Source organism: Macaca mulatta, chromosome 2, assembly GCF_049350105.2.
Source record: "Macaca mulatta isolate MMU2019108-1 chromosome 2, T2T-MMU8v2.0, whole genome shotgun sequence".
Classification (NCBI taxonomy): Eukaryota; Metazoa; Chordata; class Mammalia; order Primates; family Cercopithecidae; genus Macaca; species Macaca mulatta.
This window is the reverse complement of record NC_133407.1, coordinates 61,700,665-61,989,022: the sequence shown is the minus strand read 5'-3', so window position 1 is coordinate 61,989,022 and position 288,358 is coordinate 61,700,665. Positions and strand designations below refer to the sequence as shown.

The 288,358-nt window shown below is 40.3% G+C and overlaps 6 protein-coding genes, 1 long non-coding RNA gene and 1 pseudogene across 22 annotated transcripts; 3 read left to right on the top strand and 5 right to left on the bottom strand.

The window, feature by feature from the left end:
* Window positions 1-14,625: 14,625 nt before the first annotated feature.
* On the top strand, window positions 14,626-15,745 carry LOC706233 (P2Y purinoceptor 3-like; annotated as a pseudogene).
* A 10,431-nt stretch (window positions 15,746-26,176) lies between these two features.
* MFSD1 (major facilitator superfamily domain containing 1) lies at window positions 26,177-52,710 on the bottom strand. 5 transcript variants are annotated; one of them, XM_015131884.3, is made up of 16 exons: window positions 52,152-52,710; window positions 50,396-50,448; window positions 49,254-49,366; window positions 47,664-47,706; window positions 47,283-47,350; window positions 45,488-45,596; window positions 40,412-40,514; window positions 37,426-37,524; window positions 36,851-36,962; window positions 35,547-35,603; window positions 35,060-35,216; window positions 33,677-33,774; window positions 32,979-33,091; window positions 31,141-31,188; window positions 29,881-29,938; window positions 26,177-28,338 (listed from the first exon to the last, which is right to left on the bottom strand). In XM_015131884.3, the coding sequence occupies exons 3-16, from the start codon at window positions 49,361-49,363 to the stop codon at window positions 28,335-28,337; spliced, it is 1,179 nt and encodes a 392-aa protein (XP_014987370.1). In that variant the 5' UTR covers window positions 49,364-49,366; window positions 50,396-50,448; window positions 52,152-52,710; the 3' UTR covers window positions 26,177-28,334. The 5 variants fall into 5 exon arrangements, with proteins under 5 accessions (XP_014987370.1, XP_001101046.3, XP_028699644.1 ...); XM_001101046.5 differs by having other exon boundaries at window positions 52,448-52,710; XM_028843811.2 differs by lacking the exon at window positions 49,254-49,366.
* A 32,103-nt stretch (window positions 52,711-84,813) lies between these two features.
* LOC106997068 (uncharacterized) lies at window positions 84,814-120,267 on the bottom strand. Of its 6 annotated transcripts, none has more exons than XR_013413620.1 (7): window positions 120,133-120,267; window positions 113,672-113,744; window positions 112,063-112,178; window positions 102,650-102,767; window positions 88,994-89,075; window positions 86,614-86,737; window positions 84,824-84,950 (listed from the first exon to the last, which is right to left on the bottom strand). It is a non-coding gene; the product is annotated as an uncharacterized LOC106997068 (long non-coding RNA). The 6 variants fall into 6 exon arrangements; XR_013413619.1 differs by lacking the exon at window positions 120,133-120,267 and adding an exon at window positions 114,689-114,814 and having other exon boundaries at window positions 113,672-113,748; XR_013413621.1 differs by lacking the exon at window positions 120,133-120,267 and adding an exon at window positions 114,679-114,809 and having other exon boundaries at window positions 113,672-113,748.
* Window positions 111,182-111,983, bottom strand: LOC144339044 (putative uncharacterized protein encoded by LINC00596). The gene is made up of 2 exons (XM_077991614.1): window positions 111,723-111,983; window positions 111,182-111,416 (listed from the first exon to the last, which is right to left on the bottom strand). Exons 1-2 carry the CDS (start codon window positions 111,839-111,841, stop codon window positions 111,314-111,316), a joined length of 222 nt encoding a protein of 73 aa, XP_077847740.1. The 5' UTR covers window positions 111,842-111,983; the 3' UTR covers window positions 111,182-111,313.
* A 216-nt stretch (window positions 120,268-120,483) lies between the features above and the next one.
* Window positions 120,484-157,899, top strand: RARRES1 (retinoic acid receptor responder 1). Of its 4 annotated transcripts, none has more exons than XR_013413618.1 (7): window positions 120,484-122,156; window positions 140,756-140,818; window positions 143,688-143,871; window positions 149,691-149,827; window positions 152,510-152,532; window positions 157,469-157,531; window positions 157,613-157,899. XR_013413618.1 is itself a non-coding variant. In XM_015131883.3 (7 exons), exons 1-7 carry the CDS (start codon window positions 121,769-121,771, stop codon window positions 157,617-157,619), a joined length of 753 nt encoding a protein of 250 aa, XP_014987369.2. In that variant the 5' UTR covers window positions 120,484-121,768; the 3' UTR covers window positions 157,620-157,899. The 4 variants fall into 4 exon arrangements, 2 of the variants coding, with proteins under 2 accessions (XP_014987369.2, XP_014987368.2); XM_015131883.3 differs by having other exon boundaries at window positions 120,484-122,044; XR_013413617.1 differs by lacking the exon at window positions 152,510-152,532.
* Window positions 157,900-163,489: 5,590 nt separating this feature from the next.
* Window positions 163,490-208,462, bottom strand: GFM1 (G elongation factor mitochondrial 1). 2 transcript variants are annotated; one of them, XM_077990667.1, is made up of 18 exons: window positions 208,275-208,462; window positions 207,220-207,372; window positions 206,713-206,845; window positions 206,062-206,266; window positions 203,885-204,001; window positions 201,132-201,286; window positions 199,920-200,073; window positions 198,764-198,848; window positions 194,666-194,803; window positions 192,769-192,870; window positions 191,054-191,110; window positions 188,287-188,424; window positions 187,357-187,439; window positions 174,197-174,359; window positions 171,375-171,519; window positions 165,714-165,874; window positions 164,861-164,914; window positions 163,490-164,725 (listed from the first exon to the last, which is right to left on the bottom strand). In XM_077990667.1, exons 1-18 carry the CDS (start codon window positions 208,353-208,355, stop codon window positions 164,594-164,596), a joined length of 2,256 nt encoding a protein of 751 aa, XP_077846793.1. In that variant the 5' UTR covers window positions 208,356-208,462; the 3' UTR covers window positions 163,490-164,593.
* LXN (latexin) lies at window positions 181,093-187,240 on the top strand. The gene is given in 6 exon segments (NM_001266988.1): window positions 181,093-181,405; window positions 182,734-182,796; window positions 184,119-184,296; window positions 184,600-184,736; window positions 186,667-186,729; window positions 186,997-187,240. Coding segments are annotated over 6 exon segments (669 nt in total). The 5' UTR covers window positions 181,093-181,276; the 3' UTR covers window positions 187,096-187,240.
* A 27,374-nt stretch (window positions 208,463-235,836) lies between the features above and the next one.
* Window positions 235,837-273,026, bottom strand: MLF1 (myeloid leukemia factor 1). Of its 3 annotated transcripts, XM_077990524.1 has the most exons (8): window positions 272,857-273,013; window positions 248,936-249,080; window positions 248,089-248,133; window positions 244,520-244,603; window positions 243,224-243,352; window positions 241,261-241,420; window positions 238,625-238,757; window positions 236,171-236,474 (listed from the first exon to the last, which is right to left on the bottom strand). In XM_077990524.1, the coding sequence occupies exons 1-8, from the start codon at window positions 272,901-272,903 to the stop codon at window positions 236,369-236,371; spliced, it is 849 nt and encodes a 282-aa protein (XP_077846650.1). In that variant the 5' UTR covers window positions 272,904-273,013; the 3' UTR covers window positions 236,171-236,368.
* Between the last annotated feature and the right edge of the window lie 15,332 nt (window positions 273,027-288,358).

Sequence of the window (288,358 nt, the reverse complement as noted above, 5' to 3'; positions counted from 1 at the left end):
CATAAATAGGTTTATGCACACAAACTAGAAAATCTAGAGGAAATGGATAAATCCTGAAAACATGCAACCCTCCTAGAATAAATCAGGAAGAAATAGAAACCCTGAACAGATGAATAACAACTTGTAGGATTGAATTGGTAATAATAATATATAAAAAACTGCCAACAACAAAAAAAAATGCAGGACCAGAAAGATTCATAGCTGAATTCCACCAAACATTCAAAGAAGAACTGGTACCAATCCTACTAAAACTATTCCGAAAGATTAAGAAAGAGGGAATTCTCCCTAATTCATTCTATGAAGCTAGTATCATCCTGATACCAAAACCAGGAAAGGACATAACAAAAAAGAAAACTACAGACCAATATCCCTGATGAATATAGATGCAAAAACCCTCAACAAAATACTAGCTAACCAAATCCAACAGCATATCAAAATTATAATACACCATGATCAATTGAGTTTCTTCCCAGGGATGCACGGATAATTTAACATACACAAGTCAATGTGTATACATTATGTGATGTGATACATCACATAAACAGAATTAAAAACCAAAACCATGTGATCATCTCAACCGATGCAGAGAAAGCATTCATTAAATTCCAGCATTCCTTTATGATAAAAACCCCCAACAAACTAGGCATAGAAGCGACTTACCTCAAAATAATAAAAGCCATATATGACAAACCCACAGCCAACACCATATGGAATGGGGAAAAGTTGAAAGAATTCCCCTTGAGAACTGGAACAAGACAAGGATGCCCACTTTCACCATTTATATTCAACATAGTACTGGAAGACCTAGTCAGGGCAATTAGACAAGAGAAGGAAATAAAGGGCATCTAAATTGAAAAAGAGGAAGTCAAACTAACACTGTTCATTGATAGTATGATTGTATACCCAGAAAACCCTAAAGTCTCCTCCAAAAGACTCCTAGATTTGATAAACAAATTCAGTAAAGTCTCAGGTTAGAAAATCCATGTACACAAATCAGTATCACTGCTATACACCAACAATGACCAAGCTAAGAATCAAATCAAGAACTCAATCCCTTTTACAACATATGCAAACAATAAAATAAAATACCTAGGAATATACTTAACCTAGGAGATGAAAGATCTCTACAAGGAGAACCTACAAAACACTGCTGAAATAAATCATAGATGACACAAATGGAAATACATTCCATGCTCATGGATTGGAAGAATCAATATTGTAAAAAATGACCACACTGCCCAAACCAATCTACAGATTTAATGCAATTCCTATTAAACTACCAATATCATTTTTCACAGAAAAAAAAAATCCTTAAATTCATATGAAACCAAAAAGGAGCCCAAGTAGCCAAGGCAATGCTAAGAAAAAAAATAAATCTGGATGTATCACATTATCCGACTTCAAATTATACTACAAGGCTATAATCACCAAAACAGCACGGTACTGGCATAAAAGTAGACACATAGACCAATAGAACATAATTGAGAACCTGGAAGTAAACTAAATATTTCTTCAACAGAGCATACTGAAATATAAATTGGGGAAAGGATAGCCTATTTAATAAATGGTGCTTGGAAAACTGGCTAGCCACACATAGAAGAATAAAGCTGGATCCCTATTTCTCACCTATACAAAAATCAAGTCAAGATGGATCAAAGACTTAAATCTAAGAACAGAAATCATAAAAATTCTAGAAAATAACATAGGAGAAACTCTTCTGGACATTGCCCTAGGCAAAGAAGTCATAACTAAGACCCCAAAAGCAAATGCAACAAAAACAAAAATATGTAAATGGGACCTGATTAAACTAAAAAGCTTTTGTACAGCAAAAGAAATAATCATGAGAGTAAACAGACAACCCACAGAATGGGAGAAAATATTTGCAAACTGTATCCGACAAAGGACTAATATCCAGAAGCTACAAGAAACACAAACAAATCTGCAAGAAATAAATAAATAATCCCACCAAAAAAGTGGACAAAGGACATGAATGGATATTTCTCAAAAGAAGATAGATATATATACAAATGATCAACAAATGTATGAAAAAATGTTAAACATCACTATTCATCAGGGAAATGTAAATTAAAACCACATTACTCCTGGAAGAGTAAAAAGTCAAAAAAATATTAAAAAGCCAAAAAATAGTAGATGTGGGCATGGTTGTGGTGAAAAGGAACACTTATATGCTGCTAGTGGGAGTGTAAATTAGTACAATCTCCATGAAAAACAGTATGGAGATTTCCTAAACAACTAAAAGTAAGTTTACCTTTCGATCCAGCAATCCCACTACTGGGTACCTACCCAAAGGAAAAGAAGCAAATATTTCAAAAGGATACCTGCACATGTACATTTATTGCAGCACAATTCGTAACTGCAAAGATATGGAACCAACCTAAGTGCCCATTGACCAATGAGTGGTTAAAGAAAATGTGATATATATACACCATGGAATACTATTAAGCCATAAAAAGGAAAGAAATAGTATCTTTTGCAGCAACTTGGAAGGAGCTGGAGGCATTATTTCAACTTAAGTAACTCAGGAATGGAAAACTAAGTACTGTATGCTCTCACTTATAAATGAGTTTACCCATAAACTATGAGTACACAAAGGCATACAGAGTGACAAGGGACTTTGGAAACTCAGAAGGGAAATGGGAGGGGAGGGATAACAAAACTGCATATTGGGTACAATGTACACTACTAAGGTGATGGAGTCACTAAAATGTCAGACTTCACCACTATACAATTCATCCATGTAACCAACAACCACTTGTACCCCCAAAAGCTACTAAAAATTTTTAAAATTAATAAAAATAAAATAAAATAAATTCTGGAAAGCTAGAGGCAGAAATATTTTTCCTACATAATTGAATATTGACTCTCTTCCAACAAGGATGTCATTTGGCTGATGCTGAATTTGGTTCAAATCAGGTAAGTGTAAGAGGACAGTACACAGAATGTTAAGCTAAGTCTTGATGTGTGTCTTACATATAAAAGACTTGAGGTACAGCAAAAATCTGGCTGTTTCTTAGAACCAGCAAGACCCATTTTGCTCAGCACAGACATCTCAATGAGGAATTAGCAATGAGAAAAAAGCTCTATTAAAATATGCTGCATCTGCTCCCATCCTCTGTGGCCATCCTTTTTCTCAGAAGTTTCTGGGCCTTGACTATACCAATAAGGGTGGGGTTTGTGTGTGTCTGTGTGTGTGTCTGTGTGTCTATGTGTTCTATTTCCAACTCATACCTCACCTCATATACTGCAGGCAGCCGGTGTGGGTGTGTCCCCACAACTGAAAAGTAGAGTAGACAAGACAAGATTGGAATGTGGCAAGAAAAAGATGACACAGAACCTTGTAGTCTATGGGAAGACATTTGCATTTTATTCCAAAGAACAATAGGAAGCTTAGAAGGGCATATGATCTGACTTGTGCTTCATTTCTATGAACCTTGCTGCTGTGCACGAAATACGATAGAAGCGGGCATGGTGGCCAGTGAGGAGTAGAATTGAAGTGGGCCATGCAAGAGGTCACAGTGGCAAAGACCAAGGTGATGCAGTGAGTGAACAGAAGTGGATGGTTTAACAGATATTTGAAAGGACTTTGTGATGGACTGATGTGAGAGAAGGAAAAAGAGAAAAATAGAGAATGATTTCTGGGATTTTTGCTTGAATGACTGGATACGTAAGAGTGCCATTTACTAAAATGACGAAGAATGTTGAGTAGAGGGGCAAATTTGGTGGGAGGAAAAATAGAGGAAATTAGGAGTTCACTTGTGACCACATTAAGTCAATGAAATCTGTAAAGTATCCAGGTGGTGCTAAGCAGGCAATTTTATATATGAGTCTGGCGCTCAGAGCACAGAACAGAGCTATAGATATGAATTAGGGGTTTGTCAAGACATAAATGGTGTGAAGAAAGGAAGTTTCCTATACTATTTAGAAACTGTTTTTCTAGGATCACAAGCTTATTTTTTCTCAAATAAACCTATAATGAGAAAAACCAAGACAAAGTGGCTTCATGGTTTCTGACTAGAAATTGGGTTTATGAATTTACATGGAAAAGGAGTTGAGGAATAAAGTCGGTGATGTCATTCGCAGTGCTGGTGGGCACATAGCAGCCTAAGTACATGAATCCAATCTCCTATCCTGGACATACTCTAATAAATACAATGTCTTATAACACACGCAAAGTGAATAAATGCAATTCCCCACAACAAATATGTAAAACAAACTTTGCAGTAACCATAGCCTCATGGTCAAAGATTATATTCCACAGATGATTACAATAAACCTCTGTAAGAAAGAAGGGAAATATTCCAGAAAATCTCTTTACCTTTCCAGCAAATAAATCAGCCAGAAATTCAATTTCACAATGAGAAGAGCAAGTATACAGAGATCTAACCTTAACAGGACTTTTAGCCCATCTAGCTAATATACTTTATTCTTTGTTCCTTTATGGTAACTATTTGTAAATATCCCTCAACTGTGTTCCTTATCTTTAGAGCAAAAGATAAGGAGTAGCTCAGTGCTTCACATTCTCAAATACACTTGTGTCAACAGTCTTTCTTCCTCTCACGATTTCCCACTAAATATTATTTCTCATTAAATTATATGGCCTACAATTTCAACTACAACCTCAACCAAGGTTGACTCAAAGTGCCTTGGGCTACAATAATCTTCTCCTCTCACAATGCACTGGATGAAATCGCCTTGGGGGCAAGTATAGACACAGGAGGGAAGAAGGCTTGCAATCGAACCCGGAGGAATTCCAACGTCAGAGGCCAGTTGAGGAGGGTGATACCATGAGCAAGACTGAGAGAGTGAGAAAGGAGGCATAATAGGAAAGTGTGATGTCAGAGAAGTTATGGCATTTGTTGTTTTTACTTCCCAGTATTCAGTCCCTTTCTTGTGGTAACAGAAACCCAAATATGCTTTAGGGGAACTGCCTTTCTCTCACTCTAAATACATGAGATTTGGGTGAGACTAATTCTCCCATAGGTCCTAGGGATGAAGAATTTTACTAAGGACTTTGCCAATCAATGTATTCCATCACTCTGGCCACAGCGGTTGCTTCAGGGATGAACACAGAGCTTAAGACAAGATAATAGGCCCAATCTGTACTCATCTCAGGACTTCCTGGCTGAGGTATAATTTTTCTTGCTGGGTTGGCACGTAAGTAAATGAGAGCAGAATCCAAGGCAGCCATCTTGTCACGTTGAGGGGAGAGTAGAGCACGTATGAGAATGGAACCAACCTGGAGAAAGTGGAGCCGAGAAATAGACAAAAAGTAGTCCTGGCAGCACCATCAGAGCTCTGGCATCAGACCATACCTACAGCCACCCTCACCAGGACAGTTTGAGTACATAAGCCAGTGGATTATCATTTTGCCTGACTGTCTTTGGCCTGGGTTTTTCTCACCAGCAAGAAAGTCCTAACTAATGGAAAAAGCAAGAGAAGAGACTGCTTCAAGGAGTGCTCAACTGTGGCATACACCGATTAGAGGTTTAGATGAGTCAGGAAAGTTTCCATGGAATTTGACAACATGGAGGCTATGGGGAGCGTTGACAAGATCAGTTGCAGTGCAGGGGTGGATTAGAACCCAGATTCAAGTGGTCCTGTGTGCATCCTCCATGTATGTGTACAGTCATGGCTGTACAACCATGGCTCTAAGTGATAATGTGGAGTAGAAAGAGCCCTAGACAGAGAACCAGAGATCTGGATTCAACACAGCTCAGCCACTCATCAGCTATTTGACCACGGATAAATCATTTACTTAACCTGTTGGGTTTAACAGTCTCTTCATCTGTCAAGTGACTACACCTGCCTGGCACCTGGGGTTCCCTTTTGCTTAAAAATTCTCAGTATTTTGCTATTTTCACCAAACTTATACTGTCCTGAAACCAAGTAGGAGGAGAGGTCATCCAGATCCCCCCAGGTCTCACTAGCATTCTTTCCTATGTCGCTAAATTAAATTCTCCTTGGCTCGATTTTCATTCATTCCATAGTGATTATTTTGTTGAAGCCCACACCACTGTTGCAGTTGGTTTGTGCAGAAGACACGGTGCGCAGCCTTTGCCTTTAGCATCCCAGACTCAGGCTCTTCTCTGTGAGCACCCATGGCTGATGCTTTCCACATCTCCCCTCTGAGCTGGGGCCTCTGTGCCACTTCTCCTCTTGTCACTGTTCACCAACGATACAGGTTATGGGCTCCATGGTATGTGTCCAGAAAAGTTTCACAGGCCTTTTGATCCTCTAAAATGCAAAGAGTTCTGCTGATCAGCTGTCATTCTTGGCAGAGTCTTCTCTGAAGAGTGTTGAATATGTGCTGCCCTTTACTTCACATCATGGGCCAATCCCGTTGCAAACCAGACACTGGCCAGAGAGCAAAACATGCACAAAAGGTCAGCAGCCATCCAAGTGCTTACCTCTTATTTAGTTCAGTCGGGAGCAGGACAAGACGGGTTAATTTTTCAACGGGATAACATACCGTATATATCAGCACTAACAATAAGGTTTTATTTCCCTGAGTCAGCTTTAAAAATAATGTTGACTTTTATGGTCGATACATTATAGATCACCATATTTATGTCAGAACATATTGGCAGGGAAATAAATCAATGAAAATATTAATACATGAGCCTTGTATTTAAATGAAACCCCTTGCAACTCCACACCTTCCCCTCATATTTCACTGTAAGGCTTTCAGAGACCTCCCCATGGACATGTTTTACTGAACAGGAAATCAAGGGTTATATTTGTTTTCTAAAACTACTGTTTTTAATCTGTTTTGTATATAATCAGGTTCAAAAATACATACTTTGCTCTTTTACCATGAACATACATAACTGCATTCCATCATTAATAGTACTGTCAGTTCAAATGTATGGTTTATGCATGAACAAAATATCTCAGAGCCAAGGCTCTGACTGGCATACTATTAATAAATGAAACTCTCTGTGTTGGAGGCCAGCTTCAAATATTACATTTGCTATTGACATTTGTTTTAGAGTCATGAGAAATTTCTAAGTATGTGTTTCAGAAAGCAAGTTCATAATTTAGACATTTTAAAACATGAAGTGAAAAAGAAAATTTGCCCTCTTGAGTATGTCTTCTCCTGCTGCTGCTCTTCCATACTCATAGGACATGCCATGTACCTGTTACTCACAGCCCCCTTCTGAGGGGAACTGTGTTTCTGAAAGACCCTAAAGACAGAGTAACCCTAAATGTTCATCTCCATCAAGTGTGCACTGCTCATTAACTCCATGAGCCCCATGACACCAGCCCCTGGCCATAATGAAGGGGCCACCCAGCAAGCTAACATGTGTGCTGACCTACTGCCTATGAGAGCTCTGGCTGTGCTGTCCTACCCAAACAGAAATAATGCTGACTACCTGGGCCAGTCAGTGTCTTGGGAGAATTTCTTTGGCTCTGCCCGCAGAGTTAGTAATTTGCAACAGGAGCAGAAGCCAAAGGATGCTCAGAAAGAAGGTAGAGTCAGGAGAGGCATGGAAGAAATAGGAAGTGATTAGAAAAAGGCAATGAAATAATAGACAGAAGAAAGGTGAAGGCATTGGTTGGCAGCAGCAGAAGAGTCGCTAGGGGTAGTCCTTAAGCCCTCCCTCACCCACCTATTTAATTCATCACCAAGTCATATTCATTAGCCCCCTACATACCCACCTATTCCTCATCTATCTTCCAGACTAGAGCAATAGCCTCCTAATTCATCTCCCAGTGTTCCTTGCTCTCCAAACAGCAGAGTGATATTTTTTCAATATGCAAATTTGAGCAGGTTTCTCCGTTTTTCTTACACACACACACAGAGCTGGTGAGACACACACACAAACACTAAACCCTTTAGTGGGCCAAATCAATTTGATCTAAAGGGGAAAGGCTTTCCTATGGTAACACAGAATATCTTTATAACCCCAAGGTAGAGAAATATTCTTAAACCAGGTACAAAAAGTAGGACCATAAAAGAAAAATCAATAATTTGGACTATATTAAAATTAAGAACTTCTATTCCTCAAAAAAAAATTATATGTATATACCATTAAGCCAGAGAAAAGGTAAGGCACAGAGTAGGAAATAAATTATTGTAACATGTAACTGAAAAGACTTTTACCCAAAATATATATTTAAAACTCCTAGAAATCAATAACCAAAAGATAGACAACTCAATAGAAAAAAAAATAGTAAAAAGAAACTGGAAAAATCACTTCCCATGAAAGTATCCAGGGCCAGATACAGCACGAACCCTTCTTCTCCCATGAAGAGGTACCCAGGCGTATGTGGGGAGGGAGGGGTTAATACTTGAAAGGGCAAAAGTAAACTAGGGCTCCGTGACAAAGGAAATCATCTCTTTCAGTGCGTCTTGTCTTTCTGATCCTCTTCTGTTCTCACAGGACGTGCCATGCACCCGCTGTTACAGCCCCCTTTGGAGGAGAACTGTCTTTCTCAAAGCCCCTGCAGGAAGAACAGCCCTGAAGCTCATCCAGGGAGCATTGGCCTGGCCAGTAGGAGACAGGAGCTGCCAGATAAACGCTTCCCTCTCCTGTGCCTGAGGGTATGAGGCACAATCGATTCCTGAGACACAGGAGATTCAGGTTTCAGATTCTCAGAGGACAGTCCCTTGGGACTGGGCACTCAGTTGCCTTGGGTGTGGGCCAACTCAATAACACATCTTCAAATCCTCGCATTTGGTTCTCCCTCCTTCAACAGGTCGTTCCCCTGTCCTTCACTCCTGCTCCCTGGGATTGCACTCTCCAATAAAACAGTAGCCCATTCAGCCTTGGCTCTGCTTTCTGGGTGACTCAGGCTAAGCCAGCCTCATTCTCCCTCCTCCCCAACATGTTGAGTGTCCAGAGCTGCTGTAGATTCTTCCCCCACCAGCACCACCCTCCCACCCCAGAAATCCTATAGCAACAAGAAAGCTCTGATGGTGGGCAGCACACCAGGGTGTTAGCACTGTAAGTAGCATTTTCCAGGCAGGCTGTCAGGGGAACTTGCTGCCTGAGGGTAAGACCAGATCAAAGGAGGGGTCCTGGGATACAGCCCCCAGGACTGTATCTGCAGATGCCTTAGGCAACTTTGCCACGACTCCTGGAGCCCCAGGCTCTGTGACTGATATCTTATCTTGCCCCAGATGAAACCAGCTTTCTGCATTTCTTCATATACAGCACACAGGAAAGACTCAGTCATGAGGCATTTAAAGATCTTTGGTGCTAAATGAAAGTAAAAGAAAAAAAGATTTTTTCAAGATCCCCTTTGAGGGTCCTGAGCCTAGAGGCAGTGACGGGCTTTCACAGCTACAGGACAATATAGCTACAGCTATTTTTACCACATCAGTAATTGAGGTTAAAAATTCTGATTTCAGAGTCAATTTGGGGTATCACACAAATGTACATATGGATTAAAAAGAGAAAGGTAGCAATTATTTTTCCAGACAGAGTAACATTGATTTCAGAGCAGCCACCTTCTCTGCTGTGACAAGTTTCCCCCTGTTTACACAAAGTTGAAGATGCCAATTGTGTCAGATCCTTGTAAATAGAAAACAAAAATGTGCAAGCTGTTGTACAGATTAATTATTGAAATTAAGTACTCACTGTCTCTAGAAAGTCTTCTAAATTATTTGAAGAGCCCGATTTGCTTTCATTGTGAAAAAATAAAACCCTTAGATTCCTATATTTCAGGACAATTCAAACATGGAAGAGGGGCCCTGGTACAGAGAAGGTGTAAGCCCACATTGTTAAAATATAATACAAAATCATTAAAAAGCTAACGTCAGGGCCATTTATGATCAGACTCAAGGTATATGTTAAACTGAGTATAGGGTTGCGATGTGTCTACAGCCATACCACTTTAAATGCGTCTGATCTGATCAGAAGTCAAGCAGGGTTGGGCCTGGTTAGTACTTGGATGGGAGAGGGGTCTCACTTTTGACAGTTTTTATTTTAATGCTATATATTGTTATCTTTCTATTATTATCTCCAGATCACGCTTTTTGAGCTAGGGTTCTGTCATCTATGACAGAGGTGCTGTATCTAGTGACTCCAGAGATGACTTGCTATTTTATTTCCACGTCTTTCTTCTTCCAGGTGGTGGTGACAGGCACTGGAGGGACAAGTAGGTAAGAAAACAGTCCCTAGGAATCTGGAAACTTGCTTAATCTCTGCTTTGTAAAAAGTCCAGGCTTTCCCCAAATCACCATAGACATGACTTCTACTTAACCTCTCTGAACCTCAGTTTCCTCAGCTGTAAAGTGGGGGAACAGTGCCTGCCACGCCTATCTCACGGGATGGTCTGAAGAATCATCCCAACAGGCAGCTTTCAGCTGGCTACATTCCATTTCTTTGTGTGAACCTAACATAGTAACAGCAGACAACAGACCAATAGGAGATTCTTCCATCGGTGGGATTTTTTTACATGTCTTCAATGAATTATATCTCTTTCACAGCTGCTATACCTGGACAAAAGCCCAACCCTAATTCTGGCTTCCATTTTTGGGGTTGAAGCGGGGCCGATGGGTAGGGGAAGGGATTGTAGCCTGTTGGTCTTTATTGCCACCTAGTGGTCAAGTGGCCAAATAACATCAAGTTATCTAGTGGATTTGAAACGCATTAGAAAATTAATTCCAAACAAACCACCTGCTACTTTAATCCACCACCTAATTAATTGTACCCAGGGCGCCCCCCTTATATGAATCTGTTAAAAAATCAAATAATTATGCTGTGATGTAAATAAGTCCCTAGTTCATCTTTGCAAATTAAGAATTATACATATGAATCAAGTTACTATTTTTAAAAACTTGTAAAAACAAACTTCTACTGTCTGAAGGCATTTATGAGACTCCATCAAATGGTTTCACTTGTTCAAGACATTCTCCAGATGGAGATAAAACATTAAATGCTAAAGTCAATTCACAGATTTAATTCCATGTGTTCACATGGCAGAGACAGCAAGCTTTTTGGTGTCCTTTTTTTTTTTTTCCTGAGATGGAGTCCCACTCTGTCACCCAGGCTGGAGTCCAGTGGCACAATCCGGGCTCACTGCAACCTCCGCCTCCCAGGTTCAAGCAATTCTCCTGCCTCAGCCTCTCGAGTAGCTGGGATTACAGGCACACACAGCCATGCCCAGCTAATTTTTGTATTTCTAGTAGCGATGGGGTTTCATCATGTTGGCCAGGCTGGTCTCAAATTCCTGACCTGAAATGATCCTCCCACCTCTGCCTCCCAAAGTGCTGGGATTACAGGCGTGAGCCACCGTGCCCAGCCAGTGTCCCTTTTAATAAGAACACTAATCATATCAGACTAGGCCCCATCCTTATGACCTCATTTAACCGTAATTACTTTCTTACTCCAAATTCAGTCACTCTGGGGTTAGGGCTTCAATATATGAATTGGTGGTAGACAAAATTGGGTTCACAGACAGTAACAGACAGGAATAAAGTGACCCTGTCCATCCTGGGGTAGCAAAGCCACACTTGGCCTCTCACCCAGCCACATAAACCAAAGAGCTCAGGTCTCCAGGGTACCACTGTCTCTAAAAGAGGGAGAGGGAAGAGATGGGAAGATGGTTCTCTCCCTTGTGGCTGCCCTGTGGGGCACTTGCCTCTCTTCTAGGTAATTCTCACAGCAGTCTCCCCAGAAAGGGATTGTCTCATTTTACAAGAGCTGAGGAAATCGTGGCTCAGAGATACGGTGAGTGCTTGAGAAGGCATACTCGCCCCTGGCAGAGGTGGGATTTGAGCACTTCTCACTACACCAAAACAGTCCTTTGAAGGGCATTAGCCCAGGGGCCAGATCAGAGTACTGCCTACTAGACTAAGGATCTTAATGGGCCCTAGAGGGTTCTCTGACTCTCAATTTCCTCATCATGAAACAGAGGTAATAATGTTTTGCTCACAAGGTTGTTCTGAGGATTAAGTAAGATCACGTGGGTGGACTGCCAGACCCAAGTCAGTGCTAAATAATGGTGGATTCCCTCCTCGGCTTCCCTCCAAGAGCTGACACTGAGATGGGAAGGCAACTTCACTAGAAATGCCTAAGCATTTTCCAGCCCCCCAGCATGAACAAATCATAGGGTACAAAATGAATGACAATGGCCTTTTTACTCGCCCAGTCATAAAAGCTTTGCTCTCCAGATTTTAAAGCCAGGGAGCAGGGTGGTGAGCCCCTCAGCAGGCTGAGGCATGGAGAGCCACCGTCCCCCGCCACCAACTTCAGAACGCCCGTCCTCAGCCTCGTGCTCACCTCAGACACTCACCACCCACACAGTCCTCAACACTGTAGAGCTCAAACACCCTCAACTCATCTGGCTCATGCCTCACATGCAATGAGGCCCATCACTCCTGCCTCAGCAGCATCTCCTTCTCTGCCTCCACCCTGCATTGGCCTTGCTTAGGATACTGATCATCTCTCACCTGCGTGCACTTCAACAGCCCTGCACTGGTGACCAGTAACTCCCTCTGTTTCAGGCCCAGGTCCATGTTGCCATCTATATCTCCTATACAGATACAGGAGAGGGGATTTGCTATAGGAGCTGGCTTGAGCAGTTATGGGGCCAAGAAGTCAGACAATATGCCGTCTGCCAGCAGGGGAAGCAGGGATGCCAGCTGTGTGGCACATTCTGAGTCAAAAGGCCTCAGAATCCGGGAAGCCAATGGTGTAAGTGTCTGAAGCTGAAGGCCTGAGAACCCAGAGGGCAGACGGTGCAAGTCCCAGAGTCCAAATGCCAGCGAACCTGGAGTTCTGATGTCCAAGGGCAAGAAAAGAGTGTCCCAGCTCCAGTACAAACAGTGAATACGCTTTTCCTCTGCCATTTTTTCTTCTGTCCAGGCCCTCAACCTGATTGGATGGGGCCCGCTCACACTGGGTGAGGGTAGATCTTCCTCAGTCCACTGACTCACACGCTAATCTCTGTCAGAAACACCTTCAAAGGCATACCCTTAACCCAGTCAAGTTGGTACCTGAAACTGACCATCACAGTAGCCGTATTCCATCACTGTTAAGACAACCTCCTTCCAGCAGCTGACTCTCCTGCCCTCCCTGGACACACTGTACCCTTTCAGCTTCCATTCCCTTGGTTGTGCAGTTCCCCCTACCCAATGCCTCTCACCCATCTCTGCTAACAAGCTCATGTTTCTTCTCCCAAGCAGTTCAAATGCTGCCTATTCTAAGAAGACTGCCCTCAATTCCCTCAGGGGAGAATTCACTGTATCCTGCTGATTTTCACACACTTTGTTGACCATTTTTCACATCATATTACAATCAGCTGTATCCATTTATGTCTTCCCCCACTAGACTGTGAGTTCCTGGAAAGCAAGAGCTGTATCTTACTCATGTTCGTATCCCCAGTGCCTGACTCAACAAATGCTCAATAAACGTTTGTTGATTGACGGAGTGAATGAAGTGTCTGTTTCTTTGGTTCTCTCTATATGGAAGTTTGCAGGCAACACTCAACTTATCCCCAAATTACCTAACTTACGCTTTTCTCTCTTCCCTTGTTTTAACCTATCTTTCTAAATATTAAGCCTCTAATACGAAGCCCCAGAGTTAAACATCTTTCAGTTCCTGTGGGCTCCATGCTGATTGGCTGGCCCACACACTGGCTCCCCTTCACGCTCCACACATGGCTTCCTTAGCTACTTAGGCCCACCTATTGCATCTACTTTGTCAGCAAGGAAGGAGTAAGGAAGAAGCTGCACCTGGCTTCATGGCTTAGATTTGTTTTCTTGGATGCTCAGATGCTAAGGTGGTTAATAAGCAAATCAGCCCCAGTATTCAAATACTCAGTTAAGAAATCCTGAAAGAGATACAAATCAAAATCCTCCAGCAGAGCCTGTAGGCAAAACCTGCACTTTCCCTAATCCTCTCTAATCCCCAAGGGTCACTTTCTACTCTACTATGGTCTGTGTGGTTAGGATCAAATTGTAGGCAGTTTCAGCCCCTGGGAATATATCTGCTTCTCTGGCTAGAATACCTCCCCTTGGAGATTTCCTGACTCTATGCAAAGGATTCTAGCAGGAGGAGGAGCCACAGAGCTGGAGGTTCTGAGTACCCTGTTTAAATGACAGTGTCATCCCACCACCATTTCCATCACAACCCAGCCTAGAGTAGACAGCGTACAAGTCAATGTAAGGCCAGCCCTTTGGACCTGGTAAGTCTGGAAGCCCAGCTTTGGAAGATTGTTTGGCCCTCGTTTAATACTCTATTTTCCGTGGCTCAAGCCTGTAATCCCAGCACTTTGGGAGGCCGAGACGGGCAGATCACGAGGTCAGGAAATCAAGACCATCCTGGCTAACACGGTGAAAACCCGTCTCTACTAAAAAATACAAAAAACTAGCCGGGAGAGGTGGCGGCCTCCTGTAGTCCCAGCTACTCAGGAGGCTGAGGCAGGAGAATGGCGTAAACCCGGGAGGCAGAGCTTGCAGTGAGCTGAGATCTGGCCACTGCACTCCAGCCTGGGCAACAGAGCGAGACGCCGTCTCAAAAAAAAAAAAAAAAAAAAAAAAAAAAAAAAAAAAAAAAAAATTCCTCTATTTTCCTGGGATTGGTCTCTTTCAAACAAGGTCTCTGACTAGACTTTGGGAGACAAAGTTGAATGCCAGGCTGAGGTCATGATGCTATGCTGTCCATTTTGTTTCCTTCCAGGGGAAGCAGAAGCGGGAGCTGTTGTGGAGCTCTGCCCCTGAAGGAAGCCTCCCAGGACATGGAGAAGCTGGACACTAACACGTCACAGGACCAAGGTCTCTGCCAGTTGTCAGAGAAGTACAAGCAAGTCTACCTCTCCCTGACCTACAGTATCATCTTTATCCTAGGGCTGCCACTAAATGGCACTGTCTTGTGGCTCTCCTGGTGCCAAACCAAGCGCTGGAGCTGTGCCACCATCTATCTGGTGAACCTGATGGTGGCTGACCTGCTTTATGTGCTGACATTGCCCTTCCTCATCATCACCTACTCACTAGATGACAGGTGGCCCTTCGGGGAGCTGCTCTGCAAGCTGGTGCGCTTCCTGTTCTATGCCAACCTTTACGGCAGCATCCTGCTGCTGACCTGCATCTCTGTGCACCGCTTCCTAGGTGTGTGCCACCCGCTGCGTTCGCTGCCCTACCGGACCCGCAGGCATGCCTGGCTGGGCACCGGCGCCACCTGGGCCCTGGTGGTCCTCCAGCTGCTGCCCACACTGGCCTTCTCCCACACGGACTACATCAATGGCCAGATGATCTGCTATGACACGACCAACCCAGAGAATTTTGACCGGTATTTTGCCTATGGTGTAGTTCTGACGTTGTCTGGCTTTGTCTTTCCCACCTTGGTCATTTTGGTGTGCTATTCACTGATGGTCAGGAGCCTGACCAAGCCAGAGGAAAACCACATGAGGACAGGCAACGCAGCCCGAGCCAAGTCCATCCGGACCATCCTACTGGTGTGTGGCCTCTTCACCCTCTGTTTTGTGCCCTTCCATGTCACTCGCTCCTTCTACCTCACCATCCGCTTTCTGCTTTCTCAGGACTGCCAGCTTTTGAGGGCAGCCAGTGTGGCCCACAAGATATGGAGGCCTCTGGTGAGTGTCAGCAGCTGCCTCAACCCAGTCCTGTACTTTCTTTTGGGGGGCAACAATAGAGTCAGGCTCCTCCAGAAACTGAGGCAGAACAAGGTGGGCAAGCATCCAGCTGGGGGGAAGGAAGAAATTCCCAGGGGTGAACAGATCTGGATACTGCCAAGGTGAAGCTTGGGGAAAATGAGCCCTAACACCACTAGCAACAACTTGTTTGAACACAGGTGAGTGCTGGTGGGAGAGGGGGTCAAGACCTCCTAAAAGTGCAAAGGACACTTTTATACTGATGTTAAGTGAGTTTAAAATAAGAGTATGGAGAGAGCCACCAAAACAAAGGAAAGAAAACTTTCTTATTTTAAAGAGAGCTCTCATTGGTCTCTTGTCATTCAGGTCTCAGCTCAAATGTCACCTTCTCAGAGGCCACTCCTGCCCACCATAGCTAATGTTGACCTCTCTCCTCATAACCCAATCACTCTATTTCCTTATATATTGTCTTTGCAACATTTATTACTACCTGGACTTATTGATTCATTTACTTATTTATGATCTCTTTCCACTGAAGTATAGGCTCCAATAGGACAGAGATCTCCTCTGATGGCTGATCCCCCGCCTCCATAGCAGGGCCTGGCACATAGTAAGGGCACAATAGATAGGGGCTGAATGAATGAGTGAGCAAATGGACCTGCAAAATGAAACCTTACTATGAAGGAGCACCTTTGCATGGCGGAACTCATTTAATCCTCACAGTAGCCCCTTGTGGTGGAGGCCATTGTTTCCTCCATTTACAGAGAAAGAAATTGACACACACAGTGTGAAGTAACTTTCCAAGCTTACCCAGTGGGAGAATGCCCAGATGACAGGGTTGAATGGAGCTTTCAAAGTCAGGCAGTGGCCTCTGAGGCACACGCTCCTAAAACTGAAAGGTATGCCCCCATCCAAACACCAGCCTAGAGCCGGCCCAAGTTCTCCTTGACAGCACCGACTCCTCATTTTAGGCCAGCTCGCTTGTTCATACAATTGCTGTTATCTGCAGAACACTGAGGAGAACTTGTGTGTTCTTGCACTACATTGCTTAACCAGTGTTCTTGTTAGGAAAAGCTCTGCGGGATAAAATGGGAGCTCCAGAGTAAAGCGGCTGCAAGAAAACTGATTCACTTCATTTTTATTTAAATTTAAACATGATGTCGGAGTTTACGAAAAAAAAAAAAAACTTCATCAATGTCTTAAGTCATAATGATGTTTATTCCCTAAAAAGATTTTTTTTAGTTAAGACTCAAGGTAATCCAAAAAGATAACCCTTAAAAAAAACTTCTTATTTTTAACAATAATGATTTCCAAGGATTTCTCAGGTCTACACATAACATTATCTAGGCCAAGAGCAGTGGCTCATGCCTGTAATCCCAGTGCTTTAGGAGGCCAAGGCGGGCAGATCACCTGAGGTCAGGAGTTCAAGACCAGCCTGGCCAACATGGGGAAATCCCATCTTTACTAAAAATACAAAAATTAGCTGGGCACGGTGGTGGGTGCCTATAGTCCCAGCTACTTGGGAGGCTGAGGCAGGAGAATTGCTCGAACCCAGGAGGTGCAGGTTGCAGTGAGCCCAAACTACGCCACTGCACTCCAGCCTGGGAGACAAGAGCAAAACACTTAAAAATACATTATCTAATAATTCACTAATCTCCCTATGAAGAGAAGGTGGTTAAATTCTTTTTAAAAGAAACGAGCATAACCCCTCATTACTATCTCACTCCAATTATGGGAAATGTCTGAGTAAACCATGCGTATGCCTACATTATAACATTTTATTCTAAAAGTACAGTTTTTTCCCTTCAAGGACACACAATAATTAGAACTGGACTAAGTGTTGCTTAGCAGAATTCCTCAGGATAATTGGTTTAATGAATAGGCAAGGATGTTTTCTAATTAGCAGGTCAGCTGTTTCCACATAAATAAATGTTTCTATAGGAGCTGAGAGAGCTTAAAATGTTTGCTCTTTTGAACATTCTCTCAGCTCTCTCGCTTATATCATTAATTTCTGGTCCTTTCTTTGCATAACACATAGGCAAGTTTCAGCTGAGTTACAGTCCCAATTATCACCCTTACAAATTAATAAGGTTTCACATTACTGGAGAACTGGTACACCAGGCTCCCCCAAGAAAGGTTTGGAGCCAGCCCACATGCCATAAAGCCACTACCTCTATGCCCACCAGCCTTTCAACCCTGGAGGTGGAAAGAAAACTAATGTAGACTCCTCAGGATGCACTGTCTTTGTCTAAAAGGCAAATACATTACACTCCTAGCCAAAGATTTCCTGTCTTTAAGTTCTTGTTAACCTATGTGCTTGCAATTATTTCTCCGATCCATATAAGGCTAAATTGCTTCTGCAGTTTTTTGACCTACTTAACAGCAAAGTATAAACATCCATTTTTAACTTATTTCTGGACAGTTAGGATCAAAAAAGTTTAACTTAGTTGACATCATATCCTGAGTTTTCAGGGACAATTATCTCAAGAGAATAGGATCAAACTAGGCTATCCCTTCGGGAAAAGGACCCCATTGTAAGTAGAACCAAGAATCCACTGTCAAACCTGAGGCAAGAAGAAATTCGTCACTTCCTTTGTGATAACAGAAAACTCACCTATAGAAGCGGATAAGAAAACCAGAAAAACAAAACAAAACAAAAGTCCTTTCTGAATTTACCCATTCAATGCCCTCCATCCTGGGGAAAGCTGGGATCCTCAAATCTGTTATCCCCCTGGGCCCTTAGAATCTTCTATAATCTTCCTGATTGTTTGGACAGGTTAAAACAAAACCAAAGGTCAGCAAATACTATGATGTTCAAAATACAGTGACTGGGGCTATTTTCATATTGGATGAAAATATGATAGCTATAGCAAGGGACAAAAGTGCCAAACACAATCCCAACCCTTAAGGAAGGTACAGACTGTTGGAGAAGCAAAATATAAAAACATACAAACAACAATATGGCTACTAACTAACAGCTTAAGCAGCTACAGAAGAAATTATGTCAGTTGTTGATTATCAAAATGAATAATACAGGCAGTAAGCATTAGAGGAGTTTAAAAGGGGACTGTGAACACTCAGGCTGAGAGGGCCATGAAGAGCCTAAGAGTACCTGAAGGCTGGGAGAAACTTCAACCAGGAGAATGTCCCAAGCAGTGGAAAAAATGGAAAGAGAGATCACTGTGAGCAAATTTAATTGTGTGAAAGTCACTGGTTGGTTCCTGAAGGCAAGGAGTTGGAGACAATGCTGGAAGAGCAGGCTGACATGTGATGATGAAGCCCCCTCATGCCAGTGAAAGAACCACTTCTCACACCAGGAGGAATCACCAACGGCATTTCAGCAGAAGTGTAGTAGGATCAAAGTCATGATTTAGAAACTTGATCTGGCAGCCCCCATGTTTTGAACGAATTAAAGAAAACATCACAGCTTAGACTCCTGCAAAGTCTCCACACTGGCCTCCCTTCCCTTCACAGCATCTCCTTTCCCTTCACGGCATCTCCAGGTTTTCTTTCAGTTCCATACATCCCACCTTCCCCAACTGTCCACTCTCCCCCATATCTTCACTTCTACAGAATAAAGCCCAGCTCCCTCACACTGACATGCTAGCCCTGTCACAGTCTAGTCCCAGCTGAACTCTTCAATTCACGGCTTTCCCACCACACCCTGTGGCTTCCAACCTCTCCCACATTTTGCCACGGGCCTGCCATCTACATCTCTACAATCCCTGACAAAGCCTTCTCCAAATGCCTACGTTCCCAACTTCCACAGGCCATGGACTCAGCATCCTCCAATTGCCTCAGATCTCTGCACTGCTGACTCTCCCACGGGGCTTATTCCCTTGAAGTTGACATGGACTCCTTTATCATTTCAGGTCTGTTTTATCTCCCTCACAACTCCATTTGTCAACCCATAGAACATGGTATCCCAGCAACATTGCAAGTGTGGCAGGCAGTGAGCACTGGTGATGTCAATCATGAAAGGAAAGATGATTGATATTTAGAAGACCACTGCAGGGATCCAAGAATGCAGATAACAGACAGGACTAAGGTGGCATAAGGAGAACTAAAATTTTTAAACATATTGGAAAAAACAGAAATAAAATGATTATTTAAACACGACTGGTAGGGAGACATAACAAAAACTACTCTGAGACTCTGAGCCACAGGAATCAGAAGAATGATCAACTAGCACCTAGTACTCAGTGGGTGGACAAGGGAGGAAGGGAGGGAGGGGACTGTGTGCTGTTAGGGAGACCTCAGATTCACACAAGCTACTGTGAGCTGCTAGTGAGACCTCAAGTTGGAAATGCAGGGTGGAGGTTGAGAGACAACTGAATCTCAAGCTCTGGGTTTGGGGCCAACTGGGTAGGCAAATATTCAGAGCTGAATCAGAAAAGGGTATCTCTGAGAGAGAAGTGAAGAAAAAGAACAAAAGACCTAGGATACACAGGAATCACAGAAAGTGCTGACAGAGCAGAGGAGAGGAGTTGCTCTCAGATAACAAAGCATCAGAAAATCACATAAGTAAACAGTGTCAAGACACAGAGAAGTCAAGGGTGTTAACATGAAACAAACTAGTCAAAGAGAATGAACAGTTGTAACAGTTGTCTGTCTCTCAGCAAACAGCTCAAATGCCACCTCTTCCAAGAAGCCTCCTGTGATCACCCAACAGAAGGCCTTCCCTTCTCTGACCATCCTCCACACCCCTCTTAGCACATCTCCCTTTCTGCAAAGTATGAGAAGCATTATTTAAATCCTCTTATCTCCCTCACCCCCAGATCTAGCAGAGGCTTGAGCATATGGGTGCTCACTAAATCATCGTGGAATAAATGAATACATAGCAAATGCTTCTCCTGTGTGTGCTTTTCTGGAATTACTGAAAAATCCAATTTATGAATGTGTGCCTATAAAACTAAATCACAAGTTGTTTGGGATTTATTTGTTCCAACACCCACCAACTTCAATTCAAAGCAGTTCCAGGACACACAACCTGCAAGCATTCTCACTTTTTCTTTTTATCCCATATTTCAAAGGCAATAAAAAGCAGATAGTTTTTAATTGCTTGCAATTAAGCATAACCTGAGCTGATAAAGTTATGTATTCTCATTATTTTACTTTCCTATAAACAAGTAAAATCTCTTTAGTATTTGTACTTCCCAACGTTTGTTTTGTTGAGGACTTTTTTTAATGTATCAAACAACTTCAAAGGTAATGGCCTCAAAAAGAATTCCATGATAAAAAGCCAAATGTATGTTCTTGCAGCAAGCTGTAGCTGGGCATTTTTATAGTGGTTAAATCATGAACAAAAAGCAAAGAGTGCCACGTCAAGAAAATTAAAGAATCACAGAGTCTGAGAATGTTCCACTCTGCAAGTAGAAAAACACATTAATAAAGAGGCCTTTATAGGCCGGGCGCGGTGGCTCAAGCCTGTAATCCCAGCACTTTGGGAAGCCGAGACGGGCGGATCACGAGGTCAGGAGATCGAGACCATCCTGGCTAACACGGTGAAACCCCGTCTCTACTTAAAAAATACAAAAAACTAGCCGGGCGAGGTGGCGGGTGCCTGTAGTCCCAGCTACTCGGGAGGCTGAGGCAGGAGAATGGCGTAAACCCGGGAGGCGGAGCTTGCAGTGAGCTGAGATCCGGCCACTGCACTCCAGCCTGGGCGACAGAGCGAGACTCCGTCTCAAAAAAAAAATAAATAAATAAAAAATAAAGAGGCCTTTATAAAGCATTAACCCAACAATCAAAGAAGCTGCCTCTGAAGATCTTACACTCTCTTCTTTTATAGTCTAGTTTCTTGCAAGGGCAGGCTACAATTTTTACTGTAATTTCTACCTGGAATTCACACTCCAAATCATTACACCGTGGCTGCTGCCTACCCCACCACTCCAGTCCACTGAAATTCCTCTCAAAAACAAACTAATGACTTGCCAGTTGCAAGTTAAATGAACACTGTCAGCCCCTATCCTCTCTACCTTTCTTGGCATTTGACACTGTCACTCACTCTTTTTTTTTTTTTTTTTTGAGACGGAGTTTCACTATTGTCACCCAGCGTGGAGTGCAATGGCACAATCTTGGCATCTTGGCTCACTGCGACCTCCGCCTCCTGGGTTCAAGCAATTCTCCTGCCTCAGCCTCCCAAGTAGCTGGGATGACAGGCACTCACCACCACACCCAGCTAATTTTTGTATTTTTAGTAGAGACGGGGTTTCACTATATTGGCCAGGCTGGTCCTGAACTCCTGACCTCAGGTGATCCACTCACCTCGGCCTCCCAAAGTGCTGGGATTACAGGCATGAGCCACCGTGCCCAGCCCACTCACTCCCTCTTAAACCCTCTTTAGCTTCCATAGACTGCATCTCTCCCTGCTCCCACCCAGTGAGTGGATGTGACCCAGGACTGTCCTTGGCCCTCTTATCACCTCATCCCACATTCTTTCTGGGCAATCTCATTGACTCCCCGATGGCTCCCAAATCACTCCTCAGAGCAATCCTCTCACATTTTGAACCCATGTTCCTGTTCATACAAATCTCGGGCACCACAAGCTCCGCAATGCCAAAACTAAACTCATTTTCCTCCCAACCCTGCACCTTCTCGCCTGTGGTCTTGATGGCCGAATGGCACCACTGTCCACCCTAGGCAGGAATCTGGGTGTTGTCCTTAACTCTGGCCTCTCCCTCACCTCACATCCAGCAAATGATCACCTGTCAGTTCAGCCTTCCAAGCATTATGAGCACTGGTCCCTCCTTTCCATCTTCACTGCCACTGCCTTACTTCAAGGCCCATCATGTCTCTAGCTTCAATGCTCCAACCTATTAACCATTTTCCTGCCTCCAAACTTGTTCCCCTCAACCCCCAATCCATTCCCTTCCTACTACTTAAAGGGTCATCTTTCTAAAATTCAAATCCTATCTCGAGAATCACCAGCATAAATATCTTCCAGAAGCTCAAAAGATTATGATCACAATCCTGAACTTGAAGACAGACTTCAGTGATCTGCCTTGCACAGCTGAGCTCCCCACATGCCACTTTCACTTCATTTCCATTAACCAGCAGCCTCTCTCAGGATTAGCTCTGGGACATCTTCTCCTCCTCCCTCCCCTCCTGCTCCTTCTGTCCTTTAGATGAACTAGCCTACTCACCCTTTACAATACAGCTCAAAGACCACTTCCTCTTCAAATCATGCAGGTGTCCTAGGTTCTCTGAACCTTATTAAGTCTTGTCATTGCTCTGACAGCCCTCATCACGCTGTATGAGAGTCACTGAATCAGTGATCCTCTGTCCATTTCCCCACTCATTCATAAGACCCTTGAGCAAGGTGGTCCATGCCTTCCACATCTCTGAGTTGCCAGGTCTAGCAAAGAGCCTTGGAGTCAATGATGCCAGAAACGAAGACCCAGAAGCCCATGCATGTCTTACTCAGCAAGCAACATGACATCGCCACAAGAATCATGCTTGGTCTTCCCCACTACTGTACTCCTTTGAATCATGAGATGCTAACAAAGATAAGACACATCCCAATTTCAGAAATGTCAAAAGGTGAAAAATTGTCTACGAAACATTAAGTAGCATGATCATAAAAATGTATGTACTTAGCCATTAGACTCGAAAAGCATTTTAAAAATCTAAGTGCTGAAAGATAAACTAGAACTTCCTAAGGTAACTCAAATATTTCCACATGAAGAGAACACATACATGTTATCTTAAAAGGCAATTTTAATGTTTTTCCTTTGAAACATTAAGGAACTATTTGTTCTGCATCCTAATTGTGGTGTCATAGCACAAATCTCTATTAAAATTCACAGAATTCTAAAAAAAAAATGGAAGTCATGGAAAACATTTTAAGAGATAATATGACTGCCTTCAGGCCCATTCCCTGCACCCTCCCGTCCACTAAGCCTGGTCTCTACCTCCATGGACCCTGCCAGAGCCAGAAGAGGACTCTTACCTTCCCTCTAACACTCACTCCACATCATGGGCATGACTCTAAAATCCTGGGATGACCTGCTGCCAGGCCCACTTTCCTACTACCTCTAGCCACTTTTCTCTTCCCAGTTCTTGAGCCCTGTTGTTTCCAGCTCCAGCACAGCCTCTCTCATATCCTCCTCCCAACCACTCTATCCACTGTCCATCTCTTGTTCACTTTACCCTGTGAAATCTGGGCTCTACTGGGCTAGAGGTAGGGGGGGTTCCCTTTCGTCCTGAAATTTTTTACTTCTTCCCCAGGGCAGACAGAGTTGGCTTCCAAAGGTTAAAAACTATCTAAACGGCTGGGCGCGGCGGCTCAAGCCTGTAATCCCAACACTTTGGGAGGCCGAGACGTGTGAATCACGAGGTCAGGAAATCGAGACCATCCTGGCTAACACGGTGAAACCCCGTCTCTACTAAAAAATACAAAAAACTAGCCGGGCGAGGTGGCGGGCGCCTGTAGTCCCAGCTACTCCGGAGGCTGAGGCAGGAGAATGGCGTAAACCCGGGAGGCGGAGCTTGCAGTGAGCTGAGATCTGGCCACTGCACCCCAGCCTGGGCGACAGAGCGAGACTCCGTCTCAAAAAAAAAAAAAACAAAAAAAACAAAAAACAAAAAAAAAACTATCTAAACATGGTAAGACATAGAACCCCTACAATAATCAGATTTTCCTTGGAAAACTAAACAAGCCTCAATATTGGGGGAAGGGAGCAAGACCTGCAAGAACTTAGCCCATACGTTCAGCTGTTTGGGATAAGTCATGGACTCTTAGAAATTCCAGAGGGCATTCTGTTGCCCCTCCAGGGTGCTTCATTTACTTACCACAGTAATGTGAATGCAATCCTGGAGGGTCCAGCTTGCCCAACCCATCAACTACACAAGGTATGGAGAGATACATCTATAGACGTTTTAGGTCATCCACCAATACACATCTAACATATATTAGCCATACCCTTATGTTTCATAAATTAAGAATGAGAGTACTACAGAAGGAACTCTAGTGATCTTCTATTTCACTAATAAGAAAATGGAAACACAAAAGCTACTACGTGGTAAAACTTGGGAGACATGCACCAAGTCTCCAAGGGTGATTTTCAGAGACAAAATGGAAGATAATGGCATCAAGGATAAATGAAACAATGCCTTTATTTTTCAGTCCTAGTATTCACTGGTAGCAAACAACAGCTCCAACTTGTGTGCTTGCTGCTCATGATATCTGGAAGGCCTCAACTCCAGCCTCATATCCTTTGCCCTCTTCCATTTGAGTGTTCCTGAGTGCCCCAGGATCACCAAGGGTGATCCTCTTCAAAAAGACAAAATGACAAATGCCTATAAGTACATGATAATGTGAAATGAAATGCCCTGTAGGTCCACTGATTTTCATCACACAATAAACCTGCCAAATCTACGAGGGCATTTTAAAAATCTAAGTGCTGAAAAATAAACTAGAACTTTCTATGTTCTAGTTTAGGGAACACAGTAGATCACTGCAGCAGGCAGCTGCTAAAACCTGGAACTGATACAGATCCACTGAAGAAAAGACATGTGCACAGGAGTACATGATCATGTACACTAATATACTTGAAAGAAATGAATGCTGCTAATAAGTTATGGTAAGTTTGGCTGTCTGGCCTACATGATGTCAGGGCTTTTTAGTATCTCTTACCAAAACTCAAAGCTTTCTTCCATGAACATTTTGGCAGCAAATCACCACTGAAGGCCTACAACCAAATCCCCACTGGGGCACTCAGGAACACTCAGATGGAAGAGGGCAAAGGATATGAGGCTGGAGTTGAGGCCTTCCAGATATCATAAGCAGCATGCACACAAGCTGGCGCTGTTGTTTGCTATCAGTGAATACCAGGACTAAAAAATAAAGGCATTGTTTTATTTATCCTTGATGCCATTATCTTCCGTTTTGTCTCTGAAAATTCCCTTTACATGCAATTTTATTCCTGGCAATGCAAATTTGATTTCTACCTCATGGCACTGTTGAACTCCCACATCTTCACCCCCAGAGTTCTTTGAAAAACACTACCTGTTACTTTCCTCCCTTCTGAACATTATCACTTTTTTAAAAGAGCAGAACTCAAACTTGCATTGAATTATATTCTTGGTGGGGTTTTTAAAACCTTCATTACACAATAAAGAGTTATTGTGAAAAAATCAGAAAATATAAATAAGCCAATAGAAACTCATAATTCAGAGACACTGGTGTACATATTGTGCAGATACATTTGTTTTTATAAAAATGGCACCACTATGAATCTTCTGTGTAAAAATGCCATCAACATTATTCCATGTTAATATGTTCTCTAACAAAACCATTTAATGACTACTTAATATTTCACTTTAGGTATGTAATATGATGTACTTAACAAATCCCCTATTATTGTAAATTAGAGTGGCTTTCTATTATACTTTAGACTATTATAAAGTCCGGCAGTGAAGACACTTTCTTAAAATATATTTACATGTATATTCATCTGATGGTTTCTTTAGGACAAGTTATCAGCAATGGAATTGCTAAGCCAAAATGCAGGCAGTCCACCACCATCCCCCTTTTATGACTTTTTATTCATATTGCCAATTCATCCTCCAAAAGAGTTATTCTAATTTACTCTTTTTATTATCATTCAAAAAAATATTTATTTTGTGCCTACATTTGCTAGGCACTATCGATACAATCATCAATAACAAAACAGATGCAGTCCCTGCCCTCAAAGAGCTTACAATCTAAGGAAGACAGAGAGACCCACATCCACATTATCACAGATAATAAGCTAAAAAGGAAAACTGCAAGATCACAGCAATTTAGAAGAACCCAGTACAGCTTGAAGGATCTAGAAGAGCTTCCATGAGAAAGAATGGTTCTGGGCTGGGGGCTAAGGTTTTCTGGTGTAAATCAGGCAAAAACAGGTTCTAGAGAGCCTTGGAGAAAACATTCTAAGCAAAGGGAGCAGTGTGGACAAACCCGCTGGGAGGGAAAGGAACACAACCCATTTGAAAACATGTAAGCAGCTCACTGTGGCTGGGGCACAGAGGCAGTGGAGAGACAAGGCAAGAGGCCAGGCCACATGGGCCTTCCAGCAGAAGTAGTGTGGACTTCCTGCACTCTCCCACACTTGTGAGGTCAATATTCAACACCCATGTGCTAAAACAGTCATATGGCAGTCAGAGCCTAAAGAACTAACAAATCAATAATGACACATGTGTTAGTCACTTCTCACTGCCATAAAGATACTACCTGAGACTAGGTAATTTGTAAATTAAAGTGGTTCAATTGACTCACACTTCCACATGGCTGGGAGGCCTCAGGAAACTTAAAATCATAGAAGAAGGCAAAGGGGAAGCAAGGCACATCTTACATGGTGGTAGGAGAGACAGAGAGCGTGAAGGGGAAGTGCCACACTTTTAAACCATCAACTCTCATGAGAATTCCCTCACTATCATGAGAACAGCATGGGAGAAACTGCCCCCATGATCCAGTCACCTCCCATCAGGTCCCTCCCTTGAACACACAGGGATTACAATTCGAGATGAGGATTTGGGTGCGGACACAGAGACAAGCCATATCAACACAATAAACTGTAAGTCAGAAAAACAGATGTAAACAGATGTAAATAAAGCTGCCAAGCTACCTTGCATGAGGAACGTACTTTCAATCTGTTCCCAAACATTTACACTTACAATGTCATGCCATGTACTTTAAACAATATAATCAGCTAAATACATTGGTTTAATATTTTGTCTAAAATATCTGCATTCCTTGACTTTAACAAACAATATGTTAAGGCTGAAAAACATTAAAAAGTATTTAAAGTTTGTCAGAGAAGCTTCATACTCACATTTTATTTAATATAGAAAAACCACAAATGTTACTTAAAGTTCTACTCTGGAGAAAAAGCTACCCCCATAATCCTTCAATGACTGTAATTGGGCAAGTTCTCTTTATTCTAACTTGGGTTTTCTTCTAGGCAATCTTCTGCATGAATAAAAGTTAAAATCAGTGTTTTTGTATTTTTTAAAATCAAAAGAAGACATCAAGTACTCCGTGTGCAGTGTTTTAATTTATCCATGTACATAGGCAATTATCACAATTTGAAGGTCACTTTTTAGTTATTAGACTATAAGAAAAACTGTACAGAAAGTTTATGCTATAAAATTACGTCCCTAATTACGTCGTGCTCAGTAACACAGAAATAAGCAATTGAAAAGGGTCATTGCTCAGCAATCCACATAACTACAGAGTACAGCGCAAGCTACTGGTCATGATCGGAAAGAGACTTCATACAAACATCTTCACATATTCCCCAGCATTATGCCCTACCACCAAAAGGAAGGCCTATGACAATGCCATTGTTTATTTTGTGTAACACAGTCCTTCTATTCCCCTCAAAAGATTTTTTCCTGCTATAAGATAAAAACAAGGCTGTATCCCTAAGATATATACCTAATGAAGATTATCTCAACAGAAGCTCCGATGTTTTCCATTTTTCACTGTCCTTCCTGAAGTTCACCTGGATGTTCCACAGCAATTTTCTAACCCTTTCATTGTTGATGAGCCCACTAAAAGTAGAATTCTTCAGCAACACACAATACAAAAGACACAGGCTAAAACAGGCCTCACGAATACACTTTGAAATAGGTATATTTGGATATAAATATAACTTTCTAGTCCACTATTTTTTCTAGTAACTAAACCGTAAATTTTTAAAAATGGAGGTTTTCAAACCAACGACGTGTTAAGCCCATTCTCATGACATATTCATTTAAACTTCTTATCTGCAAAACATAATGCAATAAATTATAAAAAGAAGAAAAAACATGAAACTCATCTGCCTTATAAAATGAAAACCAAGCATTACAAGACACGTAATAGCATATACTAAGCTACACATTTTTTTCTGAATAATTTTTTAACTCTTCTTGATTCTAAAAGTCACAAAAGATCAATGTAGAAAATCTGAAAAATATTCTGCTTTTAATTAATATTGAGGTTTCAATTAATATAGGGTTATTTCTAGCGGTATCTTCTCTGTTATACATAAGTATTTGGGTTTAAAATAAGCATGTGACAGCATACTTTTTCTTGAATAAAATTAGGATATTATATTTGCCTTTTTATCTTTTGTTTACTTAACATACAGCATGTTAAGTATCTAAGACATTAAAAATCCTTCTAAAACATGATTTTAACAACATATTACCTGGATGTGTCATGATATATTTAACCATTTTCCCTACTCTAAGACATTTATGTTGTTTCCAAACTTTTAACATGACTATCATGAAGATATTCAAAACTCATACTTCTGATTATTTTAAGATGTATTTGTTAAAAGTGAATTTAATATGGCCAAAACCACCCCATCTCAAAAAAACAGACTATTCTACCAGATTTTAACCTAGTCAAAAGTCACAAAACTTACAATCACATGGTATACATTCACAAATATTTAAAATAATAAAAACTTCAATGTCTAAAAATATTAGAAATAACAGGAAACAGAATCACTATTATGTTTCAGTATACACTTTTAGAAAAAGAAGTTAACTTAAACACCACACTATATACTTAAATCTCTTCCGAATGAGTCAGAGAACACAGAACCACATATTGGTACCAGAAGAAGATGAAAAATTATCAACTGCTTAAGAAAAAGAAAATATCTGAGAGAATGGAAGGGTAAGCCCAGTCCAGGACCTTAGGATGATGGACTTTCCTCCAATAAATTACAAGTACTATAGATCGATCGATCAATCGATCAATCTCTCTCTCTCTCTCTGTCTCACAGAGAGCAACTTAAACCCAATTATTTTTTTCCTTCATTTTAAGCCTTAATATCCATTTTTAAACTTTCTGAAGAAAACAAGAATATTGTTATAGTAGTTCCACACATAATAGTTAGCTCTCAAAACTCAAGAAAGACTAATCTCTTAGAAGTTCAAACCCCAGGCCAGGCGCGGTGGCTCACATCTGTAATCCCAGCACTTTGGGAGGCCGATGTAGGCAGATTGCTTGAGCCCAGGAGTTCTAGACCAGCCTGGGCAACATGGCAAAACCCCATCTCTACTAAAAATACAAAAAATTAGCCAGACATGGTGGCACACACCTGCAGTCCCAGCTACTTGGGAGGCTGAGATGGGAGGATTGCCTGAGCCTAGGAAGTTGAGGATTCAGTGAACTGTGATAATGCCACTACACTCCAGCCTGGACAACAGGCGTGAGAATCAAAAAAAACTTCAAAACCCAAACCTTGAAATGAAATGCTCAAATTTAAGATTTCAAAAATAAAGACAACTTTTCACCCTTTTAATACTTACTCAGTATGGGAAAATTTTATTTCTTCCCTTTGTCTTGCAGAATAATTGAGGTTCCCACCTAAAATACAAATAAACACAATCTTTTCCATGTACGTATTATAAGTAAATTTCAACCATACACACATACATGCAACCATTTGCATAGATACACTGTATTTTAAGTAACAGAAAAAGTTATCGACAATGAAAAAGAAATGGTTTATCTACTAGAACTTTCCCAAAGGGAAAAAATGAAATTCTTGTGTGATATAAATAATCACCCCTTAATTTAAGCATTTTTTTTGAGTTTGGACTTGTGTATTGCTTCAGGACACTGTATTAATATTCAATAATAGTGAAAATTAAGAGAAATTAAAGGAAATGAACAGGTGTGGTGGCTCACGCCTATAAATCCCAGGCTGAGGCAGGAGGACTGCTTGAGCTCAGGAGTTTGAAACCAGCCTGGGGAACATAGAGGGACCCCATATCTACAAAAAATTTTAAAAGTAACTGGGTGTGGTGGCACACACCTATAGTCCCAGCTATTTGGGAGGCAAAAGTGGGAGGATCACTTGAGCCTGGGAGGTTGAGGCTGCAGTGAGCTGTGATCGTACCACTGCACTCCAGCCTGGGTGACAGAGTGAGGCTCTGTCAAAAAAAAAAGAAAGAAATGAAAAAAAAAACGATTTTTTTAAAAAAAGGAAATGACCTAAAATTATTTACACAGAATGTATATTATATTCTACTAAACACATAACACTCTTTAGGAGCAAGCAGTTAGAAAAATTACTAAGGACAGCATCAAAATCTTATAAAGAACAACAACAAAATGCACTAATACATACAGTATGAATTAGCAAAAGAAAAAAAAATCTGCAATTTCTAATTCTAAACCAAACATCTTGAACCTTAAAATGTAAATTATAGCTATAACTGTGCTTATTCTGATTTTTTTTAATGTAAGACAATAACACAGAGGGGCTTTAGGTTACTTTTTAAATGCTATATTTCTTTATATTAATATAAAAATAACATCTAAGATTTTATATTATAAGAAACTGATCTGGCTAGAAGATTAACAAAATGACAGCAATTTTAATAAATATGAAGGCCCAGAAAACATAATTATATATTATATAATCAAATGTGTTTCCATCATTATAAACAGAAAGTCACTACCGCATGAACTAAAGCACTGGCCCCCAAAGAGGCAGACAACCCAGAGACCCCACAAGATGACCCACTGCAGTTTAAGAAGCAAATATCAGATCTTCTACTTACCCTGGGCACGATTCACCAAATAGAGTAAGACCACAGATAAAAGTGACACTAGGAGTGAAAAAACATACGGCCCTTAAAATAAGTATTTCTTCTCAATGATTCCTATGTAATCATAATCACAAAGTAAAGCTTAGACACAACCAAACCTTTATCAATTGGTATTTAAAATAAAAATATTATTCCCATTATTTTATTTTCCAAAAACACAAAAAATAAGTTACACACCATTTTCTCCAAGGGCTACTCAGCCCAGGAGTGGCAGGGCCAGAAACAAGGAAGTTGAGGCCCCTACAAAAAAGGGAGCGGATCCAGCCACAGCCCAGCCCTGCCCCTCCTTCCTCTCCCTTTCTCAGTGCTGGTTCTTTCATGGACGTACCAAAAACTCCTGCCAGCCCCTGATTGTTTATCATTTTAGAGGAAGCCAAACAGTAGTCTTCTGGGGGCTTTCAGTCCAAAAATGCCAGGTCCATTTTACAAATTTTAAGTAACCAAACATTAAAATGTGATCATTAGACTCCCAGAAGCCCACAGCCAATCAAGACCTCAAAATTCATGTTTTCCCTTGGCTTTTTCCCTTAATAAGTGAAGAACACTGTTTAATTTACTTTACAATAATAGGGCAGGCCTAGTGTTTTATTATTTTGGCTCATGCCTGTAATCCCAAAGGCAGGAGGAGCACTTGAGGCCAGGAGTTCAAGTCCAGTCTGGGCAACACAGTGAGACAGCATCTTCACAGAAAATTTAAAAATAAGCCAAGCATGGTGGTGCACACCTGTAGTCTTAGCTAGTATGGAGGCTGAGGTGGGAGGATCACTTGAACCCCACAGTTCAAAGTTACAGTGAGCTGTGATTGCTCTACTGCATTCCAGCCTGGACCACAGAGACAAATCCTGTCTCTAAAAAAGTAATGATAATAAAATAAAATAACGGAAAAACATAATCAAATGGTACAGTGCTTGCTTTGAGACCCGAATACATGTTGAACTGTGGACTGACATTTAACCACATGCTGCAGCATCAAAAATAGACAAAAAACATTTTATGACCTAATGTTTGAAATTCTTATATGACCCACTTTTTTAAACATTTATTTTTAAAACTTGATGTCCTTGTTTCTAAAACAAGCACATTTATTTATGAGATAACAAAATGCACTCAAGGCAACTCATAAGCAATTATCTGCAAATACCACACTTCAGGTATGGATAGTCTTTACTCCCTGTAAATAAAAACAAAGTTTGATAAAATCATCACTGTGGTTTGTCATTTTAAGCACAATATTGAAGTATAAAAGACATCTTGATGTGTTAAGGAGAATTTTCTTTTCAGATAAACACAATTTATATGTATTCTAAAGATTATGGACAAACGCTAATTTATTTTTATATTTCTTTCAAGTTTCCTAATGCTTCATATTTCAAACCAATGAAATTATAGGTAAAAACTAAATTACGGAGTAAAAATAAAAGTCACTTAAAACTGCCTAATGAATAACCATGAGCACTCACACCTAAATCACACCAATGTTTCCACATAGTTACACTAGGGATATACTCAGGACTCTTCAAATTGTTCCACTTTAAGTGGGAAAATGTTTTGTTTTTTTTTTAAACTGTAAATAGTTAAAAGAGAATATGAAACCAACTCCATCACTGCCTTTCAGGATAGGAATCTCCTGAAAAATGCCTGTGAATCTTCAGAGGGCTAGAAAGTCACCAGCTATGAAATTCTAATACACAGGCGAGAATTAGGCAAATCTGGGAGATATGCCTAAGTAAAAATAAGAACATTCTGTTATGTAGTAAAAGAAACAAAACGTTGTCACATGGAATACTCACAAGAAACACAGGCAATGAAGAACACTTCTAAAAACAAATACCCCCGAGAATCCAGTATCATACCAGCAATGATGGAAATGATGGCCAACCCAAGATTCTGAATGGACTGCATGCTACAATGGAAGAAATATAAAGACACATTGCATTTTCAAAAGGCTTCACACATAGGCTAACACTTCACTATAAATATTAGTATCTGTGAACCATATACTATTTGTGTTCAGAGATGTTTTCCACCAGGGATGACTTGACTAGATTTTGGATTGGTTTTTTTCCACTACTAGACTGCTCATAGGTAAGGGAGCTTGCCTCATTAAGTGCAATGTGGATTCAATACCTCTGTGCTGAATGAAAGAAGGGCCATGCGAATACCAACCACAGGTGCGGTTTCCCCCTTTTGCCTTTCTGTGCCAGGGACTGGACTCAGCTTCTCACTGAGAAGCCTCACATAAACAGGCAGGGAGATTGTAACGTCAGCAAGGACCTCTTCTGGGTTAGCTTACTCCACTCCTCTTGCTGGAGGCTCTTTTGTGGCCACAACAGTATCTTAAATAGATTTATTGACTTTTCCAGTTATCTCCAGGTTCAGAGCTATCCCAGGAGCTGGATGACGACTAGATTCAGATCTGGAGTTTTATATGATAATTAAATTGACACAGCAGAGAGAGACATACACGATGCACAGTGTAAATACTTACAAGCCATATGCAGTTCCCAGCTGATGTTCAGGAACTACAAATGCCACCATTGGCCACAATGCACAGGCAAGCAATGAATAGGAGAGTCCCAGAAGACACTATAGAAAGCAATGCAGAAAAAGGTCACGGTCTTACATTAACCAAAAGGTGATTTTCTTTTAATGCAGATTAGCAAAAGTGACAGAGTAGTTAACATATAAATACTCAAGCAAATTTTGTTATGATTAGGCTAAAATTCATATTCAAAATATACAAAAAAGTCTCTGCCCTAAGAGTATCCCTCTAGTGACAAGATACACGCTGTCTTAACCACTTTCATTTGTCATCATATTATATGCATATATAACTGGCTGGGGCCCAAGATGCAGTCAAGGACTAAGTAAGAAAATAAAGGTAATTTTTAAAAAGTTTTTACCAATGTTTCAGGCAAGCTAATTTTCCAGTATTTATTAGGAGTTACAGATTAGGCAGTCAAGGCAATATTATGCTAACAGTCCATCATCCTGCCTCTGAGTCACCAATACCCAGTAATCACCAACAATGCTTGGTAAACCTCACCTTATGCTGATTGTTCCTTCCATTAAAAAAGAAATATTGTGATTTAAACTTAAATAAGTATCACTTACACCTATCAGATTGGCAAAGATTAAAACAATGACAATGCCCAATACTAGAAAGAGTACTAAAAAAAGTCACATTTGTATATTACTAAAGTTATAAATGGGTAGAAAGTTATTGGAGAAAGTTTCACAATCTTTACCAAGATGTTAAATATGCAAACCCCCTGCTGTAGCATCTCTACTTCTAGGAGTCTGTACTGTATCTGTTGAACACTTCTACAGAATTCCCACCCACTGCACAAATATTTATGTGCCAGATGTTCCTTTATTAACAGGTAGGAAACACAGCACTAGAGCCTCGGGTGTTAAAAATGACATTTTGAGGAACAATAACAAAAACTTGAATTCATTATCATTTTTAACCTACTAAGCAAGTCAAAGAAAAAGAAGAGTTACTGGTCCAACAGATTTTTGGTTTTTTGCCATCTATGATGGAATGTTTTCTTTTAAGTCACTTATTTTAGAAAAACAAATGGGACTAATAAGCATTCTGGCTTTTATAAGGCTACTTTATTTCAAATTCTCTTTCAGCACTGAAGTTAACTGGTTAAATAAACCAAATGAAATTAAAAGATACTTTATATGTTAATAATTCATAATTATATCTTAAAAAATAATTATTTTGTAGGAATTGGCATCAAGTCGTCATTTCCCCACTATTATAGGCCTTGTCATCTGAATTTGCTGAGCATGCCTACTTAGATGATCGTGACAGACTCCTTGCTGAAGCCCTGACCCCACCACGTGCTAACACAGACGTTACCATAGCAATCCAAGGATTCCACATCGTAAAGGCCAGCATCATGTGGGACACAAGAGTGGCTGCTACTGCGCAAAGAACCCAGAGGATGTTCTTCCCTGTTTTATCCACCAGGAGCCCAAATACTGGGGACATGGGAGCTGATATGACATATACAACACTGCCCAGAGAACACATAAGACATTTCATGAAATGCAACACAGCCAAACATCAGTTTCAAGAAAGTCCTGAAAATATCAGGCAAAGCAAATCCTAACTTATTTAACATTCTTATAAAATGCTCATCAAAAATTATAAAAAGCAGTCCAAGACTTCTTTGGTTTTCCACTAATTTAAACATGGCCACTCAGGATTCAAGTCCCAATGTAGTCCTAGTTTCACACTTAAACAATATTAGGTCACATACATCTTTTTTGCTTCTTATAACATTTGGTTATAAAGACCCACACTTCACATGCAATAGGCACTTTAAAAATTAATTTTAAAATACCTGTTAATTGCACTTGCTGCCTGGGAAGAAAATCCAAATTTCTCTGTAAAGAAAACTCTAAAATTAAAAAGACAGAGAAATTAGCACATTAGAGAGAAATACTCTGTTTTCAAAAAATAAAGAGTTGAATAAAAGTAACTCAATTTTAATTAGCTTTTTTCTTGATATTATTTTCCCACCTTATTTATATTCACCTTCAGGCAATCTGCTAAACTTCAATATTTACATTAATGTTTACTGACTAAATAAAATATGATGCTTGTTTTTTTCCTTCTCTGGTATGCAGCAAGCAATACACACACATTTTCAGAAAATCAAATATACTACTGCTTAAAAGCAGTACTGAATGGATTCTTCGCTAAATAATAAATAGGGTTCTTGTCTCAAATTATTTAAAAGTACAGCCTGACCTTAAAGGGTACAAACCATACACCTGCACAAACACACTCACATTGCTCTGCTTAAGCAGATGCCAATGCAAAAGGAGAGAGTAGAAGATAAAGCAAAGAAGAATTTGCTTTGGACCCAGAATTTAAGTCTGGCAGAATTACAGTCCTAATAAATGGAGATGTTCCCAGTCACAGTGCACCAATAAACAGTCTCCATTCTCAGTAAGAGCCTTTTAACCAAGGAATAAAGAGGGAATAAAAAAGAATACTAGTCTAAAATCAACTATTAAAACAAATCAATATTATGAATCAAAAATTATTAGGTATTGAAATGGTTTGGCTGTGTCCCCATCCAAAGCTCATCTTGAATTGTAATCCCCATAATCCCCAGGTTTCATGGAAGGGACCCTGTGGGAGGTAACTGAATCATGGTGGTGGTTCCCCCAAGCTGTTCTCGTGATAGTGAGTTCTCACGAGACTTCATGAATTTATAAGCATCTGGCATTTCTCCTGCTGGCACTCATTTCTCTCTCCTGCCACCACGTCAAGAAGGACGTGTTTGCTTCCCTTTCCGCCATGGTTATAAGTTTCCTGAGGCCTTCCCAGCTCTATGGAACTGTGAGTCAATTAAACCTCTTTCCTTTATAAATTACCCAATCTCAGGCAGTTTTTTATTAGCAGCAGAACAGTGAAGTAATACAGGTATTTCTTCAAAAGAATAATAAAAGTATAAAACCAATACTAAAGCTTAAGCTAAACAAAAACGTATGTATATCCCAGGATATAAAGTAATTCCTGTGAAAATATAAACTATAACCAGAGAAGCAAGATTTACTGCTTTAACAACTACATTTATGTGATTGAACTCTCATGATAATTTAGACAAGAAATAATGGAAACAGAGAGAATACTCACTTCCCAAGTCCAATAAAAGGGAACACAGCAACATAATAGCAGACACAGATGATAAATATGAGCCACAGGGGTAAGGAGAAGTCCTTTACATCAGTTAATTTAATAACTTCACCTTAGAGAAGAAAAGGAAGACACTATCAGCATAATTTTGCATACCTAAGGAGCTTTCATCTATAGTCAAGATTATTTTTTAAAATCCTGTGGTTAATCTTTGCAATTCAGTTAAAAAAAAAAAAAAAAAACACACACTTTTCATTTCTGGGAAAACTTACAAAGACATAAGAAAAAGCAAAACCTAAGACTGGCATCTACCTTCCCTGCTCCCTTCCAAGAACAATAACCATTTTGCAAACACACAAAGTACAATCGAGAACATAAATTCTGCCAAAAGATTTAAGGGGAAAAGAAAATATATCTAAAAATTTAGAAAAGTGGAAATCAATTTGGAAATAAAAAATAAAAATTATGTCTTAAACTCCACCTGGTTTTACAACACTTCATTAGGAACTTATCTCACTGCAAAATCTCACAAAGGCCATAATTCCCTGAAGTCCCATTCTTTCATTTAGACTTACCTGTTTTTCCTTGTTCTTTGTGAAGGATTCTCTCTGCTCTCTGATCCAAGTAGGCAAGAGCCAAGGCACAGATTAGTGAAAGAATACATGTTATACCCCCTAAATTAAAAAAAAAAGAAAAAAAGAAAAACAGACTTTGAAAAGCGAACCAAACAGAAGGTTCCTAAAGAGAAGTATGTTACATAAATAGCAGAAAACAGCAACTGAAAGGGATGTCACATAAAGACATGAGAAAAATCCGCAATTACTAAATCAGGACGAAAGAGGAAGAATACATTTAAATACTCAGCAAACAGCAGTAGCTTTTACTGAATTATTTCACAGTCCAAAGTTAAAGATAAGAAGGAAAAGACTAGAAAAAACTAGTCTAGTCCTGTAATGCAGAATACAGACTGAAGAAAACTGATGAGCAGCTACTGAATTAGTCCTCATTTCTTCATTCAGTCTAAGCACCAATTGTCAATGGACACCAGGGAAAAAATGATGAAGCCAAGTTAGGCTCTTTAACTCTCTCTTCCTTCCGATGTTTTCCCAGAGTACACGGCCTTCGCTCCCGCCCTCTGGCAGCCCAAGTGCCCCATCCTCCCAAAGCGCAGTACTCTCAAGATCTTTCCTGTGAGATCAGCATTTCTCTCTAATACCAATCTCACATCACTATAGAAAATCACGATAAAGAGTGAATAACGATACACTTCTCCGGAAGAATTTCCAAAAGAAGCTTAATAAAATAAATGAATCTTTAATTGCCTGTCCTACTACAGCCTGGTTGAAAATTCGCTGAAATCAGCGTCAATAGACATGAGCTCTAACGAGCTGAATCACCTTGGACATGGAACATAAGCTCTCTTGGATTCAATTTCCCCAGTTTTAAATAAGAGGATTTGACTTGATGATGGCACAGGTCTTTTCTGGCTCTAAACGTCTTACTCTAAAATTCCCCATTGTGGAGGAAATTAGATGGAATACTAAGAAACATTTAAGAGTAAAAAGGAGGTTTTAAGTAAGGCAAAGGATTTGAGAGGAAGACTTTGAAAGAATCTTTAAATATGCTTGCCTGTTTAGGATTACCACTCCACTGCCTTCTTTTTACCAGGCTGTATGGATCAAGGAATTATAAGGAATAAAACACAGAAAGACAAATACTATTCATATGTGGAATGAATATATATATAAAAAATATTATATTATTCAAAAGAGAATAGGAGAGAGGAGGACAGGGAGAGATTAATCAAGGGGTACAAAGTTACAATTAGGAGGAGTAAATTCTGGTGTTCTATTGCACAGTAGGGTGACTATGGTTAACAGTAAGGGATTATACATTACAAAGTAGCTAGAAGAGAGGGTTTTGAGTGTAGTCACTACAAAAAGTGATAGATGCATGAGGTGATGGATATGCTATATACTCCGATTTGATTGTTATACAATGTATCTGTGTATGGAAACATCAAATTATACCCATAAATATGTATAATTATGTGTCCATTTAAAAATCGGGGAAAAAGGGAATAAAAGATGTGCACATCTTGGGCACAGAACTTTCACCCTATCATCACACAGGTCTCTCTAGAGTCCTGCAAACAGCCAAATGCACACCATGGGGTTCAATGAGACAAACTGCCTGCCCAGAGAAAAAGCAAAAGTGGTAAACCTAGAAAGCCTCGTGTCCTTCCCAGTGACCCACACAGCAACTAGCACCACAGAGCCTTGGCCAAGAGAACTTAGGGACAGTAGTGACCTATACAATCTTGTTGAAACAATTGTAATTTTACAGAAAAGAAAACTGAGACACAGAAGGTTAACTTCCTTGTCCAAGATGACAGAACTAGTTAGAGCTCGCATTAGAGCCCAGGGCTCCTGACTCCCAACTTAGTAGTTTTTCAACCATATCGTATCACATCAGACTTCCAAAAAATCTAAGCTCTCCAGGCACACTGACTGAAAAGGTCAGTATTTGATTAAAGAAAACAATTCTCCCTTATGCTATGGACATTTTTTCGGTTTGGTTGGTTTTTTGTTTGTTTGTTTTTGTTCTTTTTGAGACAGAGTTTCGCTCTTGTTGCCCAGGCTGGAGTGCAATGGCGTGATCTCAGCTCACCTCAACCTCTGCCTCCCAGGTTGAAGCGATTCTCCTGACTCAGCCTCCCGAGTAGCTGGGATTACAGGCATGTACCACCATGCCCGGCTAATTTTTGTATTTTTAGTAGAAACAGGATTTCTCCGTGTTCATCAAGCTGGTCTCGAACTCCCAACCTCAGGTGATTTGCCCACCTTAGCCTCCCAAAGTGCTGGGGTTATAGGTGTGAGCCACCGCTGCTATAAACTTTTAATTAACATCTTACTTGAATAAATTCTCAGGTTGTTCTCAAAGAGTTTTTACATACATAATCTCTTCGTATGTATGAGATGCAAATGACAATATTAAAGTAGGCAACAGGCCGGGAGCGGTGGCTCACGCCTGTAATCTCAGCACTTTGAGAGGCTGAGGTGAGCGGATCCCCTGAGGTCAGGAGTTCAAGACCAGCCTGGCCAACATGGTGAAACTCTGTCTCCACTAAAAATACAAAAATTAGCCAGGCATGATGGCGGGAGCCTGTAATCCCAGCTACTCGGGAGGTTGAGGCAGGAGAATTGCTTGACCCTGGGAGGTGGAGGTTGCAGTGAGCTGAGATCGCGCCACTGTACTCCACCCTGAGCAACAGAGCAAGACTGTTTCAAAAATAAAAATAAAAATAAAATAAAGTAGATAACAAGGAATAAGGCCATCTATTTTAAGAAATTTTAAATCCATTTTTAGAAAGTGGAAATTAATATACAAATGGGGTAAATGATAGCCTACTTCTAGTTGTGTCAAAGAGTTCATTAGAACCATGGAGATAACACTACAACCAAAGTAGACACAAATTCCAGTGTTCCTTCCTCCCTGCTACAATACTTCCTATGACAAGCTTTCAGGAGAATGGAGATGTGGGACATGGGATTCACTCACCAATCATAAGTGTGATCCCAAGGGTTGTGTGACCAGCAGAACCTAACAAAGCTTCGATCTTAGAATACAGCCATCCCATGAGGTTCATGTTTACAGTACTTCCCTAAATGAAAAGGGAAAAAAATCAACAGTGTTTTCAATCATATATACCTCTGCTTTATTCAAAAAAAAGGGATTTGAGGTGGCTTAGAAATAGGTATAATAGGATCCAAATTAAACAGGAGGTAATTTCCTTAAAAAATACTACAAGAAAAAATTGACAAACCAAGATAAAGCCACAGATAATTACCACAGGAAAAAAAAAGCCAATTTATTAGAAACTGCTAGTATAAAAAAATAACATAGTACATGTAGAACTTCCTACCAGCCAAAGCAAAAGTGAAACATGAGTTATAAAATCCAGCATATCTAAGACAAAAATATGTCAGTAACAGAAAAAGCCCAACTTTTCCTGGCACTGAAATCTGGGGAAAAACATCTTCCTCTGAATGTCCATAAAGAGGACAGTAAAAGTTATAATAGATGATTCTTCATTCATTTATTCATTCACTGAGCAATTACTGAGCCCCTATTACATGCCAGTCACTGTTTCAGGTATTGGGAATATAATAAAGAATAAAGTGGCCAGCCACAGTGGCTCATGCCTGTAATCCCAGCATTTTGGGAGGCCAAGGCAGGTGGATCACAAGGTCAGGAGTTGAGACTAGCCTGGCCAACATGGTGAAACCCTGTCTCTACTAAAAATACAAAAATTAGCCGGGCATGGTGGCACACGCCTATAATCCCAACTACTCGGGAGGCTGAGGCAGGAGAATTGCTTGAACCCGGGTGGCAGAGGTTGCAGTGAGCCAGTATTACGCCATTGCACTCTAGCCTGGGCAACAGAGCAAGACCCCGTCTGAAAAAAAAAAAAAGAAGAAGAAGAAGAAAGCATAAAAATATTGACAAGTACTTTTAAAAAATAAGAAAAAAAAAAGCTGGAAAGGAGAATATAAAATTGGGAGTGGAGGCCTCCCAACTGAAAGTGACTTTGGAGTGTAAACTTGCAGGAAACGAACTGTGGGGATATCTGAGGGAGGAGCACTCCAGGAAGAAGGAAGAGCCACTGCACAGGCCCCAAGAGGAGCTTGCCTGGGAGTTCAAGGAATGGCAAGGAGAGCAGAGGCTGGAACAGTGCAAATGGAGAAGGGAGAGGATGAGATGAGTTCCCAGTGAGGAAATAGTGGGAAGGGGAGTTACAGGAGGACTTTCAGTTTTTATTCTGTGTGAGATGGGAAGCCACTCGGGTTTGAGTAGAGAAGTGGCATGATACTGTGACAGACTCATACTGGCAGACTCACCCTACATTCAGAACAGACCACAAGGCAAAAGCAAAGGCACCAGTTAGGGAGCTATAGCAATAATCCGGAACAGAGATGATTGGGCCTAGCACTAGGTGGTCAGCAGTGGGCACAGTGGGAAGTGGTCAGAGCATAGATATATTTGTATATAAATTACCCTGAGTTTCTAGAAGGGAATCTCAGGGGCTTCTTAGAGGCACTTTAGGGATTATGAGAGTGGTAGGGAGATCTTGAGGTGAAATGAGCCAGATCTCAGGTAGCCACCTCAGTTTCAGCCAATGCTGCTCAACTTTTATCTGATTTATGTATTTAGGATCCATGTAAGATGATTTTATGATCAAAACGGCCAAGAGCTATTCCATTATAGGGCTGCTGGGGGTGACATAGGTTCCGTCTTTTTTGCGCTTCTCTTGTTCCCTATGTAGCCTCCAGAATGACCACAGAGGTCCTGACTTTACGTCTCCATGATTTTTCTATTGCCTGAGCTTTTGAGTTTGATTGCATTTAGACACCTGAACTATTAGTATATACCATATACCTTCAATGGACTTCTCATTTTTCCTAGTATTCATGTCTTAGCTCGGGATTGGAGATCCAGCACCCTTCTAATTTTCCTTCACTATTGTTACTTGAAAACTCATTATTTCAAGAAACATTTATTGGGCACTTGATAAGCCAGGTCATGTTATTTTATTTAATAGATATTTTAAATAGTTAATAGAGATTTTAAATAGTAATTTAATAGATATTTTGGAATGAAAGGATTGTTAACGCAACATCCTGTCTTTGAGGAATTTACATATACATACATATATATATATGTTTTTTTGTTTGGTTTTTTTTTCGGTGAGACGGAGTCTCGCTCTGTCGCCCAGGCTGGCGTGCAGCAGCGTGATCTCGGCTCACTGCAAGCTCTGCCTCCCGGGTTCATGCCATTCTCCTGCCTCAGCCTCCCGGTAGCTGGGACTACAGGCGCCAGGCACCCGCCACCATGCCGGCTAATTTTTTTTGTATTTTTAGTAGAGACAGGGTTTCAGTGTTAGCCAGGATGGTCTCGATCTCCTGACCTCGTGATCCACCCGCCTCAGCCTCCCAAAGTTTTGGGATTACAGGCGTGAGCCACCACACCCAGCCATGAATTTACATTTTTGATGATATTAAAGAAAGCTTCCAGTAGGTCTCTGTTTACCTTTTTGTTCATTTGAGTAACACCATTAGCTAGTATTTTATAAGAAACAGCCAAGTGAAATTTGCTACTGTATTTGCTATGAGAATATTGTTGAAGGCATGTACATTTCACAGTCTTCAATAGTGTCTGGCCTATCAACAGTATTTCAAGCAGTTGACATCCTCTCCACCTTGATTTCTTTTCTTGGGTTTTGGGATACCACAGCCTGTAGATTCCCCCTTGCCTTTCCGCCCATCCCAGTGGAGCGCTTTTGTTGGCTCCATCTCGATCTTCTCAACCTGCAAATGTGGGAAGTGCCCCAGGGCTTGGTAACTGACATCATCTCTTTTCTTTCAACATCCACACTCTTGGTGATTTTACTTACCAAGTTTTGCAATTTTAAGTAGCATTTTCCTTGCTCCTGAACTTATATCACTTGTCCAGATTTTTCCCCTGAGTTCTACACCCATATATGCAACTGCCTACTCAACATTTCCACTTGGACGAATGGCAGGCACGTCTAACCTAACATGACCAAAACCCAGTTGCCTTTAACTGAAGATATGAAAACTACAGCAGGAGCTGGTTTGGGGGATGGTGCGCAGAGTATCAAGCACTAGGTTACAGTGCTTACAGTTGCTTAGGCAAAACTGTGCAGTCATCCTGACTGCCTCCGCCGTTTTCCCCCACACTCTACATATTTTCCATTAGCAATCCTATCAGCTCTCTCATCAAAAGAATATACATACGTAGAGAAAGAGAGAAACTTAAAGCTCCTCAGAATGCAGCTTAGTGAATTATAGCTAACTTAAAATGACACAGAAAAGAACCTGATGTTCTAGTAACCAGAATGAAGTCAGTTGAGTCTTGCTCAACTGATTTCACTTCCTTCTTTAAAACGTTATTGGACAACTAGATTCACAAACTGCCACAAACATATATTGACTTGCACAAGACTCGTAGTGAAGCTTTAGGAATATCCTTATAGGTAAAATTTAGAAAACTTGGAAAACCACAAGATTTACCAAAGAACTACAAATTCAAATATTTCGCTGTTTCCTATCAAAGTGATAAAGTATTTTTTTAAAAGTAATTAATAGCCTGTACTATCAATGCTACAATAAAAGGGATCCTCTCATATCTCACAGATGGGGATGTAAACGTCTCTGAAATGATAATGTGGAAGTATCTCTCAATAGTCCTCAGATGACCTAACAAATACTCTGACTTAATAATTCCATTCCTAGCCACTTAGCCTAAGGAGACTAAAAGAGATGCATAGAACTTTCACAGCGAGAGTGTTAGACTATAGCACTATTTATAATAGTGAAAAATCAGAAAGAACCTACATGTATAAAAATATAGAAATACTCACATATTATATTCAAGTATTTTTATATTGAATTTCTTATTCCCTGAGACTATGTTGTATTTTCATGACACTTATTAAAAGTCGAAGAGTCTGCTCGCCTTGGCAGCACATATACTAAAAGTCAAAGCTTGAAAACTTGATGTTTAGTGGCAAAAAAAAATTTTTTTTTAACACTCTATTCATGGGAATGAGGGAAAAAAAACCTAATGGGATTTGGGACTGCCAACACACCTTATAGTCTGCATTAATAAAAACATAATGTTGTCTTTACAAAAATTACAAAAATTAGCTGGGCGGGGTGGTGCACATCTGCAGTCCCCACTACTTTGTAGGCTGAGGTGGGAAAATCACTTAAGCCTGGGAGGTCGAGGCTGCAATGAGCCGAGATAGCACCACTGCACTCTAGCTTGGGCAACAAAGTGAGACCCTGTCTCAATCAAACAAACAAACAAACAAAACCCATAATGTTTTTCCCCCTACATAGCCTCTAAGACCAAACCTGAAACACCATGATTATCTCTAGGTTCCAAATACAAACAGGAATACTGGCTAACTGAGGTAAGTTCAGAGAGGCATGAGCACCACAGTAAGGGAGCTGAGATCCACGTCATATGGCTCAGACAACCACAAGAAATGAGCACATATAACCAAGAACTTAAGAGCTGTCTACAAAGGAGCAAAGCGTTGATGCACAGCAGAGGAGGTAAACTTTACCTACAGACAGCAAAAGTCAGAGCCATCAGTAAAAGCTACTCGTAAAGGGAGGTTTCATCGCTATGTGAGGTTATGCTTCATAAAGTTCATTGAAGTAGGCGGGCTGCTTCATCACAGAGCAAGCTTGCAATCCCTCGAAATATTGCAAACAGAACCTGGACAGCCATATGTGGAGAGGTTCTAGCAGGGATGTCAAAAATGGGTAAGAAATTAGACAACAAAACTTACAGGATCCCTCCCTATGCTCAGATTCTTTGAACTAATGAATGTACATAGCCATTTTAGACTGTTTGCTAGATGAAATAAGGTTAGGAATGCTTTACTCAAGGTAAATGCCATGCTGTGTTCTAGAGAAATCCATAAAAGTTAATATCTAATTTACCATACACAAATCCATTTCATCCTGTGATTTTTAAGAGATAACTATAAGATTTAATCTTTTGCTTCCCATTTGGCTTCATCAGGCTTTTCATTATACTTACAATTCTAGCCATGCTAAGTTGAAGTCCAAACACCAGGTTTAATTCTTTGCCTTTAAACCAGCTCACAGCATATGTATTCTGGGCAACTGCTAAGGACTCTCCACCAATCCTAAAAATAGAAAAAAAAAAACAGAAGTCACAACTTTAAAGAAATACTACAGTTAGCATGGCACTTCTCCTATCAAGAGATAGGGTCTCTGTCCCCTCCCCTTGAATCCAAGTGGGCTTGTGACTATTTCAACCAATAGAATATGCTGGAAATGAGGCAGTGTGATCCCAAGGCTCAGTTATAAAAGGTGACATCATCCTTTCACTCCGACCCTCGCACTTGGAGCCCTGAGCCACTACCCCCATGCTGTGAGACAGCAACCCACAAAGAGAGGCCACATGTAAGTGCCCCAGTCAGCAGTCCCAGTGTTTGAGGCATCCCAGTCCAGGTGCCAAACATGTGAGTCAATAAGCTTTCAGATGATCTCAGCTCCCACCCTCCCATGAATCTTTCCAGCTGAGGCCCCAGACACTGGAGGCAAAGACAAGCTGTCCTTGCTACACTTTGTCTGAATTCCTGCCCACAAAGTCCGTGAGCATAATGAAATGGTAGTTTTATACTGCTAAGTGTTGGAGTCACACGATATACTGCAATAACAACCATGACAGGCAATAAAAGGAGTCATCTTGGTTATGACATTACCATCAATATTATATAAAATGCAGATGTGGGAAAAGTGGTCCGTGCTTTGTGAAAACATAAAAACTCACACTTTTCAGAATATGCAAAGCTCTCCATCAATCAATCCCCCCATTCACTTTCCATATTCAACACTCTCCCACTTCCTGGGTTTTAATTTTCCTTCAGTAAGTTTCAATATTTACGATTCTCCTCCAAGCACCTTCAGTTAGGAGCTTCCTTCCTCCATATCCTTACACCGAGGCCACCTCAGTATTAAGGACTAAGAAAGAGTCTTAAGACAACTAAGAAATAGTCTTATTTCTTGTGACTCTGTCCTAGCCCAAAAATATTTTCCCTCTCTTCTGCTAATCCAAATCCTGTACTTCTATCAAGGCCTACTTCATCTGTAAGGCCATTTCTGACCACGTTTCTGTTTCTGAATCCCTGTCATACCTTTACATACATTCTGCTTCCTTCTCTCTCACTTATGGTACTTCTTGTGGTATGTCATCTATGTCTACGTGCTCCTGATACCTGTGCAAAGCTTGAATAAGTTATGCTTTTAAGACTGAGTCAGTTCTGTCATCTGGGTCCCTCAGGGCAGCAAGCCCAAGGCTGGTCTCAGAATAGGCTTACTGAACAGACAATGCAATTCAGATAGAACAACTGGTCTATAAGAATTCACACAAAATAGTCAGCTTACACATATTGTGATCATTCAAGCAAAGCTCTTGGACAGGGTTGAAAGGACCCTCACATCACTCGCTAAGAAAGAGTGAAATGTCCATTAGTCACCAACCTAGAAATCGATGGTCTATACTTTTCTAAATGTGTTTCAAATCATCGTCTTTAATACAACAGAACAGGCAAAATGTCTGGGAAAAATGTCATTTCTAGAGAACTATTTAATACTCAAACCCCACACAGAGTTGATTAGGACCACTCAAAATTGTTGCATATTTTAAAGGAAAACTAAGACAACTAAGAAATATTCTTATGCATATGAAGCTAGGTTTCAAGGATTTGAAGTAATTCCCCAGAAGAGACAATGTTTTTTAAAGATCTTTCATAGATGAACACTAAAACAGTAATACATTAGGATAAATTAAATTATGCATAACTTACCCAAATACAAATCTTCCAAATTCCATCAGCCAAAACACATTAAATATTCCACCCAGAGCAAAAACAACCTATAATGTAGAAGTTCATGTCAAATCAATGAAAAAGTAAATTCAAGGTATTAAAAAGAAGCAAAAGGAATGTGATAAATCTCAACTTCTACAATGGTTTTAATATTCCTCCTTAATAAATCTGTGAAGTTCAAATATTAATGTTCATTTATTTCAAGGCTTAAAATAGACTATGGATTATATCACATGGGCATTTATGGGTTCTGCTTAATTAAGCTAGATATTAATTAAACACATCTTTGCCAACTGAATTAATTAGATAAGAATTTATAAGTCACTGTCAATCATCAATGAATGTTTTGACCTTCCTTACCTGTCCAATGCAAACAAAGCAGCTAAAAATGATCGTGCCCCATCTGTTTGGGAAAGAAAGAATGAGAATGAGAAAGAGAAAGAGAAAAAAAATCTTAATTTCTGTTTACATTAGTATTCGTAATCACAAAGTCCTTTAGTAGTAATTCATTTTGGTTCTCTTTGCCCCCTCTGCATTTCCTCCAAAGAAAGAAAAATAAAGGGCTCATCTCCCTCTGAAGCCAGCAACTCTCAGGCTAAATGCGAATCTACAGAAGTCTGGACTTCTAAGGGGATTTCAGAGGCTTCAGCAATGGCATATATTAGTTTAAATCATTATCATCGCTTAAATAAAGCTAATCAACTAATCTTCAAGAAGTTCCCAGGGTCAAAACTATTTAAAAATGTAAATTCTTTAGAAAATTTCCATTAAGAGTTTAGGATTGATTCCAAGGAATTTTACAGTAAGTAATTTTAAGTGGTTATAATTCTTGATAACTAAAACCGATATTTAAAAGGACAAATATCAACCATGTTATACAAATCTAACATCCCACAATCTGGACATCTGATTAATGTTGCCCTAGAATAATAAAAGGCCAGTATTAGAAGAGTCCTTAAAGGCCATCAGGGTAAACCATACCTCTTAAACTTAACTCTCTCTCAAGATGCTTGTGAAATGGCCATGCCGTGTTCTACTGAATGTTCTCTAGCACTGAAAACTCACTATGGTCCCAAGACAATTTTTGTCATCTCCTGCCAATCTGACCAAGCAAACTCCTCATATTAAAAGGAATCTGTTCCCCAGAAGCTTCAAGCTAATTCTCTTGAGACCAAACAAAATAAATTTAATTCTTCCTTCATATTCTAACTCTTCAAAAATTTGAAAGGTTAGTCCCCAGGTGTAAACTCTTAAAGTTTCTTTAATTTTTATCCACTAGACATGGTTTGAAGACCTTTCATCATCTTGGTCTCTGCCTTCTGAAAATATTCCCAGTCTATATTCCTCTTCAGTTTCACTAACAACATACACACAATAATAAGGACGAACAGTGGCAAAGCTTACAGTGTTATTCCTTCCTCAGCATCTAATAGAAGTGGTCACAGAATGTTTTATACCCCAAGGAAAGCAGAAATAGAAAATCTCACTGGGGCTGGAAGAAGCACACACTATCTATGTGCCAGATACTGTACATCCATCTCTCACTTAATCCTCATAACCACCTTGCAAGGCAGGAATCATCTATATTTTAGCAATGAGAGAGCCGAAGCTCAGGAAGCTGCAAACAGCTCAGAACAGCCAGGAAGATGACCAAGTGGCAATGATGGGATTCAGAACCTGGTTTATCTGATTCCCCAGGGTGAGTATAATTTTCCTATAGATAACTGATGGTTACCTTATACCATCAGCATTTTCTAGTCCTGACCTTAACTGAAATACCAAGTTTCAAAAACCAATTCCAGAGATACAAAAATTGTTTTTTAAAAACTCATGCAAATTATCATAGTTAATACAGAACTTTATTCAGTTCTTTCTAGAAATACCTTAATCTAGCTCTGTATTTTTCTAACTGTCAGGTAAGATTTACCCATAGTTTCTTTACAAGCTTACCGTATTCCAAATACTCGGTCTATCAAAAAGCCACCAAAGAAACACAAAACTACATTGGGCCAAGAATACCAGGCATACAGCAGCATGAATTTCGTGGTATTCACTTGCATATCCTATATGAAAAGAAAATAAAACCATTTTTTCCCAAATAGTTAAGTTTAGCAACTAACAAATCAAAATATGACAATCTAAAGTGGAAAGCAGTTACATTCTCCTTTCTGTAAAGGGCAAGTTTTTTTTTTAACCATTTGTAAGTCTCACTAACTTCCTTGAGAATCTCATGAAAGCTATGGCCCCTGACCCAGAAAAATAGTCACACCTGGGAACCCTGGGAACTTCTTGAGTTCACATGCCATTTCAGGGGCTTCCTGGATTCCAGGATCAGACACACTGCTACAGGGGCCACTTCTGTCTATGTCTTCTATATACTACCTGCATTGGGACTTCACCCACATATACAAGGATAATCTCAGCCTATCCCTACCTACCCTACCCTCTCTATCCCCTCAAGCATGCTCCTCCTACTTCCTTTCTCTTTCATTCTAGAATGAAAAGGGCCAACCTATGCATTTTCCCTGTGCAAAGGTTAAAAAGAACCTACAAAGAAAAGAGACTATCTAAATACCTAAAAAACTGTAAATCAAGTATGTTTTTACAATACAAAACTAGACTAAAAATCCTGACATGGACAATCCTCTGCAATCAGTATCCACATTTAAAAAACAAAATAACAACTAAAACCTATTTAAGAAGGCAAAAAGCTATCTTACCAAATCATTTGTCATTCAGTTGACTAAGTGCTGGGAGAGTAAAATGCAAACAAAAACCTGCTCGTATTTTTGACAACACTGTGGAAATACCACATAATTATTTATCTAAGGTCTGAAACAATTTCAAGTCACATATGTGCTATAAATGAATTATTTGTGGTAACTCATTTCAACTGAGTTTCAACAGATATATATCTGAATAAATGGGCTGAATAAAGTTCAACCCCTTGCAACCTGTGGATCTGGTGACTACAGATGTCAAAATAGATTCAGTGGACACTTCAGATTAGGCCACTTGAGGGTTGATAATGCCTCCACCGCTACACTTGCTCTAAAGAAAACAAAAGAAACAAAGGTGAAAAATCAACTTACTCGTTTAACTTGAGTCTGAAGGGCAGCAGGATTATCATAGCAAAAATAGCTGCCTAGAAAAGAGCAAATACTTTGTAAGTAATAATACTTTCCATATAAAGGTTTCAAGTTGCAGTTACTACTGAAATTACAATTTTAAATGGTGATACTATGGGTTGACACTACAGAAATATTTCTGAACCACTTCCTTATCCACCAGTATTTTCTAAGTTATATCAAATAACTTCCATAAATTAGTAGTGTTCATACACAGCAAATATTGGGAACCTGAATTAATAAGTCAACAATCAACAATTAAATGTTTTTCTATTTTACTTTCATCATGCTTCACACATACTATTTTATTAACATCTTCATGAAGCATCTATATTTTATTTCCTTATTTACAAACACACGTACACTAAAAACTTTACAACCTCATCAGTTTCCTAATAATGTTAGCTTAAGGACAAAGGAATGGAGTGTAACCATTCTTACAAAACCAATATTTGAAACAAGTTCTCTAATTCTACAAACTACCCCAAATCAAATAATTTAGTGAATACAGGGCCAGGAATGCAAAAAAAAAAAAAAAAGAAACTGAAAATTCTAAAGGATTAAATTAAAGAATGTCTTTGGGGGAACTGGAAAGAGAGAAGTAGGAAGAGATCTGATCATGCACTCAGATTTATTTTAAAGATAAAATAATTGAGATTCCTTGGTAGGCTATAAGATAATGTTGTCTCCATAGCTCCACTAACTCTACAAGTACACGAGGCTATTGGTTCTAATGACAATAAAAAATTGTCATTAGAAAGGTATGAATCTGGCTTCTGAAATCTAGACAGATAACCAGAATTTACCAAAAACTGTCTGCTTGAGTAGGGACAATTTTTTTAAATGTTTTATTGTTGTTCTTTCTTTGTTGTTGTTGTTGTTGTTGTTTCTAAACCCTGCTTTAGTCGCTTTTAAGGATTCAATGTCCTGCTTTAAAGCTAATGGATGGGCATCATCTTCTAAAAACAGGTGAGGGGGGTGAAAAAGAGTTGCAAGAAAACCAAAGCCCAAAGCATCCTTCATGTCTACTTATATGTTCAGCAGTAGCATAGTTATCCACCATAATGTTCTCAAACCTGCTGATTACACGGGCTCCAGCTAGCCTCCTGAAAAACACATTCATACCGAATTAATATTAGAATATTTGCTTAATAAATTAAAAACCGTAACATAGGAAGGAAAATCGTTTTCTAATTATCAAGAAACTGTTTTCAGAGACATCATCAGATTTCATAAGTGAAACCAACCACTGTCAAGACTACCACACGTCCAGTCCAATATGATTGCTTCACAGTGGCAGAGTGGAAGATTAAGAGAATAACATCCACTCACTGAAGCTATCAGCAAGACACACTCATACATTTTCTCAAAGAGGGTTAAAAATATATAAAAGACTGCCGACGAAATCATTTATGTTTTTTAAACGCTGTACAACATTGTAAGACTCTGTGTCTAAAAATAATAATAATAAAGCCGGGTGTGGTGGCGCCCGCTCTGCAGTCCCAGCTACTCGGGAGGCTGAGGCGGGAGGATTGCTTGAGCCCAGGAGGTGGAGACTGCAGTAAGCCACGTTCACAGCACTGCACTCCGGGCTGGGTGACAGAGCAAGCCCGTCTCACCTAAAACCAAACAAACAAAAGTCGTTTAGGATCAGTTAAAGCTTTCTGAATTTCCTCTGACCACGTGTGCCAAGAGAGGAACCTTGAAAATCTGGAGTTACCTTCATATCTATGGCCTCAGGGGCGAGTCGCTAGCCCCTGGGGCTTACTGAAGAGCAAAGGAGCGCGACAAAACTTGCCAGGCTCAGCCCCTCGACCTCCACGTTCCGGACGCGGAGTAACTAGCAACATCCACAGGTGTGGCTGGAATCGCAAAGGGCAAAATGAGGAGGCCCAGGCGCTTAAGGCAGAAGCTGCGCTGAGGCCCCGTGGCACCAGTGACCACGATGACGATCTACCTCGAAGAGAAAGTCGGGAACTCCTTAAAGACCAGCCCCAACCCACCCGGCCGGCTCACCGAAGCCAAGGAAGCACATCAGTAACAGCACCAAAAGCCGGTGCGCCAGGCGACTGGGGTCGCAGAGGGCCGGCAGGGCCCCGGGGGCGGCGGGGGCACCCCTGTCAGCCTCGTCAGGGCCGCCTGCCAAGAGCGCCCGCGCTTCCTCATCTTCCTCCTCCATTGCGCTCGCAGGAGACGGAGAGAGGAAAGCAGTGACAACCCCAAGCCCCAGCAGGAAGCAGCGCCCGCAGAGCACAACCAAGACGGCGGTCACATGACTCCGGGCGTTCACGTGACGCCCCGGCAGGTCACGCAGGGCCACGCCCATGTGGGCGGCCGCGAGCGCTGGGAACCTGGACTCAGCGAGCGATGAAAAGGCGTGGTGCGGTTCGCTTTCCCTGGGTGATTGTGTTGGTGTGACTGAGGCCCTGGAGGTGCCCACTTCCAGCTTTCCACTAATTACCGCACTGTCTTTTCGCTTCCTGCCCCGCTGACGCGTACACCTATTTCAGACTCAGCGCAGCTCCGCGGGGAGAAAGTGCGGGCCTCCCTCTCGGCTCCACACCAGACTCCGGAGTGGTTCGACCTGCGCTGGGGTAGCCAAGACGCGCGCTGCCCTTCTCCCGGCACTGCCCTTCCCAGCGTCTTTGACCACTCTTAATACCCACAAACTTGGTTGGACAACTTCTGATGTGTCCAGCCATGTGTCACGTACTGGGAATACAAAATGGAATGAGGCAAGCTCTCTGACCTCAAAGATTTCAGAGTTCAGTTAGAGAAATCGACAGAATCTAGTACTTTTAAAACTCAACATGATGAATGAATGTGGTGAGAACAGCGGCAGAAAATGGCACTGAATTCCACAGAAATATCTGGAAAGGGCATTTGAAAAGGGGAGAAAAGGTGCACAGTTTAACCAGCTTTCGGGGCAAGGGAGTGAGGGGCGCTGAAGCTCCTTGAAGTTGAAACCCAGGATAGAATGAGTAAGAATGAGCCAGTCAGGGTGCTTGTTTGAGTGGGTTGGTGGCAGCGGGGGGGCAGTTACGAGGGATAATAAAGACAAAAGCATGAAACAGAACTGGTTGTGTGCGTGTTTGTATTGAACGAGAGAAGGAACTCAAGAGTAGAAACACTAAACCTGTTTGAGCCATGCAAGGATTTCTACCACAGCAGCACGACTGCAAGCTTTGTGTTTAAAAAACATTCAGTCTGCCAGCACAGCACCATCGTCGCTTTCTGGGGGCACTCGGGCTTTACTAACAGAATTTTGAGGGCGTCAAAGCTAGACGCTGAAAACTGAGGATTATTAGGAAGATGCTGCAGTCGTAACGATTAGAATGGTGAGGGCCTGTCGGCAATAAAAAGCAAGAATGGCACAGAAGAAAAAAGCGGTAATTATTAAGCGGTAATTATTTAGGAGGTAAAATGGGAATAACTGTAAATAATAGCCTATGCGATCTGAAAGAGAGGAAGGACTTGAGAGTGCCTCCCAGGTTTCTAGCTTGGGCCCCCTGTAGAGATCAAAATTTAGGGAGAGAAGGAGGTAGGAGAGAGTGTCAAGGATCAGGTGCTGCCTTTGAGATGTCTATACATATCTCCACTTTCACCATCCATTCTCTCTTCAACTCCAGTGGAGGAGCTCCCAGTCTAATAAAACTGTCTTGCCGAGATGAGTAATAACTCCATCTTTCCAAATACATTAGTCACTTCTTTATCATCTTACTCAGCTTCTATCAATTGATGCAGGGGACAGCCCCTCCTTTCTAGCCTTCTTGGCACCATGTTTGCCTTGTGTTCCTCCCACTTTGCTGGCCTATCTCATTTGCTGTCTCATTTGTCAGCTCCTCCTCTTCTATTCAAAATCTAGATGTTCAATGATGCAAGAGCCATTCCTGCACTTTCCTCCACTCATCCATTCCCATAGCTTTAATACCCTCCCTTTGCTGTCCAGTAGGTAACCACGAGTGGCTGTTGATCATTTGTAATGTGGATAGTTGGAAATGAGATATGCAATATGTATAAAATACACACCAGAGTTCAAAGACTTGTATGAAAAACAGAATAACCTCGTAATTTGAATACTGATTACATGTTTAAATAATATTTTGCAGACATTGGGTTAAAAATGTATATATTAAAACTGGCCGGGCGCAGTGGCTCACGCCTGTAATCCCAGTACTTTGGGAGGCCAAGGTGGGTGGATAACCTGAGGTCAAGAGATCGAGACCATCCTGGCCAACATAGTGAAACCCTGTCTCTAGTAAAAATACAAAATTTAGCTGGGCGTGGTGGCACGTGCCTGTAGTCCCAGCTGCTGGGGAGGTTGAGGCAGGAGAATCGCTTGAACCTGGGAGGCAGAGGTTGCAATGAGCTGAGATCGCACCAGTGCACTCCAGCCTGGCAACAGAGGGAGACTCCATCTCAAAAAAATACATGTATATGTATATATATATGTGTGTGTATATATATATATAAAATTTTGCTTTAGTTTATATATATGTATATATGTGAACTAATTCCACCCATTTTTACTTTTTATGTGACTGCTAGAAAATGTAAAATTGCCTATGTGGCTTACATTGTATTTCTGTTTATCAGTGTGGATTTATTTATATGCTGTTGCCTCTAAAATACCTTCATTCCAGACTCCTTTCTTCAGCATAAGACTGCTATTCCAACTGTTTATTTGACATCACGTGGATGACGTGGATGACTAATAAGCATCTCAAACTTAGCACATCTAAAACAGAATCCTTGAATTCTCTCACCCATGCTATACCTGCTCCTCCCTAAGTGTTCCTTAGCAAAGTAAATGGGACATCTCTCTACCATTTGCTGTCCACAAGTCTAGCCGTTATCCTTGATGTCTTACTTCATCTCCCACATTTACTCCCTCAGCATGTCTTGTCAACTCTCCTCCAAAATATACCCTCATTATGCATGTTCTCCATCACTACTCCTCTTACCAGACTAATATCTCCCAGACAATCACAACAGACTCTTTAAACTTTTTTGTTTTGCTTATATTTGATGAGAGATACATCTGGCGTATATCATTCAAACAGTACCAAAGAGAATAAAGTTCAAAGCAAGTCTTTCCTGCCTCCCTGTACCCAGTACTCTTGGAAAGTAATCATCATTACCAGATTATTTTGCGTCCTTCCAGAGTTACTACACACAGTTGTTTTTCTTCCTTTCAGCCCAGCAGTATAGCCTAGAAATTGTTCTTATTCTTGAGGACAATCTTGGAAACAGCCTGTTTGCCACATCATCCTAATCAATCTTGTTACCAGATTTTTGGTCTTTGCAAATATGATTAGTGAAAAATTGCTATCATAGTGTAGTCTCAATTTATATTTCTATTATACTGAGGAATACTGAACCTCTTTTATGTCATTAACAGCCACTTATACTTGTTCTAGGAATTCTCTTCATATCCTTTGCTTATTTTTCCAGATGAATTATTGAGGTTTTTTCTTGTTGATTAAATAGGCTCTTTGTTGCTGATAGGAGCTGTATATATTTATTTTCACTCAGTTTATGGTAATGTTTCCATATAGTTTCTAATGCCAAACTCTCTCTTTTTTTATTTTATAACTCCAGAGGTTTGCTCCTCACCCAAGATTTTCAACAGCCTCAATTGGTCTCTCTACTTATGTTGTTGCATTTCTATGATATGTTGCCCACACAACAATCCAAATGATCTTTGTAGTTAGTTTGGAGCTTTGGTTTGTCAAGGAATTATGAGTCAGCCATCAATATCTGAACTAAAAGAAACAAAACTGGGCCGGGCACAGTGGTTCACGCCTGGAAACCCAACACTTTGGGAGGCTGAGGTGGGGACATTGCTTATACTCAGGAATTGGAGACCAGCCTGGGCAACATGGTGAAACCTCATCTCTCCAAAAATACAAAAATTAGCCTGGTGTGGTGACATGTGCCTGTAGTCCCAACTGAGGTGGGAGGATCACTTGAGCCCAGGAAATAGAAGCTGCAGTGAGCTGTGATTGCACCACTGCACTCCAGCCTGTGTGACATAGCAAGACCCTGCCTCAAAAAAAAAAAAAAAAGAAAAGAAAAGAAAAGCAACAAAACTGGATTTTACTGTATACTCTAATAAGGAAAAGCTATGCTGAGTAGGCACAATCTCCCCAAGCAGAGCAGGCTGCTGATGCTCTATGGAGCTTTGGAGAATATAGAGTTCAGGAACAGGTGAATTTCAGAGGCAAAAGGGTTTGCCATCATCTGTAGAAGAGTAGATATTCTGGTAAGACTGTTATTAATTCTCCACTGAATTTATTGGAGTGAATCTGTCATTGACTGACTTTGAGAAAGGAGGGGTTTTTCAAAACAAGTTTATTGAGGCAGTTGATTAATTGAATGGGTTTAAAACTCGTTCTAGGAGTGTGGAAACTTGCTTTAATCCTCAGGGCTTTAAAAAATTATTATAGAAATGTGAAACCTACGGGGAAAAAAAAGGTAAAAAGGTAATGTACCCACCAAACTGAGCACCCAGAGGAGGATGCAGGAAAGAGCTTTTTAGACGGTGTCAACTCCCCTGTGCATGCCTGAGAACTTGTTGGTGGCTTGCCCTTCCCAGGAGTTCAGGCTACCTGGTTACCTTGCAACCCAGCTGCATCTGATGGTTTCCGTTAAGGTTGTGACCTTGTAGTTCTGAGTTTTTTTCCTTATTGAGAAAGGAAGGATGCTCATTGCAGCTTTTCATATCCTAAACACAAAAGAAGTCTTTCCTCTCAATTTTAACAGTACATTAATGGGATATTACCTTTTTTCTTCCAGTTTATCAGTTGTCTTTTGTCTTTATGAAGTTTTTCACTTGTTTTGTCATGAAAAGGGTTCTTTTTTTAGAATATAATCAAATTTATCAATTTTTTCTTTTATTGCATCTAGATTTTGAAACATAATTAGAAATCCTTTGCTTATACCCAGGTTAAAGAAGAATTCACCCATTTTTTTTCTAGTACTTGTATGGTTTCATTATTTAGATTTAGATTCCTGACCCATTTGGAGTTTATTCTTTTGCCTAGTATGAGGTATGGGTCAAACTTTTTATCTTTTTCTAAATGGCTAACCAATTGTTAAGTCCATCTTTGTCCAAGTGATTTGAGATGCCACCTTTATTGTATACTAAATTCCCATATGTATTTGGGTTTACTTCTGGACTTTCTTTTTGGTTGTACTGCTCGGTGTTTCTTGTCATGCACTAGGACCACAGTTTTTATTTTAGAGGCTTTAGAGTATGTTTTAGTGACTGGTAGAGGTAGTCCCCTTTCATAGCTTTTATTTTTGTTTTCCTGGATATTCTTCCATATTTTTCCATCTGAAATTAGTATCAGCTTGCCTAGCTCCATAAGAAAATTTAGTATTTTTTAAATAAACTTTAAAAATTAATTTAAGGAGACTTCACTTTCTCAAAGTGAGAAAAGCTAAGTCATCTCATACCAAAAAAAAGGGGGGTGTTGCACTTTTTCAAACTGTTTTGTGTCTTTTGAGAGTGTTTTAAAGTGTTCTTCATAAATATTTTACATATTTCTTGTTAAATTTATTTTTCTTTGTTGCTTTTGTAAATGTAGTTGTCTCTACCTTTATGTCATGTTACTTATTATGTATGGGAAGGCTGTTGATTTATGTATGTTATGTCCTGCCAACTTACTGAATTCTTCTCTTGTTTGACTTAGTTTTGTTGTTAATTTTCTATGATTTTTCAAGTATACTATCATACCATCTGCAAAGACAGAGAGTTTTACTTACTCTTTTCTAGTCCTTCTGTCTTCACTTGATTTCTCTTTTCCAACTGCAGTAGTGAATATCTCCAGTTGAATGTTAAATAGCAGTGAAGATAGTATACATTCTTCCCTTGGACCTGGGATAAATATTAAAGAAACAGAAGAGAAAGGAACGCTCTTCCTTGTAGTAGAAAGCCAATCAATAAATGCAGAAGGAATGATGAAAATAGAAAACCACTATTTGCTAGGCATCATCATAATATTTGATCCAGACAGGAATCATCAGTGGTTGCTAAAATTAGTGGATAAAAGTTTGAAGAGTAAAGGATATATGCATAATCTCAAAGTAGTTCCTCACCAGAGATTTATTAATGACAAAGGAAAAAACAGTGCAGAAACCTGGCCCACACACGTGAACCAAGTGATCATAGTTAATATTACCAGTATTGAGACAAAGTGACATCACATGCCCCCAGATATGCATTGAAAATGAAAACACAAAACTCTGTGGTTTACCTAACAAAAGCTCATACCTAAATCTCAGCATAAGGAAACATCAAACAAACCCAAATTGAAGGATATTATTCAAAATAACTGGCCCATATTTCTCAGTGTCATAACAGACTAAGGAACTGTGCTGATTAAAGAAGATTGCAGAGACATAACAGCTGAATGCAACACATGATCCAGGATTTATTTGGCTATAGGGAACATTATTGGGACAGTTGACAAAAGCTAAGTTCTGTAAGTAGATAATTTGTACTGTATCAGCATTAATTTCCTGATTTTGACTATTGGACTGTGGTTATAAAAAAAGGTACTTGTTTTTAGAAAACACATATTGAAATATTTAGAAGTCAAAGGATATGTACATATAGTAGATATATATGTATATGGACAGAGAAAGAATAAAACAAATGTGGTAAAATGCTAAAACAAATGTGGTAAAATGTTGCCATTTCAGGAGTCTGGGTAAGAGTGCATGTGGGAACTCTTTGTACTAGCCTTACAACTTTTCTGTAAATCTGAAACTATATCCACCACACTTTGACCTCCTGAAAGTCTTGGGCACCTTTGTGTCTCAAACATCTAGAATAGGACCCAGCTTGAAAACTGCTTAAATGAGTGAGTTCCTTATATCAGGAGCACGTTGCACCACCTAGTGGTGTAACAAGGGAAGCTTACCTCTGTGGAAAAACCTATTCCTGTCCAAACAATGAACTTGCTCATTCTAACTGCATTGACCTATTATTGGCCAAACAAATTGCACTTATTTTATAACCACCAACTGATGGAAAAGTGATTGGAGATCAAGTCAGGTGTAAGTATAGGCTTTATCATCTGGGACACAAGGTCACTAGATTGACCAGCCTGGTTTCACAGGTGTGGGGGTAGCTTCAGCCTCTGGAGCAAAGTTAGCTACACAGACAGAAAAGAGAAGAGGGTTACTTCCAAAAATCCAAGTTCTGGATTCAGTCTTCATGTGCATTTACTTCCTACCACTCCTCCTGAGTGCTATGTGAGCCAAAACATTCTCTTTATCTTCATCCTTCATATTGGAAGTCAAGCTGTAAACCTCTTCAGTGCCTTCTTTTGTCTCCCTGGTCTACCCCCACCCCCACCTCTCCCCACCAATAGTGCAGGTTGCTAGTATGGGACAAGAGAGAAGGAGTGTCTGGTTCTGCTTGGGAGCCCAGAAGCCGTGAAAAATAAGCTTGACTAGAGGGATGAAGATTGGGAGTGGGGTTGGAGGGGCAGAGTAAGGGTATTTCAGGCAAATGCAACATCATATACGAAGCCCTTAGAAAGGGATTCAGATTCTCTGAACTTCTACATTAGCTTCATCTAACTCTACATAGAAGATATGCAAAGAAAACCTTTGAAGTCTGGTGAGAATAACCACATTAATTTGAATCATGGGACCAGACGTTAGTTTACTTCCATATATTGACTCATGAAAAATAGTTTATACTCTCTGATTTATCTGATCACAGGAATGAAAAGTTTGTGTATTATTATGTGAATGAAGTACCAATTTTTAAAGAAAAATATGTACTCTAGGAGTTTAAGGCTGTCCTTTATTTTAGAGCTGAATTGGCAAAACTAGTGGCCAAGATAGTGGGAAAGCATCCACTGAGAGGTCTAGGGAGCTCATGTTCTCACTCCTAAGTGACTGCTAAAAAAATGTGAACACATGGCAGTAGAGAGTGGAATGATAGACGATAGAGACTCAGAAGAGTGAAGGGGTGGGAGGGTGGATGTGAGAAATTCTGTACTGAGAAATTACTTAATGGGTACAATGTACATTATTTGGGTGATGAATACCCTTAAAAGCCCTGACTTGACCACTGCATGATCTGTGCATGTAACAGAATTGCACTTGTACCCTATAAATGTTTACAAATTTAAATAAATGAATAATAGGTCTGAAAGAATGTTTATGTGCTTAATAAATACTGCTTTTTATTGTACAAACTAGCCACCACCTTATCCTGGGGGAATACTTTCCAAGACTCCCCAGGTAGATGCCTGAAACCATGGAGAATACCGAACTCCTATGTAAACTATGTTTTTTTCCTATACATACATACCTATAATAAAGTTTAATTTATATATTAAGCATAGTAGGAGATTAACAATAATAACTAATAACAACATAGAACAACTATAATGATACACTATAATAAGAGTTATGTGAATATGGCCTCTTTCCCAAATATTGTATTGTACATACTCATTTTCTTACGTTGATGCAAGATGATACACTGCCTACATGATGAGATGAAGTGAGGTGAATGATGTAGTCATTGTGACAGTTATAAGCTACCATTGACCTTCTGTACTCCTGAATCTATGTAACCATCCCTTACGTGCAGTAAATGGCTTGCTGTCACTAGTTTTAGGGGATCCCTTGCTGAAGTCTTTATGTAGCTGAATGCTTTTTGGCCCAACATATTGCCATCAATCAGAACACAATTTCTCTTCATGTCTTCCACCAACAAATTTAATACCTTTTCCATTTAACTTAGCACTTAGCACACACTGGATGGCCATAATTTTTTTTCAGTTTGAGGTGCAACAGCAAAACTAGCATGAATTTGTTTTTCCTTCTTCACAATTTCACAAATAGAAGATTCATTCTTATCGTAGATCTTAGCAACCCCAGCATACGATTTTTTTTCTTTCCTTATTAAGTTGAAGACTTTCACCTTTTCACTTAAAGGAAACACTTTGTGGCTTCCCTTTCGCATATCTGGGTTGCCAGCATCTCTACTCTTGCACGTTGGAGTCATTTTTAGTAAAATAAGGATTACTTGAACACAAGCACTATGATACTGCAACGGTTGATCTGATAACTGAGACAGCTACCAAGTGTCTCACTGGCAGGGAGTGTGGACAGAGTGGATGCACTGGGCAGAGGGATGATTTCATACTGGGGTGGATTTCATGATAATACTCAGTATAGCATGTAATTTAAAACGTATGAATTCTTTACTTCTGGAATTTTCCATTTCATTCTTCTGAACTGAGGTTGACTGCAGATAACCAAAACCATGGATAAGGCAGGACTACTTTTATACATCAAAATACCTAGGAATCATTTAAATTTATTTTTATTCAGCTCCAAAGAAATAATTTGTTGTTTTCCTCATTTGCTTATAGCAAACTTGAGTTTCGAAGGAGCAGAATAAATAATTCCCTGGAATCACAATACAAATTAATGACTGAACAAAGATTAGACAGTAAAAAAAGTTTCCTTTTATACAGACCTCCAGACAGGCACATTCTTATCATCTGTTTTGAAAACTAATTAAATAGAGATAAATGATCTACCCCCAAAGATACTAAATCGGTATGTTAGGATCAAGAGGAAAGGGACTTGCGTGTTTGGGAACAAAGACAGGTACCATGCCTGGGATGAAAAATGATCCTAAATTGTCCCATATTTCAAATGCCAATAAATACATTTATGTCCTACAGTATTCAATTTTTAACAAATATATGCCTCTCTCTTACTATGTTTTGTTTGTTCATGCATTCTTCTCTTAATCTGTTTATATCTATTTTCTTTCTCTTTGTGTATGTATCCAACTGTGTATTCATCCATATGTCTACCTATCTATACATTTATCTGTCTTCAATTGTAAAAACATACTTGCTGTATTTTTCCTTCCTCATCAGAAGTGAAGGGAGTCAGGAGAGAACAGGTGATAGTATATTCTTCTAATTCAAAAAAAGATGTTAAAGGATCCCTCCAGCTTGGTAAAAGAAAAAATACATATAAATTAAGCAACAAAAAATAATGTGCAGCTGGGGACGGTGCCTCACGCCTGTAATCCCAGCACTTTGGGAGGGTGAGGCAGGTGGATCACCCAAAGTCAGGAGTTTGAGACCAGCCTGGCCAACATGGTGAAAACCCGTTTCTACTAAAAAAATACAAAATTAGCCTGGTGTGGTGGCGCATGCCTGTAATCCCAGCTACTTGGGTGGGTAAGGCAGGAGAATCTCTTGAACCAGGGAGGCAGAGGTTGCCACGAGCCGAGATTGTGCCATTGCACTCCAGCCTGGGCAACAGGAGCGAAAATCCATCTCAAATAAATAAATAAATAAATAATAAATGAGGTGACCATACTTCTGAATTACATATTAAGAAGGAGAAAGATAAAAGATGAGAACGTATTTTATGAAAAAAATTAACTAACTTGATGAAGGAATCACCATGGGAAGTATATATGAGCACTTTCCTTGCAGGTTATGAATTTACTGTCTCGGATTCAAGTTCATTCTTTTCACAGACTGAGGGTTTAAAATATTTTTCCTTTGCCAGCTGGCACGATATGCAGCTTTGTCAGTAGATGGCGTCAGAGAGACGTCTCAGAAAAAATGGTTTTTCCTCCAGTTCTGCAGCACAGGTGGCTGCTTCTGTGCCAGTCTGCTGTGTTTTTTGGGTTTTTTTTTTTTTTTAATAGAAATTATTATGAGCCCCACATCTTAATAGAAGAAATAAATGCAACAAAGATGCCTTTGAAATTCAAAGTGAGAAGAGGAAAAAGAACATGATAAGAAAAAATAAAATAAAAATAAGCCCCTTGGGATAAAAGCAATGGTAAAGGAAATGTGAGCATTACTCTACAGAAGCAGGACAAATTTTACAATTTGGAAAGTAGTAGGGTTTTCCCACATGATACCAACTCAGCCTTTCAGGTCAATGAGGGACTACTGAAAACAAGGCAGAAATGTAAATAAACACACACCCATGTGAACAGATCAGTGTGAAATCTTGGAGTGAACGAAATTACCAGACTCAAGCATGACTTGTCTGTGAATATTGCAAGATGGCAAAGTTAGTGCCTGGTTCAATTCATACACCTAAACCCACACACATGTGTTTATTATCTGCTTTGGATCTCTTATCTATCCACCTATCTATATGCACATTCAGATAAGTGACCTGACCCCCCAAATCCCCAAATAGACTACGATTAGTATATAGGAACAGCTGACATGTGGAAGCCAAAGATAGATGTTGTACTTGGCTCAAAACACCTTCCCCACCCACCTCTACCATTCCTGATTCACCAGAAATTTCTAGTACTAAAAACTTAAATGATAACTGAATTAGGTCAAAAAACGGCACTGATACGGGTGTCAGTTGTTAAAAGTTATCTCTCTGTCTGCCTAACAATATGTCCTAAGAATTGCACCATATCAGTTCATACAGGTTTTCCTTGTTCTTTTTCTTACACCTGCATGGTACTGCATTGTGTGTATGTATTAATACTATAGTTTCTTCAATCACCCTTCTATATTTGCGTATTTAGTAGGTTACCAATATTTTGTGATTGCAAATCATGTAATAAGCAATCTTGCAAATACGTATTTTTATGTTGGTGGAAGTGTGTCTTTAGGCTAAAGTGGAATTGCTGAACCAAAGCATAAATGCATATATGGTTTTGTTAAGTATTGCCAAATTTCCTTTTAAAGGGTTGTAGCATTTCACATTATAAAAATACCTATTTTTGGCCAGGCACAGTGGCTCATGCCTATAATCCCAGCACTTTGGGAGGCCAAGGCTAAAGGATCACTTGAGCCCAGGAGTTCAAGACCAGCCTGAGCAACATAGTGAGACCCCTACACTACATAAAATTTTAAAATTAGCTGGGCATGGTGGTATGAGCCTGAAGTCCCAACTACTTGGGAGGCTGAGGCAGGAGGATCACTTGAGCCTGGGAGGTTGGAGCTACAGTGCACCATGATCACACCACTTCACTGTAGCCTGGATGACAAAATGACACCCTGTCTTAAAAAAAAAAAAAGAATAAAAACTAAATAAATAAAAATTTAAAAACCCGTTTTCCCACAGTCTGACCAAGAAATTGTATTGTTAAGCTTTTGAATTTTTGCCCATTTAAACTGAGACATGTGGCATAGATTTCCAGAAATAGCATGAAGATCTGTCTACAGTAGTGGATATAAATTTTTAAAGGCAGAAATAATTTGCTTTTTGGACAGATATGTACAACTATTAAGAATATCTATCTTCAGACGTTCTCTTATTTGGGACTTAGAGGTAACATCTCTTTCACACTGCCAATAAAGTAGTCTGGCCAGTGGATGTCACTCAAGTGCTACTTTAAGAGAGAAATTTTAGTACATCTCTCTGTTCCTATGTTTTAGGACAATAACTCTTTTAAAATCCACTCCATGTGCTCATTAGATAAATGAGGCAGGAGATTCCTAGGGTTGAGTCCTTTTTTATTATTTTACTAACCTGGCTTTGTAAAACTAAAAGTCCTTTTTAAAAAGCCCATCACTACTATGCTTAACAGGAGAGAGCTTTTTGAAGGGGTAAAGAAAACCAATTCAGCATGTTCTGATTTAAACAAAGTGTATAGTGGTTTTGATCTGATAACTAAAATTATCAAAATTAGGAAAAAAATTCATGGCAATAAGAACTAACCATAATCATGTGGCTCTTTGATATATGTAAATATTAACAGCTTGTCATTTTTATCCTTTGATGAAATGCCCTACACAGGTCCAGAGAACGAGAGAGGCTCTACCTGTGCTTCTACAGACCCCTCTCTAGCTGAGGGCAATGACTTCTTCACTTAGAACAGTTGCCAATCATGAAATGCAAATGTTTCAGCTAAGCTCTTGCAGTCCTTCTCCTAATACTACCTTCAAAAAAATGATCTTTAAAAGAATTCTGATGCACTGATGCAAAAAATATGAGGCCCAGAGAATTCTTTAATTAATTACTTCATGGATTAAAGGACAGAAAATCTAAGGTATTAAACTGTACATCTTTAATTTTCATTAGGTTGTTTCAAAAAGCAGGTAATTTTCAAATCAAAAAGAAAGAAAAGGTTAAGTTCACAGATTACAACTGTGTCATTTGTCATCAATATCACTCATGTTATTAAAATTAATTAAATATCATATAGATAATATTTTTAAATAGATGTTTTAACAGTAGAGTCTCAACAGAAAAACATTAGGATACAACAAAAAAACTTTTAAGAGTCTTGACAAAAACCACAACAGTTTAATTGAGAATAACCAAACTTCCTATTCTGGAATAAGTTCAATATTTATTAAACATGAGTATGACTAATAAAACTGATGACAAAAGATACACATAGAGTCATTATATCAAGAGTTAAATTTATCCTTATGATACCCTTAGCCAGGGGTGACTAAGAAATTATATCCACTCTATATTTTTCTCTCTGTGCTGTGGAAGTTCTGACACATGTTATCACCCATCGGCACAGGCCTGCTTGTGTTGTACAACCCTTATTCCAGTTGCAAGATGGTTCTGAGTTCTTGGTTATGCTCTTCTAAGGTCACCTGAAGGGCAGTCTTCACAAGGGAGTTCCTGGAAGGTTCCTCTTCCTTCCACTGTGCTTACTAAATGTTTGCTTCTAATCACTTATAACCATAGGACTGGCCTTTGGCATTATGTTTGTGAGGCCCTGTGGCCATTGTGTGTTTCTAACTTGAGCATCTTAAATTTTCTAGCCTTGTCCTTTCTGTTATAGAGGGAGGGATTTTGAAGTTTTCTCTGTGAATATTAGACTAGTGTTTTAAAGGGAAGAATAAATTGTATGGATAGTAGAGGCTTGGAAGAGTTACCACATCATTTCCTTCCTTTTCACTTAGTCTTCCTAGCAACCTTGAATGTAGGAGTTGCCCAGATAAATCACTCATAGTTATTTGGGAGGAATAGCATTTTGCCTAGAATTTTGATAATTTTTCAAAAGCTGAAACTGAAAATCAGTTAAGATTTCCTAAAGGACCCACTGCCATTATAGTCTGCTGCCACATTGCAATTATTATATATATTTCATATATTTTTATATATTTCATATGTATAATTGTATACTAATTGCACGTAGGTAGTAGTAGTGAACACTATTATCATCTACTGATCTGGTTTTCTTCATTATGGTTTTACTCCCTCTAGATTTTCATATAAGTGGATTCATAGAGTATGTAGTGTTTTGTGTTTGTCTTCTTTTGCTTAGCATAAATCATTTGAAATTTATCAATGAATTTCATAACGAATCTTGTGTACATCCATAGTTTATTTTTTTTATTGTTGAGTAGGATTCCAGTCAATAGGTATAGAGCAATTTGTCCATTCACCTGTTGATGAACACTTGAGTCTCTTCCAGCTTGGGCTACTATGAATAAAACTGCTCTCTTAGTCCTTTCAGGCTGCTATAATAAAATACCTTAGACTGTAACTTATAAACAGCAACTTATTGCTCAGAGTTCTGGGGACTGTGAAGTTCAAAATCAAAGCACTAGCAGATTCAACATCTAGTGGGGGCTCCTTGTCTGCCTCATAGATGGCACCTTCTTGTGTCCTCACATGACAAAAGGGTGAACAGGCTCCCTCCATCCTCTTTCATAAAGGCACTAATCCCATTCATGAGTGCTCCACCCTCATTACCTAATGACCTCCTAAAAGCTACCCTTCTTAATACTATTGCATTGGGGAATAGGTTTCAGCATATGAATTTGAGGAGGGATACAAACATTCAGACTATAGCAGCTGCTAGGACATTCATGTACAGTCTTCTTGAGAACTTAAGTTTTTATTTTTCTTGAGTGAATACCTGTGAGTAGGATTACTGAGTTGTGTGATTATTTTTCAGGATTGTTTTAGCTATTTGAGGTCCCTTACATTTCCATATGAACTTTAGGATCAACTTGTCAATTTCTGTAAGTATATGTTTAACTTTTTAAGAAACTGCCATGAAAACTGACTTTGGCTTTTTGCATTCCCACCAGTTGCTCTATATCCTCATCAACATTGTATTGTCAGGTTTTTAAAATTTTGATTTTAGCCATTCTAATAGACATATAGTAGTATCTCAGGGTAGTTTTACTTTGTATTTCTCCAATGACTAATAATATTGGTAGTTGTATCCCCTCTTTTATTCTTGAGTTTTAGTCATTTGAGTCTTCTCTTTGTTGTTGTTGGTGGTGGTCAATATGGATAAAACTTTGTCAATTTTGTTGATTCAAGAACCAACTTTTGGTTTTGTAGATTTCCTCTGTGGTTTTTCTGTTCCCTATTCCATCTATTTTCATGCTAACTTTTATTATTTCTCTCCTTCTTCTTGCTTTGTGTCTAGTTTATTTTTCTTTTTTCTAATTTCCTGAGCTATAACATTAAGTTATTGATATAGTATTTTTTCCTTTTTAAACATAGGCTTTTAGAGTTATAAATTTTCCTCCAAACATTGCTTTAGTTGTATCACATAAATGTTAGTATTCTGTATTTTGTGTTTATTCATTTCAAAACATTTCCTAATTTCCCTTGTGATTTATTATTTGACCCATTAGTTATTTAGAAATGTTTTCTTTAATTTCCATATATTTATGAATTTCCTAAATTTTCTTCTGTTATTTCTGATCAGAAGACATACTTTCTATTATTTAAATCCTTTTCAATTCATTGAGGCTTTCCTTGTGGCCTACCATATGGTCTGTCCTAGAAAATGTTCCATGTATTCTTGAGAAGAATGGGTATTCTGCTGTTGTTGGGTAAAGTATTGAATAGATATCTGTTAGGTGTCTTTGATTTATAGTTTTCCGAGGTTTTCATGTCAACCTATGCTTCCTGATTTTATGTCTAGCTCTTCTATCCATTATTGCAAATAGAGTATTAAAGTATCCAATTACATTGTTGAATTATTTATCTCTCCTTTCATTTCTGTCAGTGACTCATACTACCATTCCAGAAATCTCATCTTCTATTCTTGAAGATTTTATGTTTATAATTTCAATGAAGTCCAATTAACCTATTTTTTTGTTTTATTATTTCTGTTTTCTTGTGTCTTATCTAAGACAGTCTTCCCTAACTTAAGGTCACAAAACTTTTCCCTTGTGCTTTGTTTTATGATTTTAGCTTCTATGTTTAATTATGTGATCCAGTTAACTTCTGTAGATGGTGTGACTAAGGGTCAAGGTCCTTTAACTTTTTTTTAGACATCCAGTTGCTCCTATACCATTTGTTAGAGATACAATCTTTTCCTCCTCTGAATTACCTTAGTACATGTGTAAAAAATTAATTGAAAATATATTTATGGGTCTACTTCTAGACTCTCTATTGTATTCCACCAGTCTTTGTGTCTATCCTTATACCAATTCCACATGGTTTGATTAATGTAGCTTTTTTGTTCATCTTAAAGTTAGGTATATAAATTCTCCCACTTGGTTCTCCTTCTTCAAAAACTGTTTTGACTATTCTATATCCTTTGACATGTCATATAATTTTTTTAGAATAAGCTCTTTAAATTCTACAGAGGAGGTTTACAGTATATGAATAGCATTAAATTCAAACTAAAATTACAGATGGGGTAGTTGAAATAATTAACTTGTAATCAAGCCTCCATCATTTATGTAAGGTTCTGTATGTGGACTGAGTAACAATGCAGAATCATAGTATTGCAGTATAGTGGAGGGAAAAAATCTGAAGCCCTTGCTTGGCACTTGGTTCTGACATACCATCACTTAATGTCCCTAAGTCTTGATTTCTGCCACTGTAAAATATAATTCATTATTTTATTCATTGTTTTCTGGTTACAAATGATCCCAAAATTTAGTGTGTTTAAACAATAACCAATTGAAACTATGTAGAGGAAAAGCACTGTACAACTGGGTGAGCCTTGTGAAAACATAAGGGATAATTATAATACTGAGACTCCAAACTAATTTAAGCTCTCTCCAATTTCAGCCTACATACTTGAAAAAGAGTAAAATGTGTAACAATGCACTCATGGCAGTTTTGAGCAATCATATTCCCAGCCAATATTTAACTAGCAATGTCTCAGGCACACTCCAAGGTGAAATTCTCCCACAGAGACAGAATGGGGCATAAATCTCCCTCATCGCTCTCCAGGTGAGGCAAACTGTGGCATCCCAGTCCTCCTAGAGAAGAACAGGAAGAGGAAGAAGATGTCAGAAGCACGATGACACAGGAGGAACAGAGGCAAGGAGAAAGGTGACTCATTCATTTCTTCTCCCAAAAGAACTGTTGCTCCCAAGGCCTCCCAGATTTTGTCAAACGTTCCTGCCTGGCTCAAGGATTATCCAAGTTCTAGCCTGGCCGTATCACTAACTTCTGTGTCATCTTGTACAAATCTGCTTCACCTTCCTAGGTATCAATTTCTTTATTTGTAAAATGAAGGAGTTGAATTAGGTCTCTAGATTCCTTCCAGTTTTGAAATTATATGACATAAAGACAATGACTGCTAAATCCCTATTAGTAAAACAGTTTTTGGCACACAACTCTAAAATATGTATATTTATTTAGTTTCAAAAGGTATACATGTACCACAGTACCAGTACCTTATAGTAATGATCAGACATGCACGCATACACACCCATTCACACACATGTGAAAATTATAAAGGATGACAGTCTTAAATGAAATAAGCAATATTATAAATTTGTTAATTGAGATGTTCCATACATCAATATCAATATCTCAAGCCACAACATAGACTTTGTCAATAAGGATAGTGAATGCAAATCCATTTTTCAGATACTATCCTTAATAATAAAGTTTTAATGTGTTGGTGTTTGTTGTTGGGTTATTGCTGTTTTCTTTTATTCTCATGCTTGGAGAAAGAGGCCTACCTGCCTAACCACTCTCTTGTTCATTTGTCTCTGCCATAATATTTAGCTGAGGGTCAATAAGTAACATTTGGTTGGGTGCAGTGGCTCATATCTGTAATCCCAGCACTTTGGGAGGCCAAGGCAGGCAGATCACTGGAGATCAGGAGTTCAAGACCAGCCTGGCCAACACGGCAAAACCCCATTTCTACTAAAAGTACAAAAATTAGCCAGGCATCATGGTGCACGCCTGGAATCCCAACTTCTTGGGAAGCTGAGGCAGGAAAATCTTTTGAACCCGGGGGAGCAGAGGTTGCAGTGAGCTGAGATCATACCATTGCACTCCAGCCTGGGCAACAAAAATTAATAAATAAGAAAATAATGTTTTTCCCTTATTCATCTGAGTTCAAAGACACAGGAATCAGAGAGATGGAGATCAAATTGATAGGCTAAGGCATTACACTAAATGTGCTTATGTATAGAAAAGACTTATACAGCAGGCCTAAGCTGCTATCCTTGAAAAAACCAGCTTGCAAAGTCGGCTGTTGTCTGGCATCTGGGAACTTAGATTTTGGGAGGATTCCCTCCATTAGTAGATAAGAGTGGCTCATTGTGCCTGAACCATTCATACAAATAATATGGTTTATGCTGACCACCTGCTTTCCTTCTAGGAGCCAGGAATTTGGGTATGTGCTAGATAGAAAGTGCTTTGTCATCACCCCCAATGACAACCCTAGGCACGAGTCTCTAATGAGCTTCACTGGTTGGCAGCATTTCATACATGTTGTCACAGCTTGTTGCTGGGAGAGTTAAGGGTGTCCTGTGTGACTCAACTGGGAAAGGACCCTTAGAAGCTTGTACCTTGTTTCCTCCAGACTTCAGTCCATGTGCCTTTTCCCTTTGCTGATTTGGCTGTGTATCCTCTCAGTAATAAATCATAATCATGAGTATGACTTACGCGGAGTCCTGTGAGCCCTCCTAGAGAACCACTGAACCTGGGAGTGGCCTTGGAGACCTTGTGTCACAGCCTGGTAACATACTCCCTAAAATAAACCATCCCCAAACAGCAGACCTCCTTCTGTTGAGGTATTTAAAAAGAAATCGTCTTTGTCAAACTTTACACTTATTTTTGAAAACAAATATAAACCTACAAACAATATCTTAAGAACAGTAGCAAGAAACACATTAGTTAGTCAAAGAAAGGCAATACAAGTTTATACCTTTGGCCCATGCAGATTTTGTTTTTCCATGACTTCTGGGCTTACCATGCACACACAAGGTGAACACAATAAATGCTCATAAATTAATACACATTTGGCACATCCAAAATAAATATGGGATATTTTCTAACATTCTTCACATTTTTTTCTAAAATGTTTACTAAAACACTCAAATTAGCATTAGGGAAATTTGGTGGTTCTTTTAATCATGCTGCCAACTACGTCATAGTTGAAGTAGGTGTATTTTTGTCCAAATTTGCTCTAACACTGTCTAAAAATAAACATTCCTCACTCATTACCATGGACTCATAATTATAAATAATCTTTCCCTGTTAAAAAATTACTTAGAATTTAGACTCTCTTATTTTGATTTATATTGAAGTAGTTCTTGAATTAGTCAAATTTTGCCACCCTAGTTGTAACTACCCTGGTGAAACAAGCACGAGACAGACAATCCACATAAAAGTAAACAGACTTCAAGAGAATTATGCTCAGTGAAAGAAAAAAAAAAAGAGTCCATCTCAAAAGGTTACAGACTATGTGATTCCATTTACATAGCATTCTTGAAATAACAAAATTATAGAGATGGAAAACAGATTAGTGGTTGCTGGAGTTGGAGATTGGGAGAAGAAGGTGGGTGTAAAAAATAAACAGAATATGATTATTAATTAGGAGTATACAAAAATGAAATACTATATATCATTTATTTTCAAAATATTTATCTTTATACATTTAATCTTTTTCATTTTCAACCACATACAGTTTTCACCTTCAAGGTGACCTTGCTGAGTGGAAAACATAATATCTTTAATACATGAGTTAAACCTAAGATGATGTTCAAATGGACTGCAGGTAACTGTTTATGTCAATAATAAATACAGTAGATTACTTTTAAAACCCATACTTTGGACTTTTTATTACAGATGCAATTGCTGACTTACCATAAATCAATGTGCTTGAAGTGCCATATGATGTCAAATATTTAGCTTAACAGCATAAAATTGAACAGAAACTGTAAAACATGTTTTATAGGTGCTATAAAACCCTGGTGCTTGAGGTCCTGCTTTTCTGCATTACCCTGATACATCAAGTTCCTTGGAAATTCTAGATAGCCAATACGCTTGGGAATCGAAAATTGGCTTTCAGAATTTTACTCAGTTAGGTTATTATGACCTCCCGGACAACATCCTCTGTTTCTTAATATGAAGGGAGCACAAGGAGAGAGACACAGGCTAGTATAGGACCGACAGAGAGTTAAAATACTTTATATCCTTTATAATTCTCTTCTGTCAATAACCCACCCTGCTGCATCTGGCCTTCCACCCACCCAACAAAAAATGGGTGAAAAGAGGCTAATTGATAAGGCAAGATAGTAGTCATTGTTTATCTTAAAATGTTTGTTTCCCATTTGGAAACATCCATCCCACAGATTGACTTACTGCTCTGAGTTAAGCACTGTTCTGGAGTTCAGAAATGGACAACACAGGATAGTGGCAATGAGGACATAAAGATGGAGAGAAGTGGGTGGATGTGAGGGGCCTTTAGGTGATGGAAGCAATCATATAAGGTGATGAAAAAGGATAAGAAAGAGAGGAGGCAAAGATGACACCGAGATTCTTGGCTTGACAGCTGCATAGATGGTGGTGCTGTTCCCTGAGATGGAGTATGGAGAAGAGCCAGGGACAGGGAGAAAGGGCAGATACATTGAATTTGAGATATTAGCGGGTCTTCCAAATAGAAATTTCCAGTAGCAACTGGTTATATGAGTCTGGAGCTCAAGACCAGAAGGTAAATTTAAAGAGTTAATTGTGGTAAACACCACTGGTTTCTTACCACAGACCATAACATTCCAAAATATCACTTGCTATCAAAACCATCTCTTACTATAGAGGATTAAAGTACCATCATCTACTCATTTTCCCAGTCCTTGCTGCCAGATCATGTGACCTGATTCTGAGAAATGGCCCCATAGAAGTCTGATAAGGAGGTTTTGAAATGCCTTCCTTCTGATGAAAATACGTGAGAAGAAAACTATTTTTTTCCATCTTGAATGTAGTTGTGTGAAGTGTGACGCCTGGAGTTACGACAGCCATCTTGCAACCGTGATAAGATAAGACTGTGGATGAAAACCAACATACCAAGAATGGTTGTGTTAAAAGATGAAAAGAGCTTGGGTCTTGAATATCATCACTGAACACTTCACCAGTTCTCAAACAACCCTGTCTCTGAACTCTTGTCATGTGAGATTACTAATGTCCTCATTATTTAAGCTACATTAATAGTTGGATTTCTTGTCACATGTAGCTGAAAATATCCTAATACATCAACAAATAAATGAGTAAATAATAATATAAAATTTTTAATTAAAGAGAAAAAATTGAGCTCTATACATATTGTATGCATGTATCAAAATATCACTTGTACCCTATAAATACGTTCAGCTATTGTGGATCCATTTTTTAAATATACAAATTTGAACTCTTTTTTTTCTTTTTATGTTTCTGCCAGCAGGAAATCAAAATCTGAACTCTTTTTGTGTTTATATGCATCAGTTTTTTAAATGACCTGATGAAATTAAACCTGTTGAGAAAAATTTTTAAAAAAAGAAATGAGTAGGCCGGGCACGGTGGCTCACGCCTGTAATCCCAGCACTTTGGGAGACCGAGGCAGGTGGATCATGAGGTCAGGAGATCAAGACCATCCTGGCTAACACGGTGAAACCCCGTCTCTATTAAAAATACGAAAAAAAAAAAAATTAGCCGGGCATGGTGGCGGGCGCCTGTAGTCCCAGCTACTCGGGAGACTGAGGGAGGAGCACGGCGTGAACCCGGGAGGCGGAGCTTGCAGTGAGCCGATATAGCGCCACTGCACTCCAGCCTGGGCGATAGAGAGAGACTCCACCTCAAAAAAAAAAAAAAAAAAAAAAGAAAGAAAGAAAGAAATGAGTAAATAGAAAATAGAAGTAGAGGGTACAGACCTCTTGGAAAAGAGATCCAAGAGACTGCATGTAACTAGAAATGGCAGGAGAGACAGAAGATATATTCTGAGGAGAAACAGAAAGGGTGATAGTAAACATGCCAAAACACGTGAAGGTGATATTCCACAGGAGGTGGGTAAGGGTAGCTAGGAGCTGGGAATATTAGCTTTAGAAACACAGAAGTAAAAACTCCTTCTTTAAAATCAAAAAGAGGCTGGGCAGGGTGGCTCACACTTGTAATCCCAGCACTTTGGGAGGCCAAGGCGGGTGGATCATTTGAGGTCAGGAGTTTGAGATCAGCCTGGCCAACATGGTGAAACCCCGTCTATACTAAAAATACAAAAATTAGCCAGGCATGGTGGTGCTTGCCTATAACCCCAGCTACTCAGGAGGCAAGCACAAGAACCACTTGAACCTGGGAGACAGAGGTTGCAATGAGCCAAGATGGCACCACTACACTCCAGTCTGGGTGACACAGTGAGACCCTGTCTCAATAAATAAATAAATAAAATCAAAAAGAAATCCAGGAAGAGGAAAGATGATAGAACAGGTATCAGATAATACCAGTTTCTTTTACTAAACTCATCCACGGATTACAGAAAATTAAGCCATTAAATAATAAGTGATACTTAATTTTGACTTCAGAATGTCAATAGCATGACTTCTTCTCAAAGTATAGACGTATCTGTAAGTGTCATAAAATTGGGAAACATGGCTACATTTAGAGCCCAGGAAGTTTTACTATACAATATTTAGAATAACTGACATTATTTCTCTTTTCTGTTGTTGAAAATGCAGCCCCTTCCATTATAAAACCATGTATCTCATGGATCCCTTCAAAGAATGTGATTTTCCATCTCTATTTATCTCTATTTATCCTTCCAGCCCATTCATTTCTAAGCTTAAACCATCTATTGCTCACCCTGAGCACTTGGAGAATCTGTTACTTTTCCTCTTCAATTGATGGAACCCAGAAATGAAGGCAGCCAGAGATTAGCACTGAAGAAATGGAAGCAGACAGTAATGAAGTCTATGGCAAGTTAGTGAAGGAGTAAAATAGAATAATAAAAAATATTTTATCAAAAAAAAGGTAAGAAAAGAAGGAAACATAAAACAGACAGGTCTACATATAGAATACAATAGTAGACAGTAGAACTAAACTCAACTGTATCAGTTTTAGTATAAATTAACTAAATAACCCAAGTAAAAAGCCAAGACTGTAACACTGGACAAAAATATATGTTGCTTACAACAACCACATTTTAAGTATAAGAAACAGATTGAATGTGAGAGGACAGAAAAAGAGTCACCATGTAAATATTCACCACAAGGGAGCTGGGGTAGCTATCCTAATATGAGACAAAGGGGATTGTAATGCAAGAAGTGTTACCAAACATAAAGAGGGGCACTTTATAATGACCAGGACTCAATCCAACAGAAAGATATCACAGTCCTAAATCTTAACACACCCAATAACATAGCTTCAAAATACAAAAAGTAAGAAACTGACAGATCTAAATTTCACTGAGGTTGGGAGGACAAAGCAGGTATATCACTTGAGGTGAGGAGTTTGAGACCAGCCTGGCCAACATGGTGAAACCCCATCTCTACTAAAATTACAAAATATGAACTGGGCTTGGTGGTGCATGCCTATAATCCCAGCTTCTCAGGAGACTGAAGCAGGAGAATCACTTGAATCTGGGAGGCGGAGTTTGCAGTGAGCCAAGGTCATGCCACTGCACTCCAGCCTGGGCAACAAAGAGACACTCTGTCTCAAAAATAAATAAATAAATTCCACTGAGGGAAGTCATTGATAGAATTCAAGATAAGTCTGAAGAGTGAAACACTACTAATTCTGAACTCATTATCACAAAGCTCCAGACTTGTATGAGTCCTGATTGGCGTGAAGTTATCTCAGGGACTCAAACAGGGGCAGCAGTTTGATGGTTAGCTTTGTCTGGCCCGCTAGATCTCTTGCTCAGTAAGACCTCTAGAAAACATCTCCGGCACTTCATTTAAAGCATTATGGGTATATTATATCCTTAAGTAAGAAACAGTGCAGCCCATCTGCATTTTTCTAAATGAATTCCAATCAGGGTCCGCAGGACACCAGGGCCCTGTCCCAGATTTGGGATCCACCAGCTCCTGTTTTTGTCAAAAAATAAACATAATCTGGCAGCTGCATCTTAGAACCTGGCAGCTCAGGAGTCCTCATCAGACACTTAGAACAGCAAAGTGCTCCAGGATTACCGTCCAAAGGGTCATAAATATGTAGAGAATTTTAAAATGCTGGTTTCCTCCCCAGCAAGGAGCACATCACTCAGTTCTGCTGTGTCATCAGTAATATCTACCCCAAGAGCTACTATTTCAGGAGGACCATTTATCTCTCTCCATCCTGTCTGCATAGCAGGCCAGTGCCTGCCCCCACAATACTCACTGCCCACTCTCAAAATCTCAGGCCATAATCTCTGCATTAGAATCACTTTCTCTAGAAACAGATCACTCTGCTACATTTGCCCAGCTCTAACCTTCAATTTCAAGTTTGCTTCAGAACCCACAACCCAGCAATACACAGTGATTGTCTTTTCTTCTTCTATTGCAAGCTTTGTAGTCTAATTTGTACCACAGGAAGAAAATACACAGGACAAGTTTGGTTAGTCTGAGATTTCCCGATTATCTCTATGAGTGCTGTGGGTGGCTGAGGGACCCTGGAATGTCATGGGACTTTAGCTTACTGTAATTTACCCGTTGTGAAATGTATCAGTTCCTTATCAGGCCCCACTTCCAGTCTGTAACACAGCCCCAGCCTGTAATGCTCCAACTTAGTTGGCCAAAAGAACTTTACATATTTTATCAGATTCTTCCCCCTCACACCCACCCCGCCAAATATCTCAAGGGAACCCAGGCTGTTACACGATCCACACTCCCTCCTGACAGGCACAACTCCCTCTCCAGCCTCCAGTCCTGCCCTGCAGCCTTCCCACCCTTCCCCAGGCCCCTCTCCCCAGCCCTGGCCTCCTTCCACTTCCTGTGTTCCTCTTGTGCAACTTTTCTCAGACCCAAACACAAACCCACCAGAGTTGTGTGGGAAGATCCCACGGCCCTTCCTAATGCCACCCTGAAGGGTACTGGGATGCATGGGGGTGGTTGTGGCCTATGGCCCCAGGCATGCCCCTGCCTCTTGTCCCTCATGTCACTTCTTTCCCAGGTGAAAATGGTCCTTTTCTGCCTTCAGTCCCCAAATCTACCTGTACAAATTTGCCAGATACGGCAGGCTCTCCATGAAGGTTTTGGGATAACACAGAGGAGCAGAGCCTAGCCACCAAACAGAACAACCTTGAGATAGAATAGGGTCTGAAGGCAGGGAACCTAAGGCTGTTTCACATTGACTTCATAGAGCTAAATTAAAAGGAAAACCCTAACTTTCCATGCCTAAGTAACAAAAGGACCAGAGGCTACTTGCTTTGCAAACCCCCACCTTTTCTGCAGGGCAGATGGGAAACTGAAAGTGCCTCTGATTGGTGCCAAGCAACCAATCAGATGTTTGCATAGAAGTGTAACTTCATAACTTCACTTCAGCCTCTGACTGGTTGCTCTTCACAGCCAATCAGACTGATTGCGAGCCAAGTCTTCCTTTGCTTGAAAGTGCAACTTTGTAACTCCACTTTAGCCTGTGATGCTAAAGTGAATCTTAGGAGTTTGCATAGGAGTGTGACCTTTGTAACCACTTCAGCCTCTGAGTGGAAATCAACCAGACGGATTGGGGCCACCACTTCATTTAAATGGAGTAAACACCAGGTAGCCAGTGGGAAACCTCTAGGAGGTATTTGGACCCGAGAAGATTCTGTATCAGGGCCCTTGTGTCCCTATGCTCGGGCCCGCCCCCACACTGTGGAGCGTATTTTCATTTTCAATAAATCTCTGCTTTTGTTGCCTCATTCTTCCCTTGCTTTGTTTGTGTGTTTTGCCCAGTTCTTTGTTCAAGATGCCAAGAACCTGGACATCCTTCACCAATAGCAACCTGAAATTGAAAACAGCTAATCATTGTTCTTAAAAGGTCCTTGTCCATCCAAGCCCTGGGGGTTTTCTACTGGCAGTCCTGACCTCAGACACATCCCACCACCAGTCCCTGGGTCCTCCCCTTCCTTCTGCTCTTATCTCCACTGCTTCTCCTTTCCCAGGCTCTTCATCCCTCTCCAGAGCTACCCTGACATTTCAGTTTCATCTTATTTTATAGTACTGTGTGTTTCAGCAATCTGAGTGTTACTGTCTCCCACTCATCCTCACCTTTTGGAGAAAGAACCAAAAACAAAAACAAAAAAGTCAATATAGGCCTTTCAAGATACTCCAAAAACTTCAGAAAAAAATGTTAAGGCTATATTACAAGACCCCAGAAAAACAATACTCAGAAGACAAAAGCAGTAATTTTTAGTTTAAACAGTACTTTTATCTTGCAGTAAGTACATCAGGGGAGAGTAAGACTTCCTCCTGGAAAAGTATACCATTTGGTTCTTGTCACACAGTTGTGCTCCTTAACTCATTTCACACAAAATTTCCAGCACCATGTTTGAGGAACCCTGATTACTCCTCACTCATGCAGTTTCAGAGCCATAGGAGAGATGCACATGGTTGGGCGGAAGTGGAAGTTGTTATGAGCACAGAGTATTTCTGAGAAATGAATGCATTGATGTTGGGATTTGAAATCTGATTTATCTCTTTGATGATTACAGGAGGAAATTTTATTATAAAGAATAATATTTGCTGGCATATGCATGGATGCCTGAACTCAGATGATAGAAACTAGAGGATTTTGAGCATCGTGGGAAAAAAAAACTGTACAATTAATTTAAAGATTTCTTACATGACCTAGAAAATGAAAAGGGGAAGCAAACACACTGGAAAAAGAGAAGGTGGAGGAGGATCACATTACTCCTTAGAAGAACTTTCAACCAAAACACATAACTGGGTAACAAACACCAGTTAATTTTCTTTGACTGAATTTTTTTTCACTTCATTTTCTTTGAAGTGAAAAAAAGTAATTTTTAAATACAGGAAATAACATTTTATGACTCAGTATTCTCTTCAAAGAATCTGGGTCAGCAGCTCATTTCAAATTTTCAGTGCCTAGAGGATGATAATACTTAGTGCTGCTTGCTGGTGATTTACAACACTTTCATGGCTTAAGACCAAGAATATACACATTAAAAATCATGCTCTGCCTGAATCCAACAAGCAGATGCCCCACCTTCTTTTAAGGAAGAACATGACAATAATGAACGGATAATAGAGTACAAACAAATAATGTTAATATTGAGTAACAAAGCATCGTTTCTATTAAAACTGGCCTTCAGCCACTCCCTTGTGAGGTGGAAAGAAATCTTTTTACTTTCCCGTAGTTCTACTACTTACGGGAAAGCAAGTTGACTTTGCCCAGAATTGATGCAAAGAGCATGACACGGAGTTCAAGCCATGGTACTGCTGCTCAGGAGAGTGGAAAAGAGAAAAGTTATTGGCACAATAGCAACCAAGTGTTCAATCGAAATGTTCTGCTTCTCGAGCTCCCAGGTAACTCAGCTTCACCTTCTCTCCTTGTACAGATCAACTCCATTTAGGTAGTATGTGAGTACATAGCATGAGAGGCCAAAAACCCACAGCTATATAAGCAAAATTATCTCCCCCCACTGCCAATTCATAAAAATAACACCTGCCAGATGGGAACAGAATGCCGAAAAGTTACCTTGAAAAGATCGGTGATTTTCAAGCCAAGAAAACTTGAATGTATGAAACCCCCTAGAAAGAATGTGTCACCCAGGGAGTAATTGGCCCATCGCAGAAGCATGGAAAAGAGGAAAAGGAAGACAGCAGGGGACCGTGTTCATAAGAAAGAGACACAGGATGCTTTTTAAGAAACTTGGGTGTGAAAGCAAAACAGGCAATAGTTAGAAAGAAACTTTTGGTCAATGGGTGGAAATGGGTTAAAATAGGAGTTGTTTGCACATAATTATATTCTAAGGGGAAGGAAGCAATAGAAAGAGAGAGCAGTTGAAAATGTAAGGAAGAGAGGGAAGAACCGATGTGGGTGAGGGTGCATGTTTAGAACACAAGCTGGGAAGAGTCGGCTGCGGCAGTCACACTGCTAATAAAAGACAGGGACCCGGTGCAAACTGTGGTCTTGCCACTTTCTATCTGAGGGACCTTGTCACCCTGATGGTGAAAAACAAGCATCTAACAGAAGAGAGGGAAGACAAGAACTGGGAGGCTGTGATAAGGGAGCTGCATATATCAGCAGTGCAGCAAGTATGGCTGTTGACATGGTTCTTGGTGAGCCCAAGGGAGCTGGCTGCTGGAAAAGCATAGAGGAGAACATTTTCAGCCTCAGAAATACCACTAGCCTCTGATGGGAGAGATAGGTGTTCTCAGGGCCTAATGAGTGCTGGATCATTCATTCATTCATTCATTCAGTGAACATGACTGAGGCCTCTCACTTTGTTAGACATTTTGGAAGACAGGGGTCAAAATTATAGTTCCTACTCGCAATGAGCTCACAGCCCTATACTAGAGATGGACAAAGAACCAGTATGTGACAGTTCAGACTAATAAGCACAACAAGAGAGGGACATATAGGACACTGGGGGACCCCTAAAGGGAGCACGTTGTGCAGAGGTAGAAGGATGGGAATGAATGAGGGGTGGCGGGTGACAGGAAGAGAGAGAAGCACTGCGTGATTCTCTGCAGAGTGTTCACAGGAGGTGCGAGGCTTGCTGTGCGGAAACCAATGGGGGCAGGTGAGAAATGCTGACCCCAAGGGATGAGCAGGCTCATGTCAGGGGGCTACAACCATCCCTCCTCTTCACTCTGGCCTGCACCCCAGACTCCAAGTCTTAAACAAAGTTGTCTCCCCAGTGGCCTGGCCTGCCCCCTGAATGCTCCCAAACCAGTATCTTCTTGCCCTAGTCAAAAATGACCCCTTCCCTTCAGCTAGCCATTAGAATTGAAATGAATTCCCTCCACTATGTGAAAGTCTGATTATCCTACTGTTCCCAAGGCACCAGGCTTTTAGTGGGATGCTTTCTGCTGTAGTAGACTGTATCTTCCAAAAATGGCCACAAAATGTTTGTTTCCACATGCTCATCCAGAAACTTTCTACTCCCTCATTAAGAGATAGAATCTATCTCCCTTACCCTTGAAATTGGGCTACCTTTGCGACTTCTTTAACAAAAAGAGTTGCTTGGAACCCCCACCCACAGCCCTTACCTCTCCCCATCCATGAGCACAACCCTCTGGGGCTATGCTGTCTCCCATTGCCTCCCTGACTTGGGACTTTGGCTCTGGAGTACACTCCCTCCCCCAAGGACATAAAAAATCCCCACTGCACTCTTTAGTTCCTGGGCTCCAGCCACTGCCCTCTCCCCAGATTTCTCTGTTTTCTGCCATCTCTGTGGGATCCGCATAATCTGCCTCCAGCGGTTTCTGGGAGTGAACCCAGCTATCTTGCTGAAGGTAGGGTAGGAGTGGATGCAACAATGGGCTGATTGTTATTAATAACATATTAATAACATGGCAAGATATTATCTTGAGATAATAATCTGTGGGTTTTTCTTTGCTCACTTCCTTGTACAGTGACCAAACAGCCTCCCACAAGAGTACAGTTGGTAAAGAGGGATTGAAAAGAGCCAAAAATGTCAACATTCATATTTGTGACTCTAAAACGGCATCTGAGAATCAAAAAAGCGAGGCTTGGGGCACAAAGCACAGAGACATGTGGACCAGGGATAGGGATGGACAGCCCCATCCCAGTGCTTCCAGGGAGACCAGAGGAAGGTGTGCTGGGCTGAGGGAGGGGAGGAGCACATGGTGAGGAGCAAGTCCACACTGGAAGTCTGGGGAGCACCTGGAGCCTTCCCCCATCATCCCCAGGAGCCCCTCAGCTGGCTGCATATTCCCAGAGATGTTTGCCGAGCCCTGACTCTATATCCACACTCCCCTGAATGGACACACCCTCCCCACTCGTGTCAAAGAACTCTCATGAGCCCTGCAGATCTGTTAGGAACACTTTCAGCTCTAAGCAACAAAAGATATGATTAACAGTGCCTTAAACACTACAGGTGTCTTTTCACATAACAAGAAGGCTACAAGTGGGTAGTTTGTTGGTAAAAATGCAGTTTATACAGGACCTAGTTCATGAGCTTAGGATTCAACTAGTTCTGGAATCATCCCAAGGAATCTATAATTCTGAAAACTTCCTAGGTGATTCTAATTTGCAGTCAGATATGGAAGCCACTTCTCCTAAGTTTACTAAGGCTGCTATACTCTCCCCTCTTCTGAGTTTTCGGAGTCCATTAGCTTTCAGAGGAGTCAACAGTGCTACCAGTGAACACCTGACTAATTTATTCACTCAAATGGTCAGCACACCGTAATCGCTCACCTTTTACCCGGCAGCATCAGCTCAGTGAGGGTTGTGAACTGAATCTAGAGACATGAGAATTCAGCAACATTTCCAAACTGGGTAGAATTTCCACAGACTATTTCAAGTGCTTTTTTTCCCCCCTTTCAAGAAAGACGGGGTAACCAGCCAAGTAAACATGGTTGTTTTTGATCTGTTCTGTGTTGCTAAAACAGAATTCCTAAGACTGGGTAATTTATAAACAATGATTTATTTGGCTCTCATTCTGGAGGCTGGTGCTGGAATCTGGTGAGGGCCTTCTGGGTATGTCATTTTCTTGTGGAAGGGAAAGAGAGAGTAAACAGGGTCAAACTCATCCTTTTATCAGGAATCCAACCCCACAATAACTAACCCACTCCCGAAATAATGGCACTAAGACTGTCCTGATGACTTCATCACCTCTTAAAGGTGCCACCTCTCAACACTGCTGCATTGAGGATTAAGTTTCCAACACATGAAACTTGAGGGACACATTTAACCCATAACAATAGTGGGTTGAACATCGTCTTTTGCCTATATTCCCACCCCCAAAATTCACTACAGTATCGAGATTTTGTTAAAGGCAAAAAACAAACAAATAAACAAACCATCTCAAGGACAAAGCTAAAAGAGAAAGGAACAAGTGTGGAGAGAGAGAGGTAAACACGATGTCAGAAACTGGAAAGTAGGTGGTAAATGATGAGTAACTTAGAGACCAGGCACAGGTTGCAGTGAGGAGGCAGGAGGATAACAGACTGGCCCCAGAGCCCCTGGTAGGCATAGAATTGGAGGCCCAGGGACCTTAACCTTGTTGGTTAAAAGGATATACTAAATACAGCTTGATCCTTTGATCACTTCTCCACTCCATCAGACAAGCACCTCTCTCATCCAACAGAAGATATACCAGAGAAGGGGATGAGGGGCCAGTCAGCATGCTGAATGGTGAAAACAGCCAGCAGCCTTTCGCCACTGCATCTGAGAATCTTGGTGACTCAGCTTAGACACATGGGGCGGCACGCTAGAAATTTCTTCTCTAGAGAGAAACTGAGCTCCTCAAAGAAAAGACTTATAAACAATGACTACTGGGGATTATAATCAAATATACATATTCAGAGAAAGCCAAGACAGCACAAAAAGCAGAATAAACTTTCAGGAAAACCATAATTAATATCTTCAGAGAGAGAATGTAACTGCATCTATGAAAAAGAACAAACTATTCATACAACAAAAATGAGCTTTCAGTTCTAAAAAAATATAAAAACAGGAAAAAAAAATCCAATAGAATCCAAACATACTTTACTGGGAAGGTAGTGAATATATTCCACAAAATGAAGGCGCAAATTAGGAAAAAGGCATACAAAGGATTCGAGAGAGAGGGATCCAACTAAGTAGAACTGAACAACGCATCAGAGCAGGATGCCAGTGGGCTCCAGAGGGGATGTGTTAAAAATAAAAAATCAGTTGATTACCTGATGTGTTTGAACTATTAAGAGGAGATTAACACTCCTGGCAATGAGTTGGAGGAGAATTAGGGACAGAAAAATATCAAAACAAGAAAATTTTGAACTCCAGGGAGAAAAAGAAGTTGTATAACCAAGGAAGTATTATCAGTGTACACTGTGTGCCTTACTGGGGAAAACATTTATAATAATCATAACAGTGTTAATTTTGGGTAGTTACTTAATTTTAAAAAATACAATATAATTACATTGGAAGAATAGGGGAACAAAAGTGCTCAATCTTCATCTTTCATAGGAGGAAGTCAAAGTTTCTGCCTAATCTGCAAAATCAATACAAAAGCATATTATTTAGATACCTGGGGAAACATGCAGAACTTTCAACTAGCCGTGCCAGTTGAAAATGGGACTGGTTTCTCTGATGAGAATGGTTGGGTGGGAAATGGTAATCTGTCAGACCACAGGGAATTTTTCTAGTCAACAAACTCCAGACGTTGTGATTCTTTTCCTCCTGGTTCACTGGGTTCAGCCAAAGTCCTCCCTAGAGGATTGCCAAGTGTAAGCTGTGAGGAGACACACAATGAATTTCATTTGAACTTTGTTTCATCTTTTCTTTTTCTAAGCCAAAAATGTCATAACAAATAGAAAGGAGACAGAGTAGATGCAGATATGTGGGGGTGTTAGTGCAGAGGGTCTATCCCTTGAGCCTTTCTAACCAACACGAAGAACTGCAAGTGGCTTCTCTACTGACCCAATGGACTGGGCATTTCCCACATGTTCGAATGAATGAAAGAGTGAACAAACGAACAATAGTAAAGCCCATTATTCTTCATGCGCTGTGAGTGCCTAACACACATTAGGAACTACTCTGCTTGGCTCCAGCACTTCTATCTGATTCACTCAGCATTTTAATGACCTCTGTGTTGTTATATACGAAGCAGGCACCACTGATGTGCAAGGTATACTCCCCATCTTCAAAGGTATTACAATCCATTTGGGGAGGCAAAATGTGAATAAAGGAAAATTTAAACCAGTGACCACAGACAGCCAAATTGTGGGTGCAGAGGAAGGAGCCATTGTGGGCCTGGAACCCACCCCCAGAATGTGGGCCTGGTGTGGAATGGACAAGGTTTCCCAAAAATCGCTGCAAATCCTAGAGTATTTCCCACATATGTGTTCATGCTGAGGATGGGAATATGGGAAGAGAGTGTGACACCAAGTGACACTTGTTAACAAAAGTCAACAAAGAGCAAATGTGGTTGGCTTCCCGCAAGCATTCTCACGTTTCTCTTGGTGCTTTAACTCTAAGGCAGAGAAATAGTCATTCTCTTTCCTTCTCTGCCAGGAGGGCAGTGGGAGGGGCACTGGCCAGCTGCCTGTCCCTCTCACTCAGAGTGACTACAGAAGTCAATTGATTCCCTACTTCCCCTACTCCCACCCCCACCACCAACCTTGGGTACTTCTTCCCATTGGAACAATGATTAAACCATTGTCCATCAGTAACTGAGAAACTGTTCCCTGATCTGGACCCCTTTTTTTGGTGTTTTCTAGCGCTGGAATTCTGTGTCTCCTCTCCTGTATCCTCAGGAAACCACCAGGTTCAATGTGGGCCCCATTAGTTAATATCAGAGCAGCCCCTTCCTAGTTGCAGGAGGAGTATCCTAATGGAGGAGAACTCTTGGTCTCACTCTGCAATTGCTCAGACTTCCAAGTGTAGAGCCTTCACTAAAGGCATTTCTTTAGCTCTGGCTACTTTGCTTTTATTTACTCATAAAAATATCAGGAGGTGCAATACACTTTCAGTTTTATAAATATTCCTTTTTAGCAAAATGTATACTCTTTGCACTTCAACCTCTCTGACTTTGGGAAATAAGATGACTATAAGAGGAGCACAGTCTTTAAAAGGCTCCTGCACTCTGTGGGACGGTTACTTCCAGAGACATGGCTGCTTGTGTGCATTTTGGAGTGCTCAGCTCTAACTACATGCATCTAGAACAGATGCACACAGGAGACCCTCAAAAAATATTTTTAAAAGAATAAGAAATTAGGCCGGGTGCAGTGGCTTATGCCTGTAATCCCAACACTTCGAGAGGCTAAGGTGGGAAGATCACGAGGTCAGGAGTTCAAAACCAGCCTGGTCAACATGGTGAAACACTGTTTGGCTCCAGCACTTCTATCTGATACTACTAAAAATACAAAAATTAGCTGGGCATGGTGGGCACGCACCTGTAGTCCCAGCTACTCGGGAGACTGAGGCAGAAGAATCACTTGAACCCAGGAGGTGGAGGTTGCAGTGAGCAGAGATCACACCACTGTACTCCAGCCTGGGTGACAGGGCAAGACTCCGTCTCTAAATAAATAAATAAATAAATAAATAAATAAATAAATAAAACCTTGCACCTGAGAGCTGTAAGCTTATCCTACCACAATATGAGAGAGTGTTGGCAATTTCTATTTGGTAGTCTGTTCACATGGGCTTGTCCATCCTGTGAACTTACATAGACTCCACCAATTTGTTTGAGGCTGCCCTGGGAACGTATGCTGATTAACCAAGTGGCTCTATGTTCAGGTATAGGGAGAAAGGCCTCTCTTCTTGCTCTTTCCAAATGAACTACTTCTTGAGATCAGCACCAGGAGGACAGGGCTCCAGCTGTCATTTTCCATGAACCACGCAGGCCCTCTAGCATGGATTTGGCATGTAGGAAAATCTCCATGAGTGCAGAAAGTAGCTGAAGAAGTCACAGGAAGAAGATCCCCAGAAGCCCTGGCCCAAATATGCTCCATTTAAGGATTCTGTTATGGAGGCTTAACATCAACTATGTGTCAGTGGTAGACAAGACAGACAAAGCTCTGCTTTCAAGGAACCTACAGGCACGTGGAAGAGCTGGAAATTGCAGGTCCTATGGAGGCACAGAGAGGAACATGTGGCCCAGACGGCCACAGAGAAAGTAACCACTAAATGCTGACACCTAAAAGATGGGTAGCAATCATTAAGCCAAAGCAGGTGGGCAAGGAGAGGGTTCTCAGCTGGGAAGCAGCAGGTGTCAAGGCCCGTAGATGAGAGATGCTGTGATGTATTTGGGGTAAACCTAGAACAGAGAATGCAAGGGGAGGAAGCAGCCAAAGATAAGGGGAGGTAAAAGATGCCAGGGGAAGATCACATAGGGATCATGTTAGAAGGTTTGCCTTTATCCTGGGAGAAATAGGGAGTCACTGAAGTAATTTAAGCAGGGAAGGGACATGATCAGATTTGCATTTTAGAAATATCCAATAGTGATTTGAACCAGGGGAGTGGCAGTGGAGATGATGAGAAGCAGCAGAATTTAAGAATCATTTAGGAGGCAGAATTTATGGATCATGGAAACTGAATGAGATGGATGAGAGAGGGGGGGAAGTCAAGACCAAGCTGCAGGTTTCTAGCACAAGCAAGTGGGAGAATGGAGGTGACATTCCTGAGCTAGAGCTCGTAGAAGAAAAGCAGGTTTGAAGAAAGCGGGAAGACAACGATTTTATTTGAATTGGTTGAATCTGAGTCACCTGTAAGACATCCAAGTGTAGATAGATGTCCATCACATGGTTGTACATTTGGGTCTGAATCTCAGCAGAGAATCTGGGATTTGGGAGGCATCAGCATAGAGATGGCTGTGAAAGCCATGAAAGTCAGTGAGTGGGCAGGGGGGTGTAAACTGGTTAGCTGATGGATTAATTGGTTGGTTTAAAGGCAATACAGATAGTTAATACTAGCTCTCCAGCTGAAGAATCAGAGTACATTTCAAGAAGATCAGTTTAACATTCCAAGGCTAGAGCTTAACCAAGACCACACTAACTCTGTTTAAGGGCCTAGAGCTGCACTACCCAATACGGCAGCCACTAGCTGCATGTGCTTTCTTAAATTTAAATGAATTTAAATTTAATTTAAAACTCACTTCCTCAGTCATACTTGCCACCTTTCCCGTGCTCGATAGCCACATGTGGCTACTGACTGCCATATTTGGCAGCATAGATATTACAGAACATTTCCATCATCACAGATAGGTCCATTGGACAGTGTTGCCCTAGAGTTATTTGTATTGTCAAAATTAAGGGCTGATGCAAACACCACAAGCACGGTGCAGCTTGAATTAGCAGAGGAGGGCAGCAAGATGATGCATGTCCTTCCCAAGCCACTCATCACCCCAAGAAAAATATGCTTAAACCAGGCATCCCTGCATGCAGCCTATCTTGTGCTCCAGGAGAAGAAACCCCTGCAGCTCTACCTTTTGCTATAGACTTTGAGACTGAGAGGAGGCGGCAAAACCTAACCAAGGATGTGACTGGAGGCTTTTGTGGGAAGGAAGCCTCTTAGTGGAGATGAATCTCCGGCCAGCTGATCAAAGGTCCCCCTTCCAGGGTTCTAGAGGAAGCGAGCCATGGAAATTCCTTAGGCAGGGTAGAAGCCCTGTGCCCAGTGACTTGTTGCCAGGAACCCAGAGAGATTCATGTCATCCAGGGGACAGTGCTACCAGGGTCTCCTCAATGATAAAGCACATTCTATGCTTCTTTTCTAAATTAAGCTTTAAAACTTTATTGACAATGTTATATTAATGATATAAAAATTTAGACTCACAGGACATTGGAAGTCATCTGGTTTTCTCCTGACACAGCTGGGAGAGATGACCCTTCCTCTGCTGGTCCTCCAGTGACCTCCCCTGTGGAGGATTTATAATTTAGATAGATAGATGTGTGTGCGTGCATGCGCGTGTGCGTGCGTGTGTGTGAGAGAGAGAATCTCTATTGGTTGTTTCTCTGAATACCACTGAATAACGCACACAGGTAATATCCAGCTCAACCACGTTCTATTTCATAGCAACATGACAATCCAAACCCATGCTGATGGATATTTGCGCTGTTTGTTACAATGCCACAGTGAACGTTCTCAGCCATGTCTCAGTGTGTGCAAATGCACTTCTAAAATGCATTCATAGAAGTGGAGCTGCTGGATCAAAGGGCATGGACATTTAAATTTCATTAGATGTTGCTAATTTGCTTTCCAAAAAGTTGCACCAATTTACATGCTACTAACCAGGAATAAGAATGCCTGTTTTTCCATTTAAGAAGTGGTTGGTTGGTTGCTTAGTTTGCTGGTTGAAGATGGGCAACACTTAAGCATGATGAAACGAAAGAAAGGGGCAGGAGAACTAGAGAAAGAGAAGGTTATAGAAAGGGAGAAGCTAGAGGAGAAAGAGCACAGAGTGCAGGTGTAGGGATTCACCCTGGAGAGGAGGAGGGACACTCCTTCCATCACAACAAAAAGAGGAGAATGGGGTGGAGCTAGTAAGTTTGTAAGTTTGGTGGCAGGAAGAGGCTTTTATTTTTTCTGAAAGGTAAAAGGAATGAGTGGTTGCTTAAAGTGACGGTGAAGGAATTAGATTGGGAGGTTGGCGAAGAATAAATATTAAGGTAACCACCATGAAGAATAGGAGGGAAAGTTGACTGGTAAAACAAAGAATTATTTCCAAGCAGTATTTAAGTTCAATCGTTTATTTTTAGCCAAAACAAAAGTTTTCAACAACACTTCCACTCAGTTTCCATCAATCCATCCCTCCCTCCTAACAGAACACAATGGAGGAGCCACTTGCAGGCAGGCCTCCATCTGAGAATCCCTCAAGACCAGGAAGGTAGGTGGGGACCTTCCCAAGGATGGAAGTTAAGCCCCCACTGCAGAGTTCTTTGTGTACCAGAGGCATCCAGGTTCCCCCAACTCTATAACCAAGGGCCTCTCTCCACTTGGTTACAGAGGCACCTATGGTGTGGGTTCAGGATGTCCTCAAAACATCTCCCCCGTCACTCCTGAAAACTCACCTCAGAGAACTAAGAGTTGGTCCTTGCTTCTTGTTGAGCTGCACAACAGATGTCCACTGTGGCCTATATTCCTTAGTAAGGACTAAGATCTCTTAGTCCAGTCCTATTGTCCAGCCCCCTCCCCAACAGTTCATCCCATACTAACTCTGATCGTGCTGCTGCACTCCAACCTGGGCTACAGAGTGAGACCTTGTCTAAAAAAATAAAATAAAATAAAAAATAAGACACCCATCAATGACCCCCTGGGACAGTGGAGCAGGCAGCAAGTGGAAGGACCTTGTAGACAGGTTGCCTATGTGCTGCCAAGGGCAGGTCAGAAGGAGGGAGCCCAACATGCTGCCTTCGCCTTGAAGATCCTTGTTTCACTATTTGGCCCTGCCAACACATAGACATTAGATACCCACATGTTTTTTTCAAATGAACAAACCTAAAATTGTATTTATTTACTTTTCAATGAATTTGAATCCTCCAGTGGTACTGCATCACATGGATTCTGTGCCCAATGGCCTTAGCGGGAGGGTTACTTTGGAACTTGGCACAAACCACACTGTTCTTTCCTTGGGCACAAGTTACCTTTCCCCAGATGACTCTGGTTTTGTTTGATTTGCGGCCAGGGCCACTGTGTTGTTCTTTGCACATATAAGTACATCTCTTTCCCAAATAAAATTCAGTTTCATCTCGGGCATAAACACCTTCAATTTCAAGAACAGTTGTGTGCTCCCTCTGGTTCAGAGATGCCGCTTCTAGCAAAAGTGGCCTCAGGGCACAGCCTTGCAGACATGTTTGCTGTTTCAGAAGCCCTGTTCTCATGGGCCTCCCCAGGCTCCAAGAGGCAGAAATAATGAATTTGATATCTTTTGATAAAATAAGTATCTCTCTTTCATTAGAGAAGAACAAAGTACTCTCTTACACAATGTATCCCAAAATAAACTGTTTTAATTGCTGAATCTAAGATGTAGTGATACATGTAGTCCTAAGTCTTACTCCATTTCCTTAAAACTAGCTTGAATTTCCAGAAGGTTGGTGCCCTACTATTCGTGATGAAAAATTAACACTACATACACACAAAAAATAGCTCCACTAATAATTCCACCAGAGAAAAATTACTTCACTTCTCACTACTGAGGTTCTGAAAGACAGCATATCTGTTTACCTGGACATCTTCCTAAATTTCATAATTAATCCTCAAATGATGTATGTAAAAGTTCTGCAGGTCAGTAGGAGGAAACAGAATTGAATTTTATAAAGTATTAAGATTGCTCAAGATATGGCCTAAGGCCATACTCCCTTGGGCTCTGGAGGATCATGTTCTCAGGCAAAGTAGAGTTAGGGTTGGAGAGAACTCAAAAAGGATATGAGGGGTGTAGCAGGATGTGGTCATTGTGATTTCAGAGGCCTCATCCCCCTTGAGTCAGTAATAATTACAATACTAACCACTCATGGGGTACTTTTGAAACCTTAGAAGCCCCTCAAAGCCCCACCATGGGTCCAGTGCACTGGGTTGCTAAGAAAGGTCATTTTTATAAATATCATGTAACCTGATGTGCTCTAAAGTGGTAGACGGCATGGGGGAGAAGGAGCTCCATCCTGAGTGAGTGCTAAGTGTTGCAGTCATACCCTCCTCACTGAGGGTACTCTGCATCCACTCTGCCTGTCCACAATTGACAGCAGGGCAGTCAGTGAGCCTCTGAAGACACAGTCTGAACAAGTCACACCTCTACCTGAACATTTTAATGGCCCCACACCACGCTTAGAACAAAGGCCGAATGCCTAATACTGTCTTTGGAACTTGGTATCTGTCTTAGTCCATTTGAGCCACAGTAACAAAGTATATTAGACTGCATAACCATCAAAGAAAAAAAAACTATTGGTCACAGTTCTCGAAGCTGAGAAGTCCAAGATCAAGGCACTGGCAGATTTGGTGTCTGGTGAGGGCCACTTCCCCATATGCAGGAGTCTTTTCACTGTAAGCTCACATGGCAGAAGAGAAAAATGAGCTCCCTGGGTGCCTTTTATAAGGCACGAATTCCATTCATGCAAGCTTCTCTTAATACTCATTGCATTTGGATTCGATTTCAACATATGACTCCGGCAGGGGAACATTCCCATCAGAGGGGTATCTGACTCCTGCCCACTTGCCCACTTCACCTTCCCCGTCCTGTTCCTGCCACTCTGGCCTTCTATGAGCTCCTCAAGCATTGCAGATGGGCACCTTCCCACCTCAGAGCTCTGCACATGCTGTTCCCTCAACCCAGGGCGCTCTCCCTTCCCGACCTCCTTACCTTGCCGAAATTTTAGGAAGCTCTTTTATCTTGACTGGATTGCTTAATGTTAGTCTAATGTTTAAATTGTCCAGTTGAGATAACAGGGTCCCCTTTAGTGCCATGAGTCTATGATTATTCTCTTTTTCTGGAGGCCAGAGATGCAAAAGCTAAAGTAATCAAATTACTGTTAAGTTATAGAGAATAAAATTCAAGAGTAAACCTTTATTGTGTTAGGGGTAGAAAATTTGCATGTTAATTATACCCTGTACTGGTGGGGAATCAAGCCAAATGTTACATTTACAAAGGATGGTACAGCACTATGCCATTTATTCATGTGTCAAGTGTATTTTGAGAACCTGTGATGTACCTGTGCCAGGTATTAGGAAATAGCATAGTGAGCAAAACAGACGTGGGCCTTGCCCTTATGGAGATCACAGCTCAGTGGGAGAGGAAGACGTTAATCAAATAATCATACACATAACTGCACAACTGCCTATTGTGATAAATTCTCAAGGGAAAGGTTCTGAGAGAAGTAAACTAATCTGGGTGGGAAGCTTACTGAGAAACAGGCCGTTAAGCTGAGACCTAAAGCAGGAGTGTGAAACAAGGCAAGGGGACCAGCCAGTGCCACCAATGACTTGCAGGAAGCCCAAAGCCTACCTTCCTACCAACACACAGAGCCCACCCAACACGGCCAGAGCCAAACACAGCTGTGCTCTCCTTCTCTCCTCACATAGACAGAAACAAGTGTGCATCCACACCCGACGTTGGCAAGTAGACATAGCCCAAAAGAAGGAGAAACCCCACATGGATTACACTTCTCTTGTTACCACAATCAACACAAAATTAAACACAGCAGTACATCTACTCTCTTATTATGACTTCCTTTTTTATTGAACTTTATTTTAGTTGTTCTGTTATAAATATTATGAACTTTTTACAAGTTCAAGTCTTTCAATGAACTATAATTATCATTTTCAGGGCCACGTTCACATTTCCAAAGGCAAGCGGAAGCTCTCTAGGTCAATGCCTATGTCCTTTCACCACGGCTCATAAACCACTTGAAATCATTATTTTGCTTCAGATCAATCCTGATATCTTCTCCAACTAAGACAGGAAATCAGCTTCCCTGCAAGAAGCCCTGGCTCCTTATAGAGACCAAATTCTGAGCAGGGGGCGGGGGCGCACAAGAGAGTGAGCAATGGCCAAGCACCCCCACTACTCTCCTGCATCAGTAGCGGTGCTAGAGTGAAGGTGTGTCTTTGAGGATTTGCATTCTCAATAACGCTCTGATTTAACAGACCAAGTTGTTGTAACCTACTTTTCTGATAGGACGAGATTTCATTGACCATAACGTTTTTACTTTTTTGCTCTTTCTTTCCTCAGGGAAACTGAGTCTGAGAGAGCCTGTATGACATGTCCAGGATGCCATCAGCAAGCAGTGGGATGCCATTTCAAACCTGGTCTAATCACAAAGCTCATGTTCTCTCTATTACAAAGCATTTTGTGAAACAGAAGCTACAGTTCTGGTCATTCATTCACTTATCCCATAAATCAATCTTCCTTTACAGCTTAGGACTCACCTTCTTCCCTTCTCCATCCTGTCTCATGGTCATAAGATGATCTAAGTGGGTCTTGCCCTTCCTGAACATGCTGCCAAATTTCTTTTAATTTTTAAATATTTGAATAGAGATAGGGTCTCACTATGTTGGCCAGGCTGGTCTCAAACTCCTGGACTCAAGCAATCCTCCTGTCTCTGCCTCCCAAAGCATTGGGATTATAAGCATGAGCCACCATGCCCAGCCCACACTGCCAATGATGAGAAGAAAATGTTCCTAGAATGGCATTCAAGGAAGGTTTTCAACAAAGAGCACTTTTATAAATTATTTTTATGGCCGGGCGCGGTGGCTCAAGCCTGTAATCCCAGAACTTTGGGAGGCCGAGGCGGGTGGATCACGAGGTCAGGAGATCGAGACTATCCTGGCTAACACGGTGAAACCCCGTCTCTACTAAAAATACAAAAAACTATACAAAAAACTAGCCGGGCGTGGTGGCGGGCGCCTGTAGTCTCAGCTACTCTGGAGGCTGAGGCGGGAGAATGGCATGAACCCGGGAGGCGGAGCTTGCAGTGAGCCAAGATCACGCCACTGCACTCCAGCCTGGGAGACACAGCGAGACTCTGTCTCAAAAAAAAATAAAATAAAATAAATAAATAAATAAATAAATTATTTTTATGCATTAAAGAATTATTCTCTCAGGCAATCACACTGGCTCATACTTCAAGGTCAAGATCAGGATGAGGAGTAGAGGATAATAATAACGGATATCACCTGGGCAGTGTACACCAGCAGAGCAACAGTAAATGAGGATCCAAACCCTGGCAAGCTCTGAATATCAGAATAAATGATCTGCTCCTTCCTCGCAGAACTGGCCTGTGGATCAAACAAGAGCCCTATAGCTCTTAGCCCAGCACCTGGCACAGATCAAATACTTGGAAAATGCCCACCATCATTGGAAGCATTACTTCTTTCTGAACCACCCAGCTTCTTGAGCACCATGTGTACAGTATTATGATTGGAGCTGGAGTTAGTACAAACAAACATTCCTGCCTGTCAAATAGCAAAAATAATGGTTTCAAAAACCACTTTTCTTGAGAGAAACTATTTGTTGTTTTGAGTTAGAGGAAGATGAGCTGGCCTAGTGAGGAGACAGCCAGCGTGGAGGAATGGACCACCTTGGGCCTCCTTTGTGGAAAGCTCCTACCCCTCCTCTCTCAATGCCTAAGAAAAATAAACGAGTCAAAAAGCAACCGCCCTCAGAACTACAGTGGATGAAAGTACATTTAATGGATATCTTTACCAAGAATTAAGTGAAATGGTTTAAGCATTTAGGATAACTTGACTTTATCAAAAGTCAAAGGAGATCTTGTTTTTAGTACATTTTTAAAAAAGACTTTACCTCACCCCAATCCTAATTCCCCCCAATACCGCACAGTTTACTTACTTTGGTTTCTTCATTCAGAGTGATTATACTCCCAAATTGGGGCCTACAAAAGCCTTTGGAGGCCTTCCATCTTTAAGATGGAAGATTAAATAAAATTCCAATCAGCTCAGTAGAGTGTGGTAATGTTGTAGTGGAGAAAATTAAAAGTCCCTGTCCCACATACTATAAAAATCTTCTTCTTTGAAAAAAAGCAGAAGGAAAACACTAGCCAAAGCTGATCTCAGTTTCTGTAGACAATGGCACAAATTGATGATAAACAAGTCAATTCAGTTCCCATTTTCTCAAATACAGAATAAGTTTGCTGAGACAGCTCTGAATAACCTAATTAATGATTGCAGATAATTTGATAGAATTTTTTAAATATAATTTAAAAATATATATAACCAATGTCTATCAAGTTCAAAAGCAGTGTTTGAAATAGGCACTAGTTCACACATTACAGTGAAAATCTAAGTTATAGTGTGCAAATATATCTGTTTGCATATATAAGAAACATACACATATAGTTGTATGTATATGTAATTATAATTGGTACCTCTGTATCATCAATCCAAGTGTTCATATAGGGATTAGCCTCTCAAATTTCTAATAAATGCAACACAAGTTTTGGAACTCCCTGTGAAGCCCCCTCTATGAAAAGGAGGCTAGAAAAATTATACACATAAATATACATTTTCCCTCAACACCATGGATGTCAAGGGAGTTTGTAATCTGCCTGCTGCTAAGGATAAAAAAGAGTAAGTTTTTCACATAAAATCAAACCCCCAAACCTATTCCACTTAAGGAAATGGTATTCACATTTACATTTTCTGCAGATTACAGGAATCCTTACTCAGAAAATTAAACTGAGAGCTAGGCAGGGACCCAGAAAGCCCTGTGATCTAACGAAAGGCAACCACCTTGTAAGAACACTGTAAACAAAGTGAGACCTCAAAAATGTAAAATAATGGAATCATGCACCTCACATTAGAGACATATTTTTGTCACATTTGAAGCATTTTTGAAAAAACTGAACATTCATAAAGCTTGAACACTGAATGAACATCAAAAGGAATCTCAGTAAATAAAAACTCAGTATCATTCAGATCAAGTTCCCAAGCCATAATAAAACACAATTAAAAATCTAAAACAAATAAAAAATGAACCAACAGATTTGGAAAATAAGAAATACTTTTCTAAATATTTCATGAGTTAAAGAATAAATCATTTTAAAAATAACAAAATACTATATTTAGAAATGGATACCAAAGAAAACTCTACATATCATATGGAATGCGGATAATGCAGAACCTAGAGGAAATAATTCAGATATATTTGAAAAAAAGAAAAATTTAAAAACTAATGATCTAACAGTTCAAGAAGTCATATAACTAATAAATAAAATGGAAAGAACAAATATAAGAACTGAAATGAATGAAATAAAAAACAAAGGTAACTAAATAGATTTAACAGACAGACACAGTAGCTCATGCCTGTAATCCCAGCACTTTGGGAGGCAAAGGTAGGAGGATCATTTGAGACCAGCCTGGGCAACACGGCAAAACCCCATCTTTACCAAAAATACAAAAGTTAGCTGGGCATGGTGGCAATGTGCCTGTAGTCCCAGCTACTCAGGAGGCTGAGAGGCTGGAGGATTGCTTGAGCCTGGGAGGTCAAGGCTGCAGTGAGCCATGATCATGCCACTGTACTCCAGCCTGAGTGAGAGTGACATCCAGTCTCAAAAAAAAAAAAAGGAAGCTATATAACTAATACACAAAACAAAGTAGAAGTAAGGAGCTAATAAATGCAGGAACAGAAATGAATGAAATAAGAAAACAAAGATAATTAAATAGATTTAATAAAACCAAATGCTGACTCTTGAAAAGACTTATAAAATAAATAAAATCTTCACAAACCTGGCAAATAATAAATAAGAAAAGGCACATATCAACAATACTAAAAAATAAAAATTCAATATAAATACTGGCATAGAGAATTTTAGAACCTCATGAAAGAATACTATGAATAACAATATTATAATAAAAATGTATATGAAGTACATAATTTTCTAGAGAAATATTTTAAAAACTCAAGATGAATAAAATACCTGAAAAGATCTGTAAGCATTTAGAGACAATAATTTAAAAATTTAATCAATTTTTTAAAAAATCAACAACTGGGGGCAAAGGGGTGAGAGGAGTTTATAGAATAACACTTCAGCATCACAAATTTTGAAAAAGAAAATAATGCATACATTGGGATGAACGATGGGCTTGCACTACCAAATGTTAACCCACATTATAAGTATATTAAATCCACATAATTATTATAAATGACTAAAATGCATGGTTCCATAATGAAAATAGACTATTCTATTCAGCTGAATAAAAGGTACAAGAAAAATCAACAACAAAAACAACAATCTTTCAAAATGATATACCCATGTTAGAAACAGTTTGGCAGCTTCTTACAAAACTAAAAATATTCTTATCATATGATTCAGCAATTGTGCTTCTTGGTGTTCACCCAAATGAGTTGAAAACTTACAGCCACACGAAAACCCATACATGAATGTTCATAGCAGCTTTATTTATCATAATTGCCAAAACTTGGAAGCAACCAAGATGACCTTCAGTAGGTCAACGAATAAAGAAATTGTGGCATATCCAGACGATGAAATGTTACTCAGTGCTAAAAAGACATGAGCTACCAAGCCATGAAAAGACATGGAGAAAACAAAATTCATATTACTCAATGAAAAGAAGTCAATCTTAAAAGACTACATACTATATGATTCCAACTATGCAACATTCTGGAAAAGGCATAACTATGGAGGCAGTAAAAGGATCAGTGGCTGCCAGGGATTGGTAGGAAGGGATGAAAGATGTTAAAGAATACATCATTTTCAACAGCACAAAGACTTTTTGGGACAGGGTAACTATTATGTATGATACTACAATGGTGAATATATGTCATTACACATTTGTCCAAACCCATAGAATATACAACACCAAGGGGGAACTCTAATGTAAACTATGTACTTTTGTTGATAATGATGTGCCAATGTGGGCTCATCAGTTGTAATAAGTGTACCACTCTGGTGCAGGATGTTGATAGTGGGAGAGGCTGAGGAAATATGAGAACTTTCTGTACCTTCTGCTTAGTTTTGCTATGAACCTAAAACTGATCTAAAAAATAAAGTCTATTTAAGAGGGAAAAAAAGAGCTACAATCTTTGAAGACGTTACAACTGTTTTACTAATCCTTTGAAGAAAGATAGCAAAGATCTTAAATAAAACATCAGCAATCTAAAACTGGCAGTGTACTACATTTTTAAATTTATGATTTATTCCCAGAATGAAACAATGGCTTAACTTCAGAATATCTGTCAATGTAGAAGCTAGCCTAACATGTTTTTTTTTTTTTTTTGAGACGGAGTCTCACGCTGTTGCCCAGGCTGGAGTGCAGTGGCGCGATCTCGGCTCACTGCAAGCTCCACCTCCTGGGTTCACGCCATTCTCCTGCCTCAGCCTCGTGAGTAGCTGGGACTACAGGCGCCCGCCACCGCGCCCGGCTAATTTTTTGTATTTTTAGTAGAGACGGGGTTTCACTGTGGTCTCGATCTCCTGACCTTGTGATCCGCCCGCCTCGGCCTCCCAAAGTGCTGGGATTACAGGCTTGAGCCACCGCGCCCGGCCTTGCCTAACATGTTAAAAAAGAAAAAATATATAATTATTTCAACAGATCTAGAAAACGCACTTAACAACTTTAAAGCCCATTCATAATTGGAAAATAAACTCGTAGCAAAGTAGGAAGAGAAGCTAAAGCTCATGAGTTCATCAACGATGTTCTCTAAAAGATTACAAAAACATTTAATGATGACACATTAGAAGAATTACCTTACAATTGGCCAGGCACAGTGGCTCACGCCTGTAATCCTAGCACTTTGCGAGGCCAAGGCAGGTGGATCACCTGAGGTCAGGAGTTCGAGACCAGGCTGACCAACATGGAGAAACCCTGTCTCTACTAAAAATAGAAAATTAGCCGGGCATGGTGGCTCATGCCTATAATCCCAGCTACTCGGGAGGCTGAGGCAGGAAAATCACTTGAACCTGGAAGGTGAAGGTTGTGGTGAGCCGAGATCGAGTCATTGCACTCCAGTCTGGGCAACAAGAGCGAAACTCTATCTCAAAAAAAAAAAAATAAAAATAAAAGAAGTACCTTATAATCAAGAAAAATTTAAGGATTTTCAATATCATTCCTTCTATTTAACTCAAGGTTTTAGCCAGGAAAATAAGGCCAGGAATAAATATAGAATGTAAAAGGTTTGGAAAGGAAGAAACAATCTTGCCATTAATTGCAAATGCCATTAATTTTTACAATGCTTTCTGTTGTTGGGTAACAACCACAAATTTAGCAGTTAAAAAAACCCACATTTATTATGGCACAGTTCTGTAGGTCAGAAGTCAGTACCACTACACAGGGTATCAGCAGGCTGAAATCAAGGTTGGGCTGAAATCAAGGCAGGGGTCCTACTTCTGCTCTCAGCTGGAGCTCATGATCCTCTTCTAAACTCATGTGGTTGGCAGAATTCAGTTCCCTGGGATGATAGCACTGAAGCTTCCATTTTCTGATGGTTGTTGCTTGGGGCCTGCTCTCAGCCCCCAGAAGCCGCCTGCAGTCCCTTCCCACTTGGCCTACACTGTGACAACTTACTTATTCAAAGCCATCAGAGAATCTCTCCCTTCAGTCACCTAGAACTATCTTAAATGGTACAGCATAATAATGGGAGTGACTATCCCATCATATTCACAGGTTCTACTGACACTCAAGGGAAAGGAATTATATGGGGTATGTACCTCAAGAGGTGAAAATCTTGGGGGCCTTAGAATTTTGACTACCTTAGTACAGAAAATCCAGGAGAGTGTTAAAAACTATTGTAAGATGATAGTTTGGCCAGGTGCAATGGCTCATGCCTGTAATCCCAGCACTTTGGAAAGCCGAGGTGGGAGGACTGCCTTACCTCAAGAGTTTGAGATCAGCCTGAGCAATATAGTGAGACCCTCATCTCTACAAAAAAATAAAAAATTAGCGGGGTGTGGTGGCTCGTGCCCATAGTCCCAGCTACTTGGGAGGCTGAGGTGGGAGGATTGCTTGAGCCTGGGAGGTCAAGGCTACAGTGAGCTGTGATCAGGCCACTGCACTCCAGCCTGTGTGACAGAATGAAGCCTTGTAGACTCCAAAGCTGGAGTACAGTGGTGCAATCACAGCTGCCTGCAGACTCAACCCCCGGGCTTAAGTGATCCTCCCACCTCAGCCTCCCGAGTAGCTGGGACTACAGGCATAAGCCACCATGCCCAGCTAATTTTCTTTTCCTTTTTTGTAGAAATAAGGTGGCACTTATGTTGCCTAAGCTGTTCTCAAAGTCCTGGCCTCAAATGCTCTGCCAGCCTCAGTCTTCCAAAGTGCTGGGATTACAGATGTAAGCCAATGCACCCCACCCAGATATTTTTTTCATGAAACTTTTCAAGTACATCCTCAAATTAATGCAAGGAATAAACAGAAAAGAAGAGCTAAGAAAAAAAAAATTGAAGAAGAAAGAGGACGAGGAGCAGCAGGGAGAGCCAGAGACTCACTCTTCCAGATAATATGACTTACTATGAAAGCTAGAGATATTAAAAGGACATCATAGCATGGAATGGTCCAGACAGACAGACCAAAGAACACATCTAGGTACAGTTCCTCACACACATGAAAACTCCATTATTTATTTATCATACTTGCCTCTGATCGCTCAATTTAAATATACCAGCCATGTTCTCCTGGGACACTGACAGGTACACCTGGTACAAATTCTACTTTTAATGTTGTTTACCCCTTTAGAAAAGTTACTTCACCTGTTTTACTTCAATTAGTTGATCTATAAATGGTACAGCTGTGGGAATTAATTTTGATGATCTATACAAGCTCCTCAGCACAGCTGCCAGCATGGTGAGCAATAGTAAATGGTTGCTATTATTGTCATGGTGGTTTTTGTTATTGCTGTTACTACTACTATTTCTTCATTGCTATGCAGGGGTCTGAGTAGCACCTTACCATAGTTAGGCAAAATGCCGTATTAGTTAGGGTTCTCCAGAGAAACAGGCCAAGAGGATATATAGAGAAATTATTTGCAAGCCTGGGCTGCACTAATTACATTCCACAGACACTTGCAGATGTGTCCACAGAAGTCAGGGATGCTCTTACAAATGCAGGTCTCCACAAACAGCAGCCAACACAAACCACCAGGTAGAGGCCAGCCAGTATCCACTCCTCCATCTATGAGCACCCCTGCTGGCTGCAGGCCTCATGAGACAATTCTACCAGTCAGGAATGATGACATTGGTTGTTATACACCTAATGACTCTCATGTTCCAGCAGAATGTCCCCCCTTTTAAGTTCAATTTTACATATTTTTTAAGATACTACAAGTTGCAACATAGAATAAACATTTTAATTGGTATGACACTGAACTATTCAAAGAAAATTATGCAATAGAAAATGTAAGAAAACAATGTAGTAAACACTTAGTTACCTGTAACATAGACGGAGATGGAAAATGATAAACTGTATTTATTTTCAAACCATGTATATCAGTCTTATTTTATTTTCATAGGGTATTTGTTTCTAATCACCTTTGGTTATATTTGCCTGGTGTGTAAGACGTGTTAAGAATGGTACAGTCTTAGGCCATATGAAGGGCGAGGGGGAAACTGACTGGAAGGAGGCACTGAAGCATTTCTGGGGTGATGGGTGGGATGTGTATCTTGACTGGGGTGCTGTTGGCATGGATTATACAATTGCTTAAACTCATGGAACTGCATGTTTAAGATCTGGGCATTTCTCTGTAGGTATTAATTCAATTTTTTAAAAAGGTCACAGGTACAGGGACAAAAGTTAAAACACAAATTCTAAGAGGTTATAGTTGAAGGTACATCCTACGACTCTATTTCTTTATGTGATGGAATAAAATCTTGAAATATTTAGCAAATTGATCCGAACTCCCCAGGAGTTTACTAAAAATGGTGAAAGGAAGTGACTTAGAGACCTCTGAGTGGCAAAGAGAAGCCAATTGAGAATTAGTCCTTTGCTGGGAGTAAACCACCCACATAATTATAGGGTCAATGCCTCAATTACCTGTGCTTATTCAGAGTGGTATTGACCTGGTGGCATCATAGTCTTTCTGGAATATGCTTCAGCCACCAAGAGATTTTGATTTTTCATCAGCATGTGTCCAAAGCCTCTGGGGTTACCCCTAAGGATCAAAAGTCAAAATCCAATTAGATCTATTCCCTGGTAGCTGAACAAGAAAATAGAGATTATCAACTGACAGCTTGATGTGAATCTCAATGGATGTCTCAGGTGATGTGCCCCAGGGATCTGTGCCAAACATTTGTACTGACAATTTGGAGGAGGGCACAGAAGGTGTGTTTATCAAATAAGCAGAGGCCACAACACCTGGGTGAGATGACCAATAAGATGGGCCACAGGCTCACATTTCACATCACCTGAAAAGGGACATTGGCTTGGCCCAAGCCAATGAATTAAACTAAATTTAAAATAAATTGCCATTAGCTCAAAAGACCAACTGCCATGTACAGGGTGGAGGTGGGAAACCTGACCTGACAGAAGCTTATGGAGAACGCCCTGTGGTTTTAATTGGTCACACATGCATTATAAGCCAGTGTTGTGGACCAGTTGGTTAAAAGTTGAATGCTTTGATGGACAGATCCACAGTCTCAACACGGAGGATCTCCTTCAGCTCAAGATGCAGCATGTTCAGAGTGGCGGTGATGAACTGGAGCATGAGCCCAGAGGGGTACCAGGATGGTGGGATATAGATACCTTGTCTACCATAAACAATTTAGGAAATGGCATTATTCAGCCTGAAAGAGAGTAGACAGTGGTGACCAACCATTCCAGTTTTCCTGGGACTGAGGGAGTTTCCAGACCCAGAACTTTTAGTTTTAAATCCAGGATACTGTCTGGCAGACCAGGAGAAGCTGGCCACCGTAGGTCAAGATGAGAATGAGTAAGAGGTGCCAGGACACATTTGGACCAGGACACAGACTCTGATTTCCAAAGGTTGGAGGGGCTTATTTTCAGTCACACTACACAGGACCAGGGCAACTGTAGAAGTGACCCAGAGGCAGAGCTGGATGCAAGATAAGGCTGGCTTTGAGGCTCCCAAGGAGCTGTCGTGGATGAGTGAGCAGCACGCGCCAGGTCTGCCTGCGAAGGAGTTCATGACTCCCTGAGTACGAAGACCCCTTAAACACACACATATACCAGAAAATGCATCATGGTCAAAACCTCTACGTTCAGGGATGCTTTTAAAGGAATCCATATTCTATCAATCACAACAGTGTCTTCGTACATTTGAAAGTGCTTGAACACATTGTGTGGGAGACATGGGATTTATTCTTTCTGTACGGAATGCTCAGGCCTCAGTTCCCTTGCAAGCACTCTGAGCCCGCTACCCACCCAGTTCACCTTTTGAGTTTTCAGCCTCAGGGGAAATGGTGAGGCTGAACGGTGCCCCAAGATTCCTTTCAACTCTGTGATTCTATCATTTATCAATACTACACATATTTTTCTTTATAACGTATGTTGTTTTCCTCTGGTACTTGTTTCCAGTGCTGAAGTGTTCTAGAAACTGACATCAATCAAAATGATAAAGATACAATGTGAAGAGCACACGTATTTGCTACTCTGAAAAATCAAAACTCTAAGAAGAGGCGCCATGCCTGTTCTCATTCTGATAAGGAAAGCAAAGGAGGAGAACACAGGGAATAGTAGGCGGAGGAGCCCCATCCTGCAGGAGTCACCAGATAGAAGAGGGTGGGCACAGCAGGGGAAGAGGGGCTTCAACCCCAGCCCAGCCCTGGAGGAGCAGCTGTGTTTGCAGGGAAGGGATCAGGGAGGTTGGTGGAGATACAAGCCATGAGAGCCAGGGCCTTGAAAGTGGACAGGTGCCTAAGGCCTGACTCTAGACACCAAAGACAGGCCTGGGAATCAGAGCTAGAGAGGTTAAGAGTCCTGATGAGGGCCAGGGAGGTTGGACAGGCCTGGGTGTGAATCCAAGCTCTACCCTTCCTGGCTGCATGACTTGGGCATGTTACTAAAACCCTCTGAACCTTAGATTCCTCATCTGTAAAATGTCACGCCGAAGGCTTGGCATTGTGCCTGATCTGGAGTCAGTACTCAGGAAATGTTTGTTCGCGTGGCTGCTAGTCTGCTGATTCTCATCACCGTCATCAGTGGTGGGACACTCACATGTCACTTCCCAGTCACTTCTCTTCTTTCTCAGACTCCATGCTGATGGAGGCAGAGCCCTTGCAAGTAACAGAAAAATCTAACAAACAGGCAGAGTCTAGTAGGGGTTTGTTTTTCTCACATCAGAGGAAGTCTGGAGTTCAGCAGCTGCTGGGGTTGCCACTGGAGAGGCAGGCTCCTGCTCTCCTCCTGCTCCAACTTGCTCAGCATGGAGCCTGCCTTGTAGCACCATGGCTGCTGCACCTCCAAGCCTAGCATCTGCATTCCAGGAAGGAAGAAGGGGAAGGGTGAAGGGCAGAGGACAATAAGAGCACCCCAGCTGAGCCACACCTCCTTTTAAAGGTTTTCTCAGAAGCCCCACACAGAACTCTTGCATGCATGAACCAGTAGCAGGTCACACAGCTGCCCCTGGATACTGTGTCACTGGCACAGTATTTAGCTGGGCACATCACCACCCTACATGACCCTTGGATCTGGTCAGTAAGTATCTTAGTCCATCTGGGCTGCTATAACAGAATACCATAGACTTGAGTGGCTTATACAACAGAAATTTATCACTCATGGTTCTGGTGGCTGGAAGTCCAAGATCAAGGTGCCGGCAGATTCAGGTTCTGGTGAGGACCCACTTCATGGTTCACAATGCCTTTTTGCTGTGTCCTCACATGATGCAAAAGATGACGTGTCACTCTCGGGCCTCTTTCATACAGCCACTGGTCACCTCTCAAAGGCCCTACCTTGAGTGTCAGGAGTTTGAGACCAGCCTGACCAACATGGTGAAACCCCGTCTCTACTAAAAATACAAAAGTTAGCCAGGCGCGGTGGCATACGCCTGTAATCCCAGCTACTTGGGAGGTTGAAGCAAGAGAATCACTTGAACCCAGGAGCGGAGTTTGCAGTGAGCTGAGATCGCACCGGTGCACTCCAGCCTGGGTGACAGAGTGAGACTCCCTCTCAAAGAAAAAAAAAAAATGATCTAGGCTGGTGGTTCTGAGACTTGAGCATGAATCAGCATCCCCAGGAGGGTTTGTTGAGACAGACGACTGAGCCTCTCCCCCAGAGATTCTCATTCCGTAGTTCTGGGATAGATCTAAGATTCTGCATTTCTGACATGTACCCAGGTTGTGCTGATGCTGCCAGTCAGACCAGACTGCAAGAAGCGCTGGTTTAGGAAGTTGCAGGTGAGGTGATGGAAAAACTGTCTTTCTGTGTTTCCTCATCTCTGGGGCTTGAGGTCCTGGAAGGCAACCAGGCTAATGTGGGTACATCACCTTGAGTGTTAGGACTGAAACATGTTAATTCGGGAGGAACACAAAACTCAGACCATCACAGTAAGGAAGAAATGGAGAACAGATACTGCAGAAGCAGAGAGCAGAGTCTGCCTCGGCCTCCTTCTCTGGACACATCCACTTGTCACTTCTCCAGTTTTCACTGTTACTTGGGGGACTAAAAATCCATCAGTCCTAACAGCATGGTCTGAGTGTGCAGTCTCAAATAGGAGGCTAAGGCCATCAGGAAGAAAGGTGAGTGTGGGCCACGAGGCTGAGCCTTGGCAAGGAGCTCTGGGACTCCCAAAGCAAAAGTGGTTACAGTTAGCACTGGGCCCCAGAAATTTGTGTGTATGAAAAGCAGCACAGTTGGAAACAGAAAATGACTGGGTGTTTTTTCTCAAGATTTTGGTGCAATTGGCATAACTGTTAAAAAGAATGTTGTACCAGCCCTTCTGTTCTAAAAACAGAAACAAAATGACTGAAGAATGGTTCAAGAGGAAGCAGGCCTTACACAGAGTGGGTAATACTACATGGTTTGTGTAAGGATTAAGAAATACAAAAGAGCTGGTCCTGGTTACACAGTGCCTCATTCACCATTCTGACAATTCCGACTCCCTGTCTCCCAGTGACTGGAAGGTATCAGTGATGTACCCACATTAGCCTGGTTGCCTTCCAGGACCTCAAGCCCCAGAGATGAGGAAACACAGAAAGACGGTTTTTCCATCACCTCACCTGCAACTTCCTAAACCAGCGCTTCTTGCAGTCTGGTCTGACTGGCAGCATCAGCACAACCTGGGTACATGTCAGAAATGCAGAATCTTAGATCTATCCCAGAACTACGGAATGAGAATCTCTGGGGGAGAGGCTCAGTCGTCTGTCTCAACAAACCCTCTTGGGGATGCTGATTCATGCTCAAGTCTCAGAACCACCAGGCTAGATCATATCTTTTTTTTTTTTTTTTTCTTTGAGAGGGAGTCTCACTCTGTCACCCAGGCTGGAGTGCACCAGCGCGATCTCAGCTCACTGCAACCTCCGCTCCTGGTTCAAGTGATTCTCTTGCCTCAACCTCCCAAGTAGCTGGGATTACAGGCGTACGCCACCACGCCTGGCTAACTTTTGTATTTTTAGTAGAGACGGGGTTTCACCATGTTGGTCAGGCTGGTCTCAAACTCCTGACCTTAGGTGATCTGCCTACCTCAGCCTCCCAAAGCACTGGGATTATAGGCGTGAACCACCGTGCCCAGCCAATCATGTCTAATAGCAGGAAAATACTCAGTAAAAGTAACAGGTCAATGGTTTTCTAACACATATCACAGGAGAAATATTAAAACCACTAAAAAGTTCAGTCAGTCTTCTGGATTCTGTAGTATCTTAATGTGTTTAAAGAGAGTTTAGGGTATGAGGTATATTAGGAAAACCTTCTATAGGTCTGCAATTAAATCTACAATTTTTAAACTCTAATCACAGCATCTTAGAGCTGTCATGAATGTTATAGCAAGAAATAATTTATTTGCACAAATAAATTTTGTGGCCTGGCGTGCTGGCTCATGCGTGGAATCCCAGCACTTTGGGAGGCTAAGGCAGGTGGACTGCTTGAGCCAGGAGTTCAAGATCAGCCTGGGCAACATGGCAAAACCCCATCTTTACTAAAAACACAAAAATTAGCCAGGCATGGTGGCACATGCCTGTAGTCCCAGCTACTCAGAAGGCTGATGGGGGGATCACCCGAGCCCAGGAGGTGGAGGTTGCAGTGAGCCAAGATCACGCCACTGCACTCCAGTCTGGGTGACACAGCAAGACCCTACAAAAAAAAAAAAAATCTTAAGAGTTTTTGGTACCAAGTATACGGATAGGGAAAATATGTATCAAAAAGTTTTGCTAATTACTAATTGCTATTAACAATTACCATTTTTAGGCCAGGCGCGGTGGCTCAAGCCTGTAATCCCAGCACTTTGGGAGGCCGAGGCGGGCGGATCACAAGGTCAGGAGATCGAGACCACAGTGAAACCCCGTCTCTACTAAAAATACAAAAAATTAGCCGGGCGCGGTGGCGGGCGCCTGTAGTCCTAGCTACTCAAGAGGCTGAGGCAGGAGAATGGCGTGAACCCAGGAGGCGGAGCTTGCAGTGAGCCGAGATCGCGCCACTGCACTCCAGCCTGGGCAACAGCGTGAGACTCCGTCTCAAAAAAAAAAAAAAAAAAAACAATTACCATTTTTATAGCCCCGGTTCTAACGTTAATATGATATCTGTTATGGGCTCCATTGTGTCCCCCCAAAGTTCATACATATGTTGAAGCCCTAACCCCCAGCGCCTCAGAATATTACAGCATTTGGAAACAGACTCTTTAATGAGGTAATTTGTTAAAGTAAGGTCATTGGAGTGGGCTGTAGTCCAACATGACTGGTGCCCTTATAAGGAGACAAGGACACAGGCACACACAGAGGGAAGATGGTGTGAAGACACACAGAGAAAGGGAAGCCAAGGGGAGAGGTCTCAGAAGAAACCAACCCTGCCTACACCATGACACTGGACTTCTAGCCTCCAGAATTGGGAGAAAATAAATGCTGTCTGATTTGCCCAGTCTGTGGTATTCAGTTATGGCAGCTCAGCAAACTAATACAATATACGAAAGACTCTGCTCGTGATGAGTTGGGTGTCGCCCAGCAGTCACTGCTGTGGTAAGCATTTGTGCTGTTCCACATACCTCCAGCTCTCCACCTCCTGGAGAAGATGATGATATTGTACTTTCCCACCCCCTGAAGAAGTTAAGCACCACCTATAACATGCTTTTGTCAATAAAAGGTGAGCAGAAGTAACATATATCACTCCTGAACAGAAACTCTAAGGGCCTAAGCATAATTCACCCTGTTCTCTTTTTCCTCAGTTGTAGCAACAAGAAATGCTCCAGAAGCAGCTGCTCCACCAGCCTGCCCTGTGGAATAAGAACACTGACAATGCTATGGTAAAACCCCCAGCCAAGCCATAATGGACTTGTGATGAGAGCAACAAATAAACCTTTTTCATCTTAGGCCCTGAGATGTAGGCATCGTTTGTTATTGCAGCATATCCTAGACTACCCTGACTACCACATTAGTTTACTTACAATTCAAAATAGGAGTCATCTCATTTACCAAATTCCAGACATTCATTTGTTTCATTTAGCTCAGAACAATAAGCATATCAATTAAACTCTGATCTTTGGTGGTTTGGATTTTTTTTAACTTAAAATATCTGGTAATAAGGCCATGCATGATACATGCATGATGGTAAGAAGGCATAAGCCTTCTTTCAGAAGGTGGGAAGATGCTACTGAGATTAGCCCAAAGAAAGGACAGCTTAGCAAGGTTCTCTGCACCAGGTAGGCACAGGAAAAAGAGAATAAAACTACAGTGTTTCAAACTGGCAGTTCCCTCTGATTACCATGTAATTCTTCCTACACCCAGCACTTTACACAGAAGAGACTGAGCCAGTTTGAGCAGTTGAGCTGGGACTAGACCCCATGCCTTCTGACTCCCAGACAAGAGCTCTTTGCCCTGTACTATCCTTCTTAGTTCTTTAAGAATCAAAAAATGGAATTTCATTTTAGCCAACAATAGTATCTCCTTATCCTAAAGCCTCATCATAATTCTGATATTTACCACCGAAGAGAAAAACATGTTTACACTAGTATTTGTTTCAAAAAAAAAAAATCCAACCAACTCACCCTGCGCACAGTAGGCTCTTTTCAAGGCTAGGTGTGCTGGGACTTTAGAGAAGCCTCTAAGAGCAAATGCCCATTGCTGGGCTTCAAGGTTTTCCTCCATTTTCCTTTACTGCCAAGTAGCCACTGGCATGATTCCAGCCAGCTTCACTGCTGTTCTGTTTGGTCTTCCCTACAATTCATTCACTCAGCCCACACCATCTGCCTAGACTAGTCTGCCCCTTGCTGTTCTCGCAACTTGCTGACTCTTCTGAATGCCCACAGATCCAGCTTTTCTGCTTCTGGACTTGAAGATCCACCTACCGCACATTACATTCCAAGGAACTAGGGGCAGGATGGCTGAATAGAAGCCTGCACCAATCATCCTCCCTGCAGGAGCACCAAATTTTAACAACTAACCACACACACAAATCAGCACTGTCATAAGAACATTCCAAGGAATCAACCAACCTCTGTCTGTATGTATTCATGTATTCTAAGTCGTCTGGGTGATTGTGCTGTCTATTTATTAGTCAGGTGATTTATTTCTCAGTACTTCTGTTTGCTCTCACTAGTATACATATGCCCTGCTGTGCACCCTGTAGAAATAATGGTGAAGAGGGGAAAATAGAATGAGGGCTTTCTAACACACTGTCCTGTTATCTAGGCTGCCACATGTGGGCAGATGCCTTCCTCTGTGGTATGAAGAGTTGGTTGTGGTTTGCCTTGATAACATACTCTATGCAAATTTGACTGACGAACGCCAGTGTCATAAACAGAATTGCATAAATCAATCACTCCAGAAAGTTCATGGCATACAAATATTAACAAGTATTATGAATTTTCTTTGAAGAACATAAGATTCTAATTATTATTGCTGGAAAAAAAAGTTAAAATCATTTATTTCACTCTGTAATGAATATAGCATCTTCTCAAACAGGAAATAAGGTTTATGATTTCAAGCTTTATTTAAATAACCTTTGCTTGGAAAACTAAAACAGTCCCAATTTGTAATTTATTTTACATCTCAGTTTATAGATCACTTAGAAGAGTGTTAATTCATTCTTGGAATGGCAAATGTCCTGTCTTAAGTGACTGATGGAAAAACAAAATACCATGCCAAATTCATCAGAAAATGTATAATTGAGCTATAAATACATTGTGTTCTTAACTAGCATGACATGCCAAAACTGAGGGCTTACTTTGGAAAATTGCAAAATCCAACACATGGGGTACTGACCATTTTTACTTCATTACATTTGAAAACCCATCTGTTGGCAATTATGTGTCAACATGCGCTTCTCAAATCCATGTAATCTAAATTACTTTTAGTTTTAAATGTGAACACATGGCAGGTTTTAAAAGAATTGTTTCATGCTACTGGTAAGGGGAGCACAGAAATGTGTAACAGTTCTATTAATCAGCTCAAGCTTAGTAATATTTCTACATCAAAAGTAGTAGAGCAAATAGGCTGTCTCCATTGTGTACTTTGGCTAACAACCAGTATTGAGATCACCAAATAATTTAAATATAGGAAACTTGATGCTTTCCATCTTCTTTAGAAGCCACCAATCTGGTTAGCCCAAATGCCACACACAAATGGTCCTAAGTTCCTGGCTGTTGAGTTTCTCCAGGACTACAGAGTCAGCCTCACAGGGGCCTGAAGTCCAACCAGGCTCCCTGAGATGTGAAGAGAAATGCCCATGTCAGAAACAAGACTTTATCACATTCTTCCATAGCCCCTATGTAAACCAGAATAAAGTGAAGCTTTCATTAATGGTGACAGAGACAGCCAGCTGTTCTTCTCTAAGAAATGATCTTTGAGGCCAGGCATGATGGCTCACGCCTGTAATCCCAACACTTTGGGAGGCCGAGGCAGGCAGGTGGATTACCTGAGGTCAGGAGTTTGAGACCAGCCTGGCCAACATAGTGAAACCCCATCTCTACTGAAAATACAAAAAATTAGCTGGGTGTAGTGGTGGGCACCTAGAATCCCAGCTACTCAGGAGGCTGAAGCAGGAGAATTGCTTGAACCCGGGAGGTGAGCCAAGATCACACCACTGCACTCCAGCCCGGGCGACTTTAGATGGAGTGCGAGACTCCATCTAAAGAAAAAAAAAGAAAAGGAAATGATCTTTGAATATAGTTCTAAATATCGAGTGACTTCTTCAGTATTCTTCTCTTGAAGTGAAATATCTCAACTTACCTAATCACAAAGCCACATTTCCTGGCCCTTAATTCACTTTGCCGCCGTAATCTAAACCCTTAAGTAAATTAGAGTCTCCCCAGTTGTGGAATGCACAAGCAGTACTTGGGTGGGCCATACCTGAGCTTGAATCTCTTCCCTGCTCCCTTGTTACTGACACAACCTCAGCAAGTTACTTAACTTCTCTCTGGCACCCAGTTTAGTCCTCAAACTCGTGGAGATTAAACAAGATTATTCTGTAAGAGAAAGCACATAGCATCATGTCTGAAACACAGCTCCCCAAAATATTCTCTTCCCAAACGAAGTGCCATAGGGAAAAGTCGGTTGTCTACAACTGTGCTGTATGATATAGTTATCATCAGACACCATGTAAATATATGTGGCTATGTATATTTAAATCAACTTAAATTAAATACAATTAAAAATTCTGTTCTTAGACTGCACTGGCCATAATTCAAGCACTTGGTAGCCACACGTAGCCAGTGCAGATACGGATCATTGTCATCAGAAAGCTCTCTTATCCCCTTGGGTGTTGACACTTCCAAATACATCCATGTCAGTCTCTACCTAAACTATGTCATGTGAAATCTTTCCTTGGTGACAGGAATAAATGCAACCACTGTTTTCTGTGGCATCTCTTTTAGAAAGAACCTCATCTCCAGTTCCGCATCCCCAAAGAATTCAGTCTCACTAGATTCAAGCTGGAAAGGCTTCTTCTTTAACCTCATGGATTCAGAAAACTCTAGTTAGCTGTTCCATTGCAGCCCAGATGCAGATTCTAGGGTTCTCTGCACTGCGGCCTTTGCCTTCCTGCTGAGAGTCTGATGGGATGTGGGCATAATGCTGAAGGCTCCAAGTCCTGGGTCTTGCTCCTAAAGCAAAATACCATCGCTGGGGACTCAACACAGCCACATAAACCTCAGGTAGCTTACAGGCACAATATTTAGGACATTGTGAATTCCCCATATGAGTCCCAAGCACCTTCACAGGAGAGACCAGTAAGCCAAATGCCCTAGGAACGCAGCTCGCTCCATTGATCAGGGGCTCTGTTCTTTCTGTGGATAGCTAAGTGCCTTCCTACAAGGGCTTCAGGACAGGCATTATGGGCCCAGGAACACAGCACGGTAAATGTGTAGGTTTACAGGGCTTCACCTAAACAAAAGCTGAGTTCCCCTCAGAGCATGCAAGATGCAGGCCCAAGGAACCAGGAGAGCTCCCTTTTCTCCACCAGCATTCTGGTTCCAAAGCTCTAAGAATCATCTTGGCCACACTCTAGCTTTGGTTAATCAGATTTCAATAGTTAAGGCTGGATTTCCATATTCTTCTTGCCAACCTCACCCACCCTTACCTCTGCAAGGGGAAGACCAAAAATGATTACAGATTCTTATTTTCTTAACTGCAAATAGTTCTAATGAAAGATTAGGTTACAGGGGCTACAAGTAATAGCTGAGATTTTATTTAGTGGCCTAGTAGGTTTCAGTCCCTGCCATCCCTTCTCATCCTTTGTGAAATGAAATCCACAGGTGACTGCATATTTTTCGAGATTGTATCTAATTTTTAAGTTAATGGCAATAATAATAATAATAGCAGTCACTTACAAAGCCATTACTTTGTGCCAGGCATTGTCCTAAATGCTTTATGTATACACAGATAGTGAGTTGTTTGCACCTCACAAACAACTCAATGAGGTAGGAAGTACCACAAAACATAGAGAGATGAAATAACTCACCTCGGATCACACAGGTCAAGCTGGGCTACAAACCGGGCAGCCTGGCTCCAAGTCCACTCTCTGAGCCACTGTGCTACCTACAAATGATAACAGAAAATAACCCAAAGACTTAACAGTTAGAGAAAGCCCCTCTGACCCCAAGCATCCTCTCTCTTCCCCTAACCATTGTTAGTCATTTCTGATTTGTCCTTCCAGAGACGGTCTGTGTGCACACCTTTCTAAATGCATATCTAGAAGGAAGAAGCTTCTGGTATCACCTTGGGCAGTCACACTCATGCACAAATAGGAGATGTTTTTATCTTTTCTAATAACTGATATCAACTTTGCTTTCCAAGCGCCTGTGTGAGTGCTTACACTGGTGAGTGCAGGGGCAAGGAGAGAGGAGAAAACAGTCTCAACTAAGGGTACCTTTGCAAAATACTCCATCCACCCCACTGACTCTGCTGTCTTCTCTGATGTGACTCTTAGCCACGATGTAGGTTAAAGCCTCTATCTCAGGGATTCCTTCTCCTTCCCCAGGGTCTTTTTTCCTCTCTCCCCCCGACCCTGCTCTGCCTCACAGCCTTAGAGAGGGCAGCAGGGCTTGTGGAGCTGAGAGATGATGCTCAAATGGGAACAGACAGTTGTCTAGCCTGGGAGCAGTCACTTCTGACCTGGGGCCAAGGCTTGGCCTGGCCCCTGTGGCTGACAAGGCACTACTGCCATGGCTGGGAGTTGCTGGTGAAGGGAAATGTCCCTTCTCCAGCTAGGTCATCCCAAAATTGGTGGACTCTGAAGATATGGTAGTCCCAATGCAGGTAGCAGCTGTGGTGTTCCCAGATTGTGTCTGGCTTCCACCACACCCGGCACAGTCTCCCCACTGCCTCCCACCTCCCACCCCAACTGTGAGGCAGCCTTAGATCTCTGTGTTTCCTGCCAATACTAACTGCCTCAGCAATCCATTAGGAATTTTCAACCAAAGTTACAAAACCACAGTCGTGCTGGCTTTAACCATGAAACAGACTTACTGGTTCTTACAATAAAAAGTCTAGAGACAGGGCAGGCTTCAAATGGGTCACAGTCCAGTGGGTCAGTAACACCCCCAAGGGCCTGGTTTCTTTCCGAGCTTCATCTCTGCCTTCCACTGAGTCGACACCATCCTGAGCCCTCTTTCCTGAGGAGGCAAGATGGCACCACCAGCTTCTGGGGCACAGGCTTCCTCTCACACGCACGGCAGAGAATGGGAGTGCACACGCTCTCAGAAGAGCAAGACAACTTCCCTCCGAGACTCCACCAACCGCTTCTCCTGACTTACTTGCCCAAATAGGGTCCTGAGTCTATCCCTGAGCCCACCACAGTGACACTGTCTCTCTCCAGTCAGATCGCCAGAACGGGGTGTGTTCAGCAGCACTGGAGAGAGGTGAGCAAAGGCGAAAATCAGAGCAGCATTAGCAGGAAGCGGGGACAGCTGCTGGGAGGCCCCCCGCACACCTGTGTCCACATGCCCTCACCTATTCTTGATGTATTCTCAGGGCTTGGCTAAGAAAACCTGGGGCCTGAGGTGCATGGGAACTGGTTCCTGGGCCTTTTTACATTCCACAAGCTGGGGTGGCCAAAGGTAGCCAGGATGGCAATGCCACCATACCCTTCTTTCTCCACAGCCAACCACCCAGTCTCCTCATGCCCAGTCCTCTCATTTGCCAGAAAGACACATCCCAGGCCCTCTGGGAGGGCTTTGCTATAGACTGAATTGCGTCCCCCCCAGTTCATTTGTTGAAGCCCTAACCTCCAATGTGATGATATTTGGAGGTGGGGCCTTTGGGAGGCAATCAGGGTTAGATGAAGTCTAACCATAATTCCTAATCCCATGATGGGATTAGCGTCCTTGTAAGAAGACACATGGAGGCTTGCTGCTTCCCTCTCTGCTGTGTGAGTACACCGTTCCAGGCCACGTCAGGAAGAGGGGTCTCAGCAGGAAGTGAATCAGCCGGCATCTTGATCTTGGACGTCCCAGCTTCCGATTCATAAGAAAACACATTTCTGTTGTTTAAGCCACCTAGTCTGAGGTATTTTGTTATGGCAGCCCGAGTTGGTTAAGACAAGGAAAATAAACAGCCAATGCCTCTCAGAGCCCTTTCTCTCTGCTCTCTGGCCTCTTTATGTAGTCAAGAGGATAGGAGGGGTGCAAGTACAGCTGTTCAGGGGCTGCTGGATACCTCTACCTAGCATAGGGCACAGGAGCCAGTGCTGCAATATGCTCAGTCAGAACTTAGGTATCTTGGCTCAAGACCTGATCCCTATTTAAATAACAATACTTCCGAGATGAGCCATGCAGTGAGCCATGATAGCCACTGACACTACAGTATGCATCTGCTCAGCAGCTCCTTCCCTGGAAGTTTCAATGTGAGGAAACATGACTAGGTCCGAGGCAAGAAAGAGTGTGGCAAGGCAAGACTCAGAGAAAGGGAGACAAGCTGGAACTACACAACAAGCAAAGCAGGCTTGCTCTGGCTACGCGGAACCACAGAACTGGAAAGCTCCTGTGGTGGTCTTCCCTACCAGAGGAGAAACTGATTGAAGTGCACTCGGAAACTGCACCTCATTTATTTACTTATTTAGAACAGGTAACATACATTATACACACATGAAAAAAGCAACCACCACAAAAGACAGCCTATGGTGAAGAGTTTCTCTCTCAACCCCTATTGGCAATTCTTGTAAACCTCCACAGAGACTGTTTTTGCATATTTCCACATCTATGTATGTTATTTTTTTCTTTTTAAACAAATAGCAGCATACTACTTGCCCTACTCTACACCTTGCTGTTAACATTATACCTTAGAGATGGTTCAGTATCACACACACCTCAATATACCTCTTCTTCATGACTGTACAATATTCCATTCTATGGAGGTACCATAATTATTCAACCATGAAACACAGGTGTTTTTCCAGCCCTTAACTCTTCATTACTAAAAAAAAAAAAAAAAAATCTGTATTGGCGCCTATTGTGTGCCAGTCACTGTTCTAGGGAAGATAGAGAAGAAAATGAGACATTCAGTGTCACTGCCATGGAGGAGTTTACAATCCATATGTGGAAATGAACATCCTTGCACATACTTCTTCATTTACATGTGTGAATGTGTTGTTAGTATAAACTCTCAAGGTGGAATTGCTGGGTCAAAGCCATGTGCATTTCTAATTTCAATAGATATTGCAAATAGTCCACCAAACAGGTCATGTCAATTTCCCCTCTCACAGTCTGTACTATCTTTTCATATGATTAAAAGTCATTATAGCTTTATATACCACTAGGTTTCTTAAACACAAAGTAAGTTCTCTAAAATGCTCATGATAAACTGAGCAATGACTAAGGAACTAGGGAACATGATATATCAGGACACCCTTGTGGGGACACATCTGCTTCTGTGCAGAGGCTACCGCAGACCCGCTGGCTGATACTTTCCTCCCCTCCCATGTGGCACAGTCTCCCAGCGGCCCCAGGCTGGGGGTGGGATATGATGACAGGTCTTTTGGAGAACGTGGTAAACAGTTAGCAACATCACTCCCGACACAGTACGTGGCAAGGAAGAACAATCTGTGAACACACAAAATCTGTCTATGAATTGAGAAAAAACAGGGATACCCATGACAGACCAAGGCCTGATTTCCCTCGTATTGAAAGAGCTTCTACAAATCAACCAGTAATCCAACAACCCCACAGGTAAGTGGGCAAAGAACATGGACAGTTCTTGCAAAGGAAATACTCTGTGTTCCAGAAAATCCCTGTTTATAAAATAAATACTATAATTAAATGTCTACATGTGTTCCTGATCAGCATCAATTTGCCCCCATTGTAACTGTGGTCACTATTTAAAATACCTAACCTCGGAAGAGCACCCAGAGCTCACACAGCAGCACTTGGTCTCCTTGTCTTTTCTGTCTTCCCTCTTGCTTATGACTTTCCATGATTCTCACTATCTCATAGGCAGGAACTGCACACATGCTGCACAGGCTGCCTGTTGGACACTATCAGCCATTCCCACCCTTCCCCTCCTCGCCTCAGTGACAGAGGTGGCTACTTCCTTCCCACTAGGCATTATCCCTGCAGGGACCCCACTGGGGCTCTGCAGAGATTCCTGGATCCCTTTCTCTGAGTCTGCCCCTTCCACTTGGCATACTTTTGCTTCTGACCTGAGGCTCCTGCAGCTCTTCTGGGAGGGCTGTTCTTGTACTACTGCCCTTTTATGTCCACCTACAGAAAGACTGAAGTACCTGAGTTATCAACAAGGATGGCTCTTAGCCAGTGGCTGACAGGCATAGAAGAATGGAAGCCCAGATACCCTGCCTGGGGCAGGGACATCTCAGAGGCATCGTTTACAGTTGAGAGCTCCCCTTCAGGTCAGGCTGAACCTACCTGTCATATAAGTCATATAACTATCTGACATCCTTGCATGGCTATCCTTCTTCTAGCTTCTTACTGAATTATTCTAGGAGCATTTCTTCTGCGAACAATCTTTGTTTCCGGGCCTGCTTCTAGGATACCCAACGTAAGACACAATCTTCTTCCTTAGTAACAAAATCCTGAGTTTTATTTTGGCATAGGGCCACCGTGAATAAAAACTACATTTCCCAGCTTCCTTTGCAACCAGGTTCTTGCCAATAAGATACTGGGCACAAGTGCCCTGTGAGACTTCTAGGAAATCCATAAAGGGAGCCCTGCTGATGGCTAGTGACCATCTTGGACCCTGAGGGCAAGGAGTACACCCTTAGGATGTGGGAGCAGAGATCTGGAAAAGGTCTGGACCTCTAACAACCTCATGGATCTGCCAATACCAACCACAGATTGTCTACTACCCCACTTTTACCCTACAACTTCCTTTATGTGAGAGATAAGTTCCTCTCCTGTTTAAGCCAATGTCATTCGGGTGTTTGTTCCATACAGTTAAATTTAATCCTAGTTTACAGACCAGACCATTGACTCTGAAAAATGACAGATACTGTTTGCCAGCCTCCCTTGCAGCTAGGCTTTGCCAGTGTAACCCAGATCTGGCAGATTTGGTATAAAGGAAGGTCTCAGGGGAAGAAAGGTGTAGGCAGGAGGTTCTGGAAAAGATATTTCTTACTGATGCAAAAAACAAACAGGTGCATAACGTCCAGCTCTCTTTCCACTCTTTCTACTCTGGCAATCTATTCCCTGCTACCTGCTTTTGGCTGCAGCATGTGAAGATGTGCTGTCTGGAGCTGTGGCAGCCATTCTATAACCATGAAACTACAAGTCCATGGACAAAAAGCCAGCCAGCTGAGGATGGCTGTGCAGAAGGATGGAGAGAGCCTGGGTCTTTCAGAAACTCACTGAGATCTCCCACTCCAGACCAATAAATAGTCCACATTGTTTATCGGGTTTTCCATTACATACAGTTAAAAGCAACCTAACATACTCATGGGGGACAAAGCACTGAAGTAAAATGAGGAAAATGTAATCTTTATAAAACCTGGAGGTGATCATTCTCAAGTCTGCTACTATAACCTCTTGGAGGGTGTTATAGTTTGGGTGTTTTTGTACCCTCCAAAATTCATGATGAAACTCAATTCCCAAGGCAAGAGTGTTGGGAGGTGGGGCCTAGAGTGAGGTGTTTAGGTCATAGAGTGGGTTCTCTCCTGCTCTTCCAGCATGTGAGGATACAGTGTTCCTCCCCTTCAGAGGATGAAGCATGCAAAGCCCCACTTTGGAAGGGGAGACAGAGCTGAGCCCTCACCAGACCCCAAATCTGGTGGTGCCTGGATCTTGGACTTCCAACCTCCAGAAATGTGAGAAATAGATATCTGTTCCTTATAAATTACCCAGTCTCAGGTATTCTATTATCATAGCACAAAACAAACTATGGGGAGATGACTGGGTTCTGGGAGGTGATTACCTGTGCTAGGCTGCCTCTGAGGGCAAGAAACAGCAACTCCAGCTTCAAAGAAGTGAAATAATAAGAAATAGGCTCCAGGATCAGCTGATTCCTGTGTCCAACAATGCCATCAGGAACCCAGGGCCCTCCCCTCTCTCTGCTCTGCCACTCTTGAAATGGGCTTCATTCTCAGGCAGCCAGCAAGACGGGGGCATGCTTCTGGGCAGCACAGCCAGACCTAACTGGAGCCTATCAAGGGCCTGCACTCTCCCTCTTGGCTTCTCCCTCCAGCTGGACTTTCTTGCTTTTCTTCAAACATGCCAGGTAGACTCCTGCCCCAGCCTCTGCATTTGTGTTCCCTCTGCCTACAGTGCTTTTGCATACATGTCCACCTGGCTCCCTCACCTCCTTCACGTCCTCACCCAAGTATCACCTCCCCAGAGAGGCCTGCCCTGACCACACCTTTTATGATTAACCACCTCCCAACTCCCCACTTCTTTTTCTGGCTTAATTTTTCTCCCTGGCATGTAACTGCGTCCAACATAGGGCACATTCCCTCGGCCTCATTGACTGTCTGGGCCCCACTTGCCTAGAAGGTGTGCTCCAGGAAGGCAGAGATGTTTAAGATTGTTCACCCTCATTTCCCCAGGGTCTGGCAGAGTAGGTGTTTTACAATTATCTGCAGAAGGAAGGAAAGACAGACAAGGGACAGACAACAGCCAGAGGAAGAAGTGCAGTGAGACAGGATCTTGCCAGAGATGGCACCACGTCCATCAAGTCACAGGCTTTGCTCACCATGCAGAACTGGCACATGCCCAGTCTCAACCACCCACTGGCAAGAAGGGATTTCCTTTAGTCCCACAACAGCACTGGGGTCCAGGTTTGGAGCAGGGGTAGACCGCTGAACAAAATGCAGGACGGAGAAATGGATGTTGGGAGTGCCTAGCAGTACCAGTTCTCCTCTCTGAGCCCTACTTCTCCAGGGCTTTTTCTCTTGTCTGTGGTTTAAAAACAATGGCTATCTCAGCCCTTCACTGCCAACTGTCTAAAAAGAGTTGCCGCCAGGCATGGTGGCTCACGCCTGTAATCCCAACACTTTGGGAGGCCCAGGCGTGGGGATCACGAGGTCAGGAGTTTGAGACCAGCCTGACCAACATGGTGAAACCCCGTCTTTACTAAATATACAAAAATTAGCCGGGCATGGTGGCGGGCGCCCGTAATCCCAGCTACTCGGGAGGCTGAGGTAGGAGAATTGCTTGAACCTGGGAGGCGGAGGTTGCAGTGAGCCAAGATCGCGCCACTGCACTCCAGCCTGGGCGACAGAGCAAGACTCGGTCTCAAAAAAAAAAAAGAGTTGCCAACACTTGCTGCCTCCATTCCCGGAAGCCCCATGCATGCCTCACCCCGCTGGAATCCGACCTCCACCCCCGGCCTTTAAATCTGTCTCGCACCGGGGTTATCAATGTATCAATGACCTACTTGCTTCTGAGACCAATGGGACTCTCAGGCCTTATCTTACCCTGCCTTGCTGCCCACTCCTCCCTCCTCAGCGCCTCTCCTCCTGGGCAGGACCTGCAGGTGCTCAGGCCCGTCCCCAGCCACTGGCTCCGTAGTCCCGGGCTCCCTGCTGGTGTCCACCTTCAGCCTCCTCTCCAGCCCCAGCCCTCTGGCGACTTCTCCCACTTCCACAGTGGCTATGCCATGAGGAGCCCCATCAATGCCCGCTGCGACCTGCCCCTTTCTGCGCTGGTCCCCTTTCACCTGCTGGGAAATCACAGCCCTAAGGCTTGGAGAACCCAAGCAGTTTCCCTTAAAGCCCCAGGGTTGCGAAACCGCAGGGGAAACGCCGAATCCCTGAGCTGGGCTAGGGGCGCGGCGCGAGGTAGCATGGGCGGGCCGCGATCCCTCGAGGGAGGCGTCCCCACTGTCCCTGCAACCCCGTCCCTCTCCCCTCGTGGCCTGGGCCAGAAACACCCGGCCCCGCGCCGCGGAGGCGACGCCGCATCCTGGCACCAAGCCGCGGCAATGCGGAGGGGCAGAGAGAGCCCAAAGGCTGCAGGAACCGTGGAAAGGGAGTGGCCCCACGGGGACCCGAGCTCGCTCCAGATTTTCGCCCCGGGGGCGGAGGGGAGGGGCCCACCACGGCCTTATTTCCGCGAGCGCCGGCACCGCCCGCTCCGAGCCCGGGTCTGTCGGGTGCCGCGCCAACTATCCCGCGTCCATGCAGCCCCGCCGGCAACCGCCGCCCGCTCCCCTGTCTGGGCCCGGGAACCCGCGCCCCACCGCCCCGCTGCTCGCGCTGCTACTGTTGCTAGCCCCGGTGGTGGCGCCCGCGGGGTCCAGGGGCGCCGAGGACCCTGCACAGCCTCAGGATGCGGGAGTCCCGCGCAGGCTCTTGCAGCAGGCGGCGCGCGCGGCGCTTCACTTCTTCAACTTCCGGGCCGGCTCGCCCAGCGCGCTGCGAGTGCTGGCCGAGGTGCAGGAGGGCCGCGCGTGGGTGAGTGCGGAGCGACGCGCCGGGGCACGCGCCTGACTGTCCGCGCACGGCGCTGGACGGTGACACCTGGGTGCGCGCGCCTGCCCGTCCAACTGCTGATCTGCCGGGGAAGGTGCGGTGCGCACGACGCCAGGGGAGATCCCAGCTGGGCGGCGCCCCGGAAGTGTCCCAGGGCGTGGAAGGGGCCCTTAGGTGCACAGCGTCCGCAGAAATCTGGCTCGCTTCTTCCAGCATTTATGAGGCCATAGGTTTTTCATAGGGCAGCGCTCTTGATTGCTTCTATACCTGGGAGAGTGATGCTTTAGGAAATTGAGGAACAGGCTGAAAGGGCAAAATTTAATTTTGTCTGGAGGTACCCAGAGTTGGTTGCTATGGGGGCGCTTATTGTGCACGCGCCCTGCTAGTGACTGCTGCCAAAGTTTTGGGCGGGATTTCCAAAATCTAAGCCAGTAGCCATACCATACCGCGGATGGCTGTCTCTTGTTAATTGCAGGCCACCACGCTAGGGCTTCAGGGTAATGTGGTTGGAATGTACACGTAGGCCTGGGCAGAAACCTGCTAATGCTAGCGTCTGCTTTGATCTAATAGAAGTGAGTTAATCAGGGGTCAGTGTTCTATATGAACCGAATGAATGAGAACTTTGCAACCCTTTGGTTGGTTGCTGATTTCAAGACATTGACTGTAGGTATTGTCTTGTGTGTGTGCAGCTACTTTGCGTTCTTCTTCATATAGATTACAAAAGTTACAGAACTACGTTAAGTCTGTCCCAAAAGCAAAGTTGCTCCTTCTACAACCCCCAGATATTCCACAAGGCCTGCAGACACACGGCCTCAAAGAATCTGGAACTGAGTATCGCGTGTACTTAATAAATAGGTGGAGTTTTAAAGCATAGCAGCAGGATTTTCATTTAACAGTGCCAAACACCATTGGAAAGTTCTTCAAGAAGCTCAGCCTCGGTTCTTCAAAACTTATTCCTGCACCCAGCACGCCTATATTTATTGAATGATTAAATCAAATTGTTCCTAGAAAAAGGCAACCTGGCCAGGCGCGGTGGCTCACGCCTGTAATCCCAGCACTTTGGGAGGCCGAGGCGGATGGATCACCTGAGGTCGGGAGTTCGAGACCAGCCTGACCAACATGGAGAAACCCTGTCTCTACTAAAAATACAAAATTAGCTGGGTGTGGTGGTGCATGCCTGTAATCCCAGCTACTTGGGAGGCTGAGGCAGGGGAATCGCTTCAACCTGGGAGGTGGAGGTTGCAGTGAGCCGAGATTGTGCCATTGCACTCCAGCCTGGGTAACAAGAACAAAACTCCTTCTCTAAATAAAATAAATAAAATAAAATAATAAAGAAAAAGGCAACCTGGCGGGGCATGGTAGCTCATGCCTGTACTCCCAGCACTTTGGGAGGCCAAGGTGGGCAAATCGCTTGAACTCAGGAGTTGTAGACCAGTCTGGGTAACATGGCAAAACACTGTCTCTGCCAAAAATAAAAAAATTTCAAAATTTTTAAAAAATTAGCCGATGTGGTGGCGTGGGCCTGTGGTCCCAGCTACTCAGGAGACTGGGATGGGAGGATCGCTTGAGCCCAGGACCCCAGGACCTGGAGGTTGCAGTGAGCAGAGAATGCACCACTGCCCTCCAGCCTAGGCAACAGAGTGAGACCCTATGGGGAAAAAAAGAGAGAGAGAGAGAAAGAAAAAGAGAGAGGAAGGAAGGTGGGAGGGAGGGAAGGAAGAAAGGAAGGAAGGAAGGAAGGAAGGAAGGAAGGAAGGAAGGAAGGAAGGAAGGAAGGAAGGAAGGGAGGGAGGGAGGGAGGGAGGGAGGGAGGGAGGGACGGGCGGGCAACTTATTCTTGTCACTTTTTAAATTTTTTTATTTTTATTTTTATTTTTTTTTGAGACAGAGTCTCGCTCTGTTGCCCCGAGCTGGAGCGCAGTGGCACAATCTCGGCTCACTGCAACCTCCAACTATCAGGTTCAACCGATTCTCCTGCCTCAGCCTCCTGAGTAGCTGGGACTACAGGCACTTGCCACCATGCCCGGCTAATTTTTCTATTTTTACTAGAAACGGGGTTTCACCATGTTGGTCAGGCTGTTCTCGAACTCCTGACCTCGTGATCTGCCCGCCTGGGCCTCCCAAAGTGCTGGGATTACAGGCATGAGCCACCGCGCCCGGCCATCTTGTCATCTGTCTTAACAATCCTTGCTGAGATACAAAAAAGTTCAGTTTTCCTTGTCCAACAGAGCAGTGAGATAATGGAGCTTGAGAACTTTCTATCAAGGTAGGAGAGTAGCCAATGCCCAGAGCAGAGCAGTGAGATAATGGAGCTTGAGAACTTTCTATCAAGGTAGGAGAGTAGCCAATGCCCAGAGCCTAAAAAGGGGGCCTCTGAGGATTTGCTCCCTGGTTACCAGGGCAGGATTCCCTATTGAAAACCAAGCTCACTCCGATTTCTAATGTACACCAGTTTTCAATCCCAGATATTTCTTTTTCCCCTTCCAAACCCATTTTAAAAAGGAATAATAGGCCGAGCGCGGTGGCTCACGCCTGTAATCTCAGACTTTGGGAGGCTGAGGTGAGCAGATTACAAGGTCAGGAGTTCAGAAACAGCCTGGCCAAGATGGTGAAACCCCTTCTCTACTAAAAATACAAAAAAAAAAAAAAAAAATTAGCCGGGCATGGTGGCAGGCGCCTGTAATCCCAGCTACTCGGGAGGTTGAGATAGAGAATGCTTGAACCCCGGAGGCAGAGGTTGCAGTGAGCCAAGATGGCGCCACTGCACTCCAGCCTGGGCGACAGAGCGAGACTCCATCTCAAATAAATAAATAAATAAATAAAAATAACTTGCATTATCATGCACTTAGTCACCCCTTGAAAATAAAATAAGATACTTGACATCCTTCATAAAATAATCAAACTAGCTCTCAAAACCTGAGTGAATAAAGTAAAAATTCTCAGCCCCTGCATTGCTCCAATGAGGACGCAAGGGCTGGGAATTTTATATAAGTTATATAAATCTTAAAGAGGTCTTAAACATCATTTAGTCCAGTGGCTTTGGGGAAGGTTATTTAAGTCTTTTCTGCCTATTTCCCTGTTTGGAATGGAAATGATTCATGTTCTGCCAACAATGTCAGGTGGTCTGAAGAGTCATATAAGATGATATGAGTGCCAATTAGAAAGTATAAAAACATGAGTTCGGGGTAGTCTGTTCATCCATTAGCTATGTATTGAATGCTTACTCTGTGCCAGGAACTGGGCTAGTTAGTGAGGCCTGATTCACATTTAACATAGGGTCATTAGGAAGGCCTCTTTGAGATTCCTTCAGTTTTGAAGCACTCCGCTGCCTGAGTGAAGAGTGCAGACACACCTACATGGAGCTTTCAGTGTAGTCATAAGAAATTCCTGCCTTCATTATAAGAGCAGTCATAGCATTGGGGAGAAATAAAACATGGGCCAGGTGCGGTGGCTCACGCCTGTAATTCAGCACTTTGGGAGATTGAGGCAAGCAGATCACTTGAGGTCAGGAGTTTGAGACCAGCCTGGCCAACATGGTGAAACCCCATCTCTACTAAAAATACAAAAATTAGCCATGCATGGTGGTGCGTGTCTATAGTCCCAGCTACGCAGGAGGCTGAGGCATGAGAATCGCTTGAACCTGGGAGGCAGAGGTTGCAGTGAGCAAAGATCATGCCACTGCACTCCAGCCTGGGTGACAGAGCGAGAATCTGTCTCAAAAAAAAAAAAAAAGAAAAAAAGTGAACCACGACTGATCTCCAAACTCAGGTTTGCACTCTACCCAACCAGAGCATTGTTGGACTGAGTATTCAGCTGCTGCACAATGTCTATCATCCATCCAGAACTGACCCTGAGGGGCGAGCAGGTAGCCAGGTAGGGGAGAGAAGTGTAGCTCATGGGTATCCCTCCCCATTCTAGGGGTCACTGCATTCCTTTGTAAGATGAGAGGCTGAGATGAAGTCAGGGTTTTTCAAACTAAGAGCTCACTAGGGTTATAAAGTCAATTTAGTGTGGGATCCGTTTTTTGTTTTTTTTTTTTTTAAACGAAATGGTATAGACTACAAACGATTAGAATGCATTGCAAAAGCAAGGGTAAGTAGTGTCTCCAAATGTGTTTCAGATATATATGTATGACCTAGGTCATAATGAAAAACGCAGTTCTTGCTGTGGGTTGCAGCTTTAAAAAGTTTTGAAAGCCTTTAGACTAAATGATGTTTAAGACCTCTTCTCGCTCTGAAATTCTTTGATTCCGTGAGCTGTTGGCACGTCATCTTTCATTTTAAAAACACTGTTGCCCTCTGGTGGTGAAATGCAGCAATAGCTACGGTAGTAAATTCAAGGAAGAACTAAGTGCTAGCTGGAGTCGGGTGGAGTGGAGTGGAGTAAGTGTTTTGTTTTGTTGCTAATTGTAGGCGAAATCACAGACCACGATTTGTGTTCCCTCACTGACCCCACCTGATGCCTCTCTTACCTGGCCTTACACTACCTTTCCATAACCAGAGGCTTTTACTTTTCTAATATTACATGGCATAGGCTCAGGACCCACAGTTGGAGTGGTGGGAGATTTTGGATTGTGCTGAGCGATCTTATGCTTCCCAGGGATGCCTGGATCATCCCCACAATGTTTGCCCTGCTCCTGACTATTCGAGGCTGTCCCTTACTTGGAGACAAGTCTCCTCTTGCCACTCAGCAAGTTCTGGGACCACTGGCTCTGCATGCAGCATTTGGTGAGAGGTCGGCCTTTTACTAACATTTTGAGAGACTAGCCGAAATCTTCAAGTGCACACACTCCATAAGAAAGTCAACCCATTCTGGAATCCACTGCTGTTTTGGAGTTGGCCACTTAAACAAAACACCCTCTGACCAGGTCAAGACCAGTTGTTGGAAACATACTTTAAACAGTTGATCGAAGCGTATGGGGAGAGGGGAGTTATGCCCATACCTTAATTGTTTCGATTTAAAATAAAATCTGAAAGTGTACATTTATAATCTATCTTTTGATATAGGGCCAAGGCCATTTAATTGGAGCTCCTTGCAGTCTGCATTAGTCATTTCTTCCATTCTTATAAAGGAATATCTGAGGTTGGGTAATTTATAAAGAAAAGAGCTTTGATTGGCTCATGGTTTTGCAGGCTCCACAGGAAGTGTGGTGCTGGCATCTGCTTCTGGTGAGGCCTCAAGGAGCTTACAATCATGGCGGAGGGCAACAGGGAGCCAGCATGTCACATAGCAAGAACGGGAGCAAGAGAGCAAGCGGGGAGCTGCCACATACTTGAACAACCAGATCTCAGAGCAAGCATTCACGTATCACCAGGGGATGGTGAACAACCAGATCTCAGAGCAAGCATTCACGTATCACCAGGGGATGGTGTTAAACCCTTCATAAGGGACCCACCTCCATAATCCAGTCACCTCCCACCAGGGCCCCCTCATCTACAAATTGGGAAGCACATTTCAACATGAGATTTGAAGAGGACAGACATCCAAACCATATCACAGTCTTTCTAGCAAGAAAACACACCCATGAGGAATCGTTTGTGGTTTGCATTTTTGTTATAGTGGAATGAGCGTGCAAAGAATACGCTGAACAATCCTCTGCTTTTGCTTTTTCTTGCCTAATCTCAGCTTATTGACACCAATTCAACAGCTAAATTTCTAAAGCATTTAACTTGATTTCATGGACATGACGTCTTTGTTTGTACCCGCTCTTCACCAGTTTACATAATATTTACTTATGTAATTAGGTACTAAGTACATCTAATATATGCAAGTTTGGGAGCAAAGCAGCTGGCTTTGGGTAAGCGTCAGGCTGGGCCCATACAGGCCACTAGGCAGGAGCCCATGCTCTGGGGTTCAGGCCACCGTGGGTCTGACAGCAAGCATGGAGCCCTGTCCTCTAGGCCACAAGGCAGTTAGGAGAGCACTTACTCTACTAAGAGAAACTTTATTCCTTTGTGACTTCTCAATCTATAAAGCACGTTACTACAACATAATTTATCTAAGTACTGCTCTTGAGGTCTCTCTCTCTCCATTAATGTCAATAATTCAGAGGTGATCATTCAGAAGACTAGGAAAGCAAGACATTAAATAGTCCATAGAAACAAAAACTGGAGAACTAAAAAGGCTGCAATGAACATAGAGGGAGAAGATAAGTAATAAAATACTCAAGTGAACTAGTCTTAATTTTCCTGTAAGGAAAGCTCCCAAGGGCTTTTATAGGCATTAGGAAAGAATGGCAGGGAGGGGGATATTTGCAAGATTATGCTCGGATCTCTTCAGTGCCCTCACACTGCCCTAAGGATGAAACAGAACAATTCTGAAAGCACAGGACAGGCAGGAATCTCTCCTTCCAGGCAATGTTCATGCTGAAATGGCACAGATGTGCCTACAGTCTCCACCCCACCACCCACCACAGCACCCACCCGGTCCGCAGACTCTGATTGCAGAGTCTGGGTCTAGCATGGGGTGGGAAAGGCCACTTGGGCCTGGGGTTAAAGCTTTGACTTTGACCTCCTTGGCACTTTGCCCCAATCTCCTAAGCTAACTGCACCCGGATGAGCTAGCCAGTAGGAATGTTGTTTTACCCTTTTTTATAATAAATTGTTTTTAAACCACAATTTTTTTTAACAGCCCACAACATTTTCCACTTGGCTTTCCACATGTGGAGTCATAGCCAAGGATGCATGTAATCACAGAGCATTAGTAATGTCCCACATCAGGACTGGCGGTGGTGGGTCATGATTGTTAACTGCCGGAAGTCTGGCTTGGCTGCAGACTCATCCTTTAAGGACCTAGGTTGTTCTGCTGGAGACTGCATGTAAATAATCCGCGCACAACGACTGACATTATGAGGTGTGGAAGGTTACACATACACACACACACTTGCCCAAATCCAGCCTGACCCTTGATCTCACTTGCTGTTAAGCAGTATATCACCCCAGAGATGTATGACACTTATGCGACCTCAGCATTTATTTGCCTTTTTGGATGGTGCCTCAGTTGAAGAATGTTTCACAGAGACGGTCCCACAGTGGTTGGAGACAGTAGCCATAACAAGTCCACTCTGGCTGACTTGCCATGGTTGTTCAGGATGTCTCTAGCCAGAAAAGTCAAATTACGAAAGGAAATCTTGGCCGGGCATGTTGGCTCACGCCTATATTCCCAGCACTTTGGGAGGCCGAGGTTGAAGGACTGCTTGAGCCCAAGAGTTCAAGACCAGCCTGCCGTGATGAGACCCCATCTCCACAAAGAATAAATTAACTGCGTGTGGTGGCACATACTTGTAGTCCCAGCTACTTGGAAGGTTGAGATGGGAGGATCACCTGACCTCAGGAAAGTTGAGGCTGCAGTGAGCCCTGATTGCACCACTGCCTTCCAGGCTGGGCTAACAGAGTGAGACCCTGTCTGAAAAAAAAGAAAGGGAGTCTTGTACCATGGCCGTGTATGGGATGTATGCGATCCATGGTCATCCCAAGGGCACATGCCCACACAGAACGTGACATTAAGGATCACAGTAATTCTGTATCATTATTGTGTCCTACTGCTGCTATAACAAATGACCTCAGATTTAGTGAGTTAAAACAACACAAACTTACTCACTTATGGTTCTGGAGGGTAGAAGCATGAAATGGGTCTCCCTGGGCTCAAATTAAGGTGTCTGCAGGGCTTTGTGCCTGCTGGAGGCTCTAGGGGAGAATCCATTTCCGGCTTCTAGAGACCACCTGTGCTCCTTGGCTCATGACTGCATCCTCCATCAAAGCAAGCAGCATAGAATCTTCTGATTATGGCACTACTGTCTGCTTCTCACAGGACCTTGTGATTACGTTATGCCCACAGGAATAATCCAGGATAATCCCCCCATCTCAAGATCCTTAATCACATTGGCAAAATCCTTTTTGCCATGTAAAATAACATATTCACAGATGCCAGGGATTAGGAAGTGGACATCTTTGGGCATGGGGTGTGTGTGGGGGACATTACTCAGCCTACCACAGCCAGTGTCCAGGCTGGCTGTGAGCTCCTGCAAGTATTTACCACTCTGCCCGACATATGCCGGTACCCAGAAAATGCAGCTCTTGCTCCCACCTCCTGTCTTGCTGGCCTCTGCAGCCTTGCTAATCTCACATGTGAACCCACCTGCCCTCTCCTGTCGATCTCAGTACTCGACCATAGGCAGCTTTGTCAAAGCTTTTGAACAGCCAATTTTCTTTCCACTGTGCCCATGTGCTTGCCTATCCCAAATGAGATGGTCAGCTTCTACAGGGCGCAAGGTCTCTATCTCTTCATGGTACTAGCACACGGCCTGCTAGAGACAAATATTAGATATTTGTTAAATTAAATGAAGGTAGCTGGAAGGATGCTGAAATCATTGAGGCACCTGGAACAGGGAGACAGGCCAGGACCTAGCCCATTCCCATTGCTTCAGGCAGGAGAAAAGGAGACCTGAAGCCTCATGTCCCACTCTCAACCAGCCTTTTCTGATTATCCCCCCCTGAGGCCAGAGGGGATCTGGAGGGGGCAGCTGCCTCTGGCCACTTCCTCTCACTTCCTACCCCAAATCAAGAATGTGGGACCCAGGGTTGGCTGAGAGAGAGGACACACAGTATTCTGGCTGTCCTCTCCACTGCTACTTAGCCTGAGAAAGCAAAGCATTCGCACGCAAAGGGCTCCTTGGGCCCCAATGCCTGGGCCTGATCGGAAGGTAACTGACTTCTGTTCCATAAACTGTATTTGCTTTATCTGGCCTTGCTCGAGAGAAGGAAAATGCAATAAGATGATTCCAGGGTATAATACAATATATTGATGCCGTCTCCGTCTGGAACATAAGATAGCACAGCAATTTCTATTCACAAATGAGTTGTTTACTTGTCTCCAAGCAAGCCTGACTCATAAAAGTAACCTTATAAAATGAAGAAGTTTGCTTTTACTGGAATAGTCTGACATTTATGTTTTCTTACCAAATGTGAATGCTGGAGGCAACATTTAGGAGCTGTTAGACCAGTGAGTCCCAAGATGCATGGAGGGAGACTGGAATTACCTGTGAGCTCGTCCCCACCTACCTGCACTGCCAGCCTGAGAACAGGAAATTTAACCTTGTCACAGTCGGCACTAACGCAACAGGAAGGACCAGCACTTAGCAACCAATGACAGACACCACAGAGAGGAAGATAAATGGGAAGTGTTTTCTGTAGAGGAGCTTTGGGCAGAATCATGTCTGTGGAGACTCCTCCATGTGGTGGTGCACAGCAAGGTTTCTCCACGATACCATCCCTGCTCTTTTATTTGCTCCACTTTTTGTGGTGTTTTGAGAGAGTTTAAAGGGGATGTTAGATCTTTTTTTTTTTTTTTTTTTTTTTTGAGACGCAGTCTCCCTCTGTCACCCAGGCTGGAGCCCAGTGGCGCGATCTCTGCTCACTGCAAGCTCCGCCTCCTGGGTTCACGCCATTCTCCTGCCTCAGCCTCCCAAGTAGCTAGGACTACAGGCGTCCGCCACCACACCCAGCTAATTTTTTGTATTTTTAGTAGAGACAGGGTTTCACCATATTGGCCAGGACAGTCTCAATCTCCCGACCTCGTGATCCACCCGCCTCAGCCTCCCAAAGTGCTGGGATTACAGGCATGAACCACTGTGCCCGGCCAGGATGTTTGATGTTTCACATGTGCTCTTAGAACACATAAATACCTATTCTCTATCCCTCATCAAGTTCCTCGGGTTCATTTCTAACACACCTAATATTTCAATGACTTTACCCAATCTTTCAAATACTGGAAAATATTTAAATATTTTAATATTTCAAATTGACTTTATGCAATTTTGGTGATTTTATGCAATCTTCAAAAAAAGTGGGTAGTGCCTAATGTAAAGATAGTACAGACACCTACTGGAAGAAAAATCTTTGATCCATTAACATGAAAACAAAGCTTTGTTGTTTACTATAAACAGCTTTCACGAAAACAGGACGTGACATTGTAGAGTTGTATTAGAATGAGCAGTTTTAACTTCTTGGTGCATATATAAATGTCATTATAAAATAAAGTAGTTATCCATGTAACAGGAAGCAAGGAAGGAATTTTCTTTAAAAATTATTTTAGTCCAAAGTGCCTTCTTCAAGTGTTCCTTCTGGATACTCTTTTTTTTTTTTTGAGTTTCGTTCTTGTTGCCCAGGCTGGAGTGCAATGACACGATCTCAGCTCACTGCAACCTCCACCTCCTGGATTCAAGCGATTCTCCTGCCTTAGCCTCCCGAGTAGCTGGAATTACAGGTGTGCGCCACCACGCCCAGCTAATTTTGTATTTTTAGTAGAGACGAGGTTTCTCCTTGTTGGTCTGGCTGGTCTTGAACTCCCGACCTCAGGTGATCCGCCCACCTTGGCCTCCCAGAGTGCTGGGATTACAGGCATGAGCCACCACGCCCAGCCCAAGTGTTCCTTCTTGAAGAACAGCACATACTGTGTCACCATGGAGTTTATCAGTTGCACCTGCTGAAGCAGAGGGTAGACCTGCCGCCTGCACTCTCTGAGGTATCATAACCTGATTCACCAGAAACTCCAGGCTCCTGAAGTCAGCACACTTCAAAAGAACACTCCTCCATTTCATCTGGTCCTGATGAGACTCTCAGGCATTCAGAGAGAATTGATGGTCCCGGCATCAATCTCCTATTTAGTGGTCAGCTGTATCCTAGTGATTGTCATCTGATCTACATGTCACTTCCTACCTGCACCCCTCAGACCTTCAGTGGTTCCGCTCAGCAGCTAAAGAGTTCTCAAAGTGTGGTCCCTGGACCAACAGGATCAGCATCATGTGGAACTTGTTAAAATGCAACTTCTCAGGCCCCACCCCACACCTCCTGAATCAAAACTCTGGATGTGGACCCAGCATGCTGGGTCTTAGCAAGTCCTGTAGGGGATTAGCGTGGCACACTCAGGTTTGAGACTCACCGCTTTAGAATGAAGTCCCTATAAGAGACCATCTCTAATCTGGCCTGCACCCACCATTGTAACCTCAGCCCCAAGTCTACCCTGACTTAATGTGCTGACTGCCCTAGGCTGGGCTGCTCGCTTCCATGCCCTGGCACACAAGCTACCTTTCCAGAGCACCCTCTCCCTCTCTCTTGGCTTTTCTAATCCTAGTCTTTCCTGGAGATGTCCCCACCTGCACTGGGTCATGCTTTCATTTATACCTTGTCTGAAAGGGTCTGCATCCAGGGGCTCCTTCTAAAGTCTCAGATCACCTTTACTTCCATCTGTTATGGGTTGAGGTGTGTCTTCTAAAAAGAAATGTTATATCCAAAAAGTTCTAACCCTCAGTGACTAGGAATGTGACCTTAGTTGTAAACAGAGTCTTTGAAGATGTAATCAAGTTAAGATGAAGTCATACTGGATTAGAATGGGCCCTAAATCCAATGGCTGGTGTCCTTATATAATATTAAGGCCATGTGGATATGCAAACAGACTCAGGGGAAGACCATCATTTAAAGATAAAGGCAGCCTGGAGGATCCCTTGAGCCCAGGAGTTTGAGGCTGCAGTGAGCTATGATTGCACCACTGCACTCCAGCCTGGGTGAACAGAGCAAGACTCACCTCAAAAACAAACAAACAAACAATAATAGAGACAGAGATTGGAGTGACTCAGTTGCAAAACAAAGAACCAAGATTGAAAGCCACCATCTGAAACTAGAAAGAGGCAAGGAGGGATTCTATCCAGAGTCTCAGAGGAAGCATCGCCCTCCTGACACCTTGAGATTGGCCTTCTTGCCTCCAGAACTGTATGAGAATAAATATCCATAGTTTTAAGCCACCTAGTTTGTGGTACTTTGTTATAGCAGCCCTAGCACACTAATACACACACCATGCCTGGCAGTCTCCCTTCCAGAGGAAGGTTTGGAGTGGTTCCTGTCCACAGGGACCTTGGTTACAAGCACAGTCCAAGAGCATCCCAGTGTGCTTGCACTCTCTCTCTTTCTCACACACACATTCCAGCAGCCAGCTTTTATTCTTCCTTTTCTTAGAGAGGTTGCTGGGCTCTGTTTTTCTGGGCAGTTCTGTGTAGTATTCAGGAAGAACAGGGGCTCTGCAGGCCAGTTTTCCTGCTTCCTGTGTTGTGACTTTGGCCAATTCCTTAACTTTGGTCAAGTGGCTCCATTTCTTCATCTTTAAAATGGTGATGACAATCATACCTACTAAAGGGCTTTAGTGAATAATAAGTTAGTACACGGGTACCATGTTGGGTCAGGTGAGGCACATAGTAAGAGTATAACAATCGCTTTTATCATGATTCCCTCTGATGGTGGCAGGATGCTTCATATGTAAGCACTGAATGAATGCTTAATATTGATTTGCTAAGTATTTGAGGAACATTTACCAAAAAATAAATAAAATCTAGGGTGATGAGTTCAGGTCTTTGAAGGCATTCCATTGTACTCTCTCTCAAATACGTCTTTGAAAGTGGCCTTTTTCCCTCCAAACTGATTGTAAATCAAACCAAACTCAAAGTGTTGATCAGTCCCTGAAGAGTACATGGTGGAGGCCGGGCGCAGTGGCTCACACCTGTAATCCCAGCACTTTGGGAGGCAGAGGCGGGTGGATCATGAGGTCAGGAGATCGAGACCATCCTGGCTAACACGGTGAAACCCCGTCTCTACTAAAAATACAAAAAATTAGCCAGGCGTGGTGGCGGGCGCCTGTAGTCCCAGCTACTTGGGAGGCAGAGGCAGGAGAATGGTGTGAACCCGGGAGGCGGAGCTTGCAGTGAGCTGAGATCGCGCCACTGCACTCCAGCCTGGGTGACAGAGACTCTGTCTCAAAAAAAACAAACAAACAAACAAAAAAGAGTACATGGTGGTATGGCATACCAGGAACAGGAGGTGGAAGGTATATGGGGAGGGGGATGGGACTGCCACTTCTCACTGACCAGTGGGGCCAAAAATCACCTGTTAAATAAACATACAAAAAGTAATGGCCAGGTGCAGTGGCTCACACCTGTAATCCCAGCACTTTGGGAGGCTGAGGCAGGTGGATCACCTGAGGTTAGGAGTTTGAGACCAGCCTGGCCAACATGGTAAAACCCTGTATCTGCTAAAAATAGAAAGATTAGCCGGGTATGGTGGTATGGTGGCAAACGCCTGTAATCCCAGCTTCTTGGGAGGCTGAGGCAAGACAACTGCTTGAACCTGGGAGGTGGAGGTTGCAGTGAGCCAAGACTGCACCATTGCACTCCAGCCTGGGTGAGAGAGTGAGACTCTGTCTCAAAATTAATTAATTAATTAATTAATTAAAATAAAATAAAAATAAAAAAGATTAGAGCATAAACCATGTTATTATTGGCCCATGATTATGAAGAATTTAGTTCCAGGCTGTAGTATACAAGACCCCTTTTATACATATTTTTTAAAAAACCTTCAGTGAAGAGCTACTAATTGAGTCCTTCAGGTTATACAGTCATATGGTCATTTGCTTGCTTTTTCTTATTAAATAGCCCTTTTCTGAAAAATATTGGAACAATATGCTCTGCCTTTGGCTGTGTTTAAAGAGAGGGATTCAAGTTTCCTGATCTGTTTCACAGATGGACAGTTCTGGCAGTATGTGGGGGAAAGGAATGAAATCACCGTAATCTACATTACAGGAATCCTCCTTTCCTCAGGAAAGCTAGAATTGTTGGTCACCTTTGCCTCATGTCAGATTTGGCTGTTTCAAAAATGTCTACTTACTTTTCTCATGGCTTTGAATTGAATGGATTAGCTTTACACCATCTGGCTGTAACAACCTGTTGTGTAAGTCCCAGAGGGAGCATCCCTGGGCAAGACCAGAGGTCTTTATGAGGTGGGTGCCTCCAAAGCCTCACCTCCCCACATGATGCCTCAGTGAACATCCTTGTATGAGTCAGTTTCTTCACAGACCTCCATCACAATTTCTCTGGGATACTTGCCCAGAGTGGTATGTCTAGGTCATAGGGCGTTCACACATAAACTTGATTTGACCACATATGCCAGATTGCATAGGCCAGACTGCAGTCGTAAAGCCCAGACCCCACCCAGCAATGGGCCCTGTCCACTTTCTGAGTGCCAGTCTACTAATGGTACTGTACTAACTCATTGCTTATTTAATTTGCATTTCTGTGTTCCTGTAATTACTAATGAGTTTGAGTAGGCCTTCAGAGCTTTGTTAGCGTACTTAATACATGTAGGGTGCTTAGAACAGTAGCAGGCAACTGGCCCAATTATTGGGCTACTTGCATTATTCTGTACACACAAGAATCTTTTAAATGACACAATGTTAAAAATGTTTTAAGGCCGCGCGCAGTGGCTCACGCCTGTAATCCCAGCACTTTGGGAGGCTGAGGCAGGCAGATCACGAGGTTAGGAGATCAAGACCATCCTGGCTAACACGGTGAAACTCTGTCTCTACTGAAAATACAAAAAGTCAGCCAGGCATGGTGGCATGTGCCTGTAGTCCCAGCTACTTGGGAGACTGAGGCAGCAGAATCTCTTGAACCCAGGAGGCAGAGGTTGCAGTGAGCTGAGATGACACAACTGTGCTCCAACCTGGGTGACAGAGCGAGACTCTGTCTCAAAAAAAAAAAAAAAAAAAAAAATTGTCTTAATGTAAAATGTTGTATTCTAGTGATGATTTCTGATCTTGAATTACCTGCTTAGTTTTTACTTTCTGATAGGACTTGGGGTTTGATGGTTGATGACTACTCTCACACGGCTGGTGTGAGGGTGGCCTGCTGCAGCCTGGCTGGGGGGCAACCTGGTATACTTGATCCACCATATGCTTCTCTCCATTTCCACTGTCCTCACCTCTCCCCCGCCCCCTCAGCCAGCCTCCTGCTCTCTCTGCATTCATTCTGCACAACTCCTCACTCCAGCATCATTCTCCACACTCCAGCTAGAGGGATCTTTTCAAAATCCCTCCTTCTCGTCCCTAGCTTTCCATTTCTCTCAGGACAAAATCCTCTCTGTGGCCTGCAGGTGTGGCTCTTGCCACCCAGTCAGCCGCTTACGTCCCAGCTCCAGCTCCAGTCTTTCTGCCCTGAAGCCCCATGGCCGCTCCTCAGACCCTTGCCAGCTCTCCTCCCCCAACCAAGACCAATTCCTTCTTCATCTTTGGAGTTCAGCTCAAATGTCGCTTCCCTGATCTCTAGACTAGATTAATTCTCCAGCTATCCTTTCATAGCTCTTAAGTCAGCCACAATCAAATAATCACTCCTACAATGCTCTACTTAAGGCCCTCTCCGATAGGCTGCCCTGAGAGCAGCTGCTGCTGTTTTGCTCTCGTTCCTGCACCCAGCACAGTACTTGGAATAAGGTAGAAGCTGAAATCATGGAGTGATGTTGAACAACAAGGACCCGTTTATCACAGAACATTTTAAATCAAGGAGAGCCAAAGTCCAACACAATCCTAAAACCACTGGAGAGCAAGTGCGAGACACCGCATCCAGAGGAAGGTGGCCCTGGCTCCCACCCACCTCACACACAGGCCTGTGGCTGTGCGTGGCTCATCTCACCAGAGCAAAGCAGCACGGGGCGCTTGTGACTCAGAGGAAAGGAGAAGAGAGAGGCCTCTGTGAGAGATAAAAGCACTGTGTCTTGATACATGATAAGTACAACCAAAAATATAAAAATTTTATTTTGGATGAAATGTGGACACTTTTAAGAGGCCTTGTTCACTGGGTGCAGTGAGTCACGCCTATAATCCTAGCACTTTGGGAGGCCGAGGCAGGCGGATTGCCTGAGGTGAGGAGTTCGAGACCAGCCTGGGCAACACGGTGAAAACCCGTCTCTACTAAAATACCAAAAATTAGCCGGGTGTGGCAGTGTGCACCTGTAGTCCCAGCTACTCAGCAGGCCGAGGCAGGAGAATTGCTTGAACCCAGGAGGCGGAGGTTGCAGTGAGCCGAGATCATGCCACTTGTACTCCAGCCTGAGTGACAAAGCGAGACTCTGCCTCCACAAAAAAAAATAATAATAAAATAAAATAAATAAAAAAGTGCCTCCTTAAAACAAAATAAAGAAATCAAATCAGCAAAGAAAATAACTCTTTAAAAGCACAGACTCCACACAAGCTCAAAGCCCTTCTCACTTTGCCTCCATGTGTTTCCAGAACACTGTTGCGTCAAATCATACCTTAAGTCCTGTATTTAAAATATGCACAATTATATCAAGAATAAGGAAGACTTGAGTGAATCTTTTTGCATAGCATATAACCATGCCCCAATGTATCACTGATGTGAAAGCTGATGTTCCTCAGGATTCTTATTCTACACATCTTCCCTGGGGGGTTGCATCAAATTCCATGGCTTTCACCACCACCTCTGCTGATCCTACTTCTATAACCCTCAGCATTTTCCGAGACATCTCAAATGTCCCCCTGTGCCAGAGATTGAACCCACCCAACTCAGCTTCCTCCTCATCTCGTGAATGGCCTCCGTGCCCACCCCTGCCCACCTCACAGCTAGAAACCTGAGGGCGTCGCTGACTCCTCTGCAGGAAGCTGTACCCCTACTCAACAGGACAGGCAGACTCCCAGGTGCTGCGGTGCACGTAGCAGGGGCAGGGCTGGTGCACTGACCCATTCAAGGCTTAGAACCCACTGGCAAGCAGAAGTGTTGCCTTCTGAGTGTTAGTTGTTTGCAGGTGCCCATGTGGCTGGGAGCGTGAGAGGCAGCAAGCCTCAGCCTTGTGTTCCTCCCACATTGGCAGGTACTAAAGATGCTGAACTTGAGGAATCTTTGAGATGGAGGGCATGGGAGCCTTGTCTACAGTCTTTCACTACTCATTGGGTGTTTCAGGAGCAACCTTGATGGGAGAACATGTTATATAACGTCCCCTATCCTTCAACTTGGGTCAGTCTCTTTGTGTTTAGCCCAGTTCTTCTGCTCTCTCATGCCTGTTTATTTTAGTAATAATAAAAATAGTGAACAGACATTGAATTTTACCCTGACCCAGGCACTGTCCTAAGCTCTGTTTATGCCGTATCCTACTGTTCACAACACCCTGTGCACTGTGGATATGTTTAATGTTGCTCTTCCAGACTTTGGGATCAAGTTCCAAGTCATCTTCAACAAAGTGTGGCTTTCCATGCCCTTGCACCCACCTCCCCAGACACCTTTTCTCCAGCTTCACTGTCCTCCTGGAATTCCAGCTCCTACATCCCACTCCCACACCTTTGTCTGGCTAACACTGGCTCCTCAAAGAGTTAGCTTAGGCCTCACCCACTCTAGAAAGCCTCCTAAACTCAGCACCCTCACACAGGCTGTGCTCAGCCGCACTGATCAGCTACACTACAAACCTGTTTCCAAGATAGAAGTAGGTTTCTGGGAAGGCAGGGCTGGATGTCATATTTCCTTGTATCTCCCCAAGGCCTGGCATAGTAGTTGGTGAACAGTGAAATGAGTGAATAGACAGACTCGTGTGTGTGCATTGTGTAAACCAAAATCAGTGCTTCAGCTTACAACCGAACTCATTTGAAGACTGACAAGAAGCCCTCAGCAAACTGCTCTGTGTGCAGTGCTCTCAGGAATTCCCTCCCTTCCCCAGCAACATCTATACATGTACAAGTTTAAATATTCCCTACATAAATAATTGCCAAGGAATCCTTTCCTTCCCTTCTCCAGTTTCCCAGCATTTTTTAAGAATCTATAATAGGAATGGATGCTATCCGGTCTATTTAAAATAAAATAATGTTGTTTGGTTATTGCATTGCTACGCTAAGATTCAAAGGAAACTAGTGTTTCCAGAGTCTAACCTTAATCAATGCTATTGAAGTAACTTCAGCTCTATACAACAGCAAGTTCCCTTTCCTCTCTAGGAAATATTTCTTTTACTGATTTATCATTTTGCTCTCTTAAAAAAAAGATGGCAAATAATATAAACTTCTTCTAAACAGTTTAAATTGCCATAATGACATAGATATGCATATTCCAAAATATGCATTGGAATCAACTCAACAGTTTTAAAAGGCTACACATTAACATTTCAGAAGTTTAAAACTATGCTTGCCTGTAAAAACTGCAAAGGGAAGAAAGAGTATAGCATTGGAAGACTTCTTCAGTGTTGGTGATTCATCCTGTCGCAGACTGAAGTTCCACCTCACGCCTGCGCTTGTGGGTCCCCTCTGCCTGTACCGGGCATCCGCCACCTACATCTGGCATGGCTGCTTCCTTCCTGTCCTGCCGGTCTCCTCTTTGAGATCACCTCATGCCAAGCACCTTCCTACACCACTGCTCTCTTTCTTCACTCATCAGCCCCTGAAAGCATCTAAATTATTTGTTATGTGTTTGTTGCCAGCATCCCCCATTGGGCTGTGGGTGGCAGAAGAGCAAGTCCTCGTCCGTCCTGCTCGCTCATGTGGCACCAGGACGGGGCGTGGAGCAGGCACTGAGGAGTTGGGGATGAAGGAATTCCCTCCAGCTCCCTGCACACACCTGTTCATTTCTCACAAAGCCACTCCAGTCGGAACGCAACCGTTTCCCTTTCTCAACCTCCCTCTTTGTGAATAGGCGTCAAACAAGCAAGCAGAATGGCACAATCAGAATAAAATTTGAGATCTTTCTTCCAAGCAATCACCAATTTTATTCAGGTATAAATGCTACAGCTACCATTTGCGTGCCATGTTATCCTAAGAGTGTGATTCCTGGATATGAAGATGTTTAAGGAGCTTCTACTAGACTAAGATTCAGCTTCTGTGTTCCAGATTAATCCAAAAGAGGGATGTAAAGTTGACGTGGTCTTCAGCACAGAGCGCTACAAACCAGAGGTAAGCTGCCACAATTGGCAAAGTATCCTATTAGCAACTGCTATAAATATGGCTTTGTAAAACAGTGAGAATCTTAATATATAGTGATCAGGAGGTTTGGTTTTGTTTCTTCCTGATTTGGTTCTGTTTCTTCCTGATTTGGTTGCTATTTGTCATCAAGAACTAAAGAACAGAACTAGGCAAGAGCTCAATGTTTAACTACTTCAACTTCATGGTCTTACGCAGGGTTGCATTTAAAACAATCCATATAAGCCATCACCTTCCTCTTCCTTGGGACCCCTGGAAGAGAATTTCATGCTCCCTCTGGTATCCCTCCTAGCTCCTCAGAGTCCTGAGAATGACTCACTCTCAAATGCCAACTTATTCTCTTCCTGTCAGATGGTGACGTTTCTTGCCAGCATAGCGTGAGACCAACCCCCTGAGCTAACATACACAGAGGCACTCTGTAAAACACCAGCACGTGCTCCAGCCGTTATTAGCCTCACTACAGCTTTGGCCAAGCAGACCATGCTTTGCCAAGTTTCCTTTTCCCTGTTTTCAGAAGACAGTAAAGAGAAAACTCATAAATTAGAGCCAGATGAGTTTCCTTGTGCTGGGTCAAGCTGAAAGGCGGCAATCAGAGCATGGGCGGAGAGGAGACCAGCCCAAATGGCTCTTTGTCTTGTGCTGAGAAGCAGCCTGGAGCAGGCAGCATCCAGGATTAAAGTGTTCCAGGGTGGCAGAGTTTTGGGAGTGAAGGCATGACTCCCCAACCCCATGCTTCTGGAATAATGCTCACCAGTACCCAAGTTCCAACATGACAGCAGTATGTTCTGACTTTATTAACCTACGAATTAAAATTTCCTTAAAGCATACGAAAGATGTCTTTGATTGTTAGTGTTGCAAACTGAAAGTGTTAACGCTAGAGAGAATACAATTACTAGATTATTTTCACCAACAATATGCTTCCCTGGATTTGATCCTGTAGATGCATTAAGAGCACAGCCAGCTAATTGAAACGTTTCATTTCAGGGGGTGAAGGGCAGCTCTTTTATCCTCCGGCAACGGCTTTGATTCCATGGAGATGTTTTGAGAGGGAAATGGAAAGGAAAATGAAAGGGGGCAGTACCTGGTTCCTTTTCTCTTCTCTGGAAATGGCTTCGACAACAGAGGAGGCCATGTACTAGCCTCCTTCTGCCCCTTCCTGAATGCTTCCTTCACTGTTTTCCTATGTTGCACCAATAATTAACATCTTAAAGCAGTGCTGAAATTCCCTCTCACTAAAAACCAGCACTCGCAGGAGGAAAAGTTGCCCACTGGAAAGTGTTTCTCAGTTTTTTGAAGTAGTTTTAGAAATACGCTTATTAAGCAGATCCAATTTTTTAATTTTTAATTTTTATTTATTCTTTTTGAGACAGGGTCTTGCTCGGTCTCCCCGGCTGGAGTGAAGTGGCACGATCATGGCTCACGGCAACCTTGACTTCTGGGCTCAAGTGCAGATAGAATTTTCATTACAATTTGTTTCCTCATGGACTTTTTTCTTTTTCTTTTTGGTGGTTGTTTTCACTGGGACTTCACCCAGTTTAAACAATCACAAAAGTAAAAAGAAGATTATTGCCTCAACTACACAACCAGCCAACGAGAGTTGGATTTGAGGAGGGCCAAGACTAGTGGCCCATGAACTTCCTCAAATTCTAGGCACAGTGTTGATATGTGCTTTTTTCAGGGAATAGGTTCCCTGGCTTTTATTATCTGATTGAGGAAACTGGGGAATTCCTTAAAAGGGGGAAGAACCACTATGCGAGAAATGAGTCATACATCTGATGTCTAGTTGAAGCTCCAGATGTTTCTGGATTGTAAAATAAGTGAGGGAGAGCCCAGAATATCCAGAACATCTACATTTAAACATGAATGCAAGGCTGGGGGCAGTGGCTCATGCCTGTAATCCCAGCACTTTGGGAGGCCAAGCGGGGAGGATCACAAGGACAGGAGTTCGAGACCAGTCTGGCCAACATAGTGAAACCCCGTCTCTATTAAAAATACAAACGATTAGCCAGGCATGGTGGTGGGCACCTGTAATCCCAGCTACTCAGGAGGCTGAGGCAGAATCACGTGAACCCAGGAGGCAGAGGTTGCAGTAAGCCGAGATCACGCCATTGCACTCCCATCCAGGTGGGACTCCATCTCAAAAAAAAAAAAAAAACAAAAAACACATGAGTGCAAATAAACATTACTCAGGTAGTTGAATGAATCCCATGTGGATGATCGGTGCCCCCATTTCTTCTGGATTAGATCTTGGCATTGAGAGATGAAGTTAGTACAGAGAGCCTGGGTTTCAGTGTTAGACAGAGGTGAGGTAAAGCCCTGGCTTATTAGCTGTGAGACATGGAGTAGGTTCCTTCTGAAACTTCAGTATCTTAATCTTCCAAAGTGGAATAAGAGGACCTAATTCATAAGGCAGCACGAAGACGTTGTTGTTATTTTTGTAAATAGGAGCCAGCTTCATCTAGATCGTTAGTAACTTTGAGGTCCACCTAAGCATTATGTTGGTCCACATTAGACAGTAAAGTGGCCACTACCCTAGAGGTTTCAGCCAAGCAGCGCTCAATGGATGTCGATGATATTTCTTTGGAAATATGCCCCGCATCATTTGATAAAGTCACAATCAGAAGACAAGAGTTTAAATGATAGCAAAGAGAAGGACTGTTGTATTCAGCTGTGAGTACAAAAACCACTTTCTATAAAGTAAAACTCACTACCATCTATTGATGTCAGAGCCTGCCCGCTTTGTACAATGAACTCTTCTCAATCTTGTGTGTGCTTGTGTGTATTGGGGTGAGTGGGAGGTGATAAGAAAGTATCCTGTTTAATTCCAAAGTCTTTACTTCAGGAAGGTGAGGGACGTTTGGGGAAATGTTCTGCTCGAGTGGTTTTCAAGAATCAGAAACCCAGACCAGCCATCAATGTAACTTGTACACGGCTCATCGAGAAAAAGAAAAGACAACAGGAGGATTACCTGCTTTACAAGCAAATGAAGCAACTGAAAAACCCCTTGGAGATAGTCAGCATACCTGGTATGAATCGGCATTTGGAATTTCTATATTCAGGAATGTATGTAATAACTAAATCTTTAATAGATCATTTAAGTTTTTATCCCTAAAGTGGCACTTTCATTCAACTGAAGATTGTGGTATCCCTCATAATTTAAACAAAACTCTGTTCTTCATCTCTAGTCCAATGCAGTAACTCCACCAACAGTATGTATCCCTTTAATCTCCTCATTTTCGAGTCAGGCATGGTGGCTCACACCTGTAATCCCAGCACTCTGGGAGGCCAAGGCAGGCAGATCACGAGGTCAGGAGTTCGAGGCCAGCTTGACCAACATGGTGAAACCCCGACTCTACTAAAAATACAAAAATTAGCCAGGCATGGTGGCCCACAGCTGTAATCCCAGCAACTCAGGAGGCTGAGGCAGGAGAATCCCTTGAACCCAGGAGGTGGAGGTTGCAGGGAGCTGAGACTGTGCCACTGCACTCCAGCCTGGGCAACAAGAGCAAAACTCCACCTCCAAAAAAAAAAAAAAAACCTCCTCATTTTCCATCCCAGAATGAGGGGTACAGTAAGAACTGAACCCCCATGTAAGAGGTACAGGATTTTGAAATAGGATATGCATATAGGGGTGCTGTTCTCTGGGTTGAGTCCAGGAGCTGAGATGACATCTCTGTTCTTGGCAGTGGCTTTGGAAACTTTAGACGACAGCCTCCAGAGCCTCCACTCTGCTCATCACAGCCTTGTGCCCTAGGGCCGGGTGAGCACTCTCTGGGATGCTGCAGGGGAGTCACGTTTATCTCATTTCAGGTCAGTAGTTAACGGGCAGTGGTGCTGTCTCTAACAAAGGAGCCCTGCCCTCTGAAGTGACTCAGCTGAACTGAAGCAGAGCTCATTTGTTCCTGCCCTCACCAGAATGTGTGGGCAGCAGTTGAGACTCAGCACATTTACTGGCAAATCCAATTTTCAAAACCACAGAAGTCATCTCTGGCCTTGCTCTTGGGTATTAAGCTTGATGTCTGACCGCAGCAGCATTCATCACCCCACCCTCTCCCACAGTTCACTCATTTGCCCAGATTCTGTGGCAAACCCATGTCAACACTGGAGGCTCTGCAGTCTCCATTCCTGAATGTCTCTGCTCCCCATCGATTTACTGAGATGAAATGTCCTTAAAAACTTCCAAGTGGAATACTGCTTCTTGCATTTCTAAAATTCTGAACTCTGAATGATTCTCACATGATAGTTATCTGACAACTCGGATCAAATCCTGTGCTTAGGAATCAAGGGGAGCAATTAAAATCTCACGTTGTAGCAGAATTTGTTTATATTTAGTATTGCTTGAAATAAATGAGCTGATGACTGATACTTATAAATCTATACTTATTTAGGGATTGTTTTCCTTTAGTTGGGAAAATAGGGCTTATCTATACTCCTTCATACACAAATTTTAGAAATTGTATTGGATCTTTTCTTTGAATATTTGCCACAGGATCATGAGATTTTAGACACTCTTTAACAGCGCAGGTTAACTGAATTATGTTTAATTAATAAGTCCTGTATATCCATAGGGGCCATTCTATAATAATCTAACTTAATGTAGCTACTGTGAAACTTCAAAAAACTTTTTAATAGAGGGCAACTTTTCATCAAAAAACTTGTAAGTTTTGCTGTCATAGTAAATTTGGCAGAGACATTTAATGGTGCTATCTATAGCTTGTCTGTGTATGTAAAATTACTTAAAACCAAAAAGGTTTGGTTTTAGATAAGGTAAATTTTCCCAAGTTCAAATCTCAGGGGGGCCGGGCGTGGTGGCTCACGCCTGTAATCCCAGCACTTTGGGAGGCTGAGGCGGGTGGATCACGAGGTCAAGAGATTGAGACTATCCTGGCTAACACGGTGAAACCCTGTCTCTACTAAGAACACAAAAAATTAGCCAGGCATGGTGGCGGGCACCTGTAGTCCCAGCTACTTGGGAGGCTGAGGCAGAAGACTCGCTTGAACCCAGGAGGCGGAGGTTGCAGTGAGCTGAGATTGCACCACTGCACTCCAGCCTGGGCAACAGAGTGAGACTCTGTCTCAAATTAAAAAAAAAAAAAAAATCTCAGCAGATTCCTATTCAGTATTTAATCAATCCAAGGCATTGGACTGTTGTAGTACAATGGATAAGTGAGAAGATCTAATCCATTTTGGAATATCCTTGCTCCACATTTTTCCCCCCTTGAGTTGTCTGCTTTTTATGAGTAAAAGTTTCACTTCTAATGAATTTGCAAACTTCCTAGTGATGAATCCAAGTATACTACATACAGAGTGCAAGACTGAAGACCTAGGAATAACCAGCTGAAGTTGTGTCTGTCGAAGTGATTCTACAGCAGTGTTGCCAGCACTTATCCTTTCAAATGTTCTCACTATTAACAGTATTTAGTATAATTGATTTATCTTCTAGGGTCATGGGTTTTGATTTCACAAATCTGAACTCACAGCAGCACCATAAGATAGAACATGTGATGATGAGTTGGATCAAGGAAGTTTTCAGTCAATGAAGACAGGAATGATGGGAAACCTCTTAACAGCAAAATAAGCAAAAGAGTTTATATCCAAGATGTTGAATTCAGAGTCTTGTATTACATAATGTTCTGAAGTTCTAATGGTTCAGCTCCTCATAGCAGTGAGGAAAAACAAATTCATTCGTGAAATGCTGATATTCTTGTCAGGAAGTAGAAGTCCGAAACACACTTTCTACAATAACATCTGTAAAAATAGTCACAGCTCCCTACTGATTACTTATCGTATGGTGACAGGCAAAAATGACATTACCAGGTTAAATAAATTACACAGAAAAGCCAGTGAAGAGTACTGAAAAGTCTTTAGTTCCAAGTTTGAAGGCACTTCGATATTAACAGGAAAGCATTATGGAACCAAAAAACTTACATGTCACGTAAGGGTGATATGATGACAATGAAGGGCAACAAATACCTTTTGCTTTATTCTCAACAGGTATTTTCTCCTAAAAGATTTCTCCAAGTGCTGAGCCCTCAATGCTGCTATTTATTTCTAACATCTTACTGCACTCCACAAGACAGCTGTGTTGAAGCTTTTCCATTTTGTCAAGGCCCATACCCCAGCCTCATGCACTTTCAAGAGATAGTCTTGCCTCCTGCTTTACTGAGATTGAGACATTTGATTCTGTCATTTCTTCCCACCTCACAAAGTTGCTACATCTTCCCCAACCCTCTCTTTAATTCTAAGACTCCTTTTATTTATACCCTTGGTTCTAGTTTATCTGGTTCTTTCATAATTTTGCCCCATCAGTATCCTTCCCACCTTTAGAACCTTCATCAACCAGTTCCTTCTCTTGTCCTATAAAGATCGTCAAGATCAGAGTTCTGTTGACCAGTTTCTTCATTGACCCATCACCCCCTCTTTTTCTTTATTCTGTCCACTTGTCAAAAGTAGATTCTATACACATTGCCACATCCTCAAACTCTTCCTATTTGGCTTCTACCCTATGTACATAAAGGGACCACCCAGATCACCAAAAAGCCTAACCACCAGATCTTGCTTCTTATCCTTCTTGATTTATCTGTAGAACTTTTTTTTTTTTTTTTTTGAGACAGAGTCTCCCTCTGTCCAGTGTGTGGTGGCGCAATCTTGGTTCACTGCAACCCCTGTCTCCTGGGTTCAAGCAATTCTCCTGCTTCAGCCTCCCAAGTATCTGAGATTACAGGTGTGTGCCACCATGCCCAGCTAATTTTTATATTTTTAATAGAGTTGGGGCTTCACCATGTTGTTGTTCACGAGGCTGGTCTCCAACTCCTGACCTCAGGTGATCCACCCACCTCAGCCTCCCAAAGTGCTGGGATTACAGGCGTGAGCCACCATGCCCGGCCTATCTGTAGCACTTTACATCATCCACCTTCATGACTTTCTTGACACTGTATTTAATACACCTAATAACAAACTCAACTTGTTTTCACCCAAAATGTTCCCACTTTCTGTCCTACATTTATTTAATGGTATTACTATTCTCCTAGAGTTATCCAGAAATTTTGGTCATTATCAACTAATCTCCTAACATTTAATAACTTGCCATTTCCTATCAAGCCTGCATTCACAAAGTATTTTGGACTAATCTTGTCATCTCCAAATCCACTGTCACCATCCTTCATGCCTGGGCTTCTCCCTGAAACCACCGCACCCGGCAGTCAAAGTCATCTTCCACACTTACTACTCAACTGCAGTTCATACCCACTCTGGCATCTCTGCAAACAAGGCCTTTCAAAATCTCCTGCCAGTATACTGTATATTCTATCAAGACCAGCCACTGAGGCTGCCCCTGCCTGGTGCCTTCCTACCTTCACATGCTTGCTTTCTCACTCAGACCCCACACACATGACAGCAATTCAAGGCCCAGCCAAAATCTCATCTCTGTGAAGTTTCCCCCAACCCTCTCCAGCCCAAAGAAACCTGTCCCTTCCCTGCTGTCCCTCAGCTTTCTGATCCTCCCTCTCTTAAGGAATGTATCAACTATAACCCCACCATGTCAACACGTGGAGGGTGGAGACCCATCTTGGTATCCTTCACAGATCCCAAGAAATCAATGAATGCTGTTTGAATTACCTCTGAGTACAAACCAGCCAAGTTCTACCAATACAGAAGATAATTTATGCTAAGGATTACTTTACCCAGAAGGATTAGTTTCCTAATAAGCTTGTTAGTATTCCTCATGTATTGTGCTATTATTAGGCCTTAATATAGTATCCCTGCAAAACTGCGTAAAACGATGGTTCATGAATAGTCATCTCATAAAATTTGAGCTCCTAAAAGTCACAAACAGTAATTTATTAGTCACTGTATCCCTAACCTCTCACGGTGTCTAATATTGTGTAAGTTTTAATAAAGATGTTTGCCAAATTTGAAAGATTTTAGGTCCGAAAACAATGCCACAGAAAAAATCCACCTGATTTCTTCACGTGTTAAACAAGAGTGACAGAGTTGCTGCCAACACATTGATTAGCTTTAAAGCGAATGACCAGAGAAGCACAAAGATATTTTGGTAGACTAGGAAGCAAAGACCACCATCACATTCACTGTAGACCTAAATCAGAAGGTAAGGTTTGTATCAGTGAATATCAGTGATAGATTTTTCAACCTAACTAAAAATGCTTCTTGGCCAGCACAGTGGCCCTCACCTGTAATCTCAACACTTTGGGAGGCCATGGCAGGAGGATCGCTTGAGCCCAGGAATTCAAGGCTACTGTGAAGTGTAATTGTGGCACTGCATTCTAGCCTGCGTAACAGAGCAAGACCCTATCTCTTAAAAAAAAAGCTTCTTAACTAACAAGACTTAAGTTAAATTGAATGTCATCTTTGAGTATTCAGTAATGAGTATGCAAAAGTCACTTTAGCTGCTAGGTGCGAGACAGTTGGAAGGAGAAGACTGAAATCTGAGAGATTTGGTAGCAGACTGTGGCCGTGGTCTCAGGGAGAAGCAGCCCAGGCCTGAAGGGTGGTAGCAGTGGGTTTGGAGAAGACATGATGGGTCCAAGATACTTTGTGGACATAGGCTTGATAGAATGTAGGCTTCGTAGCTCTTATTTTTGCATGTATACAGTACAGCAAATGGCCATTGATTTATAATAGATTTACTCAGTTTGGCAAGTTGAAGAATATAAATCTACATACTAACATAGAAACAGATACAAACAAATCACATATCTGGCTCAAGGTCTTGCTGTGAGAGAGATGACTGCTATGACTAAGTTTAAACCCTATTTCATTTCTGTAATTTCTGAGATTTTGTCTTAAAAATGCATTAATACAAATGTGCTTTTTTTGTCTCTTTCAGATAATCATGGACATATTGACCCCTATCTGAGACCCATCTGGGATTTGGCTTTCCTTGGAAGCTCTTACGTGATGTGGGAGATGACAACACAGGTTTCACACTACTACTTGGCACAGCTCACTAGTGTGAGGCAGTGGGTAAGAAAAACCTGAAAATTAACTTATGCCGCAAGAGTTACAATCAATGCAGTCTCCTTAGACTGAATTCATGTGAACTTCTAATTTCATATCAGGAGTTTTAATCACATTTATTTCAATAAATATTTGAGTTCATGCAATGGGCCAAGTATTGTTTCAGGGGCTGGGGATACAGTTGCAAACAAAGACACAACGTTGCTGCCCTCATTGAGATTAATTCTAGTGAGAGAAGAGACAGTGAACTAATAAATAAATATGTATCATAGGATGGTAAATGCTATGAAAAAAAAATTAAGTAGCCAAGGTGGAAGGATCATTTGAGGTCAGGAGTTTGAGACCAGCCTGGGCAGCACAGCAAGGCCTCATCTCTGCAAAGAAAATAAAAATTAGCCAGATGTAGTGGCACATGCCTGTAGTCCCAGCTACTCGGGACACAGAGTTGGGAGAATTGCTTGATCCAGGAGTTGGAGGTTGCAATAAGCTATGATTGCGCTACTGTACTCCATCCTGGGCAACAGAGTGAGATGCTGTCTCTAAGAAAACCCAAAAAATGAGGTACGGAACAGGGAATGCAGGGTATTGACAGAATTACTACTTAGTCTGAAGTAAGGCTAATTTGAGCAGAGGTGACTTTGGAGTAGAGGCCAAAGGGAAGTGAGGGTGAGCTGAGCCCTGCTCCCGTAAGGAAAGAGAATGTCAGACGGAAGGAACTGAGGCTGCAAGATTCACGTCTTTGAGTAAGCAGGAAAGGATATGATCAATCCAGATGATCTCAGGAACACAGAGGGTTCACCTGGAGGGAAACAGCGGTGCAGATACTGGTAAAAGGACAGACGGATATCAGGGTGGGAGTTTGTGGAAGTTGTATTCTAACTGCTTTGTCTTCTCAGTGAAACAGGAGGCAAAGTCATTAGCTGAGAGCAGGAGAAATAGCAGTGAGGCTGGTGTGGCTGGAACTGAGTGATGAGGGGAGCATGCCAAGAGACAGATCAAATGGAGGGGGGCAAGTGGACAGCATCAGTTCATGGAAGACTTTGCAGACCATTCAAAGAGTCTTGTCTTTCACTCTTTTACCCATTAGAGGGTTTTTACCAGAGGAGTGACATGATCTGACTTACAATAGGATCATTATGGCTGCTATGTTAAGAACAGACAACAGGGAGATAAAGGAACAGAAAAACCAGTGAAGTATTGCAATATCCGGACAGGTGCAGTGGCTCACACCTGGAATCCCAACACTTTGGGAGGCCAAGGCGGGCAGATTATTTGAGGTCAGGAGTTCAAGACCAGCCTGGCCAACACGGTGAAACCCCATCTCTACTCAAAATAGAAAAATGAGCCGGGCTTGGTGGCGGGTGCCTGTAATCCCAGCTACTCAGGAGGCTGAGGCAGGATAATCACTTAAACCAGGGAGGCGGAGGTTGCAGTGAGCCGAGATCGCACCATTGCACTCCAGCCTGGGCTATAGAGCAAGACTCTGTCTCAAAAAAAAAAAGAAAAAAGTATTGCAATATTCTAGGCAAGGCCTGGCGCTGGCTTGGACCAGGGTGGTAGCAATGGGGCTAGAGAGATGTTTGGATTCTGGCAGATTGACAGTATTTGCTCATGGGTTGGATATGGATATCAGAAATGAGAGGAATTAAGGATGATTTTTAGGATTTTGGCATAATTGACTGGGAGGACAGAGTTTTCATTTACCGATTGAGGAAGCTTATAGCAGGAACAGAATTGAGGGAGAATTATCTTGATTTGGGGCATTCTAAATTCTATAACCAGAGAATCTGTATAATCATCTGGACAGAAGAGTCTAAAGGTCACAGGAGAGGTCTCAGCTGTAGTTGTCACCATATAGTATTTAAAGCCACAAGACTGGATGAGATCACAGGTAATGAGTGTAGACAAAGAAGGTAAGCTATGTAAAGGATTGGATCATGGAACACTTCTGACTTAAGCAGTTGGAGGTATGGGGAAAAAAAGTATTTCAAGGATGAAGACTGGCTGGTAGTATTAAATGCTGCTGGAGACTCAAGTAAGATGAGGACTGAGAACTGCCCATTTCACTGAGCAACTGGAAGTCAACAAATGGAGAGCTTATCAAAAGCCCTCTCACTGGCACAGTGGGGACAAAAGCCTGATTGGGGTAGGTTCAGGAAAGGATGGGAGGAGAGGAGAGGAAGTGGACATTCCATCCTTTCAAGAAATTTAGCTATAATAAAGGAGAGTAAAAGGAAGGAAGAGGACTATAGCTGGACAACGGGTGGGCATAGGGCTGAAAGGGTTTTTTCTTTGTATTTTTTTTGGTTGGGAGACGTAACAGCATGTTTATATGTTGATGAGGAAAAGTCCGGCAGAGAGAGGCAAAGTAGGAATTGCATGAAAGAGAGGGAAAAGTTAGAGTTACTATCTTTGAGTAGGCAAGAGAGGATGTGATTAATCCAGATGATATTAGAAACACGGAGAGTTCACCTAGAGGGAAAGCAGGAAACAGTGGCCCAGTCTAGGAGGGCAGATATCAAAGTGGGATCTTGTGGAAGCTCTATTCTAACTGCTTCTGTCTTCTCAGTGAAAAAGGAGGCAAAGTAATCAGCTGAGAGCAGGACAAGAGCGAAGGTGTTGGGAGTATCAGAGAGGCAAGCTGAACTAATCATAAGCACCAATTTAAGAAATTTGTTTTGTTCATAGGTTCACCCATGGATGGATCATCAGTGAGTATCTTCTGAGTACAGGATTTACTCAGCATTAAGTCATCATTTTTAATGCCAATAATAAAGTTTGGTTTGCTTTCCAAAGACCACATGTACAACACACATCAACTAGAAACCTAGATTTTGTCTTTACTTATCAAAATGAACATGTCTTTTCCCATATAGAACGCTTTTAAATAGAAATTACCATCTAATTGATTGTTGCCACATAACAAGTCAAGATATGGTACCAGTTCTTTTGCTAGATAAGTTTCTATCTTTTGCTACATAAGTTTCTATCTATTTCTGACACACTCTTATCTACCAAGATAACCACACCCTCAACAAGAGGCTTTTACTGTACCTGATTTTAAAGTTAGGGGGAAGAGGTTGTTTTAAACATAGAAAATAGTGTCAAGATAATACAGAACTAATTGTAGTAAATGTGAGAGGAAAACAATAGGAATAGAGCAACACATTGAGATAACGAACATGTTTCCCTTTCTTTTGCAGTTGCATATGACACATTTTTACCACTAGGACATACTAGGGTACAAAAAATAGCAGGTGTATTTCTCTCCCATTCTAACCAGTCTTTCATGTCCATCATCTGTCCACTAATATGCCTTAACCAAATTGCAAGTAGGAAAGTGAGGACATATGTGTAACTAGACAGTTAAAAAGCAGAAATGCAGGCTGGGTGCAGTGGCTCACGCCTGTAATCCCAGCACTTGATCTGCCGAGGCAGGCAGATCATGAGGTCAGGAGATGGAGACCACCCTGGCTAACACGGTGAAACTCTGTCTCTACTAAAAATACAAAAAATTAGCCAGGTGTGGTGGTGGGCGCCTGTAGTCCCAGCTACTTGGGAGGCTGAGGCAAGAGAATTGCTTGAACCCGGGAGGCAGGGATTGCAGTGAGCTGAGATTGTGCCAGTACACTCCAGCCTGGGTGACAGAACAAGATTCTGTCTCAAAAACAAAACAAAACAAACAAAAACAGAAATGCAGAGGGAGAATGCTCATTGAGTTAGAGTTTTAGATTTTCTTTTTTCCCCCCTGTGATGTCTGGGTGTTAGATAAATAATAGTTGAATATGCAGCTGACTTGCTGGGTCACCCAAGGCAAATCATTTCTCTCTTAGGGCCTATTAAATGAGGACTCACAAAGGATTGAAGTGAAACTAACACAAATTTAAATCCCTGGAGCAATAGGATATTTGGTTTCAAGGTTGATATGCATTTCGGCTTAGAGTTCTCTTAAAGAAAAGTATGTACATATGCACAAAGATTTTCAAATTCTGCCAATGAGTGGCCACTAAAGTCTCCTGTGACCCTTCACCAAAAGAAGCAACACAAGCAACAAGCAATGATTTTTTAAAAGACACTATGAGCAGAAGGTCTAAATACCATTCTGAGAGACTAGTAACAGGACACTAGGGCTGAGAAAGCCAGTATGGCACGGAGGCAGGAAGTGACTGGAGGTGCTCTTGGCCCAAGGTAGCTCAAAAAAAGTATAAAGATGATAATTTTTCCAAAAACTTTCTGGGTGGGAATTACTATCTCGATACTCAGGGCTAATTTCACCTTTTAATCAATGTGTAAAGAAGTACAAGCTTATAAACTCACAGCCCCACATGAATAAGGCCTGAGGGAAGAGTGTGCAAAAAAAAAAAAAAAAAAAAAAAGAAGGACTGAAATACAAATATAAAGTAAGACCCATCTTACTGGCACGACACTTTCCTTAGAACTGAAGAATAGATGTCATTCCCAATACTATGAGGACTGTGCCAAGAACAAGGGATATTTGCTGGCTAGGGAAAAAATGGATAAGCCCATACCTTTAGCCTTTAACATGAATTGAGAAAAGTCAAGCTGAGTATTGCTCTAACTCTTATCAATCAGTACCAGATTTGTAAGCATCCCAAACTGTCTAACCTGCAGCACATCACTATCAGTCAGCTCATCTTCACATTACATAGAAGTCTCCGTTAGCCAAAGCTACATATAGAAACCATCCTATCTACCTATCTATTATGCTGAAATCTACTTTTGATAACTTCTATTACTAACTTAAGCCTAATTTTTCCTACTAAAACCACCCTGGTTCTGTTAGAGATCCTTTGCTCCCTTTTGGGGGAAGCAGGGTGGAGGGGCAGGGGGTGGGCTGGGTCATGACCAAGTAAAAGGGAACAAACAAAACACTTCCAGTCTGTCTGCAACAAGATTAAGTGCTGAGTTACCAGGAAATGTAACAACAAATCATCATCCATTTGGGCCACAAGATTTGGCACTTGTGATGATCTGAATTGAAGCCAAAAAGATAATTTCTGAATAATATTAAAAATAACGACTTCTTGGCAGAGCTTGACATGGGGAGGGCAGTCTGATCTTGGCATCCTTTGCCAGGCTGGGATGTACAATGTCCTCTTATGCAGTTTTTTAAGAAGCTGTGCTTTTGGTTTGGTTTAAAGGTGGTTCCTCCTAAAGGAGAAGGAATCTATAAAAACAAAAATGTAAGGGGATGTTTCAATAACTTTATTGAGGAAGTTCTCAGTCAAATGATATAGGGTTTTACCAGCATTATCACGACTCACATTTTTGTATTTAAAAATGGGTAACACTCTTCTTGTGCTTTTACCAAAATAGTCTGTCAAATGGGGCTGGAATCCTAACATTTGTTTTAAGCTCTGCCTCTTTTTTGCCTCACTGGAGACTGCCATGATTTCCTTCCGAAATGCCATTTTCAAAAGCAGAATAAGGCATTGTTCTCAATAAAACATTTTAAGTGTATAAGTAAAACCAATTTTTATATTTATTATTATTATTATTATGTTAATAGAGATGAGGTCTCACTATATTGCCCAGGCTGGTCTCAAACTCCTGGGCTCAAGTGATCCTCCCATTTTGGCCTCCCAAAGTGCTGGGATTACAGGCATGAGCCCCCATGTCCAGCCTAAAACCAATTTTTAAATCATAAAAATACATGGTAAACAGTCAAGACTTAAAAAATAGTGCAGACAGCACAAAAGTCTGAGATAAATATTCAGCTGGTGTGGGACATCTTGGGATAGATAACCATTTCCTTCCAAGGTCAAGACAGCCACCAAATGAAGGTCTAACAAGGCTAAACACACCTTCAAAGCGACAATGCCAGACTGATCACTGGAACCTCCAGTAACTGTTCCCTTATGAAAGAAACACTGAATTTTCTCTCATGAATTCTCTGACTTTGCAGCTTGTGCCTCAGATGTTTGCTTTGAACATTTGTGGGTACACTGTGAGACAGGAGGGAAACCTACTGAGTACTGCCAAGAAAACCATAGAAAATGCAGTTGATTTCTGATGTATCCAGGCCCTCTCCTGTATCTTCCCTCCAGACTTCCTCACCTACTGGAAATTTCATGGCTTGTAAAAATCTCCATCAATGTAGGCAAAGGGGAGACAAAACTTTTTTTTTGGGGGGGTGGGGATTTGCTTTTTTGTATTCTTTAGTAGTCTTAATACAAACCTGGTAATGTAACCAAAATGCAAGTGTAGTCACTTGCTGCTTGCAGAATCCAATTCACAAGAGTGAGGTCTGGTATAAAGACGGTGACTTTATTCCAAAGCTAGCTTAGGGGAAGAAGTATAGGCTCCTGCCTTTAAGGTATTGTTTCCCTTTTGGGACAAAAAACAAGGGCTTTTAGAGGGGGAGCTGACATAAATGGCATGCAGGGGAGGGAGTGAGCAGTTGCAGGGTCTGTGTGACTCTCTTGGGTGCCGTATCTACCGGGTGGTAGAGCTGGTGCCATTGTGGGCAGAGCTAGATTGTAAAATGGCCATTATCTCAAGATACTTGGACGAGTTCCCTCGTGGGCCTAACTGAGATTGTAAATTGACTGTTGTCTCATGAGGCCTTCTCCTGGTGGGAGAGAGTTCCAGCTCTCGAGCTTTGAAGTGAGCACATACATAAGCTTGCCATGCAGGGAGTGTCTGGTAAAAGGGAAGGTAAAGGTTATGATTCCATTTCTAAAGAGCTAAGCAGGAAGTAGAGAACAGGCGGAATAGGTGGAAAGAGAAAAGAAAAAAATTGTTTTTTAAGTAACTCATTCTTTCTCTTAGAAAAATGGAGTACTCAGTTATAGTAGGAAAAGACTAAAATTATAATCCAAATTAAGGTATTTTTAAAAAATATTCTTTCTTCCATTTTTACTAGTGAACAGATAAGCACTCTTACAAAAAAAAAAAAAAAAAAAAAGGAGGCGGGGAGGAAATGTCAAAAAAAAATACAGAGTTGGTTTAGTCACTAGTAAAATGTATAGAAACGATGTGAATAAAAGAGGTGAAGACAACTGCCTGCCTACTGAAAAATATCCAATGCGCTGGTTTTAGAAATACTGTGGTATAGCTTCATGTTGGTATATATGAAGAATGTGGATGTTGGAGTCAGTAGATCTGGTTGGAATTCCCATTTGTCACTTCCTAGCTGTAACCTCATATTACCTCTCCTGTAAAACCAGGCTTATAATACATAGATCGTAAAGGAGAATTAGATGAGAACATGTGGAAGGTGCCTAGCACAGAACCCGGCCCATGGTAGGCCTTCTAGAATTACTGGTTGCCCCTCCCCTTGTCTTATTGCCTGTCATATCAGGGCTAATATATCATCTTGAGGTGCATATACAGTATCAAGATCATTAAGGTTGTTAAAAAAAAATCTCCCTATTCCCACAGACTTCAGTCTCCATCAAAAAAGTGATAGACATTCAACCAGACTTTCATATAACTCAGTGACAAGACAAAAATGAGGATCCATGACTTCCATATCTTGAAGCAAAATACTACCAAAAACCCTGAGGCTGAAATCTAAAAGGCAGTAGGAGACACAAGGCACCCATTCAAAACAAGAATGTATTGTATAGTTATTACACTAAATACCATCATATTTATTACACTAACTCTTTTTTCTCCCTCTAGAAAACTAATGATGATACAATTGATTTTGATTATACTGTTCTACTTCATGAATTATCAACACAGGTAAAACATAAAATTGTATGTAGAATTGTTTTTACCATAAGTTTTTGCAGATTATAGTATTTTATAACTCTTATTTCCTAGGAAATAATTCCCTGTCATATTCACTTGGTCTGGTACCCTGGCAAACCACTTAAAGTGAAGTACCACTGTCAAGAGCTACAGACACCAGAAGAAGCCTCTGGAACTGAAGAAGGATCAGCTGTACCAACAGAGCTTAGTAATTTCTAAAAAGAAAAAATGATATTTTCCAACTTCTTAAAAAGTGACGATACTAGCATAAATCATTTTTCTGGTAAAATAGCTAAGGTATAGATCTTCGAACAATTTGGGAAAGCCTATGATTACAAGTAAAAACTCAAAAATTCAAAGATGTTGGTTTTTTGTTTGTTTCTCAGTCTGCTTTAGCTTTTAACTCTGGAAGCGCACGTACACTGAACTCTGCTCTGTGCTAAACAGTCACCAGCAGGCTCCTCAGGGTTTCAGCCCAAAAATGTAAAACCTGGATAATTAGTGTATGTTGCAACGGGATCAGCATTTTTTTTAAACTGCAAAAAATTATGGTCTCATCTCTGAATTTACATTTCTCATTCTTTTGAACATACTATAGCTAATATATTTTATGTTGCTAAATTGCTTCTAGCATGTAAACAAAGATAATATACTTTCGATGAAAGTAAATTATAGAAAAAAAATTAACTGTTTAAAAGGAACTTGATTATATTTTATGATTTCAGGCAAGTATTCCTTTTTAACTTGCCACCTACTTTTACATAAATGTTTACATTTCTAAATAATGAAATGTGTTAAATGTTCTCATGGAGATTTGTATACAAAGGAAAAACTTGTGCTTAAACTGGAATTAAATGAAATGGTAACATTGCTTAACTTAAATTTTACAAATAATAGAACATCTGTCTCACCAGATAAAGCTGTCTGCAAACATGCATCAAAACGAACACTGATGTAACAAAGTATATTAAATATTTACATTTTCATTTACAAGGACAACCTGGACCGAGTGTTGGCCTAAGTAATTTATAAAAGCAAACACAGTATATACATAGTACACAGTATGTACTAATCAAATCCAGTAGAGTATCTCCTTAAGGCAGGAGGAATTGATCCAGGAAATGTTGTCATCATTTGCCTCTGAAAACTAGTATCACTTAATGGAATGTTTATGTCGGTGTGTAAACCAGGTTCTGTAGCCAGTAATTGATTAGGAAATAGGAGCCTTAAAATATACCAAAATATTACTTTTAAGTGTGCACTTTTAGACAATCAGAAAAGTTTATACTAAAGAAGGCATGAACTCATACAAAATAAAATAAGCTGGTCTAGTTTATATATTTTTCTACTTAAAACCCTATGCTTTGCATTTATCTTCCCAAAATCCAGCTGATTTATAATTTAAAAAAAAATTTTTTTAATTAAAAAAAAACGGGCTGGGCGTGATGGCTCACATCTATAATCTCAGCACTTTGGGAGGCTGAGGTAGGAGGATCACTTGAGCCCAGGAGTTCATGACTAGCCTGGACAACACAGTGAGACCCCATCTCTTTAAAAAAGTTTAATGATTTAAAGATTTGTGGCTGGGTGTGGTGGCTCATTCCTGTAATCCCAGCATTTTGGGAGGCCAAAGGCAGGAGAATCACTTAAGCCTAGGAGTTCAAGATCAGCCTGGGCAGCATAGTGAAATACAGTCTTAATTTTAAAAAATACATATATATATAAAAAAAATAAAGAGTTGTAATTATTTGGAAGCACTGCAAACAATCATTTAAAGGACACATCAGCTCTCCCACCTATGTGATAATGAAGAGATACTTTTTCTAAATTTATCAAAAATAATCCAGTGATTAAATTATGCCAAAATCAAGTGATAAATTTCTGTAACTGAAGTTCCCCAAATGATCTTCAAAAAAAGTCCCAAGAGCATTATAATAGTACATTCAATGTCCTGTGATATTTAATCAATCTTTTAGTGTCACATTAAGGACTAGAAACTTGTTGTTTCAGCTTTCTAGAGTTGGAGCTTTCTCAAAGTCCTCATCCCCATAAATGCATTTTTCTTTTGTCTTTTTGTTTTTCTTTTTGTTTGTTTGTTTGATCTTCATTGGGTAGCTATCTTGACTTTGGAAAGAAATGGTTATCTATTCCCGGATGTTCCACACCAGTTGGTTATTTATCTCCCTATGTTGCCCAGGCTGGTCTCAAACTCCTAGGCTCAAGGGATCCTCCCACCTCAGCCTCCCAAAGTGTTGGGATTACAGGCATGAGCCACAAAAGGCATTTTTCATTAGTGAGATTAGGCTCACAAAGGTGTCCATAATCCAACCAGGTAATGATTCTAAGGTAACCCTTTAGCAGATTTATTACCATACAATAGATTATGAAGGGGAATTCTATACATACAAATATACAAACACAAATTCCCTAATTTATTAATTTACAAAACCCCCAAAAGTTAAACCAACTAAAAAGTTACCACTATCATCATCAGAACATCTTTTCTTTTCTTTTTTTTTTTTTTTTTTTTTGAGACAGAGTCTCACTCTGTTGCCCAGGCTGGAGTAGTGCTGGAGTGCAGTGGTACCATCTCAGCTCACTACAGCCTCCGCCTTCCGGGTTCAAGCGACCCTCCTGCCTCAGCCTCCTGAGCAGCTGAGGCTACAGGCACGTGCCACCCTGCCCGGATGGTTTTTGTATTTATAGTAGAGACGGGGTTTCACCGTATTGGCCAGGGTGGTCTCGAACTCCTGACCTCAAGTGATCCACCCACCTTGGCCTCCCAAAGTGCTGGGATTACAGGCGTGAGCCACCACGTCTGGCCTCAGAACATCTTTTTTAGCACAAACTCTAAAATTGTTAACTTAATTTTACCAATATTGGTTTCACTAGCTAATAAACAACAGAAAAATCACTTGGCATAAAATGAAAAACTAAATTCCCTACATCCTCTTTTCATTAAGAGTCTAATTATTCTGAATCACTCTTAGCTAATTACAATTACATACAGCATCACATTCATTTTCCTATCCCTTTAGAACTTTCAGAATTTTAAGACACATAAAATAATACCAGGGATTTTTGTCTACATTCCATTTTATTTTATTCATAGTTTTATTTTCTTCTTACCTGAATTATGAATTTTTAGAAGTTAAACAAGTTCTTTTGAAAGTCAGTTGGAAGCTTATCTATTTGCACCTGAATGTTAGTCATTCATGACATCATAGTTTATTACATCAATTTCTCTCAAATTAGAAAATTTTGACCTGTTCTGTGATCTTTCCTAGTTTTCAAAGTACTATAGTCACCTAACATGCTGCCTAAGACCTACTGGAATGGATAAATGAATGAATGCTCACAATAAATTTTCCTTGAATACAATTAACTTATTTCAATTATGCACTACAATGTTATTTGAAGATACTTTCAGTGGCAATTAGAGCTCCAGTTCAATAATTTACAGTTTTAGCAATGCAAATAGCTATCACGTACAAAGGAATATACATTCCAACATGTCACGACTTACTCCTACTGGGTTGACTGTCAATTTTGAGACTCACACAGATTTCAAAAACATTAAAATATGAAAAATCCTAAACTTTGGAGTTGATTAAATTTTAGTGATTTTATAACCACACAATCTAAGAGTGAACAGAGGAAAGAAATAACAAAAAACAGGAACGCTTTTTTTTTTTAGGTAAAGTTATCAAGCAAGGCATGGTGGTGTGTGCCTGTTGTCCCAGCTACTCCAGAGGCTGAGGCCAGATGATTGCTTGAGCCCATGAATTTGTGAGCAGCCTGGGCAACACAGCGAGACCCCATCTCTTTAAGTTCAGGGGTTCATGTGCAGGCCTGTTACCTAGGTAAACTTGTGTCGTGGGGGTTTGATGTACAGATTATTTCATCACCAAGGTATTAAGCCTAGTACCCATTAGTTGTTTTTCCTGATCCTCTCCCTCCATCCACCCTCCACCCTCCAACAGGCCCCAGTGTGTTGCTCCCCTCTGTGTGTCCATGTGTTCTCATTATTTAGCTCCCACTTATAAGTGAGAACACGCAGTATTTGGTTTTCTTTCCCTATGTTAGTTTGATGAGGATAATGGCTTCCAGCTCCATCTATGTCCCTGCAAAGGACTTGATCTCGTTCTTTTTTACGGCTGCATAGTATTCCACAATGTGTATGTACCACATTTTCTTTATCTAGTCTATCACTGATGGGCATTTAGGTTGATTCCATGTCTTGCTATTGTGAATAGTTCTGCAATGAATGTGTGCATGCATGTGTCTTTATAACAGAATGATTTTACATTCCTTTAGGTATATAGTAATGGTATTGCTGAGTCAGACGGTTTTTGTCTTAGAAGACCCCATCTCTTAAAAAAAAGAAACAATTATTAAACAAAAAAATCAAACTCTAATATCACACAAAAGAATGCAATATGACACTTCTGAATGTCACAAATTTTTCATTTCATGTCTTGGGCTTAAGTGCAGTGCAGGCAATATTTCAGTGGTCTTTAACTTTGTCTGCATATTAGAATCACCCAAAAAACGTTTTATCTTGATCCAGTCAAATACTTTAAATTACTGGGTGTAGGCCTAGGTAGGCAATATTTCAGTGGTCTTTAACTTTGTCTGCATATTAGAATCACCCAAAAAACGTTTTATCTTGATCCAGTCAAATACTTTAAATTACTGGGTGTAGGCCTAGGTATTTACTTTGAAGGCTCCCCCAGTGATTTTTCAAGTGCAGTGAGGGTTGGGAATCAGTACAATACTACCTAGTGCTGCTACTATTCTCCAACACAAGTATGTAATATTCGAATTAGCCAACAATTATCCTTCTTGATAGTAATATAAACAACCCTCACTTACAAATATTCTCATTAATTTTTTTCTATGCTACAGACTTTGGTTGGTATGTGATCTTTGCCAACTATAACTAATGAGTTAGAAAGAGATGTGGGTTCTGGTCCTGATCTGTCCGTTTATGAACCTATTCTAATTACTCCCACCAGCTAGGCCTGAGTCATTACCTATGAAATGCTGGTATTGGATTAAATATCTAAGACCTTTCCTAACACTGTAACATTATAACCAGGATGTTTTACAAATTAAAAATGAGTAAAATTTTTACTTATTATTCAAATTTATCCAGTTTAGTTCCAGTAGTTGTGACTATTCTCAATAGCCATAGGAATCACGCTAAATTCCATGAAGGTACACAGAATGTATTTCCTCATTAGGAACAATATTCAAAGTTACTGTGAATGGCACAAGATGCTGATGAAATGCCAAAGCAACCACATTTTTTCAGACCTGATGCTACTGTAGCAACAGACATTCATGGGGGAAATGCACTTAGTGAATAATTGTAATTAAAGTATCAATTTAAAAACTTAGGTTTTGTGGTCTCATTAAAGCTATTTACCTTATCTGTGCTTCCTCTATTACCAAATGGACATAATAATAGTACTTACTCCTAGGGTTGTGCGAATGAAATGGTACAATGCATTTAAAGTATTTAGCAGCCAGCCACGGTGGTTCACACCCATAATCCCAGCACTTTCCGAGGCTGGGGCAGGCAGAGAGCTTGAGCCCAGGAGTTTGAGACCAGCCTGGGCAATATGGCAAAATCCCATCTCTTCAAAAAATGCAAAAATTAGCAGGGAGTGGTGGCACACACCTGTAGTTTCAGCTACTTGGGCATCTGAGATGGGATAATTGCTTGAACCCAGGAAGCAGAGGTTGCAGTGAGCAGAGATAGTCCCTCTGCATTCCAGCCTAGGGGACAGAGCGAGACCCCGCACAAAAAAATAAAAATCTAAAAAAAAAAAAAGTATTTAGTAAATGCCTTGAAAACATGTGCTCAATACTTTTTAAAAATCTTTTTTCCCTAGAAACCTGCAAGTATAAAGCCACGTCTGTAAGTCAAGAAAAGCAAAGGAATTTAAAATCAATTATTTTATTTCTATCATCAGGTAATGGAAAGGACTAGGATCCATCTACACCATCAGATGATTTTTGGATGAAGCAATTCTGAACCGGGTAATAGAACTGCTTGGGAAAGCCTAGCTTTTTCTGGAAACAAAAGATTAACATTCGTTCCTTCGCAATCTCAGTGAATACAATATATGATAAATTCCAAGGAATTCAAATTTAACTAGTATTCATTACGTTGATGAAACCAACTTACATTTGATTTAAGTGTACAAAAACATTAAGATGAGCACAAACAAGAATAGTATATGCAAGGGTCTACTTTTCACTTCACAATAGACCACAAGTAAGTAATACTTACACTCCTAAAACAGAGGCAGTTACAAATTTGCAGAAACCACAAACTGAAATAATCAGACATATATAAAACAGAGAGAAATTTGACTAATATTTTAATATCTCAATGAAGAATCTGAAAAACTCTCTCTATGAAGATCATATGGAACCCACTCGTCAACAGAAAAGCCTGCCCATTAATGACACTCCAAGAAGTGTCATGGTGTATGCGATTCACTTTCAAGTCTTCAGCAAACTAAAAATACAGAGGTATGAGACTTAAACAGATAATAGTGAAAGCAAATATGACAAAACAAATCATTATATGATAAACAACCTGTTAACAAAAGAGGGTAGATGGAAAGTATGTGGTGGTTCTTTGCATTTTTTCAGCTTTTCTCTGTGTTGTAAACTCCTATGATACAAAATTTGAAAAGGAAATGAACATACATTCTAAGCTTAAAAGTATAACTGAAATTAGTCTCTTCTCCCCTTAAATAAATATTAAACATATTTCAGTAATAATTATATTTTATTTGAGGATTTTCAATAAACTATAAAACCAATCAATAGAATTGAGATAGACATAGAATTACCTTTGAATATAACAGAAGCTCCTGAATATGAATAAGAAGGGCTTCTTTTGAAGAAAGAAGAGCCCGCTTCCTGGGCTCAGAATTTCTTGTTTTAGCAGCCTGAATTTATTCCACTGGAATCCATCAAAGTATCAAGACCACACAAATTCAGTTAAAGTCAGTCAACTCACAGTAAGCAAAGTTAGTTCTTGGCTTTTCCTTTTTTAACAGGAAGTTGACCTGTAGCTTCCAAATACTTATTAATGATGTCTTCTTGTGTGGATGGTAAACATGGCTGATACCTGCAGTACTCCATTGTGTATTCTCCCTTTCCCTAAGGATTTTTTAAAAAAGAGAATTTTTTTTTTAAACTATCAAGTAAAGTCATGCAAGGTCAAGATTTTATAATATGATCATTGTGTAGGGTGGTCTTCTGAAGGGTGCTACAGTAAAGTTTAAACTTGCCTACCTCTGTGCATGACCGAAGTTCAGTGGAATAACCAAACATATCATTTAGAGGGACCTGAAAACAAACACAGTAGATATTTTAGCATTGCTTATTGGAAAATATTTGAGAAAAATACAGATGCACTTTAGCCATTTAATTCCTTTAGATTAAGATTTCTGCTCACTACTCTTAGTTTAAAATAATTAAAAGCCAAAGAGAAACATTTTTGTTTTATTCCAAGTGGAAATCCTATTTGAAAATTATTTCATTTGACAGTCGTGACCAGAAACCAAATCTTTCCATTTCATGGAGTGAACACCATTGACAGCCTTCCCTCCTCATCCCCACTCCACTCTGTAGCCCCAGCTTAAGCACTCAGAACTGTTTCTTCTGAGAAAATGTGAATATAACTTTCCTTTGGACACCTTAATGATATGCTGAAAGTAGTGTTTTCCAGGAGGCCTTATGAAATGTAATAAACACTTTCTCCCTTGAGATTTAAGTCAAGAAAGGTACAGGCAAGGGAATTAAAAGGGATAAATTAAAGATAACTATGCAAATAAAGCTAAAATGAGAGAGATAATATACATCTTATTTTTCCTTTTCTTTTTAATTTGTCTGTCTGTGCTTATCCAAGAAAGAGAGATAATATACATCTAAGAAAATGACACATTTACAAATGGTCAAGATAAAATAAATCTTATATTTAACTTCTGCACTTCAGAGTTGCTCTAATAGCAGATTACAGAAAATGCCACATGTATAAAGCCACAAATTCAGCAAGGAAATGTGTCCATTTGCAAAAACAAAAGTTAATCTGGATTTCCTTCTATGGTTAATAAAAGCAGGACTGTCAATGACCAAGAGTACTTACATCTGCATACAGTGTAAAATAGTCCTCAACTCCGTCTTGCCCAGTGATTACCCCATGGCGTCGGTTAATTCCTGCAATTACTTGTCCCTGAAATTCATTTGGACCTACAATTTCCACAGCCATAATAGGTTCAAGAATACATAATGTTGCATTTGCCAAGGCTGGGTTAAAAAAAAAAAAAAGTTCATTAGTCTTCATACAAACTACAACTGTCCAGATATAAAAAAGGGAGAAAGATGCTACTTTCCCAAAGGTACAAACACAAATGGCAAGCTTAAAATATTTGACCTAGACTCATTTTTCCTGTAGTAATAACAGTCACTCTTCTAAATGGAAATTCCAACATTTAATTTTAATATTGGTATTTCCATTATCATATTATTATCCTTAAAACTCATTAAATAGCAGAGAATAATACAAAAGGGTCTTAAAACAACATCTGATCAAGTCCTTTACCATCTAAATGATCCAGCTCAGTTAGGTATTCTCTCTGAAAATCGTCAGGGGTAAAGATAATGACTGTTACAAATTTGACCAAGGTAAACCCTTTCTCTTTTTTTTTTTTTTTTTTTTTGAGTCTTGCTTTGTCACCCAAGCTAGAGTGCAATGAGGCAATCTCGGCTCACTGCAACCTCTGTCTCCCAGGTTCAAGCAATTCTCCTGCCTCAGCCTCTGAGTAGCCGGGATTATAGGCGTCTGCTACCACTAATTTTTTGTATTTTTAGTAGAGACAGGCTTTTGCCATGGTCAGGCTAGATAAACCCATTCTTTCTTGTAGTCCCTGGCAGACAGTTATTTTTAATTATAAGAAAATAACTTTTGTCACAGGGCAGGAGGGGACGTGGAGGGTACCCTTCCTATACTCAGAAGCAAGAATCAAGCCACATCTATGATGTCTTTCCTTTTCTAGTCTGAACAATTTCAACACCTGATTGAGAATGGGAAGACCAAGTTTCCAGTTTTTGCTCTACCTCAAAGAAGTTATATGCCTTTTGGAAAAACACAGTTTGTCCAGGTCTCAAATTTTTTCATCTACAAAATAAGGATTCTGGACTAGATTGGGCCATTTAAACACTAAAACTCAGTGCGTTTGTATTTATTTTTATCCCTTTTAATACATAACCAAAACACTTCTTTCTGTTAAAGTGCTAATGTTTAAATGTAACAATATGGAGAGAATATAATAAAACTTCAAACATTTATACTTAATTTGGAAGTTGTGATAGTGACAAATACTTCAGTCTCAGGTTTGTTAAATTATCTCCAAATAAAGGCTTTCACAGAAATGATGACAAGGGTAGTATTTTGTTTAAATATAATCACAGGTTTTCCAGAAGCATCAATTTGATTATAATAAACCAAAACTAAAAATTTTTCTTATATATTCACTTAGTGCTTCTTCTAGAGACAGTTATAGCTTAACTGCAATACTTATGACAACAGGAATGTAATTAGAAATATTTTTAAATTTAAATCATATCCTAGCTCACACCTACCCTCGAATAATTAGTTCTAATGAGTGAATTTTGTTCTGAAAGAGAAATAACTGAACTCAAAGAGGTACTGCAGACTCCTATGCTTCACTGGCTAAGTCCTGCAGAAACCTACATGGACATCTAAATCAGACTAACAATTTTAGAGTGTAGAAACAGTTCTATTCCTTGCATAACTTCTTTACAACAGCAGGGCTTCCTTGGCTCTAAAGCAATGTAATTAATATGAAAAAAAGCACCCAGAAGGAGAGATGTGAGCAGACGTATCTAGATTTAGTTACACATTATCTAATGTTCTCAACAGGATAAGTAATGTAAAACATCTAGATTGTGAAAGGGTAAAGGAAAGGAAAGAGGCAAGTATATGGTGTCCATCACTCAATTATTGAGGACAGCCTTTCTGGTTCTATTTCACATCCCCTTACCCTGCTCCCTTCCTTTTAACTCTCTAAATCTACTCCCCGATTTAGTTCCAAATGAATCTTATCTTTACACATGTCTTCCTCTAATCCTATACCATGAGATAAGATTCCAAAGCCAATTCGCCTGCCATTTTTCAATAGCCACATTGCATCCAAGTCCTAAAAGAAATTTTTCCTCCAGCAGGTCTGTAGTCAAGTCAATTTCACCTTTCAGTTTTAGATTACATCACTGATCAGTCTCATGAACAATATTTAAAATTAGGTTCAAATGAATTCTAGTGTTCATTTTTTAAATCAAGAATACAGGAGAATGTGAACTACAGTTCTTCCAATTTTGATAAGATAAAACATATAATAATAGTATACTATTATAATAACTATAATATCTTATAGTTATAAGCTATTCTTATATTAAACTCATTTACCAACATTTTCACTGTAAAACTCTAATACAGCATTCAACAGAGGTGTATGTAAAAAAAAAAAGTTGATTTTCTTGCTGAGTGTGGCAAGAACTTCCTTTCACCTGACTTTTATATTTTTGTCTTTTTTTATCAGGGCAGAAAAAGCTAATTTTTATTTTTACTTCAAATCTAATGTTTTTAAAAAAAGTTTTAATTTTTAATTGACAAATAATAATTGTATAGGCCAAGCGCAGTAGTGGCTTATAACTGACAGGTGGATCATTTGAGGTCAGGAGTTCAAGACCAGCCTGGCCAACAGGGTGAGACCCTGTCTACTAAAACTACAAAAATTAGCTGGGTGTGGTGGCACGCACCTGTAATCTCAGCTATTTGGGAGGCTGAGGCAGGAGAATCACTTGAACCCAGGAGGTGGAGGTTGCAGTGAGCTGAGATCACACAACTGCACTCCAGTCTGGGTGACAGATAATAATACAATAATAATAATATACAATAATAATAAGAATAATTGTACATATTTGGAGGATACAGTGTGATGTTTTCAAGATTTTTGTCTTTCAATCATGGAGAAATAAAAATCAGATGAAGAAACAGTAAGGTAACTTATTTCTCATGCTAGCATCCTGCTTGTTTGCACAGTATATCTTGTAAAAAATAAAACTACTCAGCCAGCCATGGTGGCTCACACTATAATCCCAACACTTTGGGAAGCTGAGGCAGGAGGATCACTTGAGCCCAGGAGTTTATGAGACCAGCCTGGGAAACAAAGTAATACCCCATCTCTACATAAAATAATAATTAAAAAAAATTAGCCAGGCATGGTGGCATGCCCTTGTACTCCCAGCTACTCAGGAGGCTGAGATGGAGAATCACTTGAGGCCAGGAGTTCGAGGTTGCAGTAAGTCAAGATTGTGATACTGCACTCCAGCCTGGGTGACAGAGCAAGACCCTGTCTCAAAAATAGAAAAGTAATCCCAGAAATTTGGAAGGCCAAGGTGGGCAGATTACTTGAGGTCAGGAGTTCAAGACCACCCTGGCCAACATGGCGAAACCCTGTCTCTACTAAAAATACAAAAATTAGCTGGGCGTGGTGGTGCATGCCTATAATCTCAGCTACTTGGGAGGCTGAGGCATAAGAATTGCTTGAAACTGTGAGGTGGAGGTTGCAGTGAGCCAAGATCACACCACTGCACTCCAGCTCCAGCCTGGGTAACAGAGTGAGACTCTGTCTCAAAAAAAAAAAAAAAAAAAAAAAAAAAACCTCAATTCAATTATAATCTAGTGTTTTCCCCCTGTACATCTAATAGGCAATTAATCATACTTAATAATATATATATACTATACCTAAATAACAAAAAACTAAATGGTACATATTCAACTGTTTAGTTAATATTCATATACATTTTTTCCACAGGAAATATATATACATATATTAATATATTAGCTCCAAATGAATCTTACCCTTACACATGCCTTCCTCTAACCCTAGACCATGAGACAAACAAAGCTCCAAACTTAACTCACCCTGCCATTTTTGGATGGTGCATTGCATCCAAGTCCTAAAAGTAATATTATATATATACATATTTTATATTTTTTAAAGTGGCCATATACATTTTTTTCACAGGATATATTTATATATGTTATTTGTATTTTTTATATATCTTTTTCCCACAGTATATTATACATATTATATATTTATATATACTTTATATAGTTTACATATATTTTATACTTTGTTACATATTATACACTTTATATATAGTATATATGCATATATAATTTATACATGTATTGTATATAAACACATCTACAAATATATATACATATATAATATATAACATATATATCCTGTAGGAAAACGTATATGGCCACTTTATTTATATATGTATATATATGGCCACATGCATCTGTATTTACTTATATTTAAATGTAGGAGCAGTTAAAAAGGATGAGGCTCCTTGTTGACTGATAACCATATCAATTATCTGGCTTTATGTAACCTCTATTTCCAGGAAAGCTACCAATTTCCAGTAAAGAACCACCATAGAACAATCAGTACTTTCTAATTTGTTTTAACTGTACTTTTAAAAAGTATATAAAGTGATTATAACTAATTTGTCAGTTTAAGGCATACTAAAGTGGTAAACACACAGAGGTAAAAACACAAGTATTTTAATGTGAGTCATACCTAATAAAGTCTCATTTTCTTTGTCATTTTATTTACCTGTTTCCTATTTACACAACCTTCAGACTGTGACAAGATTTCTACATCATAAATTTCAACTGCATTTTTAATAGAGAGCTGATATAAAGGAAACCTCTCTTTCACAGCTGAGAAACTGAAACATAAATGAGGAATCAGCAACTCTCCCCAACCACTGCCCCCCACACCTGATCACAGATGCAAAGTGTGACCAAAAATACCACAAAGTTCAAATTCATACAGAATCAATAAATCCTGATCTACAGAATGTTTAGGAAATACTATGATTAAAGTTTCTACTGTCCACTTTAATCCTCTTTGATAAAGGTATTTTGGAAATATTTTGTGAATTATAATTCTACTGTGTGAAGACACTTGTGGACATTACTAATGTATTTTCACATAAAGGACATGGAAAAGATGACAAAGAGAATGGAATTTTCTGGCTTCAGGAAATGGCTTTGAAGTTCCTTTCTTGAATAATCCTGATGTGAAACTGCTATGTTGTCACTAGCTTTTTTTCTCTTAAAAGCAAAGAATCAGATATGTTTGCAACTGCATAGGTTCTAGTTCATCAGCATTTAAATACAAATATTATTCTGTGAGAAATGTTGACAATTTTAGCAGTTTTGCAAGAAATCTGCATTGTGAATGAGGTTTACCAAATTCTTTCAAAATACTTTGCCATTCTCAAAATGCCTAAAAGCATACAATGTCATAATGAAGAAATTACTTACAAATTTATGGATTTCTTGACATTTGAATAAGTCACTAGAAATAACAAGACTGTAGTTAAGACATCTTTTAAAAATTTCTTAGAATTCTGAACATTTCAGTCTTCTCTATTAAAAACAGAACTTATAAATTATCTATGAATTCAAATACCTGAAAGAAAACCCCAGAGAATGTAGGAGAATACGGTAGTCTTTTAGTTTTGCGAGAAAGAGAATGCAATAATCTACCTTGATCTCAATTCCATAAAGATTTGCCCACTACCTACAATATTCCCTGTGGTGCCTAGGGCTCTGGGTGAAGAAGACTAAAAATAGTGTTGCCTTCTGAGGCTATGATGATCTATCAGGAAAACAGATACACTAAGGTACCCGGGCACAGCATACCTTGTTTAAGAGCACCTTCTCCTGCTCGGATGAAAGAGATTTCATTAGAATCAACCATGTGGTGTGCTCCATCTTGCAGGACAAACCGGAGCCCAGAGAGCTTGTGACCAGAAAGAGGGCCCTTCTCGCAGGCATCTAAAAACCCCTGTTAATGAATGAACACAACTTCTGGAGAGAATGGATTTTACTTGCAGATACATTATCAAGAACCCCAAAATATTTGTGTTCAGAAGTGTACGTTTTTATGTGTGCTGTATTTCACCCCTCAAAGGAGAATTTTTAAAAAATGTTTAACAACTTTACTATTGTTTTTTAACTTTTAAGTTCAGGGGTACATGTATAGGTTTGTTACATAAGTAAACTTGAGCAATGAGGTTTGTTGTATAGATTTTTTCATCTTTCAGGTATTAAGCCTGGTACCCATTAGTTATTTTTTCCTGATCCTCTCCTTCTCACCCTTCACCCTCTAATAGGCCCCAGTGTGTGTTGTTCTCCTCTATGTATCCATGTGTTCTCATCATTTAGCTCTTTTATAAGCAAGAACATGTGGTATTTGGTTTTTTATTCCTGAGTTAGTTTGCTAAAGATAATGGCCTCTAGCTCCATCCATGCCCCTCCCTGCAAAGGACATGATATTGTTCTTTTTTATGGCTGCATAGTATTGGTGTGTATGTACCACATTTTCTTTATCCAGTCTATCATTGATGAGCATTTAGGCTGATTCCATGTCTTTGCTATTGTAAACAGTACAACTTTACTATTTAAGTTTTATTACTGTGGCATTTAGATGAACAATTCCTTGGAAAAGCATATTAGTTAAGGGCATAAGCTGGTTTGAAAGCAAGGCTTAGAGTGCTAACAGTCACTTTCTCATAACCTCATCTGCAGGAATTACTCAACTCAATTATTCATAACACATCATAGAGACAGCATGATCTTAATTTAACAATGAGGAAACAGTGGAAAGGCAAAACTAAGAAACTCCCTAAAAGAAAACCCCCACCAAAATTGGTGTTTATTCACTAGCTGTGTCTTGAGCCCCATACTGCATACCTCTAACTGCTTTGCCTCATTGGTAGATCACTACATTACAGCTCTGGTGTTACAAAATGTCAGTAAGAACTAGAATTAAAGAGTAATTCACCATTTTTTCAAATCTAATTATTTTTTAAAAAATAGCTTCGTTGAAGTATAACTGATATACAATAAACTACACATATTTAAAGAGTACCATTTGATGAGCTTGCAATTTTTATTAATTCAGTCACTTAACAAATACTTGTAGAGCTCCTACCACTTAAGTTAGTTTTTCTCGGCAACACAATAACATGGCTGCACAGATAGCACAAAATATTTCTTGACATTTCAAAACTGTAAGTTATATTTGCTGTAAAATATCTAAGTTCTCCTTCATCTACATTCATCTTAGTGGATGTAAGAATTTAAAGTGTGTGAATGACAAAATATTGTCTTGAAATAGAATACATTAATCACAAAAAAAAATGCTCCACCACTGAAATCAAAACTATAACCTGTTAATAAGATCTTCTAAGTCAAAAGGTTAAAAACAAAAACTGGCCAGGCACACCGGCTCACGCCTATAATCCTAGCACTTTGGGAGGCCAATGCGGGCGGATCATGAGGTCAGGAGATCGAGACCATCTTGGCTAACACGGTGAAACCCCGTCTCTACTAAAAAAATACAAAAGATTAGCCGGGCGTAGTGGCACGTGCCTGTAGTCCCAGCTACTAGGGAGGCTGAGGCAGGAGAATGGCGTGAACCCGGGAGGTGGAGCTTGCAGTGAGCCGACATTGCGTCACTGTACTCCAGCCTCGGTGACAGAGCGAGACTCGGTCTCAAAAAAAAAACAAAACACAGTCTATGTGAATTAATTAAGGGTTTACAACATTTCTTTTTTTTCTTTTTTCTTTTTTCCGTTTTGGAGACAGGGTCTTACTGTCACCCAGGCTGGAGTACAGTGGTGCACAGTTCACCACAGTCTCTATCTTCTGGGCTCAAGCAATCCTCCCCTCCCACCTCAGCCTCCAGAGCAGCTGGGACTACAGGTGTGTACCACTACACCAGGCTAATTTTTTTTTCTATTTTCATTTTTCTGTAGAGATGGAGTTTCAGCATGTTGCCCAGGCTGGTCTCAAACTCCTGGGCTCAAGTGTTCTGCCCACCTCAGCATCCCAAAATGTTAGGATTACAGGTGTGAACCATCGTGCCCAGCCTACAACAGTCATAAAGCAAATGACCTGGAAAGTGAACAAAACACCCCTCACATGTGCAAAGCATTTCTCCAAGGAAATGTCACATAGTCTTATCTGATCCTCAATTTTGTGAGGGGTGCAGGTTTAAGTATTTTCTCTCAGTTTACAAATGAAGAAACTGTTCTCAATACTGATTTACCAAAGCATATTAATCAGTAGCAGAAATGAGACAGTAGCACCCAGGTGTTGGGAATCTAAAGAATGATCATTCAGCTACAATAGTACACATAAAACTCTTACAAATCACTAAGAACTACTACAAATTTTAATTGCTGATTACAATAGAGTAGTTTCAATTTATTAAGAAAAATACAACTATGATTCAGAAACATAATAATTTCCCATCATTGTCACAGCATGGATTTATAGCTCTTCTCCTTAATGAACTAGACATTCTAAATCAGATGGAAAGCCTAACAATCAGAGAAACAGGAATGTAACTAAAACAAACCGTGATAGACAACATGATGGAAGATAAAGTATGATTTAATACCTGATGAACTGTTTTTAGTAAGTAAAAATGCAAAAACGCTTTTTAAAAAATTTACCTTTTCTACAGCAGGCACAAACTGCTTTGGAATATTTGATCCGAATGTTTCATCTGAAAACTCCAATTTAGTGTAGTCCTCTGGGTCCAGAGGCTCCAGGACACCTATTACTTTTCCATACTGGCCTGCACCACCTGATTGTTTTTTATGTGTAAACTCAAACCTGAAAGTGATTTAGGAGAAAAAAAAAAAAAGGAGCATTATGTAATTACAAAATAAGTAACCCCTATTAATTTAAAAGAACACATTTGATTATTTATTTATTATCATGGTCTTTTTATAAAAGTTTACTGTAGATTTTAAAAAGAACCCTCTCTTTTCTGTTTTTACTTAAAGTGAGGGTGGGATATACTACCCAAGGTAATACACAGATGAATTTCACAAATAAAAAAGTAAAAGTCGAGTAATTAAAAGAAAAAGGTCAGTCTACGGTTCTTGTTCTAATAACCTACATTCCGAAGACCTTGCCCATTTCCCTGGAACACAGTGTTCTTTCTTTAAATCTCTGTAACCAAAGACTTGAAAATAGGACCTTTGATGGCTAAGTTAATTTATTCAGATAGTTCCTATTTGATGTTATTCCTTGGGCATCATAGACTCAGGCAATACAAGAAAAGGGATTTCCAAGTGAAATAATTAATACCTGAAAATGATCGGTGCCAAAATGATAGAGACTAACATAAGTCAGTCATTCAAAAGACACAAAAAGATACTTAAACACAGGTCAGTGTTTACTTCAAACCACTAATGGCAACATTAATATGATAAAATAAGCACTTTACATACATACTAAAGATATGTAAACACAGGCTACTGTTTCACTGGAAAAATCATTTCATGAGTATCTACTGTTTGCAAGGCATTTCTTCCTTTAAATTGAAATCTTCCTCAAGACTACAAGATGGAAGAGGCCAGCTGCTTTCAAAATTATTAGCAGGTAAGAAAATGGACATTAATGAGTGTGCATTCCTGCATACAAATCTGAGAGTGGTTTGGAAAAAGGAAATATCAATATTTGCCTGTTCCAAGCTGTTAGGAGATGCCAGCTTACAACAGGCAAATTTCCAAAGCTGTGGAACGCTCTCATATTCTCAAGTATACACAACGGTTTCTATGAGACATTTTAAATCATGTTTTCAATTTGTCAACAATATAACATCTATACAAGCGTACTCTAGATCTGTGATGTCTATATGGTAATAACTAACCATGGCTGTTTACATTTAAATTAAAAGATTTCCATCACTGCCCCAAGTTCTACTGGGCAGCACTGCTCTAAAGGACCAAATCATAAACAAGTAACTCCACACAGTTTCAGGAACCATATCTGAATTTATAATCAAGAGAGTGTCAAACAACAGAATACTTCTGTGCCAGGCTTATGTTAAGTACCTTATATGGATTGTCTTACTTGTTCTTTACCACAAACCCATGAAGTAGGTATTATTTTTATCACCATTTTACAGATGAGAAACCTGAGGGACAGAGAGACTAAGTAACTTGCCCAGTGTGACAGAGCATTAAGTGGCAGAGTCAGGATTTGCTCTAAAACCAAGGATCTTAAACATTCTTCTAGAAGGCTAATACAAAAAAGATATAAACTAACTTACAAACGCTGGGGTTAGTTTATTCACTTCAAAAGCTAACAGACGGTGCTACAAGAAGACAGATTTTGCAGTAGTTTAGAAAAAGTAAAGGTAGAAGAACTAAGACTGCGTGACAGGCAGCTAAACAGAAATGCTGAAGGTGAAAGAAATGTCACATTATGAAAGACAATTTCATTTTGGCAAAACATCATCTGTCACATTAAAATGAATGTTGATTAGAATTGTTGGGTGGGGGGGGATTGAGGGAAGAGAAATTACCTATTGGGTACAATGAATATTATCTGGCAGATGGTTACACCAAAAGCCCCAGACTTCACCACTACCCAATATATCCATGTAACAAAACTACACCTGTACCCACTCAATCTATTTTTTTAATCAAAAAAAAAAAAAAAATTACATCAGGGCCACATTGTTTTCAACAACAAAAAATATATATATATGTAAGAATTGTGTTGGCTTTGTTGTTTACCTCAAATTTGCAGATTTGTTTTGACTTCAGAGTCATAACAAAGTTGCAAGCAATGGGCATTTCTAGTAATTATGTTTTTAAGAGAGCCTAAATTGGTATGTATACTTTTAAATGCCTATTATCTCACAACCAGTGTTACTAGCTTTGATATACAGAGATGGTGACTGCATTCATAAGGCTTCAAAATGGTGACTTGAGGAAGCTCACATATTGTATTTCTCACTACTGGTGGCAACACACGAGATATTAACTAGCGTGAAACCTAAAATTTCATTATCAGCAAAAAGCTCTGAGTTATCAGAATGTACTCAGCCACTTTCCTGGACACTATCAGCAGAGGACCTATTCAAAAACCTCACACACACAACGACAACCTAAGAGGCTGGCTTACAGATACATGACTCATCAAAAGGAAAAAAAAATAGGAGAAAAAAATTCCTCCAACTTCTTAGAAAAGGCCTTAAGAGAAGAACTAACCATTTCATCCTTTAGTTACTTTATAGTTGCTGGCTAATATAACTAGAAAAGATGAGAAATGCTATATTGCTATTAATTTTTTTAAAAGCTACATAGTCCAAAGAAACACTGTATTTATAAATTAAAACAGTATATGAGGAAGACAGTACATTACAAATACATTTTTGTTCACTTTCTTTTTCAAAGCATCACAACATACAGGCATATCTTGGAGGCATTGTGGGTTCAGTAACAGACCACTGCAATGAAGCTAATATCACAATAAAGCAAGTCACACAGATTGTGTTCCTAGTGATTACAAAAGCTGTATGTTTACACGATACTGTAGTCTATTAAGTATGCAATAGCATTATGTCTAAACAAAAATCCCACCACACATATCTTAATTAAAAAATACTTTATTGCTAAAAAATGTTAACAATCATCTGAAACTTCAGCATCAGAATTAGGAGTAGACACTGAAGGTCTAGGAGCCTAGAGGGTCTTAGCTTGATGCTGATGGCTACTGACTGATCAAGGTGGTGGCTGCTGAAGGTTGAGGTGGCTGTGGCAATTTCTTTTAAAATGTTTTTTAGAGATGAGTCTCTCTATTGCCCTAGTTGCCCAGGGCTGGTCTCAAAGTCCTGGCCTCAAGTGATCTTCCTGCCTCAGCCTCCCAAGTAGCTGGAATTAAAGGTGTGAACCACTTCACCCAGTCACATGACAATTTCTTAAGACAAGACAACAATGAAGTTGGCCCCACTGATTGACTTTCCCTTTCACAAGACTTCTCTGTAGCATGTGATGCTGTTTGAAAGGATTATATCCATAGCAGAGTTTCTTTCAAAACTGGAGTCAATCATCTCAAACCTTGCCACTGCTTTATCAACCAGGTTTACCTCTTGTTATAATTTTAACAATGTTCGCAGTGTCTTCAACAGGAGTATATCCCATCTCAAGAAACTACTTTCTTTGCTCATCCATAGAAGAAGGAACTCCTCATCTGCTCAAGTTTGAACATGAAATTGTAGGACTTCAGTCACATCTTCAGGCTCCACTTCTAATTCTAGTTCTCCTGCTATTTCCAATACATTCACTGTTACTTCACCCACTGAAGTCTTAAACCTCTCAAAGTCATCCATGAAGGTTGGAATCAACTTATTCCAAACTCCTGGTAATGTTATTTTGACCTCCTCCCAGGACTCACAAATGTTCTTAATGTCACCTAGAATGGTGAACCCTTTCCAGGTTTTCAATTTACTTTGTCCAGATCCATCAGAGGAATCAACCTATGGCAGCGATCACCTTACAAAATGTATTTCTTAAATAGTAAGACTTGAAAGTCAAAATTACTCTTTGATCCAGGGGTTGCAGAATGAATGTTGTATTAGCGGGCACGGAAACAATATTAATCTCTTTGTACATCTCCATCAGAGCTCTTGTGTGACAGGTGAATTGTCAATGAGCAGTAATCTTTTGAAAGAATCGTTTTTTTTCTAAGCAATGGATTTTAAACATTCAGTAAGCCATGCTGTAAACAGATGTGCTGTCACCCAGGCTTTGTTATTCCATTTGTAGAATATAGGCAGAGTAGATTTAGCATAATTATTATGGGCCCTAGGATTTTGACAATTGGAAAGGGGCACTATCTTCAAACTTAGTCACCAGCTGCATTAGCCCCTAAGAAGAGAGTCACAGCCTGTCCTTTGAAGATTTGAAGCCAGGCACCAACTTCCCTACAGCTATGAAAGTCAAAGATGGTATCTTCTTCCAAAAGAAGGATGTTTCATCTACATTGAAAATTACTGTTGTTTGACTGGGCGTGGTGGCTGTAATTCCAGCACTTTGGGAGGCTGAGGTAGGTGGATCACGAGGTCAGGAATTTGAGACCAGCCTGACCAATATGTGAAATTCTGTCTCTACTAAAAATACAAAACTTAGTCAGGCATGGTGGCGGATGCCTGTAATCCCAGCTACTCGGGAGGCTAAGGCAGGAGAACGGCTTGAACCCAGGAGGCAGAGGCTCACTACAGTGAGCTGAGATCATGCCACTGCAATCCATCCTGGGCAACAGTGAAACTCCATCTAAAAAAAAAAAAAAGAAAAGAAAAAAAGAAGGACGGGCGCGGTGGCTCAAGCCTGTAATCCCAGCACTTTGGGAGGCCGAGACGGGCGGATCACGAAGTCAGGAGATCGAGACCATCCTGGCTAACACGGTGAAACCCCGTCTCTACTAAAAATACAAAAAACTAGCCGGGCGAGGTGGTGGGCGCCTGTAGTCCCAACTACTTGGGAGGCTGAGGCAGGAGAATGGCGTAAACCCGGGAGGCGGAGCTTGCAGTGAGCTGAGATCCGGCCACTGCACTCCAGCCTGGGCGGCAGAGCGAGACTCCGTCTCAAAAAAAAAAAAAAAAAAAAAAAAGAAAAGAAAAAAAGAAAATCTGTTGTTTCGTGTAGCCAACATCATCAACGATCCTAGGAGATCACTGATCACTACCGCAGCTTCCACATCAGCACTTGCTGCTTCACCTTTCACTTTTACATTACAGAGATGGCTTCTTTCCTTAAACCTCATGAACCAGCATCCGCTAGCTTCACACTTTTCTTCTGCAACTTTCTCACCTCTCTCAGCCTTCATAAAATTGAACAGAGTTAGAGCCTTGCTCTGGATTAAGCTTTGACAGAGAGAGAGACATTTGATATAAGATGATGGGCAAGCAGACAGATGGTATTTAAAGGCAAAGTCAATCAGAACCCCCAAATCCCAGGAGACAATAATAAACATGAAACTGGGGCCCAAGTCCAGAATCCAGATTTACTGCGGAATCTACATAATTGGAAAAAAAGAGACCTCAAGAGTCTCGGGTGTGTGTGTTACTACCAAGTTAAAGGTCCTGGCCAGGCGCGGAGGCTCATGCCTATAATCCCAGCCCTTTGGGAGGCCAAGGCAGGTGGATCACCTGAGGTCAGGAGTTCGAGACCAGCCTAGCCAACATGGTGAAACCCTGTCTCTGCTAAAAATACAAAAAACTAGCCAGGCATTGTGGTGGGCACCTGTAATCCCAGCTACTCTGGAGGCTGAGACAGGAGAATCGCTTGAACTCAGGAGGCGGAGGTTGCAGGTAGCTGAGATTGCACCATTGCATTCCAGCCTAGGCAACAAGAGTGAAACTCCGTCTCACAAAAAAAAAAAAAAAACAGCTGTTAAAACAGCTAATACACAAGGGAAAAAAAGGCCAGGTGTGGTGGCTCATGCCTGTAATCTCAGCACTTTGGGAGACTGAGGCGGGTGGATCACCTGAGGTCGGGAGTTCGAGACCAGCCTGACCAACATGGAGAAACCCTGTCTCTACTAAAAATACAAAATGAGCTGGGCATGGTGCCACATGACTGTAATCTTCAGCTACTTGGGAGGCTGAGGCAGAAGAACTGCTTGAACCCAGGAGCAAAGGTTGCAGTGAGCTGAGATCGCACCATTGCACTCCAGCCTGGGCAACCAGAGCGAAACTCTGACTCAAAAAAAAAAGGTCCCAATCCAGGCAGCGAAGACCTTGGCCAAACCTTGGTAGAATCTCCAAGTTATCCTAGCCCAATTAGCCTAAGACCACCAAGGATAAACCTGTACTTCTACAAAGTCAGGTTTATAGACCCATTTCAATGAGGGAGACCACATACCAGAGAGAGTAATTTGTATAAGTTTAGTTTTTAAGTTTATTTTAATCCTTGAAGTAAAATATTCAAAATGACTCAAATTGGAAGCATGGTATTACATTAAAACTTCATCATTTTAAGATTAGTAAAGGAGAGGGGTACAGGCGCATTTTTTTTCTCCTGATCCAAATTACATAATCCCCCAATTTAATATTATAGTTTGCAGATTCTCATACTTTGATTTGGGCAGAACTGGTCCAAAACCCACAAAGAGCTGAGGACGAGAAAGCCTCTTCCTGGACTCTCACAAGGGGAAGGGAAATGAAGGAATCGAATCACTACCTGGAGTGCCTGTGCACCTTGCCCTGTCAGGGACACTGCGTGCGGTGTATACGGAAGTTGCATTCCAGTATGCAAGCGAAGCAACCAGACTTTTTTTCCATGGACAGGAAACTGGAGGCTTCAGAGACGTCCTACATAAGCGAAGGCCAGAAAGCCCCACCCTGCACTTCTATAAAGGTTAATGAAAGGAAAGACGCAATCCCAGAGAACCTAGCCCACTGACTCCCTCCCCACACCTCCAACCGCTGGTGCCTGACAGCATGCTGGCCTCTCTTCCAGTAGGAACCGGCAGGCGGAGTAAGGAAGGCCGCTGCTGGCAGTAGCGGGGCGGGGCCTCAGAAGCAGCCAGCCCAGGGAGCTGGGAAGGAGAGAGCCTGAGCCCAAGCAGCAGCTTCCGGAGTCGGAAGTTGCTGAGAAAGAAGACAGACTGAAGGAGCTTGCGACTTTTTCGCCTCGGCAACCGGACCCAGCAGCAAGCAGGACGGGTGGCGCTCTGCTACTGGTCCCGTTAAGCCTCAGCAGCCCAAGCCCTGAAGTCACTGCTCTAACAGAATGGAAATCCCGCCGACCAACTACCCAGCCTCCAGGGCAGCCTTGGTGGCACAGAACTACATCAACTACCAGCAGGGGACCCCCCACAGGGTGTTTGAGGTGCAGAAGGTCAAACAAGCCAGCATGGAGGTGAGTTTAGCAGGGGGTGGCGCGCAGCGGGGGCTTCAGGATTGCGCTCCCTCCACTGACCCGAGGTCTCAGCCTTTGTGTGCAGATACTCCACGCCACCCCCTACCCACCTTCTGTTTTAGGACACACTGCTGGTATCTGGTCTTGAGATATTAAGGTTTCTGGGGGAATGTCTATACTACAGTCTCTGCAGACAGCCCGGGACTGTTTTCATCTTAAGGCAGAGACAAAGTTTTTACACGCACAGTTACAGGAAAATGGGAAAACGCTCTAAGTAATGGGGCAGCACTTTCCTTAAGTGTAACCTGTAGGAACCATTCGAAAGACTCTTAAGGCTGCCACGTTTCTCATCTGCTACTCTGATCTGGACCAACAAAAGCTCCCATCTTCCAAATGACTCTCTATTGCCTACATTTTAAGGCAAATCCTTATTAGACCCTTTGACCAAAATGAAGGAGGAAACAAACAGCAAGAGAAACCGACAAAGTCAAAGAATAAAAGCACTGTGGGCTGACGCTGGCCTTTAGCCACCCAAACACCACTACCACATGACTGCCTTAAAAGATGTGCGCCCTCTGCTAAAGGCTTGAGTTAAATGTTTAAGGCCTCAGCAATCACTAACGACGTTTGTTTTCATTTTACTAAAATCCACTGGATTTCAGATTATCCCTTATTTATCTGACAGAATTTTAACTGCTAACAGTCTTTAAGAGCTGACAGACCGTAGATCTTATTTTGAAACTGGACCAGATAACATAATTAGGTATAAATTTTCAACCAGTATTTTGATTTAAAAGTGAAACTCATTTCTTAGTCTTATAAAATTTGTTAATCATTTTGCAGTTCCACTAATATACAAGTAAAAACAATACTTAATTGTATTAAGTCTCCAATTGCTTTGCAGTAATCTGCCTCAAAATGAAATTCACGTTCATTGAACATTATTTGGAGGGTACACTGAGCTTTATGAAAAATCTTTTCAAAGATGACACTATTTGTCATCTTTAGAATTAAACACTGTTTCAAAATTTATGTAGAGACTTTAAGATCACAGATCCAGAGGTTAAAGTCTTTTGATGATTCAAAGTGAGCTGTGCCCAATTTGTATGCTTTTATCCTACCCTTTTGTTTTCATCCAAAATAAACCTGACAGGGGACTTGCTAGATTAGATGTTACATTCATGGTGACATGCCTTTTTCAAGATCTAAGGCTTTCACCATTCCCCTTCAGCCAGCCCCTCCAACCAAATGAGATGGATGCTTCTAACAATGCAAGTATAATGTTGTTATAATATTTTCTTGTCTCCATTACATTTGTTTAATTTTAGGATATTCCAGGAAGAGGACATAAGTATCGCCTTAAATTTGCTGTTGAAGAAATTATACAAAAAGTACGTCAATTTTTTTTTCTTTTTTCTTTGAGACAGGGTCTCTATCACCCAGGCTGAAGTGCAGTGGCGGAACATGGCTCACTGCAGCCTCAACTTCGTGGGCTCAGGCCATCCTCCTACCTCAGCCACCCCCAGTAGCTGGGACCACAGGTGCATGCCACCACACTTGGCTAATTTTTGTGATCCTCCTGCCTCTGCTTCCCAAAGTGCCAGGATTACAGGCATGAGCTACCATGCCCAGCCAAAATGTTCTTATTAAATCAAATTTAATTCTAAATATTCCAGATCATTTTTGCTGATCAAATCCATAACACTGATTAGTTTTACCTCTTTTTAAAAAGTTGTTGTGAAATCCCTGCCTCTAAAAATTACCATATGGGCAAAGTTTACAAGGATCAGTTCTTTACTATCGTTGGGTATTCCTAGGTATGTGAATTATTTCTACCAACCTACACAGAAAAAGACTATATACTTCAGTTCAAATGAATTTCCTTACTCTTAGGGCAATCAGCACTTATGCCTAATATAAATGAGTGAAGTAATTTACTCCCCAATCAATCACTTTCTTACGTCTGCTTTTCTCATTCTGTTTTTCATTGGGTTTTTAGAGAAATAATGTGTTCTTAGATATTCACAAGCAATAGAATGCCAGCTGATACCACCATTCATATAAAGATCCTCCAGTAATAAGGAAGGGAAATTTTAAAGATTATACACAACTGTCAAATTAGTAATGAGACAAACTTCAAAGAAAGCAATGGCAATCTGTACCACAGCCATCTTGAAATTTTAAAAAGCTTGCCTTTCTGTTGAGCATAATTCATAAGGAGATTCATTAAAAGGCATCTGAGCTGCTAGACAGCCATCTTTACAAAGCATAACCCAATGCTATAATCTTCTAATTTTATATCCAGACACAGACTGCTGCATCTGCATTTGAAAAAAATTATGTTATTTCAGGAGCAAGGAGTAAGAGTAATGGAAAAACTTTAAAAGTAACCAGAGTCTTGAGTTGGTATATAAAGTCAGACTAAAATCTGGCCTTGCAAGTGGACACCCCATTAATACTGAGATATATTCAGTTTTAAGACTAGACTTTACAAGATCATTTACAAGGTAAGTTACCTATTTTAGGGTACTCACATGATAAGTATAGAATATTAATAGGCCAGGCCCAGTTAGATACCTCTGAAAACATGCACTCTGAAGTCTAGTCTAAAACAACACCATTAGGGGCCTATGCTTTAAATCATATCTCAAAGATGATAATTAATAATGAATAGCCTCCTGTATATAAGGATCTTTTGCTAAATTTCAAACAGCAAGTTAAGGTGAACTGCACAGCTGAAGTACTTTACCCTTTAATGGGACAAGAAACTGCACCAGAAGTCAACTTCACATTTGAAGGAGAAACTGGAAAGAATCCAGATGAAGAAGACAACACATTTTATCAAAGACTCAAGTCGATGAAGGAACCACTAGAAGCACAAAATATTCCAGGTATATACATAAATATGGCATGAAAATCATTTGTTTGTTTCAACTTTAAAATCAATCTCAATTATCTATGCTTAAAATTGTTAGTTGCTAAGTATGTTAGAAACATGCAGGCTTTTGCAAAAATACTCATCTCCAATCTAATCCAACAAAAAAGAGGCCTCAGAAATTTCATAGATCCATAGCTTAATTAAATTATTTTCTGCACACATTTGAAGGAAACTAAGACATGATTTAGAATTTACATTTTGTTTTAAAAGGTTAATACTACATATATAATTATCATATAAATGTTTCTCCTACCAGACAATTTTGGAAATGTATCTCCAGAAATGACGCTCCTTCTACATTTAGCCTGGGTTGCCTGTGGTTATATAATATGGCAAAATTCTACCGAAGACACATGGTATAAAATGGTAAAAATTCAAACTGTCAAGCAAGTGGTAAGTAGTTTCTATAAAATACACTATTAATGGGGTTAATATTTATCAAAAGTATTGTAATTCATAATTCGATAAACAGTATCCCTATAGTCATTTTGTATTTAATAGCAAACCTGGGATTTCAAAGGGGAGGTCAGTTACAATCAAGATTAGAGAAGGTGAAGAATTGTAGGAAGAGTCCAAAGCAACAGTAACTGGTCTAAAAAGTTGTTTGATTTGGCTGAGAGATGCAAACCACAGGCCTCCTGTGCCTCAAACTTGCCTAATAACTGTGCTTGGTTAGTTGCATTCTCTGGGAACATACTGACTAGGAAGCATAACAATAGCAAGGCAAAGCCAAGGATTTCAATGAAACACTTTCTATTAACACACAGTATCTAGACTGCACTTTGCAAAAGCATCATGGTAATTGTAGCTCTTAATCTTTCAGGTTAGTCAAGTCAGATTTAACTATGATACTTTACTCAAACCCTCTTCTAGAACAAAAAGGTTTAGAGAGTTTTATTAGTAGCAGCAAGATAGAATCCCAGGTATACAATATACAGTCAGGTCTCTCTGTCCATGGGTTCTGCATCCATGGATACAAACAACTGAGAATCAAAAATATTTGGGGTAAAAAATGGATGGTAGCATCTGTACTGAACATGCACAGGTTTTTTGCTTGTCATGATTCCCTAATATAGAACTATTTACATAACATTTAGATTGTATTCGGTATTATAAGTAATCTAGAGATGATTTAAAGTATATGAAAGGGTATGCATAGGTTATATGGAAATACTACACTGTTTTATGTCAGAGACTTAAGCATCTGTGGATTTTGGTATCTGAGGGGAATCCTGGAACCAGTGCTCCATGGATACTAAGGGACAATTGTAATGACTCTCCTCACCTTTAATCTGCTCTATAAAGATCCTCAGGGCCACTTTTTATGGCAGTCACAAGCAAAGCTGTGCTTTCAGAAGAGGAAAGTCTTGAGTTATAATCCGACATTTAGCTTTTATGCTCAGCTTAATACAGACTATTTCCCTTAGCAATCTAAGTTTTGTGTTCAACTTACTATAGTCATGCCATACTGAAACTTTTTTTTCCCTCTACTGTACAGTACAGAAAAAAGCTTAATTACACAATCACATAACTATACTCACTACATTTTATTATTCTCAGGTGTTCTGGTTTCATTTGTTTGTTTGTTTGTTTGCCTGTTTTTGAGACAGGGTTTCACTCTGTTGCCCAGGCTGGAGTGTATTAGTGTGATCATGGCTCGCTGCAGTCTCAACTTCCCAGGTTCAGGCGGTCCTTCCGCCTCAGCCTCCCAAGTGGCTGGGAGTACAGGCGCACACAGCCATGCCTGGCTAATTTTTTGTTTCTTCTCATAGAGACGTGGTTTCACTGTGTTTCCCAGACTGTTCTTAAACTCCTAGGCTCAGGCAAGTTGCCTACCTCGGCGCCCCCGAAGTGCGGGATTACAGGTGTGAGTCACTGTGCCTGGCCTTATTTTTCAGTTTTCAAAAAGAAAATTTCTATTGTAAAATTGTATTATTTCAATGTAAACACCCATTGCTACAGTTTATCCCATAAATTATGCTTTTCTGTACAATGGAAACACGAAGGGTTCTTAAATAACAAGCTACACTTGGTAATTCTCTTAAGTAGCTACCACAACTTGGAAACTAAAAACAGGTAAACATTTTTTGGGGAACAAATATAAAATCATGATTTTAAACTGAATCTTGAAAGAACACTTTATTTAGTGTAAGAGAATAGATTTTCTGTCACATTAAACTGAAATTCTGACATTCAATTTTTATTTTTACCTAAATATAAATATTATATTCATCTACTAATCAAAGATGATTTTCAAAATTAAATGTAATTTTTTGCCAATGATATTAAGTTTTAAACAACAGGTTTTTATTTTTTGTCACAGCAAAGAAATGATGACTTTATTGAATTAGACTACACCATTCTACTTCATGATATAGGATCTCAGGTAAAGTATAATTTACCTTTATTTGATGCCATTCTGAAAACTGAGACTCCCTGTATTGCCAAAGTATGCTTTATTAATTTTGACTCTAAATCAGAATTCATGTAAATCCAGATAGGCACCATATTTCAGTATATTATAGCTGTAGCAATTTAACAAAAGTACTATTCTTTGCGAAGACTGTTTTATCTCTAACAAAATATAAACCCAACTACATTTTCCTAAATGTTTTCTGAATTTTATCATGGCATTAATTTTCTTCACTTGCAGGAGATTATTCCCTGGCAAATGCAAGTTCTCTGGCATCCACAATATGGCACTAAAGTAAAACATAACAGCCGTCTGCCAAAGGAAGTACAACTGGAATAAACAAAAACCCTAACACTGGAAGTGTAAACATGTCTATTAATGATGTATATGCCAATTTCACTGGCATCTAGCTTATGAGGTCAAATAATCCCAAAGTGTCACTTTATATAAATGTCTTGATTATGGTATAGAACTTTATAGATTCATAATACAAAGTATCCCTATATAAAAATGTCTTTATGACAGTAATAGTGGTATGTATATCCAAAATAAAAAGCTTCAATTTCAGCCTCATAATGTTTAATTACGTTGCATACTTACGGGACAGGGGCAGTAATGGTCTCTCGAAAGGCAACTTTTGGCTTTCCTGTGATACAAGGACAGCCATATTCTCTTTCCATCCTCTAAAAAGAGTGGGGAAAATATTATTCAAATTTAAAAAAATAAACTGAAAGAAAAACTCCTGAGCATCTTATATATCTTAGTAGCATTCATTTAAATATAATAGATAAACAAATCTTAAATCATTTTAGTATTTTATAAGGATTAGGTATGTGATACTTAATACAAACTGCTTTTACAGATTTTATATAAATGAATTCTAAGTTACATTGGTTAATTTATATTTACCTCCAATTAATCTACCCACTAAAACGTCACCATTGTTCCATATTATTATATATTCATTTGAATAATATATAAATCTGTTGTCAGGATTTTCTATCTCAACTTCAAAGATATGATCTCATCAAAATTTCTAATCACATACCTTTGTTTTTTACTTATATATCCATACATACAAGACCTTTCCTGGGAAGGTATAGGCCCCACCTTCCTTTTATCTATATTATAATGATCTTCAATTATTGACTTGAGAAGAAATGGCCTGAAGAGTTGGTACAACCGCAGGTTGTCTCCCTAAGGCTTGAACCAGGATTTACCTGACCCAGTTAACCATGACCTGGAGATGGACAGATATTCTTGTTGCAAATCCCCTGAGCCTTGATTCTAGGGGTCTAGAACATTTTACAAATAAAAAGGTTTAGAGATCAAAAATAATTATTTTGTAACACATAGTAGCGGAAGCAGTAGACCACATCTGCATACAAACCAGAGTGAAGTTAGAGACATTAGATTGAGACATTAGATGAAAAACCAGTTAGTTAGAGACATTAGATTGAGAATTATTGACTTTTAACAAAACAGATGGTAATAAATTGATTTTAACTTAACTTCGTTATTATTCATTACCTGAGCATAGATTTCCAGGTGTAATTCTCCCATTCCAGATACAATTGTCTCTTTGTTCTCAGTGTCAAAGTGTACTTTAAATGTGGGATCTTCTCTTGTAAACCTGCCAATACCTTTTGAAAACTTTTCCAGATCGTTCTTCAAAAGAAGAAGAAAATCACTATATGTTTTACTGCGCATGATAAGCAATGGGATTTTAGAGAAAACTTTACTGAATGAAATAAAATACATCAGCAGTTAAGAAATAAAAATGATACACATCTAGTTCTACTCCATTTTTAAAAACAATGTGAGCTTGGATACCGCACAGCCAAGAGAGCAGGGAATAGCTCACTGAAAAGAATTTTCTTTCCATACCAAGATAGAAAACAAGAGTCCAAGACTTCACTCTATGCCCTTTCCTCTTATACTGACAAACTGTCGTTTTGTGAAAATTGCCCATAAAGCAGAAATTGGAATCTGTGTTACATTTTAGAAATCCTATACATAATCAAAGGAATCAGCATGTTTACCAAGACACTATTGTAGATCCAAGCAGGATAGTTAAGACCAACAAATAGGCAAATACCACAATGAGACTTGTCCCTTTCAAAACAGTCTGCTTGGATGTGGTATGATGCACCTTTTTTCTCGTTAGATGACATGTAATCCCATGTGGTAAGCAAAGTGATGGCCCTCCAAAGATACCCTAATCCTCCCAAATCTGTCAATATGCTGCCTTACATAGTAAAGGGGACTTTGCAAATGTAATTAAGGTTACAGACCTGGAGATGGGGAGATTGTTATCAATTATCTAGGTGGGTACAACAAAATCATGTGTGCCTTTAAAACATGGAGGAAGCCAGAAGGGTGGATCAGAGGGATTCCATGAAGGAAGAAGTGGCAGGAGATATCTGAAGCATGAAAGGGACTTAACCAGCTGTTGCCGGCACTAAAGATGGAGGAAGCGGGCCACAAGCCAAGGAAGGTGGGTAGCCTCTAGAAGCTAGGAACAGCCCTCAGGTAACAATCATCAAAGAAATGGGGACCCCCATCCTACAACCACAAGGAATTGAATACTGCCAATAACCTGAGTAAGGAGAGAAATGATCCCATAGAGCCTTCAGAAAGGAAAACAGCATTGCCAATATCTTGATTAATTTAGCCCTTTGAGAACAGTTATCAGTCTATGATCCACAGAACTATAAAATAATATATTTGTGTTGTTTTAAGCCACATGTGGTAACTTCCTATGTCAGCAATAGAAAACTTATATGCCCAGTACCACCAATATTAACAGCTATCATTTACCACACACCCGGAGCTGTGGTATGTGTTTTGCATACGTTTTCTCAAATCCCAACCACAATGCTGCAAGGCAGAATTATCCACATTTTATAGGTGAGGAAATGAGGTACAGAGAGTTTAAGTGACTTGTTCAAGGCCACACAGCTATTGCATGGCAAAGCTGGGACTGAATCCCAGTTTAGTCTTTCTAGGTCTTTTGCCTTTTTCCTGCACAAGCCAGATACTCTCAACTTAGAAACATCATGCCTGCCCCTACTATTGAGACTCATGGAGACTTCATTATTTGATTTAAATTAACTTATTCCAGCAAGCAAACATCTTCAAACTTTTTAATGCATACACAACCCCAAAACACCAAAAAACCTTCTGGATATTGAAGCATTGATTTCCCTCCATTATTGTAAATTATCAACAGTTAAGTGTCTTAAATAAACTCTGAATTTAGGAATGAAAAAGCATAATACATAAGTTCTAACCTTGCATACTTCCAAAGAGAAAAGCAAGCAATTTTAACAACGTACTTGGAATAAACTACGGTATCCTACTGAGGTTAAGATGTAAGGTTCACCTTTCCTCAAGTTCCTGAGAAAATGCAGTAATTTAATATGTCTTGCCACCTCAATTTTCTCTTTTCTATATTGAGGAAAGGTCTGGTAAACCTCAAGATTCCTCAAAATAGATGTAGTAGTAGCTGTTAGTGATATATCACACATGACAATTCATCAGAGTATGTTTTGTAATAAGTTCTGTATAACAAATCACAAAATGTTCACTCAATGTATGAATAAGTGAATTTCAATATACCACATTAACATGATTGTTATGAATGCCAAGGCAACTTAAGAACTAAAAAATTATGGTTTAAGATCAGACTAATTCCTATGGCAAAGAATGAAAATGCAAAACCTAACCAGGCAATTTTGGATTTATTAAAAGTTAAATTACATCAACCCAATTATAAAACTATAAAGCATAAAATTATCTTAAAAATTATATTTCAAAGTGAAAAAAAGTCTTATTTTCAGGCTTTCCATGCAATACTCAGACACTTACCTCAGAAATACCACAAAACCTAGAGCTATATTATAACCTACGAGTCGATTAATCAGTTCAACATTCTAAAGTACTTTATAGTGGGGTTTTACTACAACTTACGAGAAATGCCCCTGACTCCCCATTTTCAGTTATTTATGATTTGAATCCGGGAAGTTACACTTACCACTCTGAAGCCAACAATATACTAAAGAGTTATAAAGTACAGTAATGTGAATATTTTAACACCATCCATTTCTTCAAATATACTGAGAAGTTATCATTAGGAACAGACTGGTAAATTTAAAAAGAAGATCTCAATACCAACAGAGGAAACAGAGACCATAAGACTGCTGGTTATTACAAGATATCGAGTGCATGGTAGAGAGAGATGAAAAAGAGCTCAAGTTTTAATTGTGATATACTGAGCTTTAAATCAAACTCCTACCTTGTTAGAAGGCTTCATTGCTATTGAAATGACAGGATCAGGAACATGAATTGACTCCTAAAATATTTTTAAAAGAAAACAGAAGAATTCAAAAACAGACCCACATGGGTCAGGGATAGATTAATGTGCCACTTCACAACAGAACAAAGGATAAATACTAGCCATTGTCTTTAGGCTAGACAATATATATCTTGATGTGTTTTGCATTAAATACATATATTAATACAACATATTAATAAATAAATAAAGCTATCTACTTATATAAGTTCCCCCTTCCCAAAATAAAATTAATGAATGTATTTATTTACCTGTTTAACATAATCACTACAACTAATCCAAATACTGAGATGTGAAATTCTTATTGCTTGGTGGCTGTTGCAATCTTCTAAGTTACTTTATTTAATCAAAATATACTACAATTACTGATAAGGCAAACAGAGAAAGGGCACCACATTCTTCATACCCATGATACCTCATTTAATCAATTACAACTCTGAGAAGCAGGCATTATCCCAATTTTACAAATAAAGTCACTAAAGCCTTGGAAATAAGGTAAAACAAATTGGCTAAGGGCCAGGAGGTAGTATAGGGCAAAGGTGACACTCTAACCAAGGCCTATTTGTTTCAAAGCCTTGGTAAGCACTTCCCACAACCACCAATCACTTCATGTTGCTAATGAGAAGTACTTAGAGAAGGTCTTATCAATAATACTTAGAAAACATTCCTTTTATCTGGATCTCAAACAAAAATTGTATAGATTTATGCTTTTTTGTAGTGTCCTAAATCAACAGGTAATACTACACACATTAGAGAATATTATAGACAAAAAAACTAAACTATAAAATCATGAATTCATCATTAGATAGCAGGAAGTATTACAGTGCTAATCTGTTAGAGTTGGGTCAGTACTTATGTAAATGACCCACTGCAAATTACCTATGTACTCATCATACTCTTTCTTTACTGAATTCATGAAAGAGATCACTCTTATGAACAAATGGCCATAATGTAACAGAATTTGCTCTACTACAGAAGCAAAAAAGGTGAGTGAGTGAAGGGAATTCAAAGGCAGGAACTACCTGTGCATGCTCCTCCCTCAGAATCCCTCAATGATAAAAAGGGACTTCTGAGTTCCAAACGGCAGGCTGTTTCTATAAATCAGACTGTGTAGTTGCATATTGCCTTCTGAGCCTGGTTATGTTCTGTTATCCCAAGTCTAGTCTAAATGTTACAGTCTGGTCTCACAAGGGATTGAGGGAACAGTACACTTTCCTGCTACTGAGTTAGTAAGGAAGTAGCACTCCACTGAAACTAGCTTGACGCTAGTGGTAACAATTAGAAATGCACCCCGAGTGTGGATGCAGGTCTCAGGGTGGAGGAATCAGAGCCACACTGTCCAGGTACCATCTGGTGGAGATTTTTCCTTCTTGCTAAACTTGGGAGGATTGTGGATCCTCCAAGTTTTCCTTTTTACTATAGTCAAAACTCTTCCTACTTTTTACTATGAAAAAACCAAGTGAATTAGCTTACACAGCAGTTGTCTAATTGACATTCAAAGAGCTATAACCAACATTCAAAGAGCCACCACTAACTTGATGACTGTGGTACTCAATGAAAACTTCTGTGGTTGTTTTTCTGAAGTATTAAATGCACTACATGAAAAAACAGACTTTTAAAATTCTAGTGATAAGTAGCTTTGAAATTAAATGGCTTACCATGGAAAGGTCACTGTTGGCTTTGTTTGTGAACGTGTCTCCACTAGCACAGTCAATGCCAAACAATGCACAGATGTCTCCAGCATATACTTCCTCAACATCCTAAAAAAACAAATAAAACAAAATGATATTTGATATAAGTAATACAAATAAAGACGTGGTAACTAAAAAGTAACTGTACAGTACACACATTGTATATAAATAAGCATGGCAGAATCTCTCAGCTTGAATTCTATAGTGAATTAGCTAGAACCAATACAACAACAATCAACCATGCTAAGATGTATTTTTAAAAGGCCTTCATTTAAACCATATGTCAACAGACAAGATTTTAAACAGAAAACTCATTACTTGAAGGATCTGCAGTACCAACAACACAGTGCCTCAAAGTTCTAAAGTTATTTCTATGGAATTAAAAGGCATGTACTGGCGGGGCATGGTGGCTCACGTCTGTAATACCAGCACTTTGGGAGGTCGAGGCGAGTGAATCACCTGAGATGAGGAGTTTGAGACCAGCCTGCCCAACATGGTGAAACCTTGTCTCTACTAAAAATACAAAAAATTAGCCAGGCATGGTGGCGGGTGCCTGTAATCCCAGCTACTCGGGAGGCTGAGGTAGGAGAAACACTTAAAACTGGGAGGCTGAGGTTGCAGTGAGCCAAGATCGCGCCACTGCACTCCAGCGTGGGAGACAAGAGCAAAACTCCATCTCAAAAAAAAAAAAAAAAAGGCATGTACTATATATGTTGCCGCAGTTAGACAATGAGATTGTGTATGACAGAGATATACCAGGAAACCTGTAAAGGAAGTTTTGAAAACAAAGGAGAATGGAGCCCACTGTACTAAAAATAATTTTAATTTCTCACAGATGCAAGCAGTCAAGAAAACACAGGAAATCTAAGAACAAAGCATTGGTGCCTCCAAGCTTCCTAGTTTTTGTCCTTTTACATTTACAGTTCATTCACAACAACTGTGGCTGTGAGTAAACATGTCTTTCTTTAATGGTGACACAGCTACACAAATCTTCCAGCTCCTGGTCCATGAAACAGCTATGACAATCATTTAGCCTGCCCCCTGCTGCCTATCTCACAAAACAGCAATGCTGTTGGGTTTTGAGACTGACAATTCCTCCTCTAGAAGAAACAAAAGTTATAGCTACCAAAAAATTCATAAGATTTTGCTTAGACTGATACATTTCTCCAGGAATATATAGCTGGATTGGGAGAGGGTGGGAGTAGGGGACAAACTCATGCACTCAGTATTCCTTCCAAGAACTAACCATAAGGACTACAGAAGGCTATAGCAGACTCCAAGCCAACTCAAGAATTCAAGGCGTAAGTCAAAGTTTATCTCCCAGATCAGCCCCTGAAGCTTTAAATCTTCAGGTGGATTCTGGCCCCAATATGGTCCTGTAGTGGGTTCTACAATAGGAATAAAAGCTCCGGGGTTAAACAGGGCTTTTGTGCCTGCTGTATTTCAGAAAGTAAATAAAACAATGTGGAAAAGTGTGTAAATTTATGATTCTCTTATCTTTAAGAATCACAGTTCCACAGTCTTAAATGCCTATTACATTCTTTGTAATGATAGTTCTTGAGGAAAGTACTGAATCTTTTATTCTGAGTGTTAGGAAACTATCTCTTTTCCTTAACCCAGGCTCTTGAGAAAATATAACTAATTCACAACTAGTGGTATTTAAAAAAACTGAGTTGTTAACATCTGCTAATTTAGCCTATAGCAAAGTGCTAGATCAGAGCTGCAACACATTTAAGTAAAAAGGAAGAAACTAGGAACATACATTTAACCAGAATTAATTTTCTAGTGGGGCTCAGGATACCAAGAAAGGTCTATTTCACCCATATTAGAGGAATTTCTAATCTCACGATGACCCTGTACTTGCCTCCATCATGTCGGCATGCATGCGAGTCAGCCGTTGCAATCGTACTTTCTTTCTTGTCCTTGTGTTATAGATGGTGTCACCCTTCTTTAGCTCTCCCTGGTAAATGCGAACGTAAGTTAATTGTCCAAATCGACCTACCTAGAAGTCAAGATCGGGTAGGGGCAAGAAGAATAAAAAGAAACATAATAATCAAAGTACTGAGGAAAGCTTCATAAGTCCCTCCGAGTATTCTCTACCAATTTTAGTAAACTATCTTACATACTTCAGTTTATTGTCATAAACTAATACTAGCTTTGAACACAGATAAATGGCTGTTATTCATCAATCTTTTTGGTATCACAATCTAAGTTATTTCTGTTTCCTTTGAAATAAGCTATTAGTATTAGAACAAAATTTTTAAATTTTTTACATAATACAGAAGTATCTTTTGCCTTCTAACATTATTTCGTAAGTTTAATACAATAAGATATCAGACAAAACAAGGTATAATTGGAAAAACAACAAAGATACCATTAGAAACAGTAGGTGTGTGCTATACATCTAAAATACAATCTCTGATAATCATGTGGAAAATTATGCAAGTAAGAGTTCTGTGGCTGGGCTGGTCGCTCAGGCCTGTAATCCCAGCACTTTGGGAGGCAGAAGCAGGTAGATCACCTGAGGTCAGGAGTTCAAGACCAACCGGGCCAACATGGCAAAACCCCATCTCTACTAAAAACACAAAAATCAGCCGGGGGTGGTGTCGCACCTATAATCCCAGCTACTCGGGAAGCTGAGGCAGGAAAATTGCTTAAACCCGGGAGGCGGAGGTTGCAGTGAGCCAAGAACGCACCATTGCACTCCAACCTGGGTGACAGAGTAGGTGAGACTCTGTCTCCAAAAAAAAAAGAGTTCTGTGAAGTGATTGAATATACTAGCAGTGACCAATTAACATATATTTAAAAGTTCCCAGTTCTTACCATGTTAATTGTACGCTTAACAAAATAGCAATAGAAATCCCAACAGGAAATTTTAAATATGTGATTAGTGATTTTAAATTCATTCAGAGGAATAAATAGGTAAAAACAGAAATTTTTCAAAATCTATGGTAATGATATAAAACTAACCCTGACATATATAAAAACATATTAAAATGCTTGAAACTCACAAAGTTCAGAAACAGCACAAATTAAACTAACCACCCCATACAGTATAGTATAAAAATCTAAAGTATAAAATATATTTGTCAATAGATGGTAAGGAAACATGACAAATCAATGGAAAAGGAAAAAAGGATTGTGCATAAAGTACTAACTGGACAAATGATACTCTATTTGGAGGCAGAGGAAATACATTTAGATCCTACCCACCAAACCAAATACCAGTTGAATTAATAATGGGGAAAGAAAAAAAAACGTAAAAAAGTAGAAGGAACGAAACTAAATATTAACAAAATATATACAAATAAAAGGTTTCTAAGGTTAAAAATTAAAGAATGACTAAACGAAAAAGACTGACATATTTGAGTATATGAACTTTAAAGCACTGATTGCTTTTAAAAATCAAAATGTATTTCATCAAGATGAAAGATTACAATAAAATTTTTCATTTGTTAAATCAGTAATGATTTTTAAATAATACTCAATGATGATATTCGTTGAAATAATCCAATACATTAATTTGGAGAGTACGAACGCAATCTGGCAATATAAACCATTAAATATGAAAACATTCTATGCCTTTAACTCAATAATCACTATTCTGGGAATCCTAAGAAAATATTCTTATAGATGTATTTTTAAAAGCTTTACGTGTAAAAAATTTTACTGTGATGTTTCTACTTTTTAATTAAAAAAATTTTCCCCTAATTTTGGAGGTAATAAATATACTGTAAAATATTTTTAAAGTAGGAAAAAGCCCCCAAAATATAATCCCATCCCAGAAATAACCACTCTTAACACTTCCAATTTATCTACCACTTTTCCCCACTTAAAATATTACTAACAGAAGCAACAGCATTTCCACAAAAAGCCCATCCAGTCCCCAAATCTTGGTTTCTAATGCCATTTTACTTAAAAAGGAACCAGTGCTCCTCGGAGAATGGCTGACTCTAGGGCTAGGACACGGAATATACAAGATAAGCCTGGAGCGTCTTGTAGTGCTGGCAAGTAAGGAAGTATTCTCAAAAAGGCAAAACATTGGAAGATGTTAAAGGAACACAGGAGTCAACTGAGAGTTCCCAATCGCCAAACCCACTCACTCTGACCGACAAATGACATACTCAAAGTCACAGTCATGATTATAACTCAAAGTTCAAAATACGTATACATGAGTCCATACTGATATTAAATAAGCGATTGTCCAAATAAACAAATGAGCACGGAAGACCAATCTCCCATTCAGAAGAATTCCAAATAACTTATGTAGATACTGCCCCCTCAAGGGGGTGGAACATAATTCCCCACCCAATAAGTGTTGGCTGAGTCAAGTGACTTCCTTTTAAAAAGTACACTATGAAAAGGGAAATAAAAAAAGTACAGTAACTTTATAACGGAGAAACCTGTCAAACACTATCTCAGCCAGGTGTGGTGATTGAGGTTAGCATTAACAATGATAAATCATGCCGCAAGTCTGTACCTTGGATATCATGCAACAAGAATAACACTTTACCTCGATGGTAGTCCTCCTAAAAACATGACTCCAATCTAATCATGTGAAAAACATCAAATAATAAACCCAAATTGAGCGACACTCTACAAAAGAGCTGACCAATAATTCTCAAAAATGTCAATCTCGTGAGAAACAAGAAAGTCTAAGAAACTGTTACAGCCTAGGAGAGCATGAGGAGACACGACAATCAAATATAACATGGTCCTCTGGATGGACCTTCTGTAGTCCTTCTGTCTAGTGAGACGGAAAAAGGACCTAGACAAAAACTAAAGAAATTCAAGTGAAGTATGGATTTTAGTTAATAATAATATACCAATATTGGTCCATTAGTTGGGACAGTGTATATTAACAATAGAGGAAACTGGGTGCAGGATATACAGGAATTCTGTGGACTATCTTCATAACTTTTCTTTAAAATATTCTAAAATAAGTAAGTTTGTTTCTTTTTAAATCACTAACATCTTTTCATGTCAAAAAATAAGCATTTCAACATAACTTTTAAAGTCTGAATAATGTTGCACTATAAGAATGTACCTCAGTTTATTTATCAAATTGTAATTACTGGGCATTTTATTTTTATTTATTTTTTTTTTTTCGAGATGGAGTCTTGCTCTGCCGCCCAGGCTGGAGTGCAGTGGTGTGATCTCGGCTCACTGCAACCTATGCCTCCCGGGTTCAAGCAATTCTCCTGCCTCAGCCTCCTGAGTAGCTGGGATTACAGGTGCCCGCCACCATACCTGGCTAATTTTTGTATTTTTAGTAGAGACAGGGTTTCACCATGTTGACCAGACTGGTCTCAAACTCCTGACCTTGTGATCCGCCCGCCTCAGCCTCCCACTCCTGACCTTGTGATCTGCCCGCCTCGGCCTCCCAAAGTGCTGGGATTACAGGTGTGAACCACCGTGACCGGCTGGGCATTTTCAATTGTTTGTGAGATTTTGGTTTTATAAGGTGAGCTGAAGCTAACATTAATTTGCTACCCTTCATTAGTTCCTTAGGACATATTTCTAGAAATGGATCCAATGTTATTTATAATAGCAGAAACCTGGAAACAATATGAACGTCTAACAATTAGGAAATTTTAAGCAAATTTTGGTGCATCTACTTGATGCACTGTTACGCTACTACTTAAAATGTTTAAACTATTTGTAGAAACATGGACCATTATCTATTGTGACATTAAATAAAAAGAGCAAGACAAAACTATACAGGTAGTATGAGTTCAGTAAAAATGTACGCTCTTCAGGCAAAGAGAAGAGACTAGAAAGAAATGCACCTAATAACAAAAGAACTATCATGTCAGAGCTTTGGAAATTCTCTATCTGCTCCTTCTACTTTTCCTACTTTACGCATCTTTCATAAAGGTCAGAGTCATTCTGTAATAGGAATAAAGCCTAGAAGTAAAAATATTCTACAGATAGCAGTTAAATACATTAAAAAGCAACTTACCTCCAGTTTAAAAGCCAGGCCTACAAACGGGTGGGAATTGTCTCTACTGGAGTTCATGAGGATTTTGGTTTTCTCTTTTGAGTCACTTAAAATAAAAGAAATATAAATCTATGAGATGTAATATTGATATTTCTATCACTTTATTTCATCAGGAAGTATTATCTGAGAAAAAGCACGTGTGTGGGATATTACTGGTGTCATACATAAGTAAAATTTCACTGAAAGAGATCAATAGAAATAAGTTCTCAGCTGGGCATAGTGGCTTATGCCTGTAATCCCCACACTTTGGGAGACCAAAGTGAGAGGATCACTTGAGCTCAGGAGTTTGAGGTTGTGGTGAGGTATTACTACACCACTGCACTCCAGCCTAGACAACTGAGTAAGACTTTGTCTCAAAAAAAAAAAAAAAAAAAGGTCTTCAGAGCTTAGCTTAGTTACTACACAGTGATAGGACAAGAGTAGACTAAAAAACACAGAAATGGTCTCATAGGGAAAGAAAAGAAAATAATCAATGAGGTTTTTTTTTTTGAGGTTTTGTTTTTTTTTTTTTTTCTGAGACACAGTCTTGCTCTGTCACCTAGGCAGGCTGGAGTGCAGTGGCGCAATCTCGGCTCCCTGCAGCCTCCGCCCTCCGGGTTCCAGCGGTTCTCCTGCCTCAGCCTCAGCTGGGATTACAGGCGCACACCACCACGCCCAGCTAATTTTTGTCTTTTTAGTAGAGATGGGATTTCTACATGTTGGTCAGGCTGGTCTCGAACTCCTGACCTCAGGTGATCCACCCGCCTCGGCCTCCCAAAGTGCTGGGATTACAGGCGTGAGCCACTGCGCCCGGCAGAAGTTTGTTTCTTAAAGTTTTTTTTTTTTAACAGGTATGTCTGAAAACATCTAGTCCCAAATGAAAAAATTTTCTAATGATGTAAACCTTGAGAGATAGTAAAACAAATCATACTTTTAACTCAAAACAGAATATGATATGGGAACTGATATAATATTTTTCTATGTCAAAACTGTTACCCAAATAAAAACCATGATTAATGTTTGTAAATTATGAAAAAAAATCACAGACATAACTAGAAGAACCATCCTTAAATTCCTTCACAGTGCACAAATATGAAAGTATTTCTGCATAAACTAAGATTCAGTTTTCAAGACTTACTCCTCCTGATTGAGAATAGCATAGTTCTGGACTTCAGATGGATTTGGGAGGTATTCTAAAACAGCATCTAAAAGAGGCTGAACTCCTTTGTTCTTCAGGGCGCTTCCCAAAAATACAGGAGTAAATGATCTTTTCAGAGTAGCTCTTCGAATTGCTATCTACAAAAGAAAACAATTTAATGGTAGTTAATGTTAAAATTATATGTTGTGCTTCAAGTCAATTACAAAATAATAAAATGAACTGATACTCCACTCTTTGGAGTGCTGACTCTAATAGAGACTAAAATCAGGTCCCCAATGAACTTAAGGTCAAAATACAAAGAAAAAAATCACTTTCTCCTTCAGGGTGGGGAAGTGATTTACTATACAACTGCTTTCGACACTCTTGGAATCACTAATTGTCACTAATTTTCAATTTGCTAAAAAAAAATACATATACACATAGAAAATAAACACACTAATAGAACACTGCAAAGAGTATGCTACAATTGTGTAAAATGGAGGAAAAAGTAATATATATGCAAAACCAAAAGCCTATGGAAAGATATACCAGAAACTATTAACTGGTAACCTGTTTCAGGGACGGGGAAGAGAACTGGGAAGACGGAAAAAAAATAAAATAAAAGGGTGTTTACTGTTTACCTTTGTATACCTTTTAAATATTTAAACCATATGAACATATGCTCGATTAAGGAAGATTTATCTTTTTCTCTTTGTAAAGAGCATACATACAGGAAACCAAACAGTACAAATCTCTCATAAATTACAGGTCATGACAGTAGCAGCCTCCAGGTCCTGCCCCAACCCTTAGTGAAACACCATCAATGTGTCTGCTGGCTGAGCAGGCCTTAGAGAATACGTAGTGGAGCTTTAGCTCTAGCAGCTGGAAGAAGCCAACAATAGTGCTGTGGCCTCAACCAACAAATGAATAAAATGACCTGACACTCTTTGGAGTGCTGGCTCTAACAGAAACTAAAATCAAGTCCCCAATAATTTAAGGGTCCTCAATAACTTTTCTCATTTGAAGATATTATATAACTCACTTAAAAAAAGTAATATACCATGTCAAGTATTTTTTGAGGAAGCCAATTATGTTAAATAAATGTACTGAGATTTCATTAATAAAGCCCATACATAAAAGCATCATGTCCCCTCCCTACAAAAATCAAACAACTTCTTTTTGTTGTTAATATAAGACTTATTTTGAAAGCACTTGCCTTTAAATCAGAAATCGAGGGGATTTTTTCTTCCAGAAACATCTCACCAAGCTGTTCATCTGAATTGGCAACACATTCAATTAGCTCCTGCCGGTGGTCAGTGGCCGCCGCCCTTAATTCAGCTGGAATCTCACCATATCGAACAATCTGACTAAGAAAACAAGTATTTTGGTGCTTTAAGGATATCCAACTTGATATATGAAGGACTAATGAAAAAGATATGATTAAAACATTTTTTTAGGTAAGACAGAGCTTTGATACATTTGCATTCAAATGGCAAACAAGACTAATGCATACCTTTAAAATGCACACAGAATAATAGATAAATATACTGTAACAGGCAAGTTTAAAGACAAGGTTGCACTACCAGTAACTGAAGAGCTAAAACAGTCCACTATCATAAGAAAAAAAATCTCTGGTTTTATAATAGACATCACATTCTACTTTTCTGCATATCAAGTTTTACAGAAGATAATGATAAAATATATAACACAAAATCTTCCCAATGTAATGCAACCTGGTTTTATCCTTACTCAATATACAGTAAAACACAAGTTCAAAACAATGACTTGACAAAGTATCAACTAAATCAAAGTTTAAACTCTTCAGTGTAGTTTTTACTGTATTCTAATTATTTTAAAACTGGCAAGCATGCAAAGTAATAACAGTATCCATTTACTGAATACTTATAATGCAGTAAGCACTAAACTAAATATCTGACAAGCTATTTATTTGATCTTCACATATGAAGTAGCTTTTATTATCTGCATTTTCAGATCAACTAACTTACATAGGCAAAGTAATTTGCCCAACGCTGTCCTACTAGTAAACAGAAGAGGTAAGATTCAAAGCCAACCTGTCTGGGGCCCATCTGAGTTCTTGAAAATTCTATTAATCATATTCTTATTAATCACATTCTTATTAATCACAACATAACAATCTCTAGCGAGCAGCACTAGGAAGACTTTACTCTATTCCTTTCCATTAATAACAGACCTGATCATACACTTTTTAACAAAGAATATCCCAATTTGTAGTTTAAAAAAAAGGGTGACTAAATATGGCAGATTCTTCAATCTGTGACATCAGTTCTCCATTCCTCCAGAGGCTGAACAGGTAAAATTACAAATCAAATGTTCAAAGCTAAAATGGATATACTTGATATGATATTTAAAAGCAGTCTGAAAACTTTTCAAGGTATTTTTTTTAAAATGGAAATTAATATAAAAAATTAAGCGTTTCAGAAAATACATTCCTAACTTTAATAAAGACAAAAGAAGCCATTTCCAAGGAAACAAAAAGTAACTCTTAATATTCTAAGACTCCCCACAGCCTCAGATCTTAGTTTCAACCTTCCTGGCAAGCTCCCTGCTTCTTAGCCGTTCACGTGTCAGAATCATCTGTGGATTCCTTTCCAAATATACATACAGTAAACTAGGGCTGGAGAAGGGTACATGTACATTAAGAAGCTGCATCTGTGGTTCTGATGTACAACAAAGGTTAAGAGTCTCTACTTCTGACAACAGAAATATGTGCCTTGGTAATTCTGGGAAAGTGGATTTATTCATTCATTTACAAATATTTTTGAGTCCCTATTATGTACCAGGCAGTTGCAGGGGCTGGGACATAGCAGTGAATAAAGTAGGAAAAAATAAAATGAAAAATTCTGCCTTTCTGGGCCTTATATCATAAGGAGTAGAAGGTAAACTTTGCTGTCATTACTCAGTTGTCACATAAAAAGTGAGAGAAACACCTTATCCCCTGGACAGACTCCATCCTTTTCCTGCTTACAAGATGGCTGATGAAGATAAATTCTACAGTTCACTGATCACAATGCCATTCACCCACCTGCCAGACCTGCAATCCCAATTCCATAGCAGAGGAAGGAAATCCCTCAGGAAGTGCCTGTGGAGAAACTACCAGGCTGCAGAGGTCACTCCTCAGAACAAAGGATCATTTATGACTCCTCACATTGTCTAGATCAATGTCACTCAAAGTATGGTCTGCAGACCTGTAAGAGCAGCATCAACTGGAAACCTTCCAGAAATGCAAACTACGGGCCCTACCCCAATGGACTGATCAGCATCTCTGGAGGCAGAGCCAGGACTATGTCTTTTAACAAAGTCTCCAGGAGACTGTTATGAATGCTGAGGTTTGGTAACCACCAGGCAATTGCAGTACTTTGTAGGTAAAGATCGCTCAAAAGCTGATGAACCAAATACCACATCAAAAAGTTACCAATTTATTTCTTGCATTTCCCAAACTACATTTGTACAATTTTAACTGTTTTAACTTATCAATCTTTTTTGTCCATGTAATTATAAAGCAGGAGGAGCAAATACTTATGATCCCTATTTTCTTCCTAATTTTTATCCCAATACCCCAGACCTGGCAGCTGCTCTATAAAAGTCCACAGAATGAATGAATAAATGAACAAGTGCAAAAAGATGTAATACATTTACTAACCCAAATTTACTAACCCAAACTGAAGGCCTCCTTCCACCACACCACGCGTGCCATAATGTGATATGAGTTTATTACTCAAAAAGTAACACAGTCTCTCTCAGAATAAATACTAAATAAAATGGGGAGCAACAAGGATTAAAGGCATTAAAACAAAACCATCTCAGAGTATTCTTCCAGCCACATTTCAAAAAGATAGTTACTCTGGGTTTGATGAACTTATCCTTTCCTTCTTTTTAATGCTTTTTAAAATTTAAAATTTTAATAATGTATTTTTAGCACTTACCCAAAGTCTCCATCAAAATAGATGGCTCGTTCCTCAATAAGATCTATAATACCTTTAAAATTACCCTCCAAACCAATGGGTATCTGCATAAACGCTGCATTATGATTTAGTTTAGACCTGAAAAATAAAAGTACACTTGTTTACCTTTTTTCTTTTCCCCTAGTCCCTTTGAAATGAGTATTTTAAAAAATCAATGGCAGACACTGGAGAACTGAGAAGGGTGTTACCATCAGGTCAGAACAGAAAATATAAATCTGTTGGGAACAGACTGACAATGTAACTCAAGGAGCTCAGGAAGCCACAACCCCATTCAGGCAACAAAAAGAACTCCAGAATAACTGTTTTACCATCAGATCCCCAGATACACTGGATCAAAAGCAAAAGGGGGAAGAATAGATAATGGGGGGCTAGCCGGGAAATTAAACAGTAGGATAGCTGAGCCCACCTTTTATTTATTTATTTATTTTTATTTTTTTTTAGAGAGTCTCCCTCTGTTGCCAAGGCTGAAGTGTAATAGCACAATTTTCGTTCACTGCAACCTCTGCCTGCCGGGTTCAAGCGATTCTCCTGCCTCAGCCTCCCGAGTAGCTGGGATTACAGGCGCCTGCCACCATGCCCGGCTAATTTTTTGTATTTTTAGTAGAGACAGGGTTTCACTATGTTGGCCAGGCTGGTCTTGAACTCCTGACCTTGTGATCCACCCGCCTCGGCCTCCCAAAGTGCTGGGATTACAGGCGTGAGCCACCGCGCCCGGCCCAGGCTCAAAACTGAATAGAAACTGCATTCACTGGCAAAAATTCTCATTGGAAAAGAATATGCTCTAGCTACCACTGTTTAGTCTAGACTCTAAACTCCCATCTATAACTATGGTTAAAGATCTAAGAATCACCAAATATTTGAAGGAAACCAAAAGCTTGAAAGAGAATGTGAACTTAATAAAACTTATCTCCAAGAAGAGAGTTACTAGAGCAAAGAAAATAAAATGTAAAGATTTGAGAAACGATTACCTCTACTGATAAAAATGTTGCAATAAAAGAGAAAGTTTACGAAAATTAAGTACATAATTGCCGGAAAAAAAGTTTTAAGGCAAGCTAAATAACTGAATATCAAATTAGTGAGCTGGAAGATCAACCTCAAGAATTCTCTCATAAGCGCAATGCAAAATGAGAAGGAGACAGAAAGAATAAGTATGATAGAAAAGGTAAGACATGAAGGTCAGATCTAGAAGTTCCAGATTTTTATCTGCTTTATAGAAGTTACAAAATGGAAAACAAATAAATGGGAGTGGAGAAAAGAATAAACCGAAGCAATCAAATAAATGCTAAAACAGTGTTTCCTTGGAATTCAGAAGATTCGGTGAAAAAAGTCCATCTACTGCCAAGCACAAGTAAAATAAGGACAAAAAGTAAAAACATTTTACCAAAAGTTATAAATACCCAACAAAGAAAATGTTCACTTTCATATCAAATATATCACTTTCATCAGATTTTTTGTCATCAGACACACCATTCTCAGCCTGTCCACTACCATAAACTTTACACCTATATATCCATCAACTGTGCCATGTGAAACATAAGTATGAACTCTACAGCTACACTTGCACATCTACAAAAGGTGAAAAGTGAAATTCTGACCTTTTTAAAGGCTTTGTGAAATATACAGTATTGTGTAAAATTTAAAATGCTATAAATACTACTGGTTCTATCTGGTACAGAAAGGAAGTGTTACTGTTGTCCTAGAAAATATGTTTCCATCTGAAAACAAGAAAATCTCATCTCTATGGCAAGCTATTTAAGGGCATTAATTAAAATGCTTCAAGGAAAAAGTAAAACCAAAGATGATCTTTCGTCTAAATAAAACACAAGGCATTTTTACAATCTAGATTATAACTTCTCTAATAATAGCAAAACAGTATAAACAGACTGTTTACTGAATCCATCTTCAAATTCTCTAGAATTTAAGTAATATTGTCCCCATTTTACAGAGAAGGTAGCTGATGAGAACATACCACAAGTCAATTTACTAAAATCAGTGTTCCACTTACTAACTCACATAAATACATTTAAAAAGCTAAATTTAAGAATAAAGTTTAATGACAGTGAATTAATCATCCTTCTGGATATAAGGTTTGCTGTCTAGAGCATCACATCCTCTTTGTCCATTCTAAGGCTCATTACCTCATTTGCTGCAGGGCCCTGGCTGGGTTGGAGCCCAGTCGGTCCAATTTGTTAATAAAAGTTAGAAATGGAACGTTGTAGCGTTTCATCTGACGATTGACAGTCATGGTCTGGCACTGTACCCCTCCAACAGCACAGAGAACAAGGACTGCACCATCCAACACTCTCAGGGCCCTTTCAACTTCTATTGTGAAGTCCACATGCCCTGAATAAGATGAAGTATGAGAGGGTCTTAAAGAGCAATCTGAATTTTTAACATATGCACTATTAAAAGTTTTTGTATCTCTGCTCGTCACAAAAGTCTTCTAATTAGAACGTAGATTCCTGAGCTCACCAATACTATTCACCAACCCTTAAGTGGAGGGCCCGGCAAGACCACTTCAAGAAGATACTAGGGCACAGGCACCTTTAGAATCAGCTAGAATATGTAGAAGGCAAGAATCTGCCTACTCACAATTACTTGCACAAAATATTCAAGAAAACTACGTAAGGATGAAGTGCTCTAGGTCCTAAGTTAGGCTTCTCTAATAGGAATTCAGTGTTATACTTTTGAGTATTTGACACTCAAAAATTAATTGGGTCATAGTAACAGAAAGAACCAAATGTGCTTTTGCCAAAAGAAGCTGCAATAAAACCAAGAATCCAACTTACCAGGAGTATCTATAATGTTAATATTGACATCTTTCCACATGGTGTAAGTGGCCGCTGACTGAATAGTGATTCCTCTTTGTCTCTCTAGTTCCATGGAATCCATGACAGCACCAACTCCATCTTTACCTTTCACCTAAACACAAGCACAGCAATTCAGACTTTCTCTGTTCCTGCATTCCAAGAAGGAAAGAAAACTTAACTGAAATGGAAACAGTTGCCAGGTGCAGGGGCTCATGCCTATAATCCCAGTACTGTGGGAGACTGAGGCAGGAGGATAATTTGAGCCCAGGAGTTTGAGACCAGCCTGAGCAACAAAGTGAGACCCCGTCTATAAAAACTTAAAAGAACACCAGAACACAGATACTTAAGCAACTTTCAGATAGGCCTGTCAAAGGTCCACTGTTACCACTGTTTTAATCTTTCAGGTTTATAAGCTTTACTAAATAATGGCAACAAAACAATTAAAATCAGGTTCTAATTCATCCGGAATCAACCATGAATATATACCTCATGCATCTGTGCAATTCTGCCAGTGTAGTAAAGGACTCGTTCTGTTAATGTTGTTTTCCCAGAATCAATGTGAGCTGAGATTCCAATATTTCGTATTTTTTCATTAGGAATCACCCCTGATGAAGACCATCGGCAGGCATTCCAATTCACCTGAAAAAAATACGAGAGCTCAATTCTACGCGCCTTTTATAAGAGAGAACAACAGAGAATTAAAGGAGTATGGTGGACATTATTCCTCCAAGAAATCTCACTGGATATGAGATAGCTTGAGAAAGGCACCAGGGGAAACGTTTAAGCCTGGAACTCTTGTAATCAGAGGAGAGACTACAAACGACAGAAAAGGCGTATTCTTTTAAATTAATTAACGAATAAATCAAATTTAATTAAAATGGGAGATAATTTTTACTACAGACTTGAAAATACACACTGGGGCAGAAAAAATCACAAAGACAGCTCCAAAAACCTTTAATAGAAAATACAAATTTTAGCTTAAATTTAACTTAATTGTTTTCCCTTTCTCCTTTATTGTAGTTCACAGATGACAAATATGTTTGAGAACTTATATGCTCTATGCAGTGGTGCTAATGGCTCCAAAAGATTTACAATTCCCTCGAAACAAAAACAATTCATGAAGTTTGTTTTAACTTTACTCTGGGGGCAGGGGATGGGGATCCCTATTAGATGGAATTAAGATACAATATAAACCTTTCCCTATAGGACTGCACTTCCACTATGTACAACTATTTATGGGAAAAGAGAGGCAAAAAACAAAAACAAACAAAAAACAACCTCAGAAAAGGTGGATACAATATGAAAGTATTTGAGTGACAGGTACTTTTAGCTGATTAAACCCCAGGGATACCAGAGAGCAAAACAAATAAGTTAACGAGCTAATGTGCAGGCACGGAGGGGCTTTTCAGCACTGACGCGCGACCGCCAGTATTCGGAGCTGCCAGTCAGGAGGACTCAGGGGTGTCACTGCCTTCCATGGCCCAGAAGAGACCACAAGGTCTCGGGAATCGTCCCGATTCAGTCTCTCTGTGCTCCAGTACCTGCTTCCTCTGCCATCCTAGGGAGGCGGGGGCCCTTCCGCGCCCCAGAGCCGTGACAGCTGCGGTTCCCAGCAGTCTCATCGCAAGCACAGAGCACGCGACAACTCCCGTGGCTCCGGGTCGGTTCAGCTGCCGGTAAGGCACCGGGAAGCGGTCAAAGTCACGCCGGTGGCCAATGTTGTAAGAGCACTTCCGGGGCAAAGGACGCAAGGAAAAAGAGAGTGAGGAAATGAAAGAGAAGCAACTGGACTGGAGGCGGAGCAGTGCCTACGCTGCTCGCGCGCCTTCTACCGACTTGGAAGAGAAAGTGCAATCGCTTTGCGTTTGCTCCCAGTAAGACGACACAGGTGTATGGGTGGGGGAAGGGAGTCCTTCTTTGGTCTTCATCTTCTTTTTCAAATATTACCTCTGTATTAAAATACAGCCTTTAAACATGGTTGTTAGGCCTGTAAAGCAATGTGGAGAAGTGTATATAACAGAATTTAAGTAGGTAAAAGGCAAAATTATCTATTACAAATATATATATATGTGTATATATATGACATGGCCTGAAAAAGAAAGTGGAAAAAATATAGTGAATGAACTATCAATTACAACTACAAACATTTCAAAATGTTATTTGTTATTGTTCGATGTCAGATATTAATATCTAGTCCATATGGAAGACTGCATCCTTGACTATTCTGCTTGGGTGTGTTAGAGGCATGTTGAACTTAACAGGTCCAAAATTGAGCTTCGGATCTTCTTCCCCAAACCTTCTACAGTCTTCTCCAACTCATAAATGTAAGCTTTAGTGACTCTAGCCAAAAATGTTAGTTACTTTGACACCACGCTGTGACATCTCTGGTCTAATCAGTCAGCATATCCTGTAAGCTCTACTTTCAGAAAAATATCCAGAACTTGGCCGGGCGCGGTGGCTCACGCCTGTAATCCCAAAACTTTGGGAGACTGAGGTGGGCGGATGACGAGGTCAGGAGATAGAGACCATCTGGCTAACACGGTGAAACCCCGTCTTTACTAAAAATACAAAAAAAATTAGCCTGGCGTGGTGGCGGGCCCCTGTAGTCCCAGCTACTTGGGAGGCTGAGGCAGGAGAACGTCGTGAACTCGGGAGGCGGAGCTTGCAGTGAACCGAGATCGTGCCACTGCACTCCAACCTGGGCGACAGAGCTAGAGTCTGTATTAAAAAAAAAAAAAATCCAGAACTTACTTCTCCGCACCTCTCAGTACTGCCATTTCTGGAAGGAACTATGGTAATAGCCTCGTAACCGATCGCACTGCTTCTATCCTTGCTGTTGTCAGTGGGCCGGTTCAGGTGCTTGACTTCGCCACAAGAATTTGAAAGCAAGTACAAAGTAAGAGTAGGCGAAAAAATTTATTTGGTTTACCAAAAGTACACTCTAAGAGGCAGAGTGGGCTGCTCAGAGACATAGACAGCCTTTAGTATCTTTAGGGAATTCCCTTTATGGGTGAGGCAGGAGAACAGGGTCTGGAGGCAGGGAACCGAAGGCCCTGCTGACTTCCTAGAGCTGAATCAAAAGGAAAACCCCACCTCTCCATGCCCAAGTAACAAAAGGATCAGAGGCTACTCCCAAATGCATTGCATTGCAGATAAAAAAAATGGAAAGTACCTCTGACTGGTCCCCTGTGGCAAACACTCAGACTGGTTGCAGGCGAAGTCCTCATGTGTAACTTTGTAACTTCACTTCAGCCTCTGATTGATCATCTCCTGCAACCAAGCAGGCTGGTTGTGGGCCACTCCTTCATTTACACAGGATGTAACCAAGTAACCAATGGAAACCCTCTAGTGGGTATTTAAGTTCCGGAATAACAGATGCTCTTGAGCTGTGGAGTGTACTTTTGTTTCAACACATCTGTGCCTTCATTGCTCCATTCTTTCATTGCTTTGCTTGTGTGTTTTGTCCAATTCTTTGTTCAAACACCAAGAACCTGTATGACTCATAGTCAAGACCCTTCACTGGTAACATGGGAGATGCACATCCATATTAATAAAATATTGGTAAGTTCAAGTATGCAAAGCTGGACCTGTGGTTGGCACATGTACTCAGGATCTACATGTTCTAACACAGGGGTACCCAACCTCTGGAACAGGGACCAGTACCAGTCCATGGCCTGTTAGGAACCAGGCCACACGGTAGGAGGTAACAGTGGGCAAGCAAGTGAAGCTTCATCTGTATTTACACCCTCTCTTTATCACTTGTTTTACCACCTGAGCTCTGCTTCCTGTCAGATCAGCAGTGGCATTAGATTCTCATGGGAGTGTGAACCCTATTGTGAACTACGCATTCAAGGGATCTAGGTTACACACTCCTTATGAGAATCTAATGCCTGATGACCTGAGGTGGAGCTGAGGTGGAGCTAAGCTGGGGCTGCTAGTGTTGGGGAACAGCTGCAAATACAGATTAACATTAGCAAAGAGGTTTGACTGCACAAAGACCATAATAAATCAATTGCTTGCAGATTCATATCAAAACCGTATCAGTGAGTGGCAAGTGACAAAAGCTGCACTGGTGGCAAGCTTTATAGTGGCAAGTGAGTTGATGTACTTTAATTTTACAGCTGCATCTGATGGCAGACTTTAAAATCATGAGTGACCCGCCTATTATTTTATTTACCAAATCTGTCCACGCTTCCTTCCCACACTGAGCACTTGTCTCAGTCACAGTTTTGGTAAGCCCACAAGCCAACCCTAGCCAAATGAGTAAAAAACAAATGTCACTGGAGAACTTCTTTGAAAATGGGGACAGACCCAATGATGAGACAATAGAAAGCTGTAAGACTGATAAGAAAAGGAAAATTGCATTTAAAAGAAAATACCTAGAGCCCTACTTAAGTTGCAGGTTCATTGCAACAGGTGATTCACATTCTCCAAGCCTGCTTTGTAAATATGTGGCAAGAGACTATCCAACAAACCCATGAAAACCTTCAAAACTGCTTCACCACATGGAGACCAAGCACCCTACATTAAAAGAGAAGCCTTTGGAGTTTTTCAAAAGAAAAAACATGAACACGAAGAAAGAAGCAATTATTGAAGGCCACCACTTCCATCAAATGTACCTGCACTGACAGCATCATTCTTGGTGGCTAACAGCATTGCTAAAGCTAAGAAGCCCTTTACTATTGGAGAAGAATTGAACCTGCCTGCTGCTAAGGACATTTGTCGTGAACTTTTAGGAGATGCTGCAGTTCAAAAGGTGGTACGTGTGCCTCTTTGGGCTAGCACCATAATTAGAGGAAATGATGAAATAGCAGAGGATATCGAGGCACAATTGTTAGAAAGGATTAATGGAGCTGGGCGCAGTGGCTCATGCCTATAATCCCAGCACTTTGAGAGGCCAAGGCGGGCGCATCACAAGGTCAGGAGTTCCAAGACCAGCCTGACCAAAATGGTAAAACCCCATCTCTACTAAAAATACAAAAATTTGCCAGGCATGGTGGTGTGTGCCTGTAATCCCAGCTACTCAGGAGGCTGAGGCAGGAGAATCTCTTGAACCCGGGAGGCAGAGGTTGCAGTGAGCCGAGATCGCGCCACTGCACTCCAGCCTGGGTGACAGAGTGAGATTCCATTTCAAAGAAAGAAAGAAAGAAAAGAAAGAAAGAAAGAAAGAAAGAAAGAAAGAAAGAAAGAAAGAAAGAAAGAAAGAAAGAAAGAAAGAAAGAAAGAAAGAAAGAAAGAAAGAAAGAGAGAGAGAAAGAGAGAGAGAGAAAGAAAGAAAGAAAGAAAGAAAGAAAAAGAAAGAAAGAAAGAGAGAGAGAGAGAGAGAAAGAAAGAAAGAAAGAGAAAGAAAGAGAGAAAGAAAGAAAGGATCACTCTGGTACAAAATCCAGGTTGACGAATTTACCGAGGTTCACAACAAAGCAACAATGCTTGTTTTTGTATGATTTTTCAGGAGGATGTGCAGGAGGATATGTTATGTGCACGTTTGTTGCCTACAAACACCACAGCGGCATAACTAATCAAGTCTTTGAATGATTACATAGCAAAACTGAATTGGTTATTTTGTGTCAGTATTGCACAGACAGAGCAGCTGCCATGACTGGACAGCTTTCTTGTTTCACTACTAGGGTCAAAGAGGTTGCTTCTGAATGTGAGTCTACACACTGAGTCGTCCATAGAGAAATGCTAGCTAGCCGAAAAGTATCACCTGAACTTAACGTTTTGCAGGATGTGATTAAAATTATCAACCACATTAAAGTACATGCCCTTAACTCACGTCTGTTCACACAGCTCTGTGAGGAGATGCACACAGAGCACACCCACCTTCTTATGCACAAGAAATGAGATGGATTTTTAAAGGTGGATCACTGGCCAGAGTTTTGGAGTTATGAGAGTCATTCCACAGATTTCTTTTAGAAAAACAGTCACCACTGGCAGCACATTTCAGTGACACAGAATGGGTCACAGAACTTGCTTAGTCATATGACATATTTAACCTGCTCAATGAACTCAATCTGTCACTTCAGGGGAGAAGGACAACTGTGTTCAAGTTGGCAGATAAAGTGGCTGCATTCAAAACCAAAATGGAATTATGGGGTGATGAGTTAACACTGGGATTTTTAACATGTTCAAACATTAACAGAGATTTTGAAAGAGACTAAGCCAGGGCTTTCTCTCTCCCAGCTGGTGCATGATCACCTATCTTAGCTTTCAGAAGAGTTTGAGCATTACTTCCCAACCACAAAAGATCCCTGAACTGGGAAGGAATTGATCCATGACCCATTTGTGAATAAATTATTTGTAAATCAACTTTGTTTGTGCTAGAAGAGGATCAATAGTTTTGTAGCAGGAAGAGCCATAGACAAAACCCCTCAGACACTGAGTTAAAGAAGGAAGGGGTTTATTCATCCGGGAGCATCGGCAAGACTCCTGTCTCAAGAGCCAAACTCCCAGAGTGAGCAATTCCTATCCCTTTTAAGGGCTCACAACTCTAAAGGGGCCCACGTGAGAGGGCCATGCTCAATTGAGCAAGCAGGGGGTACGTGACTGGGGGTGCATACACAGGTAATTAGAAAGGAACCGAACAGGACAGGGATCTTCACAGTGCCTTTTTAATGGAAATAACCAATTAGGTCAGGGGTCGATCTTTAACTACCAGGCCCAGGGTGTGGTGCCAGGCTGTCTGCTTGTGGATTTCATTTCTGTCTTAGTTTTTACTTCTTCTTTCTTTGGAGGCAGAACTTTGGCATAAGACAATATGAGGGGTGATCTCCTCCCTTAGTTTGAGATCACAAATAATGGTGGCCTTAAAAGTATGTTTGAGACAACTTCAAAATCTCCATACATTCTGGATTAAAGTCAAGGCAGAATATCCTGAGATTGCCTAAAAAGCATGGAAAAGCCTGCTTTCATTTCCAACACCCTATCTTTGTGAAGTAGGGTTTTCTGCAGTGACAGCAACCAAAATGAGTTATGGAGTAGACTGGACATAAGCAACACACTTTGAGTGTCACTGTCTCCTATCACCCCTAGATGGGACTGTCTAATTGCAGGAAGACAAGCTCAGGGCTCCCACTGATTCTACATTATGGTGAGTTGTATACTTATTTCATTATATATTACAATTTAATATATAATGAAAATGATAAAATTGTAGAAATAAAGTACACAATAAATGTACTTGAATCATCTTGAAACCATCCCCCAACTCTCTGCCAGTAGAAAAATTGTCTTCCATGAAACCAGTCCTTTGTGCCAGAAAGGTTGGTGACCACTGCTGTAACAGGTATTGCATGTATCATTAGCATACAAAATCTCTTCCTGGTGGTGTGTTTTTTACTATCAAAATAAGGAAAAAACTATTAAAAGCTAAACCTTGAGCCTAGCTACACATGCAGAACCTGAAAAATTTCTAGCCACCCAGTCGCCCTCCCCCTGCCCCTCACTCAAGGCAGGAATTTGTAGCTAATAGCTTCTTGGGTTTTGATGCTAATTGGCTGGAAATTGGGGAAGCTACAATATGAATAAAGGCTTTTGTTCTCTTTCCCGGCTGTACTGGGTGTCAGGAACTTGTAACCATTGGGAAGCGGGCTGGTATCCTGTACAACTTCTTAGCATGGCCTCCTAAGCTTATTTATTCTGCCTCAAATTCACAACACAGTAACTAAAGGGATACTTTTAAGTCAGACCAGGTCCTTTGCTAAAGACACTCCATCCACTGAATTCATTGTTGCTGTTATTGTTTGGGTGAGGGAGAAGGGACCAAAATGGAGGAAGGTGAACAAGATGGCACAGTCCCGATTGCTTCTGGGTTCTTCATCACCAACTTTCCCGTGCCCAGGAAAGTGCAGGACAACCCAGCATGCGCCAGTTGACGTCAATCCGAAGAGATCGAAACTTACCCGGCCAGGCCTACGGAGACGCCCCTATCAGCCCTTATCTCGCCCACTGCCCTCCCCCTTCCAGTACCAATGTATAAAAGTCCACCGCGGGCAGAGGCCGGTGCGACTTCCCCGGCCCCATACCTGAAGACCGGAGAACCTCGCCTGAGAGTTGCTGCATATTTGCAATTAAAACCTGCCACTTTCTTACTTAATTTGGTCTCGTGTTAAACTTATTTAACTCCCCTAAATTAATTAAAGCTCCCCTAAATTAATTAAAACAGTTATCTCAAGGAATTCCTACTTCCCTGCCCCTTTTGCTCAAGCCACATTGGCCTCTGGGATGGTTAGTATTGAGTGTCAACTTGATTGGATTGAAGGATGCAAAGTATTGTTCCTGGGTGTGTCTGTGAGGGTATTACCAAAGGGGATTAACATTTGAGTCAGTGGACTTGGAAAGGCAGACCCACCGTCAATCTGGGTGGACATCATCTAATCAGTTGCCATGGTGGCTAGAATAAAAGCAGGCAGAAGAATGTAGGAGGACTAGACTGGCTAAGTCTTCTGGCCTCCATCTTTTTCTCCCATCCTGGATGCTTCCTGCCTTCAAGCATAGGATTCCAAGTTCTTCAGGTTTTGGACTCTTGAACCTGTTGAGGACTAAACTCTGATTTTTTTTTTATCTTGCCCAAATTCCTATCTAAGGGGTCTGGGGCGTAATGCCCTATGCCCTACAAACCATAAATTCTCATCAGGTGGGTTTTATTTAACCCTGTATATTATGACTTATTTTCCAACCTGATCCTGGCATGACATTATGAGACAAGGAAGAAAATAAAAATATTTTACCCCACAACATGTTTATTTGCTGCATTTTGAAATAGCCCTGCAAAGCTGTTCTTTGTGGGGGAAAATTTGCATCTGTAAAGAATCTCTGTTAAATAGCTAGATCTTTTTCTTCCAGACCCTCCCAAGCCTAAAGAGATTAACTAAGATCTGAATAAGAAACATTTGTCATCTATTTTCTCTAAGTGCAGCCACTAAAGACTTCAAAAGAACTTTGGTCTCCACAATCTTTATCTTAACCTGAACATTCCCTTTCTATCAATCTCAGGTCTTCAGACAAATTCAACCAATTGTCAACTAGAAAATGTTTAAATTCACCTACAGCCTGGAAGCACCCCACCCCCACCCCCGCTTTGAGTTGTCCCGCCTTTCTGGGCCACACCAATGTCTTTCTTAAGTGTATTTGATTGATGTCTTGTGCCTCTCTTAAATGTATAAAACCAAGCTGTGCCCCAACCACCTTGGGAACATGTTCTCAAGACCTCCTGTGTCATGGGTCACAGTCACTCATATTTGGCTCAATAAATCTCTCCAAATATTTTACAGAGTTCGAGTCTTTTCTTCGAAACTATCAATCGAGGAAAATGACAAGTATCAGTCATTTTAGGAGATTTATTTGCCAAAGTTAACAACATGCCCGAGAGACAGTCTATGCCTTTCTTCAAAGATGATTTTGAGGGTTTCAAATTTAAAGGGGAAAGGGCAGGATATTGAGAAGCATACAGTTTTCACATAAACAAAAGGGGGAGATGAAAAATGTGGGGAATCTGCATTTTACCTAAGATAACACAGCCAAAATGGGGTAGGGGAACAATCACATACACATTTGTGTCTGGCAGGCCAGGTTGACTGCACCTGTAAAGATAAGCTATCAACTTGCATTGCATGGAGAAATTTTAACAGCTCACCAGGAATTTCCCTGTGGGAAAAATATGGGGGAGGCATGCAGCTTTTCATCTTGTAGCCACCTTATTTGGGAACCAAAAGCAGGAGGCAGGTTTGTGTGACCCAGTTCCCAGCTTGACTTTTCTCTTTGGCTAAATGAGTTTGGGGTCCCAAAATTTAATTTCCTTTCACAAACCTACACCAGTGGTTTGCCAGGGCTCTTGGGCCTTTGACCACAGACTGAAGGCTGTACTGTTGGCTTCCCTACTTTTGAGGTTTTGGGACTCGGACCGGCTTCCTTGCTCCTCAGCTTGCAGATGGCCTATTGTGGGACTTCACCTTGTGATTGTGTGAGTCAGTACTCCTTAATAAACTTCCTTGCATACCTACATCTATCCTATTAGTCCTGTCCCTCTAGAGAACCCTGACTAATACACCCTCCTTGCTGATCCTCATGTGGCTAGAGCCTTTGCTCTTCCCCAGAGAGCAGCATGGTTCTTTCCCTCTTTTTTTTTTTTTTTTTTTTTTGAGATGGAGTCTAGTCCTGTCACCCAGGCTGGAGTGCAATGGCATGATCTCAGCTCACTGCAACCTCTGCATCCCAGGTTCAAGCAGTTCTCCTGCCTCAGCCTCCCGAGTAGCTGGGATTACAGGTGCCTGCCACCATGCCCAGCTAATTTTTGTATTTTTAGTAGAGACGGGATTTCACCATGTTGGCCAGGCTGGTCTTGAACTCCTGACCTCGTGATGCACCCGCCTCAGCCACCCAAACTGCTGGGATTACAGGCGTGAGCCACCACACCCGGCCTCCGTCCCTCCCTTTCTGTCTTCTCACTCTGATTCATTTTTCTTCAGAGTTCTTCTTAGATAAATTCAGACATTTTGCATACATATCTGTGTATTGTCTGAGTCTCCATGTGAGAATGTAAGTTTCATAAAGACAACAGTTTTGTTTGTTCATTACTGTGTCTCCATACATGTTTGAGATGTCTAATAAATATTTGTTAAATGAATGAATAAATAAGATCAAGTAAATTGAAATCAGTACAAGGGACAAGAAAAGGAAAATGAAAGTTTCAATGATGAATTTCAAACTTATTTTTTGTATATCATCCATGTAGTAATTTGCAATAAAGGATTTCTAAGCCACTTTAATGAGTGAATCCATTAACATTTAAAAAATACTGTATTAGTTTGTTTTCATGCTGCTGATAAAGACATACTTGAGACTGGGTAATTTAGAAAGGAGAGAGTTTTAATTGACTCACAGTTCCACATGGTTGGGGAAGCCTCACAATCATGGTGGAAGATGAAGGAAGAGCAAAGGGATATCTTACATGGCGGCCAGCAAAAAGAGAGTTTGTGCAGGGGAACTCCTCTTTATAAAACCATCAGATCTGGTGAGATTTATTGACTATTGTGAGAACAGCATGGGAAAGACCCACCCCCATGATTCAATTACCTCCCACCAAGTCCCTCTGACAACATATGGGAATTACAGGAGCTACAATTCAAGACGAGATTTGGGTGGGGACACAGCAAACTACATCAAATACTTTAAATAAACTTTTTTATTTAGACTTCTAAAAATTTAGTCTTTATATACCTTTATAAGTATTATTTTAAAACACATAATTATGTAAATATAAAATAAAGGTTTTTAATTTTTAATTTTATATTTAATTTAGTATACAGATGACTAATCTTAAATAAGATTGTATATCTACTATATTGAAATTACCACTTTAATTGTTTCCTTAGTAACGATTTATATTCATTATTTTGTGTGTGTGTGTATATATATATTCATTTGTTCCATGATTATACCAAGTATATTTTTATTGTTATTAATCACCACTTTTAATCAAAGTAATCCACTTTTACTTTCTCCAAAGAGAAAAATAGAAGACAGAAATCTATGAAATGTCTAGCTAAATTTTTATGAGTACATATTTTCGTCAAAGAAAAACAAATCTTGAGGACCCAAAATCACTTAGCTAATGGGAAGAGTCAAGCTGGGAACTGCTTAGGGCAAAGCCTACCTCCCCTTCTACTCAAAGTCACTCCTCTGCTCACTGAGATAAACGCATATCTGATTGCCTCATTTGGAGAGGCTAATGAGAAACTCAAAAGAATACAACCATTTGTCTCTTGCCTACCTATGACCTAGAAGCCCCCTCCCCACTTTGAGCTGTCCTGCTTTTGCTTTGAGTTGTCCCACCTTTCCAGACAGAACCAATGTTCATCTTACATATGTTGACTGATGTCTTATGTCTCCGACTGTATAAAACCAAGCCGTGCTCTGACCACCTTGGGCACATATTATTAGGACCTCCTGAGGCTGTGTCACAGGCATGTGCCCTCAACTTTGGCAAAACAAACCTTGTAAATTAACTGAGACCTGTCTCAGATATTCAGGGTTCACATTTTGGTAACCATGAAGGGAATCTGAGTGGAGGTACCGCTGATCTGTAAGATAAAATAAATCTTTCTGAGTTCTCTTCAAAGTGTTTAGCCTGTGAACTTCCTTACCAAGGCGAGACGTGTCCCACTGCCCCATTGCGGTGGCCTCAGGGACGGGAGATCGAGACCCACCCGTTGTGACGAATAAACCCAGACTCTCAGCAACGTGGGGAGGAGAGGCTTGCCAATACTGCGGCGAACAGGTAAACTCTGTGCACAGACCAAGGTAGGAAACGTCGCAGGGGCGACAAAGTACTTCTTTGGTGGTCGGAGGGTGTGGTCGGGGCATTCCGGAGGTTGAAAGTGCTTGAATGGTAACAAGCACTACTGCTGTGCGCAGTGAGTGAGTCCAATCTGCGGTTCCGTGGTCACCTTATATGGCTTAGGGCGACCCTTTGGGGGTCCCATCAGGGATTTATACTGACCCGCCATCAATGCTAAGAGGGAACTGAAACATTCCCGTGAGGGAAGTGACCAGAGCCGACGAAGCAAAACAAGGGTGCAAGGGACCTCCAGCAGGCGGAGATAGGCGAATTAAGCCTTAGCAAAGCTTCCACTGAAGGATAGGCAAGACACTGCTAATATGAGGGGTTGAGCCACAAGGAACTCCCCTAACAGGCAAGAGATCCCTAATATGAGAGGATGAGCCACAGCAAGACCCCGCTAGGCAAGAGATTCCTAATGAGAGGGATTGAGCCTAGCCAGGACCCAGTATGGGAAATATTACAAGCAAAAAAGATGAAGTTAGCAACAAAGATATCCCTCTTGATAGTCCCCTAGGTCTCAAGGATATACCACCTGATAGCCCTCTAGGTCTCATGCTAAAAGGTTGGGAAGATAATGAAAGAACTAAACGTAAGAAAAAGCAATAAATGATAAAATATTGCTGTTCTATTTGGACTCAAAGACCTATCCTCCATCCCTCAATCTTCTGGCCAAAGTTTGGGTCAACTGACGATATACTATGTCAACTTTTAATTCAACATGCAAATAATAAAAGCCCTGTTTCTCAAGAAGAACTGGTCTATGCTCTTTGTTGGAAGCAAAGACCTGTCCTCCCTTTTCCCTTATGCACCTGCCCCTACTTTAGAACCAGTGAGGGAAGAGGCTCAGGGGATCCTGGCAAAAAGAACAGCACACGGGATCCCCTAGGCCATCCTCCACCTAACACCCATAGTCCCCCACCTAATACACCCAACCCTTCCCCTTAGGCCTAGCCTAAGTCCCCCTCCCCAAAAGAATTCCAAGCTCCTAATTCGCCAGGTGGCTTTTGCCGGGTTGGCAACATCAAGGATCTGCCACAACATGTTGTTGGCATCATCCAGCCCATAGTACACCCCAGCGAGGGCAAAGCCCATGCTCCTGCCCGCTGGGTGGTCCAAGGTCCCGGCACCATATTGATGGCAGCTCTGCAAGACACACAGGCCAGGCCCCAGCCTATGCCCTGAGCAGACTACATTATGGGACATCTGCCTTGCTTTTGGCAGGGCCAAGTAATACCAGGCCTCAGCCGCAGCTCCTAGCAGCCAGGCATCTCTGCAGCTAAGTCTCCTGAGGAGGTAGTAGATAATCTTTCAGCTGATATATCCACTAGCATTTATTATGGTCAGGCCAGTGTTAAAAGTGAAAATATCCACCTGAAAAGAACTCTGATTCTTTAAAGTTTTATATTATATATTAAGGTTTTATATTTTATATTAAAATGCGCCACCAGAAAAGAATTACATGTGTATAAGTATGAGGCTATTCTGTTAAAAAGGATGGTTTAACATTAATTACTGACAATTCACTTAACCTAGCAAGTTTCTTAATGATATATCCAAATCTAAAAAGAAAGCACACATGTTTAGATTTAACAGATTACCACACAAACATCTGGCCAAACTTAAAATAAACCCCCTTCAAAAGTGATTAAGGGAAAAAGAACACAACAAGTGTTCAGTGATTAATAAAAGTTCCTAGAGAGATAAAATCAAAGTGTTTAATAAGTAGTCTATCCACATTTTTTTTTTTTTTTTTTTTTTTTTGAGAGGGAGTCTCGCTCTGTCGCCCAGGCTGGAGTGCGGTGGCGCGATCTCTGCTCACTGCAAGCTCCGCCTCCCGGGTTCACGCCATTCTCCTGCCTCAGCCTCCCGAGTAGCTGGGACTACAGGCGCCCGCCACCTTGCCCGGCTAGTTTTTTGTATTTTTTAGTAGAGACGGGGTTTCACCGGGTTAGCCAGGACGGTCTCGATTTCCTGACCTCGTGATCCGCCCGTCTCGGCCTCCCAAAGTGCTGGGATTACAGGCTTAAGCCACCGCGCCCGGCCTCTATCCACATTTATAAGCTGTCTGCACTTAGTTAAGCTTTAGAGTATCTGCAAGATCAGGAGAGAACCATCTATACTAATTCTAAATATGCCTTTATGGTGGCTCATACATTTAGAAAAATTCAGACTGAATTAATAGTAAAAGTCAAAGCCTTGTTCATGAGGAGTTAATCACCCAAGTGTTGAACAGCCTTCAGTTACCAGAAAAGAAAAAATAGCTATTGTCCATGTACCCAGGCACCAAAAAGCCTGTCTTTCAAAAGTCAAGAAAATAACCTAGCAAATCAGATAAGCTGGACCAGCTGCCGTTTCTCCTGGGAACTCAGAGAAATGTTATTCAAACCTTTTATAAAGAAAGTCCTATCCCACCTACATTAGAGGACTCATTAAAGACCCCAAGCCATGTATAGTATAGTCAAAGTTTATACCTGTATAGGAATTTATACCCTTAGCCAAACAAGTCTGGAGACTTGGTTGCCAAAAATCAAATATCTTCTGACTTCCTATTACCCTAGTAAGAATCCAAACTACCTCTCAAAGCAATCCAACATTCCTACGTACTTGGTTTATCTTCCACTTTCTCTTCCTTCAGAACTCATGATTTTCCAGTACAGGCTGCCCCTAGAGTTTCCAGGACATTGACACCAGCCTGAGGAGCCAGCCTAGTGCTTCTAACACACTGAAACCATAGTCCAAATAGGAAGAAAAGATGGACCTATCATACCCGAGTCAAGAAAGCACTGCCATCTCCGAAGTCATTGGTCATTATCCAAGAGAAAAACCTCCTCAAACTAAGGTTAAGAAAAGTTTAACTCTCTTTTATCTATTCTATTACCCTTTCTTTTTTCCTCATTATATTGCTGTCCTTGTTATGAATGTAACTAGGTCAGACTCATTCCAAATCATTACTTTCGATGCTTGCCTTGTCATGCCTTGTCAAAAGGATGAATACTGGCAAAGATATGTCTCTACTTAAGAAAAATACCTCTGCCCCTTCAGAGAAGCCACTGACCACCCCCCCCACCTTGCTCGTGGCGGGGGTACCAAGGCACCCCAAGTTAGGAGATAAGTTCTCAATGGGCAGATGTCATCCTAACTACCAGAGCACACAGCGGGACCTCCCCATAAGGCTCTACTGACCTAAAATCTTACCTCTGCCTTACGAAAGGAACTACCCCCTCTAATTGTCAATTTGACCATTGTAACCCAGTAACTATCTCTATTAATGCCCCTACCTCCACCAACCCTGCGCCCCCTTTAGAACGCTTGTATGGCTTAGGAGCAGAAGTCAATGGATATGACTATATAGGCTTCTTTAAAATTTGCTTTATTGACCCCCCCTTTCTTCTTCTCCATCTGAACCTTCTACCCTACCTAACAACGTTAAAGTATATATTTTAGAAGTAAAAGATTTAAGACAAATCCTAACATTGAAACAGGATATCAAGATTTAAATGCCTGGTTGAAATGGATTCAATATTCCCACCACACGTTAAACAAAAGCAGTTGTTATGCTTGCGCGCATGGCAGCCCAGAGGCACAGATTGTCCCATTTCCACTAGGATGGTCATTCAATCAACCAGGCATAGGCTGTATAGTAGCTCTTTTCCAGGATAATACAGCCTGGGGCAACAAATCATGCCAAGCTCTCTCTTTCTGCTATATCCTGAAGTCCAACACCCTGCAGGTCAGTCCCTGAGGGCCATCCAGCTTCCGGTTCCCAACATCAATTTCACCTCATGTCTCTCACAACGGGGAAAATTTGGCGTTCCTTAGAAGCTTAATAGGATGCAGTGAGCTTAAGCCCTTCCAAGAGCTTACCCATCAGTCTCCCCTTAGTCATCTTCAAGCGTATGTATGGTGGTGTTGCGGTGCACCCTTACTGAATACCCTGCCAAGTAACTGGAGCAGCACTTGTGCTCTTGTCCAGTGGGCTATCCCTTTGACCCTGGCATTTCATCAACCAGAAAAAGAACCACAACACCAAAAAATAAGAGAAGTCCCTTATGGGTCTTTTGACTCTCAAGTTTACATAGATGCCATTGGATTCCCCCGGGGAGTGCCCAACAGGTTCAAAGCCTGAGACCAAATAGCTGCAGGATTTGAATCCATGTTTCCATGAATAACTATTAATAAAAATATAGCTTGGAGAGATTACATCTATTATAATCAGCAGCAGTTTATTAATTACACCAGGGATGCTATCAAAGGAATAGCTGACCAATTAAGGCCTACTAGCCAAATGGCTTAGGAAAACAGAATAGCTCTAGATATGTTATTAGCCAAAAAAAGTAGAGTTTGTGTTATGATTAAAACCCAACGTTGTAAATTCATCCCAAACAACACTGCCCCTGATGGGAGCATGACAAAGGACTTGCAGGGACTTACTGTTTTATCCAATGAATTAGCTAAAAATTCTGGAGTCAATGACCCCATTTCAGGATGGCTAGGAAAGTAGTTCGGTAAACAGAAAGGAATCGTGGTCCCAATTCTTATTTCCCTTGCAGTTGTAATAGGTGTACTCATTCCCGTCAGGTGTTGTGTCATACCATGCATCCATGGGCTAATACAAAGAATTGTACAAGCAGCACTTACTAAAGCCTCCCTTAGTTCTCCTCCACCTTATTCAAGTAAGCTTTTCCTTTTAGAAGATCAAATCAAACAGCAAATCCAAGACATGTTATAAAAGTTTGAAGAGAAAGAATCATAAGAAAATTAAAAGGGAGGAATTGTAAGATACGATAAATCTTTGAGTTTCTCTTCAAAGGAATTAGCCTGTTAACTTCCTTATCCTTTGTTCTCAAACTCAACTTTCTCGTTCTTCCTTGCCCCTTGTTTGTTACTGTAAACAGCCTACCCACTTCCCATCAGTTCTAATCAATAACTAACATCTGTTCTTTTGGTTACCTGTACCCACTGTTCCCCTGAAACTGCACGTCTCACATGCTCCACCTCTGTACCTCACGTCCCCCTTCCCTTCTCTATTTAGGAAAATATGTACAAGTAGCCAATTGGGTCAGCTCAGATTGTGCAGTACAACTCCAGCCCATGGGGGAGTGACACAGAGATAGGGACTGCATTAACGATAAAAACCCTCTGGTCTCCTTTGTTCTCTGTGCACTTGTGATCTTGATTGACGTGAGTGGCACCCTTTTGCAAAAGTAAATTGCCTTGCCGAGAGCATTAAACTTTTGCCTGGGTGCTGTTTTTACTTCACTGCACCAAGCATTTTATATCCAACAGATCTCTGACAAATCTTTTATCAGTGCTTGGTACCAGCATGAGCTAATTTTATGGCTGAAACCAATATGACAATTTGCTGAGGTCTGGGAGCACCCCCTCCAGAGAATCCCTAATCTCCCAAAATTTGGTGAAGATCTAAAGTTTATTTTGCTGTGCAGCTCCCATTTTTGGAGTTTTACTTGCTTCCAACAAGGAAAGAAAGATTTTCTGCTTCCATGATGATGGAAGGCAGGTAACTCCTTTACCGGAGTTTGAGCTTGCTCCTAACAAGAAAGACAAATTTGAGTTTTTTCCTGCTTGTAGGATGGTAAAGCAGTCTTCAGCCTGAGACCCATCCCTAGGTAAATAGCTGAATTGGGGTTTTGTCCTGGCTAAATTTAAAAAGCACTTGGTCTTAATTTCTCTTTACCATTAGAGTGCTCAGTGATCATATTGTTGGGTTTTTGGTTGTGGTTTATTCTGGTCTTTCTCCCATCAGATTTGTCCAACTCTACCTGACTTGGTTAAATCCGAGTGAGAATTCCAAATTATGGATAACAAAGCCTCTCTAATTTGGCTAGAATTCCTCGCAGCTGCAATAGAGGGAAGAAAAACACACAACAAAACAAAACAAAAAATACGATGCACTTGATTTCCATGTTTGCTTCCTGTCCTAAAAACCAAATCTTCTTTCATTTACTTTTCTTCCACCCTATACCTCCTTCCCCCTTTGCCATCTGCAGTACCGAAAAAAATCTAGAGAAGGCTTCTAATAACTTGAACCCCTTTAAAGAATTCAGAACAAAGCCACCACTAACCCTTTTTGGTGTGTTCTGTTTTCTTTGTGGAGTTTCAAGAGTCATGGGCAGACTCTTCTTAGGTCCAAAGCTCTTTTTTCCTGTATTGAATGACCTGACCTCTTTGGCTTTGGGTGTACCAGAGATGACCTTGTACTGTGAGAGGATTTGACCTTGGCATGTGTAATGGCAGATGAGAACTACAATGTTGGGGTGGCTGTGCACAGTTTACAGGAAGTGGTCTTGGCTGTTTTTTGTTTCCTCCTAGGAAGTTGTTGTTTAACAATCCTAATTCTAGTTCAGAGATGCATTCTAAAGGGTCTTCTCTATTGCTTTTTCTCTGAAAATTAATCTTGATTTGGCTTGTTGGTGTACATTTGCATGAGTAACTGAACTATTGTTCAATTCATAGGTAAATGAGACACTGAGTTTTCTCAGCTCAGAAGAGAAAGGGCATTTTGCTTCTCCCAGCCAAAAGGCACCCCTGGGTGACTGGGGGCCTCCTGGGAGTGTCTAGGGGGTTGGCCCCTTGTTGGGAGCTGAAAGCCTGAGGGTCGTGACCAGCTCAGCATTCTACTGGAGGCTATATGATCAAACAGCAAACTGTTTATCATGAATGCAGGATGTGGGCAAACTCACATCTGCACCTGCCGCCAGAAGGTATGCTGAGGGCAATCACTCCCTGGCACCACGCTCCTTGAGGTTATCTACTGGGATATCTGGAGCCTACCGTTCAAAGAATGCAGTCATGCAGGCCTGCCCTAAGTAAAGCAGCTGACTGACAACCACCCCCTTCTCCCTATCTGCTTTACTCAATAAATATGAAGGGCTCTAGAAGCTCAGGGCCCTATTCACTAGAAGCAAGGAACCCCCTGACCCTTTCTTCCAAATATACACTTTTGTCTTTGTCTTTATTCCTGCATTTGTCCTCCTTTGTTCAGTCCACCAGGGTCCGCGGCAGCCCCTCACAACATGCAGTGGCCCTATAGGGAAATCCACAACAAAAATTAATTTTAAAAAAGGCAGCCAGGTGCAACGGCTCACACCTGTAATCCCAGCAATTTGGGAGGCTGAGGTGGGTGGATCACGAGGTCAGGAGTTTGAGATCAGCTTGGCCAATATGGTGAAACTCCTTGTATACTAAAAACAACAACAACAACAACAACAACAACAACAAATCCAAAAATTAGTCAGGCATTGTGGCATGCACCTGTAGTCCCAGCTATTTGGAAGGATAAGGCAGAGGAATCACTTGAACCTGGGAGGCAGAGGTTGCAGTGAGCTGAGATCATGCCATTGCACTCCAGCCTGGGTGACAGAGACAAAAAAAGACTTGTCCAGGAAAAGCATGTAAGGACTGATCACCCAACATTTTGAGCCCTCACCTCGGGAGAGAGAAACTGAGACATATAAGGGGTAGAAACAACTCAGTGGTGACACACTGTGGAGTCCTGCCCATAAGCAGCATACATTGATCCACCATACAAAAACTGTAATCCAGGGCCAGGCACGGTGGTTCACACCTGTAATCCCAGCACTTTGGGAGGCCAAAGCAGGTGGATCACCTGAGGTCAGGAGTTCAAGACCAGCCTGACAAACATGGAGAAACCCCGTCTGTACTAAAAATACAAAATTAGCCGGGCATGATGGTGCATGCCTGTAATCCCAGCTACTCAGGAGGCTGAGGCAGGAGAATTGCTTGAACCCAGGAGGCAGAGGTTGCGGTGAGCTGAGATTGCGCCATTGCACTCCAGCCTGGGCAACAAGAATGAAACTCCATCTCAAACCAACAACAACAACAAAACCCTAAGCCACAGCTCAGTTCTTCCTTTTAAGAAAAAAAGTAGGGCCAGGTGCAGTGGCTCACGCCTATAAAATCCCAGCACTTTGGGAGACTGAGACGGATGGATCACCTGAGGTTGGGAGTTCGATACCAGCTTGACCAACATGGAGAAACCCTGTCTCCGCTAAAAATACAAAATTAGCCAGGCATGGTGGTGCATGCCTGTAATCCCAGTTACTTGGGAGGCTGAGGCAGAAGAATCACTTTGAACTGGGAGGCAAGAATGATTCAACATTTGCAAATTAATAAATGCCATATATCACTTCAACAGAATGAAGGACAAAAACCATTTGATCATCTAAATAGATGCAGAAAAAGCTTTTGATGAAAACTTCAACATCCCTGCATGATAAAAACTTTTAATAAATTGGGTATAGAAGGAAATAACTTTAATGTAATAATAGCTATATACAACAAACCCATAGCTAGCATCTTACTGAATGAGGAAAACCTCAAAGCTTTTCCTCCAAGAACTGAAACAAAAACAAGGATTCCCAGCCTTACCACTTTCACTCAACATAGTACTGGATGTCCCAGCTGGAGCAATTAGGCAAGAGGAAGAAATAAATGGCATGCAAATTGGAAAGGAGGGCATTAAATTGTCCCTGTTTGCAGATGACATAATCTTATATATACAGAAAAACTTAAAGACTCTACCAAAAAAACTCTTAAAACTAATAAAGGAATTTGGTAAACTTGTAGGATACAAAGTTAATATATAAAAATCAGTAGCATTTCTATTCACAAACAGTGAGCAAGCTGAAAATAAATTAAGAAGGCAACCCCATTTAGCTATAAAAATAAGATAAAATGCCTAGGAATAAATTTAACCAAGGGAATAATAGACCTCTATAAGAAAAACTGTAAAACAATGATGAAAAAAATTAGAGGGTACAAACAAATGAAAAAACATCCCATGCTTATGGATTGGAATTATTAATATTGTTCAAATGACAATACTACCCAAAGTAACCTACAGATTCAATGCAATTCTTATTAAAATACCAATGACATTCTTAACAGAAATAGAAAAAAAAATTCTAAAATTCATTATGAACTAGAAAAGACCTTGAACAGCCAAAGCAATTCTGAGGAAAAAAGAATAAAACTGGAGGTGCCAAACTACCAGATCTCAAATTTTGCTACAAGATATAGTAACAAAAACAGCATGACACTGGCATAAAAATAGAAATATAGACTAGTGAAACAGAATAGAGAATCCAGAAATTAATCCACATACCCACAGCCAGCTGATTTTTGACAAAGCTGCCAAGAAGAGTCATTGGGAAAAGAACAGTCTTTTCAATAAATGGTACTGTGAAAACCAGATATCCATATGCAGAAGCATGAAACTAGACCCCCACCTCTCACCTTAAAAATCAACTCAAAACAGATGAAAGACTTAAATGTAAGACCCTAAATGATAAAACTATTATTAATAGAAAAAAAATAGGGGAAACATTTCAGGACATTGGTATGGGAAAAGATTTTATGAATAAAACATTAAAAGCACAAACAACAAAAACAAAAGTAAACAAATGGGATTATATCTAACTAAAAATTTTCTGCACAACAAATGAAACAGAGAGTGAAAAGAAAATGTACGGGATAGGAGAAGATGTTTGCAAACTGCTTATCTGACAAGGGATTAACATCCAGAATACATAAGGCACCAAACATTTTAACAGCAAAAAACCCAAACAATCTGATTTTTAAATGGACAAATAATATGAACAAACATTTCCCAAAAAAAACATGCAAATGGCCAAAAAATATTTGAAAAAAAAAAATGTTCAACATCACCCATCATGAGGGAAATGCAAATCAAAACCACAATAAAGTATCATCTCACTCCTGTTAAGAGGACTATTATTAAAAAGACAAACTAACAAATGCTGGAGAGGATGCAGATAATTGAATTTAAGATTATCCATTTTGACCAACTGCTATCCCCAAGCAACTGCAGCTAGAAGAACAACATAGAAATCCTTTTTGAGAGAGAGAGAGAGAAAAAAAAAACAACCTTCAACACAGGACTAAAGAATTATTGGCTGGGCGCGGTGGCTCACGCCTGTAATCCTAGCACTTTGGGAGGCTGAGGCAGGTGGAACAGTTGAGCCCAGGAGTTCAAGACCAGTCTGGGCAACATGGCAAAACCTTGTCTTTACAAAAAATGCAAAAAAAAAAAAAAAAAAAAAAAAAAATGCAGGCATGGTGGCACCTCTAGTCCCAGCTACTAGGAGGCTGAGGCAGGAGAATCACTTAAATCCAGGAGGTAGAGGTTGCAGTGAGCAGAGGTTGAATCGTTGCACTCCAGCCTGGGTGACAAAAAATTTAAAAAAAAAAGGATTCCCACAGATAAAAGTCCAAGGGAAAAAAATAAATGAGTTCATAGAAAAAAATTACAGGCCAGGCACAGTAGCTCACGCTTGTAATCCCAGCACTTTGGGGGTTGAAGTGGGCAGATCACCTGAGGTCAGGAGTTCGAGACCAGCCTGGCCAACAACCCCGTGTCTACCAAAAATATAAAAATTAGCTCGGCATGGTGGTGGGTGCCTGTAATCCCAGCTACTTGAGAGGCTGAGGCAGGAGAATCACTTGAACCCTGGAGGCAGAGGTTGCAGTGAGCCAGGATTGTGCCACTGCATAAGACTCCATCTCAAATATAAAAAAAAAGAGTAGAATAGTGGGGTTACCAGAAGCTAGGGACAGTAGGGAAGATGGGAAAATGGGGAGAGGTTGGTTAATGTACAAAATTACAGTTAGAAGTTCTATTTATTGCACAGTATGGTGATTATAGTTAACAATAACGGATTGTATATTTCAAAATAACTAGAAGAGAGGATTTTGAATGTTCTCACCACAAAGAATTGATAAGTATCTGAGGTAATAAGTATACTAATTATCCTGTCTTGATCATTACACAATGTATACATGTATCAAAACATCACACTGTCAAAATTTAAAAATGAACTTGAATGCAACCAAACAATCCAACTATTCCAGGGCACAAGAAGTTTGCTCCTTTAGACTTTGCCTTTCTCACCTCCACACTGCATTTTCAACTGCTGTCTACTTTTTTGCACATTTTTCCCTGTGCTCTGACCACAGCCTTCTCCCAGTGTCAGCTTCCATGTGCATAGTAAAAACAGGCATGGTGGCACCTCTAGTCCCAGCTACTGTCTCTTGTATGTAACTTAGATGTTACTACCATGACCCTGGATTAAAATAATTGGTAGAATGGGCCTGGACGATCCAGAAACTTTAGAGACAGAACTGAAAAATATGTGGCCATCCATATGGCAAGCCATCCAGTGCCTTAATTTTAGAGAAAATATAAATGTTGATTACGTTCTTCTTGCAAAGTATGGGAGGCAGAAAACCATTTCAAAGTCAACTACTAACTTGCATTAGTCTGGTTTCTCTGAGAAGCAGATGCCAAGAAAGGATTAAACGATCAAAGATTTTATTAGGAGAAACACCTGAGAGAGAAAATGGAGGTAGCTAGGTGAGGTTGAGAGGGCCACCAGTCAGTCATACAAGTTTGATCCTGAGCGAAAGAGAGAGGGAAAGAAGAGTTGGTGAAAGCATCCTATACTGCCTTTCACTCTCCAGAAGTTTTGGCAAGGCCACTGGGGAGTTCTTGAGCCAAAGTCAGATATCAAAGTCTGACGACTCTCAGGAACAGACCTATATCCCTGCAGGACTTAGTCATTGACTGGGAGTGGCCCATGGAAAGACCATTCTCAGAGAAAATGCAGAGATGGATCAGACCACAGCCGGTCAACCCCTTTGTCAACTAAAATCCCCTGTAGTTGGCCAGCCAGGTGTAGTCTCCTGGTTACCATCCAAGCAAACATCTGGGCTTTGAAGGAGGAGATTTCTATACATATGTAAAAGAAGAAATTTCAGCCTGGTGATATCATTATTGATCAGTTCATTGACAGGACAATCATAAGTTCTCAGATCTTCTATGACAGGAGCCATTCCTATGACATATTCCAATGACTAAACAAAGCTGCCCCCAAACTAAAGAGGTTCTCTACAACTGCCAAGAAGCTAGGACTGTGATGTCACTCAAAGGGGACAATGGACACAAATGCAGGCCTCTGTTTTAGCTCCTGAGCAGAAATATTCTTGTTCTATACTGAAGGGGTGGATATTATATGACTACAATTCCAGAGGTGGAATTCTAAAAGTGATAAGCTGGAATTTACTATACCAACATCGCCATGGCTACAGATAGGGATTGCTATAAGGAGCATGAATATGCAGTTAATAGAGTTTTGAAGACCCTGATAGAAAATGCAAGTAAGATCTTAAATTTACTCTTCACTATCATATCACATATAGGGTTCATGGAATATTCAAAACCTCTTTATTATGTGAAGAATAAGAGCTAATTTTGTTAGATTACAAGACTAAAATAACATGGCTGCCCAGGAGAAAATATTATAATTTCAGTCACATTGGGATACTTAACTTGAAATAATGTGATAAACACACACAGTTTCATGTCTTGCTCATTTAGGAAGAACTAATGATATGACAAGAAATTGCTTATGTTGGAAGCTCCTACAAGATCTGCACTGCTTAAAATGTACAGAAAAGCAAAGCAAATCAGCTGTAAACATATGGAAAAAGATCATACTTCATTAATTATCAGAGAAAAAGTCCAAAATTAAGATAAGGAGATAATATTTTACCTCTATTAAAATTTGTAATAATAAAAGTTTGAGAAGTAACATCTACTATTCTCTTTGGGCAAGGGATATGAAAAAAATGGACATTTCTGGGACATTCATTGGTATGACTATAAATAAGTACAATCTTTCTGTAATTTACTAAAATGTATCAAAAATTTAAAAATAGCTATACTCTTTGAATTGGTAACTCGTTTCCCATAATTATCTTGAATTATTAGCAATAGTTATGTATAAAAATTATAGTCATAAAAATTTACAATCGCAAAAATTTAAAACAATATGAAATAACAAATATTTGGAGATAAAGTATGGTACAGCTATAATTAGACTCTGATGTAAACAATGAAACTGAAGATCATGTTTTCAAAGAATACTTACTGTCCTCAAGAAATGGTTACTCCAAAATGTGAAAAATCAGGATATAATTTTACAGTATTTTGTTTTTAAAGTTCTATATATCCACATAAAAGGACTAGAAATGAATACACAAATCTTTCGTTGTTTGGGGGATAATGCGATAACGGGTATTTTCTATTTTAGCATTCTTCTGCAACTTTACATTTTCCATAATAAATGTAATCAAATAGTAAAGTCGATCATTTTAAAGAATGAAAACAACCTGAGAAAGTTCCAGTTCTTGAAAACACACAGATTCTGGTGAGGCAAAATTTGAGGCTGGAGTATTATGAAAAGTTGTTTTTTTCTTAAAAATTAACTCTATGCACCATAGAAAGAGGATTATTAATGTCTATATCCCACAATCATATTTGTATATATGATAGTCTATAAACTATTTTAAGACTATATACACAACGTAACTTTTTTTTCAGATTATTTCCACTCCTTTCACACCGTATCATTCTTCAAGTACCAAAGTCCCTAGCTAGTATTTTTCTCTCTGCTCTAATGTTTAAGAATTATTACCAGAGTTTTTAGCTGTACTTAGTGGGAAGAATACGAAAAAATATGTATGCTCCATTTGTTTAGAACCAGAAGTCACTTCTCTCAAATATCGCTTCATATATTTTAATGCTATGTTATTAGGTATACATAGGCTTAGAATTGGTGTATCTTCCTGATCGGTCAAATCTTTTATTATTTAGCAGGGTCCCCCTTTATTATCTAGTAGTCACTTTTTGCCTTAAATGTTTCATTATAATATAGACATACCAATTTTCTTATGGCTAATATTTGCCATTATATCTTTTCCATCTTCTGTCAACCTTTTAATGTCTTTTGAATACGACTTTGGAAACAGTATGGTGCTAGATTTTTTAAAAATTTGAACTGACAATTTTTGCTTTTTAATGTTTTGCCACAAATTATATATTTACATTTATTTCTCATCAATTTTTTATGTTTTGTATTTACCTTTTCCTCCTTCCTTGCCTTGAGATTGAATTCATTTTATCTCCTTCAAAGGCATACACTCTATCGCTAGTCTATTCTTTCAGTGGCTACCCTATTTTGACAAGCATTCTTAACACAGTCATCAGTTAATCATTTATTTTTACCTTGAACCTTAAGACTACAAGGACCTTAGAAAATTTTAATTCTGATGATCTTCTTCCAATTTATATCTATTGCTCCTTATTTTAATACTAGGATTAACATTTCCCAAAAGATTAGCCATTCATGTTTTATAAGTCTGGATTATTTTTTTTTACAATTAGCAAATTACATGGAAAGTAATTTCATAGATCTAAACACATTAACTTTTCAGACTCTTTTTTTTTTTTGAGATGGGAGTTTCGCTCTTTTCATCCGGGGTGGAGTGCAATGGCGTGATCTCGGCTCACTGCAATCTCTGCCTCTCGGGTTCAAGAGATTCTCATGCCTCAGCCTCCTGAGTAGCTGGGATTACAGGTGCCCACCAACACGCCCAACTAATTTTTGTATTTTTGGTAGAGATGGGGTTTCACCATGTTGGCCAGGCTGGTCTTGAACTCTTGACCTCAGACAATCTGCCTGACTCAGCCTCCTGGGATTACAGTGCTGGGATTACAGGCCTGAGCCACTGCACCCAGCCTTCAGACTCTTTTAAGTAGGCACAAGGTAAATCACTTTAAAACACTCTGTAACAGAGCACAGTGAAAAAAAAAACATAGTTCTTCCTGTAGAAGACTTCCAAGAATAAAACAAATGGCATTCTCATGAAATTAACAATAATGAATACACAGACGAAAAACAAGCTTCTAATTTTTATTTATTTTATTAAAAAACCTCGTAAACTCATGTAAATCATTGGCTCATAAAAGGAGTGGAAATAAAATATTAATCTTAAAAATAAACCATCCTACCTAGTATGTGTATAGATTTTTTTTTTTTTTTTTTTTTTTTTGAGATGGAGTCCTGCTCTGTTGCCCAGGCTGGAGTGCAGTGGTGCGACCTCGGCTCACTGCAACCTCCCCCTCCCAGGTTCCAGCAATTCTCCTGCCTCAGCCTCCTGAGTAGCTGGGATTACAGGTGCCCACCACCACGCCTGCCTAATTTTTGTGTATTTAGTACAGACAGGGTTTCGCCATGTTGGTCAGGCTGATCTTGAACTGACCTCAGGCAATCCACCTGCCTCGGCCTCCCAAAGTGCTGGGATTATAGGCATGAGCCACTGTGCCCGGCATGTATATAGTTTTAAATAGTTTAAGTTTACAGACTAACAGTAATAAACACCCATCGTAAGAAGTTGTTGCAAACAAATATCATTCTGGGATATAGACAGTGATAGTTATTTTTTTTATGGTACAAAGACAGAGTTGACTTTTAAGAAAGAAACAGAACTTTTCTCAGTACCACCGTCTCAAATTTTGCCTCACCACAATCTCTTAACTGTAATCTGATGTACAGGAATTATACTGTTAAACACAATTATTTATTAAAGGGTGTTTTTAGATTTGACTACAATGATTCAACTTATCATCGGTGTAATGATTTAGGTAAAACGAAAATAAAGTATGTACTTTATTAAGACTTTGCTCTATTAGGTTAATTTATATAAAGATGTTATTTAAAATTTGTGCTGTATGACAATTTCCCAATGTGTTATGGTATGTTAGTAGTATACTAAAGTATGCCTAAAAGGAAATTTTTAACTAATACATGCTCAATTTTAACAATGAATGAACACATTTGCATTTTAATGACTAAAGGCATAAAACATAAACTACTAAAATTAACAAAAATATTATATAAGAAATTAGAGAAGTATGAGCATAGTCATAATTTTACTTATGAAACTGAAAAGAAAAATATTTAGGATTATAGAGTGATAGCAAATTTTGGGGGCTTTTTTCCTTGATAGAAATATCAAACAACAGCCGGGCGCGGTGGCTCAAGCCTGTAATCCCAGCACTTTGGGAGGCCGAGACGGGCGGATCACAAGATCAGGAGATCGAGACCATCCTGGCTAACCCGGTGAAACCCCGTCTCTACTAAAAAATACAAAAAACTAGCCGGGCGAGGTGGCGGGCGCCTGCAGTCCCAGCTACTCGGGAGGCTGAGGCAGGAGAATGGCGTAAACCCGGGAGGCGGAGCTTGCAGTGAGCTGAGATCCGGCCACTGCACTCCAGCCTGGGTGACAGAGCGAGACTCCGTCTCAAAAAAAAAAAAAAAAAAAAGAAATATCAAACAACAGATGTGAGTTAAGATTTTATATTCTTATAAACTTTAAACCTAACTTTTATAAAAACAGATTAATGTTTAAATTCTAGAATAAAAATGCTAAAGCTGATTTTTAATGGTACAATTAAAACAGAAACAACTGAATTATTAAGATGTTGCTCAAAAACACCCATCAGCTGTCTAACAAATTCTGAGACAATGTATCATTCTGGTTTGGAGAATACTAAATGTATTTTTCTAAATGTCCCAAAAAAGCTGAGCAGAGTTTTCTCCAAGGACTCTCCAGCTTTAGAATGTTAGTCTTGGAGATAGATGAAGCTGTCTGTGGGAAAGGAGAGCAGAAATATGCCACATTAAGAAGTTAAAGAGAATGGTCAATATGATATCTGATGAATATTAAGAATGTAATATAGAAAAGATACATTCTATAAAGAAATTATAACCAAAACAATCATGTACATTAGCAATTTAAAATATTTTTCTCCGAAAATGAACTATTTGATTATTCTTGTCCTTTATCAAAATAATAACTATTTTCTCATAAAAGAGTACCAGTGTAGTTTTTATTATTTTTAAAGTTTTAATCTAGCTGGCTGTACAACACATTATAAAATTAGAGATAAATTATTTAAACCTTTATTAATATCACCCGAGTACAGTGTTAGTAAAAACTGAGAAATTTTTAACATTATAATGTCTTATAACTAATTATAAGTGACAGAACTGCTCTGCAATCAATCTTGATAAATATAAAAGAATACCTAGCCAACACAAAAACAACTGGGGAAGCGAAATCAGCATATAAGCTTTAAAAAATCAGTATGTTTTAAAGAGTTTTATATTAAATAGACTGTTTCACAATTTACTCACATTGTTGAAAATCAAAATTTTATTCCTAAAAGAGGGACAATATAAAGCTAGGACCTTCATGAACATTCAGGTATCAGAAGAAAGTTGCCAAGGACAGAACTGATTTAACAGCAAGAGATTGGTCTTATGCTTATTACCCAGCACCATTACTAACTGTTAAAACAACCAAAACTAAGCAAATCAAATGCATGGCTATTTATTTTTTGTTGCTTTTCACAGATGAGCCTTTGATGTGGAGTTTATCCCCCAAAACATTTGATCTTCTTCCACGTTCAATGGCTGGACTTTGTTGAGGTTTCTCCCTGAGAAATATACATGTGAATATTAATATGATTTATAAAATGGCCAATGGTTTATAAATCAATAAACATGTTAAAAACCACTGTAACATAAGAAAACTTTTATCTTAAAAGTTCCTTAATAGCTTTGAAAAACAAGGCTGGCCAGGTGTGGTGGCTTACGCCTGTAATCCCAGCACTTTGTGAGGTCGAGGTGGGCAGATCACGAGGTCAAGAGATCGAGACCATTCTGGCGAACATGGTGAAACCCCATCTGTACAAAAAATTAGCTGGGCGTGGTGATGTGCACCTATAGTCCCAGCTACTCAGGAGGCTGAAGCAGGAGGACTGCCTGACCCTGGGAGGTGGAGGGTGCAGTGAGTCGAGATTGCGCCACTGCACTCCAGCCTGGTGACAGAGCCAGACTGTCTCCCCCTCCAAAAAAACAAAAACAAACAAACAAACGGGAAAAACAAGGCAGACTATTTCAGTGAATTTGAAACAGCAACAGCTGTTTTCCTGAGATAGATTTAACTGTTTATAGTTTAAACACTGTTTAATGTTAACGGTATGGTAGCCACTAACCACATTTATCTTTGAATTAAACTAAAATAATTCAATACTTCAGTTTTACCAGCAATGGTTCAAATGTGAATCAACAGCCACATGTGGCTAGTAATTACTACACAGGACAGAATAGATATATAGCATTTTTGTCATTACCGAAGTCATTTCAGGAAATGCCATTGGACAGTGCTGGTTAAGAGAAAATGCCACTGTTAGGGCCAGAAATTTATAGGTCATCCATAAAGAGTATGCCTTCTCTAAGTGGGACCTGGATTTCCTATTCAAACTTGGCACTGCTAGGTTTTTAATCAGTACATTTTTCAAATGAGAAAAATATCTGTAATATAGGAGCAAGTTTTCAAGCAATTCAATAGAAAATACCAGGGCTCTAAATTCCTAAACAAGTGTTTTAGAAGAAAAGATCCTAGCATATGAAATTCTCCATAAGGCTTCTGATTTACTTGATACTCACTTGTCCACCGCTAGTTCTGTGAAGCCTTCTACCTTCTGCAGCAATTCTCCACTCTCTTATAGCTTAGAACAGATTTCTATTTAAGGTCTGGTGAGGCCTTTCTCTTTAGTGTAACTTCATAGGAAATAGATATTATTATTCACTTTCCCCCCCCGCAGAGAACCACATTAAACTGTAGCTCCAGGGTATGTACAAAATGTATTTTAAAATCTCTATAATATTTATTTATTCATTTTTGAGTTAGAGTCTCAGTCTGTCACTCAGGCTGTAGTGCACCGGTGTGATTTTGGCTCACCACAACCTCCGCCTCCTGGGTTCAAGCGATTCTCTTGCCTTAGCCTCCCAAGTAGCTGGGATTATAGGTGTATGCTACCATACCTAGCTAATTCGTATTTTTAGTAGAGACGGGGTTTCACCATGTTGGCCAGGCTGGTGTCAAACTCCTGACCTCAAGTGATCCACCTGCCTCGGCCTCCCGAAGTGCTGGGATTACAGGCATGAGTCACCATGCCCAGCCAGAAATCTCTATAATCCTTAATATGTGGTTTCAGCAAATTTATTTTTCTCAGCTATACTAAAAGGGAATTGTAAAATAAGCTAATGTTCTTGCAAAATTCTTCCAAAACACCTAAAACACATCAAATATGGTATTGCATGTACTGTTACATATTGTACCCGTGTCTGAAATTTCATTTACGATTACATGATAAATTGTGATTTGTTAAGGAAGTTGTTAAGTCTTCCAAATACAGCCCCTCTCCCCTTAACATATCTCTAGGTATCTTTACCAGTGTGAAATGTATGACTCTATAACCATATTAGAATCTGTTTTACAAGAATAACTACTCCGTAGCAAATCAGTTTTCCTGAAGAGGATTTTGGTCTCTGTCTTCTGAGGCATAATTTACTAGTGAATTACTAACCATACAATCCTAAACTATTATTGATTTTTAGATATAAATTTAAATTTGTGCGGAATACTCAGTTTTAGTATAAAATTATAACATCTTTCACAAAAGATACTGTGGATACAACTTGGATGATCATCAAAACTTTCTGATAACAGAAATAAAATTATGTAACTTTACTTCAAATTCTTCTTTAAAAACCAAACTATTTTAGAAACAACTTTTACCTTCTTTTAAGTTCTTGGGAGCCAGGATTCTCATGACCAACACTTCTCATTCTAGTGTTTTCTAGATTGTGTCGTCCTGGTTTGTACTTCAAAACCTCACTTTGCCATTCCTCATCAAAAGCATGAGCATCATCTATGTTAAATAGAAAAATAATGGGAATAAGTATTAAGGTATCAACTGTCAGTAATTGCCTTGCTGCCACATATTTCAGTCTAGTCTGGTGTTTTCATTAGTGTAACCTCAATATAGAGGCAGGAAGCTGCTTCAAATATAAGGGTCTTTGATGAGAGTAGTATTTCTTTTCCTGTCTGTTGCTCTCCTATTCCTACTGATGACCTAGTTATTGATGATCTATTTTTTCACCTGCCTGGATATCATATTATTTTACCCAATGGAACAGCTGACCCAATTATAATAACTAACAGTTTTTCTTCCTGGGTCATCTCACAATGAGTATGTTCTTCCTGTATACTGTATACTTCTGTGACTAGCACTTCTATTCACCTAACCATCTTTCTATGTAACTTGACCTCACAAGTTTCTGTTGTCAATTTCCTAAGACAGGTTACTCAGCTAGAATGTCAATTCATGTTGTTATGAAGTAAGTAATCTAACTTCCATAGTAGCAACAATAGAGAATGATAGTACTTCTTCTTTAAGACTGCTTTAAAATATTATGTTCCTTCACTAAATTTTTCATTAAAATGTTGATTATTGTGAAATACTCAGTATATATATAAATGTGATAAAATTACAGAGGTTACAATTAAACACAGGTCACAATATCATGGCTTCTATCTTATTGCATAAGAATAATTTTATCAAACCCCGGCCGGGCGTGATGGCTCACGCCTGTAATCCCAGCACTTTGGGAAGCCGAGGCGTGCGGATCACAAGAGGAGATCGAGACCATCCTGGCTAACATGGCGAAACCTCGTCTCTACTAAAAATACAAAAAATTAGCCGGGCATGGTGGCGGCTGCCTGTAGTCCCAGCTACTCGGGAGGCTGAGGCAGGAGAATGGCATGAACCCGGGAGGCAGAGCTTGTAGTGGGCTGAGATCGCACCACTGCACCACTACACTCCAGCCTGGACAACAGAGCGAGACTCCATCTCAAAAAAAAAAAAAAAAAACAAAAAGGAATAATTTTATCAAATCCCAATGTTAACAGAATTTCTTCTTCCCCCCAACCCAAAACGGAGTCTTGCTCTGCTGCCCAGGCAGGAGTGCAATGGTGTGATCTTGGCTCACTGCAACCTCTGCCTCCCAGGTTCAAGAGATTCTCCCGCCTCAGCCTTCCCAGTAGCTGAGATTACAGGTGTGGGCCACCATGCCCGGCTGAGTTTTGCATTTTTATTTTTACTTTTATTTATTTTTTTTGAGATAGAGTCTCACTCTGTCACCCAGACTGGAGTGTAATGACTCGATCTCGGCTCACTGCAACCTCCACCTCCTGGTTCAAGCGATTCTCCTGTCTCAACCCCATGAGTAGCTGGGATTACAGGCACGTGAGCCACCACGCCCGGCTAATTTTTGTATTTTTAGTAGAGACGGGGTTTCACCATGCTGGTCAGGCTGGTCTTGAACTCCTAATCTCGTGATCTGCCCGCCTTGGCTTCCCAAAGTGCCGGGACTACAGGCGTGAGCCACCATGCCTGGCCAGAATTTCTTTTTTAATACAACAATTTAAAATTTAAACACTTTATTATGGAAAAACATTATTCAAACTAGTTTCTGAAACTAGGAGATGAATCCAACTAAATTTTAATATAATTTCATTATTGAATTAATACAATTAATTAAATATAAAAGCTTAATACTGATTTAAAAATTAATAAAAATAAATTTAATGATTAAATTTGTTAATAAATTATAATATTATTAAAAACTACAGGGAGAAAGGACACTAGAAGGACATAAATGCACTGAAGAATAAATATAAAACCTAGAAAAAGACGATTTACTTGAGAGAGAGAGACATACATGTAATTCAACATACAACAGAAATTAAAATCTTATCTATACAAAAGCCTAAGTACTGAACAGTACAGAATGATTTAAGTAAAAATTATGGCTTATTTACTATAAAAATTTTAGGTAACCACTTAAAATGTTTTTGAAAAATGCATCATAAGTGACTTTACAATTATAATGGTAAATTAAAATAAGCACAATATAAACTATATAAAAGTAAAATAATAATTTGAGGAAAAAGCATGTTTATATATATAAAATGATTAGGAAGAAATACATTAAAACATTACTAGTATTTTGATTTTGGATTATGGATGATTTTTGTCTTTACACTTTTCAAATGTACTTTCTTGATAATCAGAAAAAATATTTAAAGAAGCATTTTGCTTACTGATAATATTACTAAATAACAATTCAAAAGATTCCACTTTCCAAGGATAAAATAAAAATAAGTAATATCCCATATTGCCAAAAATCACTACAAAAAAGAGCTCTCCTATGAAAGGATGAAACCACAATCCTATTTCTTTGACAAGGTATTCTCTACACATATTATTCAAAAACTACCTCTTATAACATGTTTCTACAAAAAATATTAGTCAACTTTAACTGTTATTTTAACTTTATGAGAAAGAATATTATTTTTTTGTGATAACTTACTTTCATTCATATTTATGAACTCCTGGTTGACCTCTTCATCTCCAGTCTTCCTGTTCTTTGACTTTTTAATGACATGAGCTCGGTCATGGATATGATGACCAATAGCCATTTTTTCTAGTCCACTGTCAGAATCTCTCATTGCTTTCCTGGTTTCCTTTATCTGTAAAAATAAAGAAATTTTGTTATTATTTAAATATATATAGAATGTATATAACTCTACAATTCTCAGGGCCAGCTTACCTACTGAGGTATGGCCATAGATCTACCACTCTAAAAATAATGTGTACTCAGTTCCACTATTAACTTGTGGTAAAACTGTGGTGATAAGTCTCTGATATTTCCTGAACTCCTTAAAATGAAAATGTCTAGAACAAACAGAACCCATACAATTTAACCTGTTTCCAAATTATAATCAAATATTAAAACAAAAGTAGCAATTATAGTTTAATGCCTTCAAGACTGTTTTAGACAATGTAATAGAAGGAAGTTTATCGTAGCATTCCTACAAGTAAGGGCAACTAATTATTTTTCATGTTGATTGGCTTGAATCTCATCATTCCCGCCTATCAACTCTATGGAAGTGTTACTAGAATATTTATGATAGCTACTAACATGATTTACTGGGGGACATCTACAATTATATTGTTTACATTTAAGATTGTCACTTTTAGAAAGTTAAAATTAAAATGTCTGAGATTAATTAGCAGAACTATGGCAAGAGCATCATTAAAAGGTTCATCTTCATATGTAAGAACTAAAAAATGTACTACTTCACACTCATTAGATGGGTAAACCTAACTTTTTACTGTAAGTACTAACAAGGAAGTAGTCAAATGGAAACTCACAAGCCACAGTTTGTGGAAGCCAACAATTTCAATCACTGGGATAGTAGCTTGGAAATGCTAGGTAAAGAGGAAAGTACACATACCCTACAACTCAGCAATACCACTCCTAGACTCTTTGTATAAGGAGCCGTGTATAAAGATGAATTAGTGAAAGATTAGACTCACCTACATATCTATCGACAGAAAATGATTTAAAAATAATGGTACATTCATATTTTGGATACTACGTAGAAGTTAAAGAAAACAGGGCCACATGTATCAACTAGAATAAATCTCAGAAGCGTATTAATCATAATATATTCGTATTTTGGATACTATATACAAGTTAAAGAAACCAGGGCCACATGTATCAAGTTGAATAAATCTCAGAAGTATATTACTCAGCAAAGACAAGTTGCAGAGGACACATGCAATATGATACCCTTTATGTAATGTTGGGAAATCTGGAAAATAATCCATTTTTTTAAGATAGAAAGATAAGTAATAAAATTGTAAAAACATGCATGAAAATGATAAACTCCAGATACAGGAAAATGGTAATCTCTGAGAAGGGGAGAAAGGGGAAACAGACCTCAGAGGAATGTATTAGAAGCTTTAACTGCCTCTGTACATTTTTGCTTAAAAAGAAAACAAAGCAAGAGATAATTTGAGGCAAATAGAGAAAAATGTTATGATATGATTAAACTGGGTGGCACGAATATGGGCACTTATTATGTTATTCTCTATATCCTCTCTGTACATTTCAAATATTTCATGAGTTAAAAAATTAATTCACTTCAAATGTAAACTTAAAAATAGACATTATTTCACGAAACAAAGGCTTTTCGTGTTTTTGTTTACCTTGTCAACATGTAAAGGTAATAAACATCCATAGATATTTACATGAAAAAAGGCACCCTCACGGGGGTGGGGGCACGAAAAATCGCCACAAACTGAGTAAATACAGTTGAGTTTTAATGGTTTCCACAGTGAGGACTACCTTACACCTGACCCCCACACCGCCCTCCTGTCCCCCCGCCATCATGTACCAGATTAAATTTTAATAGTTATAATTTGATCTAGACAGTCTATCATCCCCTAACTTTATAAAGCTCTAGGAATGCTTATAGAAAACTTACTCCTCCTGGAGCTCTACGGGTTTGAGTTGAGGCCTGAAAAACCTTTGGTGGTTCATCTCCTATTTTGGAATAAGTCATAACTGAGGAAGAACAAAATGAATGTCCATTTGGATCCAGTGAAAGTTGACCCTAAAGGTAAACAAATTGTAAATTCGGTCGAGTCAAATATAAATAATTATTGCCAGAGAGTTCAAATAAGTAACACTAGCTGTCAGTTCTACTAAGGATACTAAACTACCAATATGGTATAGTCACAGGGCACACCCAGGTTCTCAAGTGAGAAGTGACTTGAAAAATTACCTCCACCCAAAAAAAAAGGCACCCCTAGAGGGTCCTGATGGTCGTCCATTTTAGGTACCATCATCCCACTCTCATTACAAAGACTAGTAAGTGACTAATTCAGAGATCCTTAAGTCTTTGGGTGCTTGTGGCTTAGATTTCAATGAAGATGCTATGCCCCCAAACCTGTGATACTTCTATAGTCAGTGGTTGACCCTTGTGCGTAATCTTGCCAACGTCAAGCCAATCAGTTAGTTATATATCAAGTTTCCTCCTGTAGGTACCAGATTGCTACATTACTAAAACCAATAATGCCCTAGATTATTTGGGCATTCTGAAATGATCCATAGAATTCAAACTGGATGACTAGAATGATATGGGTCTTCTTCAGATCAAATCAAGTGACTGGTTTTGATGTTAATATAGAGAGTACTGTTATAGTACTAGTTTATAAGTATTTGGACTATTAGGGATCTATACCTAAACATCATTCCTAAAATTTCTGTTTTCAGAGTTGTTTATAAAACCCTAAAACTCTTTAGATGTTACAAATCCTTTTAAGTAGACAGGTTATTAATAAAATTATGCAAATTCAAATAAAATGTTCATTTACAATAGTGACTTTCAATAGAATCAATGTTTTTGAGGTCAATGTTTTTCCAATTTTTAAAAAAATTTTGAAAGTTAACATTATTTTTCAAACTTGGAGGTTATGAACTCAATTTATTATTTTTCAAACTTGGAGGTTATGAACTCAATTTAGTGTGTTGTAACCAGGATTTTTAAAACATGAAATAGACTAGAAAATAACTGTATATACTGTAAATAGTATAGTCATTTTTTCATGAAACTTGTGCTTCAAATATATTTATAAAGTATACAAATATTGCTTACTGGGTTAATCATGTAAGATATCTTTTTTAACCACTATGGTTAAAAAAGTGTTTGAAAGCCACTATGAAATAGAATATACCAAAGTATACACAATGTTCTCAATGCTTTGTTTCCAGTACTTACAAAGTTTCTTTCTAATTTCTGCATATAGTTTCTCATATTTGACACCATTTGGTCCACTGTCTGAAAAGGGCTGACATCTGTATGCTACAGAATATCAGAAAGTATGTTATTAACTATAAGTAACAACACAAAAGATGCAAATACATCTTCCAAAACAGCTAAAACATTTTTTTCCAATTTATTTAGTGAAATCTCATGCAGTAATCAACCAGACAAAGATAACTTAAAGAGGATATAGTAACAGTGATTAGTTAAGGAGAAAATTGAAGCATACACAAAATCCCAAAAAGACAGCATACAAATAATTAGGGAATTGTAACATTATAAACATATACACACGTGTATATATACACATACATGTGCATGCATAAATACACATACACATACACATCTAATCACTCATTACTCACTTTTTCAAAACACAATTTGGTATATGTTAAATACTAAGTGATATATTCTTCAGCATATGATCGTTTTCATAATTCTCCTTTTTATCTCTCAATACTCCACCATACAAATAAATAAAACTTGGGTATAAGATGCCAGTGTCACCTCCAGCAGTACCACATGGCTGATAGAAGTTGCCCCTCAAGTAAGTAGCCAGCCTTCCTCTCATCATAGTAGGATCCAGGTGACAGAAGCCAATTCACTTTACTAATAGGCCTTCAATTTGCTGCCTACTGAAGGGTCAGTAGGCTATACCCTTGAAGCACGAGGTATGTGTCTTCAGAAAAACAGTTAAGAATTCCTGTAAACAGTAGTTTCTCAACCAAGATTGATTTTGATTCTCAGGGGACATTTGGCAATAACTATACTCATTTTTGGCTGTCACAGATGAGGAGAGCCTATAACTAGCATCTAGTGGGTGGAGGTCAGGGATGCTGCTTAACAACCTACAACGGATAGGACAGTCTCCCAGAACAAAGAATTACCCAGCCCAAAATGACAATAGTGCTGAGGTTGAGAAACTTTGCTCTAGGAAAATCTACCACTGATTTTAGGTCTTAAAATCTACCATTGATTTTAGGTTTTATCACTGGAAGACTCACCAGAAAATAAAAGTCAAGCACACATTCCAATGTATTACCCAGTAAATCACCTGTTATAAAACAGAATGAGTTGCTTGGTTTAATGAACTTCTCTGTTCAAGCAAGCGGAGCTCTGAATCCTCTAAGTTCTGTTTGTGTCTCTGTCTTTTATTGCTATTGGATTTTTACAGATATTAATAATGTAAAATAGGTGGGAAAACCAAATTCCTCCTTAGAACCTGCACTTAATATAGTAGGGAACAACAAAGGCACATTTAGGAAACACTAATATATATTTGGGTACAAAAAGGACCGAAGTAGAATTAATTCTGCATTTCAGAGAGGCAAACGCAATCCAGGAAATATTCTGAATATTTGCTTTAACACTAGATTGAGAATCCATTCTTATTATCATGAGATATGGAAGGGTTAACCCAAAGAAGGAAAAAAAGAGAGAGAGGAAAAGATTAGGCATTTGGGTATTTCTGTCCTCTTCTCAATTCACGTTCAAATCAACCATCAAAAGATGTATCTGCACTTGCTCTGGGGTGACCCAACACACTGGAGTGACAAAAAGTTGGGGTACAAAATGGAGTTGAGACTTCAGTGGGCCCTTAAGGCCTTCAAAAATTTTGTACATGTTCTCCTCTTTCTGCCTTAAATGTTTCTTCCTCACTTTTAGCCTAGTTAGTTCCTTCTCATGATTCAAGTATCACCACCTGAGAAAGGCCACTGCTGGTCACCTGTCTAATCCTTACTTCACTTTCCCCCATCTCTATATCATTACCCTGTTTCATCTCCTTCAGGGTACTGTGACTATCTGAAATTATTTTGTTGTTTACTACTGTCTGTCTTCCCACTTTATATAAGTAATCTCTCTGAGGGCAGGGCAATTTTGTCTATTTTATTCACTACAATATCCCCAATACATATATAATAATTCCTGGCACTTAAGAGGGTTTAATAAATATTTGTGGAATGAATGAATGAACAAATTATCTCTAGCTCAGCTCAAATCCATATATCCAACAGTTTACCAGATAAATCTACCTGGAAAACCCACAGATGGCTCAAATGCCAAACACCCAAAACTAAAATGATCGTTTTGACCACCCCACTCCTGTATCTGTACTGAATCAATGCCTTATCTCAGTGGCATTCCCATCTACCTTATTCTTCATGCCAGAAAAATGGGTGTGATACTCCCCTTCTCCCTCTCTACTGCTCCTTCAACCCTATCAATCACCAAATTCTATCAATTTACCCTTTTAACTATCTCAAATGAAGTAATTCATTTTTATCACCACAGACATTACCTAGTAGAAGTAAGCCATCACTAATACTTTACCAAGAATGCTTCAACAGCCTTCTGGCTTCCCTGCCTCCACTACGGTCTCTTCTAATCTTTCAAGAATCTGAACTCTATTACCCCTTTGACATAAGTCATCACTGCTTCCTCTGCTCTTAAGATACTGTTTACTCTACTTACTATGGCCCAAAGAAGTCTCTGGATACCTCTTCTTCCTCATCAATATCTACGGTTCAACTCATACTCTAGGGTTACGTGACACTAAACATGTTTTAGCTCCCTAGCCTCCAGGTCTTTGCAAATGCTGTTTCCTCTCTGTTGAACAGTATTCCTTTTCCCTCCCTCCTTTTCAGGCTAACTTTTACTAATCCTTAAAGTTCAGGAAGTCTGCTTGGACTGACCCACCCTACCTCAAAAGGTGCTTTTTTCCATCTGTGCTCCCATAGCATGCTGAACTTCCTGATCATTTTATTCATAACTCTGTGTTATAACTGCTTTTTTTGTCATTTGTCTTACTAAGTACACTGGTCAGGAGGGACGAATGTTATACCTTTATGTCAAACTTCAAAGAAACAAATGATTCAATTGTAGCACAAAATAATAAGTAAAAAAAAAAAAACTCGTTTCATGAGACTGTAGATACAAATGTTCCAAATTCATGTTATTTTCTGCTACTCCCCAGAATGCTTTTAGTGTGTTGGAAGCTAGCATCACAGACACAGCACAAAAACCCTAAGAAACAGGTGATAGAAATGCTGGCTGCACAGCAGCCATTCTTAAATACAGACAAGAAAAAGCTGCACAGGCAAGGTGGCAACAAAATCCTAGAGAAAGCAGTCAATCTGTGTTTTTCCAAATGTTGTGCTTATCTATCTACAGTTTAGTACTTTTTAAAAAATCTTTTGGAAAGTAATCATAAGCATGTGGAAGTCCTCAACTTTCAAACACAACTATGAGGATCCCTTTTGTAAATCAAGCAAATATTCATCCAATAAAATCTACTTCTTATTTTTGAAGATGAATTTTATATATGTTGAAATGACTTACTTCAGGAAACATGTGCTTAAACTTTTTAAGGTAAGTTTGATACTTGAAACAGAGGTTTTCAGTACAAATATTAAAAAGCCATTATGAAAGTGAGGCTGCAGGCCAATTTAGTCCGCTTGAGTTAATGAAAAATAAATATTTGTCAGAAAATATTGCTAAAATGATTTGTGTCTTAGGATACGAACCATACCACCAAAACTGCCAAAAGGTACAAGAGAACAACTCATTGCCTGGAAAAATAATATCCAATTCATTTTGATTATGACATTTACTATACAGAAGTTTCTCAATTTACCAATTAAATGTTTACTGAGTTTCAAATATCTACATTTCAATTGCTGAGATTCATCTTTATAGAAACCCCTGAAGGCTTGTTATCTTAGAACTATTATTCCTGAGGCTGAAAAAGCAACAGAAAAAAAAAAGGGAAAAAAGAATATGGTTATGATATATAAATATCCTGTTTTTTAAAAAATTTTAGTTGAGTATGTTTGTAACCTCTAGCTTTGCTCTAAGCCAAGACATATGAAAATATATTTCAGTTGTAAGGCTTTCGAGAAACAATTAAAGGTTAATCTAAGCTTTGAAGGTCCAGAGGTAAGATTATAGAAGATTAGTGTTTCCTGGTCCAATAAAGACAATCCTTTGTAGCTTTTGATACGATTTTCAAGTATTAAAACAATGAGTATGGGAGAGAAAGGATATTTCCTTGCCTGTTCTCATTTCAGATATTGGAGGAAATTATAAGGTGAGAAACATACACATAAATATAAAAAATAATGGTTTAAGTTTTGCTTCTAATATATAACCCTATGGACCTAAAAGTTTTGGTTAGCACAGTGGAATTCTATATAGCTGACAAGTCACTGTTCAAGAATTCACCTTTCCAAAGTTCCCCCCTTTAATATAATAGTGATTTCTACAACAAGAATATTAGTCATATCCTATCATTATACATATATACTTCTGTAATAATTTTCTTCAAATTCCTACAGGGTCTTCTCACTAACTGTCTTAAAAAAAAGAACTTACAGTCAAAGAATCTTCATCATTATGTCCTCTATGATTACGAGCTCTCCCTCTACCATCAGGGATACTGAGCAAGTCTCTTCCAAAGGGTTCAGATAAACTTCTCATCATCTGTGGCATATTTTCTCGGTGTGCAAGAATGGACTCACTGTTGAAAATATACATAATCATGAAAGATTCAGTGTTGGAATTTAAATAGTAAGCAGGCAGTTAAATACTACAAAGAATTATTTTGGGCTAACATGTTTGTTAGATACAAGAAGAGTAGAAGAGAATTCTATTTTATACAAAAATAGAATTATCTCATAAAGATCCACTATTAGATGGTTCCCTACTTACAATGGTTCAAGTTAAGGTTTTTTGACTTTACTGTGGTATGAAAGCACTACACATTCAGTAGAAACAGCACTTCAAGGATCCATACAGCCATGCTGGTTTTCACTTTCAGTATAGTACTCAATAAATTACATGAGATATTCAACACTTTATAATAAAGTAGGCTTTATGTTAGATGATGTTGCCCAACTGTAAACTAATGTATATGTTCTGATGATACTCGGTAGGTTAAGTGTATTAAATGCATTTTGATGTATAATATTTTCAATTTGCGATGGGTTCATTGGAATGTAATCTTCTCATAAGTTGAGAAACATCTGTAGTTATAAATAAAATTAATGAAAACCTGTTTTTATCCAATATAATTCATTTAAAGCATAATAAAAACTACACCTTTATCCCATACTGCATAAAAATAAATATCAACACTCTATAATCTGATGTTTACCCTTTTGTCACAAGTCTCATTCAAGAACCTATTTTTTTTTTTTTTTACTTTATCACAATGGTTTTCCAACTTTGTTCCAGTTGGACAGTTACTGACCCACTCATCAATTCCTTATTCCTTATTCTAGAACTTAAGGTACACCATGATTGAAGCTCACTTTACCAAGGCAATCTTATGCTTTCCTGCAGTCCAATGGAATCCCCTCTCCAATAGTCTGGCCTCCTTTTAGATTCTCCACTTCAGTTACATTCTTCTTAGGTCACCCTTCCCCCTTCTAATTTCAATCCTCTGATGTCATCATAAAGCAGCTAGAAAGTTTTTTTAAAAATTTTCTTGGCCAGGCATGGTGCCTCATGCTTGTAATCTCAGCACTTTGGGAGGCTGAGGCAAGTGGACTGCTTGAGGTCAGGAGTTCAAGACCAGCCTGGCCAACATGGTAAAACCCCGTCTCTACTAAAAACACAAAAATTAGCTGGGCGTGGTAGCATACACCCATAATCCCAGCTACTCGGGAGGCTGAGGCAGGAGAATCGCTCGAACCTGGGAGGCAAAAGTTGCAGTGAGCCAAGATCACACCACTGCACTCCAGCCTGGGTGACAGAGCCAGACTCTGTCTCAAAAAAAAAAAAAGAGGAATTTTCCTTGTAGCTCCAGCTCAGACGAAGCTTAAAAATTCTGTCTTCTGCTCGTAAGTCCAAGTAGAAAGAGCTTTTCCTCTGAATTTCATAGTATTTATATACATAAACCTATTCCAAAAGACCTCAGATTTACTCATACATTACCTTGGAGGTTAAAAAAAGTATAATTGTTCCAAGTGTGAGTTTAAGATTAGCAAACTGCTTAACTGGATTTGTGCTTGTGTGTATAGACAGATGTTTTCATTCAGCCTTGTTTCATTACATTCAATGAAATTTACCAATTTTAGTTGTACAGTTTGATGAATTTTAAAAAGTGCAGTCATAACCTCCACCATAATTAAGATGTAGAACATTTCCATCATTCCAAAAAGTTCCCTCGTCTCTTTGCAGATAATTACCTGCTCCGAGCCCCAGTTACCACGAATAGGCTTTCTGTCATTATAGTTTGGTCTTTTCCAGAATTCATAAAATGGAATCACATAGTATGTCATCTTTTGTGTCTAGCTTCTTTCCCTTAGCATAATGCTTCTGTAATTCATCCATGTTGTTCCCTATTTCAGTTCATTCAGTTTTATTGCTAAGTTCATACATATATCAATATCATAATCACAAAACTGTCTTTAGTTTTTGGCTACTATGAATAAAGCTACTATGAATATTTATGTACTAGTCTTTGTGTATATTTAATTTGTCTTAAGTAAACACCTAAGAGCAAGGACTGCTGGCCTGTATTAGAAGAGTATGTAAATTTTATAAAAACTGTGAACTGAGAGTTACAGTTGCACTGCATTCTTGCTGAAATGTGGGATAGTCAGATGTTTAACCGTAGCCATTTGAGTCGTAGTGTCATAACATCTCATTGTGGTTTTATTTTGTATTATTTGTCATTCATATATGTTCTTTGATAGAACTGTCTTTTCAAATACTTTCCCCGTTTTTAAAAATCACGTTATAAGACTTCTTTATATATTCTGGACACAGACTTTTATCAGATACAGGTTTTAAATTTTTCCCAGTCTTGGACTTGCCTTTTTCATTCTCTTAACATGAATGTATTCAGCCAAACAACCATGAATCTTTGTTAGGCCTTCAGTTTTTACCACATTTTGCTAATGTGATTAAGGATTTTGAGACGGGAAGATTATCCTGGATTATCCCAATGGACCCAAGGTAATCACAAGGATCCTTATGAGAAGGAGATAGTAGTGTCATAATCAGAAGATGTTACACTGCTGGCTTTTAAAATGGAGGAAGAGGCCAAAAGCCAAGGAACACAGCAGTCTCTAGACGCTAGAAAAGACAAGGAAACAGATTCACCCCTAGAAACTCCAGAAGGAATGTAGCCCTGCCAACACCTTGATTTTAGCCCAGGGAAACCCATTTTGGACTTCTGATCTTCACCATAAGACAATTTGTTGTTTTAAGTCTCTAAAGATGTGGTAATTTGTTATAGCAGCAATAGGAAACTAATGCAAGTTCTTAAATTTTAATTTTAAAATATACAAAAGTCTCACTCCTCTTTTAGAGTATAAGTTCTTCTAGACTAGGAACTGTATCTTCATTCATATTACCAACCTCTGTGCTTGACACACAGTATACATTATAAATGTTTATGGAGGGCTGGGTGCGGTGACTCACGCCTATAATCTCAGCACTTTGGGAGGCCGAGATGGACGGATCACGAGGTCAAGAGTTTGAGACCAGCCTGGCCAACATGGTGAAACCCCGTCTCTACTAAAAGTACAAAAATTAGCTAGGTGTGGTGGCAGGTGCCTGTAATCCTAGCTACTTGGGAGGCTGAGGCAGGAAAATCACTTGAACCCAGGAGGCAGAGGTTGTGATGAGCCAAGATCGCACCACTGCACTCCAGCCTGGGCAACAGGGTGAGACTCCATCTCAAAAAACAAAAAACATTAAAAATAAATAAATAAATAATGTTTATGGAATTTGAACCATCCTATATATCAGATGGTCCCCCCTACCATTTCTTGGCAAAATTACTAACTATTCTTAATTAAAGGCTCACCTTGGTGCTTTCTACAGAGAAAAATCTCCACTGCAACCAATACCTGCAGTCTTGAAGTTCTTCCTTAGTGGCTTTTGATTTCAGGGGAGGGGAAACTCCTATTTAAACTATACTTGGTTTTCTCTGGCCCAAGTATTTTAGTACATGGGACTTACATGTCCTGACAATAGTTCCAAGGGCTTCTTGTGCTTCAGTTTCAGCTGCTGCAGAGTAAGACCACCTGTATGTCTGAGAAACTACACCTTCAAATGAGGTTTATGCCATAGAAGCTTATGTCTTAATTGAGGCCATCCTGAATGTGGTCTCAAAATTTTGCAAATATCTATAAATATCTGTTTCTTATGATGCAGAAACAGATGTATAAACTTTTTGTAGATTTGTAGTTCATTTTCCTGTCTTTAGATGAAACCATCAAAACTGATGACTTAGAATGAGGGCAGTTTTAAATGTGTTATCCTTGTATTAGTTATCTATTGCTGTTGTAACTTAGCTTAAAATAACATTTGTTATGTCACAATTTCTATTGATTAGGAATCAGGAGCAGTTTAAGTGGGTAGTTCTGACTCAGGGCCTCTCTGTAGGCTGCAATGAAGTTATCAGTTGAGGCTTTAGTCATCTCAAGTCTTGACTGGTGGAGAATCTATTTCCAAGTTCCTTCACATGGCTGTTGGCTAGTGTCAAAAATGTGCTTCTAAGCTCATTCAGGTGGGCCTCTCCACAGTGCTGCTTTACATTATAGTAACTGCTTTCTCCAGCATAAGCCACCATGTGTGAGAGAACACCTAAGACAGAAGTCATGCGCTTTATTTATTTATTTATTTAGAGACAGAGTCTTGCTCTGTCACCCAGGCTGGAGTGCAGTGGCGCGATCTCAGCTCACTGCAAGCTCTGCCTCCCAGATTCATGCCATTCTCCTGACTCAGCGTCCCCAGCAGCTGGGACTACAGGCACACGCCGCCACGCCTGGCTAATTTTTTTGTATTTTTAGTAGAGACGGGGTTTCACTGTGTTAGCCAGGATGGTCTCGATCTTCTGACCTCGTGATCTGCCCGCCTCGACCTCCCAAAGTGTTGGGATTACAGGCATGAGCCACCGTGCCTGGCCAAGCCATGCTCTTTTAAAAATGTAATTTTGGGAGTGACATCTTATCTCTTCTTTTGTATTCTGTTTATTAGAAACAAATTAGTAAGTCCTAGCCCATGTTCAAGGGGAGATTACACAAAGGCATGAATACCAGGGAGTGGGGATCACTGGAAGCTATCTTAGTAGCTGTTTACCACACATAAATTTGTGGGTTCATTAGCTTACCAGAGACACATATAATCAAGTTTATAATATTCTTAATTAAAATTAAGTTCAACAATATCAGTATATTTTGCAACATGCCATAAACAAATACTGATATCAGATGATATTAAGATAACAAACTTTCAGACAGGAAATTCAGAAGGTACATTAATCAACATAATTATTTTAAAATTTGTAAAGAAATAAGTGAATGAGCTACAAGGAAGTAAAAGACACATACAGATGACTATTTGAAGATTTTTCAGTGCTAAAGGGAAAAAGATAATAGCTTGCGTAACAGGAAAGTTTTGGGAAGAGGGAGGGAATGTATATGAGAAGCCTTTCTTCGCTAGATTAAAACAGTTCTCCTTGGCATAGATGTCATAAATTCTGATTATTTATTTAATTTTGTAATCTTTCAATAGTCTCAGAAAAAAACTCAAACATTTCCTTGAATTACAACAGGAAATAATAGTTACAAATCAGCCCATTAGTATAGAGAGAATGCTGCCACTGGGGTGGATACTTCTTCAAGTGCTGATGCTTTCAGTATCTTTTTTTGACTTGTCCTAATTCAAGCTTGTATTCTTCACGCTATCACTCTTAATCATCATTCACAGACATACCATTCAACATAATAGTGCCAGGTTAATAAAAAGCTGTATTTTAACAGCACTTCCAACTTCTGAAACTATGTAGACTGGGCAGTAAGAGCTGGATGGTTTTTCTAGAAATTGCTTTAAATACTGTTATTTTTAAGGAACATATCTGTGGTAAGCAGAATGGTTCCCCTAAAGATGTCTATGTCCTAATCCCCAGAACCTGTGAATATGTTACATTACATGGTAAGGGGGAATTAACATTACAGATGTAATTAAGATTGTTGTTCTGGTAACTTTGATTAGCCTTGATTATCCAAGAGGGCTCCTTTAATTAAAGATCCTTTAAATCTGGAAGAAAGAGGCATGAGTCAGAATGACGTGATGATGCCTTTTTCCTTCCCTTCACCTGTGCATTAAAACTGCAAGGATTCCCTTGACCTTCCAACTACTGAAACCCAAAGGTCATTCCTCTTCCTCCTTGAATTTCAGCAGCATGTATCTCTAACTTTGATGTATCTCTAACTTTGAACTCTGACTGATAAACTTCTTAATCGTTCCTTTTCCTTCTTGCCCTTTACAGAGCTTCTGAGTGTTACAGATAGGTGTCTGGTGTCTCAAAATGTTGATACTCTCATCTTGGGGTAGCCAGTGAGGACTGAGCCCTGGAGCTGGTTACTTAAGCTCCCATCAGTGTCTGTCCCTTCTTGAACCCCAAGTACATGGGCAAACATCTTTTAAAAATGAATGACATTAAAATGTTGAAAGTACTGCCCCCTAAAGACATGCTTTCTCCAGTTTTAATCCGTTATCTCTTCTCTTCTCTTCCCTGTCCTCTAAGGACTACTTCAACTTGAACATGCTTAAAAAATCACTAGAGGTTGGCCGGGCGCGGTGGCTCATGCCTGTAATCCCAGCACTTTGGGAGGCCGAGACGGGCGGATCACGAGGTCAGGAGATCGAGGCCATCCTGGCTAACGCAGTGAAACCCCGTCTCTACTAAAAAATACAAAAAAAAAAAATAGCCGGGCGAGGTGGCGGGCGCCTGTAGTCCCAGCTACTCGGGAGGCTGAGGCAGGAGAATGGCGTAAACCCGGGAGGCGGAGCTTGCAGTGAGCTGAGATCCGGCCACTACACTCCAGCCCGGGCGACAGCGCGAGACTCCCTCTCAAAAAAAAAAAAAAAAATCACTAGAGGTACTTATTAAAATTACAGATTTCTGAGACATACACCTGGAATTTTGATTCAGTATACACTAAGCATGGCCCATTAATCTCCATTTTAGCAAGCATTCAATCTATTCAACAATATTGTCAGGAATCTGCATTCAATTTCTTCTTGTTTTAATGCAAACTGTCTCCTTTATTTAACAAATACTTAATGAACACATATATAAAAGGCACAGTTCCAGGTAGTGGGGATAACGCCCTGAACTTTGGAGGTCTAAAGCTAATTTTCAATGTCCTATTGGCCAAGAAGTTGACATACTTTCCCAAGTACTCAGAATATAAATTACAAGTAATGATAAAGCTATGATTAAATATTTGCCTTTTTACATTCTAGTAACTCGAAACCTTATTATATTTCCACATTTTTTCCTTAGTCAGCTTTTCCTTTTCATGTCTCTATTTCTATTAAAGGCACAACCATTATACTCCAAGTCATTCAGGTTCAAAACTTCAGGTATGAGCTATTTGGGGTTTTTAATCTGTCCTGTGCTAGCTCCAAGGAATGGAAAAATGGTGAAAAAACAATTCCATTGAAAGAATAGGGGAAGAGATAGCGCTCTAGAGTTAAGTCTCTTTCCATCAAGAAAAGTTGAGGATGGTTTACTTCTGAATTACCACTGCTTCTTGTATCTTATTATTTCCTTCCTGGATTCTAACATCTAGTAATTTGTACACAAATTAGTATCTTACGTCTAAATTCATTTCATACTCAAACTTAAACAATGGCTTGCTTGGGTATATAAATCTCCATTATTTTCTCTCAGTATTTTGATAATATTGCTCCATCATCCTCCTACATCTAGTGTAGCTAAACAGAAGTCTGATGACAATCTAGTTCTCATTCTTTCTAAGACATCTACTCTCTGGATGCTTTATGGTTATTTTGTTTATATATATTTAAATGTATCAAAATTGCATTTTCATGCGCCAAGTGTAGATTTAAAAAAATTATCCCAACAACCACCAAATTGCCCTTTTTTCTTTCTCTTTTTTTTTTTTTTTTTGAGACGAAGTTTCACTCTTGCTGCTCAGGCTGGAGTACAATGGCACAATCTTGGCTCACTGCAAACTCCGCCTCCCAGGTTTAAGCAATTCTCCTGCCTCAGCCTCCCTAGTAGCTGGGATTACAGGCATCTGCCACCATGCCATACAAATTTTTTTTGTATTTTTAGTAGAGATGGGTTTTACTATGTTGGCCTGGCTGGTCTCTAACTCTTGACCTTAGGCAATCCACCCACCTCAGCATCCCAAAGTGTTGGGATTACAGGCATGAGCCACCACGCCTGGCTTAAATTGCTCTTTTCAATCTGAGTTCCAAAACAGTTCAGTCTTTCATTAATTCTAGAAATTGTTCTTAAATTACTTCCTTGGGTATTTACTATTACCTTGTTTCTATCTGTTTGCCTTCCTTGTCAAACTTTTCTTAAAGCATATTTTTCTCATCTTCTGTGATTCTGTGTTGAATGTTGGAAGAAATACCTTGGCTCAATTTCCAAGCTTATTAATTTACTCGTTGCTTGTGAACATTCTGCTTAACTCATTTTCTAAACAAATTTAATTTTCTGTATCTCTGGTTCTTCGTTAAATGGCTGCACTACCCTCTGACATCTCTAAAGATAATATCGTCTCCCAACTCTGAAGATATGTCTTAGTTAATTTTTGTGTTGTTATAGAGGAATACCTGAGGCTGCGTAATTTACAAAGAAAAGAGGTTTATTTGGGTCCTGGTTCTGAAGACTGAGAAGAAGCATGGAGCCAGCATCATCTTCTGATGAGAGCTTCAGGATGCTTCCACTTATGGAGGAAGGTGAAGGGGAGCCAGTATGTGCAGAGATCACATGATAAGAGTGGAAGCAAGAGAGGGTTGGAGAGGTAAAAGGCTCTTTTTAACAACCAGCTCTCTGGGGAAGCAATAAAGTGAGAACTCACTTATTACCTCACCCTAGCCCCCAGGGAAGGTATTAATCTATTAATGAAGGATCCACCCTCCCATGTCCCAAACACCTCTCATTTGCTCCCACTACCAACATTAGGGATCAGATTCCAACATGACATTTTGAGGGTCAAACATCTGAGCTACAGCAAGATCTTTTCTTTTTTCTTTTTTTCTTTTTTTTGAGGCAGAGTCTTGCTCTGTCGCCCAGGATGGAGAGCAGTGGCATGATCTCGACTCACTGCAACCTTAAACACCCAGGCTCAAGTGATCCTCCCACCTCAGCCTCCTGAGTAGCTGAAACTACAGATGTACATGACTGTGCCTGGCTAATTTTTGTATTTTTTGTAGAGATGGGTACCACTATGTTGCTTAGGCTGGTCTTGAACTCCTGGGCTCAAGCAATTCATCCATCTTGGCCTCCCAAAGAGCTGGGATTACAGGTGTGAGCCACCACACCGGGCAAGATATTTCATATATATTCACATATTTAACATTTTCAAGGTTGTTCTTTCCTTCTTTAATGTCCAAATTGCTATCTAATTTCCCTTCACTGAAGAACAACTTTAACATTTCTTGTTCTGTAGATATGATTGCAATAAATTCTCTGTTTTCTTTTACCTGAAAATATTTTATTTCATTCATAATTCTTAAAGGAAATTTTCACGAGATAAACCCAGGTTGACAGTTTTTTTTGTTTGTTTGTTTTTCTTTCTGCAGATGTTATTGCTTTATCTACTGGCCTCTTGCTTTTGGTGATAAGTCAAAGGTAATTCAAATGTTTTCGTCTTGTATCCAGTCAATGTATCATATTATCTGACTGTTTTCAAGATTGTTCTTTTTATCATTTGCTTTCAGAGGTTTGACTATGATGAACTTAAGCATGGTTTTCTTCATATTTATTCAGCTTAGGTTTACTTACACCTTCTTAATTCTTCAGAGTTTTATCTTTTACCATACTGGGTAATTTCCATTATTATTTTTCAACTAATTTTATGCCATTTCTCTCCCTCTTCTCCAATTACACAAACATTAGACATTTCAATATTTTCATATAGATTTCTAAAGAGTTTTCCCCCAATTTTTTTCTGGTTTTCAGATTAACTTTCATTTATCTGTCTTCAATTTTAATGACTCACCTGTCATCTCCATTTTGCTGTTAAGCCTATCCAGTGAATTTTCTCTTTCAAATATTGTATTATTCTAGACCAAGCTTGTCTAATCTGTGGCCTGTGGGTCACATGCTGCCCAGGACAGCTTTGAATACGGCCCAAGCCAAATTCATAAACTTTCTTAAAACTTTATGAGATTTTGTTTTTCAGCTCATTAGCTATCATTAGTATTAAGTGTATTTTCTGTGTGGCCCAAGACAGTTCTTCCAATGTGGTCCAGAGAAGCCAAAAGACTGGACATTCCTGTTAGACTTTCTATGGGTGGGGGGGTATATACCTAAAAAAGTATACATAAACACACACACACACACACACACTTTCTCTTTCTCTATGGAGATTCGATATCCTTTCATTCCTTGCAAGCATATTTTCCTTTACTTCACTGGGCAAAATTATAACAACTGCTTTAAAATTCTTGTCTTTTAATTCTAACATATGGGTCTTTTTAGGATAAGTGTCTTATTTTTTAATCTGGAGAATGGGTGACATTTTCCTGTTAAGTAATTTTGGGTTGTACCCATACATTGTGGATATTATGTTGTATAGGGTCTGGATTTTGATATATTCCTCCAGAGTGGTTTTTTTTTTTTTTTTTTTTTTTTTTTTTTTTTTTGAGACGGAGTCTTGCTCTGTCGCCCGGGCTGGAGTGCAATGGCCGGATCTCAGCTCTCTGCAACCTCTGCCTCCCGGGTTTATGCCATTCTCCTGCCTCAGCCTCCTAAGTGACTGGGACTACAGGCACCGCCACCACGCCCGGCTAATTTTTTGTATTTTTTAGTAGAGACAGGGTTTCACTGTGTTAGCCAGGTTGGTCTCAATCTCCTGACCTCGTGATCCGCCCGTCTCGGCCTCCCAAAGTGCTGGGATTACAGGCTTGAGCCACCGCGCCCGGCCCAGAGTGTTGTTTTTTTTAAAGTAGGTAATTAATCTGGTTGTCCTTAAAGGTCAAATTCTGTCTCTCGTGTGGTAGCTCAAATCTCCATTTAGTTCATTTATCCTTATTAGCTGAACTGCTCTGAGTCTGTCTTATGTGTATGTGGTTAAGCCTTAGACAGAAATTTGTACAGAATTTATTCACAGTATTTGGTGCTTAATCTTCTCTGGCTTTCTCCTTTTGGGGACTCCTCTCCCTCCCTTTCCAGTGACTGTGGTTATACTGAACTCTGTCTTTGGTTGTTAGGTCAAAAAGACTTTAAAGGTCTTCAAACAGTTCTAGTCACTCTACATGTAAGAGACGGGGCCTGCCTTTAGGCTAGACTTGTAACTTTCCTTTTGTTCAACTGTTGAGACCTCTCCAGCAAGTATCTGCTTTTTGGTCATTCTCTAGTGTCTTCTCCAGTAAGTTGTTTTTGTATTTCATCCTGGGCTTATAAAGTTAACTGCAAGACAGCTGGTCCAGTTGGAGCTCTGTTGGTCACAGTAGAAATGAAAAGTCTCCTCAAGATTTTAATTACACTGTTTTCTATAATCTTCTTTTTTTCATTAACTTTGATTCCTTAAGTGTTGGTTCTTCTGTTTGGTTAGCATAGCTTCTGTCTTTCATGGTGTCAGTTTTTATAAAATGTCTGAAATAATATATTTAGAATAAAATAAATTAATGAATGTTAGGAAATGAATAAAAGTAAAGCTACTTCCATAGATATGAACTGGGGGGAGTAGCTGTATGTGTACTTGGTCCTACAGTTTGCTTCAGTATCTGAGACTTCCATTTTCCATCTCTGTCTCTCAGACCTCGCATTGCCCTTTTTTTTTTTTTAAGTAGCTTTCCTGCTTTTACATGCTTCCCAAACTCTTATATTATAAGGGCGAATAGACTTACATCTTTTTTCTATCAAATTAGCTTCTCTAGCTAATTTTCTTGTTTTTCCCTTTGTTTCTTTCCCTTTATTTTTTTTTAAACAACATTTATTGTCTCACAGTTCTGGAGGCTGGAAGTCTGAGATCAAAGTGTCAGCAGAGTTGGTTTCTCTTGAGGCCTCTTCTCTCCTTGACCTGCAGATGGTGACCATCTCCATGTGTCCTCACATTATCCTTTCTGTTGATTCCTTCATTTCTCAGATTCCCTGCAGCAAAATAGCACCTGCGGGCAATAATCTATCATCCAAAAGGGAAGTGAGGGGAAGAGTGGAGTGACTGCAAATTAGTTCTTCCCCTGTCATATACAGTCATTTTCAACTACTGCTTTAAACTAGCAACACAAAGGAGAAAAGAACATTTTGCTGCTGGAAATTACTGAGCAGACTTAAGGCCGGAAGGGAGATACAGTTGGGGGAAAGGGAAGAAGACTATAAGACGTAGATTGGCATTCCATCCATTAAATGTGTGTGTGCCTATTATTATTTGAACAAACTGTTCTCTATTAGATCCATTAGGAATAAGAAAAATAAACGTGTTCATTTTACCTTAACTTATTCTCTGATGCTCTTGCTTTCTTTATGTACATCAGAGTTTCTGACTCGTATGATTTTCCTTCTCTCTGAAGAACTTCTTTTAACATTTCTTGCAAGGTAGGTCTACTGTCAACAAATTCACCAAATTTTTGTTTGTCTGAGAAAGTCTATTTCTTCTTGACTTTTAAAGGATAATTTTGCAGGGTACAGAATTCTAGGTTAGTGAGTTTTTTTTTTTCCCCCTCTCAACACTTTATATATTTCATGCCATTCTCCTCTTGCTTGCATGGTTTCTGAAGAGAAGTCAGACATAATTATTTTCTTTGCTCTTCTACAGGTTTTTCCACCGCCCCCCCCCCCAGCTTCTTTCAAGATTTCTTCTTTAATTTTGATTTTCTACAGTTTAAATATGACATGCCTAGGCTTAGTTGTTTTTTGTTTGTTTTGCATTTATTCTGCTTGGTGTTCTCTAAACTTCTGACATCTGTGGTTTGGTGTATGATATTAATTTGGCGCTAATTCTTAGTCTTCATTTCTTCAGATATTGCTCCTGTTCCTTTGTACTCTGGTACTCCCATTACACCTGTTACACTTTTCGTGGTTGCCTTACAGTTCTTGGATACTGTGGGGTTTTTTTTCAGTCTTTTTTTCTCTCTGATTTTCAGTTTTGGAAGTTTCTACTGTCATATCCCCAAGCTCAGAGATTCTCTCCTAAGCTGTTCATAGTCCACTGATAAGCCCATAAAAGGAATCCTTCATTTCTTTTACCCTTTTTTTTTGGACACAGAGTTTCCCTCTGTTGCCCAGGCTGGAGTGCAATGGCACGATCTCGGCTCACTGCAACCTCTGCCTCCTGGGTTCAAGCAATTCTCCTGCTTCAGCCTCCCGAGTAGCTGGGATTACAGGCATGCGCCACCACACCTGGCTAATTTTTGTATTTTTAATAGAGACAGGATTTTGCCATGTTGATCAGGCTGGTCTTGAACTCCTGACCTCAGGTGATCCATCTGCCTTGGCCTCCCAAAGTGTTGGGATTACAGCCGAGAGTCACCACACACTGCACTTCTGTTACAATGTTTTTAGTCTCTAGCATTTTATTTTATTTTTACAATTTCCATTTCTCTGCTTATATCTGTTCTGGCATGTTGTCTGCTTTTCCCATTAAAGCCCTTAGCATATTAATCATAGTTTAAAAACATTCCTGGTCTGATAATTCCAATATTCCTTGCTAGAAATATGGTTTGGATACTTGTTCAGTTTCTTCAAACTGTTTTTTTTGCCTTTTAGTATGCCTCGTAATTTTTTGTTGGAAGTAGTACATAGTTACTGGGTAAAGGGAACTGCAGTAAATAGACCTTTAGTAATGTAGTGATAAGGTGCTGGGGGAGGCAAAGTGTTCTGTAGGCATAAGATTAACTCACAGTCTTTTGCTTAGCCTGACCTTGGGTGGTAAACCTCAGCAGTATGCCTTAGTCCTCCTCCAGTGTGATCAGATGGCTGGAGGAGCTGGAGTTGGGTATTTCCCTTCCCTCAGGTAGACTGGGCTTTGGTAAAAAAGTTTCTCTTGACTGCAGGCCTTGCTAAGAAAAACAGAACGCTCTGGCATATTTAATGGTTACTTTCCATCCCCCTCTGTTCTGCTGGAAGCATGAGAAGATATTCTCCAATATTCACTGTGAGAACGTGGTAGAGCTCCTGCAGATAAAACCCACAAAATTATGAGGGACCATGGAGTTTTTAACTCTGACACTTGTCCACTCTGAGTCTCCAGTAATTTGTCAACTACAGGTCAGGTTTTCCTACTACCCTCACACTGGTTCCTGAGGAGGTTTCTGCATCAGTTAAGTTGTGATTCTCTGGATCTGCCTATCTTCAATTATGGGGGCAGAGATTTGCCCAGTGACTTCATTTCTCTGCTAGATATAAGAAAAGTTGTTGTTTTCTCAGGTTGTTCAGTTTTTAATTTGTTACTAGCATGAAGTGGTAACCTTAAGCTTCTTACATTGAATATTATTATTATTATTATTTTGAGACAGAGTTTCATTCTGTCAGCTGGAGTGCAGTGGCATGTTCATGGCTCACTGCAGCCTTGACCTCCCAAGCTCAATCGATCCTCCCACTTCAGCCTCCTTAGCTGGGACTACAGGCATGCACAGCTATTCCTGGAAATTTTTTTTTTTTTTTTTTTTTTTTTGTAGAGACAGGATTTTGACATGTTGCTCACGTTGGTCTTGAACTCCTGGGCTCAAGCAATCTGCCCATTTCAGCCTCCCAAAGTGCTGGGATTACAGATGTGAGCAACTGTGCCCAGTCACATACCAGACTCTTGTAGGATTTTTAATATGAATTTTTGTCTTGAGGGGCAAAGGAAATTTAAGACTATCATTCCTAGATTTCCTACTTGTTAAAAGTTTGAGAATCACTATTCTAGCAGAATTATATGCAATGAGCACTATGAAGAAGTTGTGACAATTTAAAAATTAATTTTGATTTATAATCTCGGTGTGTACAGATCAATAGTACACACTGAGCAGCTCATGTTTTAACACACTAGAAGGCAGAAAGGGAGTTGTTATGTGTTTTCCAAAATCAAATCACGAAGAACAAAAGTTACTTTAAAATTAAGAATTCAAAATTTGGTGTATGTATCACTTTACTTTTTTTTTCCACCTCACAAAATCTTTTCTTTTTCCTTTTTTTTTTTTTTTTAAGTTCCAGGGTACATATGCAGGATGTGCAGGTTTGTTACATAGGTGAACATGTGCCACGGTGGTTTGCTACACCTATCAACCCATCATCTAGGTATTAAGTCCAGTATGCATTAGCCATTTTTCCTAATGCTCTCCCCCTCCCTCTTCCCCACTCTACTTTCTATTTGAAGATACAGAGTTTCAAGTAGTTCTAAGATGCATAAATGAGTTACCTATGCAACATTTTCTAACTCCTACCTCAAAAAAACAGATTATTCTAAAGTATTTGTTACACCTTTACAGTATGTTTGAAATATTTCATAATAAATATAACTGCATGAGGTTAAAGGATTTCATACGATCTGATGTTTTAAAATAGGCATTTCAAAAGGAGGTCCTTTTGCTTAGAGCTCCAAACTCACTGGACATTTACAGCTTAGAGTATGATTAAAGTATGCAGACTAAAATGCTTGTTTCCATTAATATACACTTACTTAAGAAAACCAGTCAACTTTTTCTTTAGATATGTGGATGTGATTTGACTACAATGAAGAAAAGTATTTCAAGAAATACTAAATTTGTTCTTTGAATAAGGAAGTGCTAAACAACTATTACTTTTCTACAGAAACAAAATTTAGTAAATCAATTTTTCTCATTGCATTATAATTGGGCTAAAAATTAATCAACTAAATATGGCTCATTTAAAATTTGCCCAGGTTTTTCTTTCTTTCTTATAGAGGTAGGGGAATATTTAAATGTTTGCTTGAATATGCATATGTTCAGCAAATGCTAAAAATTTTATTTGAGTGACATGAACAAATGACTGCCTGTTGGAAGATGCATTAAACAAAAGTGAGCCTATAGTTTGGTGTTTGCACCTGTCTGAACCATTCAGGAATAAATCTGGCTGAGACTTCTAGTGAGTTTAATTCATGTCTACCCAGAACAGCAGATGCTTGGAGATATGGCTTTAATGTTTCTTTTGTCCAAGTTTGAATTCACTTTGATCAAAGCTAAAAAAACTTCTATGGTAGCACAGAGTTGTTTTAACATTTTTAAAATTAACCTAGGCTTTTCTTCTCAAATGAAAAATTTTAGCCCATTCATAATGTTCTCTTTTGAAAATAAACATTTCATTCTTCTAGGAAAATAAATTGGAAATAGGTTTTAAAAAGCCCATACTATACAAGCTAGTCATTTCATGTACACGAAAGAGTCTAAGGTAATAATTTGAAAATGTTGTTAAATATTTATGTGAGAAATATGCTTTGTATGTTCATAGGATGCAATATTTTGCAGACTCTAAAGTCACGCTTTAGTGAATATCTGAAGACTAGGAAAACGTTCATGGTATATGTTGCAGAAAAGCACTGAATAATTAACCATAAAGTGTGGTCCTAATTTTGGAAAATAAAAATCCACATGTGGACATCTGAAACAAAATACATCAAAATAATGGGTTGTATTATTTCTGCTACCAAACTTTCTATACTTTTCAGATTTTCCATGAGGATGTATTTTCATTTAGGTCAAGAAAAATGTACTTTTACTTACTATGATAATGACTATATACTACCTCTTTTAGAATTGCTGACACAAACCACAGCCAAACTGAATAAACTTTGGTCTCAAACATACTTTTTCTATTCTACATTATTTACCTGTAGCATATATCACGAGCTAGAAAAAATAAATTGTTGCCTACTTCCCCTTCAAAAGTGTTTATGTCTTAACTCTTTTTTTTTTTTTTTTTGAGACGGAGTCTCGCTCTGTCGCCCAGGCTGGAGTGCTGTGGCCGGATCTCAGCTCACTGCAAGCTCCGCCTCCCAGGTTCCCGCCATTCTCCTGCCTCAGCCTCCCGAGTAGCTGGGACTACAGGCGCCTGCCACCTCGCCCGGCTAGTTTTTTTTTTTTTTTTGTATTTTTTAGTAGAGATGGGGTTTCACCATGTTAGCCAGGATGGTCTCGATCTCCTGACCTCGTGATCCGCCCGTCTCGGCCTCCCAAAGTGCTGGGATTACAGGCTTGAGCCACCGCGCCCGGCGATGTCTTAACTCTTAGATTGATTCCAGGTCACTTGGGAATGATTTCAACGTAGTGTATGTACGTACGTACGTGTGTTTAAGGGCTGGTAATGTCTCCCTTTAGAATAATGTTTTTAAAACTCTTTCTCTCTCTCTCTCTCACACACACACACACATACACTTATTCTGCCTAAGTTACACTTCTCTTTCATCTATGTAAGAATAAAGATACTTGTGCTTCTAAATAAAAAGCATTACCTATGACATAAGGTTCTCAGATAACTGACATGGCAGGTTCATTCATTAAGGGAAATTCCTCCCTTCCATTATACATGGTAGTGGCAAAAGCTTTAGCCAGCAGATGGTTATGGTTCTCTTGATCGTAAAGAAATGTTCCCTAGTTTCAATGAGGTCTATAAGGAAAATAGACCAGAAGATCCAAGTTTTGATACTAGAAATAATGCATGTAACATTTAAAGAAGTCTCTTGAGGGTAGGGGCCAAGACATCTAAAAATTTAAACGAGAACCCACAGGGTTGGGCCTATAGTAGAAACTGAAGAAATACTTAAAGAATGAATTACATTTCTATTAAGCAATTCTATTTTTCCATTGTCTTGAAGTTCAAAGTGTTGTGTTGGTGTGGCAGAAGCCTTTGATATCAAAAGAATTGTGGAAATGATTATGCTCCCCTGATATTTTATAAATATTTCGCTCCTTTTACGTGGATATTTACAATATTAATTGGCACAAGTAGGCATTATCTTGTGGGTACATGCTACTGTACAGCATTTTTGACCAAGCAACCATGTCCTAATCATGTTGTGTTCCCTGGCTCCTAATTCAGTGGTGTTTACCTCATGAACCAAAGAATGCCCCAAATGAATAGTATACCTTAGTAATCCTTTCAGCTCAAGGCTTACAGTGTCATTCTTTCAAATATGATCTTATAATTTGCAAAGTTCATTTATAAGAAATTTATATATTAAAATATTCCTAAGAACAATTACAGTAGGTAATTTCACAGTAGGTATTCAGGGTCTTAGAATAAAGTGGGACCTTGAAAAATCAGTAACTTAAATTTTAGCTGAGTATTCTCAAGCTACTTTTATTAACAATATGTTTAGAATGAGAGGTATACGTGGCAGAATATTAACTAGTCAAGTTGTGACAATTTGGCGAAGACTCTACCTCAGACTGTATGTCTGAAACAAATATTTAAGTATTTAAGTAGTAACCTTGAATACTGTTTCCAAAAGCTTAACAAGGTGGTTTTATTTCCTACAATGAGAATGTTTTCCATCAATAAAAAAGTTAATCCACATCTTGTACACAGAATACATTCACTTTGAACTCCACTAGTGGATAGGACAAAGCAATGTCCTTTAATAAATCCAACTACTTCCAAGTATAAAATACAAATTTGTAAAAATTTTTAGAATTGAGATTATACATATAAGGAGACAGAAGTAGTAACATCCTGTGAATACATGCAGTATTTTAACCAAATACTGGTCATCAGATATATGATGATCACATGGAGAGTTGAGAGGCTTAAAGAAGAGACAATAATTTATGATTAAACATTAAGGTTGGCTGGGTGCGGTGGCTCATGCCTATAATCCCAGCACTTTGGGAGGCTGAGGTGGGCGCATCACGAGATCAGGAGTTCGAGACCAGTTTGGCCAACATAGTGAAACCCCGTCTCTACTAGAAATACAAAAAATTAGCCGGGTGTGGTGGCAGGCGCCTGTAATCCCAGCTACTCGGGAGGCCGAGGCAGGAGAATCACATGAACCTGGGAGGCAGAGGTTGCAGTGAGCCAAGATCATGCTACTGCACTCCAGCCTGGCTGACAGTGCCAGACTCCGTCTCAAAAAAAAAAAAAAAAAAAAAAAAAAGAATTAAGGTTGACAGATTTGCCAGCCTGCTTCTGAGCTTTCTATCTCCAATAGCTGGTAAGTGGTAACATAGTTATTCTTTGTAGACTTGCCAGATCAGAATTATATTTTTGTAGCTCAGAAGATTCAAAGTTCCTGTTTCGTACCAAATAGAAAATTCTGGACCATACTACATATTTATAAACTTTCATACTACATAATCAATGTTTTTTAGGGTATAGGATGCCAAAACCATTTAACCTCAAAATCCTCTTGTCTATACATATTTACTTAACAATATGCATATTGTTAGCAAATACAGATGTGAGAGAAAGGTAGTATTCTTGAGAAAACTGCATGCCAGGAAGTGCTAGCTTTTAACCTTTGTGTTTTTAACCAAGTAACAGATATTGTTTAAGAAAGTATATCTGAATATACTGTGATGTAAATTTTCAATGAAATAACTTCAGCCTTGAGACACAATAAGATACCAAAGTTTAAAAATCCCAAGTATGGAACAAAACACCAAATTTTAAAATATCACTTTTAACATTTCCTTTTACTTTTCTGAAGAAACATTTAAGATGCACTGTTATAATAAGGTAAACATTGAAACTGAATATATTTGAATTCAAAACTACAGATTTTAATTACTTTTTACTTAAATATTTTAAGCAATTAACAATTTAACCACAGCTTCTTATCAGTCTAGTATTTAGTAATTCTATTTTTATATCAAAGAAGTATATATTTTTGGTCCATTTTTGAATAATTAGTAAATCAGTGGAGTTTGCTTATATTCAATAACCTTGATTGTGAACAATATAAGCAACTCTAATGGACTATTTAGAAAATGGTAATGTTCTGATTAGAAAATACCATTATCAACAATGCTATTTGTTGAATGCAATTGATAATTACTTTCAGCAATCAACTAAATACCAGATTGACTACAAGAAAGAGAATAAAGGACACCAACTCACCATTAAACAATATTTACTCTTTTCTATGACCTGACACAATGTTAGCAACAGCGATAATATTTATATAAAAGAGAGTGGGCATGGGCTATGTGTTTCACATCTCTATGTTCCTAAGGTCAGTGGATGATTCATTAACGAGTTTGTCACCTTTATGAATTCTTTATGTTTGACTTAAGAAATGGATACTCATTTTGTTTGGGAGTTGAGGTAAAAGGTGGGGGGGATCAAATAGATTACCTGAAATAAACATAAACTCACATTCTTTTTCTCCCTTATCCCCAAAAGTGTGTTAAATATAATTCATTGTGGAGAAAAGAAATTGTTAAGTGTGAATCAATTTTATAAAGTAAACTGTAATATGGTGATAATGAAAGATGGTAGTCTGTAAGCAGAGTTCTGGCCACTGTTTTGGATATTTAAAAGGTCTATGCAGAAGCTTTGTGATGAATAAAGGAGATTAGGCTTAAAAAAAGTTAACTGCAACAATTTTACCTTAAATTTTTATGATATGGCTCCCTGCATTTGAAAAAGGCTTTAGATAGTGATAACTGAAAGAGTAACTGATGGTCCTTTCCATCCTAAGCATGGAGGAAGAGTTCTTCTGTATGCTGACTATTTGTAGTCTGTTACTATTTCTGACCCTGACTCTTGAATTCATTGCCTTTGCTAAGAAAGAATCACCCAAGAGTTTAAATTACACTTCCGCTAGACATTTTAAAGAACATATTATACTCATTACACATTCAGTTTTGTTAAGGATAGAATCCTTAACTATAACAATGAAGGATATAAAACAACTTTTGGTATAATCAAGGATATAATACAACTCAAAAATTGTCGATCATAATCTTCTTAGCTGTTACCCATTGTACGATGTCATATTTACATATGAACGACTTCAACAGCTCAGTAATCTATGGATTTGTAGTACTGTGATTCTCTTGAAAGCCAGAGCTTATATAATACAAAATAATAAAATTATGGGTTTTACAAAATAATATTCTCTGGCTCAAATATTCTTTTTTTTTTTTTTTTTTTTTTTTTTTGAGATAGTGTTTCGCTCTTGTTGCCCAGGCTGGAATGCAATGGCGCAATCTCGACTCACTACAACCTCTGCCTCCTGGGTTCAAGTGATTCTCCTGCCTCAGCCTCTCAAGTAGTTGGGAGTTTGTGTCACCACGCCTGGCTAATTTTGTATTTTTTTTTCTTTTTTAGTAAAGATGGGGTTTCACCATGTTGGTCAGGCTGGTCTCGAACTATGGACCTCAGGTGATCCACCCACCTCAGCCTCCCAAAGTGCTGGGATTATAAGTGTGAGCCATCATGCCTGGCCTCTGGCTTTCCAAAGAGAGAATCACAATAATACAAAAATTTAAACTTGTTAAAATAACACTGTCCATATCCCAACAGCTCCTAAACAAGTTAACTAAAATGGCACAACAAATTTGCCTGAGTTCCTGTATGCCTTAATAAATAATCTTCAGAAAAAAAGTTATTATTTTATCTTTCTATATTAATCATTTCATTTCCCACTGTTCATTATCTTTTTAATTATTAATGTTATTTTGCTTTAAATCAGTACTAACACATTTAAGTCAATCATTTATTTAAACAACAACATTGGCTAGGCACAGTGGTACATGCCTGTAATCCCAGCATTTTGGGGGGCTGAGGCAGGCAGATCACTTAAGCTCAAGAGTTTGAGACCAGTCTGGGTAACATGGCGAAAACTTGTCTCTACAAAAAAAATTAGCAGGGTGTGGTGGCTCCCTCCTGTGGTCCCAGCTACTTGTGAGGCTGAGGCAGAAGGATGAGCCTGGGAGGCTGCGTGAGCCCCTGCACTCTAGCCTGGGCAACAGAGTGAGACCCTGTCTCAAACAAACAAACGAACAAACACACACAAAACACCCCCCACAGATATTGTTTGAAAAATATGTGCAATAAACTGTGATTTTAAAACCTTTTAAAAAAAATGCTCTCCAAATTGCAAACCTAGAAAATTTAAGGGATCAAAATAAACTAGACATGAATTCAAAATTCAAACTGGCAAAAAACACTTGGGCTAAAAAGTATTACAAATTTCCCCTCTTAGGGATACAACTAGACTATGTCAATATGTTTGTAACAATGGCCAAAGTTAGAATTAAGAAAAAAAACCCAAAAACCCACTACTCAAAAATAAATCATAGTGAAACTAATTTCTGGATGCCTTCTTCCTAGGGCATCACATTAATTCACTGGGAACCTTCATAAGGCAATGAATGGCACTTGCTTACCTGAGGTGTTAAACTATCAGCTCCCTGTACTATTTTTAGTTTTGACAGAAAGAGGAGTCCCTTCACAAACAAGGTTAGCTCTGTAACAAAGCGAGCAAAGAAAACAGTGCACTTGGCAACGTCCAACAACTTCGAAGAGAGAGCACAACTCTCCAACTTTGTTGTGCTCTCATAGACACATTCCCCACTCACATGGAAAATGCTGTTTTAAAAACTTCCCCTTTTCAATGAACTGTCATGCTATAAAATATTACCTGCTCCTATTTGCAATTTTAAGGGGAGCTATAAAATATTCCCTGATCCCATTTGAAATTATGTGAGCATAATTCTCACATAAGTTTCACCGAGATGGTAGTTGTCACCTGCAAAGCCCTTGCAGGGGCAAAGGCCAACTCTGCACACAGGAAGCCATGGCGGACACCCAAAGTCCGGCCAAGTGGAGAGCAGCACGCACCTCGGGAGTGTGAGGGAGGGAGGCTACTAGGACTTCTTTCCACCTCCTGTTCCCAAATCCTCCTCCCCGCACCTGGGGCCCTCAACTCTTGTCTACCTCACGTCCTCAACCCTCCTCCCCCGACCTCACGCCCCCAAACCCTCCCCCCCCGCACTGCACACCATCAACTCTCCTCTGTCCACCTCACACCCTCAACCCTCCTACCCCTACACCTCATGCCCCCAAACCCTCCTTCCTCTGCTTCACACCCCCCAACCCTCCCCCCACTACCTCTCACTCTCACCCTCAACGCTCTTCCCCCTACCTCACGCTCTCAACCCTCCTCCCACATCACACTCTCAAAACCTCCCCACCAACTCACGCCCTCAACCCTCCTCCCCCACCCTCTTCCCACATCTCACGCCCCCAAATCCTCCTCAGCCCCTAAATCCTCCTTGTCCACCTCACACCCTCAACCCTCCTACACCCTCCCGACACTCCCAAACCATCCCCAACCAACTCATGCCCTTAACCCTCCTCCCTGCATTTCAAGCTCTCAACCCTCCCCTGCACCTCACACTCCCAAACCCTCCCCACCAACTCACTCCCTCAACCCTCCTCCTTGCACTTCAAGCTCTCAACCCTCCCCCGCACCTCGTGCTCCCAAACCCTCCCCCACCTCACACCCTCAACCCTCCTCCCCCTACCTCACGCCTTCAACTCTCTCCCTCACCTCATGCTCCCAAACCGTCTCCCCACTTCATGCCCTCAACCCTCCTCCCCCTACCTCGCGCTCCAAAACCCTCCTCACCCGACCTCATGCCCTCAACCCTCCCCCACACCTCATGCTCCCAAATCCTCCTCCCACCTCACACCCTCAACCCTCCTCCCCCTACCTCATGCCTTCAACTATCCCCCACACCTCAGGCTCCCAAACCCTTCCCCCACCTCACGACCCAAATCCTCCTTCCTCCGTCTCACGCCCTCAACCCTCCCCTCTCCACCTTACTCCCCCAAACCCTCCTCCCCCCACCTCACGCTTTCAACCCTCCTCTCCCCACCTCACGCTTTCAAACCCTCCCCCACCTCACGTGCTCAACCATTCTCCCCCCACCTCAAGCTTTCAACCCTCCTCCCCCCATCTCACGCTTTCAAACCCTTCCCCCGCCTCACGCGCTCAACCCTCCTCCCCGCACCTCATGCTCCCAAACCCTTCCCTCACCTCACACCCTCAACCCTCCTCCCACACCTCACGCCCTCAAGCTCCTCCCCCCCACCTCATGCTGTCAACTCTCCTCCCCCCACCTCACGTCCCCAAACTTCCCTCTGCCCACCTCACGCGTCCAAACCCTCCTCTCTTCACCTCATGCGCCCAAATCCTTCTCTTCCCTCTCTCACACACCCCTAACTCCTCCTCTCCCTTCCCTCCCAGGGCTCTATATCCTCGTCTCCTTCAAACCGCCTCCAGAGTTACCCCGAATTCTCTCTCGTCCTCTAAAACTCGCTCTTTTCCCTTAAAATAGGTCCCCTCAAAATTCCTTAATTCCCGCGCGACCGCGGACTCCTGGCTCCCATAACTCACGAGAAGAAGGGGTCATCCTCAAAACTGCTGCTCAGCATCCTATACATTCTGGCTCTGTCTTGGGCGGCGGCAGCCGCGGACAGATTGGAAAACCGATGTTAACTAGCCGCGGCCGCGACCGGAGCCTGCCTCCAGCACTGACGACGCCTCACTCGCTGCGCAGGCGGTGCCCGCCGGGAAAGGAGGTGCGTGACGCCGAGGTGCTTTCCCATTGGACATTGCTCTGTGACGTCACCAGGACGAGGCGGAGAGCAATGCGCGGCTGCCCTGGCAACCACAATCAACACAGTGGAGGCGAGAAGTTTGGCCTTGCGCCGGCCGGGCAGCTTTTCACCAAGGCTCCCGTGGGATGGGATAGCTTGTTCTCTGGGCTGCAGGAACCAAAACATTAGACCACCCTTTCTGTGACCTTGGGCATGCCGCCCTCGGTTCCAAGCCACAAGTCTTTTTTTCGGGGAAAATGAAAAGGGGTCAAGATTTGGACCAGATGACACCCAATGTCCCATTCAACGGTCGCATTCTGTCATCCACAGCAATTAGTCCTGTATCCGAAACATTCTCTGGTAGTCAAAAGCTGTGAACAAATAATGAGAAAAAAAATGTGCAAAACGTTTTTTAGTACAGTTAGCAAATAGTTCTTGAAGGAAATGGGATGAAGCCTATTAGATTTCAACAAACTTTTTTACCTCTTGTGAGTTTGAAACTCAAAGCAATAATGTTTCCCAAAGTGGGAAACGCTTAAGTAATATGTAGACGTAGTATTAAAAAATAAACGAGAAAGCTGCTCTCTTTTCGGTTGTCTTTCTGTGTCTCTCTTTCAAAGATCAAGTCTCACTTTGATTCTGATATGTTTTTAACACTTCTCCAGCATTTCTTAACAGCAGGATTCAGGCACAGGCCTGCAGCAAGCAGCCGTATCCAACTAAAATTCCACTACCATGTATTTTTGTTTGCATTACATTTAGCAGGGAGCTTTCCATTTATGGCAAGGAAATTGATTTTAAATTTAAAGCAGTGCTATACATTAAGAGCTAGATTTTGCATTTTTAAGTGAAAAAGTAAGCTATCGAATAGAACAGGTGGGATTTGGATATGGTGGGGCAGGGGGTTAGGCAGAGCAGGGGAGGGGAACATCATGATAGTGGTACTCAAATTACTACGTTTTAGAAAACACTATCACGGGGACTTTCAGGAGCCTGGAGACAGATGGAGGAGAAGACAGAAGAGAGATTAAGTAAGGAGAAGAACCGTAAGAGTTTAAGAAAAGAGAAAATACATCTTGCATGTCCACCCTTAATTCAGTGGGCTCCCCAGCTTCTCTACAGGGCTGTCTTGCAGAGATAAAGGGGCATCCATAGCTCATCAGGGCCCCCTGGGATCAGGCCAGAGGGGTGGCACTTTGCCAGCATGAAGAAGTGTGCAGGGCCTGATTTGGAGGTGACAGGAGTAGTCAGGGGTTATTTTGAGAGCTGGAAATTTAATCCTTTGGACCTTTTACTCCCCACCCCCGCTTTTTAGCCAAGTTCTCTGCCAGCTTCCTTCCCCTGAGACTAGTAGCACGAGGTAGGGCAGACTTCACAGCCCAAGATGAGATGGCACAGCCCATCCAGGGAAGAGGATATTTTCTTTTCCTCTGGACTCAGAATAAAGCTCTGAGAGCATAGATACACAATTTCTAAAATTTCTAAATAAATTTCAAGGCAAACAAAATTGTTTTACAAGACCTTAAATTGTTTTCCTCTTTAAAATAGTACAAGCACAAGATGTGAAGGAGGCCATACTTAAAAAAACTTGAAATGGAGTAAGTTATGTGATAAAAGATAGTATTACAATAGTTCTGGATTAAGGCCAAGTAAATTTGTAATGTTACCCTCTAGTTTCTATGGGAATTTTTTTAGAATCATATTGTTACAAAAGCTTTAGTCCAGGCACAGATTAGTTAGGGAATTAGCTGAAGCCTGTGAAAGCAGTTTGGATCTAACGACAAATGCAAAAAAAATAGGAGGGCACAGGAGAGTTGGCACTGAAGAGACCTTGACATCATTTTCAGAACTGATGGGTAAGAGGTGGAAATGAAAGAAAGGGTGGGTCAGGAGAGAATGAATACTCCAGCATGGGAGGAATAGAGAAGCAGAACAGAACTGAGAGGAGAGGGTCCTGGACTTGGCTGTAAATATCATCATAATAGCTAATATTTATTGAATGTGTGCCAGGCACTGTTGTAGGCACTCCAAATGCATTACCTCATTGAATCCTCATTAATAGTTTTATGTAGTAGAGATGGCTTTTATCCCCATGTATAGATGATACATTCAAGACACAAAGAAGCTGAATAAATTGCCAGGGTTCACACAGCTAGTGATTGAACTGAGCTGGGTACCTGGAGCTTTCCTCGGTGAGTGCTGGGTATATGGTATGTGAGTCAGGAGTCATACTTAAAAGATGCAGGATGAAAGCTGGTAATCATTTTTCAAAATCACGCTGACAAGCTAAGCGGACCCAAACTAAAAAGTACAAAATTCAGTGGGAATATATTCAAATCACATAAATTCAATTCCACAAATGTTTATTGAGTGACTACCCAATATTGGGGACTGATCTACAATCTTAGGCATCATTGAACAAAATGGACAAAAATCTCCTTCTTGGAGTTTATGTTCTTGTAAGGACAGACTCAAAACAAACAAAATAGAAAATAGTATATTGTAAGGTGATAAGTGTTAGGCAGAAAAGCTGATCAGGGTAAGGAGTATGGAGAAGTGCAACTATAAATAGCAAGTTTTGTGTATGCCTTACTAAGGGGAATTTAAGCAAAGACCCATAAGAAGGAAGTGGATGTCTAGTGGAAAAGCATTCCAGACCAGTGAAATCCTAAAGTAGCATTTGAGCATTTGCCTGGTATATATAATGTACAGTTCTACTCATATGTCTTAAAACTCACCTTCCGAGTGAGGAATGAGATGAGCGAAGTAAATTGAAAAATTGCCTAATAGTATAATAGCTCTCATTTACACTTCATATGTTCCAAGCATTGCACTAAGTGCTTTACATATGTTTTCTCATTTAACCTTTATAGCCACCATGTCTAATATTATGTTTGTCCGTATATTACATATAAAAAAGCTGGAACCCAGAGAAATTTGATAATTGAATTTTGATAATTGATTTGAAAGTTGATAATTTGATTAAATTTTAATAATTAAAATTCGATGTCAATTCAAACCCAGATTTGTCTTACCTCAAAGCCTATATTCTCACTACCATCCATACTTTGCCTCCCTATTTTAAAAATTAACTATTTATGGAGCAAATATTTGCAGTAAACACTTTTACATATATAATCTGTAACTACACTGTTGCTTAGGTTTCATTTGGAAGGACACTGACTAAGGAAATACAGAGAAAAGCATGAAACCCAAGCCAAGTCTGCAACTCTATTAAAAACACCAAGACTTCAATATGTAAGTGATTTCATGTTTCTTTCATTGATTTATCAAATACTTATTAAGGACTAGTAATATCCCAGACATTATTCTAGACATTGAGGTTACAAAACTGCCTGGCCTTTTGGAACTTACATTCTAGTGGACAGCTCTTTCCCCAGCTAAGTTTACAAATACTGTTGTTACAGCACCTCAGAATTTTCATAATGTTTCTGAAGACATTATCTCATGTGCCCAAAAGAAAATAAACAGGCTCTTGAGTGCTGAACTTTTAACTTAATTATAGCTTTCCAGAGCCATGAGTATTAGGCCATTACAAACACCTTTACCACAATTAAGTTCAATGTGTCTAGGGTTTCCTTGTCCTAATCCCTTTGTCTTAAACAGTGCATAGAGGTCCTCTGAGAATGAGATGCCACAGCGAACTCACAAGGGGTTATGGGACAAATTTTGAGAGAAACTTGGCATGCGTTAGACATTGTGCAATGTGCTAGTTTAGGGCAGTTCGTGTATTTCAATATTAGATTGCACTACATTGTTTTAGATGATGTCATATCATTGGAAAGGTAGGTTTTTGAAAGTTACTATGATGAAAATGAAGTGCCTGTCAAAGTGTAACAGGAAAGATTGGCGGCAACATTCGGTCTGTTTCTAAGATTTGAAAAATTGTGCTGTGCTAGGCAGGCACCCATCTGTTAGTATGATTATTTAAGAGTTATACAAAAATATGTTTCTTTCAATTTATGTGCATTATTTTTTGAAGTTACTAAGTTTTTAGGTCGGAAATATGCTGTTTGTATCTAAATTATACAACAATGGACCTATTCAGTATTTCTTTAGACCTAGGGGGCACAATGAAAAAATTACTGAGGAACTAAGGGTTCATGAACTAAGATAGTTTGGGGACCTCTGTCTAACCCCACAATCTTTCTTTCAAATTAAAAAGAAATTTAAAATATCATGCATTCATTTTCTAAGAAATATATGTTTCATTTTATTTTTCATGTTTATCTTCTTTCCAGTCAGCTGACTTACCAGTCTTCTAATAGCTTTGCTTTATATCCTTTTGAGAGATGGGAAAATGGTGCATAGCAATTAAGTGACCTATAAGAGCATAGATCCCAAGGTCCTCAAACTCCCAATAGGGCTGCCTCTAGTCCATATGGCATCTTTGCTCAAATTAGAAAAAATGCCTCCCTCTCATGATACTTCTATTAATGAGAAATTTGTCTTAATAAATATACAAGGCTGTAATGTATGTGATTTGACTGGTGCTCTCTTAGGTGTTGTATACACGTCCATGGCAGCACTGTTCCTAATCTTGAATTCTTTCCACTACATACATTTTAATTGAGTGCCAAGCTTCACCCCCAAACTCATGTGCAAGAAATGTAATTTTATTTTCCTGCAATCAACCTTAACTTACCTTCTGGGCTTACATTCCACTGGGAGTCATTCCCATTTCCTCTTCCAGGGAGACAATGCCAAGGTGTAGTTGGTTGCTAGCCATGCTGCATTCCTAAAGTCATCTTTATTGCCCTCACTGGGTAGGGCCAAGGGCACTAAACATCTCACTCACAGTCTGGCACAATGAATTGTCCTTCCCTAAATAGCAATCCTCTCCTTTTAAGAAATATACTCTCTAGAGCAAATGTTTCCTCCAGTGAAGCAAAAATTTAAAGAAGAATTGAGTTAACAAAGGAAAAAAGTGGCAGACTTTTAAAGTCGTATTTACTTTTGCAGCTTTTATCTGTAGATGTGTATGCCTATGACTAGTGGTTTATTTTGCACAAATTATAATTCAGGCATATTTTAGTTTGAAAACTATTGAGTAAATACCACTTTTGAGGGGGTTGGTAAAAAGAGATCGGCTTTAGTGAAAAGATGCTAGAGGCAAGAAGCTGGGGCTTTGGGCCCTGGAGTTGGGTCCTAGAATTCAGGTGGTAGTGAGGGAGTTGTAAGAATTCAGGCGGTATGAGGGTGTATGTAAGCAGAGGAATGATCTGTTTCAGTGATGGATGGGCAGAGTGGGTGAGGATGACAGAAAAATCTGGAGAGGAAGTCAAGATCTGCTACTGGGTCATGGCTGAGCCAAAGATTATACTGTTGTTTAATAAGCATAGGCAAAAGTTTTGGCCTTTCCCTCATTTCTTTGATGTGTATCTTTGAGGCTTGGATACTTAGGGATGTATTTCATAATCTTTAAAAAATAATCCTTTACTTTCTACCATAAAGACACATACACATGTATGTTCATTGCAGCCCTATTTACGGTAGCAAAAACATGGACTCAACCTAGACACCCATAAACGATGGACTAGATAAAGAAAATTTGGTACATATACACAATGGAATACTACACAGCCATAAAAAAGAATGAGATGGCGTCCTTTGCAGCAACATGAATCCAGCTGGAGGTCATTATCCTAAGGTCATTAATGCAGAAACAGAAAATCAAATACTGCATGTTCTCACTTACAAGTGGGAGCTAAACATGAAATACACGTGGACACAAAGAAGAGAACAATAGACACTGGGGCCCACTTGAGGTTGGAAGGTAGGAGGAGGGTGAGGATTGAAAAACTACCCACTGGATACTATGCTTATTACCTGGGAGATAAAATAATTTGTACAACAAACCCCCGTGACACACAATTTATCCATGTAACAAACCCCATGAACATAAAATAAAATTTGAAAAGAATAAATAAAATAATGATTTAGGTAAGTGCTAATTTCTATTCAGTAATAGTTCCTGTTTAAAAAGTATCTACTGGGCTGCATGCGGTGGCTCACGTCTGTAGTCCCAGCACTTTGGGAGGCCGAGTCAGGCGGATCACAAGGTCAGGAGTTTAAGACCTGCCTGACCAATAGGATGAAACCCTGTCTCTACTAAAAATACAAAAATTAGCCTAGTGTGGTAGCATGTGCCTGTAGTCCCAGCTACTTGGGAGGCTGAGGGAGAAGAATTGCTTGAACCCAGGAGGCAGAGGTTGCAGTGAGCTGAGATCATGCCACTGCACTCCAGCCTGGGTGACAGAGCAAGACTCCATCCCCCCGCCCCCCCCAAAAAAAGAAAAGAAAAGAAAAGAAAAAAAAAAGTATCCACCAAGAGTTTTGTAAACTTTTATCCCAACTAATTCTCTCAATAATGCTATGAGGGAGTCATTATTTATATTTCGCATGTGCCAACACAGAGGTTCAGGTGGGGGAAATGATTTTTAGCTTGCATGGTTCAACTATAAGTGGTCTTCTAGCTGGTGAGTGGTTTAATGTGAATTCTGATCCAGACCTGATGATTTTGAAGGCCATTCCCTTCTCACTGCACCCATAGCCAACTCTCATGATGACAAAAAGGCCTTGATGCTGTGGAATTACATAAATGTGAAGCTGCTGGGAGTATCCAAACTTAGGTTGTTTGGTTTAAGTACATAAAGATGTTTTTCAATTTTCCTGAAAAACGAAACAACACTGAAACTGTCATTCAATGAATAAAACAAAGGTTGTTACTTTAAAGAGAAATAATTTGAATGGCAATGTAAAATACAAATATACCAATTATTTTGGTGACAAAACTCCAACTTTCCACACAGCCTGTAATGGATTCATGAGCAGTTGATGAATGAAAGTCCACATCCAAAGCTTGCTTAGTCTTTACAATTTACGCTTTAAATTGAGGTGTAACTTAAACATGATAAAGTCTACTACACTTCAATGTATAGCTCACTAGTTTTTTACATACGTGTAAACCTATGTAAACAACACCCAGTTGAAGATATAAAGTATTTCCAATACTCAAGAAAATTCCCTTATGTTCCTTTCCCATCCATGTCCCTCTAGGGTAACCAGTATTCTGAGATTTCTTTCTTTCACTTAACATTATGTCTGCAAAATTCGTCCTTGTCATTGTGTGTAGCAACAGTTTATTCTTTTTCTTTGTTGTATTCTAGTATATGAATTTGCCACAAGTAATTTACCCATCTACTGTTGATGGATTTTTGGATTGTTCTTTTTTTTGGCTTAAAACACAAGGCTACTATGATCATGCTTGTGTTTTTCCCGATTAAGATTTAAAAATCAACTTAACATTCAGCTATTCTTGAATCTTATTGTCATTGAGATTCTGAAAGCTTTTTTCTACAGACAATTTTATAAGAAAGAGATTTGTGTTGAGTCAACACCTTGATAGTTGTTACTGTCTTAGAAACACTTCTTTTAAAAAATAAAAAAATCTTAGAATTATAGAGTCTAAAACAAGTTGAATAGTAGAAAGCACTCTTCAGAAAATACTGTTGAGGTCATCTGTTCTCAGGAACACTTTAATGTGGCTGTCTAGAGTGTTATTTTTAAATCCTTGATAAGATTTGAAGAGAGTTCACACTGTAGTTTGGAGGCCCCACTGCCAAGGCAATCAATTGAAGTCTGTTCAGAGGACAAGTAAATTATTTTGGAAAACATTAAGGACCTGGAATGACTTCGTCTCTTTGTCATATGCTTAGATGTCTTTACTATTTGAAATTGGAGGAATAATCACATAAGAATTGTTTTTAATTTCAAGAAGCTAGAAAGGACACAATAGTCATTATAAGGCCATGTGAGTTTTAATGCCATTTGTGGTATATATTCTGGGGTAACAAGGTAAAGGGGAGCTAGGGAATTGAGAATGAGTGGCTCCAAGCTATACCTGATTTCCTCCCAATTCATATCTCCCAAAGACCTAGAAATTCCCTTGGGAAACAGCCTCCAGGAAGGCTCACACTGCTGAATGGCACTGGCAGTCTGTTGGGAGAAATAAGACAGCCGAGGCCAGAGGTTGCCAGGCAGGGGGTAGGGGTGGGGGGTGGAGAATGCTGGGGTTTGCTGCAAGTTGTTAATAATAAAAGCTAAAACCTGTTTACTAGGCACATTAATTCACAACAGTTTTTTTTTTTTTTTTTTCTTCAACTCCTACTTTAAGTTCCAGGGTACATGTGCAGGATGTGCAGGTTTGTTAAATAGGTAAACGTGTGCCATGGTGGTCTGCTGCACAAATCAACCCATCACCTATCCTCAGCAAACTAATGCAGGAAAAGAAAACCAAACACCACATGTTCTCACTTGTAAGTGGGAGCTGAATAACAGGGACACAGGGAGGGGAGCAACACACACTGGGGCCTATTGGGGGTATAGGGGGAGGGAGAGCATCAAGATAAATAGCTAATGCACGCAGGGCTTAATACCTAGGTGATGGGTTGATTTGCATCCTTTTTAGCTTTTCTTCCTGATGCTCTCCCTCCCGTCGCAGCCTTCCACCAGCCCCATTGTGTGTTGTTGCCCCCAACGTGTCCATGTGTTCTTATCGTTCAGCTCCTGCTTATAAGTGAGAACATGTGTTGTCTGGTTTTCTGTTCCTGCAATTCACAACAGTTTTATTACTATTTTACATAAGTGAACACAGGTTTTAGAGAATTAACTAATTTGCCGAAGGCTGTATTGCCAGAAAGTGGAAGAACTGGGACTGGAACTCAGGCTGTCTGACTGTAGAATCTGGGCTCTTAATCACTGAGTATAACCTCAGCTGGGACACTCACTGGCTAACACACAGGAGACTAGCTGTCTCCTTCACCTCCAGTTGAGGGTAGGGCTTTACCTAGAGTTGGAGTCAAAAACACAACACCAATAGGGATCAGGCAAGTAAAAATGTGAGGCAAGTGAACTAGGTAAGATGATAAGGAGAATAAGAATTAATTATAATAATAATGCCGGGCATAGTGGCTCATACCTAATCCCAGCACTTTGGGAGGCCGAGGCGGGCAGATCACCTGAGGTTGGGAGTTTGAGACCAGCCTGACAAAATGGAGAAACCCCGTCTCTACTGAAGGTAAAAAAAATAATAATAAATAAAATAAAAAAAAAATTAACTGGACGTGGTGGTGCAGGTCTGTAATCCCAGCTACTTGGGAGACTGAGGCAGGAGAATCGCTTGAACCTGGGAGGCAGAGGTTGCAGTGAGCCGAGATCGCGCCATTGCACTCCAGACTGGGCAACAAGAGTGAAACTCCATCTCAGAAAAAAAAAAAAAAAAGAGTTAATAATAATAAAAATAAAAACTAACATTTGTTGAGTTTCTACTGTGTGCCAGGCACTGCTCTAAGTGCTTTACAAATTTTAACTCTCTTAATCCCTCAAATGATATAATGAGATAAACACTATAAGGATGCCCATTGTATATAAGAGGATGATACAGGTCAGAGAAGAAAAACTGCTTGCTCAAGGTCAAACAGCCAGAGGACCCCAGCTCTTATCACTGTGCTGTATATTCACAGGAACCTGGCATGGTGGGCACAGTCGGGCACTGAGGCAGCTTGCCTCCAGCAGGAGGAATACTGCTACTCAGCTCTAGATGATTGCCCTAAAGAAATTCATGCCCACTGGTAATATGGAATTGTTTACGAAATCTAATTTTTTAAAGTTAACAATTAATTAAAAACAAAATAGCAGGCCAAGCCAATCTTTGGGTGAAACTGGCCCATAGACTGCAAGCCTGTGATCTAGTTAGAGTGAGTTTTCATGGCATGAAAGAGAAACATGATCCTGGTAACATTCACATACTGCCTTTTGAGTGTAACTCAAAACTATGTTGATGGCAGGTCTTGTGTTGTGAGAGCTGAGAAGCAAAGCACCCTGACTCCTAGCAGTAGGTCTTTGTGAGTGGACACCAGTTACCAACCATATCAATGAAGGGTCATATTTTAAAATTCCAGGGCCATGAGAGAGTTGTTTTATTTCTGCAGGATATTTAGATTACAGATTAACTTTTTCATTTGGACCACAAAAGGTTAGCACAACTTTATCAGGTTCTGGGTATTACATTACCCTTTTAATTCTCGTTAGTCAGTCTTAAAATAGATTGACATCATTTTGGTCTCTGCTTTAAAGTGCCTGCCTTTCAATTTCTTATTTATGAAGACAGTCCTCCCTGTATAGCTTTGCAAAATTAGACTCTAATAATGTATATAACACAATATCAAAAGCCCATATTTCCATATAAAAACAATCTATTAAACTAAAGGTGACTGCTTCCAAATTTTTTTCTCATAATATTAGTCATTTGTTTACTTGTTACTTGTTTTGTCACCTATTGTAGAGTCATAGGTGTTAAACAAAAAACTTACTAGGCAATATTTTTAGGAGAGTCTTTCTTTTACCTTATTTTCTCCCCTTCAAACCTTTATATTTATATTGAATATGTACTCTAGGTTCTCAGGAAAAAAAAAATGTTTAAGCATTTTATTAGTCTCTTAGGGTTGCCTTAAGAGAGTACCACAACCTGGTGGCTTAAAACAACACAAATTTATTCTTTCACAGTTCTGAAGGTTAAAAGTCTGAAATCAAGCTGTTGCAGGGCTGTGCTTCCTCTGGAAGCTCTAGGGAGGAATCCTTCCTTGCCTCTTCCTAGCTTCTCATGGTTGTTGATACTTGGCTTGCCTTGCATCACTCCAATCTCTTCCTCCGTCATTACATGGCCTTCTCCCCCCGTGTGTCTCTGAGTCCAGTTCTCCTTCTCCTTATAAAGACACCAGTCACTGGATTTAGGACCCACTCTGATACACTATGACCTCATCTTAAGTTGATTATATCTGCAAAGACATTATTTCCAAATAAGGTCATATTCACATTTTTCATGTGGATGTGCATTTTAAGGGAGGGTACTATTTAACCCAGTATGAGTATCTATTAGTAACTTGCACAAAAATAATCAGAATAGCTAGAGAACAAAATTATCAGAGTTAACTGTTATATAAGACTTGAAATATGACCCAACAATCAGCTGGCAAACTCGAAAGTATATGACTTTACAAAATTTTACAGTATGCATTGTGGAGATTAACCTCATTCCTTCTAACTTCTTACCTGTTTGTATTAGTCTGTTTTCACACTGCTATAAAGATCCTACCTGAGACTGGGTAATTTTTAAAGGAAAGACGTTTAATTGACTCACAGTTCTGCATGACTGGGGAGGTCTCAGGAAACTTACAATGATGGTGGAAGGCAAAGGGGAAGCGAGGCATGTATTACATGGTGGCAGGCAAGAGAGAATGAGGGGGAAAGCGCCAGAGACATATCAAACAACCAGATCTTGAGAGAACATACTCACTATCATGAGAACAGCATGGGGGAAACCACCCTCATGATCCAATCATCAGTTCCACAGATCTTTAGGGCAGGGGCAAAATGCCACCACTTTCTTTGCTAAAGCATAGCAAGAATGACCTTTACTCCAGTTCCCAATAAGTTCCTCATCTCCATCTGAGACCACCTCAGCCTAGACTTCATTGTCCATATCACTATCAGCATTTTGGTCAAAGCCATTCAACGAATCTCTAGGAAGCTCCAAACTTTCCCTCATCTTCCTGTCTTCTTCTGAGACCTCCAAATTGCTCCAACCTCTGCCAGTTACCAGTTCCAAAGTTGTCTCCATGTTCTTGGATATCTCATAAGAATGTGCCACTACTTGGTACCAATGTTCTGTATTAGTCTGTTTTCACACTACTATAAAGATACTACCGGAGGTTTCAGGAAACTTACGATCATGGTGGAAGGCCAAGGGGAAGGAGGGTATGTCTTACATGGTGGTGGGTGAGAGACAGAGAGAGAAGGGGGAAGCACCAGACACTTATCAAACAACCAGATCTTGTGTGAACTCACTCACTATCATGAGAACAGCATGGGGAATCTCCCCCCACGATCCAGTCACCTTCCATCAGGTCCCTCCCTTGACATGTGGGGATTACAACTCACATTACAATTGGAGGTGAGATTTGGGTAGGGACACAGCCAAACCCTATCACTATTCTACTTTCATTCTTTCTTTTGTCCCATTTTATCCACTGGCTTGCTGAAATTTCTGTTTCATCTGGTCATATTCTATGAATTTTGATAAAACACCTGGAGGTTTTCTGAAACAAAGATTGGTAGGAATAAATAAATAATAAAATAACCACTGCTAATTTTATGGTAATGTTGAAATATTGGCCTGCTTCTGAGAGCAAATTTACTATGAGATGCTTGCTAACATGATAAAGTACCAGTGTAGATCTCAAAGTGAAGGCTGTAATTGCCCAGACCTTTTCACATTAGGTGTCTGCATGAGTTATAACTCTTTTGTGAAGATAAAAAGAGTTCTGCAAGAAATTGCCCCAGTGCTGTAAGGACTGTCAGACAGGAGGGCATCTCAAATGAGATTAATGATGTTTGCCTTAATATAAGAAAATTTAGCATAATCAAGATTACAAATTCTGCAGAAACCTGCCAGCACTCATTTATTTTGAATAAATATTATTTTTAATTAAAGTCCTAAGGTAGGTTATTCCTGAAATAATGAGATGTACAGTGATTTCCTTTGGGAATTAATGTTCTTTCTTAATTTTCAGTCATTCTGATGATCACAGCTCATTCAGTCTTACTCATGGCAGTCAGCTTGGTAGGACACGCTGATTTCCAGCTAAAGGCACTAATAACCCTGTATTTGTTTTTCATGGCACTCTCATTTTCTAATTATATTTATCATTGAACCCAAACACTCTTTATAGGTATGTCCATCCATAGCAGTATATAGTGAGTATGATTCATAAAATTAGGAAATCACTCACAAAATAAAGCTTCATAAAATAAAAGGAACATAAAATCAGAAAATTATAGTATTGTTATTTTAACTATTTTAAAAATTGGTTCTGCTTCTTTGTGAGGCATTTTGCTAGGTGTTTTATGCACATCAACTCTAATCCACATGAGAACTCTGCATGACAGAAATTGCTATTCCTGTTTACTAGATCATGACATGGAGGTTCAGGAGGTAGCTTGCCAAAATTTAGCTCTATACCTCATGTTTGTAGCATCATGCTATGTAGCCTCTTTACTAATGGTAGTGATCACCCAGCTTTAAGAAGCTTTAAGAAGCTAGGTGATCACTACCATTAGTAGAGAGGCTACATAGCATATACATAGCATTTATATGAACATCAGTATTTATCAGTATGTGGTTCAACCAGATTTTCAGGGATTCAACAGAGTTGGTGTTTTGGTTACTGTTGTGTGTAACAAACTACCCCCGAAACTTTGTGGTATAAGAGAGCCATTTTATTATGCTCACAGATTCCGTGGGTTAGAAGTCTAGCTAGGGAAATGATGATGGCTTATCTCTAGAGCCTCAGTTGGGAAGACTCTATGGCTAGAGGGGTTTTTACTCACATGTCTGGTGGTTGATTCTGGTTTTTCATTAGAAGCTCAGTTGGGACTGTTAGCTAGAACACTAAAATCCACACTGTCTATAGTGCATGAGTTTTCTCAGGATGTGGCAGCCTCAGAGTAGGTGGTGATCTTATATGAAAGCTCAGGGCTCCAGGAGTGAGCATCTACATTAGTCCATTTTCACACTGCTTATAAAAACATACCCAAGACTGGGTAATTTATAAGAAAAGAGATTTAATTGACTCACAGTTCTCTCCATGGCTGGGGAGGGCTCACAATCATGGCAAAAGGCAAGAAGGAACAAGTCACACCTTACATGGCAGCAGGGAAGACAGACAGTGTGTGCAGGGAAACTCCCCTTCTTAAAACCATCAGATCTTGTGAGGCTTACTCACTATCACAAGAACAGCACAGGAAAGACCTACCCTCATGATTCAATTACCTCCCACTGGGTCCCTCCCATGACACGTGGGAATTGTGGGAGCTGCAATTCAAGCTGAGATTTGGGTGGGGACACAGCCAAATCATATCATTCTGCTCTGACCCTCCCAAATCTCATGTCCTTACATTTCAAACCCAATCATACCTTCCCAACAGTCTCCCAAAGTCTTAACTCATTTCAGCATTAACTCAAAGTCCATAGTCTAGCATTAACTCCAAAAGTCCACAGTCCAAAGTCTCATCTGAGACAAGGCAAGTCCCTTCCACCTATGAGCCTGTAAAGTCAGAAACAAGTTAGTTACTTCCTAGATACATTGGGGGTACAGGCACTGGATAAATACAGCCATTCCAAATGGGAGAAAGTGGCCAAAACAAAGGGGCTAAAGGTCCCATGCAAGTCCAAAATCCAGCAGGGCAGTCAAATCTTAAAGCTCCAAAATAATCTCCTTTGACTCCATGTCTCGCATCCAGGTTACACTGATGCAGGAGATAGGTTTCCATACCTTGGGCAGCTTTGCCCCTGTGGCTTTGCAGGATACAGCACCCTCCTGGCTCCTTTCATGGGCTGAGTGTCTGCTTTTCCAGGTGCACAGTGCAAGCTGTCATTGAATCTACCATTCTGGGAAATGGAGGATGGTGGCCCTCTTCTCAAAGCTCCACTAGGCAGTGCCCCAGTGGGGACTCTGTGTAGGGGCTCACATCTGACATTTCCCTTCTGCACTGCCCTAGCAGTGGTTCTCCATGAGGGCCCCACTCCTGCAGCAGACTTTTTCCTGGGCATCCAGGCATTTCTATACATTTTCTGAAATTTAGGTGGAGGTTCCTAAACCTTAATTCTTGACTTCTGTACACCCACAGGTCCAAAACCACATGGAAGCTGCCAAGGCTTGGGGCTTGCACTCACTAAAGCCACAGGTCAAGCTGTACCTTGGCCCATTTTAGCTACAACTAGAGTGGCTGGATGCAGTGTATCAAGTTCCTAGGCTGCACAGAGCAGGGGAGCCCTGGGCCTCACCCACAAAAGCATTTTTTTCTCCTAGGTCTCTGGGCCTCTAATGGGAGGGGCTGCTGTAAAGGTCGCTGACATGCCCTGGAGACATCTCTCCCATTGTCTTGGTGATTAACATTTGGCTCCTTGTTACTTATGCAGATTTCTGCGGCTGGCTTGAATTTCCCCTCAGAAAATGGGTTTTTCTTTTCTATCACATTATCAGGCTGCACATTTTCTGAATTTTTTTGCTGTTTCCCTTTTAAAACTGAATGCTTTTAACAGCACCCAAGTCACGTCTTGAATGCTTTGCTGCTTAGAAATTTCTTCTGCCAGATACCCTAAATCATCTCCCTCAAGTTCAAAGTTCCACAAATCTCTAGGGCAGGGGCAAAATGCC

What these genes read in the sequence shown, in the direction of transcription:
- LOC144339044 (XM_077991614.1), bottom strand. Translation starts at nt 111,841, where the DNA reads ATGGAGTCTCGCACTCCATCTAAAGTCGCCCGGGCTGGAGTGCAGTGG. An exon ending in CTGAGTAGCTGGGATTCTAG is followed by an intron (nt 111,417 to 111,722) that starts GTGCCCACCACT and finishes TTCACATCTCAG; the next exon opens with GGAGCCTGGTTGGACTTCAG.
- GFM1 (XM_077990667.1), bottom strand. Translation starts at nt 208,355, where the DNA reads ATGAGACTGCTGGGAACCGCAGCTGTCACGGCTCTGGGGCGCGGAAGG. An exon ending in TAACATTATAGATACTCCTG is followed by an intron (nt 206,267 to 206,712) that starts GTAAGTTGGATT and finishes CATCTTATTCAG; the next exon opens with GGCATGTGGACTTCACAATA. An exon ending in ACCTGGAAATCTATGCTCAG is followed by an intron (nt 187,440 to 188,286) that starts GTAATGAATAAT and finishes CACTCTTTTTAG; the next exon opens with AGGATGGAAAGAGAATATGG.
- MFSD1 (XM_001101046.5), bottom strand. Translation starts at nt 52,610, where the DNA reads ATGGAGGAGGAAGATGAGGAAGCGCGGGCGCTCTTGGCAGGCGGCCCT. An exon ending in TGGGATCACACTTATGATTG is followed by an intron (nt 37,525 to 40,411) that starts GTGAGTGAATCC and finishes TTTTTAATTTAG; the next exon opens with GGGGTATAACATGTATTCTT. An exon ending in GGAATCCTTGGATTGCTATG is followed by an intron (nt 33,775 to 35,059) that starts GTAACGTCTGTG and finishes TGCTTTCTATAG; the next exon opens with TGTCTTCTGGGACTCTCCTA.
- MLF1 (XM_077990524.1), bottom strand. Translation starts at nt 272,903, where the DNA reads ATGTATAGGATGCTGAGCAGCAGTTTTGAGGATGACCCCTTCTTCTC. An exon ending in TTGGCAGTTTTGGTGGTATG is followed by an intron (nt 244,604 to 248,088) that starts GTTCGTATCCTA and finishes GATATTCTGTAG; the next exon opens with CATACAGATGTCAGCCCTTT. An exon ending in TCCCAAGAACTTAAAAGAAG is followed by an intron (nt 236,475 to 238,624) that starts GTAAAAGTTGTT and finishes TATATTTCTCAG; the next exon opens with GGAGAAACCTCAACAAAGTC.
- RARRES1 (XM_015131882.3), top strand. Translation starts at nt 121,769, where the DNA reads ATGCAGCCCCGCCGGCAACCGCCGCCCGCTCCCCTGTCTGGGCCCGGG. An exon ending in TGCAGGAGGGCCGCGCGTGG is followed by an intron (nt 122,045 to 140,755) that starts GTGAGTGCGGAG and finishes TCTGTGTTCCAG; the next exon opens with ATTAATCCAAAAGAGGGATG. An exon ending in GGAGATAGTCAGCATACCTG is followed by an intron (nt 143,872 to 149,690) that starts GTATGAATCGGC and finishes TGTCTCTTTCAG; the next exon opens with ATAATCATGGACATATTGAC.